This window comes from Neovison vison, chromosome 5 (genome assembly GCF_020171115.1).
Source record: "Neovison vison isolate M4711 chromosome 5, ASM_NN_V1, whole genome shotgun sequence".
NCBI classification, from domain to species: domain Eukaryota; kingdom Metazoa; phylum Chordata; class Mammalia; order Carnivora; family Mustelidae; genus Neogale; species Neogale vison.
This window is the reverse complement of record NC_058095.1, coordinates 22,017,348-22,239,918: the sequence shown is the minus strand read 5'-3', so window position 1 is coordinate 22,239,918 and position 222,571 is coordinate 22,017,348. Positions and strand designations below refer to the sequence as shown.

At 51.2% G+C, this 222,571-nt stretch overlaps 12 protein-coding genes, 1 long non-coding RNA gene and 2 other non-coding genes across 26 annotated transcripts; 9 read left to right on the top strand and 6 right to left on the bottom strand.

The window, feature by feature from the left end:
* Window positions 1-884: 884 nt before the first annotated feature.
* GSDMB (gasdermin B) lies at window positions 885-9,006 on the bottom strand. Its single transcript, XM_044250231.1, is given in 5 exon segments — window positions 885-1,146; window positions 5,376-5,442; window positions 5,444-5,544; window positions 6,330-6,439; window positions 8,817-9,006. Coding segments are annotated over 5 exon segments (612 nt in total). The 3' UTR covers window positions 885-1,002.
* A 3,102-nt stretch (window positions 9,007-12,108) lies between these two features.
* ORMDL3 (ORMDL sphingolipid biosynthesis regulator 3) lies at window positions 12,109-18,493 on the bottom strand. Of its 4 annotated transcripts, XM_044248067.1 has the most exons (5): window positions 18,371-18,493; window positions 17,816-17,854; window positions 14,922-15,121; window positions 14,091-14,242; window positions 12,109-13,676 (listed from the first exon to the last, which is right to left on the bottom strand). In XM_044248067.1, exons 3-5 carry the CDS (start codon window positions 15,093-15,095, stop codon window positions 13,541-13,543), a joined length of 462 nt encoding a protein of 153 aa, XP_044104002.1. In that variant the 5' UTR covers window positions 15,096-15,121; window positions 17,816-17,854; window positions 18,371-18,493; the 3' UTR covers window positions 12,109-13,540. The 4 variants fall into 4 exon arrangements, with proteins under 4 accessions (XP_044104002.1, XP_044103999.1, XP_044104001.1 ...); XM_044248064.1 differs by lacking the exon at window positions 17,816-17,854 and having other exon boundaries at window positions 18,371-18,421; XM_044248066.1 differs by lacking the exon at window positions 17,816-17,854 and having other exon boundaries at window positions 14,922-15,116; window positions 18,371-18,413.
* Window positions 18,494-28,978: 10,485 nt separating this feature from the next.
* LRRC3C (leucine rich repeat containing 3C) lies at window positions 28,979-29,773 on the top strand. Its single transcript, XM_044250435.1, has one exon. It carries the CDS (start codon window positions 29,009-29,011, stop codon window positions 29,771-29,773), a length of 765 nt encoding a protein of 254 aa, XP_044106370.1. The 5' UTR covers window positions 28,979-29,008.
* A 3,550-nt stretch (window positions 29,774-33,323) lies between these two features.
* Window positions 33,324-33,832, bottom strand: LOC122907624. The gene is made up of 2 exons (XR_006384732.1): window positions 33,708-33,832; window positions 33,324-33,521 (listed from the first exon to the last, which is right to left on the bottom strand). It is a non-coding gene; the product is annotated as an uncharacterized LOC122907624 (long non-coding RNA).
* A 5,745-nt stretch (window positions 33,833-39,577) lies between these two features.
* Window positions 39,578-52,643, top strand: GSDMA (gasdermin A). Of its 3 annotated transcripts, XM_044248061.1 has the most exons (12): window positions 39,578-39,684; window positions 41,401-41,619; window positions 41,801-41,981; window positions 46,361-46,526; window positions 47,364-47,460; window positions 47,970-48,017; window positions 48,422-48,445; window positions 49,170-49,193; window positions 49,791-49,945; window positions 50,418-50,532; window positions 51,654-51,727; window positions 52,383-52,643. In XM_044248061.1, the coding sequence occupies exons 2-12, from the start codon at window positions 41,406-41,408 to the stop codon at window positions 52,623-52,625; spliced, it is 1,341 nt and encodes a 446-aa protein (XP_044103996.1). In that variant the 5' UTR covers window positions 39,578-39,684; window positions 41,401-41,405; the 3' UTR covers window positions 52,626-52,643. The 3 variants fall into 3 exon arrangements, with proteins under 3 accessions (XP_044103996.1, XP_044103997.1, XP_044103998.1); XM_044248062.1 differs by lacking the exon at window positions 48,422-48,445; XM_044248063.1 differs by lacking the exons at window positions 48,422-48,445; window positions 49,170-49,193.
* A 3,005-nt stretch (window positions 52,644-55,648) lies between these two features.
* Window positions 55,649-69,427, top strand: PSMD3 (proteasome 26S subunit, non-ATPase 3). The gene is made up of 12 exons (XM_044248059.1): window positions 55,649-56,050; window positions 58,752-58,942; window positions 60,295-60,432; window positions 62,632-62,768; window positions 63,697-63,887; window positions 64,055-64,158; window positions 66,606-66,720; window positions 66,825-66,944; window positions 67,073-67,176; window positions 67,436-67,591; window positions 68,713-68,763; window positions 68,970-69,427. The coding sequence occupies exons 1-12, from the start codon at window positions 55,825-55,827 to the stop codon at window positions 69,045-69,047; spliced, it is 1,611 nt and encodes a 536-aa protein (XP_044103994.1). The 5' UTR covers window positions 55,649-55,824; the 3' UTR covers window positions 69,048-69,427.
* A 5,406-nt stretch (window positions 69,428-74,833) lies between these two features.
* Window positions 74,834-77,143, top strand: CSF3 (colony stimulating factor 3). The gene is made up of 5 exons (XM_044248060.1): window positions 74,834-74,910; window positions 75,025-75,179; window positions 75,567-75,674; window positions 75,801-75,947; window positions 76,280-77,143. The coding sequence occupies exons 1-5, from the start codon at window positions 74,898-74,900 to the stop codon at window positions 76,442-76,444; spliced, it is 588 nt and encodes a 195-aa protein (XP_044103995.1). The 5' UTR covers window positions 74,834-74,897; the 3' UTR covers window positions 76,445-77,143.
* Window positions 77,144-78,727: 1,584 nt separating this feature from the next.
* MED24 (mediator complex subunit 24) lies at window positions 78,728-112,098 on the bottom strand. Of its 6 annotated transcripts, none has more exons than XM_044248053.1 (27): window positions 112,026-112,098; window positions 103,557-103,737; window positions 103,386-103,468; window positions 92,618-92,656; window positions 92,193-92,266; window positions 91,605-91,837; window positions 91,403-91,459; window positions 89,870-89,981; window positions 89,562-89,712; window positions 89,137-89,250; window positions 88,542-88,589; window positions 88,053-88,135; window positions 87,700-87,786; window positions 87,138-87,249; window positions 86,511-86,653; window positions 85,808-85,845; window positions 85,286-85,368; window positions 84,789-84,967; window positions 84,573-84,672; window positions 84,083-84,258; window positions 81,927-82,191; window positions 81,508-81,689; window positions 81,261-81,351; window positions 80,834-80,933; window positions 79,881-79,961; window positions 79,395-79,543; window positions 78,728-79,237 (listed from the first exon to the last, which is right to left on the bottom strand). In XM_044248053.1, exons 2-27 carry the CDS (start codon window positions 103,684-103,686, stop codon window positions 79,121-79,123), a joined length of 3,027 nt encoding a protein of 1,008 aa, XP_044103988.1. In that variant the 5' UTR covers window positions 103,687-103,737; window positions 112,026-112,098; the 3' UTR covers window positions 78,728-79,120. The 6 variants fall into 6 exon arrangements, with proteins under 6 accessions (XP_044103988.1, XP_044103986.1, XP_044103985.1 ...); XM_044248051.1 differs by lacking the exon at window positions 112,026-112,098 and adding an exon at window positions 104,147-104,205 and having other exon boundaries at window positions 103,557-103,742; XM_044248050.1 differs by lacking the exon at window positions 112,026-112,098 and adding an exon at window positions 104,147-104,196.
* Window positions 85,447-85,550, bottom strand: LOC122908151. Its single transcript, XR_006384929.1, has one exon. It is a non-coding gene; the product is annotated as a small nucleolar RNA SNORD124 (small nucleolar RNA).
* Window positions 101,632-101,704, top strand: TRNAR-CCU. The gene has a single exon. It is a non-coding gene; the product is annotated as a tRNA-Arg (tRNA).
* On the top strand, window positions 111,729-134,857 carry THRA (thyroid hormone receptor alpha). The gene is made up of 9 exons (XM_044248057.1): window positions 111,729-111,843; window positions 122,143-122,506; window positions 124,921-124,988; window positions 125,593-125,693; window positions 127,776-127,923; window positions 128,574-128,779; window positions 129,739-129,885; window positions 130,507-130,765; window positions 131,387-134,857. The coding sequence occupies exons 2-9, from the start codon at window positions 122,454-122,456 to the stop codon at window positions 131,635-131,637; spliced, it is 1,233 nt and encodes a 410-aa protein (XP_044103992.1). The 5' UTR covers window positions 111,729-111,843; window positions 122,143-122,453; the 3' UTR covers window positions 131,638-134,857.
* A 160-nt stretch (window positions 134,858-135,017) lies between these two features.
* On the bottom strand, window positions 135,018-142,768 carry NR1D1 (nuclear receptor subfamily 1 group D member 1). Its single transcript, XM_044248056.1, has 8 exons — window positions 142,092-142,768; window positions 139,019-139,354; window positions 138,742-138,830; window positions 138,494-138,638; window positions 137,484-138,127; window positions 136,986-137,171; window positions 136,214-136,424; window positions 135,018-135,506 (listed from the first exon to the last, which is right to left on the bottom strand). The coding sequence occupies exons 1-8, from the start codon at window positions 142,120-142,122 to the stop codon at window positions 135,307-135,309; spliced, it is 1,842 nt and encodes a 613-aa protein (XP_044103991.1). The 5' UTR covers window positions 142,123-142,768; the 3' UTR covers window positions 135,018-135,306.
* A 19,368-nt stretch (window positions 142,769-162,136) lies between these two features.
* MSL1 (MSL complex subunit 1) lies at window positions 162,137-174,598 on the top strand. 2 transcript variants are annotated; one of them, XM_044248048.1, is made up of 9 exons: window positions 162,137-163,145; window positions 165,637-165,860; window positions 166,900-167,282; window positions 169,197-169,244; window positions 169,700-169,764; window positions 170,399-170,466; window positions 171,098-171,222; window positions 171,392-171,464; window positions 172,067-174,598. In XM_044248048.1, the coding sequence occupies exons 1-9, from the start codon at window positions 162,378-162,380 to the stop codon at window positions 172,155-172,157; spliced, it is 1,845 nt and encodes a 614-aa protein (XP_044103983.1). In that variant the 5' UTR covers window positions 162,137-162,377; the 3' UTR covers window positions 172,158-174,598. The 2 variants fall into 2 exon arrangements, with proteins under 2 accessions (XP_044103983.1, XP_044103984.1); XM_044248049.1 differs by lacking the exon at window positions 169,197-169,244.
* Window positions 174,599-176,699: 2,101 nt separating this feature from the next.
* On the top strand, window positions 176,700-197,625 carry CASC3 (CASC3 exon junction complex subunit). The gene is made up of 14 exons (XM_044248047.1): window positions 176,700-176,951; window positions 177,314-177,341; window positions 177,672-177,709; window positions 188,412-188,570; window positions 188,661-188,812; window positions 189,317-189,493; window positions 189,917-190,602; window positions 192,578-192,636; window positions 193,299-193,413; window positions 193,656-193,754; window positions 194,008-194,222; window positions 195,021-195,143; window positions 195,272-195,335; window positions 195,974-197,625. Exons 1-13 carry the CDS (start codon window positions 176,721-176,723, stop codon window positions 195,293-195,295), a joined length of 2,106 nt encoding a protein of 701 aa, XP_044103982.1. The 5' UTR covers window positions 176,700-176,720; the 3' UTR covers window positions 195,296-195,335; window positions 195,974-197,625.
* Window positions 197,626-200,876: 3,251 nt separating this feature from the next.
* RAPGEFL1 (Rap guanine nucleotide exchange factor like 1) lies at window positions 200,877-214,604 on the top strand. Its single transcript, XM_044248046.1, has 15 exons — window positions 200,877-201,729; window positions 204,558-204,636; window positions 205,553-205,688; window positions 205,914-206,011; window positions 208,097-208,209; window positions 208,465-208,632; window positions 209,361-209,458; window positions 209,571-209,693; window positions 210,276-210,454; window positions 210,549-210,639; window positions 211,207-211,257; window positions 211,589-211,676; window positions 211,859-211,923; window positions 212,367-212,421; window positions 212,691-214,604. The coding sequence occupies exons 1-15, from the start codon at window positions 201,210-201,212 to the stop codon at window positions 212,813-212,815; spliced, it is 1,989 nt and encodes a 662-aa protein (XP_044103981.1). The 5' UTR covers window positions 200,877-201,209; the 3' UTR covers window positions 212,816-214,604.
* The last annotated feature ends 7,967 nt before the right edge of the window (window positions 214,605-222,571 follow it).

Sequence of the window (222,571 nt, the reverse complement as noted above, 5' to 3'; positions counted from 1 at the left end):
CCCACATCACGGGGCTGCTCATTTCAGTTCTGCTTCAGGACAGATTCTACCTGGAAAGAAACACACCAGACTGCAAAGCTAGGTACAAGGAATCATACTAGAAATGGCAAATACTTGGCCACACTTCTTAATCCTGGGCCCTGGCAGATGTAGTAAATTATCATGCCACTTTGTTGAGAGAATATAAGACTCTTCAGGATCTGCAGGAAAAAGTGGCATGATAAGTAGGAAAGACTGTCCTTGGGTCTTCTGAGTCCCTTGAGAGCACAGGTATTCACTTCTACTGGCCCTGGCCCTCAGCCCAGGCTGTCTTCCCTGGTCCTTCCCTGGTCCTTCAGGTCCCCCTCTCTAGGGCCTCAGCCACATGATGCTGCTCCTCAGCTCTGGAGGCAAAAAAGAAGGTGAAGAGGGTGGCTGGCAGAGAGGACAAGCACACAGTGGGACAGGGCTTCAGTGTCTCATCAGCCCCGAGACAAGCATCAGAAGGAGGTTCCAGAGGGCCCCTGGCAGTGACAGATGAGCACTATTCCAAATGGGCTCTTGCTGTGCCTCCTGCTCCCCTCTTAGGCTTAGTCAGACTGTGCCAGGAGGTAGAGTAGGTACCCCCTAATCCCTGGCCTGGGGAAAATGGCAAGGTTCTAAAATGTGAGGGTCTATCCTGCACAAAATGTAAAACGCAATGTATGCCCCCTTCCTCCTAGGATTTGAATCCCCACAGACCCCTCTGCTCAGAAATTCCTCCATCAGCATACAGCCACATCCCTCCTCACTAATCAAAGCATCCGAGATATCCAGAATGGATCCTGTATGTGCCTTTACCAAGAACCAGCAGCATTAAAAAAGCTACTCATGAGAAGACCTGCTAGACCCTCCATCTGTAGGTCACCAGAGATCAGGACCTCCAAAGCCTAGGGGCAGGAAATGGGCGAGATGACACCAGTCCCACTCTAGTAGAGTGGCAATTGCCCTCTGAGGCAGCTTAGCACATCTTTTTATTCCTTCTCAGTCAGATCCTAGAGGCCCCTCACCATGTCCTTCTCCTTCACATTTCTGAAATCCTCTAAACTCAAGGACTTCCCTGTAGAGACAGCAATTAAGAGCTCTACTTACCCCTGGGGTGCCTGGGTGGCTCAGGCGGTTAAGCAGCTGCCTTTGGCTCGGGTCATGATCTCCAGCCCTGCATCAGGCTCCCTGCTCAGTACAGAGTCTGCTTCTCCCTCTGCCTCTGCTCCCCCTCTTTGTGTTCTGTCTCCCTCTCTCTCAAATAAATAAATAAAAATCTTTTAAAAAAAAAACACAAAAACTCGACCTACCCAGCCAACAAGTTCCATTATCACGAAGGCTCCATACTTCATGAGACCACTTTTCTGTCTCTTTCCTTCTTCTAATATTTTCCTGTTAAAATAAAAGCATCCTTCTTCCTAGACACCCACCATCACTGCCTCCTGCTAACCCCATCTCCATCTTCCCAGCTCACCCCCAGTCTAGTACCAACCCCAAATTCTTCTCCATCTCCAGGAAATCAAAACTTATTTAGTCCTTGCCATTCAAAGTGCATGCTGCAGCTTCTGGAAGTTTCTTGAATTTTCTACCATATCTAGACCTCCCTCAACCCCTACTGAAGGCCTCTTAGGCAGTACAGCTCTTTTGGGATCCAGGGGAAGACTCTGAAATTCCGGAGGAAGCCACATTCAGAATCACAGGAATCATCTAGTCTAACCCACTTGTGTGAAAGTCAGGATAACCAAAGCTTAGGAGGTTACAGAGTGTGAGTGGCAGAGCCACAACAAGACCCTGAATCTCTCTGACTCCCAGTTCCAATGGTCTCTTCACGGCCAGTGCTATGTGAGAACTGAACTTTAATTGTGCTTCCCAGGCCTCTCAGCCTTCAGTAAGGGCTGGGACCCCAGGACCCAGCATACTGACCTACACAGAGCAAGTCAAGGTTGTCAGAGCCTGGAAACCCCAGGCCAACATGCAATCCAACCTGCTTCTCCAACACGCAGGGGGTTCTTCCTGCCCATACTATGGTTCCCACCCCTGGGTGCACCCTATTCCATGCTCAACCTAAGAACTGTATAATTCCGGGCCATTTGTTATCCTCTTTTTAAAAACAGTATCCTTGCCCATTCTGGAATGATGAACAGAAGGCCTTGAAGCCACTCACCTTTTGGAAAGGATTTTGTGTTGCCCAAGAAACAAATATCTAAACTAGTGCCAGAAAGAGAAAGAGAACCAGTTCTCAGAAAGACAAGTTCTTTCTCTGTAAGTTCCTCTTTCACGTCTCTCCCCAGTCCTGACACCCTGGCCCTCACCAAAACAAAAAATGAAAACAAACTCGGAAAGAGACAGGTGTTAACACCTCTAGCTAGGGAAGGATTAGGGTTATAGTGGGGCAAATCCTGGGTATCTGAGCAAGAAGCCTCAGACTTCCTACGCAGCCCTGAACCCTCCCCCTTCCCTGGAACTTCCCCCCCACCTTCAAGCTCACCAGGGCCCCTCCAGACTGAGGCAGAGCCTAGCTGAACCTATCCTCACCTACCCTGCCCCCACCACATCTTGCTTACTCATTCTCCCCATGTTGAGGAGGACTGACAGCCCAGGACCCCCTTTAGGGAGTTGGTCACTGACCTTTGGTGTTAGAAAAAAAAAGCTCATACTGATTAATCCTTGGGTGCTTTGCAGGTTATCTTGCTAGATCTCCCAAACAATTCCACTTTTACAGATGAGAAAACTGAAAAAACAGATCAGTGGGGGCGCCTGGGTGGCTCAGGGGGATGAGATCTGACTTTGGCTCAGGTCATGATCCCAGAGTCTTGGGATCACCCACAGTTGGGCCCCCTGCTCAGCTGGGAGTCTGCTCCTCCCTTTCCCTCTGTCCCTTCCCCCGTTCAAGTGCACAGGGCGGGCACTCGCACTCTCTGTCAAATAAATAAAATCTTTAAAAAAAAAAAAAAGAGGGGGACCTGGGTGGCTCAGGGGGTTAAGCCTCTGCCTTCGGCTCAGGTCATGATCTCAGGGTCCTGGGATCGAGCCCCACATCGGGCTCTCTGCTCAGCCAGGGAGCCTGCTTCCTCCTCTCTCTCTCTCTACTTGCCTCTCTGCCTACTTGTGATCTCTATCTGTTAAATAAATAAATAAAATCTTTAAAAAAAAAGAAAGAAAAGGACCAGTAGGTAAGCCAGTTTCACAGCTAAAACAGGAGCAGAGCTGAAATATGAACCTGCACGTGACCCCAAAACTCATGTTGTTTCCACTGTTGATTCAATAAATGGTTATTAAGGACCTTTTTATTCCAGGCGCTGTGGCTCCTGCCTTCCTGTCTCTCAGAAAGGGAGGCAGACAATAAGCAAAAATCCCCATGTAATTATGAACCGTGAGAAACTCTGAGAAGCAAATGAAAACAGGGCATCACAGGAGAATAACAGTGGAGGGACTTAGCAATGCCACACACGCTCTCTTGGGGCAAGAAGAGAAGGCCTAACGCAGCCAAGGAGCAGTTGAGATTGCTCAGGGAAGTCTGGAAGAAGACCTGAAGAGCCGGGGGTCTGGGCTGGCACCCCTGGCCTACTGCAGGTGGGCCAAGGTTTGGTTCTCTCATAGGCCCTGCCTCCCAGGATCCTAACCTTGTGCTCCTCCAGCTCTGCTGTATACAATGCTGTTCCCTTTTCAGGGTTTCCTTCCTTGCCATCTCCAGAGTCTCCTGTCACCAGATACAGGTCTGCTCTCCTTTTCAGGACTGATTGCAGCAAAGTAGGTAGTCATCTTCTCTGCTTCCTGGAGGGAGAGGAGGCGGGGATTAGAGCTCAGGATCCCAGGAGCCCCACCTGCCAGTGCCATTGATCGTTCTCCATCAGCTAGTTCCTATTTGAGACCGAGGGCCTCTGAAGCTGGAAAACCAAGCCACATGGCACCCCATCCTAGTTCATTGTCCCCACGGTGGGGGCAAGAAGGTGGGAAGTGGGAAGGGAACTCACAAGCATCTCTGGAAGATTATGGGGTGCCAGCACCAGGAGAGACTTCCCACGTCATTTCATTGCCCCCTCACCACAGCCCTATGATGCAGGCAGAACTGCACCCATTTCTCATAAGGAAATTGAGACAGGTCTAGAGACAGGTTGTGAATGGCCCAGGGCCACACAGCTAATAAGTGCAAAGTCTGTGTGAGTCTGTATGAGTCCAAAGCATGGCCCTTCCCATGGCACTGAGACAGGCATTTTCCCAGGCCATAACACCCACCTCTCTGAGATGGGGCTCCAATTCCTCACACTGGTCCCTGGACCTGGCCACATTGTCCACAGCCTTGGGCTCCAGAAGCCTGTAAAAACAGCTTGATAGAACTTCATCCCAATTTGCAACCAAAAGACCCTCCAGGAAGACCTACATCCTTGCCTCTGCTAAACACCTCTACCTAATAGCCTCCCCCCAATTCTATATACATACCCCACAGAGCCTCATTCTAGAAACAACAGGCACTCTAGAAAGAAACTGAGCTCCCTTAGAACTCCAAACGCCCCTCCCCAGCAACACTTTGATAGTGGGGGTAGTTCAAAGGACCAGTGAAATTTCAGTGTAAGCATTTCACTTTTGAACTAAAAAGGGAAAACCAAAGGCCTCACCATACTGGGGAGGGCTAGCCCTGGAGCAAGGTTGAGTCTCCTCCACTGAGCTGCTCCACACTTTCCGACATCTTCAGCTAGGAAAGAAAACACCCACACCAACAAAATCGCTGCTGCAGGGGAAGGCTGGCCATATCCCTATAAGTCCCTCAAAAGCACTGTGCCCCCGGCCATCAGAACCTCTGTGGCACTTGGTCAGCGCCTGAGGTGGGGTGCTGGCACTTTCTGTGCAGGAAAAGTTCTGCGCAGGGGGGCTTTGATTTCACTGCACTTCGCTTCTGCTATCTTACTGAGCACCTACTGTGCGCTGGGGATAAACACAGAGAGGTTGATAAAGCCGGTCCCGGGCGGTCACGGTCACAAGCTGTTCCTATGCCACTGAGGGAGGGGGCTTGGCTGGCCACAAGGCAGAGTGAAGCTGTACAAAACGAGGATCTGGGCAACTCGGTAGGAGAACGAAGGAGAGTGGCCTCATGAAACCAGCAGGTTTTGGTCAACTCTGAGGCATCAGTCACTCTGGAGGGTAGCAGGATGTGAGTGAGTTGGAGGTGTCAGAAGTTTTCCTGGAGGCTGATCCAGATAGAATGAGGAGGTTTTCTGAAGGGGGAAGAAGAGGGCAGGCTTGAGTGAGGAGAGGGCTCTGGGAGGTGTTGGGGGTATGGCGTGAGGGGCTGTACCAGCCAGGACACCTCTACCTCAAACACTCCTGGTGCCCAAAAACAGGAATTCCCCCTCTCCCTCCCCATGCTGCCCAACTCCAGCCTCCCTGTGCTCAAGGGAATCCAGATATTGTTGGGGTATCTGGGTCTCCAGTATCTTGACTCAGGAAGGCCCCTACAATTGTTATTTCTTTGGGTAATTTCACTGTCAACATTCCCTTTGAGTCTACCATGTCCAGAACTTGGAACTCAGCCTTTGGAGTTCTCTGGAAAGAGAAGGGTAAAGGTCATCCTGAGGCTGACACAAAAGATCTCTCCAGAAAAGCCTCCCTAGAGCAGCCCCACCCTGGGCTCCCCTCCACAATCCCCTTCCCTTCTGAGGAGGCCATCCAGTTGAGGCTCCCAGGAAACACTGAGGTCACCAGGAGTCATCAAGGGGTTACAAAATCCCAGGTCTGAACCCATGTTGCTACCTTCTTACCAAATGACCTCAGATAAATCACTTTCATTCTTTGAATCTGTTTCTTCATCCATAGAAGGAGAATGCTAATAGTACCTACGTCCTGAACTTGAGAAAACTATTTTTTAAAAGATTTTATTTATTTATTTAACAGACAGAGATCACACGTAGGCAGAGAGGCAGGCAGAGAGAGAGAGGGGGAAGCAGGCTCCCTGCTGAGCAGAGAGCCTGATGCAGGGTTCCATCCCATGACTCTGAGATCACAACCTGAGTCAAAGGCAGAGGCTTAACCCATTGAGCCACCCAGGGGGCTCAGTTTCCCCATGAACTTGAGGAAATTAAATAAAACAACAAGGGAAATTAAATAAAACACAAAACACAAGTTCATTCCCCATGAACTTGAGGAAATTAAAACAAAACAATCAAGTGCTTATTAGCGAAATGCCTTGCACACATACTAAAAGCTCAGTGTGAGCTAGTACTATTTAACTATTTATGAGGCTGAGATGAGACAAGGAAAACTAAAGCTAAAGAATTAGGAGTTGGGAAATAAGAACTAAGCAGAGTCTAGTCTCTGGCATTTGTGCGAACCCGTGTAGGTATAAAGTCAAGCAATTCTGGAAAGTCGCCCATCTGTATGGACTCTGCCCAGACTGACAAGGCACCTCCATAAGGGCCTGGCTTCCAGGTCAGCTGCTGCACTGGGGTTAGGGGAGCCTGTGTGGAGGTCCTGCCAGGCCAAGTGTCTTTCTCCCAGAACTTCTAGATGTGAAACTACAGAGGAGAAAGACCTTCCACTGCTAGGTTGGGGGGATGGGGGTGGGCAGGGCTGGATCTCCAAAGAAAAATGCATTTTGGAACTAGTGGAAACGTGACAGAACTGGAAATAGTGCCTCAAATCTGCCCTTTATGTGTGACATTAACGTCTGGGGCCCATTTGTTTCTTGAGCAATGTACAAGACTGCACGTACTTTGTCCAAGAGGAAAGAAAAATGAAACCTTATGCACAAAAACAGTATAGTATGGGGAAGGGGGGAAAAGGCTAACTTTACAGAAGAGAAACGTGATAAACACCCCATCAGCCAGGTGACCAAGGTCAACACCAACAGCAATAAGTCATGTTGATGGCACATCCCTTGCTATGACGCAGTGATACCTCTACGGTCTCCCTCTCCAAAACCCATTGCCTCAGTCTAGCCGTGAGAAAGAAACATCAAGCAAATTCAGGTAGACACGCATCCTACGATATGCCTGACCAGTGCTCCTCAAAACTGTCGAGGTCATCAAAAAGAAGGAAAGCCTGAGAAGTTGTCAGAGCCAACAGAAGCCTCAGGAGATAAGATAACTAAAGGTAACGTGGATGAGATCTTGGAACAGAAAAAGGATCTTAGGTAAGCACAAAGATAATCAGAGTAAAGTATGTGGAGTTTAGTTAACAGGAAAGCAAAACAAACCAAAAACCTATGCACACTTTAACCATACATCAGCACCATGTAGTTAAAAAATAAATAATCTTTCATTTGTAAGGACTTTTTTTTAAAGTTTGGTTTCACCTCTGCCTCTGAATATTTTTTTCTGAATTTTTTTTTTTAAGAAATCTTTATTTCATGGTTTTGTGGGGGTTTTTTTGAAAAAAAAAGAAACCTTGCCTCTGAATTTTTTATGCAAACAGACAGCATTTCCCTTATAGGAAGTTAACTGACTTAGTCGGATTTTTTTTGTACTAAACACTTTCCCTGTCCCTGGAGAATAACACGATCATGGCAAAACATATGAATCCTAGTTTAAAGGTTTTTGTTTGTTTGTTTTCTGTTTTCCTTGAACTGGTCATTTAGCAAACTGTTTGGGGTTTTTTTGTTTTGTTTTGTTCTGTTTTGTTTTGTTGAGAACCAGCTTTTAGAAAATTGCCTCTTGGCAATTTGCTTCTCAGTGAATTAACTCAAGTCTTTGAACATGGATACCCGATAACCATAACTGTGAAATTTGCCTGAAGCCCCTCACTTGCTTAACAAAACTCCCCTTGTGGAAAGGCCCACCGTCTCCCAAGTAATCTGGGCCCTGCTCTTGGTCACATAGCGGCAGTTACGGCATGGCATGGGACACTGGCTCTCAGAGGTACAGTGGAATCCTTAGGTTCTTTTCCATCTCTGGGTGAGATCCAAAAGGGCTGCCGCAGAGATGTCTGAGCCGGAAAGTCCTCACCCTCGGGTGTGAGACACTGAAGTCTCCCAGTGAGGGTTCAACAGCACTTCCCCTGGGGCTTCCGAAATCCAAAAAAACTGAGTTGGAGGCAAGGGAATGGAACAGACTCCTCTATAAATCCTGCAAGCCCTTAGGGAGTTCTGGTCACCCACTCGGTCATGATCTCCCGGGAACAGGAAGGTAACAGCCCACAGCAGAAGGATGGGGCTGAACTTTGACTGAATGCTCCTTCCGCGTGGCCACTGTGACAAATGATTCTCCTTATGTACCTCACTGGATTTTTGCAACAGTCTTATCAAGTTGACACAGGAGGAAACAGACCTGGAGGGAGAAAGCAACTTGTCCAGGGGTCACCCAGCCAGCAGGAGGCAGAGTCAGGCTTAGAAACCAGGTGCCCTCGGCTCTAAGGCCTGTGTCCTTCCTTAACCACTAAGCAAACTACCTCTGTTTATTTATCCATCGAAATGATAAACATAAAACACACCAGAAGACCTCAGCTAATTTAAGAGTGAATTATTTACAAAGCGGAAACGTGGGAAAGGAAGACAAGTTAGGAATAATTTCCAATAAAAATAAATTTCCACTCCCCCCCACCATTCCTTTCTCCCCATGCATTTCTTTTTTGCATTTTTTCCAGTTAATTTAAATTCCAGTTAGTTAACATCTTTTGCGCATTTCTTAAACTGAGGGGTATGGACACATGCATAGAGGTTCTAGTACGTGCAAGTTCTCTGTTGACTGGCTGCCATGCTTGCTGGCAATGGAGCGGTGACAGCGTGGCAGAGCAGGAGTGGGCAAAGTCTCCTGGCTGGCCATTTCTTACCCCCTCATGCTAACCTTGGGGCCCAGAACCCAGTTTATCAAGCAGCCCTTTACCCTCCCCTCTCTCCTCTTGGGTGAGGTCTATCCTGTGGTACTGATATCCCCAGAAATTTCTCCTCCCCCTCACCAGAGAAGAGCAGTGAAATCTGTCAGCGTCAAGGATGCTTCCGACAGCAATCACATTCCCTCCAGGATCCACCTCTTGGACCCCAACTCTTGTGACTTCCTCAAAACTGCTGAACATTGTGCCTGGACCAACTGGAGAAAAAGAAGCTAATATCAGTTTGGGAGAAGGGTATATTGGTTCAGATTTTTAAATCTACCTTTGGCATCCTGGGGTCCGAAAGTTCTAGAATGACCAGGACTTGAATTATTTAATTTCCCTGTTCCTAGAAGGCGAGGTGGTTACTACACACTAAGGAGGGTGACCATCACAAATGCCAGATTCTCCTCTGTCCTTTATAGAACGCTTCTGGAGCAAAGATGGAGCACTGATTACCCCTAATGGACAGGAGAGCGAGACCTGTTTTCCACATCTCCCACAGCCGAGTTGCCCCTTTGCTCAGAGGGGCCTGAGGGCTAGGAAGGCAGGCCCACCATCTTCCAGCCAGAGCCCCACCAGTGTTGATGAACAGAGGACTCAGGAAGGGATGAGGGACATGGCTGCCAGACCTCACCCTGCCAACCCCAATGATTACTTCTTCCCTTGGCTCCGCCTTCTGGGCCTCCATATTCTGGAAGGCAGAGGGACGGGTGCTCCTACCAACCATTTCCCAATGAGACAGTGGTAAGCCAGCCTCAGAAAGAAATAAGAGAGAAAGGATGGAGTGTAAGAATAGCTTGGGGGTGGGTGCCCTGGATAGCACCCCATCCTTAGGCCCGATCCCCTCAGTCAACGGTCAGCCTGTGAAGGGTCCCCTTACTCTGGGTAAAATAAAATGAATCCCAAAACCGCATCTGGGGGATCTCCCCCACCCACTCTCCCCTTCACCCACTCCTGGTCTACAGTTGGCCCCTGTTCCTCTCTAGCTCCCCTGCGGGACCCTCCATAGGCCCATTACCAGTGCAACCTGATACATACAGCTGGTCCTTCCCTGTTCCTACTCAGTGGCGGCTCTTTGTCCCCAGCACACTGGACCCTTCAGGTGCTCTTACCTCCAAATCCTCTTTTTTTTCTTTTTTTCCCCATGTATAAACAGGTTTTATTCCCATCACTATGTGCACCCCTCAGAAAGATCACTAGAGACATTCAAACGGTAAGAAAGGATACTGTCAGATTCCCACTGCTTGTCCTCACTCATCTGAAGATGTTTTCACCATGATGTCTAGAAATCCTTTTTTTAAGATGTATTTATTTATTTGAGAGAGAGACAGAGGGAGAGGGAGAGCGGGAGAGAGAATCTCAAGCTGACTTCCTGCTGAGTGCAGAGTCCAACGCAAGGAACAATCTCCCAACCCTGAGATCATGACCTGAGCCAACATCAAGAGTCAGATGCTTAATCAACTGAGCCACCCAGGCACCCCTGCCAAATCCTTCTCTTTCTCTCCCCTTCTGCCCCTCTGCCACCTCTTCCTCTTGAGATCTGTTTCCCTTTCTTCAGGCTCCTCTGCCCTCCTCCTGGGGCCAGGACTCACCTCCCAAGCTTTCTGGGCTTCACCTCCCCACCCTCCCTCTAAGTCCCTTTCCTCTGGCCACTTTCCTCTAAGTCCCTTCTGGCTCACCCAGGAACCTACTCACCCATCATGATGGCCAGCTCTCAGCTCACTCCCAGCCTGGAAGTTCTTCTGGGTGCCCAGAAAGGCAGTGTCCGGGGCCCAGAGGCCCACCCTAGGGTTCCACTCACCTCAGCTGCTCACCAGGAATGACGGCCGTGGAAATCCCCTGTAAGATCTCTGCACAGGTGCTGGCCCGGTGTGTCTCAGGAACCCCCTAGGAAGGGAACAGAAAGAACTGGAAAGCTGGGGTAGGGCTAGGTGCCCCACCTCTCAGGCCTTCAGATAAGCCATGATCTGGCCAGAGGCAGGTCAAGCCAGAGGGAAGAAAGTCTTTCCCCCTCTTGGACTCAGGGAGCCGGAGGGAGAGATGTCTATATATTCACCTGGTACGTACTCGAGGTGCGTTTGGGCCAGAGGATGGTGCACCGGAGATGCCGCCACCTGTCCTCTCGCCTACCTTCTTCTCCAGGAAGAAGCCTTGGGCCCCCACCCCTCAGTCCTCAGAGATAACCACCTGAGTGAGGCTGCCTGTCTTCTGGGCCCCCTCAAAGCAACACCTAAGGAGAGGATCGTGGCAGTGACAACAGGAATAGTACTAATGTGACTGCCCTGTACTAAGTACTTACCCAGTGCCAGGTGTTGTGCTAATAATCCTCACAACAGCCCTGACCCGGATTATCCTCCCACCACAGAGGAAGAAACTGAAGCTCAGAGAAGCAGGGCCTTGAGGCCGGGAAGGATTTGAGCGCCAGCCCCTCACCCTGACTGCGCTCCTGCCAGTGCACGGAAGCTCTCAGGGCTCCCCCACCCTCACGAATGGGCCCAGGTGGCCGACTGGCTACCCCCAGCGCTGTGCAGGCCTCACTCGGTGGACTTGGGCAAAGACACTGCACCCTTCCCAACACCCACTCCAAGCACGCTGCCGCTGGCAGTGCCAGACAGAGGCCCCAACAACCCCAGGCGGCTCCTCCCTTCTACCTGGGCCTTCACACCTATCTCCGGACTAGCACAGGTCACTGCAGAGCGCACAGTGAAAGGTCCAGAACCTCAAAGACCAGAGCTCCTTCACTAAAGGACTCCCTCCTTTCCTGGACCCGTGAGCCTAAACAAGACCTGGAGGCTTACATCTTCCCTACCCCAAGGATGCTTCCAGAAGAGGAAAGGAAGCACTGATTCCCCTGAAGACGGAAAGGCCAGGAGGAAATGCAGACCTCCCAGGGAAGAGAAGTGAGAACAGGGGAGGGCATCCTGAAAAAAGGACTGGGCACCCCTTGCGACTCCATCTTCATTCACAAATCACTGACCCCCTTCTTGGCCAAGCACAAGTCATCCCTCTGCCAGCACGGCCCATCTCAGCCAGCCCCAGCAGACTAGAGGCGTAAGTTCAGACAGAGGAACGGCCACGCCAGGTCACAGAGAACTCTGCCCTCTGGCCTGCTGTTCCCTCTGCCAGTTCCCTCCCAGCCCCTCAGGCTGGTGCTGTCAGGGGAGGGCACCAGGAAGAGGGGCAGTCCCAGAGCCTAGGCAGAGGGTCCCCTTCACTCCCACACTGCCCTCAGTGGGAGCCTCGGCCCAAATGCCTGCCCCTTCCCCCGGGGCCCTCCAGGAAGCAGAGGCCAGACTCACGGGAAACAGGAACACATTGTCCTTTATTTGCATTTCTCAGAATACTGTACAAAGGGAGTAAAAATCCTATTCACACATTGCTTAGAAAGATTTTAAGGTGAAAGTTCCCTATGATACATGGGGTGGGGAGCAGGGGAACCAGGAGGCAGGAAACGGGACCAATGAGCTTCCCTCCTCCCTCAGGGGCCTGGGAGGGGGCGTGGGCACCCACTCCTTTTCAAAAGTAACACAGACCCTGGCCAGATTGGAAAGGGTGAAAGGCAGCTCCTCTCCAGCCCACACTCAGGCTCCTGCCCCGCATCTCCCGCCCCCAGGCTGAAGAGACAGCGCCCGTGGGTCACTACGGACTCCATCTGCTATTCTGTGGCCCGCCCACCCCATTTAGGGGTGGCCCCAGAGCCCCACGAGGTGGAGGCTGCAAAAGGGCCCGACCACTCAGATGTCCCAGTTCCCCCACGCCCCTCACACCACTGCACAAGGCAGTGTCAAACTGTGCTGACCAGGACTCACAGGCCTCTTCCACCCCTCCCCACCCCTCATGCTAACTCAGGAGCTCTAGACCCCCCACAGCCTCCGGGCCTATTATCACCACCAGGCCAAGGGGAAACGAACTCTCTGAGCCTGCCCCCAACCTGACCACTTCCCAAAGACCAAGGTTAGGTCTGGCTTCTATCCCCATCCTCCTCCCTGACACCAGTCTCTGCTGCTATGTGGCCCCTTCTTCCAAGTCTCAATTCACCATCCCCACCCCTGCCCCAACCACCCTCCCCACCTCCACCAGGGCCAAGGTGAGAGCAGCCACGGCCCCCTCACCTCTGGGTCCAGGCCAGCCCCACCCAGCCCCACCCACCTTCTCCTGACCCTCCCCACTCCAATCCAGTACCCAGGGTGGGTTGTAGAGGAGCTGCCAAAAGCACAAGACTCAATAGACAGTCCGCCACCCGGAAGGATGGGGCACCATCACGCGCTTGCTTTTACATGTACGAGCACGCACTGAGTGTCATCCTAAAGACTTAAGAATTAAAGTAAAACTATCGAGAAGCTGTACCGTCCCCCCTGCTCCCCTTGCAGGGGTTAAAGTGCTTTAGCAGTCTGAGGATGAACAAGTGAGCAGGGGTTTCTCTTGTCCCAACCTCACAGGTCTGCATTCAGCCGGGAGCCCAGCCCATTCCATGACTGCCCCCACGAAGTCTCTATCCAAAAGGCAAAAAGAAAAGATCAAAAATATCAGAAAGGGTCAGAGACCTGGGGGGGGCCCACCCGAACCCCACTACAAGCTACTTCAAGTCAGCTACCAGGAGAAGTGAGGGGGCAAACTAGGGCCCAGAGGCTCGACCCCCATCTCTAGCAGGATCCAGAGGCTCCATCTGTCTTCAGCATCACAGCACAGGCTTCTACCCTCCCCCGCCAGCCAGGCAGGGGACGGGGCTGTGCCCTCAGTACTTATTGATTCCAAAAATCCGGACGCCATGGAGCTGGGGCAGCTTGGGGATGAGCACACTCATCAGGGACACGGTGTTGAGGATGAAATGGATCTGGTCATACTTGGTATAGAAGCTGGTGAGGAAGTACCTGGGTGGGAAGGTTGGGAAGAGGCATAAGACTCTGTTTGGAGGAGCCCTTCTTCCCTCACTCCTGGGTGGGGAGGGGCAGATCCCTGATAGCTAAGGAGTTATGGGAACAGAACAGAAGCAGGATGGCAAGATCGCCGCAGTTAGAGAGGTCCCTCCCAACCCAATCCACTTGCATGACCCCAGCTCTGCGGGCTGACATCACTGCAGGCCGGAAGGCCCATCTGGTGAAAGACAGGGCCAGGGAGGTGCAAGACCCGAGCCCAGCAGAGGACTCAGGGATACTCCAACTTCCCCTCCTCTGCTCACTCCCATGCCAAAGCCAGATCTGGGGGCACGTTTAAGCCTGGTGGGGCCCAGGGATCCCCAGGCCTTGGCCCGCATGCTGGCATCCTTCTCTACTCAAGGCACTCACAGCACGATGGGGGTGATGGTTAAGAACTTCCGAGACGCTGTGAACTGGACCCCATAGTCCATCTGCTCCCAGTGGGTTAGCAACCTCGCCTTGCCCTGGTCCGGAGTCTCGAAGGGTGTCCCCTTCACCGTGTGCAAGAAGATGTACATGCCCTGGGGGGGAGGGGCCTTTGTTAGAGGTCACAAACAGCAAAAGGCCCTCCAGCTCAGCTCCTCTACCCCAGTCAAAGAAGTGTGCTCTGGACTACGTGGAGCTGCCCTCTGCGGGGCAGAGGGCTGTGGGCTGGAGGTCAGGATGGAGCAACTGGGAGCCTTGCAGGAGACAAAGGGGACCCACTGGGTGAGAGGGCAGGCCTGGCATGAGGATAAGGCATGGGGAGAACTTAGCTGCAGAAATGCCCATCTGGCCCAGTGTGAGAGAGGCGGGGATGAGCTGATGGCCCCTGCTTGGTTGTCAGAGTACAAGCGAGCAAGCAGGGGCTGCGGGAGCGGAGGGGCCGGAGTGGAAGATGGCTGGAGATCTGGGCTTGGGAGAAGGGCATTTCTGTGCCAGGCTGGGCACCTCTGGAGCCCTTAGTTCAGGTCCCAGTGGCCCTCCCTCCAGGTCCACAAGCCACTCCATCCTGGGGATGTGCATAGATCCGCAGATTTTCGTCCTCAGAGTGCATACGGCTGGAACCCAGAAGTTGCGGGGAGACTGAGAGGACGGCTGGGTCTGGGGTCCGGGGACAGATGTTGTCAGCACGTCACCCTGACATCTGGCCCACAGCTGAGGGGGCTCCTCCCCCTCCTCAGCCCCCAGAGCCTGGGCAGGCAGCAGGCAGGCCCTCACCATGTTGTGGATGAGGTTGGTGAGGGTCCAGACCACAGGGACGCTGACGAAGGGGATGCTGAGCAGCACGACATGCAGAAGCCCGATGGCCAGCACGTAGGACAGCCAGATGCCGCGGCTGTTCATCACCCGCGTGTTGGGGTTCACCTCACTGTGCGCCGTGCCCACGTTCATCCTGCCGCCCCTCTCCTGCCGCTGCTCTGCAAACAAGCAGCACAGGTGAGACAGGTCACACCGCTTTCCCTGCCCCCTCATACCGTCCACATCCTGCAGGGACAGAGGCTCTGCTCTCCCTGAACTCCAGGCGTTCTGCTGCTTTGACTCTCCAGCGAAGAGGCCCAAGAAGGGCCATGTGGACTTAACTCCATTCATTTCCCACTGCTCGGCTGGGATAAGCACCAGGCCGCCCCACACGTCGGCAGATCTGGACGGTGCCCCTCCAGGCACTGGGACTGCCTGGGTGGATAGGTCATCAAGAGGCATCCAGCCCAGGGCAAAGAAACCACTGCCTATTCCCCAATCTCATCTTCCAGAGCATTCCCATGAGGGCCCTCTTCCCACAAGGTCTGGGGGAGAGGAGAAGAGGCCTGGCCCCTCAGAATCACACAACATAAGCGCTCTGGATAGTCTTGCTGAGGGCCTGATATGGGGCATCTCCAACCTCTGAGCTCCCCGCACCATGAGAATGAACAAAAGGGGGTGGAGCCTGCGAGAACAGGCAGAAGCAGGTGCAATTTATAGGGGTCATTGCTTCTATCCTCTCCCCTAATTCTCCCATCCTGGGGTTCTCCCAAACCTGACCCAGGAGAACTGACAGAGTGGAAAGAGGGAGAGAAAGAAGAAAAGTGAAGACAACAGACTAGGGACAACCTCTGCCCAGACTTGGAGGCCTCTTTCTTGGTGACACAAAACAACCCATGCAAGATGTTTTATCCATTTGGCAGCCACTCAGGCTAACCCTTGGGATGCCACCCGCTCTGCTGCCAAACCACCAGGGCCCTTTTCCCACCATAGGAGGGGCGAGGATGGAGAACGTGGCCAACATCTACACCTCTCAAGTCCCTGAAACCCGTATCAACACTCCCCTCCCTAGGACACAAACACCACACCTGCCGCCTGCCTCCTACCCCCCTTCCTCCCTGCCCAGCCCAGCCTCACCTCAGCCTCTTTTCCCAGCATCTGCCTTCCCTTGCCCAGCTCTAGTGGCAGAAGCCCTGCAGCACAAGGAACCAGGAGGGCTGCTCGTGATGCTCCAGAAACAATACAACCCAGTTGCATTCCTGGATGCACATAAGGAGGGGAACGAGCAGCCCCTTGTCTAGAGCTGGGCTGTCCCCAGATCCCCAAGGGCCCAGCAACCAGCAGGAGGTGGGAAAAGACTCACCTCCCTAGGTGAGGGAGTGTCCTGCCTGATAAAAACCTTAGGTCATCACCATGGTAACAACCCCACCTTTCCTGGGGGTGCAGAAAGGGGTCCTGGAAGGGGGTATTCAGAAAGTACCCAGAAGGCCATATCCCTCACGCTGCTGCAACAAACCCCCTCAGATTCAGCTGCTATCTATCTCTGGCTAGGATCACAGCCAAGCCTGTGTGGGAGCCAGCATTCTCAAGGATCAGTTCCTTACTTCCAGAATAATGAGAACAAGTTTCCTCTTCTCAGAGAGCTCCAAGCTAAGAGACCTCAGGGGAAACGGGACCCACAACACACCTTCCCGACATGCAAACATGCGTGAGATGGCCCAGGGTGCATCCTAGAAGTAATGCTCCCAGGGTCTATCAGCTCAGCCCATTAGGCTGGATAATTGGGCCTAAGAGAAACCCAAGGAACTAGAAAACCTGGACTAGCTTGGTTGTTTACCTTCGCAGGGCCTTGGAGCTTTAGTTGCCCTAACACGGCTCCTGGGACGCTTACTATGCAAAAGCCTGGGGCAGTGGGGAGCTGGCTAATAAATAAGGCCTCTGAAGCACTTTGACTAAGGAGAAACATAGAGCTCCCCAAGTCTGATCAGAAACTGCTGTCCCTCTCCACTTTTCCCTAAACTAGACAGACAAAGGTGTAGGAGTGCAGAGACCTGTAGCTGTCCCTCATATCTTGTGCAGCAGTACCAATGGCTTTGTTGAATCCCAGATCACCCCACACTTCTTTCTTGCTGAGCATTCAGTGAAGATCAAAGAGTCTAGGAGGGGCCTAGACTTAGGATCTAACTGGTACCCTCAGAAGTGTATTCCTGAAGACCGAACAGCAGCTGCCCCCGCAGCAGAAATCCCAGAAGACCCCCGCAAAAGACAGAAGAAATCAAGAAACTAAGGAAACGACTGGCAGCCAGAAAGCACTCCTAAGAGGTTTGTGTGACTAAGTGTACATGCCACTTCCATTCATAAAAAAACAAACAAACAAAAAATTGCCCCGCACCCAGAGGGAAGAAATAGGGAGAAGAACCTGGCAGAGGCAGAGTAAGTCTACAGCAGCTGAGGCCGAAAAGTTCTGTTGCCCTAGCTGGCAGGTGGCTGCCATGGCAGTGCCTGATGTGGTTTCATAACCTGCCTCGAACCAAAGCCTGCAGCAACTCTGTTCTGTTAACTACTTTCTTGCTGATAGCTCTTTTTTACTCCTTCCCCCCACCCCGCCCCCGCCCGGCTCCGCACACAAATATCCTGGCCCAGCCTGCCAGTCTGGCACCTAAGCCCGGGCCACATTGCTCCCCAGGACAGCTGCCAGGTGAGCGCTTCCTATTCTTTCCCCCCAAGTAAAGGCAGTCCTTTAAGCAGCAAGCCTTTCGCCTTCTAGATGAGGAGCACAAAACATCCAAGTCCAACGGGGAGACCCTGGCAGCACTCCACAATGCCATTCTCAGTCTGCCCACCGCCCAACCCGCAGGGCCACAGTCGCTCACCTCTCAGCTCTGGTCCAGCCTCCCAGAATGGCGAGGGCCCTGGGAATGGAAAGACGGCGAGTACCGGGGCGAACCCCTACTAACTAGGAAGGGGGTGAAACGAGGAGGTGGAGTCTATGCTATTGTTGAGATTTCGGAGCGGTACCTCAAGCCAAAGAGGGGCCTCCCGCTATGCTCCCCTGCCTGGGACCTCGCACTCGGGGCCGGCCCGGCCCGGCCCGTAGCCCCACCCCCACCTCCACGCGTTCACCCAGCCCCGGAGGCAGCCAAACCTTTATCCCCGAAGCCCAAGCCTCTCCCCGCCCCCTCCCCCAGCCCAAGCACTCCTCCCGATACCCCAGACTCGGTCTTCCACACCCACTCTCCCTTGTGGGCATCCCTTCGGCTGATGCAGCCCCTCGGCTGATGCACCCCCTCCCACCTCCGCTCACCCTGCCCGGGTCCCCTCTAGCCCGGGCGCTTCCCCAGCAGCCCCCACCTTCTTTACCGCCCCGCCTCTAGCCCCAAGAGGAGGTTCCCGGTTCGGCCACCCCGAAGCCGCTCGCCCGGACTCACCGTACAGGGCCGGCCGTCTAGGGCCCAGGAGAGGTGCCCGGGGCCGGGGCCGGGGCCGGGCCGGGGCCGGTGCTGCTCCAGCAGCTGTAACAACCCGCGGCAGCAGCCACCCCGCTGGCAGCTTCGGCCGAATCAGCGCCCCGCGCCGGCCCCGCAACGTCACCGCCTAGAGCCGGCCCTCCGGGTGCCTCCTGGGAGTTGTAGTTTCTCCCTCTGCCCGCATACGGGTCCGCCCGGTGCCTCCTGGGAGTTGTAGTCTCCCCCTACCTCGCCGCTGTCTTGGCCTTGCTGGGGCGACAGGGCCAGATGTTTCAGTAGCACGCGAAACTAGTATCAGATGGTATTCCTTTGGCGGGTAGCAATTCCTGCTTTTGCATTTAAGCGCGGTTTACTCTTGCCTGGTTTTGAGATCAGGAAATTCAGAGTTTTAAGTGACTTGGTATAGGCTCTTGCTGGGTCCTAGAGATTCTGATCCCATGTCAGAGTTTTTTCACTATGTTTCGCTGGTTCTGCCCTGGCCATGTATTGGCCTCACGAGAAACAGACTAGCCGGGTTCATTGCCCTTCCAGACCCTCATGGAAGCTGGCTTCTCATGACATTAGTTAGGAGCAGAGCTTGGAGGGCCAAGAATGCAGCCTATGGACAGCATTTGTCCCAAGCCTGGCTGCCTTTCAGTTAACTTGAGCCAGCTCGCCAGCTCACATCCTCGGCCTCCCCACATTAGGCATCAGAAGAAGCCACATGTCTTGCGAAGACTCCATGATAAATAGGAGCCCGAGTTCTAGTCTCTGGTCAGCTTGTGTGGCTTTGGGTGGAAGGCTCCATCTCTCTGGGCCACAGTTTTCTTGGCCACATGCCCCAAAGGCAAAGGCACGGATTTTATTGCCAGGCTAGCCTAACATAGCCTAACATAGGCTCTCTTTCACCAGCAGCATGACCCCTGTAAATAACTTATCTTGACCTCCAGTGCTACCCCTGTGAAACCCCACCTCCAAGGTTACCTACATTCAAAAGAATGTAAGTAAAGCACCTGTTGCATTGTAGGAAGCTATACCATAGGAGGTGGAACTAAATGGCCTTGAGGTCTCCTGGGTCAGTCCCACTCTCCATGTTACCAAAAAGGCCCTGTTTGAGTCATTTACACTGCCTCCACCCGCTTCTAAGTCCACTCTGAACGGCAGGGCTCAAAGAGAAGGGTCAGATGACGTCATGACATGCCAACTGACTGGCCGTAAACACACCCTGAATGAATGAGAGGGGCCAGAAGGGAGAATGCTGGCCCAGGAAAACTGTGGAGCACTTCCTTGAGACCTCACCTGCCCTTCTCCAGGCGACAGCCAGGAAACAGTCATCACAAACCTGGAGTGGGCTCCCAGAGGCACCTAGTAGGAAGCAAGTGGAAACCTGAACCACTCAGAGCAGGAGAACAGGAAGCTTCTCAAATATTTCCAGGGCCAGTGGCTGAAGAGCGCTCATCCCAAGACTTAAATAACCACCCCAGAGTCTGAAAAACTTCTATCTTATATGAAGGTTTCTCCTGCTTCATGGGAGCCCCTTTTTGTAGTCAGCCTTCTAAAGCCATAAGCAAACAACTGAGTATTGGTCTTTCTACAGAATCCTCCCAGCATTGAGGCAAAAAAGATCTTATTTTTTTCCTAACTGAGCCTGCTTAATTCCTTTGACTCTTCTCTGGAATTCTTCTATTGGCCCTCAAGTTGATCGAGCTCTCTGGATCTTTGCCTCTGGACCCACGTCTCGAATAAGGGCCTGACTAATGCATAGTCTAACGGAAAGATTACCCGACATGCCATGCCCTATTAATAACTCCTGTTATCGAGTTGTTGTTTTTTTTCCACAATGGGAATGAACAGAGTTCTGACTCACTCTAGGTCTGTGGTAAACTGTAGATCACTTTCAGCTTAATTTAGCCTGAGTCCCTGTCATCATCTTACTCCTTCTCTAGCTCTCTGCCCTCATAATTACCCTGTCTTTACCAAACATCCTTCAGCCATGAATAGGCCTAAGTACTGTTCAGAATTAGTGACAGCACTCTTATGTGGTGCTGGGGAATGCACAACCCTGTGGACAAACAATTGGTGATATGTGCCAAGAGGCTGAGAAATCACTCCGGCTTTAGAGCCATGACTACATTTCTCGTAGCATACACCCTATGTACTCTGTAAGAAAATGTTCATTCCTGTGTTGTTGTTTTTTATAATAGTGGAAAACAGAAAGCAACCTAAATGCCTAAGAAAAATATTATGGAGGGGCACCTGGGTGGCTCAGTCGGTTAAACCTCTGCCTTTGACTCAGGTCATGATCCCCGATGCAGGGTCCTGGGATCAAGCCCTGCATCGGGCTCCTTGTTCAGTGGGGAGCCTGCTTCTCCTTTTCCCTCTGCTGCTCCCCCTGCTTGTGCTGTCTCTCTCCCTTTCTCTGTCCGTCAAATAAATAAATCAATAAAATATTTTCTTAAAAAAGAAAAATATGATAGTATATCCATTGGATGACATAGCATGGTTATGGCACAGCAGTTTGGGAAAATGTTTGCTAGGTTATATGAAAAGATTAGGGGGAAAAAATATCATGAGTATTCCCTGGGGATACAGTCAGCAAAATCTAGGAAAAGGGAAACTAGAACAAACATCCAGTTCCTTAACAAGAAGGGAAAAAGGAGAGGGAAAGACTTACAGATTAAAACAAATTAAGCAACGTATCTACCAAAGGCCATATTTGGATCCTGATTCAAGCACACTAACTTTAAAAAAAAAAAAAAAAAGTGGGCGCCTGGGTGGCTCAGTGGGTTAGGCCGCTGCCTTCGGCTCGGGTCATGATCTCAGGGTCCTGGGATCGAGTCCCGCATCGGGCTCTCTGCTCAGCAGGGAGCCTGCTTCCTCCTCTCTCTCTCTGCCTGCCTCTCTGCCTACTTGTGATCTCTCTCTGTCAAATAAATAAATAAAAATCTTAAAAAAAAAAAAAGTATTACGTTATTGGGGAAATCTGAATGCTGACTATTCAAATTGATGAGATTAAGGAATAAAAATTTTTAAGGCATGGTATGGTCTTGTGGTGATTTTTTTTAATAAAAAGTCTTCCTTTTCTTTTGGAGACATATATTATAAGACACGTGATGGAAATGATGTGCTGACTGGATTTGCTTCAAAATAACCTGGGCTTAGGGACTTCAGGGAATAAAGTGAGTGTGAGGTGGTAATTACTGGCACTGAGAGATGGGGACATGAGATTCCTTATGCTATTTTTTCTACCTTTTTATGTTTGAAACTCTCCGTAATAAACGCTTTTATAAACCTGCATATGCAGTGATAGTGATGATAAGAAAAATCCTGGTACCAGCTCACCTCAGCCGCTGTGTAACCTTAGGTAAGTCACTGAACCACCCTGTGTTTGAATTACCACGTTTTTGTGTTTTTTTTGGTTTTTTTTTTTTTAGTTACTACATTTCTAAGTGGAGATGGGGACGATCATGATCACGCCCACCTCATTAAAGATTAAATGTGAAGCACTTAGAGCAATTCCTAGCACCTAGTAAGCCCTCTGTGTTACCTGTTACTCATCCAGTCTCCCTCTGAATGGTGTTTGAGCATCTACTTCACCAGGCTGTGGAAATTCAACAAAATAAAAATAGATCTTGTGTTAGGATGGAGGGGTTGGGGGCGAACTTCTTCATGCTTAGTTTCAAACTTTGTGTAATGTGAGATTATGCGTTTTCCGTTTTTTATGAACTGTGTTTTGAACACAGAGGGAGCCGCTCGCACAGGCTCTCCTGCCCTCTGGGAGCTCCTTAGTCAGCTGAAATAGACACATTCCCCAGCCTTGGCGTTTCCATCTGGCGGGGTGGCGCGGCCTCTGTTTGCCGCAGATACAAACCGTGTGGGCAGAGATAGCAAACATGGGCGGGGTCATAAACTGGGAACACATTCCCGAGATGATGGCAGTGGTGGGAAGTGAGGAGGTGGGGCGTCCAGAGACGGAGTCCCTTTCCCTGACGGTTGGGGGGCTGTGGGGGAGGTGGAGCAGGGTCCCTACTCCCCTCCAATTCATTCTTTTACCCTCCCTGCTGCCCCTACCTCACCTCCATCCTTCCTGAAGGAAGGGCGCACCCAGGCCAAGTGCAAAGAAGAAAAGAGCTGTTGACTTCGTTGGCAGTGGGGTTTGGGTTTGGGTGTCAGGCACCCCCAGGCCTGCGGTGGCAGCGGTGGGGAGGGGGTGGTGACGTTGAGCAGACAAAGAGGCGCTGAGTGAGGGCTACGGAGCTGGTAAGAAACAGAGAGCACTGCCAGGGGGCCCTCGCTCTCTGCCCCTCACCCGGCCCTGTGGCTGGCTATTTGGGGCTGCACAGGGAAAGGGCTGAGCCGGCCAGGGGCCCAGTGCCAAGGCCTGGGAACCAGAACCTCCTTCTGGGAACCAAGAGCAGCGCTGTTCTGTAGCCACCCCTCAATCTGCATATTATTTGACAAGGACTGTTGGCATTTTCTCCCGTGGGAAAAAAGCAGGCTAGAAAATTGCAAATATTACAGATCAAAAGGGCACCAACTATGAAAACGGTGGCTTTAAGAAAAACTCCTCTGGTGCCCGTCCAATGGCATTACTACCCCTAGCAGGTCCCACCTCTCTAGAAATCCTGAGGGGCCCACTGCCCCAGATTACCTTCCTCCCCGACCTAATGCCCCCTCCTCCACTGCTAATAACAGCCGCTAACTCACGCAGTGTCTGCTGTGTTCCAGGTACTGGAGTAAGGGCTTCACATGTATAAGATCTTTTAATCTTTAAAACGGCCCTGGGCGGTAGGTATTTTTATTATCCTGACTTTAAAATGGGAAAATTGCAGCACAGAGAGTTTAAATATTCTGCCCAAGGTCACACAGCTAAAGTAGGGGCATTTCTCTCCAGATCCTTTCCAGGCCACACCCCCTGTCCAGTGTGGACCTCATGTTCCCATAGGTGCCTTGTAAAGACTTCTGTCTGCACCGAGGGTACTAAATTTATCTGCTACACACCCGCTTCCCCTGCTAGGCTGCTTGCTCTGTGTCTCACTCATGCATTTCCTCCGCACAGTGGATTCCCAGTGAATGTCAGCGGAAGGATAGAACTGACCCTAGTTCCCACATCCCACATCCCAGATACACCCTCTCTGAGCTCCTAACCATTCTCAGAACATACCTTGCTCTTTCTGGCCCTTAGCTTAGTCTACAGTGCTTTTTCCCCCTAGCCTTTTCCATTTGGTCGACTCCTATTCATCCCGCAAGCCCATCCCCCACCTCTGACCTGCTCTGTGAAGCCTTCCCCAACTGTCCATGCAGAGTCTACTGCTCGGACCTCTGGGTTCCTCTGCCCTCTGCAAACATCGCAGCTAGAGCCCACACCTCAGCTATCAGGTGCACAAGTCTGGCTTCCTCTACTGTCTGGGGGACATTTTACCTCTCTCTGCATCCCCAATGTCTAAGAGGCCCAGGAGGTGTGTTTTGAACAAACGAGAGATGGATGGGTGTACGCCCCCTTTGCCATTTCCCACGAGGAACTTTCCAGCAAAGGCGTTTGTTGCCCACCCCCCTCCCCCACCGCCTAAACTGCCAGTAAACCGGCATTAGATGAGTCCCTGGCTGACATAATGGGTAAAGTAGCGAACCCTCCTCCTTTCCTTCCAATTATCCCTCTCTATGTGGGTGCTTCCCACATCAGGGAGGTAGGGACCTGGAGGCCTACTTTCTCTCCTCCAGCGTCACAACTTTGAGGCATGGAGTTACTGCCCTTGGAGGGAAGAGCTGGGACTTGGCCCAGCCAGGGTGGGCGTCTCTCCTAAGTCCTGCACTTGGGAGCCAGGCCCTGCCATACCTCAACCTCTTCCCTGCCCCACCATCACAGACACACTGAACATCAGGCTGGAAGAGATTTCAGAGAACATGAGGTCCAGAGAATCAAAGGTCCAAGGGGATTGGAGAGGGAAACATCCAATGGCAAAAGCGGTCCTGGGCCCAGCCCAAGGGTTTTCCCATGCACCCCGTAAGCCATGGCAAGGAATGGAACACTCCAGTCATAGCTCCTTTGGTTCTGCACCATAGCTTCCGCTCGGGCCTTGACCACGTCCCACCTGGACTGTCCTAGGAACTGGTCTTTTTTCTACCAATGTACCCTCCACACAAGCAGAAAGTGATTGAAACATCAAAGCTAATCTTAAAACCCTTTACCTACTAACTGCTAAATCAAGTCCCAATTTGACAATCCACAAGGATCTGGTCTCCTTCCACTTCAACCATAGCCTTTCTCCACCCCTCCATTCATCAGTCTAGGAGAAACAAACCCTCTCATGCTCCCCTCCTCTTGCTCATACTCTGCTCCTCCACCTGATGCACTCAGCCTTGAATACCCAGCACAGATGTCGCCCCTTAGGAGAGCTTTCTTGATATCCTGGGGAAGTGAGTCTATCAGGTAAGAATGCTCCCAGCTGAAAGCAACAGAAAACCCAAGCAAAGGAGTGATCCTGAGAAGAGATTTCTGCCAGGAGCGTCACCCAAGGAGCTTTTAAAAGTCCCCACCCACTGGACACAGGCCAGGCCAGGGTTAATCAGAATCTCTGTGGTGGGCGTGGGCGCCAATAGTTTTCAAAACTTCCCCTCTTCTAACGTGAAGCCAAGTTGAAAATCACTGAAGCAGGGGTTTATTTTTCTCACATAAGGAAAGAAGCAGGCGGTTGCTCGTGTTGGTTGAGTGGCTCAGTGATATTCAGGCCAATTTCTCAGTGATACTCTTGACCTTTCCCTCCTGCTTTGTTGCCTCATGGTCACAGGATAGCTATGGTTGACCCTCCATGTTCAAAGCAGGGAAAAAGCAGTAGGGAGAAGGAGAGGGCTTAGTCCATCCTTGTTTGTAAACAAACCAGAGACGGTCCCAGAAACCCCTTCAGCAGACTTCCCCCTTAGATGTCCTTGAACTGGGCCACCCCTGGCCACAAAGGAGGCTGGGAAAATGGGCAACAGGATTCCCGATAGAAGGAGAGGACTGATCGGCTCTATCAGGAGGGATCGAGTACATTGTTCCTCCCAAATCGGCGGGTGGTATAAAGGAAGGAAATCAGGAACAGATATTGAAGGGGGCAGAATATGCCACCCCAAAATATGCCACTTTGGCGTTAAGATTATTTTGAGCTCAGTTCACATAAAAAAACAACAGATGCTAGAAGGGTATTCTAGTCTCCCCCCGCCCTTTCCCTTCCCCTGAAAACAGGAGACAAAACTCCCATGTGAAAAATGTCCTCTCAGTACCAGGAGAAAAGGAACATTCGATGGGGAGTCAAAGCTGAGAGACTTCTGTACCAACAGATTTTGTTAAAAATAATTTTTATCCTTCTTGAGCCTCTCCATATATTGCCTCTCTTTATTCAACCCGGCATAAAAGTATTCACAACTTGCCCCTTTTGGGGGGTCTTCATTTCCTTACAGGGCTCCTGGGCTGCATAAAGCTTACATAGATATGTGTGTGCTCCTCTCCCCTTGATCTGTGTTATGAGTTCAGTTCTCAGGCCCCACTGAAAGGCCCTAAGGGGGACGAGAGAAAATGGCAACACGGAGTTGACAGCCAGCAGATCCTGCTCTCTCTGGGTCTGAAAGCTCCTTGGACACACAGCAGACATCACAGGAACGCTTGAAACATGTATCAACATGTCCGCATCTTCCTTCCAGACTGGCTGTTCCCAGCTGAACATGAGAACCACCTCGCGAAAAATACCAGTGCTTAGACAGCTCCCCCCCACCGCCGCCCCGCCACAGAGAGTTGAATTTAATGGATCCAGGTGAACAACGGGGTCTGTGTCCCCTTCAATGAGCACAGTTCTTGGAACACGAGGCCCACAGGAAATCCTCGCTGAACGGAGGAGGGAATAGCAGAGAAGAAATGTTGCCCCAAACTCATCGACTCCCAGCCTGCACTGAGCACCTCCCCCATGGTTCCCCCTTCCTCTCCATTCCTTCTCTGCTGAGCACGGCCCTTGGTCACCCTCTATTAGCCACATGTATGCTCCAGGGGCACTCTCCTGTCTACGCACACTGCCTGCTTCTCCTCCTGTCGCCATGCTGGGCACCCCAGGCCCACTAGCTCTCTGTAGCTGCCCTCCTCTGAGAAGGACATCACTCTGTCAACAGCCAGGCTCACTTCCTGTGTCTTATTTAGCTAAAGTCCTGCCTGGCGTGAGAGGAGAACAGCGTGAGGGGTAAGCTTCCAAATATTTGCTCTTCCACGTTCAGCCACAATCCCAAAATGGACGCCCTAGTTTTCAGTGGCAGCGGGCCTAGCGAGCAACTTAACAAGGAACCCACAGACAAAATTTCACTCCTTCTGCCCATGCGTAGAACATGCATCTTATCTGATTTCTTGGACAAGTGTGAGTCTGAGAAATGCCTCTGCTGATGTCACAGCATGAGTCAGTGGTGACTGTCTCCAGAGATGATATCATCCGATAGCAGATTCGGGCCCCATGGCACTTCTGAAACTGCTTGATCAAAGGTCACCTCCAGGGCCAGCTTTATGGGTGCGCAGCCCTGTGCTGAGGAGGGTCCTATGCTTGGTTTAACAATCTTCTTTTGCCATCTCAAAATTCTGAACAGTTTTTGAACAAGGGGCCCTATGTTTTCATCTTGCACTACTAGGCCTTCAAATTATGTGTCAGCTTCTGGTCACTCACCGTCTCTTACAAAATCCAGGGAGGTTTTCCTTCTTAGAAGGGTCTCCACAGCATATGACCTCAGCCTCAGCATATGACCACAGCATATGACCACGCCTGGGTGGTTCAGTGGGTTGGGCATCTGCCTTTGGCTCGGGTCGTAATCCCGAGGTCCTGGGATCAAGTCCTGCAACAGGCTCCTTGCTCCGTGAGAGCCTGCCTCTCTCTCTGCCCCTCCTCCTGCACTCATGTGTGCGCTCGCTTGCTCGCTCGCTCTCTCTGATACATAAATAAATAAAATCTTTTTAAAAAAAGAAAAGAAAGGAGGGGACACCCCACTCCCCCATTCTTTTTCCCTGCTTTAGGAGAGGGCACTGAAGCAGGGTTGCTTGGGCTGCAAATGATGGTTGAGATCAAGAGGCCCAGAGGAAGGAGCCCTCCCCAGCTCCCAGACGTGAGCGAGACTTAAAAGGACCAACTTGGGAGCCCGGGGCTCCAGCAAACAAAGACAACCGGAGTCAGCTCCAGCCCCAAACAGAAAATCAACAGGAAAACTTGAGGGGACCATATCAGACTTCAGACACTTGGAAGAAGCCCTTCCAAACCCTGGAGGGGCCAGCCACTGTCTGTGCAGATAAACGAAAACTGAGCCACAGCGCCCTCTACTAGGCCAGAGTGTTGGGAGGAGCCTGGAGATGAGGTCCTCTGGAGAAAGACAAGTTTTCCAAGGAAAAGGCTGAGGAAGTTCATTCACCACCGAAGAAGGTGGCCCAGGGCACAGTAAAAGGACAGAAAAGGAGAGTGGGGGCGGGACGGAATTTGGGGAGACGGCTGCTGGAGGCAGTGGATGTGAGATGGGGCCCACTCCAATTCTGTCCCCTCACCCCCACCCCAGGCCTGCCAAGCCTGGATCTGCTAGACCAGGCTCTTTGTAAGCAGCAGAGGTTCTAGAAGGCAGAGTCTCAGCCCTGGCTCAGAGAAGAGGGACAGAAGATGACGATGTCAAGGCCTTGGGAGGGGAGCCTGAGACAGAGAAAGGAATTGGGCCTGGCCTCCCCATGGCAGTGTTCATCAGGGTCCAGGATCTGCCCTGTCTTGGCATCTCCTGGCCAGGCCATGGCTCAGGTATCTGACACCTGGGGCCCGGAGTCACATGCCAGGAAACCGAACACTCTTGGGCCCCAGCCCCCGATTTCCAGCAGCTACAAGAACACAGGGTTTCTGGAGGAGGAAGCAGGTCTGCGGAGTCGGGCAGCAGGGAGACAGACTACTTCCGGGGAGAGGACACTCAGGAGAAGGCTCTCCCACCAGCAGGGGTGAGAGGTTAAGAGGAGGAGAAAGCAGGTGGGGTGGGGGGTGGAGAAGAGTGGGGTGGAGAGGACAAAGCTGGGGCAGGCAGAGGGGTGGGTGCTCCAGAAAAAGGAGGAGATGGGCAGAGAAAGCAGGTCTTAGTCACCTAGCCTAGCTGAACACCCTGAAATCCCACCGCTGGTGTGTCTTCCTTGTCCCCTTCATAAGAGTGCCGTCCTGGCCCTCTGGTGCCTACAGGGCCCACCCAGCTGGGCTGGCAGAGAAAGACTTTATTCCAACAAGAGAAATTAGTACATGGGTAGAAGCAGAGACATAGAAGCCCCCAGACCCAAAGTGACCAACAGGGTCTTGGACCAAGAGACTTAGAGATTAACCTTCCAGAAACAGAGATGCTAGGAGAATCTCGGGCCCAGGGGGCCTCTTATCCAAAGGGCCTGAAAAAGGAGACTTAAACCCCAAAGGAGAAGCAAAAGTCACCCAGACCTGAGTGAAACCCCAAAGGGAGGCCCCAGCCCACAGAGCCCCCATGGGAGACCTCCAGAAGAGAGAGCTGACAGTGGGGAATGGAATTCTCTTGACTCATTCTTCCTTTATGGGGCTTCTCTTCCGCAGCTCCTCCTACTCCACTCCAGGACTATGCCAACCTTGAGCCATGCTCCTGCCAGCTGGTCACCTGCTGTCTCTCCTGCTGGTGATAGGCCCAGGTGGCACGGAGTCCAGTCCCCAGGCACCTCCGCAGGGCTGTTATGCGGCCGAAGAAGCCGGTGAGCGGACGTTCCGTTGCAGCCAGGCAGGCCTGAGCGCGGTGCCCGCCGGTATCCCCAACGACACACGCAAGCTCTACCTGGATGCCAACCGGCTGGCCTCAGTGCCAGCTGGAGCCTTCCAGCACCTGCCTGTCCTGGAGGAGCTGGATCTGTCCCATAATGACCTTGCCCACCTCTCGGGGGCCGCGTTCCGGGGCCTGGCGGGCACACTACGCCACCTTGACCTCTCTGCCAACCGGCTGGCCTCAGTGCCCGTAGAGGCCTTCGTGGGCCTGCAGATCCAAGTGAATCTGTCCGCCAACCCCTGGCACTGTGACTGTGCCCTCCAGGAGGTGCTCAGGCAGGTGAGGCTGGCCCCGGGCACTGGAACAGGCATCGTGTGTGGCCCCGGAGCCCGCCCGGACCTCGTGGGGCAGGAGTTCCTGCCGCTGGCCAGGCAGGAAGAGCTGTGTGGGCCGGGGCGGGGCGGGGCCCAGCGGAGCACGGACGTGGCCCTGCTGGTCACCATGGGGGGCTGGCTGGCGCTGGTTGGGGCTTATCTGGCCCACTACCTGTGGCAGAACCGGGAGGAGACCCGACGTCCCCTCAAGCAGGCCCCGGGGCTGCCTGTGCGCTCAGAGGACTCCTCCACGCTCAGCACGATGGTCTGAGGACCGGGGCCACCCCTTCACGCCCTTCTCACGACCTGGCCTACCCTCCACCCCCTCTGCCCTCTCTTTTCCTCTGACCATCTCTGCCTCCTCCAGAGTCCCATCCCATCCCCCAAATCCCACCCCCTTCCTCTTCCCTCTCCCCTAAAAACCCAATATCTCACTCTCTCAACCCACACCCTCTGTGGTGCCTGGAGTCTTTGGTGCCTACCCTGTGTCTGAATTGTGCTAGATTCAGAGACCCAAAGCTCCCAAGTCTTCATTGCAGGGGGTGGGGGGCAGCAGAACAGAGAATGACAGCGCCTACTCAGAGCCGGGAGCAGGCGGCTGTAGGAACACGGAGGAGGAAATGATCGCCAAGCTTCACTGTGTGGATGTTTGAACTGACTCTTCAAGAATGAGAAGGGCTTTGGGCAGAAGACAGAGGACGCCGGGTACCAGGTGGTGGACAAAGGCGAAGAGGGTGCAAACAACTTGGAAAGCATGGGCAGCAATCAGACAGCTCTGGGGTGGGGGGGTTGGAGTAGAGGGTGCAGAGAGAGGCAAGGAGATGCCGGGTCCTGTGGGTTCCTGCTCAGCTCTCTCCACCTCTCCTGCGAAACTCCCCCCTCACTTTCTGCCTCTCTCTCAGCCCCAGGTTCGTCTCCCTCTGTCCTCTCTTGGGGACCCTCCTGGCTGAGGGGGCCCTGCTTCCTTTTCCAGAGATGCTCCATCTCACTGCTCCCTCCTTTATACACTGGCAGGCTTTCTGAACCCTTTCCCTTGGGAGAAGAGTGGTCTCTTCTATCTCTGAGCTAAAGATGGGTCACTGGGAACTAGAGGGGGATGGGGACTAGGAGGTCTCCCACCCCCAAAATATCCCTGGACAACTCAATAAAGTCACTTTTATGAAGGCCCCCATCTCTTCTTTTTTGTCCATCTCATTGAATGCGTGTGGCCTGACAATGAGGAGTGGGAGGGTGTTGAGCGCTTTACCTGGTGGTGGACACTCCCACTGGGCTGGATGCCATCTCCTCTCTCCCCTCCTACCTCTGAGCTCCTGACACCAGAGTCTATCTGCTAGGGATGCCAGCGCCTATGAATTAATGATGATGGAACCAGATGGGAGGAGGCTGGAGGGGGACGAAGAGGGAGGGGGGAAAGAGGGCAATGTCCAGGCATCAGTCATCAGCTGGCAGCCTCCAACCTGTTAGACGGGGCATAGGAAGCAAAGGGAGACAGAGCTATTCCCCTCTTAGCAATCTGTCTTTTCTCTCAGTGGGAGTCTGAGCAGGGAGTCCAGAGAAACTAGATGTGCTCAAAGTTAATGAAAGAATTCCTGGGGTGGCAGAGACCAAGTTGGCTAAAGGAGGGGGACCCTAGGAGATATCCCTATCACCAAATGGGCTTCTCAAGGGACCAAAGAGGTCAACACACTCCATCCCTTGCCCCCATGGAGGATTATCTTCCCATGGGGAAGCTCATGGAAACCCCAATAGAGGCTGAAGATAAAATCACTGAACCAGGGTTCCACCCAGTTTGGGGCAGAGCCTAGAGTCAATGGGGCGGCCACTCAAGGAGAAGCACAGAGGAACCCATCACCTCCCTATTCCTCTGACCCACCCTGACTTCCCTGTCTCCTCTCCAACAACCCCACCCCTCCTCTTGCCATCTCCAAGGCTCCCTCCACCCCTCCAAGGCTGAGCTCCCTCGTATCATCCAGAGAGCTTCAACCTGACTCATCTCAGAAACACCTGGGACCCCCACCCCATCCTCTTTTCTCAGGAGACATGGGCCTCCCCAGTTCCAGGGATGCACTGCAGTGGGGAAAGAACGAGGGTGTGGGAAGTTTCAGGCTGCAGTTCAACCTGCACCCCAGCCACACCCTGGCCTGGGCCTTGGAATCTTGGCTCCAGCCCCATCAAACCCTCCATCAGTTTCTCCCCTGCCACTGTCTGTCTCTCTCTGCTCACTTACGCATTCCTGAAATCAGGGTGGGACACGTCTCCCTGGATGCTGGGAAACAGACCATGTAGACCCTCGGGAGTGAGAGGCTGGGGGACAGATGAAGCCCTGAGACTTTGTCATCTATGCCCACCTCTGGAGCCTCATTTGACTTTCTGTCATCCTAAGCGGCAGAAACAGCATCTATAAGATCTGCAGAGAATTGGTTCCCTCAGCTGGACACCTAACACCAATTCCCTGAGCTAAACTCAGGATAGGAATGGATCCAGGGAGGAAAGTTTGCCTGGAACCCAGGTCGGGAGGGGTCCTCGATCCCTGGATAGCAAAAGCGATCTACTAGTTCTCCCCATGGCCCCCTCTGGCTCAAATTCCTTTCCCTCTTGGGACCTAGGGGCAGGAGAGGGAGGACAAGAGAGGCAAAGATGGGGGATTGGGGAGGTGCCAGGGAGAGACCCCTTCACCCTCCTCAGTTGGGGTCCCTCTGTTGGAAATTGGTGGGAGGGGACATGAGAGGCTATAGCTTCAGCTCAGTGCATTACAGGACACCAGACAGAGCAGGGGCTCCACACACTCGGAAATGCTCCCGCCTGGAGCAACAGTGGCTGAACCCCTAAGCCCTTCCCTCTGAACGCTGGCCTCTGGGTCGTACTTGTCCACTGGGCCAGCAGGAAGGGGTGGCATAACCGGTTTCTCCCCCATCCTTCTCTCTACCAGGAACCAAAGATCATAGGACCTGTGTTCTGAGATGCCAAGCAGGCAGCTGGACAGTTTCATTTTTGCTGGCTGCTTCTCGCCCTTCTGGCTGGTACAGATGCACTCTGTCAAAACCAACACTCCCACCGGGATGTGCGGGAACCAGGAACAAAGCTACCAGGAGCCAAGAGAGCCCGGCCACATATTTGGTGCAGAAGAACCCGGGAGGTCTGGGGCAGGACGAAGCTTGGCATCCACGTGCAGGCTTCTGGAGCCGGCGGGCTATAGGTAGGGGTGGGAGAAGAGAAGTCCCTCACTCAGCCCTCGCACCACCAACTTTTTCTGGCCCTGTGGAGCAGGAGCCTGGAGCGGCCCTGAGGGAGCTCCCAGTCTGAGGAGGAGAGACATTAACCTAACTCTCAGAGAACCCCCAGACTAATGGAAGAAACAGGATCTTTTCTCTTTGGGGAGCTCTGAACCTGGGGACACCAAGACCTACCCCAGACACAGAGACTTGAGCATCTACAAAGCCTCATTATCTACAAGAGGAGGTGAACAGGGAGCCAACGGTGGGTACCCAGGAGTTAAGGAGCACCAGGTGGGGCCCAGCCCTCACCCTTCCTGTCCTGGGCTCACACAGGGACATTTCAAGTGCAACACTGAGCTCTCCTACAGAGGGAGGGCATACAGGCCTCAAAACCAGAAGCAGCCCAACAGCTTGTTCCAACAGGAGGGTTGCAGTTCCCCCATCAGACAAGAGGAGCTCCAACTACAAGGGGTTTCATCTCATCTTGCAGGGACTTTGTCACCAGCATCCTCACTGCCTGTGAGGAACCATGTCCCAAACCAGGAAGGCAGAAAACCAAGCAGAGTGAGGCCCCAAGCTGCCAAAAGAGATGCCACCACAAGCCCATTCATTCATTCGACATTTATTGAGTTACTACTATGTGCCAAATACAAAGATGAGGCTTTCCTTCCCAGCTCCATCCTCTGCCCAGTTCCCTTATCTTCAGCTGTTCCCCAGCCACCCGTGGGGCTCTCCTGCTCCTCTATCACAGCCACTTATGGTGTGGGGGACCACTCTTCTCCCAAGGGAAAGGGTTCAGAAAGCCTGCCAGTGTATAAAGGAGGGAGCAGTGAGATGGAGCATCTCTGGAAAAGGAAGCAGGGCAAGGAGGTGTCCCTTTGCCTCCCCCACCTCAGGATCCTCAGTGCCCACTGGAAACTAAGGAGCTGAGCCCCCGCAGGCACCCCCGCACCAGACCTGCCCTGATCATCTTCCCCTGGGGAAGGGTACCTGAGGGAGGGCACAGGACGCCAAGACCCAGAAGGGGGCCTCTGTGCCTGGGGGTGGGGGACACGCTGAGTGAGGTCGTGCCCAAGCAGGTGGAGCAGGGTCCTGGTCACCACTGTCCTGCACCCAGTCTGGGCCTGAGCCGAGAGCACACGGAGTTTCAGGCGCTGCAGGTCGCGGGGGAGGAAGAGCGTGGAGGAGTAGCGGCTGGCGCTGAAAGGCCTGACCCGGGGACAACGGCCGCCCAGCTAAGGCGTGGTGCTGCGGAAGAGGGGACCCGGCAGGGGCGGGGCGGAGGCGCGGGGGCCGGGTCCGGGGCGGGTCCGGGGCGGGGCGAGGCGAAGCGAGGGGACCTTCTCAGGCGGGGGGCGGGATGGTAAGGGAGATCTGCTCGGGGCTGGAGTGGTGGGGCCAGACTGTGAAATCCGGGGGTGGGATCCAGGTGGAGATGACGGGGGGAGGGGCGAGGCTTGTAGGGCAGGGGCGGGGCTCGCTGGCCTGGGCGGGGCTAAAGGCGGCTGGGGCGCGGGCGGGCTGGATGGGGGTGACGAGCCTGCGGCTCCAGGAAGATCTCAGCGCACTGGAGGGAGGCTTCTTTTAAGCTAAGCGATACCCTGGGTCCCTGCTCTGAAGGCGTCTTCTCTCTGAACCGGGAGAACACTTGCCCTCAGGGATTTTCCTGAGTGCCTAGCTGATCACTTCCCATACTCTGCCAGGTGGATGGGCCCCTGGATCTCAGTGAACCAGAGATTCTAAGGATCCAAGGGGCAGGACTGGGGACTCAGTCCTCTGAATGACTGCAGGAGACTTCTAGTAAACCGAACCCCATACTGGCTGGGTACATGGTCTACCTACTAAGAGCTCTGCCTGGTGAGGGTCTGGAGCAGGGTTGGGGTCCCTCCCTGATGTGACTGACAGCTCTCCTGGCGTAGACCAAATGATACCAAGCCAGACCTGCAACGTAATTTACAGGTCTCCGTGCAAAATGAAAACTACAGGAGTTCTTGCTTAACATTATTTAGAATTTTATTCTGCCAGCTGTGTCTGTGCAGAAAGAGTTCCTTCCTGACAGAGCAGGTGAGAGACCTGGGGGTTCCAGGACAGGTGTGAGTGTTGACAACTAGAAGGGATGCAAGAGCTCATACAGTTCCAGCCCATCAGTCACAGATCATGTCTTCTGCCAAGAGAAAGAAAGGTACTTCTCCAGGACCACACAGCAGGCTCCTAGCGGAGCTCTCTATGGAATTCAGGTCTCCAGACTCTTCATCTGTGTCCATTTCCTCTCAACTCTGGCACTAATGGGCAGAAGGGGTCAAGGCTGGGGGCAGGGGCAGAAATTTAGAATTTTGCTGCAGACCACCTCTGAGACTGGGGCTTCCCCAAATTCAAATCATCCCATGGTATTTATTCTCTGTTGTGTAGATGGAGACCTCCCTGGACTAGAATTTCATCTAGAGGGAGGTAGGGCTCTTCTGTCTTCACTTCAAGCTGCTCAGGGACTTTCAGATCAGAGCTGAAGGTGACCCGGGCCCTGGTAGGATTCTGCAGCCTTGGCATACCAAGGGATGGACCCCTCTATACCAGGGAGCACAACATCTTGTCATCACTCTGTGCCCCCTTTGCCACCCCCTCTGCCACCGCTCCAACCTTCAAGTGCATGCCAAGAACACCTGGCTTTCCCTGACCAGGACAAGGAAAAGCAGAGTGGGTCTTGCATAGACTTAAGGTTGCTGGTGAAATGGGAGGCACTTTGTTCTCTTGGAGGCAGACCTACAAAGGCTCCATCTGGGACCCAGTATCTTTTACAAGGATCTAGGGGCTCTGTCCCATCAGGAGGGGCCTAACAATCATAGCTGAAGAGGAAAGCTTCTCTTTCACCAACCATGAAGTGGACAGGAGCTCCAACACCTGCTCCAGCTGCATCTCCAGGGGCTCAGAAAGAGCTGGGGTTCTTGGGGGGGTGGGAATCAGCTGACAGAGGAGGCATCTGGATTTGGGCTGGAACTGGCTCCTTGCCGATACCTTGTGGGTGGAGGCATTGGCAGTGGAGGGCTGGGGACAGCGAGGGCTGACACCTTGAAGTTTGACACACTTCTTTAGTTCTTCAGCATGACTTTGAGTTGAACAAGTGTCACAAGAATTGTCTACTCAGCCAGGAGTTTGGAGGTCTCTTGGCTCCAAAGCTGACTTGGGAATTTGGGAAGAAATCTCAAAGTATTTTAGGGAATAAGAAAGGATTCTGTGGGGGGTCACCTGGGTGTCTCAGTCAGTTAAGCGTCTGCCTTCGGCTCAGGTCATGATCTTGAAGTCCTGGGATCAAGTCCCGGCTCAGCAGGGCACCTGCTTCTCCCTTTCCCTCTGCCTCTTCCCTCTGCACATGCTCTCTCTCTCTCTTTCTCTCTCTCAAATAAATAAATAAATAAATCTTAAAAGGAAAGAAACGAGAGGATTCTGGGGGTTTTATTTTGTTCAGAAAGGAGAATTTATAGAAGTATAGCTCACAATCTTCAATCTGAACCCCAAAACTTCCAGTAGGCAATATAAACTGCAATGCCGCGGGGACGTGTTCTTCCTGCCCCTCCATCCAACAGTCACGCTTCCACTCCAGCCCATCTTCCTCCCTAGTCGGTTTTTACTCAGAGAAGGTCTGGCAGTATGTCTGTGCCAGCTGTTTCCCATTTTTGCCAGGATCAGAACCTTACACCCTTCTGAACTCCACTAGCCTATTCCCTTTCTATCCTCTTTGGCCCCTCCCTACGGAGAAAATTAACAACAGTAAAAGGAAAATGGATAAGGAAATAACAGCCTGTCCCAATATCTGCGTTTGCAGTGCATTCGATGGGTCAGAGAGACAGGTTTCTAGAGAACAGATGGCTTCCTCCCCTAGATCACCTCCCTTCCCTGAACCTATTTTCTAGCAACTACACACAAATCACAAGCTTAGTGCCCACATTAGAAATGATTATCGCATTACCTCCCCGGAGTGACCACCAGAGGGAGCTAGAGAGCAGAGCTTGCTGCCTACTACAGCACCACGCACCACCCCGCCTCTGTTTTCAATAAGGCACTTTTAATCTACCCAAAGAGTTCTTACGAATAGGTCTAAATTAAATCTCTTCCAGCACAATTTAAATTATATCCCAGATTCCCCTGATGGTAAACCAAGACTCCTAGGAGAAGGAGCCTCTGAACTCTAAAGGGATTCTCTGACCTGTCCCTGAGACTATGAGGAACAGGGACAGGAGAAGTCACAAAAAGAGGGGGTATCCTGGATGGGTGGGAGGAGCAGCGCAGGGACAAGGCTGACATGGATATTTTTATTCCAAAAGCACAAGATCTTCATCTTGGCTGATCCCGCAAACCCTTATTTCTTCTTTGCCTTGAACCCTCCAAGCTGCCTTCTTGGAACGTCATTAGGCCATTTGGGGGATGGTGCAATGGGACAGAAGTGGGATAGGGCGGCACAAAGAGAACGAGTACAGGCCTGGTAGAGTCCAGAGTGAATGAAGGACGGTGAGAGAAATGAAAGGAGCAAAACTTCCGGGTCAGAAGTGAGAAAGCTGGCTAAATGGACTTTTGAGGTCCTCAAAGAGAACACATACACATGGGGCTTCTCCAAATCACCAGTCTCCAGGTCTTTGGAGGGGGCCCCGGGCTAGAAACTTTGGCCTGCAGCCAGTGGAAAGCAGGTAGACAGCAGCGGGAAACTCCCAAAAGTCTCACTGAGGCAATGGTGGGCCAGTGGGAGGGTGGGAAGCGGGGCCCTTCTCTGGAGCTGATTAAAGGATGAGAGACCGCACAGCCCAGGATGACAGGCTCTATGACAGTGGCATCACATCAAAGCACTGATTAAGAGATACAGAAAGGAAGACACAAGTAGAGATGGAACGAATATAGCACATACACCGATTTCTGCATACATGCGCCCATGTGACAGGGACCAAGTGACTAATGACCGCCTTCCCACACATCCAAGCCCTTGGTTGGAGCTATTGAAGAAGGAACTACTAGATAATCACTCAAGAAGGGCCTGGGGGATAGGAAGGAAGCTGAGCCAAAAGATGGGGGCAGGAACCAGAGACCCAGGAGGTTTTGTTTTATGACACAGAGAAGAGAGATTTGAGAGCATCTGTCATATTGAATGATACTTTGGAGACAGTGGTATAATTCGGTTTTTAAGGAGTTTTGCCAAGCGTAGTGTGGTCTGATCTTGGCATTCACCACCAGACCCTCAAGAAAACCTCCAGTAAAGATCTAACTTCTCTTCATCTCACAGTTTTCTTTTTCAGAAACAGAGAGAGAGGGGCGCCTAGGTGGCTCAGTCAGTTGAGCTTCTGCCTTTAGCTCAGGTCATGATTCCAGCATCCTGGGATCAGGTCCCGTATTAGACTCCCTGCCAGCAGGGAGTCTGCTTTTCCCTCTCTCCTTACCTCTCCCCCAGTTTGTGCTCTCTCTTGCTCATGCTGTCTCAAATAAGTAAATAAAATCTTTTAAAAAGGTGGAGTCTATGGCCATACCACTCTGAACGTGCCTGATCTCATCTGAAAAAAATGGAAAAAGAGAGACAACAGAGTGGGGGGAGAGGGCGGGGGGAGGGGAAAATCCTAAGCAGGCTCCATGCCTAGCTCGATCTTACCACCCCGAGATCATGACCTGAGTCAAAATCAAGAGTCGGACGGGACGCTTAACCAGCTGAGCCACCCAGGTGCCCCTCTTCACAGTTTTCAGTCTGCATTTCTTTTTCGATGAGTGGTATATGAGAAGAGCCTCCAAGTTCAAGTATGAAAACAGACTCAGTTGTCTGATATGCTGGGATATTATTGATACATATCCCAGCACTATAGGAGTCTTGCTTGGAACTGTCTTGATTTGTCATCTAGAAACCTGACCAGGTGCATAAAGTCTCCTTTAAAATTCCTATCAGGGGGCACCTAGGTGGCTCAGTGGGTTGGGCTTCTGCCTTTGGCTCGGGTCATGATCTTGAGGTCCTGGGATCGACCCGCATCCGGCTCTCTGCTCAGCGGGGAGCCTGCTTCCCCATCTCTCTCTGCCTACTTCTCTGCCTACTTGTGATCCTTCTCTCTGTCAAATAAATAAATAAAATCTTTGAAAGAAAAAAAAAAATTCCTATCTGACACAGTCTTCAGAACAGCTCCCAAGACAGATGTACCCTTTAGTCTTGCCACTCACTCCGCTCTGCCACTGCGTGTCTGTGTGGGTACAACACTCCCAGAGGAGCCGACATGCTGAACACAACACACCAGAAAACCACTTGGTCTGTCTCCATCTCTGCCTACACAGACATAGGTGGCTAGCGGTGCCATTGACACATCTTTGTAGCTAAAACAAAGGGCAGGAGGGAGTGATGTGCAGACAGACCAGCAGAAAGATAGAGTACAACTTTTTAGCCACTCTGCTTTCGATTGGAATCTGTGGACATACAGGATTTCTTGCCCCCTGATCACGCCCACAAGGCCTCATCATGAATCCAAGATGCTTCCCAATGACCATGATGGTGACAGAACAGAGATGCCTTCCCTCAGCACATGTCCACATACAGATGCACACACCTCCCACTGCCTCTCCGTGGCCTCTCTCCCAAAGGTGCCTTCCTTCCTCTCCTCTCAACCCAGCGAGCCAAGACTCAGTGGCCACCTGTCTCTGGTCTGGCTCCTTCCACCCACGCTGGCACCTGCCAGGCAGCTTCCCGCCCCCACAGCCCTCAGGAGGCCAGGGCCTAGGGCCTGGGGCAGGGCACGCGTGGAACAGGTTGATGCTGTTCTCCCGGAAGTAGAGCAGGAGAGGGGTGGGGTCATGGGGCAGGCGGGGTCCCTGGAAGCCTACATCCTTGCCTCCAGAGAGGCATAAAGCTGTCGCCCATGCTGGAGAGGGACAGTAGCTCCCTCAACCTGCAGACTGAGCAAGTCCTGGGCCCTTATCCCTGATCCGGCTGCTGGACAGGACCTGAAACGGCTGTCTGGTAAGAGCTTGGTGACAGCAGGGGAGGTGGGGGTGTTCTAGGGATGAATGAGAACATGGGTGGGTAGGGAAGGTGGGTAGGGAAGGTGGGTAGCCTAGGAGTCCCCTAGAGCCCGGGGAGAACATATCTTCATAAGCCTTGCAGGGGGAAGTGAGAAGTGGTCCTGGGAGCCCCTCTCTGGTAAGGAAGAGACAGAAGTTTCCTGATCCCTTCCCACAGGCATCTGACTGGCCCCTGGAGGTTGTCCTGTCCCATCCCAGCCCACCCGGGAAGGAGGGGTTAAAAAGGCACCTTGGAGTCCATGTGATTGGCAGGTGGCCCATGCACCTGCTTATGTGCCTCCCGCTTCTCTGACTCTGTGAGGGGCCCATGGGGGCAGTGAGGGCAGTTCCAGGCTAGCTGGTGCGTCCTTTCCCACCCACGGCTGGGCCAGCGAGCCACCCAGCCAAAGAACCTGGACTTGAACCTCTAAGGCCAGGACTTGAGGCTCTGAAGTTCAGGCTCTTGCAGACCCCACATTCTCCGGGGCCCTCGCACCCCAGTATATGTCTCCCAGGGCCACATTCATTCATTCATTTCCTCATTCATTCTTTCCACATACATCTGCCAGGCTCTAGGCCTGCACCAGGTGCTGTGCTCGGTGCCTAGATGACTAAGACTCATTTCCTGCCCTCTGGGAGGCCACAGTCGAGTAGGCGAGAGCCAGGAGAACAGATCATAACAACACGAACAACGTCAGGTTGCAGGTGTTCAGGAAGGGAGCGTACAAAGTGCTCTGGGGACACAGGATAGAGTCACTAGCTGCCTGAAGGGGAGGGGGAAGGGAGCCACAAAAGAGGTGACCCAGATTGAATCTTAGAGGGATGAATAGGGATTCTTTAGATTGGGAGGGAGTGTACTAGAAGCAGAGGGAGCCAAGGCAACGATTGAAATGCCTGGGTGTACTGGGTGGCCCCTGGCGGGAAGCGAGTCTGCTCTGAGGCAGGAGCCAGGGGGTGGGCACAAGAGAAGTGACCTCCACCCAAAGAAGGGGCAACAGGGCAGGCGAACCGCGTCTGCCTCCTCAGGCCCTTGGCACCAGTGGGGGCTGCCTGGCTCCCGGACTCCCCGGTGCCAGCCATCAGAGTTCTCTGGGGGAAGGGAAGCTGGGCAGAGCTGCATGGGAGAAGCTTGACTTCCTTCACGCGTGAAACGTCCCAGCCCAGCTCCAAGTTCAAGTTTGTGAGGGACATGAATGAGCTGTACGCAAAAACCCTTGACAGGCAAGGCATGGCTTCTCTCTGCAGCCGTGTGACATCGGGCAAGTTGCCTCAACTTTTTCAGCTGCTTTTCCTCCTCACAAAGCGGAGGTGCCTTGCATTGCTTTCAGCTCTGACATTCCTAGTGTCCCAGCATCTTTTTTTTTTAATTTTATTTATTTATTTGACAGACAGAGATCACAAGTAGGCAAAGAGACAGGCAGAGAGAGAGAGGGAAGCAGGCTCCCTGCCGAGCAAAGAGCCCCATGTGGGGCTCGATCCCAGGACCGTGAGATCATGACCCGAGCTGAAGGCAGAGGTTTAACCCACTGAGCCACCCAGGTGCCCCGTGTCCCAGCATCTTTAAAGGCACCCCCTCCCCCAAAGCCAGGTGATCTCTCTCCGCTGCAGCCCTTACCATGTCCCGGTCTCCCAGCTTATCACTCTCCTGTCTCCCCCCAAAACCCGATCCCAACAGAGAAAATGACCATCTTTGAAAATGTCACCCGAGCCCTGGCCAGACAGCTAAACCCTAGAGGGGACCTGACGCCCCTTGACAGCCTCATAGACTTCAAGCGCTTCCACCCCTTCTGCCTGGTGCTAAGGAAGAGGAAGAGCACGCTCTTCTGGGGTGCCCGGTATGTCCGCACAGACTACACCCTCCTGGACGTTCTAGAAGCTGGCAGCTCGCCTGCAGGTCAGTGCGGGCGCAAGGCTGGGCCCCAATGGGTGGGCGCCAGGCCCTGGTTTACGAGGGGGAACCCAAAGCTCCCTCTGCCCGGTTGTGCTTTGGTGTCACGTAGCCCTGAGCTCTCCCAGGAGGCAGGGGAAGAGGGATGCCCCTCAGCCTGGCCCCTTTCATCTTCTCTCTCCTGCAGATCCGACAGACTCTGGGAACTTTAGCTTTAAGAATATGCTGGATGCCCGAGTGGAGGGAGAGGTGGATGTGCCAAAGACAGTCAAGGTCACGGGGACTGCGGGGCTGTCCCGGAGCAGTACCCTGGAGGTCCAGACACTCAGTGTGGCCCCTAAGGCTCTGGAGACCTTGCACCAGGAGAGGTGAGTGTGGCAGGGCTGGGGGGCTCCCAGGATGGCTGGGTGGTTGGAAAGGCTGCTTTGGGCCCTGAGTTAATAATGGCAGGGCCCTCACACTGACCTTCACCTATGGGTCATCACAGTAGAGCTCTTAAAGGTGACCATTCTGGGGGCACCTGGGAGGCTCAGTCATTAGGCATCTGCCTTTGGCTCAGGTCATGATCCCAGGGTCCTGGGATCGAGTCCTGCCTCAGGCTCCCTGCTCAGTGGAGAGTCTGCTTCTCCCTCTGCCTGCTGCTCCCCGGCTTGTGCTCTCTCTCTCTCTGTCAAATAAATAAATAAATCTCCAAAGAAAAAAAAGAAAGAAAGAAAAAGATGACCATGTGGTCCATGGGTGCATCTCCTAATCACTCCTAGACATCTCTTTCCACGACTCCCAGTACTACTCCCCTCTCTCATTCTTTCTCTCGCTCTCTCTCTCTCTCTCTCTCACACACACACACACACACACACACACACACACGAGTATGAGCATGTTCACATTAACTTACTATGTGACCTTGGAAAAAATAACTTTTCCTCTCAGGACCTCAGTTTTCTTTCCTGAAAAATGATGTGGTTCCATGAAAACTTCTAGGGTTCCTTCCTAAACTTGACTCTATAAAAGGGAAAAGGTCTTATCTGCTCCCTACTGAAGCTTGGGCACAGCCTTCTGCTCCCATAAATCAAGCCGTCTGCCCGGTCCTATACCTACACCAGGCAGCCCTTGGGAACGCTGCTCCCACAGCACAGGGGGTGTGGCTGATGCCATGTCAATGCTGGGCACCTCAAATGGGGGTGCTTGCCAGGGGAACTGACTTTTAAGTAGTTAAGTGGTGGCTGAAAGAAGGGAGGCAGGAGGGAAGTGATGGGGTGCTTAAATATTCATACAGCCTCAAAGGAGTGCAAAACACCCCACTAGGAGCCGGGGTGCATTGGAATATCTTTGTATAAGAATCTCACAATCGGGGTGCCTAGGTGGCTCGGGGGGTTAAGCCTCTGCCTTTGGCTCAGGTCATGATCTCGGGGTCCTGGGGTCGAGCCCCACATCGGGCTCTCTGCTCTGCAGGGAGACTGCTTCCTCCTCTCTCTCTCTCTCTCTCTCTGCCTGCCTCTCTGCTTACTTGTGATCTCTCTCTGCCAAATAAATAAATAAAATCTTTAAAAAAAAAAAAAGAATCTCACAATCTAGGGCTTTTAAAAAAAAAAATCTGTAAAACGTAACTATAATCCAGGGTGAGAGATAGTGTCTAGGAGGACTTTGCTTGAGTTTTGTGGCAGGCTGGAGGGACTTCTGGCTGGGGAATGAAGGGGGACTTCATGGAGGAGGCAGCCCATGATCCAGGCCTTGAAAGATGAGTAGAAATTGAACATGAAGGTCTGGGAGAAGGACATTAGAAAGACACGTGGGTGAGAAATCTCAAAACCACTAGGGAGCATGAAGAGCTGGTTTGGCAGGAGCAGAAAAAGTAGGAGCAAGTGGGAGGCAGAGGCTAAGGCCCAGATCATGGAGGACCCAGGTGCCTGGTCAAGGATGTGGAACTATTCTATAGGCTTCAGGGGGACCCCAAGGATGCTTTGGGGTTTTTGTTTGTTTGTTTGTTGTTTTGGGGTTTTTTTTAAGATTTTATTTATTCATTTGACAGAGATCACAAGAAGGCAGAGAGGCAGACAGAGAGAGAGAGAGAGAAGGAAGCAGGCTCCCCGCTGAGCAGAGAGCCCAATGCAGGGCTCAATCCCAGAACCCTGGGATCATGACCTGAGCCGAAGCAGAGGCTTTAACCCGCTGAGCCACCCAGGCGCCCCTGTTTTTGTTTTTTTAAGATTTTATTTATTTGACAGAGAGAGACTCAGTGAGAGAGGGAACACAAGCAGGGATAGTGGGAGAGAGAGAAGCAGGCTTCCGCTGAGCCGGGAGCCCAATGTGGGGCTCGATCCCAGGACCCTGGGATCATGACCTGAGCCAAAGGCAGACACTTAACGACTGAGCCACCCAGGAACCCCCCCAAAGATGCTTTGATGTGCATGGTGATTAATCTGGCCAGACAGAGGAAGTGTGACAGGTAGAGGACAGGCAGACAGGCAAGACACCATTCCACTGTCCATCAGAGATGCAAAATGAAGACAAGAACTGGGAAGAGCAGTCAGCATAAAGAGGGAGGAACCTGTTGGGGCTGGGGCACCTTTGGGGCATCAGAATGGACTGGACTTGATGGCTGATTGCAGGGTGAGGGAGAAGGTTTGGTCAGAGATGATGCTGATGGAGAGCCAATGTCCAACACGATAAATAGTTAATAATTGTATGCTGTCCACGGGAAATTTGCTAAGAGAGTCGATCACCACACATGCACAAAATGGTACCTGTGTGAGGAGCTAGCTATGTTCATTAGCTTGACTGTACCAACCATTTCTCTATGTAGAGGTATGTCAAAACATTCTGTGGGGTGCCTGGCTGGCTCAGTTGAAAGAGCATGCAACTCTTGATCTTGGGGTTGTGAGTTTAAGCCTTGCACTGGGTATAGAGATTACTAAAAACAAAACAAAACAAACAAAACAAACAAAAAAAACCTAAACAAATGAACCAAAAAAAAAAAAACTTTAAAAAATGTTGTATACCTTAATACAACTTTTATTAAAATAATTACATATATGAAAACGTTAAAAAATTAACTCTGAGACTTGACCCAAGTGATGACATGAACAGAAACAAGAAGACAAACTTTAGAAGTATTTGGAGAGAAAGACTGTGAGCTCCTTCTGGACATTTTGAGTTTTTGGGTCCAGTGAGGCATTAGCTGAGTGACCACAGTCAACAACGCTATATTGTATACGTTGTACATCTAAAACTAACATGATGATATATGTCAATTATATCTCATTTTATTTTTTAAAGATTTTATTCATTGATTTAGAGACAGAAAGAAAGGGACCAAGTGGGGGGAGGGGCAAAGGGTGAGGAAGAGAGAGAGAAGCCCAAGCAGACATCCCCCACCCATGCTGAGCCTAGAACCTGATGGGGGGGCCGATCCCACAACCTCAAGATCATAACCCAAGTTGAAATCAAGAACCAGACTCTCAACCGACTGAGCCACCCAGGTGCCCCAATTATATCTCATTTTAGAAGAAAAATTTTAAGGCAGTTGGAAACGCGGGCCCAGAGCTCAGGAGAGAAGTCAAGGTCAAGATCCCTGTGGGGTGGTCAGCCATATAAAGATGGAAACTATAGGAATGAGGTGCGGGGAGCGGATGTTCAAGGAAGTCCAGATAGCAGAGACCTGAGAACATAACATAGAGAATGTAATATTTTAGCAACCGAAGAAACTAGCACAGGAGACACAGACAGAACAGGTAGGAATTAGAAGGCTGAAAGCTGGGAGCAGAAGCAGGGTGGCAGGGTGGGACCGAAGCCAGGAAAAGACAGAGTCACGGGGAGGCTTTGGGCAGCAGGTCGGTGTTGTGCAGAGTGAGGGAAGGTCTGTGAATGCGGCGGTTGCGAGGTCATTGGGATTTCAGTTGAGGAGTGGAAATAGAAGCCAAATGATTAATTTAGGAGTGGACAGTGAGGAAGTAAAGGCGGTGTGTACGGGCTCATCTTTTGAGATACTTGCCAGTGAAGCAAAGAAGAAAAAAACAGAAGGGTAATTTGAGGGAGTGGCAAGATCAAAGGACATGTTTCTGGAAGCCAGCAAGCGGGGAGGAGGAACTGGTGTTAATAGCAAGAGAGAGGTTAAGAGACGGGCCCCAGGAGAGATGAACAGGACTAAGAACAGGGAGGAGGGGCGCCTGGGTGGCTCAGTGGGTTAAGCCGCTGCCTTCGGCTCAGGTCATGGTCTCAGGGTCCTGGGATCGAGTCCCGCATCGGGCTCTCTGCTCAGCAGGGAGCCTGCTTACTCCTCTCTCTCTCTGCCTGCCTCTCTGCCTACTTGTAATCTCTCTCTGTCAAATAAATAAATAAAATATTTAAAAATAAAAAAAAATTAAAAAATTTAAAAAAAAAAGAACAGGGAGGAGGGAAGAGAGGGGAAGGCACCCTGAGGCAGAGGGAAAAAGGGGAAGGAGCAAGCAGGGGGCCCTCTTCTGGGCCAGGAGCCATGCCAGATGATTTCCTAGTTTTCCTCTCAGCATCCCTGGAGGGAGGTGTCATTACCCTCATTTTATGGATGAGGCTCCCCTGACGCAGAGTGGCTGTCCTGCCACCTGGGCTTTGGCCTCAGTCTCCTACTCCAGAGTCCTCACCCCTCTCCCTGACGCCTGGCTGACTCCCTGATGCCTCGCTCCTGCGAGTGGCCGAAGAACAGAAAAGCGCACGATGGCCCAGGCGGGGAGAGGTTCTGACCCATCCCTTCGTGCGTCCCCTGCCCCAGGAAGCTGGCAGCCGAGCACCCGTTCCTGAAGGAGATGCAAGAGCGAGGGGAGAACCTGTATGTGGTCATGGAGGTGGTGGAGACAGTGCAGGAGGTCACTCTGGAGAGAGCCGGCAAGGCGGAGGGCTGCTTCTCCCTCCCGTTCTTCGCCCCCTTGGGACTTCAGGTTTGGTTCTCTCTCTCTCTCTCTCTCTCTCTCTCTCTCTCTCACACACACACACACCTCTATATTTAGCCTCTCCTTGGAGCCTGCATTAAACACATTCATTTTCCCCATCGGTGCCTACCTGGGATACTGAACATGACCCACTCCGTCTTCCTGCTATTCAAGACTCAGGCCCCTGTCAGCCAGACCCAAGTCCTCTCTCTGGTCAAGGGTGCCCAGTGTGGCCAGAGGCCTGTTCCAGATGCCACAGGGAGCCATCAGGGAAGGGGGAACTCATAGTCATGGGTCATCCCTCATGGTGTTCCTGGTGTACTGGAGAGAGACATTCTCAGTCTCACGGAGGAGACACACAGGTTAAAGCCCCGAGAACACAGGCCTGGAAAATTCGATGTAGGTAAGAAAGGCTCCACATACCTAAACCTAGTTTGTATAAATATTCAAGGGGTGAGTTGGAACTGGGAGTAGGGTTAGTCATGGAAGGCTTCCTGAAGGAGGCGAGCACGGGCCAGATGGCGAAGAGGAAGAAGGAACAGGGCCTGTGGAAACTCTCAGGTGGGATGGAGATGCCCGGGCAGGTGATGGAGCTGGTCCGTCCAGTTCCTTTCTGTGTCTGCACCAGGGAGGGAGATACACCTCGTCAGCGGGATGATGCCCAAGGGCTTCAAAGTGTATCCCATGGAGTCCAGACTAGGTGGAAAGGCAATCAGGGACACAAATGAAAGGTTTTCAACTTCTTATCTCCCCAGAGGTGCTCGGGCCTGCCCCTGCACGTGCCCCACCCAAACCCCATGTCTCAGACTCTTGGAGGGTTCAAAAGTCTTCACTGTCTGATCCTAGGGATCCATAAACCACAAGGAGGCCGTGACCATCCCCAAGGGCTGCATCCTGGCCTTTCGAGTGAGACAACTGATGGTCAAAGGCAACGATGAGTGGGGTGAGCAGACACTGGCATGTTGTCCCCTCCAGACAAGAATTACCCTCATTAGCACTAAGGCGTCCTGGTCCCCTCTGGTGGCAAGCCAGGGAAGGAGTGCTGGAGTTACTGTATTGTGGTCCCAGCTGCCAGGGGCAGAACTGCAGGGGGGCTGCTCTGGAGAGGGAGTAAATGAGCCCCTGGGTCCTGAACACCTGCAGCATGCTAGGCACCGGGTTAGCTGGGGGGGCGGGGCACGGAGATGAAGAAGCTCCGCCTTCTGCTCTCAAAAAGTCTGCACCCCATGGAGGAAACAGACCCAGATACCAGCACTAGGATGCAAAGCAGAAAATAGAGTTGTCCTAGGACTTACGGAGGAAGAGTTCCTTGCGCAACAGAGGTGGCGCAGGGGATTTGGTGGGGCCTTTGGGAACAGGGACCTAGTGCTTAGCGAAGCCCATGGACTGGACAATAGAGAAGGGAAGGTGGGCAGCCATTTAAGGGTCCTCCTGCTCTCGCCTCTCTTACAGATATTCCACATATCTGCAATGATAACATGCAAACCTTCCCTCCCGGAGGTAAGTGAAATTGCTTCCCCTTTCACCCTACCCTGACATCATCTGCTAAAATCCTGCACCTTCCACTAGCATGTGCCATAATCCTTCAAGGAGCCCCTCGTTTTGTTTCCAAGTCCCTTTACAAAAATATCTGCTCTCGACTTCAGGAAAGGGAGACAGAAGCACATAAATACTACCCTAGAGAGACAGAGAAACTAAAAGAGACCGGAAGTCAGAAGCAGAAATAAGACTCAGAGATACTGTGTGTTCCCAGACTGTATGTGTGTTGGGGGGAAGGGAATGAGCTAACATAATCTCCGTGTGTTTTTATAATGATCACTGATAAAGCTGCCTTGACATCCGCTCTAGATAAAAAGGCACAAATAGGTTTTATGCTGACATATGTACATTGTTTCTGTCTTCAGAAAAGCCAGAGGAGAAGTTCACCCGTAAGTTTTTTCTCTCATTTTTTCTTTTTTTTTTTTTTAAGATTTACTTATTTATTTGAGAGAGACAGACAGACAGACAGCACAAGCGGGAGGGGCAGGGATAGGGAGAGAGACTCTCGAGCAGACTCCCAACTGAGCACAGAGCCCTACACGGGGCTCTCTCCCTCCACCCTGGGATCAGGACCTGAGCCAAAATCAAGAGTTGGATGCTTAACCGACTGAGCCACCCAGCTGTCCCTTGACACAGAATTTTAAAACTCCAATCTTCTTCTCCTCTTCCCTGAAAGACTGGTCTCAGCAAACAAGTGTCCCCAAAACATGGCAGAAATTCCAATGACTTAGGAAAAAGCGGTGGCAGGGGAACACTTTAGACAGGCTACTCAGGTGGTCTGATGCCACAGACCTCTGTCCTCGGGGGCTTCCTTAGCTGTAACCTGTCCCACGCACATCTTCTGCTCTGTTGCCCAGCATCTGGGATAGATGAGTCACTGAGTCACAGTGATGCCAACTCAATCAATCCAGGGGCCCCTTTTCACGTTGGATTAGCTTCTTTCCTGCCCCATTCCTGCCTCCCATGAATGGAGCAAGTGTAGCTTCAAGATAGCCGGAACATCCCAGGAAATAGGATGTATTTCCTAACCCCCATTAATGTTTCATCCCCTGGGCATGGCTACTGTTTTGGAGGAGTACATTCTTGTCTTTTCTTCCCCCCCCCCACCCCCAGATGTTATCCTGGCATCTGATGCTGGTAAGGAATTTTCTGAGTTTCTCCCAAGACTTTGGAATGAGGCAGTGGGCTGCAGAGAGGAAAAGACAAGTGCTGAGTCCCAGGTCTGGGCAACTGGAGCCGCTTCCAGAAGCTATTCCCCTGTACAGAGGCTTAGGATGCCAGGCCCCTCGAGGGTCAGGCCAAGATTCAAGCTAACCTCAATCCACCCATATCCTTGGATAAAGACCCACCCATCCTCGCCTTCACTCAGTCACCGAAGCCATTCTTCTTTGTCGAATAACTCCAGAAGGGGAAATAGACTTTCCTTCTCAACTTTAAGCTGGAGTCTAAGAGAAAAGAAAGTCGATTGTCTACTGTCACGGGATGGGGTTTGGGAACGTGGGGAGAATCAACCGTCCGCTTAGACGATAATGTAGGTCCTGGTCCACCTCCTTGCCCTAGACCATCCCCCATAACACCTCAAGTCAGGGCTCATGGAAACTTCATAATCATGTTCCCTGGTCAAGAAGAGAGGTCAGGCTCAGGCTGGGAGCAGAGCACGGGGACCTGAGGGGGCTGGATGGGAAGGCTGCCAGACCGAGGGCGCTTGGCTTACCATGCTCACTGTCTCAACAGGGGAGGAACATGAGGACTTCCAGACACTGAAAGAAGAAGTTCAAAGAGAGATCCAAGAAGTAAAGAAGCTAAACCAGGCAGGGCAAAGCTCCCTGCTCACCTGCCTCAGCAAACTTCTCGGGAAGAAAAAGGAGCTACAGGACCTGGAACTCACGGTGAGGTCCCAGAGGAAGGTTGCTGGTGGGTGGGTGTGGGGGGGTGTCAAAACTGGCAGAGGACAGGACAGGACAGGACAGAGGTGGTCAGTGGCCGGGAGAATCAATTGTGGGTGTCTTCCTTGAGGCTGGCCAGGTGTCCTCCCCACCCCCACCCAGCTGCACTGCCCTCCTCATGCCTCTGGAAAAGGGCACACAGGACAGCTTCTCTCAAAGCACCTGCTGACAGACAGAGGGTAGGCTGTGGGCCAGCAGGGCCCTTCCTTGGTGCCCTTCCAAGAGTTCCCTCCCAGAGTTCAAGGCTCAGGGACCATGAAATCCAGGAGCCCCATACTTTTCAGAACTTGACACCTTGAAAAAAAACAAGGAAACGAGAGATAGTTAACATATCTCAAGGGACTCTGATGGGCCAGGCACCGTGCTGGGCCCCTTACCTGTGTTATCTTAAACTGCTGCCTACCTTTCCCCGCAGCTTGAAGGGGCTCTAGACAAAGGACATGAAGTGACCCTGGAGGCACTCCCAAAAGATGTCTTGGTATCGAAGGAGGCTATGGGTGGCATCCTCTATTTCCTCGGAGCCCTAACAGGTAAGTAGAGAAAAAGGTCTTCATTTATGTACCTCTTCAGTGATCGGAATGAATCACCCGGATGTATGAATGAATGAATGAACGAACGAACGAACAACTCCATGCATGCATGACAGGCAAATTATACCACCGTTAAAATAGTTTATATCTACATTTAAAGAAATGGGTTAGAGGGCCGCCTGGCTGGCTCAGTTGGTAGAGCATGCAACTCTTGATCTTGAGGTTGTGAATTTGAGCCCCACGTTGGGAACAGAGATTGCCTTAAAATAAAACAAAATAATAAAAATAAAAAATTGTTTACCTTCCTAAGGATTCACCTGGGCGCCTTGGATTGTCTGAGAAGGTAGCCTAGCCTTGCTAATAGAGGTTGGGAAGTAACCCTAGTTTTACCAGTCACATAGTTAAAATTTCTACATATAGCTAAGCTCATCACTGGTTTAAAAAAAAAATTATTTTTTTAAATTTATTTATTTGAGAGAGAAATCGGGGTGAGAGGGAACAGGAGTAGGGGACAGGATGCAGAGGAAGAGGGAGAAGAAGGCTTCCCACTGAGCAGAGAGCCTGAAGTGGGGCTGGGCTCGATCCTAGGACCCTAGGATCATGACCTGAGCCGAAGGCAGAGGCTTAACTGACTGAGCCACCCAGCCATCCCTAAGCTCATCACTTTTATATAGAAATTTGTTAGCTTTAATTTCAGAGAGTGACATCTTCTCATCTTGCCCCGAATTCTCTTCTTCCCTCTGCATGAAACATTACCCCACTTAGAAAAACTCCCTGGTCCTTCAGGAGTAAGCTGAGATGTCTGTCCCCTTTAAAAGCCTGCCTTCAAGTACCAAGTCCAAAGTAGACTCCTTGGCTATGGGTCCCTTAACACCCTGTGCTGTCCCTGCACCTGGCTTTGTCTTCTCTGCTAGCCTGCAAGTTCCTTGAGTGAAAGGGGTAGGATTTTTACCCGACACTCCTAGCAAAGGTGCTAGCCTAAAGCAGCATTCAACCTGGGATAAATGTGTGGATTAATGAACACTGAAATTCGGGAAATATGCCTCCTTCGGGTCTGGAGTCCCCTTTGTACCAGCACTGCATTTTTATATTTATTTGTTTATTTATTTATTTACCTCCAGAGCTAAGTGAAGCCCAACAGAAGCTGCTGATAAAATCGATGGAGAAAAAGATCCTACCCATGCAGCTAAAGCTGGTGAGAGAAAACTGCAGGTGCCAAGAGAGTTTGGGAGGGAATCAGCTGGAACTCATGGAAAGATATAGACTCAGCCTAACAATAGACTGTCCTGGCGAGCCCCTGTTGTAGGGCAGCAACCCACGCTCACGGCTCATTTGTCTCCATGTTCTCCCTTGTTTGCTATTTTGCAACTGGAAGTAAAAGAGTGAATTTCTGGGCAGTTATCTGGGTTTCTCAGCTTGAGAAGACAGAACACCTTGGCTTTGCTTATTCACAGCCAAGACTGTCTCAATTCACTTCTGTAAAATCGGGCTAACAAAAAAAAAAGGGGGGGGGCTGCCCACCATAACAGGGTGGTTAGAAGGCCCACGTGGAGTTGTAACGTAATGAAAGGAGTTATAGTAAGAGAAAGGTAGCCCTCTTCGTGGTTTCTTTTTTCTTTTTTTTTAAGATTTTATTTACTTGTTTGCCAGAGATCACAAGTAAGCAGAGAAGCAGGCAGAGAGAAGAGGAAGCAGGCTCCCAGGACCCCCGGATCATGACCTGAGCTGAAAGCAGAGGCTTAACCCTCCGAGCCACCCAGGCGCCCCCTTATTCATGGTGCCTATAAGTTAGGAGAAAGGAGGACAGGTTTCCAGTTCTTTTTTTTTAATGCTATTTTGGTTCCTTGCAGGTGGAGAACACAATGGAACAGAGTTTCCTACAGGATAAAGAGGGTGTTTTCCCCCTGCAGCCTGACCTGCTCTCCTCCCTTGGGGAAGAGGAACTGACCCTCACAGAGGCCCTAGTGGGGCTGAGTGGCCTCGAAGTGCAGAGATCGGGTCCCCAGTACACGTGGGACCCAGACACCCTCCCCCGCCTCTGTGCCCTATACGCTGGCCTCTCCCTCCTGCAGCTGCTGACCAAGGCCTCCTAACTTGCCTTTTCCACCTGCTTCCTGCCTCCTCATGCCTTCACGACCTCCCTGTGCTGTGTTCTTCACACCCAGGGGTATTTAGAGCCGTCAGGCTGAAGGTGATGGAAACCCCAGCTAATTACCCAAGATAAGTGATACCTGCTTGTCCAGCTCTACCTCTCCCCCTACCCTTTCAGCTCCACAACCCATCTGTTGATGCTTAGAGCCTCCAAAAGTGGAAAAGCTCAATTTTTTTTGGTTTGTTTTTTGGAAAAATTCAAATTTTTAAAACTATGAACCATTTCAGCAAAACCAAAAATAATTCCTTTCTTATCCCAATCCTCCTGCTTATGCTTCCAAAAATCAAGATTTACTGGAATTAATGGAAAATATTATTTCACTTTGGATGAAATGTCTTTTGGTGTTTTTCTTAACTTCTGCCAGGAAAAAAATAAACACTGTCCTACTACATATAGATCATGTGCATATGAGTACTATTATACTGTCCACGGGCCAGTTGGAAAGCCCAGAGAACTATGAAGGTATGGAATGCAGAATCTAGATTCTAAAGTTCGAAAATCATCAAAGCAGCTTGTCTTCAAAGAGGAGGGTTTAGGGTCCTCGGACTCGGGGTGAAGGACTGGGACAGGCTTATTTGTGATACAAACCCAAGAGTAAGGCAACTTGCAAGTATATCAAAAAGAGAATGCAGATAAGTCTTTAAAAAAAAAAAAAGAGTACCTAAGAATAAGACTGGCCCCCAATTTTTAAAAAGAAATGGTGATATTATCTTATTTCACCTTTCCTTCTGCTGCCCTCAATTCAGGGTGGTTGTAGGAGGAAGTAATATGGGCTTGCCATATGGACCTGCAAATATGGTTATCACAGTCTTATAAAACTAGTGGGTTCATACCATCCTCCTCTGTCTAAAGCTGAGTTTTAACATCTTTCACCAATTTCTTTTAAAGTAGTTTTATGGGTAGACTAATTTCTCCAAGGTTGTTGGCCCCAGGAGTCAGACTCGCCCCTTTCTTAGCCACCTTCTCCCTCCCTCCAGTTCCCTCACTCAACAAAAATTCATGATCAACTGCCAAAAACTGTGTTAAGCCATCCTCCCCCATTCTGGGGCATCTTCCAATGCCTTACTACATTGCTCAAAGACATCTTGAGTAATTATCTGCTGAGCTGGTTGTTTTTCTCTTGTGATGTATACTTAATAAAGAGGTGAGCTAACACCCTAACTATCCAGAAGGGTAACTTCGTAAGGATGAACAACAAAGCTCATCTGTTTTCTGTTTTCCTCCTTTACCCTTCTCGCCCACCTTCAGTTCGATAGGGTGTTATGAAGAAGAGGCTTTAATGAGTTTATTCCAGTGATGATTCAAAAGTCCTGTTATCCATCCCATAGCCCAAGGGGACAGAGAGACAGTTAGGGAGGAATTGGTCAAGGCATGTTCCCTAAAGCCAGAAAAATGTTTTTCCTTCAGCAAGCAGTTGCTCAGTGCAAGGATCGATTTGCTGTAATAATATGACAAGGAGGAGACGAAGAATACCCTCTTTTTTTTTTTTTAAAGATTTTATTTATTTGACAGAGAGAGAGATCACAAGTAGGCAGAGAGGCAGGCAGAGAGAAAGGGAGAAGCAGGCTCCCCGAAGAGCAGAGAGCCTGCTGCGGGGCTCCATCCAGGACCCTGAGACCATGACCTGAGCCAGAGGCAGAGGCTTAACCCAGGCGCCCCAGGATACCTCTTTCTATATGAACATAAAGAATATGGTCAAAGGGGGTGCCTGGGTGGTTCAGTGGTTAAGCCTCTGCTTTTGACTCAGGTCATGATCTCAGGGTCCTAGGATCAAGCCCCGCATAGGCCTCTCTGCTCAGCAGTAAGCCTGCTCCCCACCCTCCCCGCCTACTTGTGATCTGTCTCTCTCTCTCTCTCTCTCTGTCGAATAAATAAATAACTTTTAAAAAAAAGAAAAAGAAAACGGTCAACGCGTATTCTCTGCCCTCTCTGACATTACAGCAGAGCTAGATCGTCTTGTAGGGTCTGACCTGGTTTAAAACTTTGGACTTCCATCTACAGAAGGGAGAAAAGTTCAAAGATAGGGAGGGTTTGGAACCAGGATCTTCCTCCTGCAGAATCATTGGAAGATTCCTTTGAAAAATACGTGGACAGGATTTCTGGTTCCATTTCCCTCCCCTGGGGATTCTTAGATTCTCTTCAGGTACACTGTGACTGTGCTCCCCGTTTCACTACAGTGTCGGTTTGGGTGCAAACAGGCGCCCCGACTCACTCCCTGAAGCCTCTGCAAATAGAGGCTTCCAGCCGCTTACCTCCCGCCTCATAATAAACGGTAGAGCGGAGCCTCCAGCTGACTACATTCTGGAGCTGTTTTTAATAACCCCGCGCCCGAGCGTGCTAGCTCTGGGCCGTACACAGAGTGGACCCGTATACTTCATACTGCAGTGATTGTACACAAACGCACTCTCCCCCCACCCGCACTCCCAGGCTGCGGGGGTTTTAGGTCTTATTTTCAGCACTTGCTAAACTCTTGACAAGGAACTCTGAATCCCAATGATTTCTCCTACTCCCCCGTTCAGTGCTCACAATCCCTCTTTCGCAGCTTCTTCCCTCGCGCCGGATGCACTGGGCGGCGGTTGAGTACGAGCCTCGAGAATCTCGACCGAGACCCCAAACGCGGGGTGGGGGGGAAAGCGGGCGCAGATGGAAGCGAGAGGCGGCCAGAAACCGCCCGGCAACTCATGACGTCATCACGCCCTGCGCTGCGATAGGCCCTACCCACTCCACGCTAGTGAGGGGGCTCTTAGGACTCCGATGTAACCCACGTTGGAGCCTGAGGGGACATCTCGTGGACGCGCCCGGAAATGCACTCCAGAGGAACAGACAATAATCCTGAAGCGCTCCAAATGCCGGGCGGACCCATACAAGCTCCTCCCTGCTCCTTCCTCGAAGATCCGCCTCCATCCTCCACCTCGGCTGTTGATTTCTTTTCCTTTTGTGGACTCGGTCTTCGGCCTGGCAGGCCTGGCGTCTCCCAGAAGGCCCAGCGTCGGGAAGGGGTTTGCAGCTGCTCCGTCATCGTGCGGCCCGTCGCGAGCCCGCGCTCGTGTGCAGGCCCAGCTCGGTTCTTGGTCTCTGGTACGAGGATTCACGCGAGGCCCTGGTCTCGGTCCCCGGAGTAGGCCGCGACCCCAGGAGCCATGAAGCAGGAGGGCTCGGCGCGGCGCCGCGGTGCAGACAAGGCGAAGCCGCCGCCGGGCGGAGGGGAACAAGAACCACCGCCGCCCCCGACCCCCCAGGATGTGGAGATGAAAGAGGAGGCGGCGGCGGGTGGCGGGTCATCGGGGGAGCCTGACAGCAAAGCGGCGGGGACGGCGACAGCGGCTGAGCACTCCCAGCGAGAGTTGGACACCGTCACCTTGGAGGGTACGAGAGCCAGGGCCGGGGACGTGCCGTGGTCACGCATGATAGCGCCCGGGTGATGTAGCCTATCCTCGGGACCCCAGGGCAGCTTCCACCGCCCCCAGTTCCTTAGGATCACTCTCATTGCCCGTCCCCAACCACCCTGACATTCCTGACCCCAGGCCCAATAATGATCCTTCTCTCCAGGCTCTGGACTCCTTTCTTAACACACCTTCTCCCGCCTTACCCTGGTTGCATTTAGAAGTAAGTCTCACTGGGCCTGTGGACTCCCTCTCTCTTCTAAGTCCTCTCCAGTCTACTCTGTTTACATCCACCGAACTGATTCTAACGCCCCCAGTATGTGATTGGTCCTTCTAGAAACCAGTGTTTGTATTTATGTGTGCAAAGGGGGTCAGGGTGATGCAGAATACTGGCCTTGAATTTTTAAGATTGTACAAAAGTTTTGTTGTCTTAGCTACCTCTGGCAAACTCCTCTAAAAGAAGCCTCTATACTCCGTATCTTGCTTCCTTGTTTCTGTAATTAAGGTACCCTAACGATCCCATTGCTCTTTCTCTCCCTTCAGGCCGTTATTTTTGTTCTTAAAGAGTTTAAACACATTACAGACTTTTAAGTTTTTAGGTGTCATCTTTGTTTGAATTCCTAACACTCACGTTCGACCTAAGCTGTGTACCAGTCCCCCCATTTCTTTTCTCCTAGGTGCATGTTCCCAGCTTCTTACAGCTCTCTTGTTCCTCCAAGTTCACATTTCACTTTTCTTAGAGCATCCTGTCCACATTTGGAGTGGGCAGAGTGAGAGCTTCCCACTGTGAATCTGGTGCTGTTTTCCCACCTCTGGATGGAGTGGAGCGAGACTCTTTATTGGGTTTTCTCTCTTAACTGCAGGAGAACCTTTCTCAAAGACATGGAGATAAGCAAAGTTATGCTCCTGGGTGGTGTTTTTGAGGATGTAATGTTGACTGCATCAGTCCCTACTCTAAAGTTGCGCCACAGGCTCAGTATCTAATCAAGACACTTTTACCTAAAATAATGATAGCCGGTGGCAAAGGTGCTACTGGATTCATACGTATGTTTCTTATAAAGCACTTCATGTTGTTGTTGTAAAGTAGTTCGTGTTTCATTGTAGGAAGTCTAAAGTAGCAGGGAATAACATCAGCCATGGTTGACATTTTTTTTCTACGAATTTTTGAGCTGTTCTGTAATTGAGATCAAGTTATATAGACAGTTTGGAGCAAGGCATAACTAAATACAGCTGATTTTGTGTGCTTTCATCTAACATATCCATAAACATAGCATTCAACTTATTCCAGAAATGTTTATTGAATACCCGATATAGTGGCTAAGCATGCAGGCTCTGAAATTAGTTGCCTCATCTCTGTATATGAGAGTAATATTACCTACTTCATTGGGTCGATGTAAAGATTAAAATGCTTAGAACTGTGCCCAGCACAAGGTGAACCCATAGTAAACGCTCTGTATAGTGTTAGCAGTTACCATTATTATGCCATGAAGCAGACCCAGGCAGTCTGTGCTAAGTGTACAAAGGTAACTAAGAAACTACCAATTCAATGCATTCCCTTATTCTTGGACACTTGTTTCCAGTTTTTTAGCATTGTAAATAGCTTTGCAGCAGTCATGTTTGTGACCCAAGTTTTTAATCTACCTTTATGATTATTTCTTTAGATTCTCAATAATGCCTGAGTTGAGAAGGCAGATGTTTTTAAAGCTTTGGATGGGTATTGTCCAGAGAAACTAGACTGACTTACTTTGTACCAACAGAAATACCCTGTTCATCCTTGACTCTGTTACGATTTTTTTATAAGGCACAAACTTTAATATTAAGACATAGAATAGTTGAAAGCAATGTTACGATTTTTTTAAAGGATTATTTATTTTAGAGAGAGCACAAGTGCACAAGGTGGAAGGGCAGAGGGAAAGGCAGAAAGAATCTCAGGCAGACTCCGCACTGAGCACAGAGCCCAACACAGGGCTCCATCCCAGGACCCTGAGATCACGACCTGAGCCGGAACCAGGAGTCAGATGCTCAACCAGCTGCATCACCCAGACACTCCTCTGTGTTATGATTTTTTAAGTATTACCAGTTTGGTAGTTGAAAACATTGCTATTTGCAATTATTCAAATGCTAGTGAAATATATTTTCATATCGGTTAGCTGTCTGCGTTTTGCTTTGTCTGTTTATGTTCATTTTTACTTATCCTAATTTACGCAGAGCTCTTTGTAAAATAAAATTATGACTCTGTAGTCACATTTGTCACAAATATTTTTCTTTTGTTCACACAGTTACACAGAAGGATTTTTTGCAGAGTGGAATTGATCATTCATGGGGGTGGGGGAGTGGGCGATTTCTCCCACTGTTTATATTTAGAAAGTCTTTTCCTATTTAGAGAACTGATAAGTCTCCATGTGTTTGTCTTGTTTGTGTTTCTCATGGTTGCTTCTCCTTTCTTACTCCTTCTATCACCCTCTACCCTTTCCCCCACCCCAGCTTTATTTTTCTTTGTCTCTTGGTTATGTCTTAAAATCACTGAATGGCATCTGTAAGTATTGCTTAACCATATCAGGCAAAAGAAATGACCAGCAACATCTTGCCCTTCTATAAGAGGCTCCCTAGAACTACTTGCCTAGAGTGGTGGGAGAATAGGAATAATTAGAAGTAACATTTTTCTCTTCTGTGGTCCTCCTCAGACATCAAGGAGCATGTGAAACAGCTGGAGAAGGCAGTTTCGGGCAAGGAGCCTCGATTTGTGCTGAGGGCCCTGCGGATGCTACCTTCCACATCACGCCGCCTCAACCACTATGTTCTGTATAAGGCTGTGCATGGCTTCTTCACCTCAAATAATGCCACTCGAGACTTCTTACTACCCTTCCTGGAAGAGGTAAGTGAATCAGGTGCTTTAAGGTACAAGCTTAGCCTCAGACCACGCCCCACCCCCACCTCTCAATGTAATTGTTTCCCATCCTAAACCCTGTCATATGATCTGCTGTAGCTGACTAGCAAAACAAAGCAGCCCGTTTTAATACCCATTTGTCCACTAATAAGGGAACCATCCTGCCCTGTAGTATCATTCTTATGAGTCAGGGAAAAGAGCTGGGAATCAGGACCCTTCCAGCCAGACTCTATTCCTGCTGCTCCCCAACACCAACACTGTCCTCCCGTTGGGTGATGTCTCCGTTGTCCTAGGAGAAGGTACCACCCCATCTCTGCCTCCAAAACCTCACTGTGGACATATAAGATGGTGGTTAAGAGCACAGATTCTGGAGATAGAGTTGCATTTTCATCCCAGCTCTGTCATTTAGTACCTGTGGGACTTGGACAAGTGATCTAACCTCCTGATGCTTCATTTCTCCTTTGTTAAATGTGGCAAACGGATTTGGGGGATGCAGGGGAGGAAAGGAGTATGTGTAAAACTCTTAGAACTGTACCTAACACATAGTGAATACTGAAGTTCGTTTGGTGCCGGCAGTGGACTCTGTGTCAGGAGAGGCCTCTCCTTTTCCTTTCTGGCTGTGAAATCCCCCTTATGTCCAGGTCCTTCCCCTTCTCACACCTCATTGTCCTTCAGCCATCTCCCTGTATGCTCATGGACTGTTCCATAGAACAGACTCAAAAAATCCCTTGAGGTGGAATGATGATGAATTTGTTGTTTGGGAACAGACCTTCTGTCTTCACCTTGAAAAAAAATTTTAACCCATATATCTCTACATTTACCCCCAACATGTTTTGCTTTTTGAGCTTTTGTACATTACGCCAGTTTTGGTGACTAGATCTGATAAGTACGATGTATATGTCAATTTCTCCCAAATTTCCTTTGTTTCCCCCCCCAAAAATTGTATCTCATTATTCTTGACCTCATCTCTAGGATTATATTGCCTTATTAAACCCTCTCTGATAAAATTTGTAGAGGTTCCAGGTGTAATGGTTTAATCTCTACTTAGATTGTAGGCTCTTTGAGGGGTCCTACATCATCCTTTCTGTCACCATTATGTTCTTTTTCTTTTTTTTTTTTTTAATTCATTTTTTTCACTTTTCATTTCTCTTGCCAGCCTCCTTGATTTCCTTTGGAAGGAGACTGTGCCATCTTTATTTTTATATCCCCAGTACCTAGAAGAATTTTGCATATAATAGGTACTTAGTGAATATTTATTGAAATACATCCTGAGTATTAAATAAATTCTTAACTGGTTGATCTGACTGAGCTTTTCCACAGTAATTCCTATCTCCTCCTAGCCCATGGATACCGAAGCTGATTTACAGTTCCGTCCCCGAACAGGAAAAGCCGCGTCAACCCCCCTCCTGCCAGAAGTGGAAGCCTACCTGCAGCTCCTCGTGGTCATCTTCCTGATGAACAGCAAGCGCTACAAAGAGGTATCCAGGACCAGTGAGCCAGAAGAACAGGCCCCCAGCGGTGCATGGGGTTTGCGGGAAAAACCGTCTCTGGTGAAGAATTGGAGAGAGTCCCTGGGTTCTTCTTCATCCCCCTCGACTCTTTCCCCCATGTGGGAATGTGCTGAACCCCACATCCAGGGAAGCCCCCTTAGACCCTATTGAGACACCGTGAGAAGGGGCTGGCACCGCGCTTCTCTGTGGCATGGTACTAGTGCGGTGGATTCTGTTAGGAAAAGGAGATTTGGAGATAGAATCCCGAGTTCAAATCCTAGCTGTACCTTAGGCAAATCAGTTTCTCCTGGATTTGTGTCAAATGGGGAAAACAGTGCCCAACTCACGACATCACTGTTGATATTAAGTAAAATACTAGCACAGTGATCCGCATAGAGTAAGCTTCCATGGTATTTCAGTAAGTGGCAGCTCTGATGACAGGACTGAACAGCTCCCTGGGTACTGCACTGCCACTGGCTCCCCAGCTGGGGCCAAGTTCTTCTGTCAGTCACAGCCACTGTCCAAAGAATATGCTCAAGAAATGACAGGTCCAGGGCGCCTGGGCACCTCGGTCCTTGATGCATTCGACTTTTGATTTGGGCTGAGGTCATGATCTCAGAGTCGTGGGATCGAGCCTTGAGTTGGGCTCCACACTCAGCAGGGGTGTGCCTGAGATTCTTTCCCTCCCCCTGCCCTTCCACCCCCATCCCCCGCTTCAGTGTGTACATGTGCCCACCCATGTGCTCATTCTCTCCAATAAGTAAGTCTTAAAAATGAAAGAAATGATAGTTTCCTCTGCTCCATTTCCTGTTTTATTTTTTCCTTGCCTTGCCACGAGTTGGTTTTTGTGTGTTTTGAGATATAATTCACCCCCTTTAAGGTATACAGTTAGGGGGCGCCTGGCTGGCTTAGTCAGTAGAGCATCCACTCCTAATCTCTGGGTCATGAGTTCGAGCCCAACACTGGGTACAGAGATTACTTAAAATTAATTAATTAAATACATTCTTTAAAAATTAAGGGTACAGGGATGCCTGGGTGGCTCAGGGGGTAGCCTTCGGCTCAGGTCGTGATCTCAGGGTCCTGGGATCGAGCCCGGCAATCGGGCTCAGGGGGTAGTCTTCGGCTCGGGTCGTGATCTCAGGGTCCTGGGATCGAGCCCGGCATCGGGCTCTCTGCTCGGCGGGGAGGCTGCTTCCCCCTTTCTCTCTGCCTACTTGTGATGTCTCTCTGTCAAATAAATAAATAAAATCTTAAAAAAAAAAAAATTAAGGGTACAGTTAAGTGGGTTTTGATGTGTTCACAAGGTTGCGCAATCATCATCACTGTCTAATTCCATAATAATTCATCACCCCAGAAAGAAACCCTGTCGCAGTTAGTAATCACTCCCCATCCTCCCCTCACCCCAGCCTCTGGCAACGACTGTTCATCTACATTATCTGATTCATGGATTTTCCTATTCTGGACATTTCCTATAAATGGAATTACATAACACATGGCCTTTTGTGTCTGACTTCTTTTTTTTTTTTAAAGATTTTATTTATTTATTTGAGAGAGAGAGACAGTGAGAGAGAGCATGAGCGAGGAGAAGGTCAGAGAGCGAAGCAGACTCCCCATGGAGCTGGGAGCCTGATGTGGGACTCGATCCCGGGACTCCAGGATCACGCCCTGAGCCGAAGGCAGTCGTCCCACCAACTGAGCCACCCAGGCGTCCCTGTGTCTGACTTCTTTGACTTAGCATGATGTTTTCCAGATTTGTCCACGTTGTAGTATATATCTATATTCCAGCTCTTTTTATGTATGAATAATACTCCATTGTAGGGATAGTTATGAATAGCGCTGCTGTGAACATGTGTGTACAAGCTTTTTTTTTTTTTTAAAGACTTTATTTGACAGAGATCACAAGTAGGCAGAGAGGCAGGCAGAGAGAGAGGGGGAAGCAGGCTCCCTGCTGAGCAGAGAGCCCAATGCAGGGCTCCATCCCAGGACCCTGAGATCATGACCTGAGCTGAAGGCAGAGCTTAACCCACTGAGCCACCCAGGCACCCCTGTTTACAGGCTTTTATGTGAACATACATTTCCAGTTCTCCTGGATTGATACCCGAGAGGGAAGTTGCTGGCTCATAGGGTAGCTCCCTGTTTAACTTTTTGAGGAGCTCCCACCTGATTCTCATTTGGCTGCCTCCACAGGCACAGAAGATCTCAGACGACCTGATGCAGAAGATCAGCACTCAGAACCGCCGGGCCCTGGACCTTGTGGCCGCGAAGTGTTACTACTATCACGCCCGGGTCTATGAGTTTCTGGACAAGCTGGATGTGGTGCGCAGGTACAGGGAGCCAGAGTCTGACCCCAAGGTTAAGAATTGTCCGTCAGGGTGTTCCCTACACTCCACCTCAAGGGAGGACTGATTGGTAGGTCAAGGGTAGGACAGGCTGGAAAACATTTCACTCCTCAGCTTAAAACTGTTGGTGGTTCCCCATGTTCCTCAGGGAAGAGCTGAAGTCACGACAGCATGTGAGCCTTGGCGCCTGCTCCCTACCTGCTAGTCTCTGCTTTCCCCTGCTCCCCTGACTGGCTCCCTGGCCATGCTGGCCAGGAAGGAAGGGTTCTTCCTTCCGCCTTCAGTGCTCTTCTCCCTCCTTCCTTCAGCCTATGTTTAATCGTTACCTTTTCAGAAAGGTCCTACCCTGATCAAGCTGTTTAAAATTGCAGCCCCTGGGGGCGCCTGGGTGGCTCAGTGGGTTAAGCTGCTGCCTTCTGCTCAGGTCATGATCTCAGGGTCCTGGGATCGAGTCCTGCATCGGGCTCTCTGCTCGGCGGGGAGCCTGCTTCCTCCTCTCTCTCTCTGCCCGCCTCTCTGCCTACTTGTGATCTCTATCTGTCAAATAAATAAATAAAATCTTAAAAAAATGAAAAAATAAAAAATAAAATTGCAGCCCCATCCTCCTCACCTCCTGTGTTCCCCACTGCACTTACCCCGGTTTCTCCACAGTCCAGATCTCCTTCTGTCGTACTACCTATGACGCCTACTTGTCACGATCATTGTCTGTCTCGTCCATTGGAACGCACAGTTGCATCCTGTTTGTGCACCTGGGACAGTGCGTCACACTGTGGGCACTCGAGAGTTGAAGAGTCAGTGAATAATCAGAAAAGCAGTTTGTGTCACTTGTTTTGGAATTGAGAGAGTAGAGAGGCCACAGCCATTGAAAGTCGTTCTTCGAGACGTTTGACATGCTTTTCTCACCTTGGCGCAGCTTCTTGCACGCTCGGCTCCGGACAGCCACGCTCCGGCACGATGCGGACGGCCAGGCCACCCTGCTCAACCTGCTGCTGCGGAACTACCTGCACTACAGCTTGTACGACCAGGCCGAGAAGCTAGTGTCCAAGTCCGTGTTCCCGGAGCAGGCCAACAACAATGAGTGGGCCAGGTACCTCTACTACACAGGTGAGCGAGGGGCGCGGCCCCCAGGCCAGAGGGGGTGTCTGGCTCCCTGGCACAGAGTCCTGGAAGATAGGGCGCGCTTGGTGCCCAAGGGGCCCGTTTGGCGCTCTGGCTTGTGAGGGGCTTTGGGTGACGCTGTTTTCCTGAGCCACTCTCTCCTCCACACGCAGGCCGGATCAAAGCCATTCAGCTGGAGTACTCAGAGGCCCGGAGAACGATGACCAATGCCCTTCGCAAGGCCCCTCAGCACACAGCTGTCGGCTTCAAACAGACGGTGAGCAGCAGTTCTCCCTCTGCCGCTTGCTCAGCTGATAATGCCTTCGTTCTCCTTCCTTGCGCGGGGACCCGGGAAGGCCTCCTGAACCTTCATTATCCAGGAGTTGCATTGCATGTCCCTTTGTGCATAGCACTGGTCAGAGCGCACAAAGCAGACGCTGCCTGCACCTCCGGTGGTTTATACTCGGAAAATTCTCCTTGGTAGATGGTTCAGAATGTTCCCCTTTCCCCAGCAGTCCTTATAGCCATGCCAGGCCTGGGCCTGGGTCGTGTTGAGAAACCCTAGACTCTTTGCTGGTCCCTCGCATGCGCATTTGGGAGCGGTGTTTTCTGTGGCCGGGGAGCCTGGGAAATCTCCATCAGGCTGACAGATTTGGGTACAGACAGATCTCGGCCACCTGAGCGCTCTCAGTCACCAAGTACTTTTTGAGTGCTGACCCTGGTATTAGGCACTGTGAGCTCGGTAAACGCATTGACTCAGCAAGGCTGGAGGGCCTGTGTAAAGTCGCAGAGTCTGGTAGCCAGAATTTGGACCCACCTTTCCAAACTACAGACCTCCGTTCCCACCTTAACATGATTGCCACCCCCTCATCCCCTTGAAAGAGAACCAGATGGAGATGTACAATGATTAGGTCCATCTAGTCAAGATGTGGTTTGTTTCTGTTCAGAGGTTCAGAGAAAGACAGGTTTGGTTTTTGGTGAAATAATTAAAGACATCTTAAAAATAGTTTAATCTGGTTTTTGATGATGGGTAGACTTTCACAGAAAGGAATGGCTTTTCAGACATTCACAGTATGTGTGCAGAATATTCAAAATATTAGATTGCTTACAACATGCAGCATACCCTAAAGTCATAAAGATACAGGTAATCCGTTTACAAACTGTGCCGTGCCCTGGGGAGAGGCACTCTGGGGGAGCGCAGACTGTACTGCCGGTGGCTGTGGGCCCCGTGGTGGAGGCAGGTGGCAGCGAGGAGCAGAGGGAGGTCTTTGGCCAGCAGACTGTGAGGGAGCCACCCCCCACCCCACCTTCCCTGTCACTAAGTTGCCTCCATGTCTTTTGGATTTGTCTCCTCTCTGGTATTACCAGTGCCTTTGCTTGAGCCACTGGCACTTCTGGTCATCTTCCCCGCTTTATGAACCCAGTTTCCACACACCCGCCCAGCTGAACAGAGCTCCGGGCCCGTCTCTGCCTTGCCCAGGAAGCTTGCATTGCTCCCCACAACCAGCCCAAGAGAGTATCACAGGTCCTGTGAGGGAGGCAGGCAGGGCTTATGATGACACAGCCGCCACCACCGATGCCGCCCACTGTACAGACCAGGAAGCCCAGGACTCGGCCACTCAGCCTTTCCGAGCTAGTGAGTGAATAAACTCCAAACTTGGCCTGGCATTCAAAATAGCACGTCCCCAGACAGGCCCCACGTCCCTCATGATAGCCTTCCAAACTTCTTGAGACATGTGCTCACGCTGGTGAGTCTGTCCCCTCGACCAAAACATCCTTCTCTTTCCGCTTCACCTGAATCCTGACGGCGTGTGCGTGTGTTAACTTGTGCCTCTTTCCTGGGTCTCCCCGCACTCCAGGGAAGGGGGCAGCATCGGAGGTTGTGTGGGGGTGAGTGTCGACATGGTCACCCACCACCCATCTTTCTTTTTTTAAGATTGATTGATTAGAGAGCACAAGCAGGGGGAGAGGGAGAAGCAGACTCCCTGCTGAGCAAGGAGTCCGATTTGGGGCTCGATCCCAGGACCCTGGGATCATGACCCAAACCGAAGGCAGACACTTAACCAGCTGAGTCACTCAGGTGCCCCAACCTACCACCCATCTTAACGGCTTACTTCTCTCATGACTCTTGCTGTCACGTGGTTTAGCCGCCTGTGGTCCTGTTCGTCTTGCTTCGTAGGCAGCTCCTACATCACTGGCATCGCCTCCATTGTAATTTTCCTCGCTTGGTGCTAAGTCCACAGGAGGCACTATTCACAAATCCCTCACGGTTTTATGGAGAAAAAAGGGCCAGATCTCCCAGCTAGTTCCCGAGTCCACATGGCCTATTCTCAAAGGTTCTGCCCAGGGGCCAAGTTCTCTACACTCACCTCCTTTTCTCCAATAATAGTTCACATCCCTAATCAGCATCTTTGGCAGATTCCTTAGGCCTCTGGGCCCTGTCTCCTCCTTGTTTCAGAGCCACAGGACCTGCCCATCTGGCCTGAACTTCAGAGCATTGCTGTGGCAGCGTGGTGTGCACGTGGAACTTAGAGCTCCGTGCGGTCACGGGGGCAGCTCTTCCCGGTCCCTGGCTCTGGGCAGGCACAGCTCTGCACGGGCCTCATCACGGAGCCATTTTCCCCGTTTCACAGTGTGTCTGAGTGCACTGAAGCCCTCTTTCTTTCCCTCCTCCCTCCTGCTGGGGCTCCCTGCCCACTGTGTTCCCGTGTCACATACCACCAGGTGCACAAGCTTCTGATTGTGGTGGAGCTGCTGCTCGGGGAAATCCCAGACCGACTACAGTTCCGCCAGCCGTCCCTCAAGCGCTCGCTCATGCCCTACTTCCTTCTGACTCAAGGTAAGGCTGGTCCCACTCCCAGAGCTGGCCGGACCCCAGACGCCATGACCCCCTCCGTGGGTTTGCCTGTTTGCATCATCTGATTCACTCCTCTCCCCCTCCAGCTGTCAGGACCGGAAACCTAGCCAAGTTCAACCAGGTCCTGGACCAGTTTGGGGAGAAATTTCAAGCAGATGGGACCTATACCCTAATCATCCGACTGCGGCACAACGTCATTAAGACAGGTGTGGGTCAGAGTCTGGGAGGGCCACTGGGAGAGCAGGGCACTGATGAGGCTTCTGTGACGGGTGTCCATGGGTGGGTGAAGGGGCTATGCCCACCCTGCCCACGCCATTGCTCCTCCCTCTCCCAGGTGTGCGCATGATCAGCCTCTCCTATTCCCGAATCTCCCTGGCCGACATCGCCCAGAAGCTGCAGCTGGATAGCCCAGAGGACGCGGAGTTCATTGTTGCCAAGGTGGGGCTGGCTTGGGGACTGAAGCCGCCATGTACCTGCTGCATTTCAGGGCACAGGAATGGGAGAAGATTGGTTAAGGGCGGGGTGGCGTGGTCTTTTCAGGGAGTGCTGGTCTTAGAGTGAAGCCTGACGGTTTTCAGAGAGAAATTGTACACAGGGGAGCAGGTGAGAGTATAAGGAGGAAAGGGACAGGACGGGATGTTCTCAGGTTTAGAAGGTGGGCTTTCTGGTGACCTTGCATCCCTTTGGGGGCCTGCAGGCCATCCGGGATGGTGTCATTGAGGCCAGCATCAACCACGAGAAGGGCTACGTCCAGTCCAAGGAGATGATTGACATCTACTCTACCCGTGAGCCCCAGCTGGCCTTCCACCAGCGGATCTCCTTCTGCCTCGACATCCACAACATGTCCGTCAAGGTGAGAAGCCGGGGCTGCAGGGGTGGGGTTGGCAGCACCCAAGGAGTCCTCAGAGGAGAAGAGCAGAGTTTCAGCCCATCTCTGTAGAGTCGCTGAACGGCAGGGCAGGGGCCTGGTGGGAACAAAGGACTCGGCCCGTGGGCCTGTAAGACCCTTGACTGCCTCTAAGGGTCTGGTTGCCAGGGAGGAGCAGGCGGATTCAGAGTGAAGGCTTCCAGATTTACTTCCAGACTGGAGTCCTTCACCTTCTCTGAGCCTATTTCTCCATCTATACGGCTGAGAGTGAAAGACCTGCCCCGCCTGCCTTGGGGCTGAGGTCATGAGATGCAGTCGCTGTCTCAGGGCACTTAGTGAAGCCTCAGCTGTGGAGAGGGCGAGGCAGCTATCTCCTTCCACAAAAGGCTGTTAAGCCCTTATTCTGTGGCAGGCTCTGACCTAGGTACTGGTACTGTGTGTCAGATTTTTCTCGGGCTCTTCTTGCCTCAAGGAACTAGGGATGTTGTTACCTTGCTTAAAATCAGGGTCCTGGGATCAAGTCCTGCATCAGGCTCCTTGCTCGGCAGGGAGCCTGCTTCTCCCTCTGACTCTGCCTGCCTCTCTGTCTGCCTGTGCTCACTCGCTCTCTCTCCCTCTGTCTCTGACAAATAAATAAATAAAATCTTTAAAAAAAAAAAAAAAAAACAATCAGGTAAATGCTGTGCTCAGGGAGACATGAGAGGCCCTTTGCAACCTTGTCCCCTCCCACTGGTGTTCCCTCCCCCTCTCCCCCAACTCTCTCTCCCTGATTTTCCTTCCTCCCCCTCCCTTGCCCCACCTATCCCCCCCAACCCCAGCTGGTCCCACTCTGCTCAGGCCAGGCCTTTTCACACATGGAAACCTCTGCCTGGAATGCTTTTCCTTTAAGTGACATTAGTCACTTAAACCTCCGGGTCTTCTGATTCTCTCCTTTAGCAGTTACCACGTGATGTAGTAATTCACTTACATGCCTAGCTCCCCAGTTGGCTCAACTGGAGATTGAATAACCTTCCTCCTGTCGTGGTGCCAGTACACAGAAGGAGCACAATAAATGTAAGTTAAGTGCATGCCTTCTCTTAATCTTGCTTCTCTCTCCTGTGCTTCAGGCCATGAGGTTTCCTCCCAAATCATACAACAAGGACTTGGAGTCTGCAGAGGTAAGGTGCACTCTGCTTTAGATAGAGCTGAAACATTCAGACTTTCTCCAGAGAGGGAAGAGGGAGGCAGTTTCTGGAAAGGCTTGGAGCAGCTCCAAAGCTTTGGCAGTCCCTGACCTTGGGGTGGATTGGGCTGGATAAAGCACTGTGTGAGAGAGCCCCACTGGTCCCCAGCAGCCCAGCCCTCACCTTACCTCTTGCTCCAGGAACGGCGTGAGCGAGAACAGCAGGACTTGGAGTTCGCCAAGGAGATGGCAGAAGATGATGATGACAGCTTCCCTTGAGCTGGGGGGCTGGGGAGGGTTGGGGTGAGTGGGGACTGGCTCTTTATCTTCCCCCCTTGGGGTACCCTGCCTGGGGAACTGGCCCCTTTCTGTACATGTCTCACAGACTCATATGTGCAGGGGGTGAGGGGTGCAGGGAGCCGGCCACCCCCACCTCACCCCAGGACCCCTCCCCAGCCAGTGACATAGCACACGGTGGGCAGGAAGGTGGGTGGGCAGCCTCCCCAGGGCAGGGTCCTGGCCAGTGGTGTGGGCAGCAGGATGGGAGGGAATAGCCCTGTGCTCTCCCGGGAGTCGGGGACTGGAATTGGGACATGTGCTGGGATGTATGTTTTTTGAAGCTTCAATTATGATTTTTAAACAATAAAAGGTTCTCCAAAGTTCTTTGTGCATCATTTAGTGACAGTACTTTGCTCTCACACTCTGCACTGTTGACAGCCAGATTTTTCTATCCTGGTCATGGGAGGACTAGCCCAGTGTGACTGTGGATGAGGACAGGGTCAAAGGCAGGGGGAGCCAAGGGCAGGGGGAGCAGAGGAGCATATACTGATCTGACACCAGAAGGGCCTCTCTCCTCTCTAACTGGCTGGCCAATATTGGGCAAGTCACTAAACCTCAGTCTCTTTCCCCACATTTGTCCAATAAAGGATTAGACTCTTGAGCTGGCTCTGAAGTTAGAAATCTAGACCTCTAGAGGATCAAGGGAAAGGCAAGGGACTGGCCCTCGGGTGAGGTCTGTAGAGGAGAGAAGGGGCTCCAGAAGGGAGAGCAGGGCCTTGCTCAGTTGGCCCTTCATGGATGGGAGAGCAGAGCTGGGTCAGGCAGGACCCCCTCCCCCTCCCTGTGGCCCCGCCCACTTCAGCTGTGGATTGGAGTGGAGGTGGGAATGGGTCTGGGTAGGTCTGGAAGTCTTGGCCTCGAGGGGTACTGCTCCCCATCTTGGCTCATTGAATTGTGGCAGTGTGTGTGTCCCCTCTGCCCCAGCCCCTGGTACCTTGCTGTACGTGTGCCCTCTTCCTGCCAAGAGCTCTGTTATCTGAGTGGGTCCTGGGGTTTTTTGCTCCTGATAACTGTGTTCCTCTCCTGCTGTGCTCTGGCTCTCCAGCCCATGGATTTCTACACCACCTCCAGGCTTCCTGCCTTACAATGATATATCCCCCTGGCTTCTGAAACACTCCCTTGAGATCACATACTCCTAGGAGGTGGTGTGAAAGTCCTAACTAGCTCGGAGATTCTTAGAGCGCATCAGGTGTTTGTGTCCTCCTGGGCCTTTGCCCATTGCCTCATACCCTGGGTCCAATGAAGTTTGTTAGGAAAGGTACACTCTGTTCATACCAACTGAAGATTTTCATCCCCCAATATCCCTAATTTCCGCTAAAGTCATGTTTTAGACTGGCCTTGCTTTGGTTCCTGATCCCATCCCAGCCGTGGTCACAGTGACTGGTCATTGCCCACTTGCTTTAAAAAGCTACTGCCACCTCTCAGTGTAATGAAACTCTTAAAAAGAAAAAAAAAAAAAAAGATTCTCTGGGGGTGCTTGGGTGACTCAGTTGGTTAAGCATCTGATTCTTGATTTTGGCGGGGGTCATGATCTCAGGGTTGTGAGACTGAGCCTTGTGTTGGGCTCTGCACTGGGCATGGACCCTGCTGAAGATTCGCTCTCTCTCTGCCCCCACCCCCAACCCCAGGTTCTTGCTGGAGCACATGCAGTCTCTTAAAAAAAGGGAAAAAAAAAAAAAAGACTATTTTTAAGTAATCTCTACACCCGATGTAGGGCATAAACCTATAACCCCAAGATCAAGTGTCACCTGCTCTACCAACTGAGCCAGCCAGGTGCCCCAAGGTTATGAATCTTAACAATCAGTACCCAGCCCAAAGTGCCTTAGACCCTCTCCTGGTTGGTAATAGATTGGAGAGTGTCACTCTGCTCTAGAGAATTGGGGGTCATTTGCCATGATTTCCTGGTTCTTGCCCACCTTGAATCTATGGACTATTTTTCTGTCTGCTCACTGGAAGTTTCTTGTAATTCATTCCCATTGGCTTGGTTTTCTCTTCCTGGAGAAGCTTAGTGCCCTTTTTATGCTCGCAGAGTTCACTGTGCACTCCACCTTCTGGTTTTTTTTCTTTTGCTTAATTAGAGAATACAGAGAAGCACGAAGAATAACATGACAAATCCCCACGTATTTCCACCCAAGTTTAATAAATGGTGACATTTAGTTATCATTTCAAGTTTTCTCAACGGAGGAAAACCATCACAGCTCAGTTGGAAGCCCATCTTGTTCCTTTCCCAGGCCCTTCCCTACCTTCCCTGGAGGCAGCCGCTCCAATGAATTCAGGGGTAGCCCTCCAGTTTGTCTTTATACCTTGTGTTATGCAAAATATGGTTGCATTTTTAAATCTTTTAAATGACGTATCTATCACATAAATGTAACTTGCTCTCTTCACTCACTCTTGGTTTTTTTTTTTTTTTAAAGATTTTATTTATTTATTTGACCGAGAGAGATCACAAGTAGGCATAGAGGCAGGCAGAGAGAGAGAGGAGGAAGCAGGCTCCCTGCTGAGCAGAGAGCCCAATGCGGGGCTCGATCCTAGGACCCTGAGATCATGACCTGAGCCGAAGGCAGCGGCTTAACCCACTGAACCACCAAGGCGCCCTCACTCTTGGTTTTGAGATCTAGTCGTGTTGATACCATTCCTAGCACTGTCCTAAGCACTTTGAAACAGCACAGATAAAGCCAGTTAATTCCTTTCCTCATGGAGTTTTCATTCCATGAGGGGCTGAGGCGGAGGCATCTGTGGACATTGATTTATTTAGCCCTTTCCTGACTGGTGCGCATCGATTTGCTCTGACAGAGGACAGCTCTATGTGTCTCCTGGTATGCAGGGACAGTGGATGTGATGTGCAAACTTTTCTCAAAGGGCCAGATGGCACATTTTTAAGGCTTGTGAGCCATATGATCTGTCACAACTATTCATTTCAGTTCTGCCCTTCTTGAAAGCGGCTATAAACAATATGTAAACAGATTAAGAACACCAGGGTTTGCATTGCACATGACGTTTACATGTTAGGAAATATCCTTTTGATTTCCCCCCCAACAACTTAAAAATGTAAAACCCGTTCTTGACACGAGGTGTCCATATCTTGGCTCCCAGGCTGAGTCTGCAACAAATGAGTCACCCCAGAACCCTTTGAGAGATGCTCCAGGTCCTGTACCAGATGAAAACAGGAAGCGTGAGGGGAAGTCTCGGGCCAGTTCTGGCCATTGAGAAACACCTGGGAAAGCCTTCAGGAAGCTGGAAGGCGGAATGACTGCCAGGGGTCTCCAGAGCCAGGCCCTTTGCCAGGAGATCGTTCTGGTCTGGCTCAGCCTGTGCGACCTGGCTAGTGGCAAGCCCTGGCTCTCTACCTGGTCTTTATCGTCCCATGCATAGGGCTGAAGTGGGGATCAAGCCCTCATCTGGGAGAAACGGCTCTCCGAATAGGAAGGTAATGTAATGGAGATGGTGCAGGCTGGGGAAACCTGACTCTCCATCCCTCCTGGCCACCGCCTCCTTCTGTGATCTGAGGCAAGACCCTTCACCTCACTGACCTGCCCTTTGTCTCTAATGGGAGCGATCCACATCCTTCCGCTCGGTTTGCAGGATGAATGACGCAAGTGTGATGGAAGGTGCCTGACATATAAGAGGTGTCCAATAATTACCAGCTGACTTTTGGATTCTTTCCCTATGGAATGGAGGCCAGAATGCTTCCCAGGACAGGCAGCTCACTCCCCCTGGAAGCAGCCCACTCCATCTTCTCACACTTCTGACCGCTGGAAAGCTCTTTCTTTCCGTTGATAGGAAAACTCGCTGGCTGTGGTTTGCGCTCCCTGTCCCACTTCCAGCCCTTGAGATCAGGCAACAAGCCCTTCCTTCGCTCCCCCAGTCAGAACAGCCTGTTTTCTTCAAATTCTGATCCTGAGTCCTCTCACCATCCTGGCTACCTTTGTCAGAATTAACGTATTTTCTCAATCAAACGTCCTACTTACTTGGACTGTAGGTGAATTGATAAAGAGTCTGGGTCTAGGTCTGCGAGGCCAAACACTGATTAAGGGATTTAATGGTGAAGAGGCACCTGGATAGATACATCGGTTGAGCATCCAACTCTTGATTCATCTTCTGTAAAATGGGAAGTGGTTCCAGTACTTTCCTCATAGACTCACTGGAAGTCATACACTCGATAATGTGTGGAGAGTGCTCAGCATAGTGTCTGGGACCAGCGGAGTCCTCTGGAGGTTCTTTGAGGGAGGGTGAAGGGACATGTTTGTGAAAGTGAATCTCCTGCCCTCCGCAGTTCTAAACCCACCCCTGTGCTCCCGGAGAGCTGGACGCAGAGCTGGCCTCAGTCGGGGCATGGTGGCCAGCCTACGTGAGATAGAGTGGCTGACACCACCACCACCACCACCCCCGCACCGCCCAGCCCACCCAGTGGGACAGGGGACCTGAGGCAAGAGAACAGATCAGCAGGTGAAGTCCCTGCCCACTGTAGCCACCAGGGGGCACCCGCGCCCCAGAGATGGCCTCACCCAGGCAGACACACCCACTCCTTATCAAGAGGTGTCCATTCCTTGGCTATGGCTGAATTGGGACAGAAAGTGACAGCCTTGGGTGTGGTCGAAGGATTGCTAAGCAGGCCCAGTGGCCTGTAGGAAACCCTCAAGCCTGAGGCGAATTTCCAGGCTGTAACTCAGAAGATTGAGCCTGCTCTCCTTGACCTTGGGCAAGGCACATCCCTCTCTGGCTGAGTTCAGGGGGTGTAGACCAGACTCCAAGACTCGCGTGGCTCTAGGATTTGAGGCTGTTTGCAGTTTCTTCTTTCTCACCCCCAGACCTTCTCCACCTCAGGGCCGCACACACTCTGGCAGGCGGTCAACTTGGCCAGGGAAGCCACGTGTCACAGACCCTCCCCCAGCTCCAAAGCGCTGGGACACCATTGGAGGGAGGAGAACCCCGGGAGGAGGAGGAAGGGCAAGGTCAGGTGAACCAAGAGACCCAGAGCCTCAAGGGTCTTGCTTCATTTGGGACAGACATCCGGTTTCCTCTGGTTTCTGCCAGGATTCCGGGGGCTTAAAGGAATGAGTCACGGGGGGGATTGGGGAGTTCCCAGCTAACCAGTTCAAGACAGGAACCTGGGATGATGCCCATCAATGTATGGGGTGGAGACAGGAGGCAAAACCCTAGTGTCCCTACCTCAGGCCCCGGGCCCCTCAGGAGGGGACTCAGGAAGGCAGCCTTCTGGGAGTTTGGGAGGTAGAAATGGGGGCAACTAGCTTCTTCCCTCTCAGAATTCGGGGTCTAGGAAGCAGGTAGTTTGGGAGTCCTAAGGGAGAGTGCAAGCGGCTGCTCCCCCTCCTCTGGCCAGGAGGGAAGGAGGGAGGGGCCGCTTGGAGGCCTGCCTTCTACTGGGTCAGGCTGACCAGCTTCTAGCCTGGCCTGCCTGCCTCTGTATCAGCAGGCACAGCCTCCCTCAGCGGCTCTGATCAAACACCCTGGGGCAATTTCGGGCCTGGGTGGGGCTGAGGGGGAGGAAGAGCATTTGAGGGGGACCAGATGTCAAAGAAAGAGCAGGGATTCCACAATTTCACAAAACTTTCGCAAACAGCTTCTTGTCCCAGCCCCCCTGCATTGTCCTGGACACCAAATTTGCATAAATCCTGGGAAGTTATTACTAAGCCTCAGTCGTGGCACCAGGTAATTTCCTCCCAGGCCTCATGGGCTCCCGTATAAAGGCCCTGTGCAGCCGGTCCCTGCCAGAGCCTGGCGCCCACAGACCCACCCAGACCTTTGGCTGAGCCTGCTGCCCAGAGCCCCATGAAGCTGATCGGTGAGTGTCCCGGCCACTGGGGGTGGGGGGGGAGGCTGGAGGGGCAGAGGGGCTGGAGGGGCCCCAGGTGGAAGTGGACCGCCTGTCTCCTGAGCACCCTCTGTCTGCTCTCAGCCCTGCAGCTGATACTGTGGTATGAGGCGCTCTGGCTGGTTCAAGCAGCCGCCCCCCTGGGCCCTACCAGCTCCCTGCCCCAGAGCTTCCTGCTCAAGTGCTTAGAGCAGATGAGGAAGGTGCAGGCTGACAGTACCATGCTGCAAGAGAGGCTGGTGAGTGAGAAGCGCTGAGGTTGGGAGAGGGCCAGTGGAGGAAAGAAGGAGGCATAGCTGCAGGGAGGGAGGAAGGGGAAAGGGCTGAAGGGAGGGGAAGGGAATGGTAAGAAGACATCATCAGGGAGGGGCAAGGCTAAGGAAAGACCCCAGGGGAAGGGGAAGAGAATCAAGAGAGTGGAGCCTTGGAAGGCTGGCTGGGAAGTGTCTCAAGGACAGTGCCCGGATGGCCCAGAATCTGGATCACCATGGAGGGCAGAGTGGGGCTGAGCAGCCTGGCAGGACTGGTGGGTGGGGGGAAGACCTTGGAGAAACAGGGAGGACTTCGGAAACAGGAGCCGCCGGGCCCCTCAGTTCCCCCTCACGCAGCATCCTTCCTGTCCCCAGTGCGCCACCCACAAGCTGTGCCACCCCGAGGAGCTGGTGCTTCTCGGACACGCTTTGGGCATCCCCCAGCCTTCCCTGAGTGGCTGCTCCAGCCAGGCCCTGCAGCTGGTGAGTTTCTGGAGGGGTCGAGGGAGTGGAAGGGAGGGAAGAATGGTCTGGAAGTCTCTCTGGACCTCCAGGCCTTAAAAGAAGCGCCCGGACGGCACCCCCTAACTCTGCCACTCTGTCCCCCAGAAGGGTTGCCTGCGTCAACTCCACAGCGGCCTCGTCCTCTACCAGGGCCTCCTGCAGGCTCTGACAGGGCTACCCCCTGAGCTCACCCCTGCCTTGGAAACACTGCAGCTGGACATCGGCGACTTCGCCATCAACCTCTGGCGGGAGGTGAGCCTCACTGGGAGCCACAGGGGTTGGGGGCCTGGACTGAGCTGGTCCCCAGAGATCATGCTGCAAGCCTGAGGATCCTAGCTCCTTAGGGTCAGTGTGGGAGGCTTCTCAGGGTGCGAGAGCTCCCACTCCAGGCCCCTCTTAATGCCAGCCCTTCCACTCGTCCTAGATGAGGGCCGGAGCCAGACCCTGATGTAGACCTGGGCTCAAGGCCAGCCTCCACCATTCACCCATCAACCGTGTGGTCTGATCCTGCACACCCCCACAGCCCTTCGCATTTCCTTAGCTAATCATGCCCACTTAGCTGATCTTCTCTTCTCCCCCAACAGATGGAAGAGCTGGGGGTGGCCCCGGCAGTGCCACCCACCCAGGGCGCCATGCCAGCCTTCACCTCGGCCTTCCAGCGCCGGGCCGGAGGGGTCCTGGTGGCCTCCAACCTGCAGAGCTTCCTGGAGCTGGCCTACCGTGCTCTGCGCTCCTTTGCCAAACCCTGAGCAAAACCCTCCCCAACCAGTGTATTTATCTTTATTTAATATTTATGCTAATTTAAATCTACTATTTAAAGACAAGAAAAAGCAGGAAGGAGCCCCAGACTCTTGGGTCCTTCCTGCCATCTCTGAGTTCCATTCTCCTGCTTGTAGCAGGGAGAAAAGCCCCTGTCTTCCTGTCCCCTGGACTGGGAGGTAGCTAGGTAAATACCACGTATTGACTCCTGTGACTGCTCCCCGGCCTGGCTCTGTGGTGGGCACTGGGAAGAACCCCAGTGAACTCCTTACCCCAAGGGTACCCACCTTAAGACCCCCGGGAGCATCAGGAAGTCTCCCATGTGGGAGACAAGAAAACCCTGTTTAATATTTAAACAGCAGTGTTCCCCTCCTGGGTTCCCCCTCGCTCTGGCCTTACCAGCTCGGCTTGCACATGCCCGGTGGGCTAGGTCTTGCTTCTCCTCCTGTCTGTCCCCTTCCCCACGGGCATTAGGCCTCGCAGGAGGTGGCCAGAGCGGGTTGGTTTGACCCTGGGGTCCCACGAATTTGCTGGGGAATCTAGTTTTTAAGATGTTTTTGGTAATATTTTGACTTCCTGTATGGGGAACCTGGGCATTGTTGCCGTTCCTCAGCTTTCTGGATGCCCTAGAGCGACAATGACAGGCTCCTGACACCTGCCCCACCTCACCAGGATCAGGATTCTGACCCTTCAAGGGCTGGGCAGAGGCTCCTGCATTGGCCTTGCTGGAGGGGGTGGTGGGACTGGGAGTGTTGGCGGGGAAGATGTGGAAGGTTCTGTGATGGGGTACGTGAGAGGAATGCTCAGCTCCTCACCCTCCACCTCTGCCCTTACTTTCTCACTGTAACCAAACTCTGATAATAAAATATCTTATTTGTCTCCAATAAATGCCTTTACTCCTTCTTGAGTCCAGCTGGTGCCCAGCCAGGGGTGGGGGAGTGGGGAGTCAAGTGATGAATGAGGCCAGAGGGACAGAAAGAGGAGGTGCAGGGAGGAAGGGGGCGGTCCTCTAGCTCATCAACACTCACGCCCTTAGCACGGGTCTCTCTTGTACCTACTCTGCAGGCACTGGGCTAAGTGCTAGGGACACTGAAGTGGACAAGGCAGGGGAGGTCCCTGCCCTCACCGAGACACAGCCTAGTGGGAAGACGGAGGCGGATGGGCCACCATACTGGCAGAGGAGAACGTGGGGGTGGGGGGTCTTAGGAGTCCAGACGCAGAAAGACACTGAAGCGAGGGGGATTTAGTATCTGCCATCTCCCATAAACTCCAGCCCATCTGCACTCACACTTGCCCATGGAGATAGAATGAGAAGTGCCCTTTACAGATCAGGAGCTGAGTTCAAGATGCCAACTTAGGTCAGCACTCAAATTCCCAGCCCTGCACTTGTCTCCCTCAAGCTCTGCCTCTGATGGGGCGGGGAGCAACAGCAAGCTCAGGCCGGCCCGCCGCTCTCCCGCTGGTCTGGCCTCAGGGGCCGAGCCTGAGCTCCCAGGGCCCAAGCCTGAGCTCCCAGGGCCGGCAGACAGGTGTGGGTGAGAGAGAAGCAGAGCGCGGAGAGCTGCTTCACGCCACAGGCCAGAAGTATTCTTCTCCTTGTCCTCAGCCTAAGATGCGCCTGTAGCTCCAGGGTGCCTCCACCAGACCCGGGAAAGTCCAGATGGCCCGCCGGTCCCCAGTCCAGCATCTCAAGGCTTCCCCTGGGCTCCTCGGGCCCTCCCACTTTCCCCCTCCATCTGGTTCCTTAGAGAGGAAGGTCTGGCTGAGAGGACCAGAATCCCCAGCTGCGTGGCTCAGAGCTGCCCACCCCGCCCCCCGCCACATGGTTCTGAAGAAGCTGGGGCTTGGAGATGTGTGGAGACAAGCAAGGGTTAAACCGATCCTGCCCCTCATCGCCCAGTCCTCTTCTGGAGAGAGGTCAGACTGGGCCAGTCAGGCTCTGAGTGGGGTTGGGTCTAGTGGGAGAATGTCAGGACAGGCCACCCTACCCCAGCACCAGCAGGGCCTTTCGCCAAAACCTCTCCCTTCTTGGAGTCAAGTCTGACTTTGGGGTGTGGGGGTAGGCGGCGCGTGCCTGTGGAGCCCTTACTGCCTGGTGCGGGTCTGAGGAGGGGAAGCGCTTTCCCTGCTGAGTGGACAGACACAGGAACCTGAGCCCAGCCCTCCTCAGCCACAGGACCGAGCCTCTTCCTCGGCCAAGCACACGGCCTTCCAAAGAGAAGACGTTCCCTGCCTCCATGGGACTCAGGCACTCACACCACTTGGGACTCACACAGGGACCCACAAAGATCTTTATTTACAAATGAGCTGAGAGAAACTTCCCTCATGTGTTACAAAAATATAAATATACACACTCTGCACCTGCAAAGTTCCCAGAGGTACATCTACTGTCGGAAGGGGGAGGGGTGTGGGGTGCCGAGGGCCCCGGGCTAACAGCCAGGCTGCACACAGTCCTTAGTGCTGGCAGCGGGCAGAGGAAATTATGAAAGAAACTGGGAGACGTCTTAGAGGTCAGATGTCAGGATAGGGGAATAATCTGGAAATGACATAGGGCTCTTACATCACGTGGATATGAGCAATGCTGTCTCATCTTTCCTCACTGTTCCCTCGTGAGGCGCCTGGGGCTGTGGTCCCCCACACGGCCCTTGTGGCCACCCCTCAGCCTGTCAGAGCGCAGCAATGGCCTTGGCAGCCACCTGGCGGCCCAGGGACAGACTGAGGTCTGTGATGGCCAGAACCACCTTGGGGCTGGACATGGCTGACACCTTCACCAGTTCCGATACCTGCCGCAGACAGACAAATGGCCGCCTGCAGGGGCTGCTTGCTGGGGGCCACCAGGTCCCGGGAGGAAGGAGGCCCTCCTACTCTGAGGGCTGCCCCTGCACCCAGGCCCAGCTAAGACCTGCCGCCCCCACCTGAGCCTGGGGGCGAAGCACTCACGGTGGTGAAGGGCATGAACTGCAGGATGCTGCCTCGGCTGCCCTGCTCCAGGCAATCCACACACTCCTCCATGAACCACTGCACAAACTGAGTGTGCGGGCCCGCGGTCCGCGAGCCCAGGATGGACGAGATGAGCAGGAAGAGGTTGGCTGCGCAGAAGCAGAATGGGGGGAGAGGGAGCACTCCGTGAGAAGGGTCTGAGAAGACGTTAGGCTGGGAGGTGGTGGCACCGAAAAGTGAAAAGAAAGAAGCCCTTAGAGTGCCCCTCAAATGGGGGTGGGGGGGTCAAAAAGAGGAAGTGTGAAAGGAAAGCAAGCAGGGGTGGGGAGAGGGACCCAACTGGAGCCTGGGGGCGACAGGAAGGCCAGTGGCTGGAGAGATGGAGGAACAAGACAGGGACACTAACGGGTGAAGGGGCACCAGGAGGTCCTCCTCTGGCTGGCAAGGCCTCAGCCCCCGGGGGCCGGAGGGCAGTGGGGGACTCACCAAGGACTCGGTTCAGCGGGTCTCTCATGTTAACCGTGTGTAGCTGGGAGGCTGACAGGGAGCTGCTCATGGAGCGGTCGGCTGTGGGGTCAAGTGGAGGGAGCCTGAGGCAAAGGTCCCCTACCTTCAAAACCCCCTTCCCAGGGGATGCCCTCACCCGTCAGGTGTGGAGTGTCAGCCCAGGGAAGGTCCCGGATCCAGAGTCACATATCTCAGTGGGAGATGAGAGAGAACACTTGGTGAGCACTGCCAGGTGCCAATCTGTGGGCTACACACAGATCAGGCCACACAACCCCTACATCCCAACTTCATGGACAAAGAAACCAAGATTCGGATTTGCTGAGTAATCAGCCAAAGGTCATAAGGTCTGTGGGTGCCAGACATAGCATCTCTCCTCTATTCAACTGCACAGCTGGCACCTTAATGCCTAAAAGGCCTCAGAGAAACTTCTAGACTCAAGAGAAATTTCTGGAAACAGGAAAAATTAAATGCCACAGAAGAAGCTCTTGGCAGGGAGAGGTAATGACGGCAAGGGGAGCCAGAGGTGCTCTTCAAGCAGGAAGAGTGGGAAGCAGTTCCAGCCCCCAGCCTCAGGGCCTGTTTCAGGGGAAGGAAGGCCAGAGCTGGTGAGTCAAAAGCACAGACTGTGCCCGAGGTAGTGAACTCACTTGTGGTGAGTAAAGGGGAGGGAAGGGACAATGGTGTGTCCGGGGTTGGGCTGTGGTCTGGACGGAAGAGCTTCAGTCTTTGGGGGGAGGTCCCCAGCAACCTCGCTAGCCTCTCCGCAGGCAGAAAACAGAGCAGCAGTGGTGGGGGGGAAAACGGGACAAACTCCCAGCGCACTCTCTCCAACCAGCAAAGATGCCGGCGGCCAGGTTCTACACCAAGCAACTCTCCCAGGCGGGAGTGAGTTCCCAGGAAAGGAGACCACCCAGCCCGGTCTGCATGCTCACTGGGACTCGAGAGGATGTTGGCATCTTCCTCATTGGAGCTCAGCAGTCGCATCAGCTTTGAGGGCTGCATGTCATCCAAGGGGAAAAGACTGATATAATCCTGGAGAGCAAGAGAGGCACTATTACCGACGCCTGTGCCCCCAAATCTCCCAATTTTGGGGAGGCGAGCTGGAGCTCAGACGGAAGTTGGGAAGAGTCAGCTCCCCACGGGCCTCAGTGGGCATTGCCAGTAAGCCCAGCTTCCCCCACCCACCCACAACCCCAGTGAGAGACCCCCTCACACAGTAACCCCTGGAGATGCTCGGCCAGGGGAGCCCCAACACAGCCATCCGGGGCGGGGCCGCTGCCTGGGAAGGAGTCTCTGACCCCAAAAGCCTCAGGAAATGTCTGTTGAGCATATGAACAACTGAACGGAGGGGTCCCCTACCTCGATGTCTTCACGGTGTCTCTTCTTTTGGCGGGAGGACGCCTGTCCCTTATGGGAGGAATAGGAACTCAGGGCACACCAGACGGCTAGCCTGGCAAAGGGTTCCAGGGAAAGAGGGTAAAGTTAGAGGGCCCCAGAGAGGCCCTGGCAGACAGGGCGTCCCCACAGCCCAGCCTCCCTGGGCGGCCCGAGGTGAGGGGCAGCCAGCCGTGCGCCGTGGGGACCCGAGGCTCCGAGAGAACCCTACTTGGCCAGCGCAGTGCCGGGGGGGTCCATGAGGCTGTGCCACTTGGAGGAATCGGTGAGCAGCCCCGGCAGGATGTGGCCCAGCAGGACCAGGGTCACCTGCTGCATGTCCAGACAGAAGATAGAGTAGAGCAGCTCCACTGCCCGCAGCGTGTGCTCCTTCCGCGTCTCCTTCAGCAGCTCCTGGATGGCGGGGCGGGGCGATTCAGGAGCCCTGCCACGGGCTTCCCGGGGCTCCATCCCTCACTCTGAACAGCCTCTGGCCAGCACTCCCAGAGCAGGCGGCTCCCCTCAGAGTCCAGGAGCCCCGAGACCGAGCCCCGCGGACCAGGCTAGGGGTATTTTCTCAGCTGTCTCCCTGAGTCTGAGGAGATCCACTCCCCCAGCCTGGGTCCGGGTCGGGGTCTGGCCCCCAGGTACCTTAATAAGGTTGTTGCAGAACCAGTAGACGCCTCCCATGTGCAGCAGGGTGTCAAAGATGTGGATGGAGCGGCTGTCCACCCACCCCTTCTCCAGCACCTTGGCGAATATGTCCGTCAGCACCTCCTTGATGGGTCGCTTGGGGGGCAGCAGGTTCCAGTAGGGCATTGTGTCCACACCGGTGGACGGGAACTTGATCTGGGTGGCCGTCTGCTGCAGCACGTCGGCACACATGTGCTCCAGAATCGAGCTCATGATCACCACCCTAGGGGAAGGGGACAGGACCTGCTGTTCGGGTTCAGGCCCCATCAGGTTCAAGAGTGCAGCAAACACCCAGGTCAGACCTTTCCCAGGACTCGAGTTACGGAAATATTCCTGGGGAATTAACCCCGTTCTCCACAGAGGGAGGAAACAAAAGGAAGTCACAAGACCCTAGCAGACCTGACCCTACCAGTCCTGCTTCTGGCAGGCCTCTCACCTGCTGGGCACAAAGCCTAAGCCAAGGTAGCAGTTTGCTCTCCTCCCCTAAGTTATTCCAACGATATGTTCATATTTTCTCTCTCACTGTCTCCAACTTCCCCCCATTCCCCAGACCTGAGCCCTGCCAATCCCTGGACATAAATAAATATAATCACTTCCCTCTGGGCTGAGTGCTGGGGGGGGTCCCCGCCCGGCCCTGGCCTCCTCCCAAAGTAAACTGTTACTTCCAGGACAGGGGCCCAAGGGCTGCCCCACAAGACTCTTCCCGGCCTTTGATAGCTGGGCAAATAGAAGCGTATATCCAGGAATTTTCTCATGAGCAGTCTTTGACTGAGTTAGCACTCAGATCCGGGTGTGAGTACTCACTGTTCCTGGAACGCTCGGTGGCTCTGGGAAAGCTGCTGTGACTTTCAGTGCCAGTTTTTCCACCTGCACGAGTACCCCCAGATTCCCCACTATTCCTCACCCCGGGAGGAGTCAGGGAGCTTAGCACGGGTTCTGTCATAGCCAACCCTCCATTACTTGTGGGAAGAAGGATTTGAGGGAAGAAGGGAGAAGGTGGTGAGGAAAAAGGTCACAGCCTCACAGACCCTCTCCAACCATATCTCAGCACAATGTGCCCCCTTCTCCCCTCTAAGGCACCTTGATGGCTACCCAGTGCTTCCTCTGGCCTAGCTCACTGGTCGCGCACATGCCCACTGCATGGCAGCGCTATTCACAGCAGCCGAGAGGGAGAAACCACCCCAAGTGTCCATCCACCGAGGAATGGATAATGTGGCGCATATGCACAACGGAGTATTATTCTGAAGGGGATTCTGACTCAGGTTACGACATGGATGAACCCTGGGAACATCATGCGAAGTGAAACACACCAGGAACAGCAAGACAAACACTATAGGATTCCACTTATGTGGGCTACCTAAAGCAGTCAAATTCACAGAAGCAGAAAGGAGAATGGTGGTTACCAGAAGCTAAGGGAGGAGGAAAAAAACGGGTGAGTTGTTACTTAATAGGTACAAAGTCTCAGATTTACAAGATGAAAAGGTTCTGGAGATCTGTTTCACAATGAAGCGAACACCTCATGCCGCTGAACTATATACTGAACTAAGATAGTAAATGCTATATATATATATATTTTTTACCAGAATTTAAAAAAGAAAATTAATGGCCGGGGGAACAAACCAATACCATTGAACTCAACACAGATGAAGCCGCCAGGGAGGTCTGCCAAGCCTCTGAAAAGCCAAGGCAGCAAAATGTCACAAAGGAGAGGCAGGTGGGAGGATGACGGCGGTGGGGGGTGATTAGGCCCCTGGGTCATAGTTCTACGGATGGGCTCCTAGTGCCTAGACCAAGCCACAGTGGAGACAACCACTTTGTTCTCCTGGTAAGCTAGTTCTTTGGAACTTGGGCTCTCTGAAGACCGGAATCATAGCGATTTGGGGTCTGTGCTTCTGGGACACAGCAGGTGTTGGGTCATAAACATTCCTGGCACAGAGACACACACTCAGTGTCGCCGAGTCAGTGCACAAACATGGAAATGAGACTGCGAGTGAGTGAGCAAGAGGCACGTTTGGGGACATTAAGAACAGAGGGAGATACTGGCTACTGGAGGTGCTGCCTTCTCAACGCAGACCGACAACGGTCCAGGAGGGAGGGCACGAGGGGCTACTGACCTCTCATTGTAGAACTGCAGCGTGTTCTCACTGTACAGCGGCCCTGCCAGCTGGCGGATCATCTGCAGCGACTTCTCACGCTCATCCAGCCCCAGCATCCGCACGTGGGCCACAAGCCAAGCCACAGCACACACTGCCAGACTGCACACCTTCCCCTTGATGTTATCTGTGATTTTCTGGGGAGGAAGGGGTGACTGAGGCCACTATCACCCCCTCCCTGACCATCACTTTCCCTGGCCTCCGTGGGCAGCTAAGTTTAGCAGGTGGAGTCCTGGACCACATCCCCCACCTATTCTCACCACAAATATGCTCTTCCCCAAGTTACCTGGGTGGGAGGGAGTAGCTAAGCCTATGATTACAAGGAAGATCAACATCCAAGCATGAGCTCCTAGATTAAAGGGTCTTCTTGTTCTTATCAAGTATACCAAGCTATCGAACACTGGCTCTGTGTTTCAGGGAAGAGAGAAGGCTGCTGGAAAAGTGGGGCTACCTGGATGGATTCGAAGGCCAGCACCCCATTCTCCCAGGCATTGAGGATCTCCAAGATGGCCGCTGAAATGCTGAGACAGGCTTCGTGCCACTTCATCTGCCTACGAGGGGGTGGGGGTGGGAGAAAAATCACCATGGGGGAGTGTGGGATGGGCTGAGGGAGAGGGTCTTAGCCTGCCCCCACCACCACCCTTGGAGCGGGCACCGGGCCACTGACACCAACTTCATCTCCGAGGAGTTGTTGAGCAAGGCCACCAAGGACTCCACTTTGGTGGAGTCAGGCCAGAAGCAGGGGTGGTCAGGGTTCAGGATTTTGCCCTCCTCCGGCATACAAGTCTGCATCCACGTCTCAAAGAAGGGCACCTGTGCTCCTGTGCTTGACTCGGACAGAATCACCTAGGAAAAGAAGGAGCGTCAGCAGCCAGTGCCCTGTGCCTCAGTTTCCTGTCCCATTGCCTTTACTTTCCAGCTTGAAGAACTAAAGACAAACTGGTCAAAGGGAGAAAGACAGGGGCTATGCTGCCACCTAGTGGTGAGTATGGATGTGACCCATGGGGCACCCGTGGACTGCCGGCGGTGGGGGCACCTGCGTTCTACAGCCAGACTAAGCAGCTTGGGAGACCGGGGTGGGGGTGGGGATGTGTGCATCAAGATATTGGTTATTTCCTTCCCCTTCTTTCCACCCCTAATCCTGAGTGGTCTCCTCTTACTCACCTCTGAACCATAGGTCTGAGCCACGTGGCACAACATGAGGAAGGAGATGTCGAAGAGCAAGGCGCGAACGGAGGCTGCTTTGGCTACGGAGAACAAGAAGGCTGACCCCACGGCCCCGAACAGGGCCCAGAGCCCTGGTCTGAATCGGGAGGGGATCAGGATTTGCCTCAAGGAAGGTCAGTGACCAAGTGGCTCCTTCAAAGCTCTGAAGCTCAGAATCCTTTTCTTGAGTTGCAATTAGAACATCATCCCTTCCTTGGAATCAAAGACTCCTGATACCCAACTTCTTCCCGGTAGCCAACCAAATCATAAAGGGGGAGGGCATGACACAGAGGTGGTTTTGGAAGAATCCTTTTCCCAGCATTCCCCTCTTTCAAGGCTCCCCAAAAGCTTCAGTCAGTCATTGCTTGGGAGAGAAAACAGCCTCCCAGGAGAAGCAATGGCCCTTCTGCCCTCCCCTGTTCTCTCTCCCCGCCACCCCTCCCACAGTGCTGAGTCTAGGGGTGCACAGAGCTGACTTACCGAGTTCTTCATTGCCGTGTGTTGTGAATTCATTCAAACTGGGGAAAGAAAAGAGGTCACAGCTAGCAGGGCAAGGGGTCAGGGGGCTATACCTGTCCAGAAAGTCAGTCACTAGAGTCTGAATTAAAGGTTAAACTTAAAAAGCACACCACCACTACACAGAAAAAAAATGCTGTTTTTAAAAGATTTCCAAGGCAGGGCGCCTGGCTGGCTTGGTCAGTAGAGTATATTACTCTTGGTTTCGGGGCTATGAGTTTGAGCCCCATTAGGGGTGTAGATATTAAAAAAAAAAAAATACACACACACATATATATATACATATATATATATATATATATATATATATATATACACACACATACATTCCAAAACCCAGAGAAAGGCTCACTGGATGGAACAAAGTTCTTTATATCAAATTCCAGGTCAAACAAAAAAGTCAACATATCCCAAATCCCTCCATATCCACCGTTCAATGCCTCTCACAGAGGCATTGAATCAAACACCTCCACTTCATGCTCAGCTGCAAAGAAAAAAGGGCTTGACATCCAGGGACCTGGCCCTTCCCCCAGTGTCTCCAAGCGGGATCTGCTGGTTTGGTCTGGGCATCTCCAGGGAGACCCAGACCCCAATGCCTTGACCCATTCTGCTACCTCCTCCTTCAGGTCTGCCTCCCTGACCCTGGCCAGGGCTCAGACTTCCTTACTTGATGAATTTCCGGGCGAAGGATTTAAGCTTTCCAGTGGCAGCAGCAGCGGCCAGCAGCAGATCCAGACTCTTCCCGGACAGCATGTGGCCCAGGACTCCTAGCAGGCCCTCTGGGGACTTGGAGTGGTCTGCATCCATCGTCTGGGAACACGACAGGAAATCAAGTCCTGAAGAACAACTGAAGACCTCCCCAGATACAGCCTAACCGCAGCTTCCCTCTCTGCACGTCTCCATTAAATGGCATACCACAACCTGCAATTCATTCTACATCTTTCTGACTCCAATCTGGAAAACCATTCCCTAAATCTATTCTCACTCTCTGATCCATCCTTCTTAATTAAACTGTGATCGCGGCAGTGAGGGTGGGGAGGATGAGAGTCTCCACTGCTTCTGCGGGAGCAGGTGAAAGGCCCTACCACAGGACCTGCCTTCCAAGTAATGCTCAACAAATATGAGTTTTCAATGGCAGCTTCCCTGCCTTGCCTGTTTCTCTACTTCCAAAGTAACCTCATACAAAAGCCAGAAGACAAAGAGCTCTATGGCCTCAGTTTATTTCTCTGGAAGTAGAGCCAAAAGAGGAAAAAAGGAAGAGATGAGCCTGGAGGCAAGGGAAGGGCACACGCACCTTGAGGATATTTGTGACAGTGGGCTCTGCCCGGAGGATGAGCCCAGGATTGGGCTGGATGTTGGCATTTTCTCCTGATTTCAGCTGGGGTGCATGCTCCCGGTCTGCTGCGCTGTGGCCACGAGCCATTGGCCAAGAGAAGAGAAAAGACACAGAGATTAGTTCCTGACGTGCTCCCTGGTCCAGCTCCAGAAGCAGAGGCCAGGGAAGAAGGGTGGGGCGCACAGGAGAACCTCGGAGTTGGGGTGATGTTTATGAAAGCACACCCACTGTTCCAACTGCTTCAGTCTATCACTGATCATTACCTCAATTTTGAAAGTCCACTTGAGATTAAAAGAAGATTTAGGATTTTTACTTTGCTCACAAAAGAGGGTGGGAATTCAAGGGTAGCACCCAAGGGTGCAGAACCCTGGTGGGCAGAAACCAGTGTCTGCTGCTCCTGGTAACCCTAGGCATGGCCCCAGGCACCTGGACAGGGGGGAAGGCACCCAGTGGTCCACACCAGACGCGAGGGAAGGAGGGCAAGCGGTGCCTCGGCCAGCCCAAGGGAGCTCACGCTTACCGCTTGGCCATGAGGTTGGTCACACTGGCTTCGGACAGAAGCCCCTGCTTGCTACATTCTTGGAGTAGGAATTTTGTACAGTCACAGCTGTGAGGGAAAAAGATAATGAGGGGTCGGGGCACACGGCAGGGATTCCTGAGGAGTGGAACAATAGGCCCTTACACGGTGTCCTCCCTCCTTCAGGACAGAAGAATGCTTTGAGTGCTTGAGGGATGGAAGACGGGCTGCTGCCTCCTGCCCCTGCCAAGGGGAATGAACCAGGGGCCCGTCCGCTGAGGGCCGTCTAGCACAGAGGAGCAGGGGGAGAGCCCAGAGCACCTTCCAGTAGGAGCGGGTGAGCAGGGGAGTCGTACTTGCAGCGCTGGTCAGCTTTGTCCAGCAAGGGTGTGAGCTTCAGCAGGAACTCGAAAGCACAGCTGACGTCCTCGGTAAAGTCCTGCAAAGAGCCAGGAGCTGCCATCTGGCTTCTAGGCCCTCCGCTCCACCCACAGCTTGTGATGCAGGCTCACGGGGACACCCCGCTGGATATAAAGCGCGACAAGCTGGTCACAGCCACCACCGGCTTGCAGTGACAGGACGGGGAGGAGTATAGAGGACCAGTGCTCTACGCTGGCCCGGAGCACCCAGGGCACCTCACATCCCATGTGGCCTGGCCGCCTCCATGTGGAGAGCGGGGGCGCGCATGGACGCACGCAGATGCTCAGGCGCGCTCATGCCTCCAGCCTGCCCCTGGGTGCAAGACACCAATCGGACCCTTCCCTTGACCCCGTTTCTCCTGTGCCCTCGTGGAAAGAAGGATTCACCAACTCCCACGCCCTCCTGATCTCATTTCTCCAACTTACCTTGTCCCCGTGACAGTATTTCTTTAACTTCACCAACACCTGTGGGATCTAGAGAGTGAGGCAAGAGAAGAAACAGGAAGATCGATTTCTTCTCTTTCCCCCAGAACTGAAGGCATCCCCTCCATCTCCCTGCTCCGAGCAGAGACAGGAAGGAACCCTTCCACCCCAGAAAGGACAGCACTCTGAGGGCCAAATCAGAAAGCTGGCAGGCCTCCAAGTGTCCGGCGCCCGATGCCTACAGGCTACAGGGACCCCTCACTTCTGCTGTTTCCACAAGCAATCGCCATAAGTCCTGGGAACCCTGATTCAAGGACTGGGGCCACTTCTCTTGGCCCATAACTGCCCTGTGCCAGTCTGGCTGATGACAGAGCTAAACGGCACCTGTGTGCTCAGAGATGGCAGGCGCCTGCCAAGTCGGCTAAATATAGCTCTGGGACTTTCAGAGAAAAGACTCGATGGGAACTTGCGCTGGGGACCTGGCAGGTGGCGGACAATGCCAGTGGGGAGAAATGCAGGACAAAGATCCTGGGTGTCGCTGCTTTTCCTGAGAACCATTTCTACACTGGGCGCTCTGTTGCTCCCGCGTCCCAGGTACCTTGAGGAAGGTGAAAGCTGTCCACTTGAGCTCCTCTGTACCCTCGGGAGACTCGATGAGCCCCACGAAGCAAGCCTTCCAGATTTCCAGGACAAAAAGTGGGGTGGGAATATGCTGTGGGATGATGCGAGAGTGAAGCCTAAGAGGACGCCCATCCCCCTTCATCTTCTGAAGGCCCCAGGGTGGGGGCAAGGTGGGGGCTGATCAGGCGAGCTCAGAGGCCCTGCGGGACAGGTGCTGCCCCACTCCAGGGTGAGGAGTAAGGATGTCATATGAAATGCCAGCACCATGCACGACAGGGATGCGCTTTCCACCGTGAGTCAGGAGAAACCCCCTTTCTCCTAGGAAGTACCAGAAGACTCCTCTCCATAGCCCCACGTGACCAGCCCACCATGTGGACAGAGCAGCAGCTCGGGGCCGCCCACCTGCATGCGCTTCACCATCATCAGCTGTTCCACCAGGGGCTGTGTCTCGCCTGTCAGGTTCATGGTGCCCTCGAGCAAGACCACCGCATGGACTGTGGGGTAGCCCGTCTTGTGCAGCTGCTCCGAGTGTACAGCCAGCATCGTGGGGATGCTGAAGGGAACAGATAGACAGGGCACAGTGTAGGGAGCCAGGAAGAGACAGAGGGTAGGTGAGAGCAGAGGGGTGGAGGCCAGGGGCCACAACTCCCTACCCACACCCTGGGCCTTTCCTCTCTCCCTCCACCCCGAAGAGCCTGGAAGCCCGGTACCTCCTAATAAGCGTGCCACACTGCTCAGCCTGGCTCCGGAGCTGGGGGTTGCTGAGATTGGCCAGGATCTCCCCAAGCTTCAAGAGAGAATGCTCAATGGCAGTCCAGGAGGCTGGTGGAGGAAAGGCAGACCCACGATGGGAAACAGAGGAAAGGAAGACACTGGCCCTGAGCTCTTCAACTTTGGCCCCCCTGGGCCCTCAAAACCACATACGGAGGCTTCCCCTGAGGATGACATGGAGGCCAGGGGCCTGAGGGCAGCATGCACTGTTTCTAGAAGGGGGGTGAGCACCAACAGTGAATGCCCTAGAAACCATCCCCAGAGGCCTGCCTTCTAGTGGGGGATGCAAGCAGCTGAACTGAGAGCCTAGGTACAGCCTAATACAGGTAGTGGCAGAGAGAGGCACAGAGGGGTTCCAGGGGCTGGAAAAGGAGTGGCCACCCTTGCAAGTGGGCCCCACTTTCTACTGCCGTTGAGCTAGATCCCTAACCAGCCTCTTGGGCTCCCCCCTGCCTCGTCCTGCAGAGGCCTCTGCTCTCACTGCCCAGCCCCTCTGCAGGTGCCCCCGCCTGGCTCAGCACCACCTCTCAAACTCACTCTCCTCAAGCCTTTGTTCAAGCCCAGATCCTTCTGACAACTCACCCAGCTGGTCCAACCCACTGACCTCTCCTCCCAAACGCTTGAGCTCATGGTCTATACCGCATTAATTCACACTTAATTATGTGTCACTTGTCCTAGTTACAACTCCAGAGGGTCAAATGATGGGATACTGGCACCAACTAGCCCGTTAGCCTCCATGTGGCATGGGGAAACAAAAAGATAAGACCTGAGATCCATTAAAATTAAGTTAAATATTCATTTACTTTTCAAGCCACTAAACATTTATCAAGGGCTCAAGATAGGTAAAACACTGTCAACACAGCCCGTTTTCATGGAGGGGTCATCTCTCTGAACATTCTGACAGGCAACAAAACACACTTTGAGAACCAACAAATATATGAATCCTAATAATAAATTCTCTAAACGGGTCCTGAAGACCTGGGTGTGACCCACTCTAGCATTCTTGTTACTGGAGAATAAGAGATCCTTAGGTGGTCTCAGGCCACTACAAGACTGTGGCCTTGGGCCCCACATCCAGAAACACCAAAGTCTCCCCTCCCACCAGGTGATCTGTCTCCTCTCAGGCTCTGGAGGGTTCCATTATTTCACATCTGCGCTTGAGTCAAGAGGTGCATGATCCAACAGGCCTGAGAGCAGACAGGTACCGTGTTTAAAGGGCCATGTTAGGCAACACTCGAACACAAGAGTCATGTGCTTTCAGATGAGTAGTGTGGAGACAAACACAAGGATGGATGGTGTGCTTCTCTCGTCCTCTAATTTCTTCCATGTATATTACATACTGGCCTTGCTCCCCACTAGCATGTATGCTTGTTGAGGGCAGGGACCCTGCCACATGCTCCTTTGGTAGCCCCCCACCCCCCGCCCCCAGCACCTGGCACAGTGCTGGGCATACAATAATGCTCAGTAAATACCTGTTGGTTGATTGGCTCGGGTGCCACCCTGCCCAAGTCCCTGGGATGTATGCAATGCTTATGGGGAGAAAAAAAAGGAAGTGGGATGATTTCAGATCCTCCTGGAAAGAAGTGGGATGGCATCCTGCCTCTCCCCTCTCAATTAAAGAACCAGCTATGGGAACAGTGGCAGGTGGGGCTCAGGGGAACCAAGGGGACATACAGGCCTCCTCTAGTTTGGCGATGTGGAGCAGGGCCCGATTCTTGGTGCTGCTGAGGGTCTTCTCCAGGCGCAGCAGGCACATGGCAAGCTGCTTCTCCCCGGCGGCTGGAGTGCCGGCCTCCAGCCCCTCCCGGAGCCGCTCCGCAGAGGCTGCAGTGCAGCGCAGCAGCCAGTGGAGGGCGCTGAGAAGGGCCCGGCACAGCCCGATGCACTCCTCGGCTTTGCCATGACAGCTACCGGGAAAGGATGCAAAATCTGTCTTGGCTCCAAAGGCTGAAATATGACCCACACCAATGTTCCCCAGAGTGCCTGGCACACCCCTACTAGGGAAGAGAGCTGGGAAGCTAGCAAAGTTCTAGGGATGACAGCCCTGTCAGCATCCACTGGACAAGATTTCAAATGAGCCGCTCCAAAGAAAGAAAAGGCCTTTTGTCCTAGGGCACTAAGTAGAAAAGGAGCAGGATGGGTGGGTGCGGACGGGCAAGTGGGAAGAAGTGCGGGACCCCATCAAGCTGGTGTCAGTCTGTGGGCTAGGAACTTCTCCCTGACACTAAGATAATGCTGGAAGATTCTGAGCCCGGCCATTACCTTAGTCGGTCACAAAACATGTCCATGATATCCAGCAAAGCCTGGACACACAAGTCCCGGGAAAAGTCATCAAACTGTGGAAAGAACAGCAACAATGCTACAGAACATCCCAGTCAACCCTGGTCTCACACATGAGGCAGATGGCATATTCAGGATGCCTGCTCCTCTATCCTCCAACCTCAGGTTTCAGACTCAGCATTCTTTCAACATCAGAAAGCAACTCCTAATTGCCAGCCCCCACTTCCCGGGATCCCCCTCCCTCCAATGGAACGCAGCAATGCCAGCTAGAGGCACCATGTGCTGCCAGTCCAGTCTGAGCTCGCACCATGTGCTGCCAGTCCAGTCAAGGAGGCGGGGTCCCTTCTGGGACTACCATCTCTCCGCCTCCTGCCCTCCACCTAGCTCGTGAGTGGCTGCGGTCATACCTTACTGATAGCTGTGAGGACAGAGGAGTAGGACACCATCTAGAGGGAAAGAAGAAAGATGAAGTTCAGACTAGGGTCACACAGTTGACAGGATCGAATACTGACACTTATTAAAGTTTCTGCAGCTCTCAAAAACCTCAGCTCCTTCAAGAGGCCTTCCTCAACCCACCAAAAGAGAGGCACTGTCCCTATTCCTGCTTCTATCAGATTCACCGTAAATGACATCATCAGCATACGCCCACTGAGAAAATGAGGGTGGGCACTCAAAGGTGCCAAGTTCCATGTTCCCAGGCCACTAACTGTCCACTATATAGAAGGTTCAAGTGACTGCTAGTAAGCAGAAGAACGGACAAGAATGCTGTTATGTTATTTTACTCCTACAAGTTCTATAAATGATACTTTTATTTGGACAAGAAATGGAGACGAACAAACATCCCCTGCAATGAACAGGTAGCACCTAGACCCTGAAATAGGGAATTTCATTCTACACACTCTTAACTGGTTCTCTAGGACTTATTGTCCAGGACTCCTCCAGGACACCTTCTCTGATCAATCCCAACCCCCCACCCAAAGCTGAAATTCTCTCCCGTGTGCTCCAAGTAACCCCCTTATACCCAATATGCCACAGTGGGTACCTATTGCACCCACCAAACTAGGAGCTCCTTGAGGACAAGGATGCTTTTACTCAGTGACCACGATGGACTTGCTGAGAATGTCTGTAGAATGAGTAAGGAAAGACACATCCTGGATCAGCATTTCTCGAAGTAGCTTCCAAGGTTGCACTGTTCGATAGGGAAGCCATCAGCCACATGTGGCTGTTTAAATTTAAATTAAATAAAACTGAAAATGCAGTTCCTTAGTCAGATTAGCCACATCACCAGTGCTCAACAGGTACATGTGGCTCATGGTGACTGGACTGGCCGGCAAGATATGGACTGTTTCTGTGATTGTAGCAACTTCTACTGCGTGATGGTATTCTGAAGATTCCCCAAGATATTACAAAATCTTAACACACACACACACACACATACACACAGCTTCTGTGTGATATGAATTCTGAGAAACCGTAAAATAAATAAAGTTTTCTTTACTATAGGGTATCTCTAAATCATAATACGAATGTATACAGTGAGAATCTCTAAGATAAATGGAGGCAAAGTAAGCAATACTTCCCAAGCTTATTCGACCAAACGAAATCCTACCTGAACTGCGAGCTCCCTGGGAACAGAAATAGAGGTGAATTTATATCTGTTTCTCTAGAACCTAGCCTGGGCCTAGCACATAGTAGGTCTTCAGCAAGTCTTTATTTCTTTGATGGATTGATGAATTAGACTGACGAATTCTCAGAACTAGCATTCTGAAAAAAATTGTACTTTAAAAATAAATCTCTTTTATTAAAACCTCTTCATCACCATCATAAGAATGGAGATGTAGTTCAAAAGAAATAACTAATGTGTCCTGAATGAAATAAAACCTACAGAAAGTCTTCTGCCACTTTTTAAAAAATAGCTACAGCATGCTGATAAAATAGGAATAATACTTTAGAAAGTAGTCACATTTATATACTCAACATCAGTGGCAAAATACACCAAAATAAAAAAGCAGAATACAATGATAGAAACTGTCAGGAAAATCACCAGCCTCGTGGGTTGTCTTCCCTAGAGGAATAGAGATTTCCAAAAATTTAAGGAGAAAGTGAAGTCAGCCTCAATGGCCTTAGTATGGTGAATTTCGCATGCATGGCAATGCCTTCTGTGTACAATTTCTCCATCATATGAACAGAGTGCTCTCTGTTCAGACACCTTTAACTACTATTCTCGAACAAACAAGAACAAAACACACACAGGACTTAAATACACAATTAGTGTTCAGCGCCGCTCTCAGTAAGATGTTCTGTGAAGCCATAGCTGGTGTCTGATGGTGATCAAGAAAGTTGGGAGCCTGCCTGGGCAGGATGACCATAACGTTCCAGGCAGAGTGTTTGTTTATTTATAACTGATGTCCCCATGGCAAGAGCTTGGCAGGGAACTGAACCTTGTTGGATACCAACCTGAAGGGGGAGCTGGATGTTCCCTCTGAAACTGACCCCAAACTACAAGAGAACCACCCCCTACCCCAATTCTGTATGTTCTGAGGGACGCTGTATTTTCTAATGTATTTATGTTCTCCAAATTCAGAATTTCGTCCCGTAAGTTTGTGCTAACAGTATCAATAAGGCACGGCTACTCTTGAGACCTAAAAATCCTTTCCACACGGTGAACTCTGAACTGTTTCCCACAGCAGGATTGAACCTATTTCACGCTTAATATATCTATCAACATAGGAGTTCTCAGCTACCATCAGCCCCTGAGGTTAGAGACCCGGTGTGGCCCACTGCGCACCTGGCTAGCCCAGACGGACCTGGGGCTCCCTCCTCTCCTCTGCTCGATATTCTACACCCCCAACTACTCCTAAGTGCCCTCCATGTGCACAGCAATGGACCAAAGAGCCTCTTAACTCTGAAGGAAGAAGCAGTGCCTAATTCTGCATAGCACTTTACAAGTATGGAAGCTCCCGCATGGGCATTTATTTCCGTTCTTCCGCCTTGCTCTCTCCCTCTTGCCTTCCCATGAGTGTTTACACATCTCAAGAGTCTTCTATCTTTTAAAGAACTTCCCGCAGGACCCCCCCCCCCTCACTTCCAATTAACCACCACGCTCTCTCTGCTGCTGTCAGAGACATGCATTCTGAGCACTGGTCTCTATCTCCCTGCCTTCTGTTCACAACTCTGCCCACTCCAGTCACTTCTGTCCCTACCCCTGCAGGCATCTCCTCAGGAAGCTCATCAACAAACTGCTTGTTAAGCCCCACTGGAACTTCTCAATCCGATCTCCTGGACCCCTCCGCAGCACCCAACACCAGGAAACACTTCCGCATTCTTCACTCCTCTCCTCCCTCGGCTACTCTCGATACCACTTTCTCTCTTACTCTTCTTCCCACCTCAATGCCCTCTTCTTTGCAGACCTGTATGAGGAATCCTTTCCCTGCATGTGACTGGTTCCTCGGGGATTTGGCTTGGGTCTTTTTTTTTTTTTTTTTGCTCACTCCCCCCTCTCTGGGGACTGTCGTCCATGCCACAGCTTCAATCGCCATCTGCAGTTGACAACTCTGAAACTAACAGTGCCAGTCTAGGCCTCTTCTTCTAAGTTCCGGATATGTATGTTCAACTACCTACCAAGTGTCTTCTCTTTGGTAGCTCACACAGGCGCCTTATTTAATAAGGCCAAAATCAGGGGCACCTGGGTGGCTCAGTTGGTTGTGTGTCCGACTCTTGATTTCAGTTCAGATCATGATCTCACGACCGTGGGACCTGGCCCTCACTGGGCTCCATGCTTAGCTGGGAGTCTGCTTGAGATTCTCTCTCTACTTCTCCCTCTGCCCCTCCCCCTGCTCGTGTTCTAGCTCTCTCTCTAAAATAAATAAATCTTTAAAAATACATGTTTAAAAAAAAAAAAAGAACACTATTTAAAAGAAAAAAAAAAAAAAAGGCCAGGGGCACCTGGGTGGTGCAGCTGGTTGAGCGTCTGACTCTTGGTTTCAGCTCAGATCATGATCTCAGTCCTGTGTCAGGCTCCACGCTGAGAGTGGACTCAGTTTGGAACTTTCTCTCCCTCTCTCTCTCTGCTCCTCCCCACCATGCTTGCTCACTCTCTCAAATACATAAATAAATCTTAAAAAAAAAAAAAACCAAACAGCCAAAATCAATGTCCTCTCCACCCATCAGCTGTACCCCAACTCTAACAATGGCCCTACTCTTCTCCTGTTGTGTCCTTATGATCCCATCAGCCATGATCTCATCCTCTCTCTCATGCCCCTCATCACCAAACCCTCTCGTCTGCCACCTCCTGAATGGTTCTTGAATTCATCTTCTTCTTTGCTGCCACTTCCTGTGCTTGTGCTAATATCATCTTTTACCTGAACTACTGCAACAGCCTAAATCAGGGATTGGAAAACCATGGCTCACAAGCCAAACTGGACCCATTATCTTTTTTGTAAATAAGGTTTCATCGGGGGATGCCTGGGTGGCTCAGTCCGTTAAGCATCTGCCTTCCACTCAGGTCATGATTCTGGTCCTAGGACTGAGGCCCATGTTGGGCTCCTTGCTTAGTGAGCAGTCTGCTTCTCCTCTCCTTCTTCCCCTCCCCCTGCTCCTCTCTCTCTCTCTTTCTCTCACTCACTTTCAATCTCTCAAATAAATAGAATCTTTAAAAAAAATAATAAAGTTTCATCAGAACACAGGCATGTCCATTTACTTATATATTATCTATATCTGCTTTCAAACTATAATGACAGAATAATAGTGACAGAAACCACATGGCCTGCAAAGTGGAAAGTATTTACTATCTGATCCTTGGCAAAAAAAAGAAGAAAAAAAAAAAAGCCTGGGGTTCGAGGCTGGCTCAGTAGAAGAGCATGTGACTCTTCATCTCAGAGTCCTGAGCCCCAGGATGGTGTAGAGATGACTTAAACAAATAAATAAACTTTAAAAATATACATATGCTGGGGCACCTGGGTGGCTCAGTGGGTTAAGCCTCTGCGTTCGGCTCAGGTCATGATCTCAGGGTCCTGGGATGGAGCCCCGCATCAGGCTCTTTGCTCGGCAGGGAGCCTGCTTCCCCCTCTCTCTGCCTGCCTCTCTGCCTACTTGTGATCTCTGTCTGTCAAATAAATAATAAATAAAATCTTTAAAAAAATAATAAGTGCAGCAAAAAATAAAAAATATACATATGCCTGGGGAAATGGTCTCCCTACCTTCTGTCTCACCTCCAACTCATTATTTTTTTTTATTTCTTTTTAAAGAATCTTTTTTTTTTTAAGATTTTATTTATTTATTTGACAGACAGAGATCACAAGTAGGCGAAGAGGCAGGCAGAGAGAAAGAGGAGGAAGCAGGCTCCCCACTGAGCAAACAGCCTGATGCGGGGCTTGATCCCAGGATCCCACGAGCCCCTCTCCAACTCGTTTTTAAAACTACCACCAGAGTGATCACCAGAGTGATCTTTCTAAAATTAATCCACAAATTCCCCAAATCTATAGAGTCAAGGAAATCTCCATCAAAATACAACTGGAGGGGCGCCTGGGTGGCTCAGTGGGTTAAAGCTTCTGCTTTCAGCTCAGGTCATGGTCCCAGAGTCCTGGGATCGAACCCCGCATCAGGCTCTCTGCTCAGCAAGGAGACTGCTTCCCTTCCTCTCTCTCTGCCTGCTTCTCTGCCTACTTGTGATCTCTGTCAAATAAGTAAATAAATAAGTGATCTTAAAAAAAAATACAATTGGATTTTTTAAAAATATTTTAACAAGTTGATTTTAAAATTTGAAAAAGAAAATGTGTGAAAACAGTCAAGACATTTTTGAAAAATAAAACAACTAAGGGAAGACTTACCTAACCAGACATCAAGGTTTAGTAATAAAACAATAAAGGTTTAGTAATAAAACAATAAAGTACTAGTGCAAGCAGAGACAAATATATCAATGAACTAAACTAAAATATCAAGAAATAGACCTTTGTAAGAGAATTTAGGATATGGATGAATGGCCTATTCAATAAAGGCAGTTGAGCCAACTGTCCATCTGTTTGGAGAAATAAATAAATTTGGATCTCTTCCTCACACCACAATAAATTCTAAGTGGATTAAACAAAATAAATACACAAAATAAAAGTGAAGTGTTGGCAGAAATAGGAGAAGAACATATTTTGATCCTTGGAGCAGGGAAGCCTTTAACAAGAGAAAGCCATATAGGCAAAAATGGTTAAAACTGACAACAAAAATATTAAAAATTTCTGCCTGCTAATAAAGTAAAAGCAGGTGTGCCTGGGTAGCTCAGTAGGTTAAGCGTCTGCCTTTGGCTCAGGTCATGATCACAGGGTCCTGGGATCCAACCCTGAGTGTCAGGCTCAGCAGGGAGTCTGCTTCTCCCTCTCCCTCGCACTTCCCCTGCTTGCATGTGTGCGCTCTCGCGCTCTCTCTCTCTATCAAATGAATTAAATCTTTTAAAACACAAAAGAAAAAAAATGAAAACCAAAAAGTTAAAAAAAAAGTGAGAAAATTTCACAGATAAGGATCACAAGATCAATTATATTAAGACACTTAAAAGTCAGTAAGAATTCTTTTTGGGGTGATAAAAATGTTCTCAATTGCCTATGGTAGTAGTTGCATAACTCTGAAAATACTACAAATCAGTAAATTGTATACTTTAAATGGGTAAATTGTATAGTATGTGATTTATATCTCAATAAAGCTTTTACAATAAAAAAAAGAAAGAAAGAAAAATGGGCAATTGATATGTGTAAGCAATTCCCAGAGATATACAGAGAGCCAATAAACATATAAAAAAAAAATGCTCAGGGGCGCCTGGGTGGCTCAGTGGGTTAAGCCGCTGCCTTCAGCTCAGGTCATGATCTCAGGGTCCTGGGATCGAGTCCCGCGTCGGGCTCTCTGCTCAGCGGGGAGCCTGCTTCCTCCTCTCTCTCTGCCTGCCTCTCTGCCTGCTTGTGCTCTCTCTCTGTGTGTCAAATAAATAAATAAAATCTTTAAAAAAACAAAAAAACAAAAACAAAAAACCCACTATGGACGGGGTATAAACATCCTTCCTAGAGGGCAAATTGCAGGATGTACTATAATTGAATATGGGGGATTTTTTCTCTTTTCCTTCCTTCCTTCCTTTCTTTCTTTTTAGAGACGGAAGAAGGGAGGGGGGAAGGGCAGAGGGAGAAGGAGAGAGAATCCTAAGCAGGCTCCACACCCAGCATGGAGCCTGATTCAGGGCACAATCTCACAAACCTGAGATCATGACATGGGCCAAAACTGAATCAGATGCTTAACTGACTGAGCCACCCAGGCACCCTGAATATGTGGGAATTCTTTAAACTAGCAATTCCATTTCTAGATATCTATCCTAGGGAAACAGTCCCAGAAGTGTAGACAAGTAAGTATAAGAATGTTCAATGAGGGGTGCCTGGGTGGTTAGGTCAGTTAAATGTCTGATTTTGGCTCAGGTCATGTTCTCAGGGTCCTGGGACTGAATTCCAAATCAGGAATCCCCGCTCAAGCAGGGAGTCTGTCCCTCTGCCCCTCCTCACCCTCGCTCATGCTCTCTCTCTCCCCTTCTCTCAAATAAATAAATAAAATATTTTTTAAAAAAAGAAAGTTCAATGAAACAATGAGTGACAATGAGTAACAATGAGTAAAAAATTAAAAACCTATATTACAGTACACACAAAACATTATGCAGCACTAAAAGAATAATGTAGATGAGTATGTGCTCACATGGAAAGCATACATAAGCATACATAAGCTAAGAGGAAAAAGAAAGTACAAGAACTACATGCCGCCTGAGGGTTACTACTCAGCAATCTAAAAAGAATGAACTGATGACATGCACAACCACACAGATAAAACGTTTATTTTTTGGGACACCTGGGTGGCTCAGGGGTTTAAGTCACTGCCTTCGGCTCAGGTCATGATCTCAGGATCCTGGGATCGGGCCCCACATCGGGCTCTCTGTTCAGCGGGGAGCCTGCTTCTCCCTCTCTCTCTGCCTACTTGTGATCTATCTGTCAAATACATAAATGAAATCTTAAAAAAAAATTGTTTTTTAAGACGGATTTATTTATTTATTTATTTGAGCGAGAGAGAATGAAAGCACAGAGGAGAGGGGCTGAAGGAGAGATGGTCCCAAGCAGACTCTGCACTGAACAGAGAGCCTGACCCGGGGCTCCATCTCACAACCCTGAGACCATGACCTGGGCCGAAACCAAGAGTCAGATGCCCAACCGACTGCGCCACCCAGGTGCCCCTCAAAGACATTTATGAAAAACAAAAGAAGACAGGGTATAGAGCATTTGCTATACAGTTCCATTTCAGTGAATTCCAAATATAAACAAGACTAATCTATAGTGACAGAAAACATTTAGTGGTTGTAGGAGGATGGGATAGAAAAGGGCACATGAGAACTTTCTGGGAAAACAGAAATGTTCTGTATCTTATTTTGAATGTTAGTGACATGGGTATATACAATTGCTAAAACTCAGTGAATTCGTCTTAAGATCTGCATTTTTGTTACATGTTAAATAGCTATACACACACACACACACACACATAAATGCTACCACACCACTCCTCCACATACAACTCTTTAAATGATTACTCGTCACCCTAGGATAAAGTCCAAACTCTATAGCATCACCCATAGGTCCTTTATCACCCACAAGCCTCCCTATCTCTCTATAAACCAGTCTCCTTCTTCAAGTGCTAGCCCAACAGTTCTTAAAATATGGTCCAGGAACCCCTGGAATCTATGAAATTAAAACTATTTTTTAAATACTGCTAAGATGTGGGGTGCCTGGGCGGCTCAGTGGATTAAGCCTCTGCCTTTGGCTCAGGTCATGGTCTGAGGGTCCTGGGATCGAGCCCTACATCGGGCTCTCTGCTCAGCAGGGAGCCTGCTTCCCCCTCTCTCTGCCTGCCTCTCTGTCTACTTGTGATCTCTTTCTCTGTCAAATAAATAAATAAAACCTTAAATAAATAAATACTGCTAAGATGTGATTTGCCTTTTCTATTTTTTTAAAGATTTTTTTAAAATTTATTTGTCAGAGAGAGAGAGCGGGCAAGTGAGCCCACAAGCAGGCAGAGCATCAGGCAGAGGTGGAGAGAGAAGCAGGCTCCCTGCCGAGCAAGGAGCCCAATGTGGGATTCAATCCCAGGACCCTGGGATCATGACCTGAGCCGAAGACAGTGGCTTAACCGTTGTTCTTCCACAACAGTATGTGGAATGTCCCAGAGGCTCCATGACATGTGAATCATATAATTAAATGCGTCAACAATTGGAATATCTGTGTTACTCAGTAACAGATATGTTCCACATGACCAATTCATGACATTATAAAATTACACATAAGTAAAAGATCTGTTCAAGGTGCAAGAAAGAGACCAATGGATTTTAATGTAACAGAGTATAAGAAGTTCATTGAGTGGAGCCTGGCTGGCTCAGTTGGTAGAGCATGTGACTCCTGATCTCAGGGTTGTGAGTTCAAGCCCCATGTTGGATGTAGAGCTTACTTAAAAATCAATTAATTAATTTTTTTAAGTTCATTGATATGGTTTCACATCACCTGTTGAATTTAGTGTGTCAACGAATATCCATTTATTTTGAAAAGCTTATTAACATTCTCTGCCCCTGGGGCACCTGGGTGGCTCAGTGGGTTAAAGCCTCTGCCTTCAGCTCAGGTCATGATCTCAGGGTCCTGGGATTGAGCCCCGCATTGGGCTCTCTGCTCAACAGGGAGCCTGCTTCCCTTCCTCTCTCTCTGCCTGCCTCTCTGTCTACTTGTGATCTCTGTCAGTCAAATAAATAGATAAAATCTTAAAAAAAAAAAAAAAATCTGCCCTTTCAAACTAAATATCTGATGTCTGAGGACAGATTTTTCTTCATACAATTCAGCCAAAATAACCTACTGCAACAATTGAATGCAGAAATGATAGGAGAATTCAGCTGTCTTCTATTAAACCATTAAAGAGATTAGCAAAAACGTAAAACGATGCTACCTTCCTCACTAGCTTTTTTGTTTTGGAAAATATGGTTTTCACTAAAAGGCTATTTATATTAACATGTAATATAACAGGCTTTATTTTTTTTAAAAGATTTATTTATTTATTTGACAGAAATCACAAGTAGGCAGAGAGGCAGGCAGAGAGAGAGAGAGAGGAGGAAGCAGGCTCCCTGCTGAGCAGAGAGCCCGATGCGGGACTCGATCCCAGGACCCTGAGATCATGACCTGAGCCGAAGGCAGTGGCCCAACCCACTGAGCCACCCAGGCGCCCTATAACAGGCTTTATTTAATAGACTTTACTTTTTGTTACTTTTAAGTAAGTTCATAAAATTTTTTTTAAAGATTTTATTTATTTGACAGAGATCACAAGTAGGCAGAGAGGCAGGCAGAGAGAGGAGGAAGCAGGCTCCCTGCTGAGCAGAGAGCCCGATGTGGGGCTCGATCCCAGGACCCTGGGATCATGACCTGAGCTGAAGGCAGAGGCTTTAACCCACTGAGCCACCCAGGCGCCCATCACAAATATTTTTTAAATTTCTCAGTTTTCATTTCTAAAATGGTAAAAATGGATACATGAAATACATATAAACAAAAGCTTTGTGGGAGTCTCAATAGTTTTTAAGAGCATAAAAGGATGCTGAGACCAAAACTACTGCTCTAGCCATACAAATTTTCGGTTCCTAAACAACATGCGATTTTTGCCTCCCAGACTTTACATAAGCTTTTCTTTCTGCTTTTCACCAATCTGCTTGGCTAATTCCTATTAACCATAAGTTCTTAGTTTAAACAACACTTTCTCCAGAAAGCCTTCCCTGATTGCTCACTGAATTCCATGCCTCTCTCACATACTCTCCTAATACTGTCTTACCCTACATCATAAACCCATCCTGTGACTGATTGCTTATTTTCATGTCTGTTTTTCCCCACTAAATTCCTTGTGGACTGGGATCAGGTCTTGTTCACAGCTATATCCCCAGGGCCTACACCACTGACACGTTCATGAATATTTAAGTTAATGTAACATTCATCACAACCAATGAAATATTATTATTTTCACAAGATAACTGAAGCTCAGAGAAGTGATGTGTTCAAACAAATTCACCTAGAAAGTGTAAGCTGACAAGTGTACTCCAAGTCTTTTACCTTGAAATCCTCACTCTCTGGAATAGATGGGGCAGTTTACCTGGGAACTAATGGCATACTTCAGGTAGGACAGGATGAGAGGATTGGGGGAAGGTCCAATCATGGCCTGCTCCAGTAGTGCTTCTGCAAAGGGAATAACAAAGCAAGACTGAGTGGTTACAGCTTTTCTGGGTTTAGCCCTCCCATCCTTCCTTCCTACTTCAGTTGAGACCTGCTAGGTTGAGAATGTCCCAGGTGGCTCCTTTGGGAAAGAATTTCTTCATGTTGATTGCCCACTGGTAGTCACTCCATCGCTCCTTCCAGGCTTGCAAAATGGCTTGCTTCAAGTTCACTACCTTCATGATTTCACTCTGAGAAGGGGCCGGTGGCGGTCAGCTCTGCGTTGGAAGAAACTGAGCTAAGAGAAGGAGAGAGGGGATTCTGAATTAAAGAACTGGGGAGGGTCGAGCTGAATCAAACGGATATAGGAAGATTAAAGGGAGGTAGAGGAATTAGAAGGAAAAAATGGGAAAGAGGATAAGGAAGAAATTCTGTCAGGTTCCTTCCTCCTGAATCATCCTTCCTTCAACTGGAGCACCAAGAAAAGGGTGTCCAAGGGGCTTAAAGAGTGAAGAAAGAGGATGGCAAGGGGTTAAGCCCATTCCGATTGCCTAATTACGCCCTTAGCTCTGACTGCGTCCCTCAGACCATACCACCCCAAATCCAGAGTTTTTTTTTCTCTAGTTCTTCCACCTACCCTAACCTTGAAAGTATAATCCCTTATTTCCTTTTCATCCACCACCTCCCCAATTTCAAGCCTACCGTACAAACTAGGTCTAGAGCCTAGATATCGCCATCTTGGCACTTATCAAAGAGCTTAACTTCTACTGGCTGGGAGTAAAAATCATGAGCCAATAATAATGCAGCAAGAGATAGGTCGCTCCGCGATGTCTTCTGGGAATTGTAGTTCCTTGGACAGGGCTAGCGAGGGCGCTAAGGGACTAAGCTATCCAGCCCACATTGTTTCTCTGCTTTAGAGAAGGACATGTATAAACTGAACCATCAGAGACTCAGGGGGCAGAGGGAGCGGAGAGCTCTTGAAAGACCGTTCTCAAGCAAGCGTCGCCCAAAGACGTCACTATTGACCAGGCATTTAAATGATATTCTGACCCCCTTCCTTTACACCCTGATTACTATGCACAGCAGGGGTGTGGCGTTCGTTCAGCAATGCGTCTTCCTCTTTCTAGACTTTTTTTTTTTGGGGGGGAGGGGTGCTCTTACACCCCTGGGTGTACCAAAATCCTTATTTCCACACCTGTATTGCAGAGATGACATTGGGGCTTGATCAGTTGTGCACACATCACCATTTAACCCCCAAATTAGGCAGTCCTCCCAGAATCTCCTGGCCCTGCATACTGCTTGAATATGGGGAGAAGTAAAGAGGAAACTGAGGTTAAGGTTATCAAAAATAAGGAGAATCTAAGAAACTGTCATAGCCAAGAGGGCTTAAAGAGACATAATTATTAAATATAAGCTGGCATCCTGGATGTCATCCTGGAATAGAAGAACACTGGGTGAAAACTTAAGGACTGTGAGTAAAGCATAGACATTAGTTAATAGTGACATATCAATATAGTTCATTAGCTGTTAAAAATACCATACTGGGGCACCTGGGTGGCTCAGTGGGTTGAGGCCTCTGCCTTTGGCTCAGGTTGTGATCTCGGGGTCCTGGGATTGAGCCCCACATCGGGCTCTCTGCTCGGCGGGGAGCCTGCTTCCCACCCACCCACCGACCCCCGCCTGCCTCTCTGCCTACTTGTGATCTCTGTCTGTCAAATAAATAAGTAAATAAATAAATAAATGTTTTTTTTAGAATACCATACTAATGTAAGAGGCTAATAAAAGGAGAAATTGGCTATGGCATGTATGGAGCCCCTACTATGTTCAAATCTTTTCCTATAAGTCTAAAACTACCCCCTTTTTTTTAAAGTTTATTAAAAACAATACAATGTCTTGCTTATCCTAGGGAACAAAATCATGCATAATTATATTCAGGGCTTTAGACATTAGCCTTCTTTTCCCCCTTCAGTGAGAAGCTCAGAAACGCATGCTATTCACCTCTGGCTCCAATGTCTGAGCCTTCTCTATATATGGCCCTTATCCCTGCCCTGTCCTGGGGACAGATCATCCCTAACATTTATAACCAAGGACAAGAGTAAACATGGAAGCCACAACCAGCATTCTGTCACCCTCTACTTTCAGCAGCCCCATTCCATACCCTAAGGCTGATATCCCAGTCCTTGAGGCCGAGTCCCATCCCTATTCTCCAGCAACCATTCTTTGGCCACACTTTCACAAAATCAGTCCTCAGGGGGATGAATCTGGAAGCATAGCGCACTCAGACTCTAGAAGCAAACTTGTTGGCCCTTGGGGCAGAGAATAACAGGATTCTGGGTATGGGAGGAAAATCACAACAGGAAGACAAGGACCCCTATTCTCAGGGGTAGAGTGCAGCTAAAGGAGGACCAGATCACAGCCCGTTGAGGTCATTACTGCCTATGGCCTTTCTCCCTCCCCATGTACCCATCCACACTGCCTCCATTCTGCTCCCCTTTGTGCCTACCTAAGTGACACCACTGGGAAATAGTATTTCTGCAAAACAGCTGCCAAATGTGTGGAGCCAAACTTCCAAAGCAGGAAGGAAGGAGAACCCAGACTCCTCACACTTAACTTCCAACCTGCCCCCAGCTATACTTGAGACAACCACAAATCCCACACTCACTCACCCTTGACACAACCACAAACCCTGTTCTTCTGCAGCCTCACATGTACCTGGGCTCCCTTCTCCCAGGCCCCAACTCTGCCTTTGTCTGCTCCCTCCACCCATTCCTTTCTGGTGACAGCACCCCAGCATCCCCTCCTTTGAGCATCCCCTCCTTTGAGCCATCCCCTCCTAGCCATCCTATAGCTCCTTTCCCATCCCTCATAGCCCAAACTGTCCCTCTTAGAGAGAAGTTGTCAACTTTGGGACTGCTCCTGACTGAGTTAGTGGGTGTTGGTACATTTGTGGGAATATCTGGGCCCTGAGGATAGTGATATTCTGAGCTTAAACCATCCCTCTCTGGCAGAAAGCCTGGCATATCTCTGGGGGATGGAGGGGTACCTCCTTCCTACTTCACAGTGGCAGGGAGGCGGCGTTTGTAGTCAGGCCATCTGCCTTCCCTGTCCCCCCACCTCTTACCAGCAGCTCCCTTTCTAGGCTTGGCAGGGTTCCCCCAAGGACTGGACTCCTAAGGGACTATGAGGACTCCCTTAGCTCTGGACATGGGCCATCTTCAATTTCTCTACTTTGACTGTCCTGCCTTTCTGGTCTATCAATATCAGAGACAGCCCTTCCATACACGACCTCTTCCCTCCACACCATGTTAGCTTCCCAGGACCCACTGGCTCCTTGGCTGGATCCTCTGTCCCCAAGGATGGGGCTCTCTGAAAATCCTCCTGTGGGTAAGAGAAGAGGTACCAGCGTCCCCTCTGGATAGAAAGGAAACCGTCCCTCCACACAGCCCCTCTCAAATGCCCTTCTTACCCCACTTTCTTTTGCTGTCCATTTCTTCCCCCTCAGCACTGATAAAGGCTAAGCTTCCACCTCTGCTCCCTTAGTTCCAAGCCCCAACCTCTTCGTCTTGTTGGCTGGTCTGGCAGGGGAAAGGGTCTGCCTGGAAAAGTGGGGCAGATGGAAGCCACCCAGGAGGAATGACATGGCAACATTGGAGCAGTGGCAGGAAAGGAGCTGGTAGGCCAGCGGGGGGGGGGGGGGGGGGCTTGGGGCTGGGTAAGGGGCTGTGGGGAATAGGGCTTTTTGGTACCCAAAGGGATGGGTACATTCCTTATCAGGGCTAGAAAAAAGTGTAAGGAAAAGTGGCACGAGTCTAGACCCAGAAACACTGAAATGCTTGGTAAGCATACAAGGCACAAAGGGTTTCAGCATCCCTTTGCTACACAGGGAAACTGAGTCATTCCCCTCCCCTAGCTGGAAAATTTTCTTTGGATGCTTGCCTGGGTCCCCCCACTCTGGGGAGTTCATTGGCAGCAGGTGCATGGAGAAAGACTTGTTCTTACACACTCATATCCAGCTGGTTCCAAACCAGTCCCCTTCCCCGAGCAGTCCCACATCAAAATCCTCACTTTCTATCTCTCTGGGGGAGAGGGGGAGGGGAGGGGAGAAGCCTACAATGTGGACCCACCTCAGGACAGTTCCTGGATCTCCCACAGTTCCCCATGTCTGTCTTCCCACTGCCCCACAGAGGTCCAGAGAGAAGCCAGCCAGGACAATGAAAGGCAGATTTGAACTAACCATTGGAGTAGTTTCCTATCCAACTCCCTGAAGGACGTCTTCCCTCTTCACATTCCCAGCTCAGAGAAGAGACGTCCTGTGATCCCCAGGCCTGGACAGTGGCAGGGAAAGGAAGCCAGCCTGTCATTTCCTTTGCACCACCCCTCCTTCCAGGCCCTGAGAACCACTCTACACTCTTGGCCTCCATACCAGCTTGTCCCATCTCCTTTCATTGGAGGGGGGAGGGCTGCATTCTGGGAAGGCTCAAACTCTATGGTAAAGGACACTCTGCCCCTACCCTCCTCCCCTCTCTCCTGGTAAAGGCAGGATGAGGAGGCTGTATGCAAGAGTGTGAAACCAGGGACACCTGGGTGGCTCAGTGGGTTGAGCCTCTGCCTTCAGCTCAAGCCCCACATCTGGCTCTCTGCTCCTCTGGGAGCCTGCTTCCCGCTCTCTCTCTGCCCACTTGTGATCTCTGTCTGTCAAATAAATAAATAAAATCTTTGAAAAAAAAAGTGTGAAACCAAAAGCTGGAAAATTCAGGGGGTCCAATATCTGGCACATATTAAGTGCTAAAAAAAAATGTATCAAAAGAATGAATAAAAGTAGAAGAACCCCTGAAAGGCAACCTGGAGAAGGTGTCAGCTTCTTTTTCCACTTCATCCCTCAGTTACCAAGAGCAAGGTTCAGCCAGGCCTGAGTCCCTTCCCTGGCCCTCTGCTTTATGACCCATACCCAGGGCACCTAATGGGACAAAGATGATTGGGAGGGGGACATTAAGTGGCCCATTTACCTTCAGCAGGTCTTTCGTTGGTGAATTTCCCAGTCTCTCGTCTGCCAGCCAACTGATCCCCAACTCCCATAAACTGTCCCCCCTTTCTTTTCTCCATTTTCACTATCTTTTCTTGATTGAAAGATCACTGAAGGGAAGAAACACCTGAGGTTTAGCTTTTCTTAGCTGGTTTCCCCTGCTGTCTTTCCAGAACTCCTCAATAAATGGGGCTGTGTCTGCAGAGTCAGGGGGTATCTGCTGGGTACTTCATCACTTGCTGACATCACCCAGAGCCTAGGAGCTCCAGATGGGGGAGGGGTGGGATTACTGAGGCCCAGGTCTCGAGGTAATTCCAGAGCAGGCTGGGAGAGGGCCTGTCCCCTGTTTCCACACCCCCCCCAATTGTTTGTGGCTTCTTGGCAGGGGTGGAGGATGCTGTGTGGGGTCTTGGCTTCCAGGTTTTGGGGGAAGCTCTTCAGACAGATATCTGGATCCCCTGGTTTCTAGGGGTGGGACCCTGAGAAATCTTGGGGTGCTTCCTAGCAACAGTCTGGGAAGGAAGGAAGGAAGGAGGAAGGGAGAGAGGGCGGGGCCCAGGCATAGCTGCTCCGATGGGAGCCCAGAGAACAGGCTGTTCCTGCTGCCTCCTTGGCAACCAAAATCTGAGAGGGAGGGACCATCAGGCAGATCCCCTTGGAGGGTATCTAACCATCCTCACTTGTGCCCCCCCCAAGGGATTCAGCCCTGAAGCAGAGGTGGGGGGGGATGGGAGGAGACAGCCTGAGTGGGGGTTTCCTGGCAAGGACACAACAGAAGCTGGGGCTGAAATGACTCTGAGAGGAGCTAGAAGCGTCAAGAAATGGGGGTAGGCAGGATGAGTAGGGCAGAAAGGGGGCTGATGCAACACCAGGCAGGGGCTATAAGCCCAGACCTGGGCTGGATCCCAGCATCTGGCTGAATGCCTGCTTTAGAGGCCGTGTGCCCTTCACTTTGCCCTTGCCCAGGTCTGTTACTAGCCCATATTGGGAGCCAAGGCAGAGAGGTAAGGAGAAGATGGGAGTGGTAAACTCTTATTTTTGAGTTCCAGGTGCCCCGCTCTGCTCCTGGAGGTGGGGGGGAGGTAGATCAGGAGGCACTTGATTTTCTATGGCTTTGGGTCTAGGATTTCAAAAAGTCTCCCTCACCAGATATCTTTAGGGCCTTTTGTCAGAGAAACAAACGTGGAGGAAGCTGAAGTAGAAGGGAGACAAACCCATAGCTCTTTTGTGTTCCCCCTCTGGACTGCATCACCCTGTCCTGATCCAGATTAGTGCTAGACTTCCCCATGGCCTCCTGGTTCTGCCTGATGGATGCAGAGTATAAATGTAGCTCACCTCATAAAGGTATCCCATGCATGGGGCTTCTAGCTCAATTCCCTGGGCAGTGCAATCTCAAGAGACTATTCCTATCCAGGGTAGAGCACGCACCCTAAGCAGTGCACATCACAGCCTTGCTCCCCCGGGGGTATCAGACAAACGTGATCACCCAGACATAGCATTAACTGGCAGTCAGCCAGCCTCAGTGCACCTCACACTGCACACTGCCCTGACTCTCCACAATGCAGCCTTCCGCCCCACACTGCCGCTGTTGCATGTCCACTGCAAGCCCAGGCTCAACCCACAGGTTCACGGACTGCATGCTGACTCTGCACACAGTAGACTCAAATCCCCAGTGCAGCTGCCACTGAGCACTGCAGGCTCCCTTCTCCCATTGCATACCCCTCATCACCACCCACTCTGCAGCCTGCAGGTTTCATCCCAGCCACCCTTGTTATCCCCATGATTCCCAGGGGGTCCCAAGAGAGGCACCTTCCCCTCCCCTGTGCCTTGCAGACCCCAATGATGCTCCACCCACCCCACTCCCACCCCAAGAGAAATGTCTCCAACAGAGATGAGGATCCAAGAGCTTGAGAGGGACATGAGCAAGGGCAGCCCTACTCAGACAGACTTAGAACTCCACACATAGCAAGGGATTCTGCCCAGTATAAACCAGGCAATTGGTAGAGCAGTTCCCCTTAACACAGACACACACACACACCACCCCAAGAGCAGACTTTGGAGACAGGGCCCCGCCCTGGGAGCCAAGGAAAGGCTGTGGCCCCCGCTGGTAAAACTGGGCTAATGACAGTGGGGGAACCGGCGGGGCCAGGGGGGTGCTGGGGTAATTAGGGTTCTGCCTGGCGCTGGGAGATCCCGAGATGAAAGGGGCTCTGGCGTCACTGAGATGGTTTTATGTCCATGAATGCAGGTGTGTGTGTGTGTGTGTGTGTGTGTGTACATGGGGGGTGGGGCTGGCAGGGCCTCTCCTTTGGGGAAGGAGATCCATTTTTATGCAGCCTGCCCTCCTCCAGAGACTGGCCCCAGTACCATTTGGATTTTGGTGGGGGCAAACACAGGAGGAAATATCACCACTGCAAAGTGAGAGGTGAGGAGGTAGGAGCAAGCTTTGACCCCTCCCCAGCTCTCCAAAGGGACCAGATTGTTGAGGAAATAACTGATGAGAGTGACTAGAAAGCCTACATTGGAAGAGGGTGACATTTGAAAGAGGAGGCAGTGGATCAGGTAATAATGTTAGAAATGAGAGGGGAAGGGAGGTAAGGGGAGTAAAACCTTCCAGCGGGATTAAGAACGTGGGATGATTGAGGTAAAAAGGACCCCAGAGGTCACTTGCCCAACCCTCACGTTTTAAGGTTGAGGAAGCTCTGTCCCCGAGAGCGGTGGTGATTTGTTCAAGGTCACACAGTGAGTTACTGGCGAAGAAGGGCCCCTAACTCAGAAACAAATGCTAAAGCTCCTTAGGGTTTGGCATTTAGACTTTCTCGCCGGCTTATAAGGCGCAGACGGCCCGTTGATACTCCCTTCTCCATCCCCATGGTGCAAACCCCAAAACCTCCAATTCTTCCAGCAAGCCAAAGCTATCTTTTTAAAATATGTCACCGAGCACCCCTCCTGCCGGCGGCGCCTGGAGTGGGGCGGGCGAGCGCAAGCGGGGCGGGGGCAGCGGCGGCCGAGGGGCGGCCGGGCGGCTGGCAGGGGTCCCGGGGCGCGGCGGGGGGCGGGGGGCGGGGGGCGGGGGCCGCCGGCGGCGGCGGCGAGGCGGCCTGCAGGGAGCAGCCGCGAGCCGGCCGGGCGCGCCGAGCCCGAGCCCCAGCCGGAGCGGGGCGGGGGAGGGAGGAGCCAAGAGCGGCCGCCGCCTCTGCCGGAGGAGCCGCGGGGCCGCCACACTCGCCCCCCGCCCCCCCCGCGCTCACTCGCACTCACACCCGGGCGCTGGAGGCGGGCGGCCCGGGCCCCACCGGCCCCCCATGGACGCCCCCGGCACGGGGCGCTGAGACCCCGCGTCGCTGCCCAGCCCTGTCCAGCGCGCCACGCCGAGGTAAGGGGGAGGGAGCGAGGGGGCATTAATATGCAAATGCATCGCGATTGATTATGCAAAGCCGTGGGGCTCTAGGTCCAGCTCCCTGGCGGGCTGGGGGGCGCCCGGGGGTACCCGCTGCCAGCCTCGGCTTTCCCCGGCTCCCCGGTCACCCTGTCACAGTCCGGGAGCTCGCAACTTACGCCCTGGGGAAGGGAGGTGTTGCTAGGAGGTCGGTGGGCCCCGGGGTTCGCCGGCAGAGATGGCGTCCGGGCCTCCCCCTCGAGGGCCCGCCCGGCCTCTGTCCGGCCCGTCTGCTGCGCACTCCCGGGCCCGGCCCCGCTGCCGGCCGCCGGAGCTCCCCCGCCCGCCGCGGTTTGTTTACGGTGCGCCGGAGGCCTGCCCCCCCCACCCCCCACCCCTAGCCTCCGAGGCTGAGGCCGAGGCCGAGTGGCCTTTGCAAAGCCGCCTCCAGCTGCGGAGGGTTGTATGAGTGGGGTGGGGGGTGGGCTTGCACTGGCCGGGGGAGAGGGACGTCTCCCCCCACCATTCCACCCGCCTCCCCAATTGAGCATGGCTCTCTGGTTGCAACACTCCTAATTGCAAAAAACGCGGTTTGGAGGGGAGGGAGTGTGTGTGTGTGTGTGTAGCGGGGAGTGTATGTGAGGGTCCCTAGATGATCCAGAGAGTTGCAAGCTGGTGCGGTTGGGGAAGAGAGGGAGGAAGGGACCTGTGTGGAGTGCCCCCCCTTGTTTCCCTCCCTTTGCAACGTGTCTCTGGTGCCCCTTCAGTGCCTGGGGCCCTCCCTTGTCCGGTGTGAAAGAAAGGCCTGCGGCGGGGGGCAGGGATGATAAGGCCAATGGAGAGGGCCACCATTTACAGGGGTGGAGGTCGCAGAAGGAAAGCTGGTGGGATAGGAGCCTGCCCCTCAATGCTGGCTCTGGCCCCAGGAAGGGGAAGATATGAAGGGGGCTGTTGTCCCCAATGAGGGAGGGGAAGCAAATGTGACATGCAGACAGAGATATTCCAACACATACAGCCACATCCATGCACACCCAGGGACACCCAGGCAGACTCAAGGACAGGAGCTGCTGGACACACCCACATGGGGACAAGGGAAGAAGCAGGCTGCCGCTGCACCGGGGAGCTCAAAGGGGTGGGACACACCCACGGGAGACCAAGTGCGAGGAGACCAATCCATGCACATACCCACGCACAGGGTCACACGGAGATGCTGTCACACACGGGCAAGGAGGAGTCACTGTCACCCACACAGAAAAAGTCACTATCGAACGCATGCATGAACACAGAGCAATTGCACACAGTCGCACATTACAAAAGACCCTGTCACTCACAGGCACACACGTGCTAGCATGAGCCCAGTCACACAGGCATCATCGCCTGCCTTGACAGTGACTGTCAGTCAAATGCAAACGCAGTTACACATCAACACATGTATACACAACTTAGCAACAAGTATTTTCCTGGACTCATACTGTGGATCTCCAAGGTTCTGTGTACAACAAAATCTCTACTCTGAGGAAAATCAAATTCATCTCCGTGAAAAGACTTTCCTGCATAGTGGTGCAAAACATGCATTCATGATAATATTCTCCGTCTCTCAGGCTCTATCGGCTTGTCATCCCCCGCCCCCCTCCTTGATGGTGAGCTCCTTGAGACCTGGGAGAATCACTCCAAGAGCTCTGGATCCCACCCAGAGCCTAGCACAGGAAGTGCCCTGTAAATGTTAACTGATTGACTGTGAACTCCAGACACAGGTGTACTCATGTGCACATGGTCCCAGGGACTCAGGTACAGAAGGCATTCACAAGGCTCAGGTTCATGCAGTCACAGGTCTACGCCAAGAGCTGTGTCCAGACATCCCCAGATGTGCATACTGTGGCTGTACAGTCAGGCGCACCCCTAGATGCACACACAGTTGTAGATTTTTTTTTCTCAAGCTTCCTCCTGTCTTCCTCTAGGCTCAGCCTTCTTTTTCTTTCTTCTTCTTCTTCTTCTTTTTTTTTTTTTTTGGAGGGACAGAGAAACAAGAGCAAAGAAAGCAGGGGCAGGGGGGTTCCAGAGGGCCGAGTCATGGGGCTGAAGCAATGTCCAGTGGCTTCCAGCAGCTGAGATTATCCTAGCTGCTGGGTGGTGGGGGTGGGGAGTTGGGGAGGGGCCCCTCTAGCCACCTTGAAAGCAAATGCGGGATCTAGGTGCTTCTGCCAGGGTCGTTTGAGCCTTTCCCGGGGGGCCATTGACTTGCCCCCTGCTAGAGTAGTTCCTGCCTCCCACCCTGAGTCTGGCCCCTTTTCCCACCTCTGCCCTCCTGTCTAAACTTGGACGCCTTCCTTAGGAGGCCGTATGCTGGTGAGTGTCTGGGTGAGTGATGTGTATTTTTGACTTGGAATTTCTCTCTAACACTGTCTCCCTTTTGCTCTGTCTTGCTGTGTCTGATTGTCTCTCTCCTCGTTTCTCTGACAGTCTGGAACTCTCCCCCGGGGCCGCTGCCCCTGTCTACCCCTGCTCTTGTCTCCAGTCTCTGCCACAGCCTCCTTTCTCAGAGCTGGGAACTGGCAGTAATGAGCTTCATACTTTTCCAGTTGTTAATACTCACACCCCGCCCCTTGGTCTGCCTGCCCTGCCTCTGGGGTCAACAAAAGGTTGGGGTGGGAGGGGTGGGGGGCTCAGCTGGCTGCTCAGGACATCCGCTCAGCTGCAGCAGCAAGTTTTGAGGGCCGAGAACGGTGGGGGGAAAGGGACGGGGCGGGGGGGGGGGGCGCGGTCAGGCGACCACTCATGCTGACCTCTTGGGGTGGCAAACCTGCTGGGTAGAAGCCCTGGGTCTGCGGGCCCTGGGTCTGCGGGCTACAGCCAGCTAGCTCCTAAGCAAGCCCGCAAGGAGCCACCCCACCACGCTGACCCACTGGAAAATAGTCGCCCCCATGGGCAGTAGCGGGAGTTGGCAGAGCGCCACTGAGCAGGGTCAGCGGCAGGACTCACAATGGCCTTTCTCCACACCCCTGGCAGCTGAGGTCCACCTCAGAGATGCCCAACAGCTGTGCCCTCTGCCCAAGCCTCCAGAGCTGGGTTCTAGAGGTACAGCTGCCCAGATTATGTGGGAGGCTGAGTGAGGCCCTCTCTCCTGAGTGTAGGCTCCAGCCCACAGTGGGAATTTGAGCAGGGGATAGTGGGGGTAGGGGGCCCAGAGCCCAGGGGGGCATCCAGCGTTTCTCATGCTCCCCGCTAGCCATGACTTGTTTGGATGAGGAGGCATTTGGTACTGATTCTACCCTAGATAATACATAGGCTGCTATAGAGGGGAAGTTGGGGCTCAATCACAGGGGAGACATAGCTGGGTCAAAGAACAAGGTATGATTCTTTTAGCAGATAATACACTCTCATAGTTAAGAGAGGTAATTTTTTTTTTTTTTTTTTTTTTTTTGAGCTGTAGTGCCTGGGTTTGAATCCCAGCTCTGCCACTTGCTGCTTGTATAACACTGGGCAATCGATTTAACCTTTCCCTTGCCTTATCAATAAATTGAGGATGAGAATATCTCATTCAGTTTTTTGAGGATTAGAGGAGTTAGAATATATAAATTGCTTTTACAAGTGCTTCCTGCATAAGAAGCACCGAATGTGTAAGCTGTTACACAGAGGAAGCCTGTGGGTCTGGGGTCCTCTGGATTTCTTGGAGAAGCTGGGCGGAGAATTGGATAGCCAGATGTCCCAGGAATGGGATGGGGTTTGGGGAAGACAGTGGGTCCCTAATCTCCAGCCTCCTCACGCTTCCTGTCACATCCCTCTCCCTACAAGTTTTTGCAACCTGAAACCCTCCTGCCTCTTGCCCTGTAGAGTACAGCACCCTACCTGTCTGCCAGGGACCCAGCATCCCAGACGCCCACCATCAGTCAGTCACTAGTCGTGGCCGATAGATAACAAATTCCCCATCCTTGCACTGAGGGGGAGTGGTGGTGTGAGGGCACTGAGTAAGGACCAATGGGTGGGTGTGGCACCTTGAGGGCCAGGGTCTCTCCTGGGTTGCCTCTCTAACCCTGTGAGTCTGGTGGTAAGACTCCTCTCTCCCCCAAATCCCTTTTCTTCGGCCCCTCCCCTTCAAGGTGCAGCAAGGACAGTGGAGGGATGGCCTGTGGTGGGCCACCGGGGAGCCTCGGGAGTGGGAAGCTAGTCTTAACTTGAGTTCTCACGGTTGCAAAGGGGAATTGTGCCTCTTGGGGTAGGAGGCAAGCATGCCTATAGTGAAGCTAGAGACTGGGTTTTTGCCATTCATTGGTTGCTGATTTTGGCCTGGGTTTTCCTCATCTGGAGACAGTGATGCCCACCTCACTCTGAGTTGAGAGTAAATAACATGATGTGGCCTGACACGTGTGTTCAATCCGGGTTGCAGCCAGGCTTGATAAGCAATGCCTGTGGATCCTCCTGTTCTTCCAGGGCCTAGCATGCTCCAGGGTGGGGATTCACATATCCCCCTGGAACCAGAGACTGTTCCCCATCTCTCTCAGAGGCGTCTGGGGCTGGTGTGTGCTGATGCTTGGGGCGGGGAGGCGGGGGTTGCAATATGATTTTCAGGCATTCAGAGTTGTCTGCTCTTCTCCCTGGCAGGCCAGGGTTGGGGTAACAAAGGGGACTTCCTTGTATGAGGTGGTCCAGAGGGAGGGGTCAGAAGCCCTCTGGGTAGACAAGGAAAGCAAGATGGAACTTTCTGGTGCCCAGGAAATGCTATGGTTGCTCCCCTGCTTTGAGGATGAGCCCTTAGTCTGGGGACTAGGGGCTGGGGTTAAAGGTTATGGGCAAAGGCACAGCCTCACCCTCAGCAGTGGCAAAGAACAGCCCCAGCCCACCTCCCCTTCTTCCTCCTGTCTTCCTCTTCTAAGGAAGAGACAAGATCTTGACTCCCAGTCTGTTTCTGAGCTGTTTCATTTTCTCTTTTACCCAGGCGCGTGGGCGGGGGATAGGGAACGCGGAGCGAGGCTATCGGCTATTGGTGGCTATCGGCATTTTTGTACACATCAGCGAGTGGGTGTGTTGTGCGCGCATCCATGTGTGCGTGTTTTATGCATGTGTGGGCTGGGGAGGGCTCTGAATATCTGCTGGAACCTGGCACCGGGAGCCAGCGGCTCTGCGCATGCGGGGTGAGTGTGTGTGTCTGCACGTGTCCGTGTGTGTGCCGGAGACTCAGCTGCATTTACTTGCTCGAGCGCGCGCGCGCTTCCTCGCGCTCTCTCGCCCTCGCCTGCTGTCTCTTTCGCGCGCACACGTACTCGCGCGCGCGCTCTCTCTCTCTCTCTCTCTCACACACACACAGAATTTTCAATCTCTCTCTCCCCATTCCCTCCCTCCCCCTCTCCCTCTTCTCTAGCACTCGAGCGCTGTCTCTCTCCCCCTCTCCCTTCCTCCCTCCCACTCCCTCCCTCTTCTCCCTCTCTCTCTCCCTCCCTCTCTCTCCCTCTCCCCGCCCCCTCTCTCTGCCTCTGCCAGTTCGGCTTGGGTGGGGGCTAACTCCCGCGTCCCTGGGGTGCCTGGGAGAAACATCCCTGCCTTTCTTTTTGCCTCTACCATTCCCTTTCCTCCTCCGCGATGCTCCCCAGGGCTTGCAGACAGCTCCTTTCTCTGGTCTCCTGGGAAGGAGGGAGCAGGGAAGGGAGGACCCCAAGCCCTGTGCCCATGGTGCCATCTGCAACGAGTGCCTTGGCCCCGTGACATTCATGCCTCCAGCGTTCAGCTGCCCTAGCTCCCAGCTCCGATTACCCTGCCCCTGGCTGGCTGCTGGGGGGAGGGTGGGGAAAATGGGCCATGCCCAGCTTGGGGGTGCTCCTAGCTGTCTTCTTGGCTACTTGGATCTCCTCCTTCCGTTCCTGAGGGGAACTGGGGCAGAGGCAAGAAGTTCTGTGGGTTGGCAGGGAAGGGGCTGAGCTCTTGAGCGTGGGTGTGGGCTTGGGGGATAGAGCTGACCTTTGGACCTGGACACCCACCTTGATGGTGATTGGAGCTGTCTTGGGATGGGAAGAGGGAGAGGAGAGCAGCAGGTGGTTAAGGTTATGGGGTTGGGGGGGGGGTGGGATGCACAGTCTTTCCAGTCTTTGATGTTAATACTGGGCATCTGGCCCAAGTCAAGGCTGCTGTTTATGTCTTTCTGTCTGATCTGCAGGGGAGAGTTTCCTGTTATATTCTTTGGGGGGAGAGGATCTTTTGTTTAAGTAACCATTCGCCCCCATGTCATATCCCCCACCCCCATCTCCCATCCTCTAGCCTCCAAGGCCCCTTGGTGAGCCAGGAGATCAGACCTAAGGGTCACTGCCCTTAAGCTCCAGAATCCCATCTCACTGGGAGCCCTATGAGAGCCCACCAAGCAGTGCTGCCTCCCTCTTCTCCCTCCTGCTTGCCAAGCTGGTGCTGCGTCTGTGTATTCCTCTGCCATCTCATACCTGCCAAATAGTACCTTCCTTCCCGCCTTCACTCCCTTCTTTCCTGGCACCAGGATAACAGTGAGTTGGGTGGGGCCGGCCTACTCAGTCCCTACCTGAGAATAGAATGGGGTGACCTGGGAAAGGAGAAGGAGGTCCTGGCCCAGAGCAGGGGACCTACCCCTTGAGGCCGGTGTTGTGCTGTAGCCTTCACTCTCATCAGGCTCCCAGGGGCTGTTGGTGTTTGCGGTCACCCGTGGGAGTACACGTGGGCCCCGGTGCCAGTGTGCACACAGATGCCTGTTTGCATGTGTGTGCCCCTGTGTGTATTTGGGCTACAGTGTACACCCGGGCCCCCCATCATCACCCTTGTTGTTGCCCGTGGTGTGGAGCCAGGGCGTTATAGCCAGGTTAATGGGGTGTGGGGGGGAATATTCCCCCCCAACACCCTAGCATCAAGCAAAGGGGAAGGGGAAAGGGAGGCGTGAACCTACCCACAGCACTATTAATAGCCCACATGCCAGGCCACCAAGAACCAGCTGTCACCGTGGAAACCATTTCTGCTCCCCCTCCCCCAGCCTCCATGGGGTGGGACTTAGGCGGGGCGTGAAGCACCCCCCACCCATCTTTCTTTGTTACCTTTCTCTCTTTGTCTCCCCTCTCCTTCATTTGTCTCTCCTCCCTACCTCACCCCTTCTGTCCCCCATCCCCCATCTCCTGGCTGCCTTTTCCTCTACTTCATTGTCATCTCAGCTCTACCCCCCCATCCCTGCCCATCTCTTTGTTCTTGCCCCTCCTCATCTTTCTCCCCCTCTTCCTCCACCATCCCTTTTGCCCCTCTCCTCCTCCTCCTCTTCCTCCACTTTTTTCGGGCCCCCTCTATAAGTGTATGTCGTTTCCTCTGTGGTTGGCAAGGAGGAGGGCTGGGCTTTCTTCAGAGCATTAAGGACAAAGTCCAGGGGCCCCAGACAGATGGGGCCAAAAGCCAAGAGCAGACACTCAGAGTAGTGTGTGTAGAATTGGGGGCTAGATTCTGAGGGCCGAAAGTCCCCTTGGGCCCGCAGGACAGCGGAGTGGGGCAGTCCAGCAGTGGGAACCTGGCATAATGCCCACGGATGCCGCATTGGCTTCTTGTCTGTGTCCTCCCCCCCGCCCAGTCGCAGAAGCACTTAAGCTTAATGAAATGCTTCTCCCTCTGTGGGCACCTTGCCCATACTGTCACCCAACAGCTCTTATCTGACAAAGAGGGAGTGGGTGGCCAGCCCACCCGACAGGTGGGTCTTGCCATCCCGCTGTCCAGTCTAGTCTCTGAACCCCGGAGCTCCACCTCTCCTCCTTCAGGCTGAGCCTGCACCCCTGCCGGCATGCACCAGGAGGGAGCTTGAGGAAGTAAGCTGGACTCCAGAAAGTGGGCAGAAAGGCTGCTCTGTGGGGTGGGCATCCCTACCTCACCTTCCCCCTCCCCCACTGCCCTTCTCCTGCCCACCCCTAACATAGGCTCACAGGATCTACACCTTCCTGGGTGCTGGGCCTTCCACTTGCTCTGTGTGGCCTCAGAGGCTCAGGTATGGCCCTAGAGACCAAGGGTCCCCAGGGGTCTCCAAGCTCTTGCTTGGTGCCACGTGAGGGTGCCCCGAGCATGAGGGCAGCACCTGGCTCCTTTTCTCATTGCCAGGGGTCAGGGGAGCCTGGTTGCACCCACGGGCACCGGGGCGCCATTCAGCTGGGCACAGAGGTGGGGCAGAGAGGGAGCGCGCCCCTCCCCCCAGCAGGCATGTGCAAGCCCTTGGCAGTGCCCAGACACATTTGGAGTTAAGGCCGGGCCGGGGAGGGGGAAGGGAAAATAAACATGGTGGCTTAGGTTGGCGCTCCCCCAGGTGTGCCCTGTAGCAACTGGCAGTGGCAGGGTGCAGGAGGAGGGGGTCCTCTAGGGCGATGGCCCTGGGGCGGGAGCTGCCCTGCCATGTGGGTGCTGCTGGTGTGCCCTGCCTGGCCCGGCCCCCAGTGGCTCATACCGGTGCCCATGTACCCTGGCCCTCTTTGCCTGCCCCCAGGGCCCACTCCCCAGGGCTGCCCCTCTCTTAGCATGCCCACTCCTGTGCTCGCCTCCTCCCATCCCTGGGGGCACTTGGGCCTCCGGCTGGCGAGTGGATTTTTCCAGCTTCTGTAAACAAGTGGTGGCAGTGTGCCAGGTGGGCAGGAGACAGGCGGGGGCAGCACCGCGGCCAGGGTGTGCCAAGCACCGAGGCACAGCCTCTGGGGGGAGACAGGGAGACACCCAGACCCAGAGAGACAGAGACATTCAGATACAGACAGACGGACCAAAGGAAGCCTCTCTGGGTGCACATAGACATGGAAACAGAGGCAACAGAAAATAGCCCTCGATTGTCCAGCCCAACCCCCATGACTTCCCTGGCCCCTACCCCTCAGTGCCCTGGCTAAGAGCGGCAGGCCCTAGTGCCCAGGCCCTGGGCATCCCCACCCACTCCCTCTCCTCCCCCTACCTCCACCCCTTAGGGCTGGCTACGCCATTATAAATTTATAACAGGAATTTCTTCACAAGCCAAGAAAAACTTGACCTACTTTCTTGACGGCTCCCTGGCCTAAGGCTTCCCGCTCATTGCCCCCCCACCAACCCCAGTCTCTTGTCCAGCCCCCAGTGCCCAGTCCTGGTCTAAGGGGGTAGCAGGGGCACCACGGGCCACCTTCCTGCACTCCCGCCAGGTTCCTCGTGGTGGGGGCTCGCCTGGATGCAGAGGCCCTGTCCTGTCGCCCTGCCCTGCCCAAAGACCTGACTTATCTCTGTCTCCGCTCCCACCCTGGCTCCTTATCAGTTCCTGGGGGTGGGGCAGGGGGCCCAGGGGCGAGGTCTCTGGTACAGCAGCCACGTGATGGAGGCTGTGTGTGGGGAACATCACCCTTTGTCCCCCTCTCCCAGGCCCACACCTGCCAGTGTGTGCCAACCGTCCGCCTCTGGTCTATAGCCTGTGGTCAGAGGGACAGCGGGGAGGAGGGGAGACCCGGGCTGACACTATCCTGGACCGCAGGGAGGGTCCAAGGCTGGCCTCCGAAACAGGCCATGAGGGTCTACTCCCTGAGCCACCAGCTTGCTAGCTGTGTGAATGGAAATGAGTGATCCAGCTGTCGGAGCCTGGATCTTCATCTCTGGGGTTCTGATGCCTGCTTCAGTTATTCATTCAGGTGGCATGGTAGTTTCCTTTTCCCTTTCCCTTGCTGTCCCGGTGGGTGGCAGCCCAGCCAAACCAACGGGGAAGTCTGGCCCTCAGACTGGGAACTGTGCTCGGGGACCTTATACAGGAAGTTCTGGAGTACCCCCTCCACCCCGGCGGGGGGAGGGAGTCATAATCTGGTCAGCAGCAGGGGGTAGCCTGGCTCCCCACTGTTTCTAGCACCTGTCTCCAGTGAAGGCACTCAGGTGGGCATTCTGGAGCCCTGCGTTCCGCCCCCATGCCCCACCCTTCCTTCTCAGGTACCCCTCACGTGTGTGCTGGAAACTGCTCATCTTGGGTCCCCTCTTGCCCTATAATACAATACGTCTTACAAAAACTCTGCTAGAGGGCTAGTAACAACAGCCAACGATTAATGGAATCAAGGGCCAGACCCTTGACTGAATGTCAGTCTTGACATTCATGACCTGGTACATGATTTCCTCATTCTTTTCCTCCAGACCTTTCCAGTTCGGGGGCTCCAGTCTTGCCTGCTACACCTGTTGATCTGACGGGTTGTGCTAACCCCCTCTCCATGCTTGCCCTCCATGCCCGCCACCATCTTGTTAGAAGCTCCCAAGAACCCAGACTATTGCCACCAAAGGAATCCTGTCTATGCACTCCCACCACGGCGCTGCCTTATCCCCACCTCTCTCCTGTCTTTGCAGGGACTTCTGGACGGGACAAGACTCTAAAGCTACTCTCCCAGTCCAAGACAACCCCCCTCCCCGAGTCCCGCCTCGGACCCAGCTTGCCCTCAGTCCTACCACCTGCCACTCCCTGGCTGCTCTCACCGCCCGCCCCCCTTGGGGCACAGGGCATGGTGTGAAAGGCCAAGTGCTGAGGCGGGCACCATGGGTGCTGTGCCCTAGGACCTGGGTGGCAGGGGGTGGGTGGCCTGTGGGTGTGCCGGGGGGGCCGTTGTGCCCACCCCAGTCTCTTGGCGTGCTGGAGGGCATCCTGGATGGAATTGAAGTGAATGGAACAGAAGCCAAGCAAGGTGGAGTGTGGGTCAGACCCAGAGGAGAACAGGTAATGGGTCCCGCAGCCAGGTTGTGCCAATTCCTGGGCATGACGTGCTCATCACTTGGCTCATCACCTGGCTGGGCAAATGAGAGCTGAGCTCGGGCCTTTTGAGCACCTCTGGAGGGATGGGCATGAAACCAGCAAGCCTGCCGCCTACCTTTGCCCAGGAGATGAGGTCATGGCCACATGTGACAGAGAATTAGGCACTTGGATTGAGAGATGTCCGTTTCGGAGTGGGGGAGGTGACAAAGACCAATTACAGGCTGCAGGCACGTGGCTCATCTCTTGACAGTGCTGGGAAACCTGGCATGCCCTCCCAGCGTCCCTCAGCCCCCCTCACCTGAGCATGTGGAAGGCAGGCAGTCTTGCCGTTTTCCCCCTCTGCCTACCAGACCAGTGTGTGGCCCAGAAGCTATGGTGCCTGGGACATGACATTTAGGGCACACGCACCCGTGACTGTTGGTCCCAGCCCATGCTTATATTCGGAACCTTTTGGGAGCCCCACAAGCTCTTCCTTGTTCATGAGCAAGAGCGGGCACTGCCGTGGCGCTCCTCCCAGGAAGTGGAAGTGAATGCCAGCTCTGAAGGGTTTACTCACACGTGGAGGAGGACTCAGCCCTGCTCATACAACTAGGGATGCATTACCTGGGAGCTGCGTGGCTCTTGAGGAGCCCGGAGGGTCTCTGCTTCCCCCTTCGGGCCCAAGTGGCACAGAGCTCTGTCCCAGTTGGCATGAAGTCCCAAGAGCTGGGTACAGCCTGTGCCTATGGCCAGGGAGAGGGTGGGGGTGGGGGTGCTCCAGGGAGGAGTGTGGTTGTTGCCTTGGAGACCAGATCTTGAGCCAAGAGGTCAGAGGCTCAGCTAGGCAAAGCCTTGGGGCTCAAGTCTAGGTCCCCAGAGGGATGGAGGAAGTGGATGAAGCTGGCACTTGGGTAGGGCACCCTAGGTATCCCTCCTCAAAGCCCTCCCCAAACCCAGGGGGGCTCTGAAAAAGATCTGGCCTGTCACTGCATGGCTTTCACTTGCAGCCTTCTGTATCCTTCCTGCCCAGACTTCTGTGAGTCTGGGCGAGTCTGCTTTTAATTCAGAGAGAAGCAGGAATGCAGGTTCCTGGTCCCCCAGAGCTTCATGCCCTCCCCCATCATCCTCCCCTCCCCCAAGTCCCTGCGCCACCTTGTGGCACTCCCTGGAACTGCACCCAGAGGCTGTGAGTCGTCACTGCTGAAAACCGCCAGCTCAACGGGAGGTGGCGGGGGGGGGGGGGGGGGGGGGGGGGGGGCGGCTAGCCGGCTTGGAGTTCTCCCATACCCACTCCTGCTGGTGGGAGGAGGGAGATCTGAGTCTCCAGTGGTTGTAGAAATCAGACAGGGGTAATCCCCAGGGGTCCCACAGCGCAGACTTGTCCGGGACTGTGACCCTGGCCAAGGTCACTGTGTCAGTGTGTTGGGAGCTGCATCAGGCTCCAGGGGGCGGAGCCCTGCAACATGGCACACGCAGGGTGGGTGTGGGAGGTTATACAATCCGTGCACGCATGTAGAGGCTTATGTAACCTGTGTGTGCTGAGGTTATGTAACACGTATGGGCAGAAGCTGGTGACATATATGTGCAGTGGCTGAGGGGTGCTAACACCTTGCATGGAGGGGCTCAGAGGGCTTGTCCTGGCTCTGACGCCAAGGTGCAGCCTCACCAGGTGCAGGTGGACCTCCGGTTTCTTGCTCTGCTAAATGGAGGCCACGAACAGGGTGACGCTGGAAGTGTCTTCTTACTCTCATATTCCAGGTTCCAGGCTCTAGTGGCTCAGCACTATATGTTTTCAATCACTGTGGTTATTCATGACCAGGAAATCAGGCAACATGTTTCCTGGGGGGAGGGGTGGTATTGGTAGGAGTCTGTCCAGGGGATTGTATATCTAGAGGTCATATAATGCACTTGAGAATGCCCTGAGAGTTTCATGGATACGTAGATTCTGGTGTTTATTTCTTCTGCTTAGGTTTATTTTGAAGGCTGTGTGGTTATTCACGTGCACTGGTCTTATTTTAGGTATTTGTGTGTACTCTAAAGGTTCTATAGCTCTAAGCATGTCCTGAAGATTCTTTTTGCATTAAGTGTCATGTATTGAAGGCTTAACCATGTGGATTTCTTGTAGATTGTGGGTGTTTAAGGTTCTCAAATGCATGCGTGTGTGTGTGTGCATTTGGACCCTAGAACATGCCTGTGTCCCAGCCAAGCCCTTTATCTCTCTCCCCAAAGCTTGTAGATAGCTAGACCCTCGTCAGTGTTGTCAGCTGACCTAGGGGTAGAGGTAGGATGAGGACACAAGATGGAGGGAGTCGGGCTTGGGGGATTATGTAAACCTATTGGATGAGAAGGGGGCTGCCCGAAGACTGCTCTGTGATTCTGCCCACTTTGCCCCCATCCAGTGCCAGGTCACCAGATGGAAAGCGAAAAAGAAAGAACGGCCAATGTTCCCTGAAAACCAGCATGTCAGGTGAGCCTGGCTGTGTGTTCCCTCTTTCCCTGCCCTCAATCCCATCAAAACAGCCCTGGGACCTTTTGGGTCCTGGGCGTGGACCAGCAGCTCCTGTGTCCCTTGGGGAGAACCTCCTAGAGGGTTTGGGATGGACTTGCCTGGAGGTGAGAGGGGTGATAAGGGCATGCTCCAGCCTTTGAAGATGGATTAGGTCAAGAAGGGCCTCTTCCCTTCTCCGCTAACCCCCTTGCCTGAGGTAGCACTGCCCCATGCCCCCAGATCAGGGTCTGGGCTAAAGGGCCAAGGAACTGTATTCCCCTGAGATGAGCTGCTGACCTGTGCTTCTCCTTCTCCTACATTCCCCGCCCCTCAGATGCAGCAAGAGAAAATCCTTGAATGGGCAGTTGGAAGAACTGGGATTCTCTATGTTCTTAGGGAAGGGGATGGACAAGGTGACCTCTGATTTGTCTCCAGGATTCTACCTGGACACAAAACCCCGTCCAGGAGGCTGGGCTAGGGGATGGGCCAGGAAGGAAAAGCTGGGGGATGAAGAAAGTGTAGAAGCCTCTCTGCTGGGGGCCCAAGCCATGCCTGCCTGCCTGCCTCCCTTCCTCCCTCCCAGGGTATATCCCTAGTTACCTGGACAAAGACGAGCAGTGTGTCGTGTGTGGGGACAAGGCAACCGGTTATCACTACCGCTGCATCACTTGTGAGGGCTGCAAGGTATGGACCAGCCAGCTCCTGCCCCTCCCCCACCACCTAAGCCCCCATCTCACCCGCCTTAAGGCCCTCCACACCCAGCAAGGACAGCCCTCTAAACATGTCACCTGAAGCCCACCTGTTGCACCCCCATTGCTCTCTTTCATCCATTTGTTCATTCACAGTCTCTGCTCTGCCACTCATACATAAGATACCTAATTTCTCCGGGCTTCAGTTTCTTCATCTATAAAATGGGGATAATCCTGCTACCTACTTCAGAGAGCTGTTGGGAGAATTAAATGAGCTAATTCATATAGAGTATTTAGAACAGTGCCAGGCACGTCAGAAGCTCTCAGTAGACCCCAGCTATTGTCCATCCATTTGGTGAATCAGGTATAAGGGATGTAGTACGCACTCTACCTTCCAGCTGCTCACAGCCTACCAGAGAAAGACATGCTAGAAATGCTAGAAATTTCAAAATGTGGTTCAGGGGCCACTGGTAGTGCTAGTTCAGTGCTGAGCCTTGGGCCCTGTTCCCACCGTACTCATTCAGAACTTTTCGTGGTGAAGCCTTTGTGGACTCTGCCTTGAAACAGGTTCCCAGTTGCTTCCCCTGCACCTAGAAGAGGGAGAACCAGTGCTTGAGGGGGGCATGGTGGGGCCCAGAGCAGGAGAGGATGCCCAGCTGCCCCTGGGCAGACGGGACAAGGTCATGGGCGTGGGGAGCCTTAATTAGGTCTCACTTTGTTCATCTTAACCTGTGAGGGTTTTCCAGGATCATCACCTCGTGAAAATGTAAGACATTCCAAGAAACAAAAGTATTTAAAAATATGTTAAGGCTTCAAGTTCCTCTCTCTCTCAGTATCAACCTCAACAAGAGCCCCAGGTATTTAGGGTCCCACAGCAGGATTCCTGGAGGCAATTCAAGCAGGTGTAACATAGAGCAAGGACCCTCACTCTCCACAACAGCTGAGTTCCAGAGGAGCAGCCCAGAAAGACAGAAATGCCCCGCCCCCCAGAGTCTGATGCTGCAGGTCTAGAGTGAGACCCAGGAGTTGGATTTTTCGTAAATGCATTAGATGATTTCAATGCCCTGCAGAATCAGTGAGCTCGGACCTTTGGCCCGTACCTCACTCGGGTCATTCTATCTCTCCTGCCCCTTTGGGCGGATCGCTTAATCTCTCCAAACTTCAGATTCCTAGTGTCAAAATGGGTTCCTACCTCAAGGGGCTGACACAGCATCGAATGTGATGATGCACCAAAAAAAAAAAAGAGAGAGAGAGAGAGAGAGAGAGGCTTATATGTGCCCCACAGTGAGTGGTCTGTACATATTAGCTCTTGGTATTGTTCCTGCCCTCTTGCTTTTTTTTTTTTTTAAGATTTTATTTATTTATTTGACAGAGATCACAAGGAGGCAGAGAGGCAGGCAGAGAGAGAGGGAGAAGCAGGCTCCCTGCTGAGCAGAGAGCCCAATGCAGGGCTTGATCCCAGGACCCTGGGATCATGACCTGAGCTGAAGGCAGAGGCTTTAACCCACTGAGCCACCCAGGCACCCCTGCCATCTTGATTCTTGAGGTTTTTCCTTTAAAGCAAAGATGAAACCCAAAGTCTAGACTTAAACAGTTTCTCTTAAAGCTCCTAGTATCCATACACAATGCCTTTTCCTGAAATTTTTTTATACCCCCTATTTCAAGAATTCCACCTGTGTGAGCAGCAGACAACATGTATAAGGACGGTTTCAGGGAGGAGGAGTTTTATTTTCCGAATTGTTTAGCAAGATGGAAAATGAGGTATCCGTTGGACTTCCAGAGCTGCTCTTCCTTCAGGCGTCCAGCCACATGACACCATCCCAGGCTCATGACTCTGTACTGTGGTCCTCATCTTACCCCTGCCCCCACCACCACCCATGCACCCCTGCCCCTCCGCAGCCTAAGAGCTGAGGGCACATATTTCTAAGGTCCTTTGGCCCAGCCAAGGAATCCTGGACTTGCTGCTGTCAGGAGGAGGCCAGCTTCCCTCACTCACCCCCCACACCCCAGTGAACTGCGTGGTCGGTCAGAGAAGGGGAGGTCCCGATCACTCCATGCTCCCTCTCCCTCCCCCCAGGGTTTCTTTCGCCGCACAATCCAGAAGAACCTCCATCCCACCTACTCCTGCAAATATGACAGCTGCTGTGTCATCGACAAGATCACCCGCAACCAGTGCCAGCTGTGTCGCTTCAAGAAGTGCATCGCCGTGGGCATGGCCATGGACTGTAAGGGGATGGGGGGGCCAGGTTGAGCCAGGTGGCTGCAGGTGGGAGAGTTCGGATCTGACTGTTTCCTGCCGGGGGATCTTCAGGGCCCACACCTAGAAAGGCAGAGTGACAATCCGGGTCAGGCTGATGGTGGAATTTAGTCCCTGCTGCCCTTAACCCCCCGGGGGAAGAGGAAACAGAAGATCCCTGTATGAGCCCTACACGTGGGTCCCAGTGCCCACCTGCCCTTCTGCACACCAGGGCCTTAGAGTTGTTGGGCAGAAAGAAGTCCTGAGTACCCCAGCCTAGCACAGTGTTGTTGACTGTAAGAGAAGCCACCCGGCTTTTGGGTGAGAGAAGGCAACTTGGATCTGCTAGGGCTCGGGGGTAGCAGAGTCTTCTAGTAACCACTGCTGTCGTCACCCTTTAGCCCAGGACGTGATAGTCATCCAGATCAGCTCAATTTGGAGTTGACAATCCCAGTTGATTATCCTGATCCAGAAGTTGAGGGGCACAACAAGTTGTGCCCCCCAACATCTAGGTGATTTGGGAAGTCACTTAACCTTTCCGGCCTTCAGTCTCCCAACTTGTACATTGGGAAGAGTAGTTTCGGAGCAGGCCTTGGAGGGTGCCATGCAAAGGGCATCATGTCTCTTTGCCGTTGACAGTGGTTCTAGATGACTCTAAGCGGGTGGCCAAGCGCAAGCTGATCGAGCAGAACCGGGAGCGGCGACGGAAGGAGGAGATGATCCGCTCCCTGCAGCAGCGACCAGAGCCCACTCCCGAAGAGTGGGACCTGATCCATGTTGCCACAGAGGCCCATCGCAGCACGAATGCCCAGGGCAGCCACTGGAAGCAAAGGCGGAAATTCCTGGTAAGGAGAGAGGGGCCTCAGGGAGGGCGGCAGTCAAGTGCCGGGGAGGCAGAGCGAGCTCAGAGCCTTGCCTCCTTCAGGAAGCCTTCTCAGTTTAATCCGATCTGAAGATAATGCTCTCTGCAACTTGGCAATCCTGAATCATGCTCCTGTGTGTGTGGGTTGCTGCCTGTTCCATCTGACTGGGGGCTCCAGGAGTACAGGACCAGGCCTTCCTCATTGAATTTCCAGAGAGCAGGGGCCATCTCTCTTCTTTTTCCTGCCCATAGTGACTGGGAGGAGAGGGTGAGGACAGTTATGTAACAGCACTTGGGGGCACCTGATGGGTGCCAGGCATTGTGTTAGGCAAAACTGAGTGCTAAGTGAATGGTCAGCTGGGGTAGAGATGGATGGTTGGTTGTATATGGCAAGTGAAGGCAGAGAACTGGTGTCTGCTTCCTGGGGGAGTGTGCCAGTAGACTGGCAAGAGCACAGGCTCTGACCAAGCACATGTGTGTATATAATGGTCAGGAGTCCGACTGCCTGGGTTCTGATCCTGGTTCTATCACTTACTAGTCATGTGACATTGGGCTTATTACTTAGCTGCCCTATGCCTCAGTTTCCTCATCTGTCAAACAGTGATAAGTAGAACATCCTCCTCGTAAGGTTAAATGAGATATATAAAACAAGTTGCCTTGTGCCTAGCTATTAAATATTCAATAGCCATAGCTTCTATTATTATGATATTACTTCTACTACTGTTATGGTCATTGTTATTATTAGCCAGCTTGGAGCTCTGGCTCTGATCTGTTCTCTGCCCCAAGGTGAAGGAGAAGCCTTAGGCCCAGGACACAGCTGTCCCGGGTACTGGAAGCCCCACTTCCCCAACCTGCCTTGGAGCTCCCCCTGGTGGGCAGGGAGCCTCAGTGAGAGGTTGAAAGGGGGCTGCAGCCCCAGCTGACCCCTGTCTCATCCTTCAGCCGGATGACATCGGCCAGTCACCCATCGTCTCCATGCCGGATGGAGACAAGGTGGACCTAGAGGCCTTCAGCGAGTTTACGAAGATCATCACCCCGGCCATCACCCGTGTGGTGGACTTTGCCAAAAAACTGCCCATGTTCTCCGAGGTGAGTGGCAGATGGGAAGAGGCTTGGTGCCACACTGGAGGGGAACCTGCGGCTGCTCCCTGGCTCCCCCGGTGTCAGCACGTGCTCATCTGAGGTTCCCTGGACAGGGAACAATTCCTGGTCAACACACAGTGAACACACATCGAAAACACACACGCGCGCACGCACACACACACACACACACACACACCCAAACAATGCCTAAGGAACTAAGAGGTTCCAAGTGTCCAGTCTCCCCAACCCCTCCCTGCCCTTCTCCCCACCCCACCCCTACATAGCCACTCTGGCTCTAGCAGCTTGAATGCTCTCATTTCAAAGAGCGCTAACTCTGGACCCCAGCTCTCCTACGGGCTGTGTGACCTTGGCCATGCTACCTAACTGCACACCTCACGTTCCCCTTCTGCAGTGGGGCTGGAGATAATGACGGGAGCTAACTCAGAGGCATAATTGTGAGGTTTAATGACATGGGTCATGCCCGTGGCCCAGAGCAGGGTTAGCTGTTCAGAGTACACCGTCCTGGCTGAGGCCAGTAGTGACCTCACAGCTCCCAGAGGACACTCCACAAGAGATGCTGGAGGTGGGGGGCATGCTGAGTGTTCCTGTGGCCCTGCCGCTCTACAGCTGCCTTGCGAAGACCAGATCATCCTCCTGAAGGGGTGCTGCATGGAGATCATGTCCCTGCGGGCGGCTGTCCGCTATGACCCCGAGAGCGACACCCTGACGCTGAGCGGGGAGATGGCCGTCAAGCGGGAGCAGCTCAAGAATGGCGGCCTGGGCGTGGTCTCCGACGCCATCTTTGAACTGGGCAAGTCACTCTCTGCCTTTAACCTGGATGATACGGAAGTGGCTCTGCTGCAGGCTGTGCTGCTAATGTCAACAGGTACCTGCCTTCTGGCTGGGAGGGCTCGGAAGCTTCCAGGGGCCCAGAGCTCGGCTGGGCCCTGGGCCTATCACTGTCCTTTTCCTTGAATCCTACAGTCTTTCTCTGTCCTCCATGCTTACCTCTGTCATCAGGCCCATTCTCTGCCCCCTAACCCCTGCTCTGTCACCCATCCCCTCCTTGGTTCTGATGTCCAGGCCCATCTGTTGCGTCCCCATGCCCCCTCTGCTCCTTGTCCCATCTTCACCCCATTCTTTCTCTCAGCACCCCCCATCTGCTCTCTGTTGCCCACATTTGCCTTTGTTCCCCTACCTGCCAGGTAGCTTCTGTCCCCCGTCCCTCCTCTGTCCTCCGTCCCCTCTCTCTGCCCCTCTTCCCCTCTTCCCACCAAACCTTCTCTTTGACCCCCCCCAGTCGTGCCTGTCTCCAGGTTTCCCCCGCTCTTCACCCTCTCAGTCCCTTTACCTCTCCAAACCCCCAGCACCCCAGCCTCCTCCTCAGCCCTGCCCTTGCTCCTGTGCCTGCACTGCGCTGTGTTCCCCTCGCTTTCCCCCGCCGGAGCCCCGCTGCCTCTGCCTCCCTGCGTTCACTCACCCTCACGCGCCGCCTCCTCCCCTGCAGACCGCTCGGGCCTGCTGTGTGTGGACAAGATCGAGAAGAGTCAGGAGGCGTACCTGCTGGCGTTCGAGCACTACGTCAACCACCGCAAACACAACATTCCGCACTTCTGGCCCAAGCTGCTGATGAAGGTGACTGACCTCCGCATGATCGGGGCCTGCCACGCCAGCCGCTTCCTCCACATGAAAGTCGAGTGCCCCACCGAACTGTTCCCCCCACTCTTCCTGGAGGTCTTTGAGGATCAGGAAGTCTAAAGCCTCAGGCGGCCAGAGGGTGTGCGGAGCTGGTGGGGAGGAGCCTGGAGAGAAGGGGCAGAGCTGGGGGCTGAGGGAGGCCCCCCACCCCTCTTCTCTCCTTCCTCTCATCCTCGGATAGATTCAGCTCCCACACACCCCCCCAACCCCCGCACTGCCCGTCCCTCCTCAGAACCTCCAGCCCTGGGACAGGGCAAACACACGAACTTGCTATGAAAAGGACAGTGTGGGAGGCTGGGGGACCGTGTCCTACAGTTCCCAGGACCCCGTCCTCTAAGAAGGTAGGGGAAGGGAGGGAGAACTAAGAGGGGACAAGCCATCTTGACCGTAGGGGATGGAGGAATGTGGGGTGGGGGAAGATGCCCTCTACTCAGCCCCTACACACACATACAAGAGAGAGCCCCCCACCCCCCTGCCCAGTTCCTTGACCGAGGTTCCCCCTCCAGGCTAAGGGCCTCTCTGCTTCCCCAGACTCCTGGGTGCAAAGAAAGGCTTGGCTTGGCTCCTCCCCCACTGGAGGTTAAAAATTAGTCATTCTAACTGCACTTTGGAAACCAGGCAAGGGGAGAAGATAAATGAAGAAAAACTAGACAGAGAGAAAAAGAAAAAAAAAAGAGTGAGCGACTGATAGAGAGAGAGAGAGATGATATTAAGTTATTAACCAAGGCTGGCCCCTTCCCACCCCTAAGCACTTTGAGAGCTGCCCCTCCTCCCCCCAAATCAGAGAGAACTGCCCCCCATACCAGGTCCCCGAGGGTAGGGCTGCCGATCAGAGCTGTGAGTTAACACAACAGGGTCCTGGCCATCCCTCCTTGCCTTGCCCCTCCCTCTGTGCCCCTTTGGCACCCCCTGCCCAGTGCCCCCTCTGCTCTCTACCACTCGTGCCCGCTGAGTTCCATCTACCTCTCACGCTGGATGCCAGCCGGCCCCTCACCAGCCTGCCCTGCTGCCCACACAGCCCCCTTTTCAAGTGCCCAGTCCCAGGGGCCTCTCCCTGTCCCCCAACCCCTTCCACACCTTGGCACCCACACAGGAAAAACTGTGGCTCCCCCTCCTGCCCTCCTCATACCTGCAGTATTAGCTACAATCCAGATGCTGCTGCCCTGGGGGGGCGGTGGGGGGCCGTGTGCGTGAGCTTCTCCCAGAGCCTCCACCCCCTTAGGACCCTGTCCCCATCTGTCTTCTGGGCTCTCTCTAACCTCTGCCCTCTTTCTTCCCCACTCCCACTCAATGCACTAACCCAGACTCTGGGCAGGCAGGCACCAGAATGGGGGTGCCTAGACAAATGGCACTTAGTTGGGGCCCCAGGGGAGGGGGCGGTTGGTGCTCCTCCTTTTTTCTTTGAAGCTCTTTAGGCCAGCCGCCCCTCTGCCCCTAGGACCCCTTTCCCCTCTTCTTTTCTCTAATTCAGGGACTTTGGCTTGAGCCACCTCCCACCCTCCTGGGGAGGAGTGCTCTGTTGGTCTGCACTTGGGTGAGCTGCTCTCCTCCTCTTCCTTTTGGCGATTGCCCACTGCCCACTCCACAGGGGAGAGAGGGAGGGAGGAGGTAGCCCTCCCATGGGTTGGGGGAGGAGGGCGGGGAGGGACAGAGCAGACCAGAGGGCCCTGGGCTCAGGGCTGCATGTCGGCAGGGATGGATGGGTGGACACAGATGCCCCCGGAAGCCATGGGGAATGGGGCAGGGGCAGGGGGGAGGGTGCCAGGGCTTCCTGCGCTTTGCACTATTGGGGCAAAAATGTCTTAAGCAGTGGGGAACCTGCCACCCCACCCTGACCCTCAGCCTGCCACAGCCCCCTACACACACACACAGAGACACACACACACACACACACACACACACACACGGGAAGGCAATGCTATGCTGCCCATCAGGGCGTGTCCTGCCCCTGCTGTCCAGGTGTTCTGACGGGGGTGGAGGGCCTGGAAGGGTATCTGCTGTCACCTGTGCATGTGCCTGCCCTGCCCTTGGGCTCGTGGGCTGCCCCTGCTGTCTTTGTCTGTCTCTATCCTCTCTCTCTCCTGGGGTACTGATTCCTGTATTACTCCAGTCCCATGAGTTAGCCCTCTCGTACCCTCCTCTGGGGGTACACCACCCCTAGGGGCCCAGTGGAATTCCTGACCTGTCTGCTGTCTCCCCCATCCTTCCATCCCCACCTCCACCCTGCACCCCCATCCCCATTCTCAGCCATGGACATGGTGGAGAAAAGGCCTTGAAGGGGCTTGGCCTCTTCCCGGCACTTGGGAATCCCTCCCCACCCCCAATCATATGAGCTGTGATCCCCTACTCCTCCCCCATCTCTGACCCCTCCCCCCTCACTCTAGGTGATGTGGGGCGTATGTGTGCGTTTCTCTGCGTGAATGTGTGAGCAAGTACACGTGGTGGGGCAGGAGCCAGGGGACTCAGGAGCGCCACGCACCTGCTCTAGAGAGGCAGCTGTCCCAGTCCCTGCTTTGGAAGTGGGGGACAGGGCCCTCTCCTGGGGGCCATTGGTGCTAATGAGGGGGATGGCCTTGATGTGGGTGCTCAGCATGCCTCCCCCAGTATTGGCCCAGGGCACTAGGGCAGGCGGGGCGGGGCAGCAGGTGCAGTATTGGTGGGAGGAGGGACTGCTGGGAATGGGCCAGGCCAGGACAAGGGGGTGCCAGAGCCATGACCACTCCCCCGTGCCCACCACCCACCTCTCCATCTCAGTATCCCCCCCATCACTCAGAACACACATACCTCATCCAGCCTCCTCCCTGCTCAGCCTTGGGGAGGGTGGGGGTGGAGGAGCCCCTACCCCTTCCCCTGGTGGCGGGTCTACAGGGCTGGGAGAGGGCAGGGCGTGTGACACAGACACCGTCCATAAGGGGGACAGTAATTCCTGCCCCAGGAACTCTTGGGTGGGGGGAGGGGGCACTTCCCTGGAGGCGCTACTGAATGTATGAGAAGCTGGTGCTGGGGTGGGGGGAGGGGGGTAATGGCCAGAAACAGGGAAGGAGGTAGGTCCCCTTCCCCAGGGAGGGGTGGGGAGACCGGTAGGGGTGACTTGGGGGGCTCCTACTCCTGCCCCACGTTGACAATCAGTATGTCTGTTACGTGCGATTTTTCACCCCGTTGTGTTTTGGGTCAGGATTTTAAAGAAAGATATTTTTATGGTAATTGTTGCTCGTCTATTTTACTATATATTTATGTAATAAATATATGATGAAAATAACCCCCTTGGGCACCCCCCTTAGACTTGTGTGCTGTTTCCCTGTATCCTCCCATCTGCTGGCAGAGTACCCACCCCACAAACTGACCAGATGGAGAGGTGTGCCCCAGCCTTGGCAATATTTCCACTCCACCGCCCCCACCCCCCCACCGGCCCCAAACGAGCACACATCACAGAAGCCAGCTCAGCTGTGAACTATTGGATTTGAGACAGGAATAGAACAAATCGGGGGGCTAGAGAATAAGGGAGGGGTGGGAGAGTGATTTAAATAGGGGAGGATGGGAGGGTCAGTGATGGGGGAGGGAGGCGGTTATTTACAAGAAGGCTCGGGGGGCCAGAGGCTCATCTTGGAATATTTTATAACAATATAAATAAGATTCTGGTTTGCTTTTCCTTTTCGTCTCGTAAAGGAAAGAGAAGTGCAGAGTTCGATTCTGTACAAGGGGGCAGCGGCAGAAGGCCGGCCGGGCGGGTCACTGGGCGTCCACCCGGAAGGACAGCAGCTTCTCGGAATGCATGTTGTTCAGGGTCCGCAGGTCCGGCAGCTTGAGCAGCAGCTTGGTGAAGCGGGAAGTCTCCGAGGGCCGGTTCTTCAGCACCAGAGCCCGAAGAGCCCGCAGCAGCGTCTCCTGGAGCTGCTCCACCGAAGCGGAATTCTCCATGCCCGAGCGGTCTGTGGGGAAGACGACAGCAGTGAGGCGGGCTCCCCGAGCTCCTCTGAGGAGGAACCGGAGGAGGCCCGCGAGGAGGTCTCCAAGGAGGTCTCCGAGGAGGAGGAGGAGGAGGAGGACGCGGCCGCTGCCGGCGCCGCTGCCGGTGCAGCCTCTCCCTGAAGCCCCTCAGAGGGCCCATGGGGAAGGAGGAGGAGGGGAGCGCAACTCCTCCTCCCAGGCCTCCGCCCCTAAGAGCAGGAGGTGGCTGAAAGCTTGGGAGCATGGGCTCAGCAGGGCTGGTCACCTCCCATCCCACAAGGCCACTCTCCTTCCCTGAACAGGCCAAACGGCGTCCAGGCTCCCTTGCTTTTCGCTCTGTAGTTCCCTCTGCCTGGGCTGCCCTTCCCCCTTTCTGCCTGGCAATATCTTACTTGTCCTGTGAGGCCCCACTCAAGTGTCACCTCCTTCCCCAGCTCCCCCAGGCAGAAATAGTTGTCTATGCTTCCAAAGCCCTTGGTTCATGCTTCTACTGTGACACTTATCTCACTGTTTTATAATTAGTCGGGCATGAGTCTGTCTCCCCAGCTAGACTGTGTCTGAATCATGTCTGTATCCCCAGTGCCCGGTGCAGGGCCTGGCATAGCGTAGGTACTCCATAAAAGGTGTGTTGAATTGAACTGCGTCCGCCTCCTCCCCGGGGTCAGGCTCAGGCGAGAGCTTGACCTACCCGCAGAGACAAGCACCACCGCGGTGAAGAGGCCCAGCTCCTCCTCGGTAAGCGCCAGGGAGTTGAGTTTCTCGCTGAAGTCAAACATGGCACTGAGCAGGTCGCCCATGCCCATGGCTCCGAGTTCCTGCAGGCTATAGGTGGTGCGGCTGAGGAACATCACTGTCTGGTCCTTCACGTTGAACAGCGATGCAAAGCGCACCATCAACACCTAGAAGGGGGAGGGGGCAGGGACAGTCATCCTCGGGTGGGGTGGGGTGGGGACCACTTGCCAAATTGCCCCTGAAGTTTTCCAGAGGGTTTCACTGGTGCTCCCTTAGATTCTCAGGAAAGAGCGAGCGTGGTTTCTGAATGGGCAGTGGGGTGGGGGTGGGGGAGAGATGGAGGGATGGGGAACATCACCCCGGCTTTGGAATCCAGCAGGCCTGGATCTGAGTCTTAGCTTTGTCACTCCCTGTGACCTCGGGCAAGGTCACAAAAGTTCACCAAAGTGAATTTGCTCATGCCTAGAAGGGGGTAGGGGGTAGCAGTGTGCCCTAAGGTGTTCTTTTAAGGCATTGGGATGTGCTTAGACCCCAGCTGAGATGACAGGAGACCCAGCCATCCCAAGGCAGGATGGGGAGGGATTCTGCCCCCTCTGGCAGTCAGAGTCTGCCAGGACGGAGATAGCGGGGTTCCCAAGCCTTTCAGAGCCCCTGCCCATCCCAGACACCAAGTCCTTCTGCTTGATCCTTCCCAAGGTCAAGAACAGGGAATATAAAGGGTCACTCACCTCAAAGGTGCCAGCCTTAAGCAAGGTGACCTGGTCGTGCTGAGAAAGATCACGGAAGCCAGGGATGTGCTTGGCAAACTCTACCACCTCCCGCACAGCAGGTGTGAAGCTCATGGAGAAGTCCTCCCAGATCTCTTGCACGGTTCTCCCACTGCGTCCATGTGGGTACATGTTCATGGGACATGCCTGGAGAAGGAAGGGATGTGGGGAGGCGAATATCAACCAGGCTGACTCAGATGGGCTCCCCCCGCCAGCAGGGCTGGACCCTAGTTTCACCCTGGGTTAGGGGCTGTGGTCCTGGAGGATGGGTCTTCGAGGTAAAGTAGCAATCAGGTGTCAGGTGGAGATCAGGGATTGGCAGGCAGAGCCCTTACTGTGGGGCTGAGCATCCTCCCTTGGCACGAGGATATTCCCGCATTAGCATCCGGCACACCCAGCTGCCTTCCGCTAGATCCAGTCTCCCAGGCCCCCTGCCCACCTCACCCCCAGTGCCCTCACCAGCAGAACGTTCTTGGAGTTGCCCTGCCGTGGACTGTTGGCAGGTGCTTCGCCTTCTGGGGCTGGGTACACATGGGTGGGGCAGAGGCGGTGCCCGTTGCTGTTGGGCTGCTGGCAGCTGTGGTGGGCAGGGCCAGGGGGCCAGGCGGGAGGGTAGGAAGAGGAAGCCTGGCGTAAACCGTTCAGGGCCTCGTTATGACGCTGAGCAGCCATGATATTGTTGTCAGTGGGGACAGGGGGGCAGCCCTGACTCTCCCAGCAGTGTGGGGTGGTGGCCGGAGGGCTGCCCGATGCATGGTTGGCATTGAAGTTGCCCGGTGAGGTGCCCAGCTTGTCATGGGCATAGGTGAAGATTTCTCGGTGGGCCCGGGCCACCTGGGATATCACATCCTCCACTGTGGGCTCAGGACTTGGGGACCGGGGAGGCGTCAGCTGTTGTGGGAACTGGGAGAAGCCCACCAAGGGTGAGGGGGCCGGAGCGGGAGGTGGTGAGGGGCCCAGGGGGCCTGGGGTCGGATGCTGGGCGGGTGAGGTTTCCAACGGGCACTGGCTGCTCAACTGGTTGTTGGCCAAGTTCATGGCGCTCTGCATCTCGGCAAGCATCCGCTGCTTCTCTCGTTTGGGGATGCGCCCAAAACGCACAGCTGTGACAGGATGAGAGCAGCGTCAGGAAGTTCTCAGACACACTCACGTGCTTCTCTTCCTTCCTTCCTCCGCAAAGGGCAAGGCCCTGAAGGCCTGGGCTTCCACCTCAAAATCAGAACCGAGGCCATGCCCACTGAGGGGGCGTTTTCCAAGTAGGGATTGCCCTAGGAGGTGGCCAGAGGAGCTAATAGGAAAGAAGTGTGTTTATCCAAGAGGACAAAAGACAGGCGTCCCCAATACAAAGGAGACACAAGATGACGTCTCCCCGTTGGGACTTTTTTTAAAGGGAGGGCATTCACTCAGAAACTTTGGGTGGAAGGGAGGGAGGGGGGCGTGTGGCGGGGATGCCTGTGGCGCTGTCTTACCATCTCGAGACATGCCCACAGAGAGACACTTCTTGAAACGACACTGCTGGCAACGGTTGCGATTGATGCGAACAATGGAGCAGTTTTCATTCTTCAGACACCTTTTGTACTGGATGTTCTGCTGGATGCTCCGACGGAAGAAGCCCTGGAAGGACAGCAGCAGCTATAGAGAGCATGTCCATCCAGGCCAGGCGTCTGTGTCCAGAGGACTGAGGTCACCCCGCCTCCGCCCTGACCCCCTGCCTCACCTTGCAGCCCTCACAGGCATGCACACCATAGTGGAAGCCCGAGGCGACGTCCCCACACACTTTACACAGGAGCACCATGCCATTCAGCTCTGCGGGAAGAGAGAGGTGTCGGGTGAGCGGCAGGGCTATCTGAGCAGCCCCAGGTGGGCAGTTGTTGCGACTCTAGGAGAAATCCCTGAGGCCAGGGAAGGCCCTGGGAAGAATCGTGTCATGGGGGCCCCAAGGCCCCACCTAGGCCTGGCCGCCTTTCCCCCCAGTCAGCTGGCAATTTACGCACTAGTGACGTTGCTGGTGCTCTTGCTGGGGGACACGCGGCTGCTATCTTCCAGGGCCACTTGTAGACCCCCGGGGGGGTTCCCATTATAGAAGGAGGAGGAGGACGATGAGGAGGAAGATGAAGAAGGAGAGCTGTCATCACTCAAGCTGGGTGGAACGCTCCCAAAGGAGCGAGCTGGGTCCTGGGTGAGGGAGCCCGTGGGCGACGGTGGGAAGTAGGCAGAGCAGCCTTGCGCCAGGGACTGGAAGCTGCCATTTGAGCTGTCACTGTAGAGAGATTCAGGGCTGGTGCGGCTTGGGGAGGAGCCGCTGGAGCCAATGTAGGTGATGACACCACCTGGCAGGAGAACATGAGGGAAAAGGGTGTCAGCCGCCATACACCTTTGGTCCCAGGGCACCACTCCACTCATTCCCCCCACCTGCCTCCCCCAGACACTGCTGGATGCTCAGAAGTTAACCACGTGGAACCCTTAATCTTGGGAATCCCAGGAAGAGCTGCACTGAGCAACTTCCCAACACATACCAGACATGTCATCGCTCACCAACATCCCAAGACCCTTCGCAGGGTACATTCAGTTTCTGCCTTGGGTGTGAGGGCTCTCCCTAGAGGCAGGACCTCTGCAGGCATCTCACATAGGCACCGCTCCCCACACCTGGCCTCAAATGCCTTCCCTGGGAATATCGACAGCAGCTAATGATTTAGTTGTCAGAGGCAGACCAGAGGATGGGATGAGCTGTTGAGACCCATTCAGAATGCCCAGTTTTCCCTCCCCCACAAAAAAAAATGGCTGCCAATGTTAACACCAAGACCATTCCAGGGATGAGACTATGGAGGGCCAGCGAGCCAACACTAAGGAGAGTAGAGGTCTTACAAGAGTAAACCAGTTACATTCCCCCAAAACTGGGAAACATATTCTCCAAAGATAAGGTATTGAACCTGCCCAGGCTGGTTCCCCTGGCCTCCAAGAGCAAGAGTCAGAACAGATTCTCCCTCTGAGTCCAGGAAAGACTTAGCAGTGCACATTACAGGAGGTGGACACGAAAAACAAATTGTCCAGCCTAGGACTTTGGAAATCCCCTTCTAGATCTCTTAGCCTGGTGACAATGACCTTGGCTCTCTGGCAATTCAGGGACTTTGGCCCTCTGGTTACATTGCCAGCCAGGTGGCTGTGTTCCCATGATAAAAGCAGGAGAAAAGGTGACCTGCCTGCCACTCCTGTACCAAGCACTGAGACTGGCCTGCCACAGGCGGGTTGGAAGAAGGGAGGATCCTAGGACACGTGTGAGCCGACACAAGCCATGTCACCGTGTATCCAAAGGCACATGTCTTGCTCACCCACTGACACACACTGAGCTGGGCAGGGCAACCTTAAAATAGCTCAAGGTTGGTCAGGGTGAACCCAGTTCCCAGTAAAATAGTTGCACAACAGATCAGCTCCTACAGTTTCAGGGTTTAGGTAGGGGGTGGGGATGGGATATTATCTGGTGGTAAATGAACATGACCTAGTTCACCCATCCCCCAAAGGGGAGTAAGACCTTCTTCCAAAGATATTCCTAACCTGGAAGTGAGGGACATGCCTAAAAGTGTCTAGTTCTAGGTTTAGATCTCTCACAAGCAACTTGATTTGTGACCTAGAGGAAATGAACTCCCCTCTCTGGGTCTCAGTTTTCCTTTCTGTGAAGGAAAAAAAAAAAAAAAAGATAAAAGCTTCACTTATGATTCTGAGATGTAGCTGTTCTGGGGAAGTCCTTGTGACAAACTGCTGCTTGCTTGTTGGGGGTGGGGAGTAAGACAGTGTCTGCAGGACTGAGGAAAGAGATGCTCCAGGAACAGTAAGAATTTGGAACGTGGTGAGGCTGAGTCTAAAGACAGTAAAGTGAAGTAGGTGCAAACAGAATAAAGTGGAAAGACCTAGGAGAAGAGTGGCTAGATGTGAGGTACCACTGAGGAGTGTAAACATGAGGCCACGAGAGGTCAAGGATGGCTCCATCTTACTCTGCTTGGGTGATGGGGAGAAGGGGGCCCAAGGCAGGCGGACAGGAAAAGGAGGCAGGCGGGGGCGGTGAGTCAGCCCAGCTTCACCCAGATCTTGGCGGGGCGGGGCGGGAGCCGGGCCCTCAGCCGGCCTCACGTCCCCACTCCACGTGTGCGTCCTGCACGTGGCTCCCCAACGAGGAACCCCGGAACTCGAAGCTCCGCCCTCTCCGCTTCCCGTCAATCGAGAGCAGCAGCCCCGCCCCCGCCCCGCCCCTCCTGGGCCTCTGGGCCCTGGGCTGGGCCCCAAACGCCAGCCCGGCCGGGGCAACTGAGGGGAGGAGAGATGGGAACACGCGTTGCCGGGGCGACCGGGGGCGGGGCGGAGCTCATTATGTAACGGGGCCGGAATGCAACGACCAATGGGGTGGCGGCCACGGCTTCTACTGAATGAAAACAAACGCAGCACGTGGGCCCGACTCCGCAGCCATGTGAGCCCTCCGGGCCTCCCGGGCGCTGTGGGTGTCCTCCCTGGGGCAGGGCACCACTCAGCCGGCTCCTCAAGTGCCGCTCCCTACTGTCACTGAGGATTCCCCAGTGAGATCCGACCCATTCTCCCAGCCCCTCCCGCCTGGAGCCCCTATCGCCCCACTGCTTCTCAGGTTCCCTTGAGCATGCAGGAACTAGGGGAAGAGGAAGGAGGGGGGTCCTCTTTCCGAGAAGGCCAGGCATGCCACAGCTGCAGGCGCGGGGGGAGGGGAAGATAGGGGCGTTTGGTGCTCTTCTCCAAAGCTCCCAGTCCCTCAAAATTGTGCATCTTACCACACGTACCCGCTCTCCTTTACCTCCTGCCCGGGATACAAGTCCTTCAGGCTAAAAGGAGCTTTGGGACTCTGAGAGGTGGTGGTGCGGCGCTTCCGGGCGCATTCCCAGGACGAACAACTCGCTCTGGAAATCCCAGCCTATGGTCCCCATTATGCTAGCAAATCCCCAGGCCGAGAGAGTCACCAGTCCCTTACAAAGTTCCTCTTGTTCTAAGGTATATATGGAAGTGAGGAGACCGTGACAAAGGACGATGATAGTAAAGGAATTCCGGTACCTGTGTTATTGTTGGAGTCCAGGGTCGTCATGTCTTCACCGGCTGAGAGCGGTCATTCAAACTGGACCTTGATACAGACTGGAGGTTGCAATTGCCGCTGTCGCCCCCTGGGCAGTGACTGAGGGCGGGCAATGGACCCCGCGGATCACAAGCAGGATCCGAGGCACCCTGCAGCAAGGTCTTGGGGTGGCCGGACTGCAGCCCTGCAGAAGGGTAGGACGCAGAGGCAACGGAGGTCTGCTTTGCATGGGAAGAGCAGAGTGTGGGGGAGGGGGGAAATCAGCCTGCTGTATAGTTCTGGCTGGAAGGTAGCAAGGAGGGTCGGGTCTCTGCAGTGCACGGGGTGCCACTGCCTGACGGCTTCACAGCGCTGCAGGGTAGCGAATCTGGAGCTCCCGGTGCAAAAGTCCCAGAGGGAGAGAGGATGCAGTCAGGAAGTAAGTAGGTGATGGGGTGAAACGGGGCACCCAGGCGCAAAGAAGCGAGACGTGTGCCCTGCTACGTTCCCTCGGCAGCAATATTTCACTCTGCCAATCTCAGCCGCCTTTTGCCCCAGCCTTTTTCCCTGGGACAGAGGGCTCTGCGCAGGCGCCAGCAACCCAGGGTTCCCGGGCCGCACGCGGCACTGGAGCAGGTACCATGTGATCCCAGGGAGCGCCTCGTGCCCCAGTGACACACTTTTCCAGCAGCAGGCACGTTGAGCTCCGTGCGCCTGCGTAACGCTAAGCTTTTCGGGATTCGTAGTCCACTGGCAAAGTGGGCGGACTGCGTTTATTTCCTCTTTTCTGCCTTGCAAAAGCCGTTGCTGGGGCCGGGGAGGAGCTAAGAGCCGAATGGGGTGGGGTGCACTGAAAAGTCAGGGTGGCGTGTTTGGAAAGCCTGTATGGCAGAGGCATGTGAATTCCTGGGGAGGGACTGGCAAGCTTGGCTGTTCCCTGGGAGATAAAAGCTAACAGGCTCTTTCTGCAAACCTTGCAAACGTGAGGGCTTCACGTGATTGCAGGACTGACCTCTTCTTGAGGTTACTGGTGACACAGGGAGAGATGACAAGTAGGGGAGGGAGATATCCCCAGAGTCAGGAACTTAAGCTGAAATTTCTGCTGCAGGGCCAAGTCCTGAGACCAAAACGAAACGTGACCCTTTTTCTCTTCTACTCTCCTTAGGGAGAACACCCCTAGAGAAAGGAGTTGTTGCTGTGGGGGTGAGGTTGTCCCTAGGGAGTCCCTGTTTGCTTGTATGACACCACCCCACTCATTCGAGGTGACTTTGGGGTGAGTCATTTCCCTTTGTCTGGGAAATAAAAAAGGCGAGGGAGGGGAACTTTATGGTGAAAGTGCTTTGAGGTCCTAAAGTAATGGGGCCAAAGGTGAGGCAGGGGTCTGGGAGCAGAGTGACACCCCATCCCCCGAACCACCAGTGCTGGAATGCAGCACGTAGATCCCACAGAAGGGAACTCAGAAGGGAGCTTGAAGATCATCTTAACCCCTGCCCCTTTTCCTCACTATCCTTTCCTTGGTAAGAGGAAAATGAGGCCTAGAAGAAGTAGGTGGCTCATGGTGAGACATTCATTCTTAGTTCCCTAATGCCCACTCTAAACAGCAGGGAGATGGGCAGACATGCAAGGGAAATACTGACTAGGGGTTAGAAATAGCAGCATCTCCCTTCAGAGCCCTGGTGAAAATGGGTCTCTCCTGCTCGAGGACTTGGACTGTGGGGAGAGATGGGGCCTCTTCTTCAAGCAGCCAAGTGAGCCTGAGCCACCTGCTGCTTCCCGCTAACTCCTCCTCAGTCCCAGTGCGCTTCTCTGGAGGGTTTTTATTGTTGTTGTTTTTGTTTCTGTTTTTATTTTTCCTGCACAGGAAGCCCTTCTCCACTTGTTCACAGACAACTCCTAGGGCAGCACTAGGGTTATGCCCAGAGACATGACAGTCACCAGAGAGGTAGAAAAAGGAGGAGTGTGGGCACCAAGGAAGGATGAACTTGGGTAGTGAGGAAACACACAAACTGAGAGAGGACAGTGAGGTTGACTGGGGGGAGGTTACTGAGTAGCTGGCTTGACCACTGACCCTCAGACTCCTGGGAGATGTGCTCCCTAAAATGGGCTCCATAGAATAGTCTAGGCTTAAGCTTTATCCCCCCCACAGCCCCCAACAAGGAAAAGTGGGAGAGAGAAGACAGTGGGCTCTTCCCTGGCCTTCCCTGGTCCTTTGGCCCAGAGCTGGGAAGCTGTAGCCCAGAGAGCGTGGGAGGACCTGGGAGGGCCTAGGACAAACAAGGAAAGAGACTTTTCAGGAAAACTTGGTTCTGACCTCAGCCTTCTCCCTTCCCTCTCCTGCCGGGCTCTGGAGGGAATGCTGGGGAGGTGAGTGGCTCTGTCCAGTACTGCCTGCTGTCTATGCTCTTCCCAGCTCTTCCTCACAGCCAGGGCGAGGGTTCAGGTATCTGCCAGGGCTGGATTCAAAATCAGGGCCCTTGGCATGACCTCTAGTGCCCCATCAGCCCCAGCACCCACACCAGCACACTCCCCGTAGTTGTCCTGGACTCTCTCTGAGGCCCACAGCTCTGTTCTTTGCTCATTGATTCTGTCCACCCTGTTCTCCTTGTTGCTCTTTTTCCCTATAGGGAAAGGGCCAAGGGTCCACAATCTCTCCCTGAGTTTGCAGCCAGGGAAGGGAAAGAGGAAGCAGAGGCAGGGAGAGCTGAAATTCAGTCAGCCTAATTCTTGGCAAGGAGCTGGGTTGTTTTGCAGTCTGAGTGAGGTATGAAGGCGGAGGCTGGGAGGGAGGAACCAAAGAAGGGGGGGTTACCTCTGCTCCCTCCTTCCTCTGCAGCACTTCTTTAGGGGCCCCCTTTTTCTTTCCTGACAAAGAGGTAACTCTGGGATCATCCTTCTACAATTGGAGGGAAGGATACAGAAGAATGAAGAGGCAGGACTCTTCTTTGGTTCCAGAATCTTCTAGTCTCTCCACCCTGTTCCTTCTACTGCCAGCAGCTACTGGCAGAAGGACAGAGACCTATGGGGCCCAGAGCCACCAAAGGGATGGAGAAAAGGCTGAGAAGTCTGGCCTTTGGAGACCTGGCTGGAATCTAGCTTTGGCCTCTCTTCGACCTCAACCTTGACCTTAAGACAACAGGTGCAATTCAACACAGCCTCCCACCTCTCCTGCCAGCTGGACATTCCAGTTCACTTCTATACACACACACACACGTTCCTCCTACAGCTAATTTCAGCCCAGGAAGAAACTGGACTCTTCATAAACAGTGCTCAGTTTAGAACTGTGTAGAATGGATGCAAAGCCAAGAGCTGGCACAGCCTGGGCTCCATGTTACACACGCTCAGATTCCTCAGAGGCTGGGATTCTGGGGACTGACCTCACTCTTGTAGGGTAGGGCTGGATCATGCGTGTGTGTGTGTGTGTGTTTCCAAATATGTCTTCAAATTCTCCTGGATTTCTTCAGACAGCACAGATAAAGCAGAGGAAGAAACGGGATCAAAAGCTCTAAATTCTGGTCAGAATATACACAACAATCGTGTGAGAGGTTGCTGCATGAGTATGTGTGAATGGTATGCGTGTGCATAGATGTGTGTGTTCCGTCCAGGATCTATGCTCCTTGCCTGTGTATTGTTCTGGGTAACAGGGCAACACCCTGGGCATATCCTGGGTGGCCTAAATCTTGGGCTGACTGTTTGACTGACTGACTGACTGAGGGTGGGTCCTTGCTGGAAACCAGGTCAGGCTTCAGTAGGTGCCTTCCCTTCCCCCTCACCAAGCCAACCATTGCCCAGGGGAGTAACCTCCCTGCCCAGGTGATGCAAACCTGGGTCAGAAACCCCAGGGATGCCCCAGAATCAGGGAAGCAGGCATGCGCCTGGGAGAGACTCATGCCTTGCCCTTCTAGATTCTTTTCCTATTCTCTAAAGGGCCAGCTGGCTTTCCTTCCCCCACCCAAAGCACTGATGTCTTGGGGAGAATTTCAGGAACATGCCACAGGAGGGCCCAAGTCTGAGCTGATTTGTTCTTTAGGGGCGGAGGAGGAAGAAAGGGTGAGGCGTGGTCCAGGGCTAAGTTCTATGGATGTGCTTTTGCCTTCGATTCTACCCTCACCTCACTACTCCTATCTCTGAGGAAAGGAACTAAGAAGCATGTATTAAGTACCAGCTGTATGCCAGGCTCTGGGCTAAGTGGTTTACATATATTAGTTCATTTAATATCTATAACAACACTATGCTGCTCATACCCTGCTCATATGCAGGTCTCAATCTTCTTTTAGAAATAGGGAGCCTGAGGTTTTGAGATGTTTGTTGGCTTGCTGGGGATGCGGCAAGAGGCTAGTCAATTTGTCTTGAAGCTGTTCTTGAAGTGAAGCACTAAAGATTGAGAAGATGTCACCTCAAAAAGTGATGGTATTCGAGGAGATTTTTGGACGGGCTAAATCCCCCCCATCTATCTCCCCCGTGACCACTGTCAACGTCACAGTGAAAACAGAAGCATTGGGAATCTGACCCCAGGTCTGAGGGGACAACAATTTCCACTAGCAAGACTGTCTGTCCTGGAGAAAATGATCACTTCGATTGAAACACCAAAATGTCTGAGTAGCCGGCTTTTCCTGGTGTTTCCTAAACAATAATGCTGCTTGGAAGGGTGGCACATCAGCAAAAAGAGAGGCCTAAAGCACCTTCTGTCCCCACAAGAACCTCACCTTCCCAGGCCTACGTTTCCTCTTCCCTTACCCTCCCTCCCCCACTTTCTCCTTATGTGGTTGTAAAGGGAGATGTGGGGGCCAGGAGAGGGTTCGAAAAACAGCAAACACATGTTCACAGAGACCGCTGCAGAGGTGAGTCATGGAAGGAGGCATCTGAACCTTCTTCTCCCTCTGGCTTGGGGATCCACAGCTGGTAAGAAGGGGAAGGGGCCGGTAGGTCAGGACCCTTTAAAGCACCATGGTACTTCCTTCAGGGGGTGTATTTTTTTTTTTTTTTAGATTTTATTTATTTATTTGACAGAGAGAGAGAGATCACAAGCAGGCGGTGAGTCAGGCAGAGAGAGAGAGAGAGAGAAGCAGGCTCCCGCCAAGCAAAGAGCCCGATGCGGGGCTCGATCCCAGGACACTGAGATCATGACCTGAGCCGAAGGCAGCGGCTTAATCCACTGAGCCACCCAGGCGCCCCAAGGGGGTGTATTAAGAATGGATTGTTTCCTATAACTTCACATGGTGACAGATGGGAGTTATGCTTATCGTGGTGAGCATTTGTTGTTGTTGTTTTTAAGATTTTTATTTATTTATTTGAAAGCCAGTGAAAGAGAGAGAGAGAGAGACAGCTTCAGAGGGGGGAGGGTCAGAGGGAGAAGCAGACTCCCTGCTCTGCAGGGACTGCTGGGACTCGATCCTGAGACTCCAGGATCATGACCTGAGCACAAGGCAATCATTTAACCAACTGAGCCATCCAGGTGCCTGTGGTGAACATTTTGTAACATACATAAATGTTGAATCACTATGTTGTAAAATAAATAAATAAATAAATAAAATAAAAATGTTTAATTAAAAAAATGAAAAAGAATGGATTCGTTCAATGAGAGTAGGGAAGGCCCCCAAAGTTGTGCTCAGAACCCTAAGGAATCAATATCCCACTGCCCCAGGTACCTGCTTGAGCAATGTGCACCTCTAAGTATAGCCCTTCTAAAGCCATCCACCATCCTAGGTCAATGCTTCTTCAGCAGATGTTTTGGAGAACTGGAAGGAGGGTCCCTTTTTCAGAACCCAGGAACCCACTCACATCACAGGATCCAGGAGGTGCATGGACTATCCTTGGTAGTAGAAGACTAAGTCTCAGATCACCCTCTTTCTGGCGTGGGGTTCCTCCCCCTAGCTTGGGGGAGGGGGGGTAGCATCCAGCACATGCTATGCCAAGGCCATCCTGTTCAACCTTTGCTGTGCTGCTGCTGGAGCCTACTGATGGTTTTGTCTTTCAGGCCTGACAAAGGCCTGTTTTCTGTCCTTGAGCCTCTGTAGGACTGGGATGCAGGGGAATTTGTGTGGGGAGTGAAGGGGTATCTGTGTGCCTGCCTCTGTTCCCAACCTCTTACCACAAGCTCTAGGTCAAACCTTCTCCTTATCTCCATTCCTTGGGCCTCTGCAGATGTCCTTGTAGCTGCCTGGGGAGGCCAGGGGCTTATGACAGTCCTCGTGAGCAGGATGGACCTCAGAGGAGCCATGGCCTGGGCAGACGTTAGTTAGGGACTGTGTGGAGCTTCTCGGAGGCTTACATAAACACTGGCTGGGATGAGGAGGGAAAGGAGGGGTGCAGTGGGCTGCCCAGGAAAAAAAAAAAAAAAAAAGCAGCCCCCGCCCCTCCAGCTCAGCCTGCATGGAAAGAAGGAAAGAAGCTCATTTTTTCCCTCCTCCCATCCCTCTCCCCTGGTCTGCAGCTGTGAGTTGGGCCGGAAAGACTGCAGTATCTTGGGGGAGGGGGGTAGGAGAAGGAAGGAGAGAGAGGATGCGACTTCACAAATTTGGGATCCCCCCCTTCTTCTAAACTGGGGGGGGGGGTAAGATGGAGAAGTAATTTGCCAAAGAGATTTTCAATGCCACAGGAAGGAGCTTTGGCTCATTAGAATGCACAGTTTGCACCCTGAAAAAAAAAATCTGTGCTGGTTGCAAAAATGCAGACGTGTGTAGGGGACCAGCAGAGATTTAAAAAAAAAAGAAAGAAAGAAAGAAAAAAAAACCGCTAGCTCTGCAATGCAGGATCTGCGAAGTTTTGGTGCGATGAGGAAATGTGGGTCGTGCTCATTTTGTTTGCTTGTTCCTGCTAACCTACTGTCCGCCTGACTCCAGCACGGTCTCACATCCCAGCAAGAGGCACTGTTGCTCAGAAACAGGGTCATGGGCGGGGTGGTGGTGGGGGGTGGCCAAAGCAGAGGGCTGCATTGGGGGTCTGGGGTTAGGGTGCTGAGAGATAGACTCTTCTGGGGCTGGGAGGGCTAGGTGGATGGGAGGGGACACTTTCATGGGGGATAGAGCCTAAGCTTGTCTTTCACACTAGTGTTTGTTCTCCAGCTGGACTGGGGTACTAGTGTGAAGTTCCTCCAGATCCCCCCACCCCCCACCCCGCCCTCAGCTCCTCCCTATCCCCAACTGGCAGAGGGACTTTCCTTTTCCTATCCACTGCCGCAAAAAGAACTCTGGTTTCTTGTCCCTGACCCCACAAATCCCTGAACTCTCCTTGTTCTAATCCTGGAATGGGCACTTGCTGCCTTTCTGTGTGGCATCCTCCTTCCTAGAAAGAGGGGACGAGGCAGCCTGATCTGGGGAGCCCAGGCTGCAGGGAAACCAAGTCTTGGCTCCAGGCTGACTTTGGCTCATCAACTCCAGTCCAGGGCTAGGGGCAGCCACTCTGCTCTTGGCTTGGGAAGGCCCTTTGTTCCTACGGAGCCTAGGGCTGTGGGCCGTGTGAACGCCACTGGGTTGCCTTGGGGGAGACTACGCCTGCGGAAACCATGTTTCTTTCCTGGGTATTTGTTCTCCCCGAGGTTCAGGAGAGACAAAAGGAGACAGAAGGAGGATAAAGACCCTGGAGATAGGGAGAAGGAAGCCTAGTGCCCTTTCGCTCCTTCCCCATCTTCCCCCGCTGTTTCTCTGGTCCTGAGAGGACAGGGCCCAGTGTGTTTGTGCCGGCCGAGGCTCACGCGGGCTGCCCGGGTCACATGGCCTGGGCATGTGCAGCCTGCTCCATTTCTACCACAACAACTCGCTCATAAACAGCCGGGCTGCTGCGGCGGTGGTGGCGGAGACATGTGCAAGCGAGGGGGTGGGGCACGTGGCCCTGCCCGAGCCAAGGGAAGGCTCTCCGCTCCGCTCAGCACTGCCTCTCCCCTCCCGATGCTGGCGCTGCCTCGCCACAGGAAATTCCTAGTGCTCCTTTGCTGCTGCTGCAAAACATGTTTTTGGGAAGTGACTTTCAACAAGGATGGAGTCCGTGGGCTATTTTAAACGACATAGAAGAGATAATCAGTCCAGCCCCGACTTCTGCTGCCTTTGCCCTATCTTTCTTAGATCCCTATCCACGTTGGGGTGGAGGACTGTGCAGGGGTCACACTTCCAATTCTCACCTGTTTCTTCCTCTTACGTGATATAATATTGGAAGCAGCTAAGTCCCCATGGCCAGCACTGGGGTAGGGGGCTGTGCTTCCCTGCCACAGTGGTTCTCAGGATCCACTGGCAGCCCCGGGATTAGCAGTGTGGTCAGCATCACCTGGGCACCTATAAGAAAGACAAATTGTCAGGTCCCTGATCAGGCCTAATGAATCAGGAGCTCCAGCAGTGGAGCCCAGCACGTGATTCAGATGCATGCTGAGGGGAGCACGCTGGTCTGAGGTTTTGTTCCCTAGCTGTCGGTCCTACAGGGTCTAGCCCCAGATTAGGGGAATGTCCATGTTTCCCCATTCGTGCTTCTTCAGCTAGCTTTAGCCAGAGAGCACCACCAGATTCAGTTTGACTCAGTGTAGAAAGCATTTATTGGGTGCCTACTATGTGCAAGGATTCTGGAAGTGAGAGCAGATAAAGAGTGGGAGGATGAGCGAGATCTGAAAGGGGAGGGGAAGATATTGGGGAGAATAAAGGAAGTGAAGGTTAGGGTCGTTATTATTTATCCTTTCTCCGTCTTACCTACTTTTCATTCTGTAACTGAGACTCCTATTAGAACAGCTGATTGGGTAAGGGGAGGCGGGGGGCGCCAGGGTGGCTCAGTCAGTTGAGCATCTGCCTTCAGCTCAGGTCATGATCCCATGGTCCTGGGATTGAGCCCTGCACTGGGCTCCCTGCTCAATGGGGAGTCTGCTTCTCCCTCTCCTCCTGGCTTGTGCACTCTCTCTCTGTCTCTGTCTCTCTCTCTCTCTCTCTCAAAAAAAAAAAAAAGTTGATTGTGGCTTAAATTGTTCTGAGGCTGGAGGTAGAAACTGGTCCCTTGTCTATTTTTGGTGACTGTGAGAACCCCAAACTAGTTAGAGCCATAGGTCCCTGACTCCCTCTGCGTAACTAAGAGAATGTGAGCACCATGTATATATGTGCACACATGCACACACTCTCCTGGGGATCTCAGAGACGGGTAGGGAGAGCCGAAAAGAAATGAGGTCCCAGAGGGTTGGAAGTACCCCAGGCAAAATGAGTTTAACAGATAACAAGCAGGAAAAGACTTTCAATGGGGGAGGGTGGGGGCAACTCTGGCCTACTCTAGCTTCCTGAGCCCCAGAAACTGTGACCAGAGGAAGCAGAGGGTCTCTAAGGCAAATCACAAAGCCTCCTGAGAATGAAACCTGAGCCTGGAAAGCAAAGCGACTAGGGGAATGGACACTGGATTAGAACGGTTCCCTTTCACAGGCAAACAGAACAAGGGTGAGGCATGGTGGGGGTGGGGGAGCAGAGATGGTAGCCATGCTCAGCCCCTCTCCTCTGGTCTTTTCTCTTCCATCATACATAGGCTCTCAGGAGCAGAGATGCCATTATTGTCTTAACCATGACCAGTTGACTCCTGGCCTCTCCCTGCTTCAATTTTTGAGGAATATGCTTTCCTCTGGGCAGAGCCCAGAGCCTTTTCTCTCATTTCTCTCTGCAAGGGTTCCTCTCTGTGCCTGAAAGGCTCTGGGCTCAAGGAGCAGACAGCCCTGCAGGCTCAGCCGCAGTGACCTACATCGGCTCTCCCCTAGGCCCTGGGTGTGGGGGCTGAGGTTTCAAGATAGGAACTTGGGAATCTGGCACAGGTCTGCAGATGACGTCAGGGAGAGAGGCTGCAAAAGTGGCACGGAGGGACCACAGGCAGGGGGTACTGCCGGACTGAGTTTTCACTTTGTCATTTGTGGACAATATCAAAAGACAGTTCAAACCTCAAATACAAAAAACATTTCCGAGCAGCGACCCCTTGGATGGGAGCCAGAGGTCTCTGACAGGCCTGGTCTCTCTTCACTAGATTTGGTGGTGGTTTCTTCCTGCTCCCCATTCTTGCTGAACCCACCCCAGTCTGCAGGGGCAAGATTTCCTTGTTTTGATGTGGACCAGTGAGTTCAGATTTCAGCTGATTTTTTTCAGGGATATGAAGGCTGAGGTAGAAATCCACTCCCAAGCTTTACAATATGGAGACCCATGTACTTCCTTAGATCTGAGGTTCTGAGAAGGATCCAGAGGAAGCCCTGCAACCGAATTACCCCCTTACCTCAGGACCCTGGCAGCTGAACCTCTCCTTGCAGCTACAGGCTTCTGAAACAGGAAGGTAGGTTCTGAAATAGGTGTTTTCCCTCTCTCTCACTATAAACCACAGTATTTAGGATGTTCACTGCCTCCAGATTGTGGACGTTTTGCCCTGGCAAGGAAATGCTATTGTAGGGGGAGGAAATTAGGTGGTGGTGACAGAGAATGACAGATGAGCCTTTTACTTAGGGGAGAGAGAGCGAGAGAGCGAGAGAGCGAGCTCCTGACAGGGAGCGCACGCAGGCAGTGCAGGACTGGATGGCTTTCCTCTCCAAAGGGCTTCCCCTCCGCCAAGCCCCACCCCCAAAGCCCAGGAAGTCTACAGCCTGGCACCCAGCCAGGGTGAGAACATTCCTCAGGACTCTGACAGGCTGGGGGTTGGGTGGGGGGAATGGTGGTGGTGCTCCCACCCCGTGTTTGGGGACAGGGGAAGGAAACATGCGGGGGAGGAAATGACCACAGAGAGGAGGGTGAGGGTGAGAGATGGGGAGCTGGTTCCCAGTGCCACAGGTCCCTTTTAGAGAGAAGGGTTGAGGCTGGATGGCTTTCCAAAGGCCATGTGAAGGGTCTGCAGCTTCAGAGTAGATGACCTCCAGGTCACCTCTCTGCTCAGGGCTGTCACTGACGTCGCACACCGTCAGGAGATTCTCTCTTCCTCCCTTACTCTAACGGGGCTGTGGTTGAGCTCGGGAGCCCCGGAGTGGCGAAACTCTGGAACTGCAGCTAGGCTGGGGGAGGAGCCCAACGGGTCTCCCACTGTCTTTCTACCAGGGCCCCTCCCTTTTCCTCCACTAGGCCCAGGACTCTGGAAATAGCACCTGGTAATGGGAGCACTGACAGATGCTGAGTTATAGGAGAGCAAGTGTCCCTAGTCTCTAACGTTCTAGCTTACTCGCTTCTCAGATGTTTCCCTTGAAAATAGGTGCCCTCGGACTCCTCCCATTCCCTTCCATACATTTCTTGTTAACATGCCCCCCCTCCCGAACCAACTACTTGGCTACCATAAGGTCCCCCTCTTTGGGCCCCAGGACCTGTAGCTCTTGGGCTCCTATTCATGACCTCTATGCCTTTGAGGGACAAATGGCTCTGTGATAATTCTGGTTTTAAATTTAACCTTCCCTACCCCTCTCTAAACACTGCCTGGTGTAACTCTTCACCCTAGTCATCTCCCAACCATATGACTTCCATCACCCCAATTCCCTATCCAATCTCTCTACCTCACAACTCATGTGTGGAAAAGGAGTGGGGGGAATGGACAAAGCTAGGTCAGATTTTTTTCCGAGGAAAACCGGTTCCCTGTTTGGTTTCATTTGACCTGTATTTCTAGCTTTTCCGGGTTAGTCCTCTTGTTCCCTGCATCAAGACTTCCCACTGGACTAATTTTGCTGTCTTGCCCACCTTTCCCTCCAACATAATCCCTTGTGCTCTTCTCATCCAGGACAGATGTCCTTAACGCTGAAAGAAGAAACTCCGCTTTGGAAATAATTTATGTCAGCTGTCGAGGAATACCAGCCCAATTGAGGGAGAACTGCTTCCAGTGTTGTTGGGGAAGGGGACGTGGTGAAGGAGCCACGAAGCAACTCTAGGAGAGGCCATATTCCCATTATCCAGACGGTAATTCAAATACTTTTGGTGCTTGTCTGGTATCTGAGGATTTCAGAGAGCTCTGCCAACAACAGTGAAGAACTCTAGGGGAAATGGGAGTTGGAGTAGAGGTAACCAACTGCGCAGTGAGGGATTGAAAAGTCACCCAACTCCACCCCCAAAGTCGTTTTCTTTGACGATGTCCCTTCTCTGGAATTAGCCTCATCTTTTATTTTTGTGATCCTTAATGTTATTAGCCAGGGAGCTACGAGGCGTGAAATCATTTTAAGTAGACACATCCACGTTCCCATATTGCCCTGCACACCTCAGTCAACTTTCCTCTTCTCTCAGCCTGCTGCCCCACATTCACCCTGAAGGGGGCACTTTTGTTCAGTCGTTGGTGCCAGAGAAAAGGGAGCCCCGGGAAGGAAACACAACAATTGGTCACGTGTTTTTTGGGGGGCGGTTCTCGCGGGGGTTGCTGGGACAGGGAAGGGAGGTCCACGTGGAGTGGGCGGAGTCCGCTGAAAGTTTTGGCGGGGCTGGCAGTGGGAGAGAAATGCCCAAATTTGAGTTGTGATTTTATTAAGCAAAAAAAAAAAAAAAAAAAAAAAAAGGCAGAGCGGGTGTGTCCTGCCCTCGGAGAGGCAGGCCCCTGCGGTGGGGAAAAGAGGAGCAGCACACGAACCTCTCTCTTGCTCGCGGAGGCCAGGAACGCAGGGCAGGGTTTCTGCCAGAAAGAGCTCTGAGCTGTATGGGGCGTCGGAGCCGGAAACCTCCGTGGCTCCATACTGGTTCCCCATTCCCCATACTCCCGGAGAAAGGAAAGGTGGCCTCTCTTCCTTGGTCTCATTTCAGGGCCATGTGGGGCTGGGCTAATGCCAGCCACACAACCCCAGACTTTATTTACCTTTCCAAGAGCCTCAGGAAGCCGCCCAGATGAATCCTCTCTCCTTGGGGAGAAGCCAAAACAAGCCTCTTTTGCTACCTCTGCCCCAAGTTAGCAGGAAAACACAGCTTCATACAGTCTTTAACATGAAAGGGGACTTAGAGATGATCTTCAATTTTCTTATTGGTCTAGGAAAACCAAGACCCAGACAGGTAAAGGGGCTTGCTCTTAGCACAGCATAGGCACTCCCTTCAAAGAACATAGGTCATAGAAGGGGAATTCTCACCATCCTGGCCCTCCTAAATCGTGGAGTAGTGATAGTGTTGGCTTTAACTCCATCCATACCCTTAGCCAGAGGGCAAAAGGGAATGGTCATTATCCCATTAAAGATAAAATAGAGGACTATTTAGGCACTTGCTTTATGAGCCCTAAGGTTTTCCTAGGTGCCTTCACAGGCAGCTGTTTCACTTTCTCCCTCTAGGTCTTTACTCTTTGATACCCTTAGGTGCACAGGCAGCTGTTTCACTTTCTCCCTCTAGGTCTTTACTCTTTGATACCCTTAGGTGCCTTAGTTCAGGGATTACTGCAGTTTAAAAACCTAATGGTTTGGAAGCACAGATTCTCTTCCTTCCTTAGAAGAGCTTTTCTTCCCAGGGCTCAGCTTTCTGGTAGGTTATCTATCTTATCCTGTGGCTTGAAATCAAGAAGATCAGACCTTCATATCCAAAAATTCCAGCCTTTTGGCTTTGGGGGAAAAAAGCATGTTTACTTAGTCTGGAGTAGTGGAATCTTAGACTTTGGATTTCAGAGCTGTAAAATTTCCAGAAAAAAAAAAAATGTGGGGGACTGATGTAGAATTGCCAGCGTTCTATATTGCCAAGTAAGGACATTAAAAAAAACTACTACCACCAATTGCTATTTTACTATCACCCTCACTTCCCAAAAGAAAGTAAATTTTAACACACACAAAATAGGGAGCATGTAATCTCAGAATAAATAACTGTTCTAGGGGCGCCTAAGTGACTCACTGGGTTAAGTCTCTGTCTCCGGCTCAGGTCATGGTCTCAGGGTCCTGGGATCGAGCCCCACATCAGGCTCTCTGCTCAGCGGGGAGCCTGCTTCCCCCTCTCTCTCTGACTGCCTCTCTGCCTATTTATGGTCTCTGTCTGCCAAATAAATAAAATCTTTTAAAAAAATAACTGTTCTACGCTATCCTGTATTGATTTACATGGGTCCTATACAGTGTTCTTTGTTGTTGTTGTAGATTGGTTCTAGTTTGGTCTGTTGGTCTCTGAACCAAAAATTAGTGCCAAATCCAGCCCAATGCCTCTTTTTGTATTTGCTACCAACTAAGAATAAGCTAGATTTTTAAAAAATTGTTATCTTTTAAAGTAAGCTCTACGTCCACGGTGGGGTTTGAACTCATGACCCTGAGATCAAGAGTCACATGCTCTACTGACTGAGCTAGCCAGGTGCATCTAAGGTAAGAATATTTAAACTGGGGCACCTGGGTGACTCAGTGGGTTAAGCCTCTGCCTTCAGCTCAGGTCATGATCTCAGGGTCCTAGGATTGAGCCCTGCATCAGGCTCTCTTCTGAGTGGGGAGTCTGCTTCCCTCCCTTCTCTGCCTGCCTCTCTGCCTACTTGTGATTTCTCTCTCTCTTTCTATCAAATAAATAAATAAAATCTTTTTTTAAAAATTTTTTTAAATAGTTGAGAAATCTAAAACATATCATGACACATGAAAATTTTGTGAAATTCAAATTTCAGTGTCCCTAAATAAAATTCTTTGGAATGGAGGAACTATGATTGTTGCTTGCAATCTCATGCCAGAGGCTTTGTTTCTAACCACGGAGTCTGACAGTCTTTCCCTCTATAGCTGCACAGCCCTGGCACCTTAGATTAACACTCATCATGGAACACCTGGGTCACTCAGTCAGTTAGCGTCTGATTCTTGCTCTCAGCTCAGGTCTTGATCTCAGGATCATCAGTTCAAGCCCCAAGTTGGGCTCTATGGTCAGCCTGGAGGCTACTTAAAAAACAAAACACTCATCATAAGCCACATTCATTTATATTTTGTCTTGCACTACAATAGCAGAGTTGAATAGTGCAAGAGACCCTACAGCTGTCAAAGCCTAAAATATTTACTGTCTGGCCCTTTAAGAATAGATTGGCCAAGGGGCACCTGGCTAGCCCAGTGTAAGGAGTAAGCAACTCTTGACCTCTCAGGGTTGTGAGTTCAAGTTCCATGTTGCGTGCAGAGATCATTAAAAAAAAAAAAAAGTCAAGGGGCACTTGGTGGCATAGTTGGTTTGAGTGTCCAGCTCTTCGTTTTGGCTCAGGTTGTGATCTTGCGTGAGATGGAACCCCATGTTGGGCTCCATGCTCTGCATGGAAGTATGCTTGAGATTCTCTCTCCCTCTCCTTCTGCCCCCTCCCAAAATAAATGAATGATTTTATTTATTTATTTATCACAGAGAGAGTGGGAGAGCACAAGCAGGGAGGGCGGCAGGCAGAGGGAGAGGAAGAAGCAGGCTCCCCACTGAGCAGGGAGCCTGATGCAAGGCTCCATCCCAGGACCCTGGGATGATGACCCAAGCGGAAGGCAGATGCTCAGCCACTGACCCAGCTGTGCCCCAATACATGAATCTTAAAAAAATAATAATAAAATAGGTTGGCAAGCCCTGGAAACTTTTCAAATTTGAGGGGCATTAGAATCACCTGGAGGGCTTGTTAAAACACAGACTGCTGGGACATCTGTGTGGCTCAGACAGTTAAGCGTCTGCCTTCAGCGCAGCTTGTGATCCTAGGGTCCTGGGATGGAGCCTCGCACTGGGCTCCCTGCTTAGCAGGGAGCCTGCTTCTCCCTCTCCCTCTGCCTCTCTCCATTCTCCCCCTGCTTGTTCTCTCTCTCTCTCATGAATAAGCTTTTTTAAAAAAGGTTTTATTTATTTGACAGAGAGACAGTGAAAGAGGGAACACAAGCAGCAGGGGGTGGGAGAGGGAGAAGCAGCCTTCCTGCTGAGCTGGGAGCCCGATGCAGGGCTTGATCCCAGGACCCCGGGATCATGACTAGAACCAAAGGCAGACGCCTAGCGACTGACCCACACAGGAACCCCATAAATAAACTCTTAAAAAATATAAATCATGGACTGCAAAGTCCCACTCCAGTGTTTCTGATTCATTAGGTGAAGATTACAAATATTTCAATTAGCTTTCAAAAACAAATCTGGAAAAACAAAAACAAATCTGGTCATTCTATATTTTGCTGGAAATCCTTTGATATTTCACCTTGGCTAATAAACTAAATATTCCTTAGCTGGACCTTCATAATCTGTTCTCAACCCATCTTACCTGCTTTATTGCCTATACTCTGCACTATTCAAGCTAAACTTCAGTCAATTTCTCTAACTTACTCCAACCTATCCTTTATCCCATGCCTTTGTAATGTTCTCATTTCTGTCTGCAATGTCTTCCTATGGTCTCAACCTTCAAGACACATCTCAGTTGCCACTTCCTCAATTCCTTCCAGAAGATAGTACGTTCTATCTCTGTACTCCAAGACAACTTTATTCTTACCAGGTTTCACTATCTTTTACACTATATTAATATCAATATAACTATCACTCATTAACCAAGCTAAAGGTCAAGAGACGATGCTTTCTTTTAATACATCTACACAGCTCATTTATTCATTCAATGAATATTTACTAAGTGCCGACTTTGTGCAGACTAAGATTCTGGGTGCTGAAGGTATAGCAGTGAACAAGACACGAAGCTTATATTCTAGTGAAAGACAATAAACAATGTAAATTGTGTTAGAAGGTAATAAGTACTAAGAAGAAAAATAAAGCAGAAAGGGGGAAGAGGGAGTTTGGAGGAGGGTATGAGTTTACATAAGGTGACCAGAGAAGGTCTGATGAAAAGAGGACATTCAGAGGTGCCCACGTGGCTCAACTGGTTAAGTGTCTGCTTTCTGCTCAGGTCATGAACCCAGGGTCCTGGGATGGAGTCCCACATTGGGCTCTCGGCTCGGCAGGGAGTCTGCTTCTCTCTCTCCTTTTGTCTTGTGCTTGCTGTTGCTCTCTGTCTTAATCTTGTAAATAAATAAAAATATTTTAAAAAAAAGATTATATTCAGGAATATCACTAGAGAAGAGGGCATGTGGATATTGCAAAGACGAGTGATCCCAGTGGAGGGAATAGCAAGTGAAAGGACCTGAGCAGACACATACCAGGTGTGTTTGAAGGACAGCAGAGAGACAAGTGTGACAGGAGGGCAGTGAATAAGGGCGGAGAAGAGTAGCAGTCCAGAGCAGTATGAGGTGGTGGGGGGCCAGATCGTATAGGCCATAATTATGATTTTGTTTTTCCTCCAGGTAAGATGGAAAGGCATGAGAAGGTTTTGAGCAGAGAAAGAACATGATCTCACTTACATCTTATTGGGATCACTATGGCTGCTATGTTGTGAATAGACATAAGTGGGGGAAGGCAAAGGTTGAAACTGAGATTAATGACGAGGTTACAGCAATAAAAAAGTGCAATAGGATTATACCTTCAAGCAAGGTGGAAGTTGTGGAGGTGTGTGAAGGTGTGTGATTCTGGATATATACTTTTAAGGGCAATGGGATTGGAAATTGACTGGATATCCGGTGAGAGAGGAGAGGAAGGCTATGGAAGCAAAATTCGGGGGAGGGAAGTTCAGGAGCACAATTTTAGGTTTAAGTTTGAAATGCCAATTAGACATCCAAGTGGATATGTCTCCTAGGCAAGTGGATATACAATTTTGGAATTAGGGGATGAATCCAGGAAAAAGATAAAAATTTGGGAGTTTTTTTTTTTTAATATTTTATTATTTATTTATTTATTTATTTGACAGAGATCACAAGTAGGCGGAGAGGCAGGCAGAAAGAGAGGAAGGGAAGCAGGCTCCCTGCCAAGCAGAGAGCAGATGTGGGGGTCCTCCATCCCAGGACCCTAGGATCATAACCTGAGCGGAAGGCAGAGGCTTTAACTCACTGCGCCACCCAGTTGCCCCTAAATTTGGGAGTCTGACATCAGTTAAAGATGGTACTGAAAGTCTAAACACTGAAAGAGATCACCATATTCTATGGCCTCCCACCATCCCCAGCACCCCCTTTATTGGTATCACTAACCCCAATACTTTCCTTGCAGATCTTGGGCCATACAGTCTGGTGGAAGAGGGCTGGGGTTCTCTTGGCTTCTTAACACATTCACACCCACTTGTTTAAAATTTCCAGTGCTTCGTGCTTCGGGCCCACAAGGCCAAGACACAGTTTTCATTAGAGGTTTTCGTATTAGGCCAAAGAATGTTAGTCATCTCCATTTTCATATAGACTGGAAAAAAAATACACCTCAACAGAAAAGAAAAACAATCAATTGAAATTCTTAAAAAAAAGTTTTTCAGGGCGCCTGGGTGGCTCAGTGGGTTAAGCCGCTGCCTTCAGCTCAGGTCATGATCCCAGGGTCCTGGGATTGAGCCCTGCATCAGGAGCCTGCTTCCCCCCTCCTCTCTGCCTACTTGTGATCTATCTCTCTCTGTCAAATATATAAATAAAAAAATAAAATCTTAAAAAAAAAAAAAAAAGGTGGGGCGCCTGGGTGGCTCAGTGGGTTAAGCCGCTGCCTTCGGCTCAGGTCGTGATCCCAGCGTCCTGGCATCGAGTCCCGCATCGGGCTCTCCGCCGAGCGGAGAGCCTGCTTTCCCCTCTCTCTCTCTCTCTTTCTGCCTACTTGTGATCTCGCTCTGTCAAATAAATAAATAAAATCTTTTTAAAAAAAAAAAAAAGGTTTTTCCAGGAGGAATTGAGGACTTGTTGGCTGAAGTTGCATGGAAATTGAGACACACACACACACACAATGAACACGGAGAGATTGAAAGAAGTGCTCTGCATAAGAGAATACCCTAAAGTATTCCTATTCCCAGTAAAAATTAAAATCCCTGGGGAGCCTAGTTGAATACAGCGGAGGCGCAGGTGCCTCTTGATCTCGGGGTCCTGAGTTCGAGCCCCACGGTGGGTGTAGATTATTAATAAATAAACTTTTTAAAAAAACTGATAAATATCCCTTCCGATATTCTCTTTTGGCTTTGACCCTTCATGAACCTCCAGCAGATGCTAGAAGTGACTTAAGAAGGCTGGGGAGATGGCCGTTGGGAAATAACTGTTGGTAGTTGGCAATACTTAATTCCAGGGAGGTTGTGGCAAGAACTCCCTAGGCCGCAGACATCATGGATTTTCCTCCCTCTGGGAACCAGAGGTCCCTCCGTTTCTGGTCTGGATCCCTCAGAGACAAAGAAATTCATTCTCTCCCAGACCAGAGTGGGGCTGGTGGGGAGTGGAGGGGGTGGAGGGGTTAGAATTCTACCCCCAGGAAACACCCACAGGCTCAGACAGGAGCCCGAATCCTGACTCTGGTCCAGGAGGCTTGCAGGGCTGCGGGGGCCGTGGGGCCCCTCCGGCGAGGGCCGGGCGGGCTGCCAAGGTGCCGGGGGAAGGGACCGGCCAGCGGAGGCCGGGTACGTGGAGCGCTCGCTCAGTCCACTGCCCCGAAGGGCGCGTCTGCCTCCTGAAGCCCCCTGCCCTCTTCTACGCTCCATTCTCTCGCTCTCCTTTTTCCCGGCGAGCCTCCGCATTCTCCATCTGCCCGTCGCCGCCTTCTCCCTTTCTTCCCTCCTCCTGACCCTCCCCCGGCTCGCCCCTCCCTCGGCAGCCCACCTTCGCCGCGCTCCTCCGCGGGCTTCTCGGTTCTCGCCCCACATCCCTGGCCTCCCCTCGCCGGCCCCCAGCCTCCAGGGCGCCCGCGGCCCCCTCCCGCCCCCCTCGAGGCGCCGGCGGCCCCTTTCACAATAGCGCGGCCCGCCTCCCTCCTCTCCGCTCCCGGTTCGCTCCCGCCCGCTCCCCGCCCGGCGCATGCGCCCTCCGGTCAGCGGCGGCTGCGGCGGTGGCGGCTGCGAGCGGCTCCGTTTTTTTAAAGGGAAACGCTGAGGCGCCGGGGGTGACTGTGGGGGAGGGGGACCCCGAGCCGCGGAGACCCCCAGGGGAGGCGACAGACCCCCTCCCGGAGTAGGAGGGCTTTGGGCGGACCCATCCCTCCCACCCCTCCTGAGGAGGAGCGGGGGGAAAATGGAGGCTCGGGGCGGCTGAGGCGAGCTCCGGGGCGGGGGGCCGGGGCGGGGAAGGGGGGGTGTGGGGTGGGGAGACGAGGCGGGCCCGGCCGGGCCGGGGGGGCCGAAGCGAGCTCCGGGGATGAGCTCGGGGGCGGCTGGGTGCGAGCTCCTGCCTCTGAGGCGAAGGCGGCGGCGGCGGCAGCAGAGGCGGCGGCGAGGCCCCCATGGGCCGGCGGCGGGCCTCAGCCGCGGCCTCCACTTCTCCGCACGCCGGCGGGATGGCGCCCGGGCCCCGGAGGAGCCGCGCTAGCCAAGGCCTGCTGCCGCGCTGCTGAGGCGAGCCCGCCAAACTCCCCTCCCCCTCCTCCGTCCTCGACCCCCCACACCTCGCCCCTTCCCCACCCCCTCCTCCGTCTCGGTCCCCGGCGCTGCTCCGGACCACTATGACCATGAGATCCGCAGTGTTCAAGGCGGCCGCGGCCCCTGCCGGCGGCAACCCTGAGCAGCGACTGGACTACGAGCGGGCTGCGGCGCTGGGCGGGCCCGAGGACGAGCCCGGGGCGGCCGAAGCCCACTTCCTCCCCCGGCACCGTAAGCTCAAGGAGCCGGGGCCCCCGCTGGCCTCCTCCCAGGGCGGGAGCCCCGCGCCCTCCCCGGCCGGCTGCGGCGGCAAGGGCCGGGGCTTGTTACTCCCGGCCGGGGCGGCCCCCGGGCAGCAGGAAGAGAGCTGGGGCGGCTCGGTGCCCTTGCCCTGTCCGCCCCCGGCCACCAAACAAGCCGGCATTGGGGGGGAGCCAGCGGCCGCGGGAGCCGGCTGCAGTCCCCGACCTAAGTATCAGGCGGTGCTGCCCATTCAGACGGGCTCTCTCGTGGCGGCGGCCAAAGAGCCTACGCCCTGGGCTGGGGACAAGGGTGGGGCGGCTCCCCCAGCTGCCACCGCCTCGGACCCGGCGGGACCCCCACCACTACCTCTGCCGGGGCCGCCACCCCTCGCGCCCACCGCCACCGCCGGGACCCTGGCGGCCAGCGAGGGCAGATGGAAGAGTATGAGGAAGAGCCCTCTCGGGGGTGGCGGCGGCTCGGGAGCCTCCAGTCAGGCCGCCTGCCTCAAACAGATTCTTCTGCTGCAATTGGACCTCATCGAACAGCAGCAGCAGCAGCTGCAGGCCAAGGAAAAGGAGATCGAGGAGCTGAAGTCAGAGAGAGACACGGTACGGGAGGGGTTAATTTACGTTCGGGACGACGAGCGAGTTGTGCGCATGCTCGGGGGAAGGGGCTGTAGGAGGTTAAGGTATCCCTTGGTTAGGGGTAAGGGGGTTGGCCACCAGCAAAGGCGTATCTTAAGTGTCGGGTCCTTGGGAACCAGGCTCACAGACGCGTTTGATTGGAGGGAAGGGTTAAAGGGCAACCTCCTAATGGGAGGGGGAGGGGAGGTTTCAGGTGCCAAAGGGTTAATTTAAAATGACAGTCCCAGACTTGTGGGAACGACGTGGAGAGTGGGAAAAGACCTGATTTGTGAAGGGTTAAATATGTAAAGGTGGGATGCAAATGTGGTGGCTTTATGGAAGGGGTTAAATGAAAGAGCTTTTGCGTTAGAAATGCATTTTTAGAGAGGGACAGAGCAGCTGTTGCACTGCTGTAGCATCTTTACATAGGAGGGCAGTAGGCCTTTTAACTGCCAGAGAGGTAGAGGTGATTCACAGTGGAATTCTGTTTTAGTTTTCTTAAATGATATGAAGAGAACCACCGCCTTTGATTTCAGACAGTTTTGAATAAGAATCTGAGTTATAAAACATGACCCACTGACTGGCTAGCTCCCTTGTATAAGCATGGTGTTGAAGGGCTGGTAGATTTTAAGGCATCAGGGGAAAGTGAGTTTATTAAATGTACTAAGTAGACCCCCTCCCTCCAAAATCCCTGTTTTAGAATCTTAAGATAGTAGGGCAGTAATTTATTATTTCTTTGTAGTTCTGAGGAGCATGACTATATAGGCTTGTTTTCACTGCAGCAGTAGTCAAGAGCACCTTATGCGTTAAAACATAACCTTTCAGGTACCAGGAAAGCTGTGTGTATGTGGGGGGGGTGGCGGTGGGTATTACTGTGCTAGCATACCTCACAGCTGCCTAAAAATAAACATGGTTTCTACAATTGTTGTGTTCAGGCTGCAGCAGTCTCTCTCTCTCTCTCTCTCTCTCTCTCTCTCTCCCCCTCCCTCCCTCTCCCCTTTTCTCTCTCTCTTTTTGGCGTTGTGTGCGCACAAGGGCTAAGCAGGGGAGCAGAGGGCTATTTATTTTCTTTGCTTTACAAATGAATCGCATCAGGCTTCGGGCTCTTTTATTGGAGAATGCATTCTGCAAGGTGGAATGGGAGCTGGGGCAGGTCTCATCAAAATATCTCATGGTCTTGATTTGTGGAAGTTACTCAACATGGAGGTGGCACTGCTCAGCTACTGTACTGCAGTCTAGGGGTGTGATGGTACTGTAATTACAACACATCATATCCTTACATGGGAGGGGGGGAGAGAAGGACCAGTGAAGGGGAAGAAATCAAGGAAATGTCACCCACAGACCATGGTTAAGTAATGTTAAGGCTGTGAATGAAAACAGAAGATGAAATGAAATGACAGTATGGCTGACAGGGGGGCTCTCTGCTAATTGTGGAGGTTTCTGCTCAGTTCCTGAGGTAGTGACCCCTTTGCAGACTTCCCCAGGCAGGAAAAGTGGGGTGAGTTAAGGATAGAGTATCAGTCTGAACTTGGCATTCACTGTTTCTGTTGTGTATTGCAGTCTTAGCATTGCTTAAGCTTGTTTCTCTTATTCCAGTTGTTGTTTGGCCTCTACTGAAATCACTGCAGCTAAGTAGATATAATGAAGAGAACATTAATATTGCTGTCTACCCAAATAAAATTCTCACGGTAGTGTTTTAAATAGCATAGTTGGCACCTTTTCTCAGAACGTTCTAAATGTGAAGTTTTCAATGCTAATAGATGTCCATTTTCAGTTTGATTATGTAGTTCTCCTTTAATTAAAGTTAAAAGATTTGGCTTAATTAATATTTAGATAAATAGGTAGATTTTTTCCTCAAATGCAAAGAAATATGCATATTTCATGATCAGTGGGACTATGGGTACTGGTTATAATTCTTCCAGATTGAGTGTTCATTGTTTAAATGCCCTGTACACCCCTTTCAAATAACACTGCAGTCCCTCATGGCACTGTGACTGTGAGCTTTTCATTCCTTCTCAATATACTGTTTGGACTTTGCCCTTGTGTATAGCATTTTGGAGTGAAAGTAGAAAGGATAGGATTTGGAGAAACCTAGGGCCTCCTAAAAGAACATAAGGTTAATTCTGGAAAACTCCCAAACTGACTTGGAGCCACATGATTAGCAGTAGAGAGACCATGCCATTTGAAAGGCATGTTGTGGCCCCTCCCAGAGAAGAGGATCTTCTTTCAAAAGAATGAACTACAAATTCCCCCATGCCCCTCCTCAGTTAGGTTAGCCCTAAAATTAAGCAGAGTACCTCGTCTTCTGTATCGCGTTTAAGGAAAAACTATTGAGATTAATGCCTGTTAAAAATAACTTGAATTACTGTGGTCTAGGGAAAGAGGCAGAAGACCATACTGATGCCTAAATGGGGCTAAGTACCTGGGTATAATTTTTTTGTGTTTTAAGTCTGCATTTTGGCACTCTTTCTTTTAGCTCCTTGCTCGGATTGAACGTATGGAAAGGCGGATGCAGCTGGTAAAGAAGGATAACGAGAAAGAAAGGCACAAGCTGTTTCAGGGCTATGAAACTGAAGAGAGAGAGGAAACGGAGCTATCCGAGAAAATTAAACTGGAGTGCCAGCCGGAGCTTTCCGAGACATCCCAGACTCTGCCTCCCAAGCCTTTCTCTTGTGGGCGGAGTGGAAAGGGACACAAAAGGTGTGCTGATCACTTTGTTACACTGTCTGGACATGATGAGGACATGTGTTTCCAGTGACTGAGAGAAGGGGATTAGGATTTATGAATTAGTTTTAATACCACCGTATCCTGAATTATGAGGTCTTCCTTTTCTGAGAAACTATCTTGAAACATTCTTGCAGGCTATAAAAATCTGTTAGGAACATTTCAGTCACAGTAGTAATTACAGAATGTAGAGTACATCATAAAGAGAACGGGCAACAAATGTGATGGCTGAGTTTCTTAAAACTATAGCGGTTCACTTCAACAAATTAGGAAGTGTTAAATTCCTTCATCATGTTAGGTAGTAGTGGATAAAGAAGTAAGATCTGACTGTCCTTGGACCCAAAGACATAAGTCAAACTAGTTGTGAAGGTGGTGTAAACTTGGAATTCAGTTGCAATAAAATAGGAAAGTAGACGGTGATATAAACTGAGTTTTGTAAGATTCAGAGACATTAAAGATTATTCATTCTGAGGTAGAATAGTGAAACTTTAAGGAGGAGATGGATCTTGAAAAAGAAGTATAGAATTTAGGTTGGTAAAAAGAAAAGGACGTGGCATTCTAGGAATAGTGGTGGAGGGAAGGAGATTGGTGGGAAAAAGCCAAAAGATAGCAAGAAAAAACAAATAGAGATTATAATTAACATGGTATAGAATTTGGGGGAAAAATAAGAGACTGGTCTCTGGTTGATAGGAATGAAATAGGCCACAGAGTAGTGGCACCTAATGTTAGCTAAAGGGTCTTGAATAAAATAGGAACCTTCTTAGATTTAGTAGGCAATAAGATACTATTAGAGGTTCTTAAGCATGGAAACTCACTTGTTCAACAAACACTTAACTGAGGGCCTGTTATATATACTGGTAAGCATGAGGCTGTTCCTGCTTGTGACTGCCAACTGAACCAGATGTTTAGATATTTAGATACCTGAACTTGTTTGTTCTCTTGCCCCCAAATGTAATCAAATAAGATTTTATCAAGAGTCGATACATTTTATAATGTTTTCTTCCCTATCTAATAGGAAATCCCCATTTGGAAGTACAGAAAGAAAGATTCCTGTTAAAAAGCTGGCTCCTGAATTTTCAAAAGTCAAAACAAAAACTCCTAAGCACTCTCCCATTAAAGAGGAACCCTGTGGTTCCTTATCTGAAACTGTTTGTAAACGTGAATTGAGGAGCCAAGAAACTCCAGAAAAGCCCCGGTCTTCAGTGGACACCCCGCCAAGACTCTCCACTCCCCAGAAGGGACCCAGCACCCATCCCAAGGAGAAAGCCTTCTCAAGTGAGATAGAAGATTTGCCGTACCTTTCCACCACAGAAATGTATTTGTGTCGTTGGCACCAGCCTCCCCCATCACCGTTACCATTACGGGAATCCTCTCCAAAGAAGGAGGAGACTGTAGCAAGTAAGGCATAGAGAACACTTGCTCTTATACCCTAGTGGTGGCGGTCAAGCTAACAAGTGTGAAAATGCCTTTGGCATTTTTAAAAAAGTGCAATCAATAAAGCAGAGTTCTGTCAAGAATGAGTAAGTTAACAGCCAGAGACAGACACTGTGCAGGCATTGCAAATAGATGGAATTACAGCAAAATGTGCTCAATGTATTTGCCTGCTTACAACACTGGGAGATGTGTTTGCCAGTAAGTTGCTCATCACAAGAGCACCAGACTTGGGGGTGTAATCTCCGGCAACTTGCATGCCCTCTGAAAGAAGGGTTTTCTGTGCTGTGAAATGCATAGAACTTATACTTTGCCATGCACGACTGTTCCTGCAATTGATACTGTGTGAAACCTGGGAGGGTGGTCTTTGGGTGTTCTCAGGGGCCAATGGTAATTTTTGGGTTGGGGAGCCAGCTTGGGGTGGGGAGTTTCACCTGGGCCTCCGCTCTTTAACTTTATAAACATTTATCTGTATCTCTATGTCCCGGTCTGGGGGGCAGGAGGAATCTGCCAAAGACCAACAGTCTTACTTTATCTTACTATACTTCACAAAGGTTCTAAATGTGAAGAGTTTACTTGGATTGCAGTAGCCCATTGGTTGTTCATATATTTAAATAAAATGGTCTACAAACTATTTTTCAAACAATAAGGACTATCTTGGGATATCTGAGCTGCTTGGGGAGGGTGTTGGGTACGGGACCTTGGTCTTCATTCCCTTTTTTTTTTTCTTTATGGCTTCCACACAGAAATGCTCCCCTATCTCCTACATCAACCAGTAACTGCAATGTGCCTTCAATTGTGTAATGTTAGTCTGTGACAGTCACTGCGGGCGCTCCGGGGTGATGGTGGGGGAAGTCTTCTTGAATAGAGCCACCGCCCCAGGTTTCTACCACTGTGTCTTGCCCTAGCAGGGATGGGGATGGGAATCCATTCCAATAAGACAAGAGCATTCTCCAGGCTTTGTTTGGCTGTTCTGATGACAAAATTAAGTGGGGGAAGATAGATTACTCTTCTTAACTATCTAAAATTCATTAGGCCTCACACTTGAGTACATGAGCTAGACCAGGATCCTGATCTAGGTTCAGGTTTTTTGTTGGTTCAGTCAGTTGAACAGGTTCATCCTTAACGGTTAACTTTCTTGCTGCCATGGCAATGCTGTGTAACAACTTAAGAGAAACTGTGAAGCAACTTCCCATCCGGGATTGGGAAATGGCTTGGTCCAGAGCTGTTCTGTTTGACTGGCTGTTTTGAAAACCCTCTCTGCCCTAGTACAGAAAATCCAAACACCTCTGAGGTTGTGGGGATAGCAGTACAGAAGGAGTCTGATTGGGGGGAAATCCCAGCCCTTTGAGGAGCCTGAGTTGTGAATAAACGTGTGAATCCTTATTCTTGCTGCCCCTATCTCAAGAGGAAGCTCAATGGCTTGTTCTAAGGAAGCCAAAGTCTTTGTGCATGTTGTTCAGGCTGGACCAGCAAGGTAGTTTGTTTGGAGGGAGGAGGGAGCTGTTTAAGAAGACTACATATGTAAGTTTTGAGAACACTGATCTTTTATTTGAAAAATAGGGTCAACTTTTACTCACCTGCCATGTTCTGAGTTTAAGGTTTGATATCCTTGGCCATCAACTGTTGCAGGGAAACCACCCTAAATAATGAAGAAAAGAAGTCGTCTCAGTGTAAAAAAAAAAGTGGTGGGCTTATTTTCTTTTCTTTTGTCTGTTGTTCCCTCTTCCCCTCCCCCAGAGAGAAATTCTCAAAAGAGCAACTCAAAAAAACCAAAATGGCTTCCTAGTGAGAACTTCAGTGATGATCCTTTCCTCCATTTTGGGTGTGGGCTTTTTTTCTTTTTACACTGAGATGATTCTTCTTTCCTGCATTATTTAGGGTGTCTGATGCCATCAAGTGTTGCAGGAGAAACTTCAGTCTTGGCTGGTGAGTAGAATAGGAATTGTGCTGGCTGGGCCTGGGGTGGGGGTCGGTGGGATGGTGGATGGTTGGGAGCTGTGTTCCCCATCAGCTGGATGTGGGAGAGTGAGATTCTTTGGTGTATGATTACACTATAGACTTCAAAATGACTACAAATTTCAGTTGTTTTTCAGGAACTGCAATAGCATCCATTATATGAATTGTCAGGTATTGGCTTAGGGTTTTTTGTGCTCCTGTGTTTGGCAGACTGCAATGGCATTTTAGGTTCTTTTATACCATAGCGAGGACACTGAATGTGGCTTCAGGTGAGGCCATAGAATGGATTCCTATCACTTGGTAACTTTGTCCTATTTGGGAAGCGACCTCTTGTCCTAGTGAATAGTAGGAGGGTTGCGTGACTTTGGATTTAAGGGTGGTTCCACCCCTCCTCCCTTTCTTTTTCTTTCTTTTTTTTTTTTCAGTTCCTTCTTGGAGGGACCACTCAGTAGAGCCTCTAAGGGACCCAAATCCTTCAGACCTTTTGGAGGTAGGTACCCAAGACCTGTCAGCAGAGGGAAGTGAGGGACAGAGTAGAAATGGAGGTTTAACTTGAATGTGTTATAGTGACAGGATGGATGGGTTAAATAACTCTAAAGCCAGAGCGGAACTTGAGCAATTATCTAGCCTAACTCTTGTTTATGTAGAAAACTGAGTTGCAGAGTGGCTAAATGATTTATTCAAAAAGAAATAGCTAGGCATTGTTCAAAACAAAATGAAATTTCATGCTAAGTAGAAAAGTTAGAATGTGCCACTCAGCAACAAAATTATGTCTTTCAGACTCATTTGACTCTTAAAACTCAGACTCTTGCAAGGCATGGAGGTAGGGAGGATTGCCTCCCTACCTCAAGCCTCAGGGGTTGTTTCAGTTTGACATGATTTTCACCTTGGAAAGTTAAAGAAATAATTTTGAAGTTTGGACCATCTGCAAGGGTGGGTGTGGGGAGAAGAGTATGTGTTTTGTTGATTCCGTTACCAAGAGGTTCCCATGACATCCATAGAACTTACAGACTCAGGTGGACCTGCAGGGAAAAGATTTGACATTCCTGGAAGCTGGAAATGAGTTCGTATACACATGTGTCACATGATGATAAATTGTTTATCAGCTGCTGTTCTTTACACAGAACCTGGATGACAGTGTGTTTTCGAAGCGGCATGCAAAACTGGAGCTGGATGAGAAGAGAAGGAAAAGGTGAGACGAGATACTCATCCTGGAACAGCTGGACCCTAACTTCTCTCGTCCATGCTCTGAAAAGTCCTGGAGCCCTTAACACACTTAAATTACTGCCATCGCAATTGGTTGAGTATCTTCTTTTGAAGTGGTAGTTGTAAAGATGTTTGGCTTCTTAAGTAAAGATGTTTGGCTTCATTTTCTTTGTGTATGCCCTTCCTCAGTTCCACTCTCTGTGGAACATCAATGCATGATTTGGACTGCTGGACCTAAACAGCTCTTTCCTGACCTGGCAGACAGTTCACTTTACTACCTCCACTCTCCCTACCCCATTAAGAAGAGTAAGCACAGGGGCTCCTGGGTGGCTCAGTCAGTTAAGCATCTGCCTTCAGCTTGGGTCCTGATCCCAGAGTCCTGGAATCAAGTCCTGGTTCAGGCTCCCTGCTCCGTGGGGAGCCTGCTTCTCCTTCTGCCTCTTCCTCTCTGCCTATTTGTGCTCTCTCTGTCAAATAAATAAATAAAATCTTTAAAAAAGAAAGAAAAGAAGAGTCAGCACAGGTCTCCCTAGTGTCTGGATTGTGTTAGTTGCTCTTATAGAGCAGGTTTTCAGTAATATTGGGTTTGTTTGTTTTGTCTGGTTTGTTTTTCCCAGATGGGATATTCAGAGGATCAGGGAACAAAGAATTTTACAACGACTGCAGCTCAGAATGTATAAAAAGAAAGGAATTCAGGAATCTGAGCCTGAGGTTACCTCATTTTTCCCTGAGCCAGATGACGGTAAGTTTTGTCTATCTAAAAGAGTAGGTTTTTCAAAGAAGGAAAAGGGTGCGAGGCTCTATGATACAAACTTGCTCTGAATGAATGAACAGCATTTTGGAGCAGGTGTAGTTGCCAGACATTTCCCCTCTGTGTCACTAACAAGGTCCCATTTGGCTTTCTTCCATAGTTGAAAGTTTGATGATTACCCCCTTCTTGCCTGTTGTAGCATTTGGACGACCATTACCCAAATTAACTCCACAGTAAGTATAAAAGTTTCCACCCCCTCCTCCCTTCTCAGGTAGCCTGCACTTTACCTCCTTTTTAGACCTCATAAAAGCCTAGATATTAGGTGGAACAGGTGGCTCAGGAATAGCCATGACTCTTTGACAGAAGAGTCTATCTGGGCAACTAACTCTTGCAGTGATAAAATAATTAAAAGGATTGCTTTTTGAGTTAGAAAGAGATTATTTAGTCACTTTAATAGCACAGTGTTGGGGTGCCTGGGTGGCTCAGTGGGTTAAAGCCTCTGCCTTCAGCTCAGGTCATGATCTCAGGGTCCTGGGATCGAGCCCCGCGTCGGGCTCTCTGCTCAGCGGGGAACCTGTTTCCTCCCCTCTCTCTCTCTGCCTGTCTCTCTGCTTACTTGTGATCTCTCTCTGTCAAATAAATAAATAAAATCTTTTTTAAAAAAAATAGCACAGTGTTTCTCTGGCTTTGAGACAGGAAAGACATTCTAAATTTGGAACTTGAGAGTCAAGGTTAGGAGTGGTGAGGGGCAGAGTATCTTTTTAGAGTTAATCTTTTGTCCACACAGAATCCCTTCTCGTCTTCCAAGTTGATTTCCTTACCCTTTCTTTGCCAGGAATTTTGAGCTGCCCTGGTTGGATGAGCGTAGCCGATGCAGGTTGGAGATCCAGAAGAAGCAAACACCTCACCGGACGTGTAGGAAATAGCTGGGCTGGCAAGAACCTTCTGTCTTCAGATAGTTGTAGCATGCCGTTCCCAGAGAATGGCAGAGACCTGTATATGTGACCTATGTCCTCATGTATGTTATCATTCGCTGATAATGCCCTTCCATATTCCCTTGATCTTGTTTTGTTTTCATCGCTCTGATTTCACAAAAACTCTTTCATTGGGCTAATTGTGAATTATGGACGGTGATTGGGATTTCTTTTCCCTTTTTGGGGAAATGAGCTCTCAAGCTAAATCTATAGGATGGCAGATTCGGAAGCCTCAGGGGTCTGCTTCTATACATTTGCCTACGTTAGAGGGGTAAAAGGGCTCTCTTCATTAGACTTGTGGAAGATGAAGCAACCCCTGCCTTTAGAGCTGTGCCTGCATGGCACTCTTCTCGCCCTGGTATACCCTACCTTAGAGTCTGAGTATAGTGGTGTTTACCCTAAAACAAAACAAACAAACAAAACCTCACCATGAGCTTAAGGACCGGATGAGGAATAAAAAGTGAAGTGATGAAGCAAGTCATCTTCACAGGGTAGAAGAGAGATTGAAAAGTTGGCAGATAAATGTCCGAAAAGACAGTTATTCTCTTAAAACTATTCTGTGATAAAGCCATGTGGGAAGGGATTTGGGCTGTGATTATTTTCTTAGTTAATGGGCAACTGAATTTCTTCCCCCCATTCCTCAAGAAATAAAATCCTTGGAAAAGAGAATGGGGATGGTTAGTTCAGGGCAAGTTATGACTCTAAACAAAAGCAGTTGACATTTGAGGATGGCATGCCAGAACCTGTATAGATGTCCTTGTGTCACATCACTTCTCAAGTATTCCTTAGTTGGGCTTTATTCTTTTAGCTGAGCTCTTGGTGGTGGGATAGAGATTTAGGGAGGGTGGGGGGTGAATGTGGAAATATGTGCTTCCTTTGGCTGGCAAATGTCTACATCTTGAAACAAACAGATGTACCTAATGAGCTTCTCCATTCACTTTGTAAAAATAGATTTGTATGTATATCATCTTGGTCCCCCTTTCCCATTTTGTTAAAAAATTTCAGGACAGCACTCCAGGCCACTTTGGTCTCAGTGTAAGATCCCTGTAACTATCTGGAAGGAAATAGAGCCAAGACCTCTGGTCTTAAATATATAGGAATTGCCTTTCTTTAGTCTTCATGACTATTGTGTGAAAACAAGTAGGGGTCTAATCTCCTAGAAGGTAGGGGCTTTTATCCTTGAAGAGAATATGTCCCCAGATTATTAGCACTTTTAGAGGAGAAGCCAAGGTATGTAGGGTGTGTGGCCGGCCCATCAATGGAGCATGAGAGAATGGGGATACCATTGTGGGAAGAAAAGAAAAGTTCCTCAGGGGCCTCCCACTGCTAAAGATTTTTGTGACATGTTGATCTGTGCTCCCTGGGTTTGACTTTTAAAGGAATTATTCCGGCAGCACATGTAGTATTCTTGGATGATCTTGCTGCTTTTATTTCTCCTTTTGTGTGTGTGTGTGTGGCTGTGGGTTTTCATTTGTAACTCCATCTGCTTAGGAGAGTGGGCTCTCCACAAGGGAACCTGCTGTGAACTTCACTGCAGTAAGAGTGTAGAGAGAAATAGGACTTACTCCACTAGGGGCTCTCATCTCACACCTTAAGGGGAGGAAGGAGATTTCTAGAAAAACTGGGCCAGATTTTCTTTGTTCTCCATCATTTTAATATGGCAAGCTGTTTGGCTTTCCTACTCTGACCTATGTTATGTTCCTTTATAATGTGCCCAAGAAGAAAAAAAGACCAATCAGTGTCTCTTTACGTTGTTCCTTGATTCCTCTCTTTCTTCTTGATTTTCAGCATTTGTCGGATTCCTAATTTGGATATGGGTTCGCAAATTTAACCTTTGTGCCCTGCCCAGGGGACTCCCCAGATTCTGAACTTGAGCTAGACTAAGAGGAATCCATGAGGTGCTATCTGGCCAGACTTAAGTGGATTCTATTTCCTTGGTTCTCCCTCTACCTAGGACCGTTCATTTTATTGTCCCCTCTTCTAGATCAGTTCTCCTTTGATTTGGATATGTTGAGGTTTGTTGAGGAGGTTGGAGAGTAGATTAGCAAAATTCCAAGAGTGAAATTACAGTGTGTTAGAGTGTGGGGGGAAAATTAGTCTTATTTTTTCCCTACACGGGATACAACACTGTGAAATTCAATCTTCAGCAAAGGCCCTGCAATTCTCCTAAAACATAGTTCTTTGTTTCTTTCTTTAACAAAGTTTAAGCTAGTGTTAATAAATTAAAAAGAGAAATTGCTTGTCTGTCCACTTCAGCTTTGTTTTATGCCCATTTCATATTGTTGTCTGTGTTGTAATTCATACTTTTGATACCATTTCTGATGTGTAAAATTGGTTGTCTTGTAAATATCTTATAAAGAGTTCAATTGTAAATAAACTATTGTGGCTGTTAATTTTTGAACTTCTGCTTCAATTTATTAGATTTATTGGGAAGCATTAAACAGTTCTGCTTATAGATACTAAAAGATTCGAAAAAGAAATCATTTTCACAAAATAGAGAAATACACCATTTTCTTTTTTGTGTATGAGCACAACATATGTTTTTCATCCCTCTTTGTTCTGTGTTCTCCCTTACATATTAAGTGGCAACTTTAAAAACAATATCCCAGGATAGGATATTTGGTGCCTGGTGTCTAAATGAATAAAACCTCATAGTTGAAAAGACCTTGGAGGTCATCTAGTCTGACCCTTAATACATGATTTCCCCTTCACAACATTCCAGACAAATGAAGTCCAGCTTTTGTTTTAATTCTTCATTTTTTTTCTATGCATTTTTTTGAAGATTTTATTTATTTGACAGAGAGATCACAAGTCAGCAGAGAGGTAGGCACAGAAAGAGGGGGAAGCAGGTTCCCCACTGAGCAGAGGGCCTGATGCAGGGCTGGATCCCAGGACCCTAATATCTTGATCTGAGCTGAAGGCAGAGGCTTTAACTCACTGAGCGACCCGGGCACCCCTATGTATTTTTTCCTAAATGTAGAAAATCCTTTCTCACTGATAAAATCTAACTTCCTATAACTGCAACCCATTGGTTCTTGATATGCCTTTCAGGGAGATGAAAAAAGATCCAATTCTTTCTCATTGTCTCTTGAATAGTTAAATTGCTGTGGCTATCTCAAATCTTCTCTTCATGTAAACATTCAGAGAGCTTACACTTGTTCCTCAAAAGCAAGGATATTGAGTTTTTCAGTTCCCTCTGAGTGAACAAGCTTGCTCATGTTCATTTAAAAATTGAACCCAGACCAAACAACTGAAAGGTAAAGCATCAGATTATTACTTTCCTTATTTAGACACTAAACTTGCGGCTTCATTTGCATCAATTTACCTTGTGATAGAAAAGATCCTCCAGATCTTTCTAACACTTATTAAATCATCCATCCTCCATTTTGAACTCAGGCAGCTGGGTTTTGGAGCTGGATTTACAAGTTGTCACATTTGGCCATTTGTTTAACCAGTTGAGATCTTTTTGGATCCTGAATCTATATGAAGGCATTCAAAATGCCTCCTAGTTTCATATTGTCTATAAATTTGGTCAACATCAAATCTTTAGCCACACAACTTGTAAAGATAGTACAGAGGGCAGAAATCGGTGCAATGCGATAGTTACCTTTCACCGTTTTATATATATTATTAACGTGCACTCTTATAGGCAAACTAATAACTTAGCTTATTATGCATTTTGAATGTACTTGTTATGGTCCAAAGAAAAGAAACCCTTTTTTTTTCATTGCTGACAACCTCTTGCCAAAATCAAAGCATTCCCCTCATCTACATGTCTGGTAACCCTTAAGAAGAAAATCATGCCAGAATATTGAACCAACGCCAGTTCCCATGATCATCTCTTTTAAAATCGGTTCCAAAATCTTCGTTAAGTCTAGCATCATACCAGCCTGCACTGTGGGAGAGATGACAGCCGGGGTAGGAGGATACTAGAAGGAAGAGGACATGAGAAACACGGTAGCGCTGCAACACTAAGTCCTCGAGCTTCACTGCAGACAACTCGCTTTCCCTTCACTCTTAAACTTCCAATGGGCTGCTGTGGCAAATGTGATGCAGCACAACAGCTTTAGAGGTTTACCTTGGCTCGTGATTTTACCAAGCAATGGAACGCAGTAAAATGATCTGCTTCAAACGCGGGTAGAAACGAGAAACGGAAACAGAAAACTATGAAACAGTCCCAATGCCGCAGTGAAGCTGTGACAAGTGGTCTCCTTCCACTCGGAAGTCCCAAAATGGCTGGGCGAGGAACCGGGCCCTCAGCTCTCCTCGCCCCGGGCCCACCCAAGGGAAGACAAGGGGTCGCGGCACGCCCCCCGTACGTCACCGGTTACGTAACCCGTTCGCCGGCAAACGTGCCGCAGGGCGGCCGCCCCGCCTCTAAGCCCCTCCCACTGAAAAGCGCGGCGGCTAGTGTCGCACGTGAAGCATGCCGGGACTAGCTCCGGAGCCTCCCGGCAGTCCCCGCGACGGGCGCGGTACGTCAGGAGCTGGCCGGCGGCGGCCGTTCTTCGTAAGATGGCGGATCGGCGGCGGCAGCGGGCTTCGCAGGACACGGAGGACGAGGAGTCTGGTGCTTCGGGCTCGGACAGCGGCGGCTCCCCGGCGCGGGGCGGCGGGAGCTGCAGCGGTAGTGCTGGAGGCGGTGGCAGCGGCTCTCTGCCTTCCCAGCGCGGAGGCCGAGCGGGGGCCCTTCATCTGCGGCGGGTGGAGAGCGGGGGCGCCAAGAGCGCTGAGGAGTCGGAATGTGTGAGTACGCGCGGGTGGGGCGGTCCGGGGGGCGGGGTGTAGGTGATGATGGGAAGCTAGGAGTTAATGGTAGATGCTGGGGCATATTGTGTTAGAGAAGAGAGGTACCCCAGTGCGTCGGGAGCCCCAAGGGAGGAGGAGCTGTTAGGGATTTCTGGGGGAAGGGCAGAGCCGCTGCACAAGAAAAGCGGATGTTTATTCAGAAATTGGGGCTGGAAGTGAAGGGGCCGGACCTACCTTGGTTGCTACTTGTTAAAGATGTACCTTTCCTCATCTCCCGTTTCAAACATTTCGTGTTGAGTCTTCAGCTCCCCGCCCTTTGGAAATCAGGGAACTAACCCATGTCATCTTCTTTCGTCCAGGAGAGTGAAGATGGCATCGAGGGCGATGGTGAGTAGCATCATGACAAGTTTTTTGACCGTAAACTCAGATCACCTATTTCCACCAATTGCCATCCTCTCAGACTTAAGGATTTGGAGGAGGGTGCCACAAAGTGGCTCTTCGTTGCACAGTGCCTACAACCTACGTCTTAGCAGTATGATTTTGGGCATATCACTCTTTGACGCTGTTCCCCATTTGTAAATGGGGACTATAATTTTATCTTTCTGATAGGTTGTTGTCAGAATTGAATAAGAGTCTTGACTTAAAAAGCAATCGGGAAATGTGTTTCAAATAATTTCTGTTTATTTTCTTTCTTTACATATTTCTGTTTTCTTTCAGCTGTGCTGTCGGATTATGAAAGTGCAGAAGACTCTGAAGTGAGTGTGATAGGTTCTTTTTTGTATGGTATACAGGTTGGAAATTTTTACATGTGTTTTAAAAACATGGACACACCTGTGGTTCAAAAGTACCCATGACCTACTTGTTATTTCTCCTGTGCATTCTTCATTTATGCTTTTCAGAAACTGTCATAAAAGGTCTTGTTTACTTAGAGTGAGGGAAGTTTGGTGCATGCCTCTTCAGGTTTCAAGATTTTTTAACATTGTTAGTAGTTGCCTTTTCACCTCGTCTGAAGAAAATAAGGTTCTAAATAGGATGAGAACGTTCTGAAGCCCTTCACAGAATGACAGTTCCTTTTATGCTGCTTAGGGAATGAATCCAGCTAGTTGGATATTTTTCCCAAGTGTATCTGAAAACCTTAAAAGGGCAGGATTCTGAGTGGTTTGTAGCAGAAACACCCCTCAGTTTATAGGGAGCTTTCTCCCTCTTAAATTCAGGAGAAATTTTCCATAAGCCAAGCTTTTGTGGTCTTATGTGTGTTGGTTGGTGCACTACTGGAGATACTATGAGAATGGCTGCTTGTTTCCTGGAGTTGTTGAATAAAAAGTCCTGAGTTCTGGAATTTGGGTCATGAGTTTATAAACTTTATAGAACTTGGTACATTTTAGATTTCCATTAAGTCGTAGAGATGCAACAGTGAACGCTATACTACAATTTCTGTGTCTAGGAATGACTTAGGAAGTGAGATAAACATGCAGACAGTTATATGATGTGACATCTGCTTGGGGTAGAGTTAAGTAGGGTATTAATGGCTGAGTACTGAATCTATCTTAGGCAATCAGAATAAGTTGGAGTCAGGTCATGTTATAGGCAGAGGGAACAACAGCTGTGAAAGTCCAGACATAGGAGAGAAGACTGATTATTTGGAAACTTGAAAGTAGTTTGGTGTAGCTTTAACATTGTTGGGACAGGATGGATACCAGAAATAAAGGCAAATGAGTGAACAGGGGCCAGATCATGAAGGGGTTTACTTGTTCCTTTTCTTCATTATGTACCTGCTCTGTGCCAGGAGTTGTACTAGGCCCTGAAATAAAAGACATGGTTCTCCCCTCCTGGAATTTTCATTTTGGGGAAAGACAGACAATTAAACAAGTTATCACAGTAATGTTTGGTAAGTGTCACAATATCAGAAGCATAAAGTGTTTTGGGAGCGCATGGCAGGGCTAGCGAACTAACTGTTTGGAGATGCTTAGAGGATGAGATGTTAAGATAGAGACTTGAAAGGTGAGTGGGCGTGAGCAGAGGGAACACTATCTGGGAAGAAGGTCTTGAAGGGATGGATGGCATGACAAGTTGGAGGATATGAAAAGTTTAGTGTGACTGGTGCTAAGTGATGGGTCTGAGTCCAAATCTTAAAATACCTTGTGAACCCAATTAAAATGGATCTGTGTTTCTTCTAGTTTTATTTTTTATTTATTTTTTTAAAAGATTTTATTTATTTATTTGACAGAGAGAAAGATCACAAGTAGACAGAGAGGCAGGCGGAGAGGTGGGGGGGGGGGACAGGCTCCCCACTGATCAGAGAGCCTGATGTGAGGCTCAATCCCTGGACCCTGAGATCATGACCGGAGCTGAAGGCAGAGCCTTAATCCATTGAGCCACCCAGGCGCCCCCCCAGAGTAGCTTTTTCTAACTTCATAGAGCTCTTTCTTCTGTTGTTTTTCTGTAGTCTTTAAAAACAAAAGAAAAGAAAACATGGCTTGCTTTCTGAGATTTCCTGCTCTTGTTCCCTTTCCCAACATGTTTTGTAGCTTCTCTTCATTCCTCTTGCCCCCTCCTCAATTTGATCCTTCTCTCAAGTTTTTCTTTGGTGTGGGACCCTATCTAGAAGAGAGCCCTGTCAGTTGCTGTCAGTTGAAGGGAGCTGTCAGTTGCAAGATTTCAGAGGGGATAGACGGCTTTAGCCCTTTCAGAGCTTCTTACTGGAGGAGTCTCACATTCAAATGCTATTGGAGATACTAAGATCCATCCTAGTTGCAACCCTTTGTCTTAGTTTAGCTTTCTGTCAAATACCTGTTGATTAATTCAGGCTTCTCCTGTTCTCAGGTCCATTTACTACTCGTCTCTCTTGAGTACGGACACTAGTCTGATGCAGGTCTTATGGGTCTTGGTGCTTTATTCCTGTGTACTCATATTTTGGCATCTGGGGGATACTTTGTAACCTAGTTTTGGTATAAATGTTGTTTTTAAAGGGTTTAAATGGGGGCATCTAGGTGGCTCAATGGGTTAGGGCCTCTGCCTTCGGCTCAGGTCATGGTCCCAGAGTCCTGAGATTGAGCTCCGCATCGGGCTCTCTGCTCAGCAGGGAGCCTGCTTCCCTCTCTCTCTGCTTGCCTCTCTGCCTACTTGTGGTCTCTGTCAAGTAAATAAAATCTTTAAAAATAAAATAAAATAAAAAAATAAAGGGTTTAAATTAGGACTTTGATTTTGCTAGCTAGAAGCCCTCATTTCATGTGGAGATTTGAAGGGGTCAGAAACTATGCTGCTCACTCTGGAAAACAACATGGAGATTCCTCAAAAAGTTGAAAATAGATCTACCCTACGACCCAGCAATCGCACTACTGGGTATTTACCCTAAAGATACAAATGTAGTGATCCGAAGGGGCACATGCACTCAAATAGTTATAGCAGCAATATCCACAATAGCAAACTATGGAAAGAACCTAGGTGTCCATCAACAGATGAATGGATAAAGATACTATGCAGCCATCACAAGAAATGAAATCTTGCCATTTGCAACGATGTGGATGGAACTGAGAGGGTATTATGCTGAGCGAAATAAGTCATTCTGAGAAAAACAATTATACGATCTCCCTGATACAAGGAATTTGAGAGGCAGGGTAGGAGCTTGGGGGGTAGGGAAGGAAAAAAATGAAACAAGATGGGATCAGGAGGGAGACGAACCATAAGAGACTCTTAATCTCACAAAACAAACTGAGGGTTGGTGGGGGGAGATGGGTATGGAGAGGGTGGTTGGATTATGGACATTGGGGAGGGTATGTGATATGGTGAGTGCTGTGAAATGTGTCAGCCTGATGATTCACAGACCCATACCCCAGTCTGTGTTTTTGTGTAATGTGTATTTCCTGGGGGAAATAATACATTATATGTTAATAAAAATAATTAATTATATTAAAAAAAAAAAACAACTATGCTGCTGCCATTTTCCCAGAATCTTCCAAGAGGATTTTTTTAAAGAGACTTGACTGTGAAAAGGAGGCTAGAGAGATGGTGGCTGGAAAAAAGACTATGAGGTCGGGGCGCCTGGGTGGCTCAGTGGGTTAAGCCACTGCCTTCGGCTCAGGTCATGGTCTCAGGGTCCTGGGATCGAGTCCCACATCGGGCTCTCTGCTCAGCAGAGAGCCTGCTTCCCTCTCTCTCTCTCTGCCTGCCTCTCCGACTACTTGTGATTTCTCTCTGTCAAATAAATAAATAAAATCTTTTTAAAAAAAAAAAAAGACTATGAGGTCAAGAGAGGTTTTGGTGGTTATTTTTTTCACATTGGAGAATCAGGTATGGTTAAAAATTGAAGGAAGGAGTGGAAAGGGAAAGAAGAGAGGCAGTAGATAATAAGCTGACTGGTGTCCTTGATTGACTTTGTGAAACAGCCATAGGAAACATTTTCTTTGGTAATTATAGAGAGGTGGGAAGGAAAGGTATGGAGGAAGGAAACTGCTATTCTCTTCTTCATTTTGTTTTCCTTATGAAATAGAAAGAAAGACATCGAGTAGGGAGGTTAGTGGAGGGAGGATCAGGGGAGGAATTTTCAGACTAAAGGAGGTTTAAGTAGTTGAGGTTGGAGGTGGCACTGATGTGTAAGGTTATATGACTTTTTTTTTTTTAAGATTTTATTTATTTATTTGACAGAGAGAGAGATCACAAGTAGGCCGGGAAGCAGCAAAGAGAGAGGAAGGGAAGCAGGCTCCCAGCTGAGCAGAGAGCCTGATGGTTGCGGGGCTTGATTCCTGGACCCTGAGATCATGACCTGAACCAAAGGCAGAGGCTTTAACCCACTGAGCCAGCCAGGCGCCCCTATATGACCTTTTTTTAAAATCCCTTCTTTGATGATTAGTAGTCTGGCTGTAGACAAAAAAGGCAGACATTTAAGTTGATCCGGTCCTGGGCACAGGGGAGTGGCAAGGTACTTGGTGATTGGAACTTAGTAGTGATTGAAGTGAATAGGCCATGGAGACTAAAGAGAGAGGAAAGTTTTAAAAAAAAGAGAGGAAGGTGTGGAATAAGACTGGTAGGGAGAAAGTGGAAGGATCAAAGGAATGGATATCTTAAGTTGGAGATGAGAGGATAAGCGAATAAGAATAGGAGTAAAAGACTGGGGTTTTTTGGTGTGTTTTTCTTGTTTTTTTTTTTTGTTGTTGTTGTTGTTTGTTTGTTTTAATGTAAACTCTAGGGGCTTTTGGGTCTCTCAGTTAAGCATCTGCCTTCAGCTCAGGTCATGATCTCTAGGGTCCTGGGATCAAGCTGAAAGTCTGGCTCCCTGCTCAGCGGGGAGCCAATTTCTCCCTCTCCCTCTGCTGCTTCCCTTGCTCATGCTCTCTCACTCTCTGTATATCAAATAAGTAAATAAAATATTTTTAAAAATAAGATAAAAAAAATGAATAAACTCTACTCTCCCAACACGGGCCTCAAACTCATGACCCTGACATCAGTCGTGCTTGCTCTACAGGCTGAGGCAGCCAGGGGCCCCTAGGCAGGTTTTTTTTGTTGTTGTTTTTGTTTTTTTTTTTTAAGCAGCTTTATTGAGATATAATTTGCATACCATAAATTTATTTAAAATGTACAGTTCCGTGGGGTTTTTTGTATATACATAGATATATGCAGTTATTACCACGATTAGTTGCAGGACATTTTCATCACCTTGAAAAAAAACCTTGTATCCTTTAGCTTTTACTCCCCCTGCCCCTTAGTTCCTCCATCCTCATCCCCTGGTCCCTAAGCAATTACACATCTACTTTTTGTGTCTAGGAGTTTTCCTATCCTGGCCTTCCATATGAATGGAATCATAATATATGAATTTTTGTGACTGGATTCTTTCACTTAACATTATGTTTTCACAATTTTCATCCATGTTGTACCATGTATCAGTACTTAATTCCTTTTTATGGCTGAGTAACATTACATTGTATGGGTTTACCACATTTTCTTTATCAGTTCATTCATTGATAGACATTGGGTTTCTATTTTTTTATGTATTATGAATAATGTTACTATAAATATTAGCGTACAAGTTTTTGTGTGGATGTGTGTTTTCATTTCTTGGCTATATATCTAGGAATGGAGTTGCTGAGTCATGGTAATTTTTTTCTTTTTTAAATCTTTTTTTCCCTCAAAGATTACTTTTTTTTTTTTTTTTTTTTAAGATTTTATTTATTTGACAGAGAGAGACACAGCGAGAGCAGGAACATAAGCTGGGGAAAGGGGAGAGGGAAAACAGGCTTCCTGTCGAGCAGGGAGCCTGATGTGCAGCTTGATTCCAGGACCCTGGGATCATGATCATGAACTGAGCTAAAGGCAGTCACTTAACAACTGAGCCACCCAGGTGCCCCAAAGATTACTTTTCATTTGTTTATTTGAGAGAGAGAGACAGCAAGCATGAGAAGGGGGAGGGGCAGAGGGAGAGGGACAAGCAGATTTCCCACCAAGTGAGAAGCCTAAAGCAGGACCTGATCCCAGGATCATTGCCTAAGCCAAAGTCAGATGCCTCATCCACTGAGCTACCCAGGTGCCCCATGGTAACAGTGTTTAATTTTCTAAGGAACTGTCCCAACTGTTTGCAAAGGCAGCTGCACCATTTTACATTCCCAACAGCAATATATGGAAATTCCAATTTCTTCATGTACTCACCAGCATGTAATTTTCTTGCCTTGACTTTTTGATTCTAGCCATCCTAGTAAGTATGAAATGGTGCCTCATTTTGATTTGCACTTCCCTGATGACTAATGATGTTGAGCAGTTTTCCTTATATATCTTCCATTTGTGTATCTTCCTTTGAAAACATGCCTAATTGGACTCTTGGTCCATTTTTTAATTGGGCTGCCTTTTAATTGAGTTGTAAGAAATTTTTTTTAAGGTTTTTATTTATTTGAGAGAGAATGAGAGAGAGAGAGCATGAGAAAGGGGAGGGTTAAGGGGAGAAGCAGACTCCTCCCCAAACAGGGAACCCAATGCCGAACTTGATCCCTGGACTCCAGGATCATGACCTGAGCTGAAGGCAGTTGCTTAATCAACTGAGCCACCCAGGTTCCCTTGAGTTGTAAGAATTCTTTATAAAATATTCTTGATTAAAGTTCCTTATCAGGGGGCACCTGGGTGGCTCAGTGGGTTAAAACCACTGCCTACGGCTCAAGTCATGATCCCAGAGTCCTAGAATCGAGCCCCGTATCTGGCTCTCTGCTCAGCCGGGAGCCTGCCGCCGCCTCTTTCTCTGCCTGCCTCTCTGCCTACTTGTGATCTCTCTCTGTCAAATAAATAAATAAAATCTTAAAAAAAAAAAGTTCCTGGGGCGCCTGGGTGGCTCAGTGGGTTAAGCCGCTGCCTTCGGCTCAGGTCATGATCTCAGGATCCTGGGATCGAGTCCCACATCAGGCTCTCTGCTCAGCAGGGAGCCTGCTTCCTCCTCTCTCTCTCTGCCTGCCTCTCTGCCTACTTGTGATCTCTCTCTGTCAAATAAATAAATAAAATCTTTAAAAAAAAAAAAAAGTTCCTTATCAGATACATGATTTGCACATCTTTTTTTTCCCTATTCTTTGGGTTTTCTTTTTACTTTCTTGATGGTGTCAGGTTTCAGTTTTTATCAAGTCCAGTGTATATTTTTTCTTTTTGCTCTTGCTTTTGATGCCCTCAGAAGGCTTTTCTGAATCCTTGCCAAAACCAGAGTCGTGAAGATTAACTCCTATGTTTTCTTGTAAGAGTTCTATAGTTTTAGCTCTTATATTTAGGTTTTTGATCCATTTTGAGTTAAAAAAAATTTTTTTTTGAGAAAGAGAGCCCAAATAGGAGGAGAGGAAGAGGGAGAAGTTGACTCTCCACTGAGTGGGAATCCTGACTGGGGGCTTGATCCCAGGACCGTGGTATCATGACCTGAGCTGAAAGCAAACACCTAGCCGACTGAGCCACCCAGGTGCCCCAATTTCTTTTTAAGATATATTTATTTGAGAGAGAGAGAAACAGCATGCGTGCACGCAGTGGGGAGTGACAGCGGGAGAGAGAAAGTTTTTTTTTCAGATTTTATATATTTCTTTGACAGAGCACAAGCAGGGGGAGGGGGAAAGCAGCAGGCAGAGGGAGAGGGAGAAGCAAGCTCTCCACTGAGCAGGGAGCCTGATAAACTGGGCTTGATCCCAGGACCCTAGGATCATGACCCAAGCCAAAAGCAGATGCTTAACTGAGCACCACCAGGGAGTGAGAGGCTTAAGCAGACTCCTCACAGAACATGGATTCTGAAGGAGGGGTCAGTCTCACAACCCTGAGATTACCACCTGAGCCAAAACCAAAAGCTGGATGCTTAACTGACTGTGCCACCATTTTTTGAGTTAATTTTTGTATATGGAGTGAGGTAAGAGTCTTAAGGTCAGTTTTTTGCACGTGGCAGTTTTTTTTTTTTTAAATATTTTTATTTATTTATTTGACAGAGATCACAAGTAGGCAGAGAGGCAGGCAGAGAGAGAGAGAGGAGGAAGCAGGCTCCCTGCTGAGCAGAGAGCCCGATGCGGGACTCGATCCCAGGACCCTGAGATCATGACCTGAGCCGAAGGCAGTGGCTTAACCCACTGAGCCACCCAGGCGCCCCGCACGTGGCAGTTTTGATCAAAGGAGTATGTAAGAGTTTTTAAAGAGAAGCAGGTCTACTTTTAAAAAAATGTACAGCATAAAAATGAAATGTATAGGGGTGCCTGGGTGGCACAGTTAAATGTCCTGACACTTGGTTTCAGCTTGGGTAGTTATCTCAGGGTTGTGAGATGGAGCCCCACATTGGGCTCCATGCTCAGCATGGAATCTGATGGAAGTTCTCTCTCTCTCCCCCTGCCCCTCCTGCTTGTGCTTTCCTTCTCTCTCAATAAATAAATCTTTATAAATAAATAAAGTAAGTTAAGTAAAATGTACAGGATGGTTCTCCTGGTTGACTCAGTGAGCAGAGCATGCCACTCTTGATCTCAGGGTCATGAGTTCAAGCCACATGTTGGGTATGGGGCATACTTTAAAAAAAAAAATGTAGGGGCGCCTGGGTGGCTCAGTGGGTTAAAGCCTCTGCCTTTGGCTTGGGTCATGATCCCAGGGTTCTGGGATCGAGCCCCGCATTGGGCTCTCTGCTCGGCAGGGAGCCTGCTTCCTCCTCTCTCTGCCTGCTTCTCTGCCTACTTGTGATCTCTGTCTGTCAAATAAATAAATAAAATCTTTTTTTTTTTTTAATGTATAGCAGTTCCAGATTTGACTTGTTTGGAGTGTGGCAATGGAAGCAGATGCCTGTAGCAGAGGTGAAGACTGTGAGCACCTTGCCAGTCTTCTGGGTCAGTGGCAGGGTGGGCTGATGCAAGGCATAGAGGTGTGGCTAGCTGACAGGAGCTTCACTGGATTAGGAGTTTAAAGTGAGGCTGGAGAACTTAGATCTAGAAGAGATACTGAGAATGAGGAAGATAAGAACTCTACCTCATACTCTTGAGATATGTAGGGAATGAAAGAATGGGCTAAAACTTCTGTGTGAGAATGCTACCAGGGAAGCAGTTGTTTTAGGGGAGAGCTAAACTTCAGACTTGGGAAGAGCATTCATTGAAGATAAAATCAGCAGTGGAGGAGTTTGTCTCTGGAAAGGATTTTGGTGTCAGCTCTTGGCCAGAGTGTGATCTTGGGGTAGCACCTTTTGGCTTCAGTAGGTGCCAGATTTTAACTCTAATTTGTAGTCTCCTCAGCATTACCCTGTTTGTATCTTTCTGTCCTTCCCTGGAAATAAAATTAGTTTCTCATTTGGAATAAAAGAGTTGCCTCATTTGACATTCCACCATGGACTGGAGGGGGTAGAGCATAAAACAAAGTTCTCTCATTAATCATGCTAATACTATTTTAAGATGTTTGAATTCAGTCTCTGTGTGTGTGTTTGGTGGGGACTAATGAATTAAGGTCACATACGCATATCGAACAGGACTTGCAGTTTCGTCTTCAGGACTTGCAGTTTCGTCTTCAGAACATGCAGGGAACATAGGATCAGGGAAAGAACTAAAGGATTACTACCCATCTATCGCCATGTCAAGGAGAGGGATAACTCTTGACTGAGGGGACATGGGAAGAATCAAGGGTGCTTGGTTATTAAAAAGCTATGGGTAAGGCACCTGGTGGCTCATTTGGTTAAGCAACTGCCTTCATCTCAGGTCATGATCCTGGAGTCCCAGGATCAAGTCCAGCATTGGGCTCCATGCTTGACAGGGAGTCTGCTTCTCCCTCTGACCCTTACCCTTCTCATGCTCTCTCTCTTTCTCTAATTCTCTCTCACTCTCAAATAAATAAATAAGGTCTTTAAAAAAAAAATCTTAAAAAAAAAAAACGGTGTGGGTAGGTGTTGCCTGGGTGGTTCAGTCAGTTCAGCATCTGCCTTTGGCTCAGGTCGTGATCTCAGGGTCTGGGGATCAAGCCCCACATTAGGCTCCATGCCCAGTGGGGAATTCACTTGTCCCTCTCCCTCTGCCCCTCATCCCTGCTCGTATTCTCTCTCTTGCTTGCTCTGCTCTCATTCAGATAAAATCATACAGGGGCGCCTGGGTGGCTCAGTGGGTTAAGCCTCTGCCTTTGGCTCAGGTCATGGTCTCAGGGTCCTGGGATCGAGCCCCGCATTGGGCTTTCTGCTCAGCAGGCAGCCTGCTTCCCCTGCCACCTCTGCCTGCCTCTCTGCCTACTTGTGATCTGTTTCTCTCTGTCAAATAAATAAATAAAATCTTAAAAAAAAATGTAATCCACTCTTTCCTTATTTGAGAGTAAATAGTGCCTTGAGAAATCATAGTGTTATTATTTGCAAGTTCAGTAGTTGAGCTTATTATTTATAGACTAAATCTACATCTCCCACCTTTATGTAGTACTGTTTTTGAATATATAAATTAATGCAATGTAAATTTATCTTGATGTATTGAATGTATAGTAGTTGTTTGTCATACGTTTTTTCAGTCAGTGGATATTATACCAAGTTACTGTCTAATGGAGATCCATGAAAATTATAGAGCCTAAAAAGAAGGTCCACATAATCTAAAAGGTTGAGAATCTGCCTAAACCATTTTGAGATGGGAGAATTCACAACTTGAGTACAAGTGTAATTTTTAGGCCCTGCATGTTTTAAGAAACAATCCATGAAGATAGAGAGAAATTATCAACATCACCTTCTGTATTCTAGGCAGTTTAAATCCTCCCTTTCATATTTCCTGGGCTCCTTCCCCAGAGGCTACCAATGTTAACATTTCCTTCCATGTCCTGGAAAACTTATATGGATCTGTATAAATGTATGTACATTTATTTTTTCTATTGTGCTTTTTTTAAGTGCCCCATCCTTCAGAAATTTTAGTAAGAATATTGATATGTTTGTTTTTAATTATTACATTATATTAAAATTTCATTAGAAAATGTTCACTTAAAGAATGGGAAGAAAAATGCACCATTTTGAACTGACAGGGTAACTTTTTTCAGGGTGAAGAAGGGGAATATAGTGAAGAGGAAAACTCCAAAGTGGAGCTGAAATCAGAAGCCAATGATGCCGCTAATTCTTCAGCAAAAGAAGAGAAAGGAGAGGAAAAGCCCGACACTAAAGGCACTGTGACTGGAGAGAGGCAGAGCGGGGATGGACAGGTCAGTGTTCACCAAAGGCCTCCACTTTGGGGGTCAGAATAAAGGCTCTTAACCTTGGAGAGAATAAGGAGCCCTTTATCTGTCTTCTAGGAGAGCACAGAACCTGTGGAGAACAAAGTGGGTAAAAAGGGCCCTAAGCATTTGGATGATGATGAAGACCGGAAGAACCCAGCATACATACCCCGGAAAGGGCTTTTCTTTGAGCATGATCTTCGAGGACAAACACAGGAGGAGGAAGTCAGGTAACAGCCTCTTGTTGCTTCTGTGTAGTACATATTTAGTGCTTACTATAGGCCAGGCACTTTGCTAATTTACTGCTCACAGTACTTTAAGATTATTATGATTATCATTTTTGTACAAATGAGAAAAGTGAGGCTTAGGATCTTTGGTAACTCTTGGTGGAGGAGCTGGGATCTGAATACATACTTCACTGTCTTCTTTAGTATGAGGCTCAAGACTCTGGGACATTGTGTAAGTACTTGTGTAAGCTGCTTTACAAGCAAGAGATGTTTTCAGGGTGCCGAGTAGTTTGAGGTAGTCTCCCCTTATTTCTGTGCGTGTTCTGTTTGAGCCCAGCAGGCCCTGCAATGTTGTGATTCACTCTTGATTTTGTGCGCTCCATCTGGGAAGATGGGGAGACCAGTGAAGTTCTTCCTGTTTCTCTGCACAGCCTTCTTTTTTTTGTGTGTGTGTCTTTACATGGCAGAGTCTGCCTACCTAAGATACTTCTCCCTGGTTTTATCCAGACCCAAGGGGCGTCAGCGAAAGCTCTGGAAGGATGAGGGTCGCTGGGAACATGACAAGTTCCGGGAAGATGAACAAGCTCCAAAGTCCCGACAGGAGCTCATTGCCCTTTATGGCTATGATATCCGCTCAGCTCACGATCCCGATGACATCAAACCCCGAAGAATCCGGAAGCCTAGGTGAGAAAGTTTTGGTTTACACTGTTTATATTTGTAGAAAGAACTCTGCCTTTTATTTATTTATTTATTCATCTATTTATTTATTTACTTTCAAGATTTTATTTATTTATTTGACAGAGGGAGATCACAAGTAGGCAGAGAGGCAGTCAGGAAGAGAGATGGGGAAGCAGACTCCTGGCTAAGCAGAGAGCCCAATGTGGAGCTCGATTCCAGGACCCTAAGACCATGACCTGAGCTGAAAGCAGAGGCTTAACCTGTTGAACCACCCATGCGCCCCAGAACTCTGCTTTTTAAAATGCCATTCCAGCCTGTAATTCAGTGGATGAGGAATATGGGAAGTCTCCCTGACCCTCAGTTTAGATCTTTAGTGGTCTCTCTTATTATTATTTCTTTTCTTAAGACTTTGTCGTTCCATTTATTCAGGTTTGGGAGTCCTCCGCAAAGAGATCCAAACTGGATTGTTGAGCGACCAAACAAGTCCCATCGCCATCAGGGTCCTGGGGGCACCCTACCACCAAGGACATTTATCAATAGGAATGCTGCAGGGACTGGCCGAATGTCTACTCCCAGGAATTACTCTCGATCTGGGGGCTTCAAGGAAGGCCGTGCTGGTTTTAGGCCTATGGAGGCTGGTGGGCAGCATGGTGGTCGGTCTGGTGAGACTGTTAAACATGAAGGCAGTTACCGATCACGGCGCCTAGAGCAGACTCCTGCGCGGGACCCATCTCCAGAAGCTGATGCTCAGGTGCTTGGCAGTCCCGAGAAGGAAGAGGCGACCTCAGAGATACCAGCTGCTGCTCCGGACACTGTACCACCAGCCCCTGACAGGCCTGTTGAGAAGAAATCCTACTCCAGGGCAAGAAGAACCAGAATCAAAGCTGGAGATGCAGTCAAGATTGCAGAAGAGGTGCCCCCTCCACCCGAAGGGCTAAACCCAGCACCTCAAGTCCCAGAAACGACCCCTCCTCCACCTGCTAAGACTGGAAACTGGGAGGCTCCAGTGGATTCAACAACAAGTGGACTTGAGCAAGACGTGGCACAACTAAATATAACAGAACAGAATTGGAGTCCCGGGCAGCCTTCATTCCTGCAACCACGTGAGCTTCGTGGTAGGTACTTTAGGGTTAGTGACTAGCTTTTTACCTTGTTCATCATTGGGTTTGTGGGTATGGGATTTAGGTCTCAGGGATATGGGGTCTGACAAATATCTTTGTTCTCATTGAAAGAAACAGATGGATTCGTGGGTATATTCATCCAAAGACCTCAGAGAAGTTTTATCTGTTACCCAAGACTACCCCTACTACTTGGCCTACTATTACCTGACTAGTCATCGATACGGAGCTCCTGCATACAGAATCTTTTACCCATTCTCTGTAGGAAAAGTTGGAAGATGGTGGCAGTAGTCTTATTATATGAGCTAATGGTTGAATGTTTGAAGGCAGAGACAGACTTACTTGAATTTGGATGAGAATTGTCTAGTCTCTTTGAAAGGAAAGCCCAAAGAAATTCCTTAATGGAGAACTAGGCTGCCCTATAGAACTTTCATAGTGTCAGAAGTTTTTGAATATTTGTATTGTGGCCAGAGTGACTGAGGAACTGAACTTTTAATTAATTGAGATTTAAATAATAATATGTGGCTACTGGATATCACAATGGACAGCATAGTTTTAGAAGCTGGGACCTATTTACCATCGTTCTTGCCCATCTGTCTTTGTCTCCCTCCAGTCAGGTAGATAAAAGGATCCTTTCCTTAATTTCTGAAATCTGATTTGAATTTAAAAATTGATAATCCTCATTTGGACTGGGAATTTCTTTCTTTCTCTCTCTCTCTCTTTTTTTTTTAAGATTTTATTTATTTATTTGACGGAGAGATCACAAGTAGGCAGAGAGGCAGGCAGAGAGGTGAAGGGGGAAGCAGGCGCCCCACTGAGCAGCGAGCCCGATGTGGGGCTCGATCCCAGGACCCTGGGATCATGACCTGAGCCGAAGGCAGAGGCTTAACCTACTGAGCCACCTAGGTGCCCCTGGACTGGGAATCTCAGCATCCTTTTCTGGTGTGCATGATTTTTGAATACCAAAAACCTGTGTAGCCTAAACTGGACCTGGAGTTAATCATAGGATGAGAACTGTACCCTTCTACAGATACCTTATTACCTTTGGAAGACAATCTCTAAAATACCCTTTTTTTGTCCTGAGTCATTTTCAGCCAGAGAGGAGTATCTTCCCAGACTTCCAGCCTAGAACTCTGTGGCCAAGAACAGTTGGGCACATTCACAGAATGTCCAGTTGTTTCTCAAACTAGGGCTGAGATTTTTTCAATATGTTTGATAATGGACTGTGATTATAACCTCCCAGGGATTCTGTACTGGGAAATATTTAGTGGGAAAATTGCATTTTCTCATTGAGGTCCTTTTTTCCCCACATTTAAAGGCTTTTTATTGTTGTACTCAGCTTGCATACAAGTAGGGGCAAATTTCCAAATGCAGAGATACTTTATTATTATTTTTGTTTCATTTTGTTTTTTAAAAATTTTATTTATTTATTTGACAGATCACAAGTAGGCAGAGAGGCAGTGCAGGGAGAGAGGGTGAAGCAGGTTCCCCACTGAGCAGAGAGCCCAATGTGGGGCTTGATCCCAGGACCTTAAGACCATGACCTGAGCTGAAGGCAGAGGCTTAACCCACTGAGCTACCCAGGCAACCCGCAGAAATACTTTAAAAGGGATTTTGTCAGTTTATTTTTTTTTATTTTTATTTTTTAAAGATTTTATTTATTTATTTGACAGAGAGAGATCACAAGTAGGCAGAGAGGCAGGCAGAGAGAGAGAGAGGAGGAAGCAGGCTCCCCGCTGAGCAGAGAGCCTGATGTGGGACTCGATCCCAGGACCCCAAGATCATGACCCGAGCCGAAGGCAGCAGCTTAACCCACTGAGCCACCCAGGCGCCCCCGGATTTTGTCAGTTTAAAAGAAGAAAGCAGTTCCCCATGTTGTATTCTTTAACTTGTCAGTTTTCTTGATGTTCTCTTTAGTCCCACTCATACCTATCTGCTCTTAAGCCGTGAATTTTGTTTTGCTGTGTCACAGGTATGCCCAACCACATACATATGGGAGCAGGACCTCAGTTTAACCGGATGGAAGAAATGGTACAGAAAGGGAGAGGGAGTAGTTGGGGGAGGGGGCTGCATGCAACAACTATTCATGGTTTAAACTAAGATAACATTTTGGGAGTCAGTGTTTCATTGATTTACCCATATTTCTTTTAATTTGGCTCTCCAGAAAGGGTAGCAGGGCCCAGGTTTAGATCTTGATGTTTCTCGTTGGTTTTTCAATTCATTTTGCAAATCCTCTTTTCTTTCCTCTATTTTTTTTAGAAAGAGTGCAGAGCAGAGGGTGGGGGAGCAGTGCGAAGGGAGACAGAGAAGGAGAACCTAAGCAGTTCCCCATGCTCAGCTCAGCACAGAGCCCAATGTGGTTCTTGATCTCCTGACCTTGAGATCATTACCTGAACCAAAATCAGAAGTTGGACACTTAGCCTACTGAGCCCAGGCACTTCTACTCTTTTTTTTTTTTTTAATTTTTTTTTCTTCCTTTATTTAAGTAATCTCTATACCCGTATGGGACTCAGTCTCACAACCCCAAGATGAAGAGTTGCATGCTCTTCTGACTGGGCCAGTCAGGCGCCCCTCATTTTGCAAATACATATGCAATGTACCAGGTGTGTGTTTTGTAGCATCTGAAGGAAGGTGGAACTTGATATGAGAGTCAGCTCTCTGGGAGTCTTTTTGCTCAGACCTCTTTATTTCAGGGTGTCCAGGGTGGGCGAGCCAAACGCTATTCATCTCAGCGGCAAAGACCTGTGCCAGAGCCCCCTGCTCCTCCTGTGCACATCAGTATCATGGAGGGACATTACTATGATCCATGTGAGTTTTTTCTTATTATTGGCACACCTTTCTTGGCAACCCAGAGTGAACTAAGAGACCAGCCTCTTGCCTTCTGAGTTTTCCTTCTAACTTCTCACAGTGGTTATCAGACATTGTCTGGCTGCTGTTTTCTTCACTTGGAAAATTGAGAACATCTTTTAAAGGGTTTGGGGGACAAGGAGATTTGCCCATGTGATATGAAGAGTGAGGGTTTATGAGAGTCCCAATGTGATATCTTACAGTGCAGTTCCAGGGACCAATCTATACCCATGGTGACAGCCCTGCCCCACTGCCTCCCCAGGGCATGATTGTGCAGCCAGAAATGCACCTTCCCCACCCAGGTAAGCTTTGCCCCTCTGCTTGTATTTTTCCAGTACATGAGGATATGTGTTGGGGGCTTCACAGACTCCATCCTCCTGAGCTCTGTGTTGCTTGCTCACAAGGCTAGCCACTCCGGCTGCTTGGGCAACAAACTCGTCTTGAGTCCATCCTGAGGACTTCCATCCTGAGTCTGTGCTGAGCAGGGCAGCCAAGCCATCCCATGGAAATGAATCTGTTCTCTGTTTCAGTTTTTGTTTTCCTCTTCCTGTGCAGGTTTACATCCCCACCAGACTGCGGCACCTCTGCCCAATCCAGGCCTCTATCCCCCACCAGTGTCCATGTCTCCAGGGCAGCCACCACCTCAGCAGTTGCTTGCTCCTACTTACTTTTCTGCTCCAGGCGTCATGAACTTTGGTAATCCCAGTTACCCTTATGCTCCAGGGGCACTGCCTCCCCCACCGCCACCTCATCTGTATCCTAATACGCAGGTGAGATGGCTAATGAGCAGATTTTTCTAGGTACACATCCTTTAAATCAGATAAGCATGTGGTATGGGGAGAATGCTCAATTTGAGAGAACATTTCATTGCCACTGATTTTGCGTGTGGCGCCAGGATGCCTCTTGGTGGTCAGGAGCTGGAAATGCAGCTTATGTAATGCCCATCATCTGTTTATTCTCTTTTGTTTGTTTCTTTTTTCTTTCTTTTTAAAGATTTTATTTATTTGCGAGAGGAGAGAGAGTGTGCGCAAATGTGAGCAGGGGGTAGGGGAAGAGGGAGAAGTAGACTAATGGGACTCGATCCCAGGCCCCTGGGGTCATGACCTGAGACAAGGCAGTTGCTTAACGGACTGAGCTGCTTAGGCGCCCTCTTCTGTTTCTTTAATGGTGTTTCATTCAAGTGCTTCGGTATGTCTTGGGTGTCCATGTCTGCTATTTATTCAGTTGAATGGAGAAGCTGTATTATCCTTACACTCCCTGTACTGCTTAACTCCCAACACGTTGACACCATCCGGTGTGTGAAGTGTCACCATTGAGCTCAGCCTCTTCCATTTTTCAGTTGATGGTAGGAATCAGAGAAAGCTAAGTAGTACTTTAAAGAAGTACAAACCAGAACATAATTAGGATATAGTAAGGCAGAAATGAATAATCACTTATTTTAAAGGGGAACAGCTTAGAGATGTATAAAATTCCTGAGTACATTTTTTTACCTGAATAATGTTTCCTGTTCATCCTAGTTTAGGTGAATTTATCCCTAACTTTTTTCCTTCTACCTATTGGGGTCGCAGGCCCCATCACAGGTATATGGAGGAGTGACATACTATAACCCCGCCCAGCAGCAGGTGCAGCCAAAGCCCTCCCCACCACGGAGGACTCCTCAGCCAGTCACCATCAAGCCCCCACCACCTGAGGTATGAGAGCTGCTTCCAACATCAGTGTGCTTTCCTTTCTCCTAGATTTCTCTCCTTTTCTGGGTGTGTCTCCATGGTTGGTTGATTTTTTTAATAACTGGTAACAAATTCTAAATTTCTTATTTCAGGTTGTAAGCAGGGGTTCCAGTTAATAGGAGTTTCTAAGTATTTTAAATCAAACATCATACAAAAGTAAGTATATAGGTATTACGATCTCATAATTTCTTTTTAGAGATTTTATTTATTTATTTGAGGGCGGGGCAAGCGTGAGTAGGGGGAGGGTCAAAGGGAGAAGGATACTACCTGCTGAGCAGAGAGCCCCATGTGGGACTCAGTCCTAGGACTCCAGGATCATGACCTGAGCTGAAGGCAGTCGCTTAACCAACTGAACCACCCAGGTGCCCTGATTCTTATAAATTCTTAAAACTAATGCTCATGGTTACTTGCTTAACAATCCCCTAATTAATGTTTCAAGTTGTAATCAGGAGATATCTTATGGGGAAGCTTACAGGAGTCTCAAAATTGGCCAGCTGCTTTGTTTTGCAAATGCACTGAGCAGGGTTGAAGCAGAGATCATTGTTAACTTGGCGGAATTTCATTTGGGAAGCTGCAAAGAAAAAATGCAGGAGGATATTCTTTTTTAAGGAAAGGGGAAAATCTAAATTTGAGATGTTCGTAGCAGAACTAATTTTAAAGGTCATGAAGAAAGAACATGGGGGTTTTCTGTTGATTTGTTAGGGACTTTATTTTAAAACACATTATTTAGAAAGGTGGCTTTTTGAAAATAGCTAATGCTTTGATGATTCTTCCCTTTTCCCCACCGCTGTTAGAGAACCCAGGAAAGAAGAGAAATACAGCTGGCTGTGTACTCCCAGGAGGGCTTCAAAGATATAGGGTGGCTCCTACCAGCAAGCAGCTGAATGAGAAGGAACCCTGACCTCCTCTGAGGACAGGCTCTGTTGGAGAAAGGGACAAACAAGTGGACTTCCTCCCCTCTCTACTCTTTACTTGAGTTGGCTGTGCTCAGAGGAGCAGAGACCCAGCCAGCTCAGGCTTCTGGGTCTACATCTAGAAGTCCATGTCATTTTTTCCTGGGAAATTGAAGTGTCTTCTTCCAGGGAAGCTCGTTCTTGTTTGTTTTGTTTCTTAAGATGTTCGTTTTTAAAACCTGGCTTGCTATTTATTCATTTAGTTTCTTTCTCTCTCTGCCTTTAAATGAGACAGGTTAATTCTTCTTATTTTCTAGCTCCTCTGCTTTCACTTTTGGATTTTCCCTGCATCCCAGATAATTGAAATTTTACCAGCCAGTTTTCCCCTACCAAGCCTGCAAAGAGGTGGCCTTTCGTTTTTGGCTGTTCTTTGTTGTTGTATACTTGGATTCTCTTAATTCCTCTAACCCTATGGAAGCAGAGCCGTCCACAGAGTGTTGTGGAGAAAAGCTCAGAGTGTGTGGTAGGAGCCCAACTTGACTTCTGTTTTCAGGAATCTGAGCCTCCATCTGTCCCTTTACTGTGGTAGGCATCAGTCCTCTACTTGAGGGCAAAGTCTCTACAGTGGAGAGAGATGGCAAACCAGATGCTTTTGTGAGAAAGGGAGAGTGGAGTAAGCCTTTGCCTCTTAGGGGACTGTATTCATATAGTCCTCAGGGCTCAGTCTTTGAGGTAAGTGGAATTAGAGGGCCCTGCTTCTCTTCTTTCCATCCCTCCTATGACACCCCCTTTCTAGTTGCTATGGACCAATGCATCTCTCTAGAGGCAGATACTGTCCAGCAAGCTACCTTGTACTTTACGGTTGCTCTTCTTGTCTTTCCTGCTACAAGTGTTTTAGATGTTACTACCTGATTTTCCCCAAGTTCTGCTCCTGTCCTTGCAAAACATCTGGGCTTCAGGCCTAAGGAAACCAGTCACTTTCGGGGCAAGGGTTCCTCCCTCTTCCTCCCTATCCACGGCGCTGAACCACTCCCCTGCTGCCTCTGCAGGAGAAATTCCTGTTGCTGCAGCACTTGCGTCTGCCGGGAGTAACTTGGCCACTGTCCCAGTCCTACAGAACGTGAGGGAGATGGTGGTGGCTATGTCTCCCCAGGTAATGTCACTGTTTCTATTCCTTCTCTCCAGCAGCTAATCTAACCACTCTTTGAGTCACAGGTGTGGGGTGGGGAGTGGGGAGAGGCACTCAAGCTGTAGACTCCAAGGAGGAAATAACTAAGAGAGTCTTCCAGGGGTGGCTGATGGTTGTGCCTTTTGTAGGCTGTCCCCTTTGCCTTAAACCTGAAGATGTCTCCACAAGCCTGTGGGCAGCATGCCCAGATTCCCAGACCTTAAGACACTGTGACAGTTGTCTCTGTTGGTCCACTGTGTTTCGTTGCAAGAATTTCTCCATGTGTGTTGTTGTTGTTGTTTGTTACCGTTTTAAAGGGTGCACATTTGTGATCAGCATTGTGACTTGGAGATAATAAAATTTAGACTGTAAACTTGGCTCCTTTGCCAGTGTTTTGCATGAGTCTTGATTTGGGAGGGATAGGAGAGGTCTTGCTGGTTCCCCAGAGCCACAGTCACAACTCCTGCCAACTCAGGATTTGTGAAATGGAAGCCCCGAGAGGTGAGGAGCCCACAGGTGTGTCTGTACTCCCCACTGGTTATCTTCTCCTAACTCCATCGCCACATAGACCCAGGATACCATGCAGTCCCTTAGATTGGAGGTGTCAAGGACAGAAAAACTAATGAAATGCAGTTATCCTTTTCACCTTTGTTAGTGTTTGGCCAGTGAGTAAATGTGCCCGGTGTCAGTGCAGCTGTACCAGGTCCTAAATGAGGGAAGCACAGGTGGTTAGCTTTCTTCTTGAAAAGTAAAGACACATTGGCACTAACGTACCAAGAACCATAGCCTAAGAGTGAGGCTTCGCTCAGTCTTCGTCAAGGTAAAGAAAAGCAATTGAGACCATCAGCTGTCGCTTATCTTACCAAGGCCACTGGCTGGGTCTCTGACGTGCACAGGTCAGCTCCAAGCTTTGTTTCCTTTCAGATCCTGGGTGGGGCAGAAGTTTACTACAGAGTTTGATCCCAGTGTGTGTGTGTGGGTGTGGGTGCAGTTAAATTTTAATGTGGAGCTGGTGGCAACTGTTCTTGGGTACCCCAAATCCTTGTACACTGAGGGCATGGACATCCTAGTGTCTACCTTAAAACAGTTGGGATTCCCCCTACATCCTTTGGTACTGCTGCTTGAGCTGGCAGACCATGACTCTTAAACCCTATCCCTAATTCCTCTTCATGGGCCTGATCTCCTGGGGTCATGCAAAGAATGCCAGCCAGTCTTGGTAGGTTACTGGCAGCAGGAATGACTGTGTTAAGATGCTTCCCCTTCACCCCTGCCTCTTGCTTCCCTGGTCCTACGTTAGATCCCATTGAGCTTTGTTGCCCTAGTAACAAGCTCAGGGAGAAGAGAAGAAACTCAAGCTCAGCAAAGCCCCCAGTTTGTCTGCCCTACCAGCTTGCCTCTAAGTGGGCAGAAAGGGAGTATAAAGGGCAGACAGATCAGCTTTAGGTAGCCTTGCCCCATCCCCTTTTAGGGACTCGGAGTTGCTTTGCCACCCTCTAAACAGCTGTTAATCATACCACTCTCCCACTATTTCTTCCACGCCAACCCCCATCCTCTGTGAAGTCAACACATAGGCCTGTTACCTTGTGAGTGACCCAGCACAGCAGGAATTTCAAATCTTGAAGTGGTCTCCCTGCATTGGCAGCCCACTCAGGTTGGATTGTCCCTCTGGGGCAGTGATCCTCAACCCTAGCTATTTGAATCACTTGGGGATCTTTTACATGTCATCCTTGTGCAGGGACCAAGCTAATCTATATAGTTCCAACTTAGTATGTGTTCTGCTGAAGCAAGTACCACTTAGGGATCTTTAAAAAATGCCAGAAACATTGGCCTCGTTTTAAAGATTTAATTGCTTTAGAGTGTGACCTAGGCATCAGTATTTTTGAGAATTTCCCCTGGTTTCCAATGTGCACCTAGGGCGAGAACCACTGTTCTAGGAGGGCCATGACTCAATGCTGGCTTTCCTTCCTGATTCAAGTCCTTGAACTTAGTCTCTGTCCAATATCCTTGAGTAGTTGCAGGGGTGGTGGGGTCCTAGTCCCCAAGCTTTCAGTTCCCAGAAGTGTCTCTGCCTCTTATTTCCAACCCCCACACCCTCCACACTCCCCAATTCTTCCCCTTTCCTAACCGACAATCCCAAATCCTGCCCAGAGAGGAGGTTACCAAGGCAACCAGCTTAATCTGGTAACTGTGGCATGTGCTGGGAGTGGAGCCCTCTCCTCTTCTTATTTGGTTCGCAAAATGCCTGGGGAGCTTGTAGCCACTCCAGCCGGTTTCTCCTCTTAACCCCAGGGATAGTGGGGTGTCCAATAAAGGGAACCCAGCAAACCAATACTTGGATCTCTATTCCTGCTTCCTAGCCAAAACTGCTCTCTCCTTTCACTGTTCCCTTTCCAAATCCACAAACAGATGGGTGTGCAAAGCTTTAGTTCTGTGAACACATGCTCTAGCACACATAGGACCAGATATGCACACATAGTGACATGTGTGTAGTACACACCCTGTTCAGTTCAACCACCACTCCCAGCCTTTAGCATTCCTGTCCCTGCCTTGTCCCTGTACAGTAAACAGGGGTGGGGCATTGTCCAAGGAGCTTCAATCCCTCTGGAACCTGGTGCCACTTCTCCACCTTGTTACTTTAACCTTGATGTGTTTACACTGAGTGTGTCTCTACACCCACCTCCTCCTTCTGGGGTAGTGTATCCTTAGGGACAGAATGCTCCTGGCACAGGCATCAGGAATAAAGATCATTTAGAGTGCAAATTGGCACCACTTTCCCTCCTTCATGGCCATGTCAGCTCTGGAGGGGCGCTCTGTGCTTAATGATGTTGGTTGGAAGTTCTAGAGTTTGTCACTCATCTCCATGACCCTGCCCTCCCCTGCTGCCAGTTGGGCTCAGGTGCCCTTGTACTCCTCATCTCCTCCCCACTGCCTCCTGTCTCTTCTCAGCCCAACTAGACCTGCCACAACCTGCTGCTCCCTGCCTGGCTCCTACCTGCCTGCCAGTACCTGCCTCTCGCAAGCCAGGCCCTCACCACCTATTGTGCCCTACCAGAAAGGGCAGATGGGCACCGCCCCCAGTGCCAATGCCAATCTACCCCAAGCCTTTCCAGCCCTTCTTATAGAAGGAACATAAAGACCACAAATACGGCAACAGACCATACTGTTGGGGTTGAGAGTGATGGACACCCAGTCAGCAATCTTCATAAGCCTCACCTGGGTACAGGTAAGCCCAAGCTGTGCAGGCCACATACCTGCCCTACTTCTTTGAAATGATACTTCAGAGCCCCTGTTAGCCCCCAGGCCAGGACTCACTCTCCGTTGGTAAATCACTGCATCACCTTTGCCCTTAATTTCTGAGTCTGCCCTGAAGCCAATCCCATTCAGCCCCTTACTATTTCCCTCGAGGCCAGCCCCAGCGCCCAAGTTCAAGCCTCCCGCGGCCCAGGGGGCGGGTCCAGAAAGGGCAGGGGCGGGGACTGGGCGGAGACTGGAGGAGGGGGCGCGGTCTCAATTCTGCCACCTTCCCCCCCGGCCAGGAGCGCAGCCGCCGCCGCCGCCGCCGCTGCCGCCGCCGCCGCCGCCGCCGCCGCCGCAGCCGCCGCCGCAGCCGCCGCCGCGTCCTCTCTCAGCCTTGCGCTCCGCCCGCTGTCTCTGCCGCCGCAGCCCGGCCCAGGAGCGCAGAGCCCGGGGCACTGGCCCCGCAGCCTATCCGCCCTCCGCGCCGCGTGCCGGCTGCGACCGACATGGGGGGCCACTAAGAGCGAGCACTCTTTCCGTCTGGCACCTCCCCGGGCCACTGGCCACTGGACTCCGGCCAGCGAGCTTCGGGCACCTCTGGCCCCCAGTCCGGCGCCTGGCACAGCCCTCCGCTCTGCCCCTCCGGCTTTGAGCATCGTGTCCCCGCCCCCCCCGCCCGCGCCTGGGACACCTGGGTCCCCCGGCGGCCCCGAGGAGAGGGGCGGGGGGGGCATGAAGCCGTTGGAGAAATTTTTGAAGAAGCAGACGTCGCAGCTGGCGGGGCGAACGGTGGCGGGAGGTCCCGGCGGGGGTCCGGGAAGCTGCGGCGGCCCTGGCGGGGGCGGGGGACCTGGCGGGGGCGGCGGTCCAACCGGGGGACTGCGGCCGCTGCAGCGGCGTCAGAGCGTGTCTCGCCTGCTGCTCCCCGCTTTCCTCCGAGAGCCCCCAGCCGAGCCGGGGCTGGAGCCGCCCCCTGAAGAGGAAGGGGGAGAGCCGGCGGGGGTCGCGGAGGAGCTTGGCAGCGGAGGGCCCTGTTGGCTACAGCTCGAGGAGGTGCCGGGGCCCGGGCCGCTCGGGGGAGGGGGGCCCCTGCGCTCCCCTTCCTCGTACTCCTCTGACGAGCTGTCCCCGGGTGAGCCCCTGACTTCCCCACCCTGGGCCCCCCTGGGCGCCCCCGAGCGGCCGGAGCATCTTCTGAACCGGGTGCTGGAGCGGCTCGCCGGAGGGGCCACTAGGGACAGCGCCGCCTCAGGTAAGGCCCATCCATCCCGGAGTAGAGGGTTGCCACAGGGTTCCTCTTCCTTGCCCTTGGACAGTGGGGGGTAGGGGGGCGCTCTGCCGGGAGCCTCGGTGTGGGGTTGAGTGGTCAGCTGAAGTGGGGCAGCGGCCTGGGAGGGGAACAGACCCTTATGCAGAAGGGAGGCGGCAGTGCCACCTTCCTCCCTGTAGCAGCCTCACCCACCAGCTGGAGAAGCTGAACCTCTTTCTCTCCTTAAGCCACCCTTCCCTTCTGGCTATTTTACCCACAGATTCTCATGGGTCCCTGATGTTGACTACCTCCTTCTTCGGTGGCCCCAAATTAAGGCCTGAAACACTAAGATGGAAGCTGCCCAGGGCAGACCCAGCTCCACCCCCCAACCCCCACCCCAAGAGGTGCTTTCCAAGACCCGAAAGACCTTCTAGGAGTCCCTGATTCTGTCTAGAAGCCCGAGCACAGGACTGGCCCACTCAGTGGGGCAGTGCCAGGCAGGCTCAGGGCCCAAGCTGCCTTTTGGGCTCTGGCAAAGGGATGCATTGTCCTTAGCAGCTTGTGGGGAAGGAGGTGTTCTAGTTGGGGGCTGGTGCAGAAGTTGTTTGTCAGGGGAGAGGTGGCTGGACAGAGACAGACATTAGGACCCTGCAGCATCCCCAGGGAGGGGGGGTTCTGAGCCCCTCCAACTCCCGCCCTTCCCAAGGCAGGCCTCAGCACAGGCCTCTTTAAAAAATAATAGCCACACCCTGAGAAACGTATTCCCTAAATGATGTTGCTATTTCACCACTCCCCACCAGCACCCCTACTAAGGGGACTGTGAGGAAACTGAGGCCCCAAACTGCTGGTTAGTGGTGGAGGTAGAAGAGTGATGACGATGATGGGTCTTTAGGTCTGCCTCTCTGCATTTCATTAAGCCCAGCAAGGTCTGGGAAGGGGATCCCTGCTTGAGGGCCCAAAGATGGGGGTTTCACACTTTGCTCTTAGACCTCTGTGGGGATCCTGGACCTAGGCTTATGGAATAGGACACCACTCCCCTAGATTTTCCTCAAGACCTGGGTCCTCTCCTTGGCTCAGCTGTCGTTGCCCTGGGGAGCTGACACCTTTTGGATTTAATTAGAAAAATATCAGACACACACAGCTCTCCTAACCATAACTTCCCGCCTACACCACACACCCTGTGTCTCTATGACACATTCCCTGGGGAGGCTGTGCCTTGGACCAGAGCCTGGCTTGGAAGAGACAGACGCCAAATTGTAGCCCCCATAGCACCATCTCCCCCACTCTGCCCCATGTTCCTCTTCCTTTGCTCTGGCTCCGATCTCCCATGAGATAGATGGGAAGGATATTGGGCAGCCCTATACCTCATCACCACCTTTGGAGCCAGGGGTCATGGCTGGGGCTCTCAGACTCACTTTAAGAACATAGCAGGGTAGCGAGGCAAAGAGGAAAGGGAGAACGTTTCCTTCCCCTTCCAGAGGGACCTGGTGCCGTACACTCTGCCTGGTCTGTCATGGGGAAGGACTCTTGAATTGCTCGTCACCCTATTACCTGGGCTGGCAAGCTCGATCTGCAAAGTAACTGCTTTGGGGAACCTCAAACCAGTTCCAGAGTAAATGAGGATCACCTTAACATGCCACTCTGATATTCTCCAGTATAACCAATGTTCTCAAACCATCTTGGCTTCCTCCCAGAGTGTGTGGGAGGAGGGGACTTATAGAAGTTATCCTCAAACCAGTCCAAGGCTTGCAAACATCTAAGTAGCCCAGTCTCACCACTGTGCTCTACCCTGACACGCTGCTTGCCTGGGGCATACTGAGAAAAGAACAAAGACTCAGGAGTCTGGGTTCCTACTCTGGCTCCAGGCAGGTGCCTCTCAGCTCTGGGCCTCAGTTTCTCATTGGTGAACTGCAACAGTTCAGGTAGAGGATCTGGTGTTGGTTCTCCTCCTCTACTTTCATGGCTAGAACCAAATGCCAGGGAGCCAAGGGACGTCAGAAGCCTTGGTTTTGTCCTGGGGCAGTGCCTGAGGACCTGGCCCTAACCTGTCCTGGTCAGGACACCTGGCTCCTGGCTCCCTCCCTGCTCCCTGCCTGTCTCTGTGTGTCAGGCTGCCCTGCCCCACCCCAGGGCTGGCTGCAAGTCAGGGCGACCTTGTACCTGGCTGACTGGCTGAGCCAGGCCCAGATGGGGGAGTGGAGGGGAAAAGAGTGGTGAGAGCCACTCCCCTCCACCCTTCCATCATTAACCCTTCCATCTCTGGGCATCCAGAGGACACAGGGCTTCTATTTAAAGGCTTTTGGGATCAAAGAGATGGCAGTCACTCCCTCTCCTTTTTAATGGGGCTGGTTCTCACCTGCCCAGTTGGAACTCAGAGCTGTTATGTAGGGAATAGGGAGGGGAGGAGGGATACAGACATAGACACACACACACACACACACCCCACTGACCCTAACCTCTGTGTTTGGAAGTTATTTGTCTAGAGACACTTCTGTGTTCGACCTCTTTTTGGGGGCAGATCTCAACCTTGCCATATTATCTGACCAGCTTCCCACATACATTGAAGAGTAGTGGGTGTGGCCATCAAAGGGCGCCCCCTCCTTCCCTCCAGCTGCCTTGGCAGCTGCCAACCCCACCCCCGCAGCGGCTGCCCAGAACCTTCACACGTGTGTGTGCACGCGCTTGTGCAGAGCATGATGGGGCAGGTGGCTGGGGCTCCAGACTGGCAAAGGAGAACTCAGTCTAGGAGGCAAGAGGGGGCCGGTAGGGAGTGTCCAGTCGGGTCCTGGAAGTGCCCGCCTGACATCAGTGGCACCGATTGATCTCTACAGATATCCTGCTGGATGACATCGTCCTCACCCATTCTCTCTTCCTCCCCACGGAGAAATTTCTGCAGGAGCTACACCAGTAATATCCTTTTATGGAGCTTGCAATAGGGGAGGTCAGGAGGAAGCCACTCCCCCTACCCCACCTGTGATAGGGTCCTCAGCGCTTCCCTAGGAAACACACCTGGGTTTCAATTCCAGGGGTTTTACTCACCCGCTGTGTGACCTTGGGCAGACCACTTAACCTCCTGGGGCTTCAGTTTCCTCTTCTGTAAAAAGGGGGTAAACAGCACCTGCCTGCCTCCCTATGGGGCTGCTGGGGAGATGAATCTGATAGTAGATGTGGGAGCGCTCTGGAGACTGCAGAGCCTTGGGCCAACATAAGGTGTTATTATTCTATTAAGAGAGCCCTCTCCCCACTGAACTGTTGCTCTAAACATCTGGTTGCAAGTGGGTTATTATAGGGTCCAATGTAAACATCAGGTCAAGGCTGTGCTTCAGTGGGGTCTGCTAGAGGCAGGCCACTGGCCAGGCTCTTTGTAAGGTCTCATGTAAGCACAGGGCCTCTCACTGAGTTATTTTAGGATCTAATTGTACATGTCAGGCCACTGAGTAGAATACCATAGGCTCTCTTAGAAACACTAGGCCTTACACTGAGGTATGGTCAGGTTTGTGGTAAGCCCCCCTGGCCTTTATCGGCTCCAGGCTTTGGGCAGGTCAGGGGTTGGGTGGGTCCTGGAGGGATCTCTCCAAGTGAAATTCAAACAGGCAGGATGCTGTCAGATGGACATGGTCAAGTGGGGGCCATCCCTACCTACTCTGAGCAAAAGCCCAGGCTGGGACATAAAGGGGTCTTGTCTCCAGGGACCCCTGCACCTCCCTTGTCCCTGGCCCCAGATTAGAGAATATTTGGGAGCGTTTAACCACCCACTGCTTCTCATCTCCCTTCCCAGTTTCTTCTGGTCTGCCTGCCCAGGGATTTTTCTTAACTAAGGGGTCAGTTTTGTTTGGGCAGGAGGCATGGAGGGCCCCGAGGGGCTGGGCCGGAAGCAGGCTTGTCTAGCCATGCTCCTTCATTTCCTGGACACATACCAGGGGCTGCTGCAGGAGGAAGAGGGGGCCGGCCGCATCATCAAGGTGGGCCTGGGAAGAGAAGGCGGGTGAGCAGGCTATTAGAAGGGGGACTCCTGTGAAGGAGCCATACTCCTCAAGCTGGGTACCTGGAAGGAGAAGATGCCAGTGGACCTCAGTTTATATGGTTCCTCTATGTTTAAGGACATGGAGATGCTGCCCCAGCCCTTGCCAATAGCGAAGCTTGGGATGAGACCCCTGCCTTCACCTTCTCTCTCCTCTGCTCCCCAGGATCTGTACCTGCTGATTATGAAGGATGAGTCCCTTTACCAGGACCTCCGAGAGGACACATTGAGGCTGCACCAGCTTGTGGAAACAGTGGAGCTAAAGTGAGGGGAACGGGTTGGGGGAGGGGATAGGACAGAAGTCCCCCATGTTCCTCTGTCGCGGGGACTGCCTCTGGCCTTTTGGCTCCAGTGTGGTTTTATTTCAGCAGCTTTCTCTTGCTAGAGGGTAGCACAAGAGCACAGCCTCCAGTCACTGTCTTGTCCATTCTCCCACCCATTTCTTTGTTAATCCAGTGGTGTATGGGGACATATTTAACAACCAGCACTTTGGGGGGGAAAAAGAGAGAGAGCCCCTATTTGTAGCTTTTGCTGATTCCCATGGTGTAAATTCTCTCGCTGGCTGATTTCCAGCACTGACATGTGAATGTGAATACTGAATGTGAACTTGGGAAGAAATGTGCAGTGGCGGGCCATTACACAGTATTTTCAGCATACAAATACACGAGAGGAAAATAACACCGAGAGCATAGATAATAGCAGGGCACCTGGTGGTTCAGTTGTTAAGCATCTGCCTTCAGCTCGGGTCATGATCTCAGGGTCCTGGGATCGAGCCCCGCATCAGAATCCCTGCTTAGCGAGAAGCCTGCTTCTCTCTCTGTCTCGCTTGCTCACTCACTCTCCCACTCCCCCTGCTTGTGTTCCTTCTCTTGCTGTGTCTCTGTCAAATAATAAATAAAATCTTTAAAAAGAGCATAGATAATAGCAAAATGTAGTAAAACAGGAGGCTACCTTTGTGGTGATAATTTGGGTAGATGTTCATAAAACATTTCTTTATATTTTATATTTTTTATATTTTATATGGCTGTTTTAAAACATGTAGGCAGAATCTCCCCAAATTTCACAATCTCTTCTCATGAGCCAATGTGAGTCAGCTTCAGGACTCCACTTTGTCCATCTGTCTGTCCATCCATCCATCCCTCTGACCATTTCAGTCTCTCTCCTCTCCATTCCCACCAGTGCAACCCTTGTTTCCACCTCATTAGCTCTCACCTGGATTATTGCCACAGCCTCCTGCCCAGGGCTTCAGCTCATGGTCTTGCATCCTCTCCTTCTTATGCTGACACCAGAGAAATCTTTCCAGTTTGACAACATCACGCTCCTATTCCAAAAACATCCAGGGCTCCCTATTGCCCACAAGACAAAATTGCAACACCTCCCTTTTTTTTTTTTTAAGATTTTATTTATTTATTTGACAGAGAGACAGGGAGTGGGAGACGGAGAAGCAAGCAGGGAGTCAGAGGTGAGGCTTGATCCCAGGACCCTGGCATCATGACCCAAGCCAAAGGCGGATGCTTAGCGACTGAGCCACCCAGGCACCCTCAAATTGTAACACCCTTGCAAGCATTCAACACCCCTGTCTTTCTGCCAATGCTTCCTGCCTCATCTCCCACATCCCCCAGCCCCCATGACACTCGCTATACACCCCCCCATTCCCTGAACTCCTGGGCATTCCCAATTCTAATTTCTTGCCATCATTTACATGGTTCACCCAAAAAGGACCACCCTGTACTCACTTCTCTTTCTGTTGTCCTTCAAGACCACGGTCAAAAACATCTTCCTGATGAAAGTTCCCCCTCCCTCTTGCCAACAAAACTCTCCTTGTACCCTTGTTATATCACCTAACACCTCCTGTCTCATGTTAGAAGTAGCTGTATCCATGTCTGTCTCCCTCCCAGGCTGCAAAGTCCTTGATGGCAAAATTCAGGAAACAGAGGATGACCTACGCCTACCCTGTGCCAAGTAGTGTGCTAGGCCTGGAGGGTGGGGAAAAAAAATCCAGGAAGAAGTAAGCCCAGCCCTCAAAAGCTCTCAGTCTTGCAGAAGAGATAAGATACACACATGAACAAATATTAGCCCCGTGTCTTACAGCAGTTGATGCCAAAAAGTGACCTTTCCTGGTGGGTGGGGTGGATCAGAGAATTCACGGAAGAGGTGGCATATGATCTGGGTCACTTGGACAGTTGTCCCATGCTGGTCACTGTCTCCCTTCTGACCTCTTTTACCACTTTCTGAACCTGGTGCTGCTGCATCCTTGACTCAATTCTGATAATCCCTTGCTTGATGTTGCCTGCCTGGCGCTTCATATGCGTGACAGGACTTCCTGACGCCCAGCTGTGTCCATGCCAGGATCCCAGAGGAAAGCCAGCCACCCAGCAAGCAAGTGAAGCCACTCTTCCGTCACTTCCGCCGGATCGACTCCTGCCTGCAGACCCGAGTGGCCTTCCGGGGCTCTGATGAAAGTGAGTGTGGGCGTCAAGTGGGGCAGAGCTTCTGGAGCGGCTCAGAGGGCCCTCTGGGGCGTCTGGGTTTTAGGGCACCTTCAGTGGAGTCTCCTGGTGGAGTGGAACCTGTCCTTTTGACAGCCTCTTGCTCAGAAGCCAGCTGACTGAAGGTTAGGGGTGAGATGGGCTGGGAAACCGACGTGCGCTGAGGGGGCTGTGTCTGCGCTGCCCTTCTGCCTTCTTATGCCAAGCCACCTCCCTGTCTCTGCCCAGTCTTCTGCCGGGTCTACATGCCTGACCACTCTTACGTGACCATCCGCAGCCGCCTCTCGGCGTCTGTGCAGGACATCCTGGGCTCTGTGACAGAGAAATTGCAGTACTCAGAGGAGCCTGCGGGGCGTGAGGACTCCCTCATCCTGGTGGCTGTGGCTTCCTCCGGAGGTGAGGCTTGGGAAGAGCTGGGCCGGGTGGTGGTAGGGGCCAGCAGGAGAGGAGAAACTCAAAAGCCCGGTGCTCTGGGGGTGCGGCCGAACTCTAGGCCATGGCTTCTGGAAGTGTGGTTCTGGGACCAGTCACATGAGCACCACTGACCTGGGAGTTTATTAAAAGTGCAGTCCCTCAGACCCTGCTCCAGACCCACCGATTCAGAATGAGCATTTTAACCAGATTCCCAGGTGACCCCTATGCATATTGAAGTTTGGAAAGCACTGGTCCAAGACACTTGGATTCAGATTCTGGTGCTCGCCTTTCCTCACCTTGGGATCTGGTTCTTTAACCCCCCAGACCATCTGAGGATGCTGTTTTTGAGGCTAAAAACACAGGATGGGCCTCCAACTTCTATGGGAAGGCAGGAAGCCTGCAATGTAGCCAGAACCTTCTCTTCCTTTGAGGCAAGGGGGGAAAAAGTCCTGGTGTCCCCCAGCTGATAGAATGAGAGAACTGTGGAAGAATATTGGGTCTAAAAAAGAGCTTATGACTGCAAGAGAATTCATTATTTGAAAAATGTCAGGTAAATATGGCATAAACTGATGGTAACCTAACACGAGTCCCATTAGTCTAGAATGTGTCTGTGCAGGGTTAGGAGTTTCCAGGTGGGATGGCGACAGTGGCTGGGGTGTGTGAGGGTGCAGGTGGCCAGGGCCGAGGCAGAGCAGCTCGTTCTCCTGCAGAGAAGGTCCTTCTCCAGCCGACTGAAGACTGTGTCTTCACCACACTGGGCATCAACAGCCACCTGTTCGCCTGCACGCGGGACAGTTATGAGGCCCTGGTAAGAACTCCATCCCAAGGCCTTGGCTGGGAGCCAGGGCCCAGAGGGGCTATGGGCAGAACCTCACAAGCCCAGAGTGGAGTCCAGCCCCTGTGCCCCTGCCTGCTACCAGATGCCCCTCCCAGAGGAGATCCAGGTCTCCCCTGGAGACACAGAGATCCACCGAGTGGAGCCGGAGGATGTTGCCAACCACCTTACTGCCTTCCACTGGGAGCTGTTCCGATGTGTGCATGAGGTGGGGACAGTAACTAGTGCTGGGCTGGGGGGCTGGAGGGAGAAATGTGCCATTGTGGGGGTTCTGGAGACCGGCAGGCTGTGCAGCTGAACTTGGGGTTAGAAGACTGGCTGGCAGGGTGCCCTTGGGCAGTTCACCCCAACTCACCCCAGACTCTCTGAGCCTTATGTCCCCAATCTGGGAAAACAAAACAAAACAAAACAAAACAGCAAAGAGAGAGATCCCCTTAGTAAGGTGGGTCTTACATAGAACCTGATCCATGGTTACTCTCTTTAAGCTATTCTCCATTAAAGAAAGAAAATAAGGCAGTCACAATAATGTCTATCAGATGGTTCAAGGACCTGGCACCTAGTAAGTGCTCAGGGGATAGGAGAGTATTATTAATGTTGCTCCCTGCCCCCCATCTCTGTTGCAACCTGTCTTGTCCCTGTTTTCTTCTATTTGCCACCCTCCCGCCCCTGCCCTTCGGCCCTTCCCTCCGCCCTGTGGCCACCCGGCCACTTACACCCCCCCCCCACCTCCCTACATCCTCCCCTCCGCCCCCTCGCCGCCGGCCCTCCACCACGCCCACCGTGGGTGCAGCTGGAATTCGTGGACTACGTGTTCCATGGGGAGCGCGGCCGCCGGGAGACGGCCAACCTGGAGCTGCTGCTGCAGCGTTGCAGCGAGGTCACTCACTGGGTGGCCACCGAGGTGCTCCTCTGCGAGGCCCCGGGCAAGCGCGCACAGCTGCTCAAGAAGTTCCTCAAGATCGCGGCCATGTGAGTGCGGCCGGCGGGCGGCGGGTGGGGGGCGGGCACAGAGGGCCCCCTCGCCCCCGCGGCACTCGCTGACTCTGCCTCCCACCCCACGCAGCTGCAAGCAGAACCAGGACCTGCTGTCCTTCTACGCCGTGGTCATGGGACTGGACAATGCTGCGGTTAGCCGCCTGCGGCTCACCTGGGAGGTGATGACACGGCGGCCCTTAACTCTTCTCCCGCCAGTGCTGGCCCGGCTGGGGCGGGGGGGGGGGGGCGGTGCGGCGGGCGTCCTTGGCCTCCGGGGTTCACCCAGGCGGACGCTACTGGCCGGTGGGGAGCCTTTGTGCCGAGCGGAGGGAGGCGCCCTCTTCTGGCAGGTCCAGCCCCCAGGTGGGCACTCAGTTTGGCTAACGGACCCTGTCCTGTGCAAAATAGTAAAAAGCCGGAATCCCCGCCCGAGTGGGGGCAGGCAGCCCAGGCCAGATAGCAGGCTTGGACCCTGGATTGCAGCCAGCACTCAGCGAGTCCCCTCGCGCATGGCATATACCTAAGCAGAGACTCGAATTCCCCGGTGTAATTCGTTCCCGTGGGCTCTTCAAGCTCCCGGGACTGCATCAAGGGCTGACTCTATTTCCCCACCCACCAGCTTGCCAGCCCCCTGCAAGACAGCCAGGCCCTTTCCCCCTCTGACACCGGGGGATTAGCCAGAGCTGCTGTGAAACCCAAGGAGCTCCACTCTGACATTTCCTCTCCTTCCTTCAAACTCTCTACAGAAGCTGCCAGGGAAATTCAAGAACTTGTTCCGCAAATTTGAGAACCTGACAGTGAGTGGGTTCAGCTCTTTTATCTGCCCCTGGACTTGTACCCCAGAGGCCCTCTGTCCCCATAAACCTGCTTCCTCAAGCTTCCCTTCAAGGTTTTTAGTGCCTGAGACTGCCGCCACCCCCATACTGGGAGGGGAGGGGTGGGAGGATTGCTACCCCCTTTTCCTTGGAGGAGGGAGAAGGGTCAAGCCTCTTCCCTACTTCATCTCCAGATAGACACCCATATGTACGCTCTCTGACCAGAGATGGATCTAGGGCAGGAGGATGAGGGAGTAGGGGACATCTTTAATGTGCACTATCTGCCCCTTTACCTCTCTTCCCTGAACATCAGGACCCCTGCAGGAACCACAAAAGCTACCGAGAAGTGATCTCCAAGATGAAACCTCCTGTGATTCCCTTCGTGCCTCTGATCCTCAAAGGTGAGAGTCACTCCTGTGCCCTTCTGGCCACACTCTCCATGCCCCAGTTCTGGTTCTCAACCCCTGGCACTCAACTCTGAGTGCCCACCTGGAGAAGAGCCCCCTAGTGAGAGGTTGTAGGGGAGGGGAAGGGCCCTTTGGACCTCCTTCTTCCTCACATGGGCTTCTTTCCCATTCCCTAGACCTGACTTTCCTGCACGAGGGGAGTAAGACCCTTGTTGATGGTTTGGTGAACATCGAGAAGCTGGTGAGTGGCACTGCTGACCGTGGCCTGGGCGCGGAGGCTGGCATCCTTCCCCCTCTCCTGGCAACCCCCTAAAGACAGCAGCCTTTCTCCTTAGTGCCCAGCTTGCCTGACAGACTCCTGACTGTCCCCGGTGGCATTGCCGTGGCAACCCGCCCACGGGTGGCAAAGCTGACAGGCAGCTGGGGAGGGACGTGGCGGGTGTGTGTGTGTGTGTGTGTGTGTGCGCGCGCGCGCGCGGGGTTGGGGGGCGGTTCGCGCAACTCTTTCTCTCCCCACCAGCCGGTTATACCCCTCCTTTGGTTCTTCTGAGACCCTCCAGGATCAGATCCTGGAGGGAGCAGGGTCAAAGCAGCAGAGCTGGAGCAGAACACAGCAAGGGGAGTATTAGAGGGGGGAGCCTCTTTCTGAGCCCTTTTTAGGGCTCATTCCTTGTCATCTCCCAGCATTCAGTGGCTGAAAAAGTGAGGACAGTCCGCAAATACCGGAGCCGGCCCCTCTGTGAGTACCGGGCTTGTAAGAGCCTCCCGGGGAGAGCTCTGCCTGATGGGAGGGATCTGGGAGGAGTCCCTGCTCACTTCTTGATTTCCTTAAACTTGTCAGCTCTCCACCCTCTCTCCTTAGCCTTCCCTGGAGCCCTCCTGCCCAGCACCTGTCCCAATCCACACCCCTCTCCTCTGGCCAGCATGCATGGAGAGAGGGAGAGGGAGAACGGGGTGGGTGGGTGGGAGGCTGGGAGCCTGAATGCTTTTCTCTTGTCACACCCCCAGGCCTGGATATGGAGGCGTCGCCCCATCACCTGCAGACCAAGGCCTATGTGCGCCAGTTCCAGGTCATCGACAACCAGAACCTCCTCTTTGAGCTCTCCTACAAGCTAGAGGCCAATAGTCAGTGAGAACAGAGGTTCCGGTGGGCACCCCGCCGAGGTCCTCGGGCACCTGGCACTCAAGCACTTTGCACGATGTCCCAACCCACCCCTGACACCTTTCCGCTGGGGCAACTTCTTGTCCCTCAGGGAAGAGTCAGATGGACTTACCCCTGGACTCAGAAGCCTGTCCACCTTGCTGAAATCCTCTCCCCCTTGCTCCTTCCAGCCCACACCCCACTTGGCTGGTTTCTTCCCTCGCAGGGAAGGGGGCAGAGAGCTCCTTCCTCTGTCCCCTCCCATCGAGGTCCGGTCCAGAGATGGAGTTTCCAACCTCCTCCCAAGCAGGCAGGAAAGCGGCCCACCCTCCTGTCTCACAGAGCAGAATCGTGGGAGGGGTTGGCAGCCTTCCTCTCCAGCCCGGTCTGCCCTCTCCCTGGTCAGAGCCGGGACCCCTGATGTACCCCTGATGTGTACTGGAATATCACATCGCCCTTGTGTCTGTGTGCGCCTGTGCCCTTGAAGAAGCAGGAGTATATCTGGTAACTGCAGGAGGGTGTTTTGTACGGAGGGGTCCTTCTGTTTGGTGCTACCCTGGTGTACTGGGCCCCGCAATGGTGTGGGGGTGCTCTCCCCACCCCCACCACTCCCTGCTCAGCTCCTTTGGGTGCCCTGCATGCCCAAGCCTGTGGGCAAAGCCGTTCACGGGGCAGGGGGCATCCTGTCAGCTCTTGTGGGTCCCCCACTCAGGCCTCCCCAGGGTCTCTGGGTGGGCTCCAATGAGAGGGTAAGAGATGCTCAGGGAAACACAGGCCTTGGCTGCCTACCGGACGCTTCCTCCGCATTGCAGGGTGGGACGTGGCGCCATCAGGAGCTGGGGGTTCTGCTGCCCACACTCCTGCTTTCGGGGAGTCTGCTGCTAAGAAGGGAGCTGTCATCTCCCTTCTGGCTCTTCGGCGGGACACCAACCACATGGTCTCTATCCTTCTTCCTGTCTTGACTCCTCCTGGTCCTCCCCATCAGAGCTGGGGTGAGGTAGACCCCTGTACCTGGGCTGGCAGCGCCCGGGAGTGAGAGCAGAGGGAATGGCCAAGGCTGTCAAGGCAAAACCAGACTGTGTTGATGCCTTTCGTACCTCTCTGTCCCCCCACCCTCTCCCACAGGGGCCTCCAGGGCTGAGGGGCCCAGCGCTCCTGGGAGCTACTGGGTGAGGTTTCCGGGCACAGCCTCGCCCCCCCCCCCTTTCTGACACCACCTCTTTCCCTTCTGAAGAGGCAGCAGCAGCAACAACAAAAGCAGCTGCTGCTCCTGCTCTGAGGGTGTACATATTTTTTACCAAAAGCTCTGGAATTGTAAATTTATTTTTTAAAACTCAAAGAGGGGAAGAGCCTTGTATCATATGTAAACATTGTATCATAGGTTATGTTGTACAGTCCCTTTTGTACAGCGGTCTGTCTGGTTCCTGCCACAAAACAGTGTATATGGGCTCCCTACCCCCAGTGTCCCGCCTTCTCTCCCCCCCCCCCCCCGCCCCACAGACAGGGACCACAGCCCGCCCCCCCGCCCTACTTCCTCCCTGCAGCTGTCCACGTGCCCTCCTCTCCCTGAGGCCACCTTTCCTCCTGAGCCTGCTTGGCAGCCTCCTCTTCTCAAGCACTGGGGTCCACTGGTCCAGCCTCATCTGCTGCCCGCCCCTAGCCTTGATGCCTGCCCCACTGCTCTCCAGCTTTACCAGCGTGAACCGTGTGTACCGCAAACAGGCTCGGTTGTCTGCAGAAACTGCTGGGTGGAGAAAAAGCTGATAAAGTCTATGAATCAAGCTGCTTGCTGTTCTCCATTCTGTTCCTCTGAGGCTAGGGCAGGGGGTGAGGGAGGGAAGAGGGACCCCCCTCTCCGTGCACTGGGTCCCTCAGCACGCTGCTCTGGAATGACTGGAAGTGTGGATGAGAGGGAAAGGTGCCAACCTCATGAGACTGGCCGCATGGTGTCTGGGACACAGACAGGTGCCACAGGCACGTGAGCTCGTTAAGTGCTAAAGCCGTCAAGGCAGAAGGTGGAAGGTGGGAAGTCCTAGCAAAAGGGACAAGTCACAGGCGATCGAGGGGACAGAACTGGGCCCCTAACTGAGATATGTCACTGCAGGGCGCGTGCACATCCCACCAGCCACTACTCAGACAGTGTGCACTATTCACACAACCGATGTCTACCACTTACACTAAGATGGGGAGCAGCTAGAGCCTAGTGTTCGGCCCTAAGGAGAACCTAAGCTTCAGGAGATGATACATATTCAAAAAGCCACACAGGAGCCCTCATCTTCCCACGTCACACACCTGTTACTCCCTGTCTTCTACATCTCAGGAGATGGTCCTCCCATCCACCCAGGGTTTCAAGGCAAGAATGCAGCACTTGCCCCTCCACACCTCCCTCTCAGCCCTCCCTCATCTCATCGGCCTGTTCTGCTGGCTGCAATTCCAGAACATATTCTGATTGGTCCACTTCTCTGTGACTCCTCTGTGACCCCCCTGGTGCAAACCACTCGCCATTCTCCCCTGGATGACCACCCCGGCCTCCCACCTGGCATCTCAGCTTCCTCTGTCCAGCTCGAACCTCATCCCTCCACTTGGTTCTCACACTGTAGCCAGGTTGCTCTGTTAAAAACCTGAATCAGATCATGAATGGCTAAAATTAGAAACAGTGAGGGACGCCTGGGTGGCTCAGTCGGTTAAGCGTCTGCCTTCTGCTCAGGTCATGATCCCAGAGTCCTGGGATCGAGCCCCACATCAGGCTCTTTGCTCAGCTCAGAGCCTGCTTCTTCCTCTGCCCCTCTCTCAGCCCCTCCCCTTGCTCTTTCTCTGACAAAATCTTTTTTAAAAAACAAAAACTGGGGCGCCTGGGTGGCTCAGTAGTTAAGTGTCTGCCTTCGGCTCAGGTCATGATCCCGGGGTCCTGAAATTGAGCCCTGCATCAGGCTCCCGGCTCACTGGGAAGCCTGCTTCTCCCTCTCCCACTACCCCAGCTTGTGTCCCCTGTCTCACTGTCTCTCTCTCTGTCAAATAAATAAAAAAATCTTAAAAAAAAAAACAAAACAGTGGCAATACCAATATCCGTGAGAATGTGGAGCAACTGGGACCCTTATAGGCCATTGGGGGGAGTGTGAATTGATACAATCACTTTGGAAACCTGCTTGGCAGTGTCTACCAAAACTGAATGTACACCTAACCTATGACCCAGAATTTCCACTCCCAAGAGAAATCAGTGCTTGTGTGTACCGAAAGACCTGGGCGGCAGTGATCAGAGCACTTTCTTTAATGACAGTGAAACCGGAAAAAGCTCAGAGGTTCTTCAACAGGTGAATGGATAAGTGGAGTGTGCTATCTTCTCACAGTGGGATACTACATAGCAATAACAAAGAACAAATGCTACTGGTGTGAATGAAGCTCATAGACATAATATTGAGTTAAAGAAAAAAAAAAAGCCAGACACATGACACTACAAATTGTAGGATTCTATTTAAGAGAAGTTCAAGAGCAGACAAAATTAATCTATAGGGAGAGAAGTAAAAATAGGGATTACTTGATGGGGATGGGGACTATTGACTAGGAAGGGGCATGAAGAAGCCCTTTGTAGTGATAAAAACGTTCTTTTTTTTTTAAGATTTTATTTGTTTATTTGACAGACAGAGATCACAAGTAGGCAGAGAGGCAGAGAGAGAAGAAGGGAAGCAGGCTCCCTGCTGAGCAGAGAGCCCGATGCGGGACTCGATCCCAGGACCCTGAGATCATGACCTGAGCCGAAGGCAGCGGCTTAACCCACTGAGCCACCCAGGCACCCCAAAACGTTCTTTTTTCTTTTTTTTTTAAAGATTATTTATTTGACAGAGACACAGCGAAAGAGGGAACACAAGCAGGGGGAGTGGGAGAGGGAGAAGCAGCCTTCTTGCCAAGTAGGGAGCCCAATGTAAGTCTCGATCCCAGGATCGAGAGGCGCCCTGATAAAAATGTTCTAGATCTTGAACAGGGATGGTTGTGTGTGTTTGTGTGTGTGTGTGTGTGTTTTCACTGAGTTGTGAGATTTATACATTTCACTGTATGTATGTTATATCTCAACTAAAATAATTCTGATCATAACACTCCTGTTTCCAATAACACATTAAAAATCAAAATCTTCCCTCTCTGGCCCCCCTCCTACCCCTCTCCTCTCATTTGCCCTCCAGCTGCCACATTGACTCCCATTCCTCTCTCAGGGAAACACCTCTTTCCCGAGCTTTCCCTGACCTCGCTGACCCCACCTCGCCCACCCCTTCCTCTCTGTTCCCTGCCCCTGTATTGTCTTCAAGGCTCTCATCAACCCCTGACATAACTGGGCTCAAATTATTTTTTTTAAGATTTTATTTATTTATTTGAGAGAGAGAGAGGGATCACAAGTAGGCAGAGAGGCAGGCAGAGAGAGGGGGGAAGCAGCCTCCCCACTCAGCAGAGACCCTGATGTGGGGCTCGATCCCAGGACCCTGAGATCATGACCTGAGCTAAAGGCAGAGGCGTAACCCACTGAGCCACCCAGGCACCCCAGGCTCAAATTCTTGCTAGATATGAGACTTGGCCTCTCTGTAGCTCTGATGAGAGCCTCCGTGTATTTTCTTCATGCCTCCGCTCCTACAAGAATGTTAGCGCTTAGCTCCATGCTTGTTCACTATCCAGAGCCTAGACAGTACCTGGCGCAAAGAAGGCACTCAATACATGTTTGCTGAATGAATAAATTAGGTTGGTTGAAATAGGAGCTGTAAGAGCACACAAGGCACAAGATGACAAGCGCTCTAGGAATGGAGCCAAAGAGATTCACAACTGGTCTGGGGATAGGGGTGGGGGGACAGGAAAAGAAAGCTTCTTGAAAGAGATGACCCAGGACTTAAAGCAGTTTTGACAGCCAAAGTGTGGAAGTGGGAAGTCAGGGATGAGGTACTGGGAGGCACTGGGAGCTATCCCTGCCCTGTGGACTGATCACCAGAGGAGCCAGATGTGTGGAGGTTGGACAGGTTCTGACCTCCTCACAGGGTGCTGGTCTCACTCTGGAGGACTCCATGCCCTGGCCAGGTTCATAGGGGCCAGTCCCTTCTGTCCCTGCTCCTCTACCCCAGGGAGGGTAGGGAAAGCGGTATGGGTTTTCCCCCTTATCCCCATCTTGGCCATTTTCAGACCCATCAGTCATCCGCTCCCTTTCAGGGGTAATGATGAGAATTGACATTTGAAAAGGTGTCTTTTACCATTCGCTATGCTTGCTTTTGTGTGCGTTCTTTCATTTCGTCTTCCTAACAAAAAGGTTAGCTCTATCAGTCTCACTTTCCAGATGAGAACTGAGGTCACGAGGAATTTCTCATTAGAGCCACAGAGAGGCCAAGTCTCATATCTAGCAAGAATTTGAACCCAGTTATTCTGACTCCAGAGCCCACAGTTTAAGGTCTGCACAATCCCCACAGTTTGAATATCTAAGAAATGTCTACCTTGTGCTTACCAGACTGCAGTGGCCACCTGACTATAGCTGGGGGGTGGGGTGGGGAGACTGTTCTTTCTGTTCCCTTCCACCACTCTGCCTGAATTCTGCCTCCCTGCGTGGAGAATGGTCAAGACGCAAGACGGGGTCAAGGGCTGTGGGCTGTGTGGGTAGAGGACGGACTCACTCAGTAGCCTCGCACAGCCCAGGCTGGTCTAGCAATGAAAAGGGTGAAAATGATTTGGACTGGTCAGAGGACCAACACAATCAGATGCCCCCCTGATCAGGTGAGCAGAGAGGAGAGTGAAGAATTTAAGCAGTACCCCTTAAATCCACTAGGTGTCACCACCAAGACTATGTTCTCTTCACGCTTGGGGATAGGGAGGAAGGTAGAGTATTTCTTGGGGGAATATTGAATCTCTCTTATGGTTTATCTGCAAGCAGGAGTCAGAAGTTCGACCATCCTTGACTTCCCATTTATATCTTTCATTCTCTTATTTTATTTTATTTATTTATTTGACATGGAGAGTGCACAAGTTGGCAGAGCCATAGACAGGGAGAGGAAGAAGCAGGTTGCCCACTGAGCAGGGAGCCCAAGGTGGGGCTCCATTCCAGGACCCATCATGACTTGAGCCAAAGGCAGACGCTCAACTGACTGAGCAACCCAGGCGCCCCTCATTCTCCTCTTTCTGCTGGCTCTTTCCCATTTAGCATTTAAACCCTCTCAATTCCCCATTAAAAAAAAATTTATTTATTTGACAGAGAGAGACACAGAGAGAGGGAACACAAGCAGGGGGGGACAGGAGAGGGAGAAGCAGGCTTCACTTCAAGCAGGGAGCCCAAAGTGGGGCTCGATCTCAGGACCCCGGGATCATGACCTGAGCTGAAGGCAGCTGCTTAACAACTGAGCCACCCAGGTGCCCTCAATTCCCCATTTTTTTTTCAATTCTCCATTTTTAAAAACACTTCCCTTGACCCTACATGCCTGCTCCAGCTACTGTCTCCTCTCTCACTTCCCATTCAAGGCCAAACTTCTGGAAAAGATTGTCTCCACATCCTCATCACCCTTTCATTCTTTTTTATTTTGTCTTGTTTCCCCAACTTTTCATCATGAATCAACTCAAACACAGAAAAGTTTAAAGATTAGTACAGTGACTATCCTTAAAACTTTCTAGATTCTATAATTACCATTTTGCTAAATTGATTTTGTTGTCTCTTTCCCTCTTTTTCTCCCTTTTCTCTCCTTGCATACACACACACACACACACACACACACACTTTTTCTTATGCTAAGCTATTTGAAAGTAAGTTACAAACATTATTATAATTTCACTGCTAAAAGCCTCAGTGAGAACCTCCTAAGGATAAGAAAAGTTCCTACATATCCACTACAGCATTATCACACCTAAGGAAGTCAGTAGGAATTCTACAATTTCACCTAATATCTTATTTGATTTTCCCTAGTTGTCTCAAAAATATCTTTTTTAAAAAATATCTTTTTAAAAAGTTAAAAGAAGAGGGGCACCTGGCTGGCTCAGTCAGTAGAGATGTGACTTTTGCCTTGATCTTGAGGTCTTGACTTCAAGCCTTATATCAGGGCTAGAGATTACTTTTTAAAAAATTACATCTTGGGGCGCCTGGGTGGCTCAGTGAGTTAAGCCTCTGCCTTCGGCTCAGGTCATGATCTCAGGGTTCTGGATCGAGTCCCGCATCAGGCTCTCTGCTCAGCAGGGAGCCTGCTTCTCTCTCTCTCTCTCTCTCTGCCTACCTCTCCATCTACTTGTGATCTCTCTCTGTCAAATAAATAAATAAAATCTTAAAAAATAAATTAAAAAAATGAAATATGTTTTTAAAAAAATTACATCTTAAAAAAAAAAAAGGAAAGAAATCCTGATCCAATTAGGGCCCATGCTTTACATTGGGTTCTTACATTTCTTTTGTCTCTTTTAATCTAGAGTAGCTCCTTTGCTTTCTTTTTTTCCCCCAACAACATTGACTTTTTGAAGTCTAGGAGAAATGTCTTGTAAAATGTCCCATTGTCTGATTGTTTCCCCCACGCTCTTGTTCACTTTCATCCCCCCTAGTGTAATTTACATTTTTCTTTTTCTTTTTTTTTTTTAAGGTTTTATTTATTTATTTGACAGAGACAGAGATCACAAGTAGGCAGAGAGGAAGGCAGAGAGAGAGAGGGGGGAAGCAGGCTCCCTGCCCATGTGGGGCTCAATCCCAGGACCCTGGGACCATGACCTGAGCTGAAGGCAGAGGCTTCACCCTCTGAGCCACCCAGGCGCTCCATAATTTACATTTTTCTAACAGTCACACTTAAAAAGTAAGAAGAGGGGCGCCTGGGTGGCTCAGTTGTTAAGCATTTGCCTTTGGCTTGGGTCATGATCTCAGGGTCCTGGGATGGAGCCTGCTTCTCTCTTTCCCACTCCCCCTGCTTGTGTTTCCTGTCTCGCTGTCTCTCTTTTAGTCAAATAACTAAAATTAAAAAAAAAAAAAGCAAGAAGAAACAGATGAATTAATTTTAATAATATATTCTATTTAATTCAATGCATACAAAATATTATTTCAACATGTAATTGATATAAAAATACTAATGAGATCTTTCACTCTCTTTGTAGTAAGTCTTTGAAACCTAGTGTTCATTTTGTACTTGCAACATATGTCAATTTGGACTAGTCATATTTTTTTTAATTTTTTTTAAAGATTTTATTTATTTATTTGACAGACAAAGATCACAAGAGGCAGAGAGGCAGGCAGAGAGAGAGGAGGAAGCAGGCTCCCTGCCAAGCAGAGAGCCTGATTCGGGACTCGATCCCAGGACCCTGGGATTCTGACCTGAGCCGAAGGCAGAGGCTTTAACCCACTGAGGCACCCAGGCACCCCAGGACTAGTCACATTTTAATTGTTCAATAGCTATATGTGGCTAGCGGCTCCGAAATTGGTCAGCATATTTTGTTCTCAGGGTTTTCTAGGGTTTAAATATTTTAGAGGAGAACATAGGTGATGCTGTTAATAGCATTATACCAGGCTGCAAATAGTTCCAGGTTGGCTTGCATTAGTGAAGGCTGAGTTTGTCAGGGAGGGATTGCCAGATCTTGCCAGATCTCTCCATGAAAACAATACATTTGTTCTCTCTCTTTGTTGTAAGTATGTAGTGATTTTTGCATGTTGCAAATATCCTGTTTATCCCAATCATTCATTCCTGTTAGAAAGTTATTTTTAAATGCATCATGTGATTTTTTGGTGCAAAACGTTTAAAGACTAGTATAATGAATACCCACGTCTCCACCATCCAACTTAAGAAATAAACCTGTACCCTGCCACTGAGGCCCCAGGTGTCTGTCCCCAATCCTATCCCCTTCCATTCTCCCAAGAGACAACCGCTTTCCTGTGTGCAGTATCTTTTCCTTGTGTTTCTGTGAACGTTTACCGTGTACATAAACATCACAAAACAATATAGTTTTTGCATCCTGGGGAGTAACAATTTTATTGAGATATACTTCACATACACTAAACTAAACTAAAGTGCACAGTTCAATGACTTTTAGAATAACCGCAGAGCTGTGTGACCATCACTACAATCAAATTTAGAACATGTTCATCACCTCAAAAAGAAATTGTACAAGACTGTTCTTAGCAGCATTTTTTTTTAATTGTTGAAAAGTGGAAACAACTCAGTGTCCATCAACTGATGAGTGGATAAACTAGAATGTGGTGTATCCATAAAATGAAATATTATTTGGCCAGAAAAAGGAGTGAAGGGCTGATACTTGTTATAACATGGATACACCTGAGGGTGCCTGGGTGGCTCAGTGGGTTAAGCCTCTGCCTTTGGCTCAGATCATGATCTCAGGGTCCTGGGATCGAGCCCCACATCGGGCTCTCTGCTTAGCAAGGAGCCTGTTTTCCCCTCTCACTCTATCTGCCTCTCTGCCTATTGGTAATCTCTCTCTGTGTGTCAAATAAATAAATAAAATCTTAAAAAAAAAACAAACAAAACACAACACATTGAAAACATTATGCTAAGTAGAAAAAGCCAGGAACCAAAGCCCACATATTGTATGAGTCCCATTCACAGGAAATGTCCAGCATGGGCAAAGCCACAGAGACAGAGAGTGGATTAGTGATTACCAGGATATGGGAAGAAGGCAGCACTGGGAGAGGCTATTAACGGGTATAGGGTTTCTTTTTGAGGTGATGAAAACGTGCTGGAATTAAATTGTGGTGATGGCTGCCCAAAACTGAGAATATACCAAAACCTGTTCACCTGTCTATTTCATTTTTTTTTTAAAG

Bases quoted from the DNA above. Each gene is read 5' to 3' on its own strand.
- ORMDL3 (XM_044248067.1), bottom strand. From the start codon at position 15,095: ATGAACGTGGGCACGGCGCACAGTGAGGTGAACCCCAACACGCGGGTG. The intron at 14,243-14,921 runs GTGAGGGCCTGC...CCTCCCCCCCAG, and splicing joins CCAACCTCATCCACAACATG to GGCATGTACATCTTCTTGCA. The intron at 13,677-14,090 runs GTGAGTGCCTTG...CTTCCCACCCAG, and splicing joins ACCATCACCCCCATCGTGCT to GTACTTCCTCACCAGCTTCT.
- LRRC3C (XM_044250435.1), top strand. From the start codon at position 29,009: ATGCTCCTGCCAGCTGGTCACCTGCTGTCTCTCCTGCTGGTGATAGGC.
- GSDMA (XM_044248061.1), top strand. From the start codon at position 41,406: ATGACCATCTTTGAAAATGTCACCCGAGCCCTGGCCAGACAGCTAAAC. The intron at 46,527-47,363 runs GTTTGGTTCTCT...GTCTGATCCTAG, and splicing joins TCGCCCCCTTGGGACTTCAG to GGATCCATAAACCACAAGGA. The intron at 47,461-47,969 runs GTGAGCAGACAC...CCTCTCTTACAG, and splicing joins CAAAGGCAACGATGAGTGGG to ATATTCCACATATCTGCAAT.
- PSMD3 (XM_044248059.1), top strand. From the start codon at position 55,825: ATGAAGCAGGAGGGCTCGGCGCGGCGCCGCGGTGCAGACAAGGCGAAG. The intron at 63,888-64,054 runs GTGAGCGAGGGG...CTCCACACGCAG, and splicing joins CAGGTACCTCTACTACACAG to GCCGGATCAAAGCCATTCAG. The intron at 68,764-68,969 runs GTAAGGTGCACT...CTCTTGCTCCAG, and splicing joins AGGACTTGGAGTCTGCAGAG to GAACGGCGTGAGCGAGAACA.
- CSF3 (XM_044248060.1), top strand. The intron at 75,675-75,800 runs GTGAGTTTCTGG...TCTGTCCCCCAG, and splicing joins CCAGCCAGGCCCTGCAGCTG to AAGGGTTGCCTGCGTCAACT. The intron at 75,948-76,279 runs GTGAGCCTCACT...CTCCCCCAACAG, and splicing joins CCATCAACCTCTGGCGGGAG to ATGGAAGAGCTGGGGGTGGC.
- MED24 (XM_044248053.1), bottom strand. From the start codon at position 103,686: ATGAAGGTAGTGAACTTGAAGCAAGCCATTTTGCAAGCCTGGAAGGAG. The intron at 92,657-103,385 runs GTAAACTGCCCC...CTTTCCCTCTAG, and splicing joins AGTATGCCATTAGTTCCCAG to ATGGTGTCCTACTCCTCTGT. The intron at 89,251-89,561 runs GTGGGCGGCCCC...ATCATCCCACAG, and splicing joins TGATGGTGAAGCGCATGCAG to CATATTCCCACCCCACTTTT.
- THRA (XM_044248057.1), top strand. From the start codon at position 122,454: ATGGAACAGAAGCCAAGCAAGGTGGAGTGTGGGTCAGACCCAGAGGAG. The intron at 128,780-129,738 runs GTAAGGAGAGAG...CTCATCCTTCAG, and splicing joins AGCAAAGGCGGAAATTCCTG to CCGGATGACATCGGCCAGTC. The intron at 130,766-131,386 runs GTACCTGCCTTC...CCTCCCCTGCAG, and splicing joins TGTGCTGCTAATGTCAACAG to ACCGCTCGGGCCTGCTGTGT.
- NR1D1 (XM_044248056.1), bottom strand. From the start codon at position 142,122: ATGACGACCCTGGACTCCAACAATAACACAG. The intron at 138,831-139,018 runs GTGCGTAAATTG...CTCTTCCCGCAG, and splicing joins GAGCACCAGCAACGTCACTA to AGCTGAATGGCATGGTGCTC. The intron at 138,639-138,741 runs GTGAGGCAGGGG...CTGTCCTTCCAG, and splicing joins ATGCCTGTGAGGGCTGCAAG to GGCTTCTTCCGTCGGAGCAT.
- MSL1 (XM_044248048.1), top strand. From the start codon at position 162,378: ATGACCATGAGATCCGCAGTGTTCAAGGCGGCCGCGGCCCCTGCCGGC. The intron at 169,765-170,398 runs GTAGGTACCCAA...TTCTTTACACAG, and splicing joins ATCCTTCAGACCTTTTGGAG to AACCTGGATGACAGTGTGTT. The intron at 171,465-172,066 runs GTAAGTATAAAA...TTTCTTTGCCAG, and splicing joins TTACCCAAATTAACTCCACA to GAATTTTGAGCTGCCCTGGT.
- CASC3 (XM_044248047.1), top strand. From the start codon at position 176,721: ATGGCGGATCGGCGGCGGCAGCGGGCTTCGCAGGACACGGAGGACGAG. The intron at 190,603-192,577 runs GTAGGTACTTTA...GCTGTGTCACAG, and splicing joins GCAACCACGTGAGCTTCGTG to GTATGCCCAACCACATACAT. The intron at 194,223-195,020 runs GTGAGATGGCTA...TTGGGGTCGCAG, and splicing joins ATCTGTATCCTAATACGCAG to GCCCCATCACAGGTATATGG.
- RAPGEFL1 (XM_044248046.1), top strand. From the start codon at position 201,210: ATGAAGCCGTTGGAGAAATTTTTGAAGAAGCAGACGTCGCAGCTGGCG. The intron at 208,210-208,464 runs GTGAGTGTGGGC...GTCTCTGCCCAG, and splicing joins CTTCCGGGGCTCTGATGAAA to TCTTCTGCCGGGTCTACATG. The intron at 209,459-209,570 runs GTAAGAACTCCA...GCCTGCTACCAG, and splicing joins GGGACAGTTATGAGGCCCTG to ATGCCCCTCCCAGAGGAGAT.